This window comes from Hippoglossus hippoglossus, chromosome 9 (assembly GCF_009819705.1).
Source record: "Hippoglossus hippoglossus isolate fHipHip1 chromosome 9, fHipHip1.pri, whole genome shotgun sequence".
NCBI classification, from domain to species: Eukaryota; Metazoa; Chordata; class Actinopteri; order Pleuronectiformes; family Pleuronectidae; genus Hippoglossus; species Hippoglossus hippoglossus.
In genome coordinates, this window is record NC_047159.1 from 6,985,827 (window position 1) to 7,268,415 (window position 282,589).

Sequence of the window (282,589 nt, forward strand, 5' to 3'; positions counted from 1 at the left end):
TTCGTGTATCTGTGTGAAATGTGTGATGAGTCCAATGTCTGCCGTCGTCTCTGGAAACATTTTCTTCACAATGTCTGTGATTTGTGATTTAAGGTGACCTGAGGAAATCTGAGACGCTGGAAGATAATAGAGGAAACACAGATGATCCAGTGGAGGTCGAGTCAAAGGTTGTTGAGGGGTTTTTTGTTTAGTTTTTTTCGCTCAAAGTCAAAGTGGAGCAGCTGAAGAAAGTTTGGAGTGGAAAGTTAACTGAGTGAGACAGGAGTTCCTGATAAATATCCCCGACTCTGTGTTACCTCTGCCTCCCCTTTTCTTCTCCTCCTGCCCTTCTTCCCTCTCTTTCAAATTAACCGTGTGGCTTTAATACAATGTGTGTCATGCAGGTTGCCCAGGCGACTCTTTGATCCTGTTTTCCAGTCTCTGCCTCTGGGGCAGACGTGCTTCTCCTCAGTCTGCTGCACACCAGCTCTGGAAGCTGCTGCAGCCCTGAGACAAACCATGGACTGCTGCGCTTGTCTCACTCCCCTTTTCTTTTTCTTTTTTCTCTTCCTGTCGCTCTCACTTTCTCTCTGTTTTCTATCTTCCTCTCCCTCTCGCTGGTTCTCTCCATTTCTCTGTCTCTCCCCTTGCTCGCTCTGCTTCCCTTTGGTCACGCCAAAGCAGCCCTCCCTCAGCATGGGCATCCAGAGTGCCCAGGGGAAGGGAAGAGGCCAGAACCTCAGCGAAGCAGCCCTCCCAGGAGGAAAGAGGGAGAGACGGGGGTCCTCTCTCTGTCCTCCTCACTCTCTCTTTCTGTCTGTACCGTTGATTTTATTCCTGCGAGGGAGATGCAGTCCGTCCTTTCCTCCCACCACACTCAACCTTTACCTGCTCTACCTGTATAATTGCTGGTGTCTGGCTGCAGAGTGTTTTTTTTCCTCTCGTTCTTGTTGGCGTGTGTGTCTCACAGACAAGAAGCTGCAAAGTTATCTTGTTGACACTGTGTGGTAATCCAGTCCAGACTTCTCTAATCAGTCTGCTCACGGTTGCTTTACCGAGAAACAGTAGAGCAGACCCGATGTTTACTGTGATGGATACGGTGTCTGTAGAAACCTCAAGTCTGAGCAAGTTGATTTTCATAATTGACTGAAGTGAACGGTAATTAATGGCTGCCCGGAAGGCAGGGAAGACAGCTCTAATCTCAAATCTGAGAAACTATGACAAGCCTAATTGTTGGCAGTGATATAAAGTGAAGGTGTGATTTGTAACAAAGGGATGAAACATGAAAAAATGCAATTTAGATAAAGAAGCTGAACTCGGAGCCCGCAGCAGAGAGAAGACCTGCCAACAGTAATCTGACGTGGAAAGCTACCGTCTCCATCGGGGGGTCGTTTGACTTTCTGCATTAAAGTCATGATCAGTCGCCTTTTCACTTACGGCTCGGTTGCACATCAAAGTTTATGAACACAGGAAAATCTGCAGATAGTTGTGGATTGGATTCAAACTTTAATTTCAAACTATCAACACTCATGGTTTTGCATCAGAATGTAAATAATGAAAGAAGCCAGATGGGATTGAGATATTATCCTCACACTTTTCTCCTGCGATACAGTTAACTAGTAGCTGTTTGATATTAATATAAAGTAATATACAGTATTTGATAAATCCACATACAGTCTGTTTGCCAAGAACAATGCTCATAAACAGTGAAGTACGAGCAGTCGCAAGTCAAACATGTTATCTGACAGATTTAAGGATGATTTCTACATTCGAACATTTGCAGTTTTAGCTGTTCAGACTACAAATCAGTAAAATGATCTGTAAAAATTATTACCGTTTTTGTTTTTAACTGATATAAAGTTAAATCTTCTGGGGATTTTAAAACGTGTGTCACTCTCAGTATAACGAAGCACCAGACGTGAGAACAAATCCCAATGACACAAAACAAAATGAGCTTTGTGAAATGCAAATGCGCGACCTGACGGGGAACCTAACTTCTGTTTACAAGACAAACAAAAAGCTGACATGTTTTCTTAAACTCTGCAAAGAATGCCCATTTCTCTCTGTCCAGTGTGTGTGGCAGCATTTCTGCTGATAAGAGCCTGCTAGGAGGTGGAACAGATGTTGCCCAGATATCCATCTGGGCCTCGTACCCCAGCGCTGCCTCCCACAGCCGGTGCCCCACGCGGGACACCCCACATTCCCCTCACAGCGAGGGGCTGCTCTCCTCCTCAGGACCCTCAGACAGTGACACAGCACAGAAATCAGCCGTGATGCTGCTTTCACTCAGGTTACGTGTGTGTGTGTGACAGAGAGATAAGAGTCAGGTATTAGACCGGACCTGTGGGTTCATCAGGAGGTGTTTCCTCTTTGTTTTAACAATCTCCTTCACGACTCCCACACACACTCCTTTAAAAAACAAATGGGAATGTTGGAAAAGGTCAATGCGACGTAGATAGAGAGGAAATCTTCCCTGGACCAAATAATCAGCTTCAGATAAGTGAGATGATTATTTCAAGGAGTTGACATTTTAACCGGTGTCTCTCCATATTTAGTTTTATTTAGATCAACCAGCAAACTGAAGACGTGAGAGACCTGGTGTAACTGGGCCACGACGAACAAGGTCCAGTAACAATCCAGTAAAAATATCTGTGACTTTTATTAAGGCCTCAGTTCTTCTCACCACAGCGAATAAAATCATCTCACTTTCATCTCCCTTCATCAACAGTCTGGTCCCTTAACAGAAATGTGTGTGTGTGTGTGTGTGTTGAATCTAACAGCAGTGGAATCCTTCCTGTCTCACACGTGAACCTGCAGGTTTGTGGTGAAGCTGTAAAACTAATGACCCTGATGATTGAATGGTAAAGGGTTCCAGCGACCTGCCACAGTCATTATCACCACTGATTAATGCTCAACTTTCTGTTTCTTAGTTGTTGTTCTTTTCTTTTAACTTGAGTTTATCTCTTAATAATAACCCGGTTCACCGGAGGTTTCTTTATTTGTCCCTGCAGTCTCATTCGATCTGATTTAAAGGCCATGACACACCAGCACATTCAAGTTTATTAAATTAGTCTGGATGTTTTAAAGTTAATTACAAGTGGAAATTGAGAGAATTGGACACTGACCAGGTTGTCAGTTCTTTCCAATCAGTCCTGTTTGGACCCAGAAGACCTGGTTCACTCTCTGTGAGGAAGAGTTTCTCATTTTCAACTGGAACCTGTGAGATGGAGTCAGAACATCTCTGAAACCTGAAGCACAGCAGGTGAATCTGAGCCAACGGGAAGTTTCACAGGTACAGTCTCTGTCTTTATGTGTAGTTTTTATTTATTGTTCTGCTCCTACATTAGAGAAATAAAAACATTATGACATGATGATGAATTATTTACTGCTGTGAACTTAGACTGTGCCTCACGTGTTGATCACTAGTTCTTATACATTACAAAGAAATATAACATTTCTGCTTTCAAACAGCGGTGGAACAAAGTATTCAGCTACTTTACTTAAGTAAAGTTAGAATTAACTAATGAAGTAGTTTATGTTGTAGTTACTATTTTATATACTGCTGTGTGTAGTTCTGTCTTTAACGAAGTAATCACATTGCATGAGCTAATATCTCTGACATTTATTTTGTATCTTTAAAGTAACTTGTAACTATATGAGATGAAAACTTTCCAACTTGTGAGTTTTTTAATTGAGGAATGTTTTTGTTTTCAGTTTTGTCTCTGAAACATCTTTTAACTCTTTGTGAGTTTGAAACAAGACACATTTCATATGATCCTTGTTTGGATCCTGCGTTTGTCTAAGATCTCAAATCGCTCAAACCTTTGTCCTCATTAAATTGTGGAAACCATGCCGTGCAATTCTGCTCGGGCCCTTTGTGGCCACCTAAACGCCTCTTGTTTTTCCTGCCTGGTCCTGTTGGGTGACTTCCGTGGGATTCCAGCAGGCTTGTCACTCAGATTGTTTGTCCTGGGGACGAGATCTGTGTGAGTCCCGTTTCTCTTCCTCTCTCCTCGGCCCGAGTGCTGATGGAGACCCGCATCCCAGGTGGCCCACACATCAAAACAAGAGGGATCGCGGCTCTTGGTTTTCAGACAAACATCACTCACTTTCTTTGTTGTCTGAGGGACAGGGGGCACGGCGGTTTATCTCCAGAGGATCTCCCCCGCTATCGCCTTCCACCGGCCCACCGCCCCATCCCACAGGAGCCGCTAAAAGCAAATGTCAGTCACGGAGAAGGCGTTGCATTCCTTCAAAAGGTCAATTAGTGGTGGCCACTGGAGGATCTGTTGCATGTTTGAGTCAAAATATGGGGGACTATTTAAAAAATCCTCTTTTCAACGTCCTCCAATCCACTGGCAGATTTGTTCTCGCGGCCCAAAACAAAAGCCCAGCGGGCGATTCTTCTTCTTCTCCTCTATTTGAATTCCTTCAGTGTGATGACACCTCTGTCACGTTGCAGTGGATGTTGTGAGGACGAGCGGCCGGCCCTCTGTACCCACCTACCACACACACACACACTGTGAGTCATGTGACCCTGAGCCGGATTCACGATAGCTGTCTCTCTCCGGCAGCAGCAGCAGCTCGCTGTGCGGCGGCTCCTCGCCCGTCTGTGCAGGTGATCCCCCGGCCTGGCTCGTCCCAGAAACCGTGTCTATGGGACTTTTATGAGTGTGACCTTAACATGCCCGTCTCGAGCGGTCTAGACTCGAGCGGTCCGTTTACTAGAGTCCCCGTCCCACTGATGGCCATCAGACTTTTTGCTTTTTACTGGTGACTCTCTCTTGTCATAAGTCTTTGAAGACAGACAGACACGACTCCTTGAGCGTCCTGTTTGTAGAATTTACTGTCACGTATTCGGGGGAAAACAGCGACCGACCAAGACGAGCGCTGTGACGTGCACTGCCTCTCTCTGCAGGAGGGTCAGCACGATGCACGTGTCCAGCTGTGGTTTGGCTGCTCTGCGAGAAGGTGCTCAGGCTTTGACGCCATAGCAACAGCAAGTGGAAGCATCAGGAGGAACAGATCCATGTTTTCTTTGAGACAAACTCAATTTACAACTTTGCCCCCAAGTGACTCTGTTTTGAAACAACACAACACAAGTGACGGTTGGTTTCTACGAGCCTCGGCCTCTGATACTGAGCCAAACGCGGTGAACGTTTCGTAAGAAGCTGATTAATGAGTCTCTAATATGTAGTAAATATTTGAATTTCACCTCTAAACGTTCTGCTCTTGATGCTCCACGGTCTGTTTGCTGGGCTGCGTGGCCCCGGGCCAAACGCTGTAGGTGGATTAGCTCATAGAATCCAAACAGTTTACGGGGAAAGCAGCTCCAGTGACGACACTATGTGGGCAGCTTGCAGCTCTCAAAATACAAACGTTCCGTGTGAAAGCGAAAAAAAGTGAGTCGTTCACGGGGCCGATCTCGTAAACACGGCCGCCGCGCAGAGAGAGAGAACACCTGTGTTTTACCAAAGTTTTGGCACCGAGCGGTTTCATCACTACCGGGGGGCCATATCTGGGTCGAGTGCAGATTTAACGTTGCCCCGGCGGCGATGATGACACGCGGCCTGACTCATGCAGGAAACTGCAAATGGGACGCGAGAGGAGAATGAAAACAGGAGAAAGGTGAAGGCAGCAGCTCGGATGATTCAGCTCGGCCGGAGCCGTCGGCTGCAGACAAACATGGGCTGGATACCGGCAATAAGCTGCGGCCAGAAATAGTGTTTAAGGTGTGGAGGATTAGGGTTAAATGTCAGAAAGGTCAAGACAGAGACCAGTTTAGATTGGCTTAGAGACGTTAGCAGCTCGATTGGTCAAGTTCTGAGTCCGGCAGTTCACGGTCCTTCAACACTTCTACAGTCACCAGTGTTTTACAGTGTGTGTACTCGTGTGTGGTATTTATAAACCTGAGTGACGTCATTTCCACATTAACAACAGGGATTCTTATTATTATGCTTTTTTAAAAAAAGCCTTTTCATGAAAAAGCGATGAAGTTCCAGTTATAATAAAACGGCAGCTTCACAGAAACCGTGTCCACATGAAGTCGGCTGTTCTGTGATTCTCAGAACGACGTCACGTGGCAGCGCCTCCTCTCTGTTTACTGTCGTTCTGAGGACTGAGCCTAAACATCCTCTAACAAGATTATCCAGCAGGAGAAACCCGGAGCGAGAAGATATGTCCACTCAGCTCACCTGCCAGCGGCTGAGTCACTGACAGACAACCGCTCACAACCAGTTCACCCTGAGGAGCATCAGCCTCCTGCCAGATACTGTTCTGTCCAAAAGGGAAAATACTGTCACCATGAAATATCTTCTATTTTATTACTTCTTAACTTTGAATCTGAAACTTCTGAACTTTAAATAGTCCCCTGGATTTGAAATCTGAATGTCATTGATAGATTTAAACCCTATTTAACCCTTACATTGAATTTAATTAGGAATATAAGTGATACAGTGTTGAAGTGATTAAGACTTAATGACCACAGTCGTATCAGATCTACACACGACTCAGACTTTCAACACCGAAACAAAATGTGAATGAAATCGTTTTTCATTGTAGTTTAGTTTCAGTGATGATCAATAACCAGAAACTTTAAATCCTCTTAAAACTTTAAATCTTAATTATCTTTCCATAACATTTATAAGCAACAATAAATGTTAAACATCCGTGGTTGTGTTTTATTGAAAGTGACAAACTTGCTGATCATCAGTGTCAGAGTTGATTTAATTAGAAAGTTACAAAACAATCGACCAATCAGATTTTGATTCGCTCCAGGTTTAAATATTGATTATTAGTGCACGGACATTTGTGACATCATCTTTTTCCATCTCAGTTCCTCCCACTTTCTCTCTTGAGAAATAACTACACACCCCATCGATATGGAAGAGGCCCTGAGAGGCGAGGTTTTTTACTTTGTTTCACTTTTATCTTAGTTTTACTTTCGTTTATGTTATTCATATATTCTGTTTTAGTTTTTGTTTAACTTTTCTCTCTGGGCCTCATATGTCGTAAGTAGCTGAGTGAAAAAAGCAAGTTTTCAGGGCCTTCACCTTTAAGTCTGAAAACATATTCATCTCTTTATTGAAGCTGCAGTGAATAATAACGTGATGTTTACACTGATGCTTCATTCCTTCTAAAATGATTCTGTACGTCTGCTGCATCAGTTTAAAACATTTCACCAGGACTGAGACTGATAACGAGACTGAAGATGGAAGTACATTAACTCAAGTACTATACTATACTTTTATAGATACTTTTACTTTCTTATTTTTATTTTATGTTCATTTTCTTTAAATTTCCTCCACTACTGATTAGTAATAATGTAACTTAACTGGATGCAGTATATTTAAATCACGATAAACCAGTGAAGTGTTATTTCTTATATTTTGCAGGTTATTTATATGATTTATCGAACTGATTCCTGATCTAAATAATCATCAATAACCTGTTGATCGTGTCAACAATAAAACTGAATATCATTTCTTAACTGTAAGCGTAAAATCTTTTCAAATGTTAAAAACAACAAATTCAAATGAAGAAACTTCATTTCACACTTCCTCACACTGACCCTGTTTGTTTTGTACCTGGACAGAATAGAGAAGTGAGCTGCTGGAGGTTGAGGGAGTGACACTGTTGCTCTGTCCTCAGCGTGTCTCTCCTGTTGCTGCCCAGCGGACATCCCCCCCAGCCCCTCTGAATCAGCCTGGTTCACATACACAAGATTAAGTAGCAAAAGTGACATCCAAGACCAATCGGGCCACCCAAGAGAACCGCAACCAGCGGAAAGGCTGTCAGAGCCCCCTTTTGCAACATTAATCTTCAAGCCTCTCCTGCACTGCCAACTCACATCTCCTTCAAACAGGACAGGGAGGTAAAAAAAAAAACTGAACTTTTCCCTCCCCAAGGTTTTCTCCTCTCCATCAATTAACTCTTTGGGGGACAATTAATCGTCACCCGCCATGTGCCAGACGACTTCAAACACCGGCAGGATGAATTACTTTTCCAGACATTTTTTAAAACTCGCCCTTTTAATTTGGCAACAAGGAGATTAGTGTGGACATTTGTTCGATGTGTAATTGACCTAAACGCCACCGCGAGGCAGAACTTACACTAAAAACGCTGCTTTAAAGTGATTTATGCCGGAGAAACGTACATTTAACTTGACTGCTGAGCTCTGAGGAGACGCTTCTCCGGCCTGTTCCGCCCGTTAATAAGATGTTAACATTCAGCGGTGGAATCTGTCTGAAATGTCAAAGGGCTGTGAAAGTAGACACTCAGGATGCTAACTGAGCTGCCAACCTCCTCAGCTAACCCTTTGTCTTCTTCCCTGACCAATGGCATCTTTGATCTCTTTCAGGAGGACAACTCTATGATGTGTGTGTGTGTCGATGTGTGTGTGTGTGTGTGCGTGTGTGTGGGGTTTCCCTGACCTTCCCAGGGGCTGGTGTCGCGTCCAACCTGGTGTCGCTGTGAATGGGAAAAACAAGGAAGATGAATACAGCGATTGATAAATAGCGGAACATGAATGTGTTGTTGATGCCTTCAGTCCCAGGAGAGGGTCGTTCCTAACCCCAACCTTTTCTCCCGCCCGAGACCCGAGAGGCAAAGGGGGACGTCGCGCCACCTAACAGCGTTGCTTTGAAGAGGGCGACGCTGAACTCCAGCAGCATGCCTCGAATACTTTCTGCAGCTTCTCACTGAGATTCTTTCGCACATGGCTGAGAACCCGGTGGTTCCCTGGTGGAGGGGCTGCGATAAAATGACGTGTTTCTCCATCACAATGAACATCTTTTAAATTAAATCCCACAAGCTCCATAAAGCACCGGATGTGTATTAATCCGCTGCTGAAAATAGTCCAACTCATGTACATTTATTCTTGTTTGAGAAATAAAAGATTTTCTGAAATGATTTAGCTTTTTTAAATGATTTTTATTTGATTAATAACTTCTAATTTTACTCTTTAAATATGTTTGTCTTCATCTTGGGGATGAGTAGCTCAGACAGGATTGAGTCAGCTTGCTGGTTTTGTTCCTTTCATCAGATTTCTTGACAATACGAGAAACATAGAACATCGACAGCCTCGTCTTTTAACTTCCGTTTACCCATAATGCAGCAGCAGGAATATTGACAGGAACTAAGATAAGAGATCGTTTTTCTCCTGTTTGTTCCCTACACTGGTTCCCTGTCCTGTCAAAAAGTGTCCTGTTGCTCCACAAACTGCCTCCACCAGTAGAACGAGAGGCCTCAGCCATCCGGCTCCTCTGGTGTGGAACCATCTCCCAGTCTGGGTCCAGGGGGCAGAAACCCTCTCTCTACATTTAAGAGCAGATTTAAAGCTTTTCTTTTTTGAATAAAGCTTTTAGGTCCGGCTCAGGCGTGAACACCCCCTGGTTATTCTCCTGTGAGACTAAACTGCCAGAGGACTTCCCATCATGCACCGAGCTCTTCACTCCTCCTCTCTCGTCTCCATCTGTGTGGATTCGTGTCCCATTAACCGACTTGGCAACTTTCCTTCCTTCTCATTCTGGATGAAAATCGTATAAAAATGAAAAATGCCATAAAATGGTTGTTCTCATAGATTTGAGTTGTTGCCCCCAAAAATACCTCACACACCCACAGATAAAGAAAAGCAACTGTCCAGTCATCAGGCTCAGTATTTAACAAAAGATTACAAAATATACTAAGTCACAGTATAAATCTTTACACTACAAACTTCTAAATAAACAAAACCCCATGTGTCAAAACCTGAGGAGATGATGTGTCGTAGCTGTTGTTTGTTTTTTTTTTTAAATGAAAGATGATAAATGATGTAATGAACAGTACACGTCAGGTCAACAGGTTCTTTTCAGGGTTGCTGTGAGGTTTTGTTTGGATAACCACAAGTCACCATCAATCTGTGCCCTTCAAAACAAGCTGCAGTCCACACACACACACACACACACACACACGCACACACACACGCACACACACACGCACGCGCACACACACACGCAGGGAAGCAGGTCTCTGGCTGCACACGAGCAGGGTTGCGTGCCTCATCGCCTGGGTTGGGGAGTTCACAGTAGTGAGCGGCCACAGACAGCGAGTGATCATTAGATCATCGTGGGCCAAAAAGCCGTTTGCGTGAGTGAAGGTGTTTGTGTTATTTAGAGAAGCACCATTAACAAATAACATCTTGGCTGGAGTTCAAACTACGACTTTCACATCAGGGCTCTGTCCAGCTGCTGAACCGAAGCAGGATGCCGCGCTCGATAATGGCCTGAGCGCTTTCCAACTCGGTGCAGGAGCATTTTTTTTTTTCTCTCTTTTAACGACGGGAGGATGAAAATAAAAACAATTCACGATGGATTGAGATTTCGTCCACTTGTACACACGGAGCTCCTGGAGGAATTCTCTCCATCTCCACTCTCTGCCTTGCTTAATCTTTTTTAAGTTTCTGCAGAGACACGGTGCGTCTGGGAGCCACGTTTCTCTTCCAACACAATAAAATCTGAACCCGTGATTGAATGAAGTGTAACAGATTGTGTTCCATCTTCCAGCTGGTGAAGCCAATTATTGTTTAACCCGTAAAAGAATAAAACATTATGACACTCTTAGTGACTGAAAACACTGTAAAACACTGTAGTAATGAGCAGGTGCAGCGCATATCAGTCGTGGGAAATCATGTGCAGTCTCCACATCTTATCAGCACATATGTAATCTACACACTGTGATAATACTATAAAAATACTGTTTGTGGTTGTTTATAAGTTAGATAACTAATTTTTTGGGGATCTAAACACTAGAGTTACATCAGTAGAGCATCAGTCCCCTGAAACTCTGTAGCTATCACGTCATGCTCGTTTGGACAAAACTAAAACTATTAAAGAAACTTATTAACTATTGATTCTCTTCTGAATCTGTATTGTCTCAGATTACATTCCTACAAAACCACATTTAAATCTGCTCAACTCATGTATTTGCTTGTATCTGCAACAAACTACACCGTCATTGATATCAGTCTTTTAAGTATGTCAGGTTTTTTTCATCAAGATCCATGAATTATTCCCAGGGAAAGTAGTGAAAATGTCTAAAAAAGAAAGTGAAAAAGATTCCTGGTTCCAGGCCAACACGTAATGGGTTCCTTCTTGGCCCGTGTCCCACCCTTCCACCACGTTTCAGAAAATCTGTTCGGTAGTTTTCGTGTAATCTTTTTTTAGTGTAAAGACAGAATCATAACCTCCTTGGAAGAGATCAAAGAAATCAAAGAATAAGAGTTTATATCTATTTTCAGATTCTCCTCTCTCACACCCAAAGATCCACAGAGTGTGGAGCAAGGCCACGATTTCACATGAAAAGAGCAGATGTGTGAGCAGCAGACGAGAAGCTCCACTTCCAGCTCTCACCAGGTTGTGTCAAAACGTCAAGGGGATTGAACCGTGACCCTTTAAAGACACTGACCTCCGTCCACAACCCGATGCAGTGGGGTCCCGGCCTCCAGCAGGAGGTGACAACGCAACTGTGCCGAACCTCGGAGGGAAATCAGGAGTTATGTAAATCTGGGATCTGATCACCGGGGAAATGGTGGAATTGGAAAATTAAAAAGTGTTGTTTTTCTTTTAAATATTTCAATGCAGTTAGTAGCATCACCTGCTGCTTTCCATGTTACACTCACCTTCATTTCCTCTGATCCACAGAACAGACGCTGTTTACGTCTCAAAAACTCCAAGTGACGTCCGTGAATTTTCCAAAGTATCACTGACCCTGATTCTTTAAAGAGATGTCGCTCTTGTGTTGTGGTTCAATGAAATCCTCCCGTGCTGTGAGCTCCACAAACAGAAAACTCGTCTTTCACTGCTGGATGAGTAAGAAACTGATCCTGTGATACTGAATTCATTACAAATAAAGTGGAGAAAAAGTCTAAAAGCCCAGTGCACTTTGAATGTGTCCTTGTTAATGATATTTCTCCTCTGCCAACATTAGATAACACGTTTTTACGGCCGTCCAACGAGAACTGTTCGTACCAGTAAAGACTCACGAGTCCAGGATTTTGTCCCGACTGCTCCGAGCTGCTGTCTCGCTGGTGTTTGTGTTGTACTGATGGTTCCGAACAATGCCGCTACGCAGCCGCTCATTCCACATACATTATTGTGCTTATGGGCCAAGACGGGGCGGAATGCTTTCAACTTTTATGATACAAACTTGTGCCAAGAGCATTTTTCGCCGCTGCTTCTCTCCAAAGGGGATTTCAAAGGGGGGAAAGCAACACATGCTGTCATTCATGTCCCGCCGTTCAGATGGACCATTACGCTCATATCAGATCGGCCCGTTTGATGTGCCGAGTGACAGAACAAAATAAATAGCGAGCGCAAGGCTGTGAAAGATTTGCAATGCAGTGCGTTAATTAACGAAGGGCTATACCAATTAGGCGCCCATGATTGGTGTGTGAATATCAGTGCAGTCACGCAGTCCGGGACTCGGCGCAGAGTAACACCACTGTTTACTGAACACAAAGACCATAAACAAGCGCTGGCAACAAGTACACTGCCAAGTGTGAGTAGCTGGGCATTTAAAATAATTTACAGCTTTTCCAAAGGTCGAACTTTACCTCAGAGTGGAGACCAACACATTTACATACTTTACTATTTTATTGTACAATAAAGCGTGTGGTTTATTTAATTTATCTTATTTTTTAATAACCAGAAAGTGCTTGTTTAAAAACGATGTAATGGAAAAACAGTTTGTTCTTCAGTGACACTTTAAACACAGACTAATTCTCCCGTGTCTTTTCATTTTCTTCACCACTTGGAATTGAGCTGTAAATGTGGGGATTTGTGAAAACATTTGTTAGACTTTTGAACCCGACTCGACCAATAAAGCTGCATTATATTTCATTATTTATTCGTCTTTGATAGAAAAGTGGATTTTGCATCACATGAATGGCAGAAAACTCCCTGGCAACTATTTTAAATTTGATTTAAACATTATTAAACATTATATTCAAGCAGCACGACAAAGTTAAAACCTGAACAAGGCTGAACTGGGTTTGGTGAATGTGTGAAATTAAGTACGCAGTTGTTGTGTCAGTCGCTAAATCATGAATTATAGTCAGATGAACATTTGGAGGTTTTACAAAAACACGTTGGCCTCTATTAGACTGCAGCATTTTGTTCCGGTAGATGAATCAGTAGTCGTCAGCTTTGGCTCCAGCTTGATGTGAATCATTGTTGCGTCATTCTAAAACTTCCTTCCTAAAGAGGTTGTGTCGTTAAACGTTTTAAAGAAAAATACTCTTTAAAGAAAAGGTTACCTCGCGGCACAGATGTTGTGATAAAGACTTTAAACCTTCGTCACAAAGAGAAACGCTTGTTATTTAAACTCCAGTTGTGGAAACAGGTAACAGGATGGAAACAAACACGGGATAAATGTCACCGGATTTGGACTAAACACGCATATTTATCCCTGCGTTTAAACAGGTTCTAATTGTAATAATATGTTCCCCCTTTGTTTTGCTGTTGCTCAACTCCACCCAGAGAACAAACAGTTCATCAATCGACTGGACGACACTAGGTAGTCAGTAATGAGGTGAATGTTTGAAAAAGAAAAGCGATAATGACCCAAATGTTTGGTTTTCGACGTATATAATTATGCATTTATTGACAAGAACGATACAAGTCTGCTGTGGGACAAACGGAGGTCAAGCCCACCAGCAGATGTGTGTCTTCAGTTTACTTAGCGGACCTCCTAGTCCTCTTGTCCCAGGAGAAGTTCGCTCCGTACGACTTCACCCGCGGCTTCGCGCTCCTCCTCTCCGTGATGTCGTAGCTCCAACCTGAAGTGAAAACATCCTCAGAGTAAGCGATGGGGGCCGGAGCGTCACATATATTCACTTTGGCCGAGCTCCAACACACAATGAGGTGTTGGGTGGACATCGACAGGCTGCGCGGAGTCAGAACTGCACTAATCACTTTCATGGTGCAATAAACAGAGTGCGGCCGTTTCCTTTGCTTCGTCTCAACAAACTCTCCCAGATGGTTCGGTTCCTCGGAGTCAAAGTGAGCTTTCTGTGGAGCGAAACACAAAACTGCATCCACCATGTTTCATTCTAAGCACCGGGACTGTTTCGAATGATGGTGTCGGCCGAATCCAAACTATTCTCTTAATCTTTTATTACTGGATTCGTTATGAGGCCCACATATTGTGATCAGCTGTTCTCGTCGCAATAAAGCCATTTTTAAACAGGTGCTGTTTTACTACTATCACTAATATCACCCGATGACAATCCTGCTCTGGAGAGTTTAACAAGCTGACAACATTAGCAAAGATTCACATTGTCAATATCTAAAGATTCCGATGGTGTCTGATGGACTTTGGCAAAAAGAGCTAAGTTTCCATGATCATCGGTTAATTTACTGCTGAGAAAAAAACCACAGCAGATCATGTTCAGAGGGTTAAAGTGCAGAAAGCTCTGTTTTACAAAACTTCTTACATATTTAATGTATAGTTGTTAAAAAATGATGAAAACATAAAGCTTTCAGGTGCTGGTCAGGACGGAGAAGTGGCCAAATGATGCTGTAACTGACTATTTTAGACCAAAGTGCACATTGATGCAGATTAAATCTAGTTACTCCTGCACCAAAGTTACTAATAGTGTGTTCATTGAATATTCTGTGTGAATATATTGGTTCATTCAGTGTTGGTGAAACCCTAAAGAATGATGTGTGTCATTATATCATTTTTTAAACTAAACTGAGCCACTGAAATCAAAGATGTTTTAACCAAAGTGCTGCTTTAAATGTTCAATTCTACCTAAAATCTTGACATTTCACATTTCATACCGTTTTTCTCAACGAAAGCCACGGCGTCTTCCTTGGAGGAGAAGGACAGAGCCATGTTGGATAGAGGATCGGCCCTGAAAGACACACAGAGCCGTTAGTGACACCATATTCTGGCTGATAACATCTGTCTGAATGTGACAATATGAAAACTTTTATTTTACAGGATATACAATACAAAAAAGATGTGGATTCTTACGTGGAGGCCCAGCCCATCAGCGGGTTTTCCCAGCGCTCCCTGGTGTCGAAGTCAATCTTCCACTTCTTGGTGCTGTTGCTTCCTGACTGCATGGCTGTTTTAGTCGGCACAAAAATGTGAACCTTGCGTGTTTTGATGTGCTCGTCTGGAACGCCCGTCACAGGACTGATGTCCTGCAGGGACACACACAGAGAGGGAGCACAGTGTCAGACGGGAGAACAGGAGGAATTAAACTATATATGATAATTTTAACATTATTCATATACCAATAAAACATACTCTGCTGGGGCCTTTGAACTCAGGCTATTGTATTTGTATAAATACCATGGAATTAAAAGAAAGGTTTTACGAATGATCAGATATGTTATGAAGTTTGAGGATGTTGATTGAATGAGCTGCTGATGTGAGCGTGGAACGGATTTCCACGAAAAACTTGTAATGATGGAACATGACGCAAGAAAGAAACCATTACATTTTGGGTCTGATCCAGGATTGTTATTTTTTATCCCTTTCTTTAACATTGTGAGAAAGGACTTTTAGTACTAAAGTCCTTTAAAGGTTTTTAATTCCATAATGACTATTGTTAGTAAACTATTCATCTTAAAACATTCGTCAGCTGCAAAGCTTTGAACTTGAAGAGGAGGGTTCGTTAGAGTGAGCCGTCAAAACAAATACTAAATGCCGTCAAACTTCCTTTTTTACGCAACCATGTGCATGGAATTAACCGACTGACATGTTTCTGGTTGCAGAGCAGCCCGGGTTCTTCCAGGACAATTCTGACTGATGTCTTTTTCTTTCCCTGCAAACCAAAGAGGGCCGTGAAAAGACGAATGTGTGTACATTGGTTTGAGGGAGGTCATCTGAAAGTTAGCTGGCAGGTGTTAAAAAACACAACCCGAGGCTCTGACAGCGTGTTCTTATGTCAGAAAAATGGGGTTAGGAAAATATTCAGTGGCTATAAAAAGTAGTTAGGTAATCAAGTACATGATGTTTTATATTTTTGTACTTCTCGTCGATCTGTGGGGATTTATTTTCACAAAAAAAGCTCAAATAAGTCTTCGGTGTCAGAAGAAAAAGCAATAAAATATGAAAAATTCAAGGAGTGAACACTTTTTATAGGCACAGTAAAATAAACAAAAAAGTTTGGATTGTATTTTTATTATTTGTGTGATCTGAAGCTCGCTCTGTGGGCAGGTCCGTCTCTGCCAGCACAGCTGTTACAACTACACATCAATTTCTCCCGTGTTTTAACCTGTCAGAATTTTACTGTGATTTTTCTTTACTTCTTGATATGTTGCTTGTAAACGTCCACCAGCATTTAATGGTCGGACGCTTTTTCCAGGTAACAGTTTTTGTTTTTTAAGACTTCAATTTTCTGCTCGATTTTATTTTAAGCGAATAACAACAATATTAAATGCAGCTTACATACGAGGAAAAGAGTCAATGTCAGATTCAAACACCAAAAAGAAAGAAAACAAGATAAGAAAAATATAAGAGATTTTTATGCAGTTTGTTTTAGATGAAATTAATGCTTAAGACAGTATCAGAAAGTAGGCCAGTGAGACTGGAGGAGGAGGAGGGGCGTACTAAATGCATATTTGTGAGCAACTGGAGACCCTTCAAGCTCCGATCAAGGATCTCGTCCAATTCTTCAGGGAATTAGCAAACAAGCAATGGGAAGTCTCCGACAAAACACAGACAAACCTCCCAGCATGCAACCAGCAGCCACCCAAGACTGAGGGCCTTCCAGGGTGCTCTCCTTTCAGTACAAGAATTTTACACATTTCAATGGCCATTACAACTTCAAAGAATCAATTTTTCATCATTGTCTGTCATCTGCCAGTTGATTTGTAGAAAGGGGGTCGTTTTGCATGAACTCAACACAAAAGCTCGCCTTTCCCCGGGCTAAAGGAGCTTCCAGTGGTATTTAAGCCTCGGAAATTACAGGTCCAATTGCTTGACTACAGCTCGTTTCGGGGGGAATATCTTTTGCTATGCTAAGGCTGGACCAGACTGAATTTAATCATAAACAAGATCTGCACATTGAAAAGATTGTTAAAATGAAAGGGAAGAGACGAACAAAAGGGGGGAAAAAAAATTCACAAGTGCTCGGTAATTATTTCCGGCTGCCCTATCTACTTAACCTTGACAATTCCCTCTTGTCAGAGAGAGGAGGAAAACATGTTCTCTTCACCCAAAGGGGGTAACGGTGGACGGTTCATGACACAAGTCTGCTGCAGATAATCTAAAGCCGTTTTAAAATGTTTCCGTTGGATAGAAGTTTTATATTTTGGAATGAATAACATCCAAAATACCTGATACTCCTGAAGTGCTCAGAAGAGAAGAATTCCCTGATAACCAAAACACATTTGGATTTGGGAATTGAGGGAAAAATGGTACCTTCCTAGTGGAGGTGAACCAAACCTGCAGTCACAAACATTTAGCACTTCTGTGATCTGCTCTGTTCTCGGAGATAGATGCACGAAAATCCCTCTCGGAGACGCAGTAGAAATGATACCCTTGGGATTAGCAGGCCAGACGATGGTTACGCATATGTACGTTGCATAAACCACAACTGACACATGAGGCCCATGTATGGTAAACTGGTGCAATAATTTGTCCAGATGTAGCCGACCTTAAATCACATCTTAGGCATGGATGAGCACAAAAGGTCCTTCATGAATGAGGAAGGATGTGTCAAAACAAAAGCTATGCCAAATCACTGAAAACACACTGCTCATTATCTGGCATTGTTTGCAAAAATATGAGTCTAGACTTCTATGATACTTGCACGCATTACACTGAAAGCTAGGAGGGTTATTGGCATGACAGACTCACCCACAATACCCAGATTCACAAAGGGAATGATTGTGGCTGGAATGTGGTGTGTTCCCAGGAAGACTAGAGAGGGATATCACAAAAGGAAAACCCACACGGTGGGCACTTTTTCTTCTGCCATGTACAGGAAGCAAAATGAGAACTATCAAGTTTGACACTATTCACAGGGCCTTCACGGGGCCCTACAATACCTGGCTGGGCAGACAGAATGCAGGGCTTAAGAGAGGGGGGAAAAAGGCTGGCAAAGTCTCCGTCACGTGAAAGCGTGTCGATATTTCTGACACCTCCAGGCTACGTGCCAAATAAAGAGCACTAGGGGCTTGTCGCTGTGGGGCCGCTGGGCCCACCAGAATGCTGAAAGCTGGTAGGTTTCTGTGTAAACAAGAAAAAAATCTAAACGTGCTCAAGTGTAAAACTGAAGGAAATAACAGGAGAAAGGAGAGAGAGACGGAGCCTCCTCTTACGAGAGGAGGTGAGGCGCAAAATACCTCAAAATAAAAGATTTGTGAAATTGAGTCTTTTCCATCCTGTTACTAATTCCTCTGCAGAATCAACCTCAAAAAGTGGAAACCAGTAAGAGAAGCCTGATTACCATTAAGTTGCATTTCTTCCTTCAGTCTAAGTGTCTAGGTCATGTTCGTGAGGATTCAGAACAAAAACAGCCCTGTGTTAAAAAAAACTAAAACAATGCATGAGGCTGCGTTTGTGATTGTGTGTTGCTTCAGGTACCAAGACAACAAAATGCTCCTCTGGAAATTTGAGTCACGGATCTGAGAGTTTGAAGGTTTATCAGACACCAAAACACTGCACAGAGGATCGGACAGTGCTGCAGCATAAACAGTAGAAATACTGTGTTCAGGTTAAAGAGTAAATCAGAGCATTTTGTTATGTTGCAGCCAAACAAATAGACTTTTTTGCTAATTGATTAAAAGGAATTTAAACATCCCATTCATAGTTTGTTTATTTAATTTACAGACATATATTTTCATATAAGAAACTACAAAGAAGCATGTAAACATGAAACCATTCTAGTTTACTGAGTTATTGCGTCAATTCGAAAGACAGTGGTGTGTAAGTTTGAAAGAAGTTGAGTTAAACCAGTTAAATAATACAAAAGGTAATACAAGACATTATGATGTGGTTAATTACTGGAAGTGCTGATACAAGCTGTACAAACAGGGAGCGTGTTTGGCTTATCAGTGGATTTTGTTTTCCAAGGCCTAATGACTTGGATCTCTGCAACGAAACGAAAGAAAAACGAAAGAAAAGAAAAGACGAAACACAGTGCATATCCAAGCCTTGTGCAATCGGGGATTTCTGTCCACTGGAACAAACCAGTTTGAGATTACAGATTGGTCTGTCAAGACAAAGCATGAGCTGGATATTGCTTTCAGTGCTTTGTGGCAGTATTTCATTGACCTCAGAAAACGTGCACTACTGCTCGACGGGTCAGAGAGAAAAGGGATTTCCATGCCGTGGCTGGATTTCCCTGTGTCATTGGGGCAATTGACTGGATCCACATCTCAATGAAATCTCCCTGAACAAATTCAACTTCACCATCAGTAAAGGTGTCTATTCTGTCAGTGTGCAAGTCATCTGCCACATTGGGTTTTGTTGACACAATGGTCATGAAGGAGCTGTTGATGATGGCTGATTGGTCCCTGACTTATGTTTTGTATGCCAGGTTTGATCTTTACTGGAAAACAATATCTGGAATTATAACTGTTGTGTTTATTTAGGAGACCAGCTTTATCCATTACAAACATGACCGATGACTCACCTCGCACCCCCTCAAATCAACAAGAGGCAAGGTACAACCAAGTCCACACACACACAAACACACACAAACACACACACACACACACACACACACGAGAAGAACGTTGGAGCGAACCATGGGCCGGCTGAAAAGAGAGGAGGTTCCTTAGAATGCCATTCTGTGAATGTAATACGATGTGCAAATTCCTTTTACGGTTGGCTACATTGTCAAGGCTTGCAGTCTGCTACACAACATTGCAATCAGAAAAGACCTTCGACTGAATGGCGCTAGACGGAAGCCTCTCCCAAGTGAAAACACCTTAAAATCTCTCTGTGAGACACAAGGTTCTCTGGTCTGGTAAAAGCAAATTTGAAATGTTGGCGGAACTCCAAAGCGCCATGTCTGGAGGAAACCAGGTTCTGCCTATCGCCTGCCCAATACCTTCCTAACAGTGAGGCACGGTGGTGGCAGCATCCCGCTGAGGGGTGTTTTCCAGCAGCAGGTACAGGGAGACTGGGCAGGGCTGAAGCAACGTATAGAAATGTCCTTAATGAAAACCTGATCCAGAACATTCAGGCCCTGAGACTAGGGTGGAAGTTGACATATGCAGCTAAGACAACTCAGGAGTGGCTTAGGGAAAACTCTGCGAGAGCCTCGACTTGAACCCGAACATACATCTCTGGAGAGATCTAAAAAAGACTGTTCACCGATGGTCCCCTTCCAACCCGACAGAGCTTGAGAGGATCTACAGAAAAGAATGGCAGGAAAATCCTCAAAGCTTGTTTAAAGCTTGTTGCATCATACACAAGAAGATTGAAGGCTGTAACCGCCTTGTAAACACAGCCCTTGTACTTTCGGTATGGGAGGGACATGCATCAATCAAAGAGTTGTTTCTATAATACATTTCTGACTCTGGCACAGAAAAAATGGCTTTATTCTACTTTTCTTAATTCCACCGACAAACCTGGGATTAGCTCGTTCTAACATCTATGAACACCATAGCCAACCTATTGGTACTAGAAAGTTAATCATCCAATATTGGTGCATTAACATCAAAATGCACCAGTATGAAAACTTTTATTACAGAACCTAATGCAGTAAAATATGCCAAATTGTCTCCTCTCTTTCACGTGTTTGACACTGGACTAACTCCTAAACTGTCTTCCAGCCACAACTCTCCCCATATCATTTAGCACATCTTGTCAGTTTCTGATGATTTGCAAGTGAATGTCCATGTTTCCTGCAGTTCATTTCCCACAGTTCGTACAGTGGAACATTAAACACTGTTTTGCCAGCTCAGGGATATAAAATATGGTCTCACCATTCTTTCTAAAATGATTTGCAGTTTCGGACCAAATGAAATAAAGGTTTTTGGGGAATATGATGCACCTCTGTGAAGGGATTTACCTGTGCCTAGAGAATTAATTTAATTTACCATAAAAAGTGGTTTGCCAATGAGCAATATTACATTTGGATGCATCTTTGAGAAAAGGACTAACTAAAGCAATGCCTGGGCCATCACATGGCAAAGCAAACACGTGACAAGGGGTGAATATAAGGACCTTGTCTTGAACACATTACTTTCTATTTACCAATACCTTTTAGTGCCATTTTAGTAAAATAGGACTATTTTACATCTAAAATACACATAAAATTAACTGACATGATTCTGCTAAAAGTATTAGTTGTAAAAATTATCAACCTTTCAATCAAGTAGAGAGACCTTGTTAGATAGACAAAACTTGAAGGTATTGGTTTGACACAAACTGTGGAACCAAAACTTTTACTTAGAATCTAGGATTTTAATAAATACCCATTCATAGTCTGACTGTTGCTAAGAACTATCAGGGGTAGATTAACAATAAATGAAGTTTTCCTAGAAAAAAAGTCCAGTCAGATAGTCTAAACACAAATACTGGCCGTCCTATTTTTAGGGTTTAAATGTAAACTGAGGTACAGAGTGTATTTTCCTGTTAGTACAACAACAAAATAGACGAACTAAACAAACAACGTTTGTCTGTACACAACTGACTCAGACAAAATACTTCTAGCATCACTACAACCTTGTTGCGAGTAGTAGTGGACAGCGTGACAACCATGACACAAGTATGGTGCAGCCTATCATTGTATGAACGCCTGTATGCCAAAACTGCAGCCCGGCAGCCAGGGGGGGGTCATAAGGTCAGCCAAGCTGAATCATGTTGAGTCAGCATGTGGTGAAAGCCCAAACACATCACCCTTAACCCCCCACTGTCCTGCCCACACCCAGACCAAGAGCCTCACTCAACAGCCTCCGCCAGTTCCCACCTTCAGACGTCTTTGAAGTGGAAAAAGCGTGCCAATTACTGATTGGACATAGGGGGCGTCTCTAATAGCAAATATTATGTTGCTTGCTCATGTGTGGGAGTGGTTCAACTCTGGAGAACAAGGAGCAGCTGGCGCGAGGGTCATCTCGAATCTCACATTACACATACCGGTGAGGATTGGAAAGAGAGGGGAAGGAGAAGGTCATTTATGAATATGTTGGATGCAGACGCACTTATTTGTCTGCGTGTTGTACAGCATCTCAAAAACACTCCTTCAAATGTCAATCCAAATGTTTTACAAGTAAATCATATCTATAATCATTTAATAAGCAAAAATACCCCAAAAAACTTAAGGATGTTCTTTATATTCTTGATTAACTTAATAAAGTTGAATAACTGATAATGAAAATCAACTGATAATCAACTACAGCTGCAAACAGTGCACATTGAGAACAGAAAAGAACAATTTTTCATGTTTCATCACCTAATAATCTGCCAATTCTTTTCTTAATTAGTTAATTAATTAGACTAAATTAATCATTCTGCAGAAAGTCTGCAAAACACAAAACCATTAATAGATCTTAGAGCCCAGGGTGATATCATAAAATGTCTCACTTTGTCTGACCAGTAGTTAACAGCCAAGATGGCGTTCAGTCATCACAGCGACTTATAAAGACTGAAAAAAGTTCTTGAATAAGGAAAATAGCTGCGAGTTTACAATCTCTGAATAAATGAAGGTGCAGGCAAACCGGAGCAGCAAACCTTTTTTTACCCGCTACACAAACACAACACTTTGCAGCGAGACACTTCCTAAAACTCCTCGGCACTGACAGGGCTGAGAAGTCCTCCTAAGAGGCTTAGACTCTATGGAAGAGAGTGTTAATGAATGAAATACTATTTAGTGGATGATACATAATAAAGCCTCTTGTCCAGCGCTCTTCAAAGACCAACATCCTCTGACCCACTACTCCAAACTTGAGCCGAGACATTTTTTGCATAAGCACGCCGTATGAAAGGGCAACCAGACAAAACAGACACTTAAGTTGTCTATGTGTGAGGGAGGGAGGAAGGGTGGGAGAGGAGGATGACAGGGAGAGGAGGGGGGGGGCGGGATGGTGAATGTGGTCTGCTGCACTGTAGGTCACTCTGTCTGTGGCTAGACAGGCTTAGAGAATATACACCGCTGTAGTGCAGACTTAAACTCCCTGTGCTAAATTTATCCTCATAGTTGAGATGGCAGGATTTTTATTGTTATTGTGTCTCCGTTGTCCTTCACACTGATTTTCTTGCGATTTCCAAACACGAAAGCAAATACCTGTTAGGAGCTGCACTGGCTGAGAGTACTTTGCCCAAGGACACTTGGGCAAACGCATCTAATTCTGCGGAAATTGAGTTCTCAAGTGACACCATGCAAACTGGTGTGTCCAAGCGAATAGGCCTGTTGGTGCACTGAAAGGACCTGAAGTCAACCAGCTTCCTTTAAATATTTTCTGTACGAGGGTCTTGTCTGATCTCTGCGTGATAAATCTTGACTGACGTACTCTGGATCCTTTCGATCTGATTTCAATCTAAATTTTTAAAAACAACAACCGGCCTTCAGACTCAACTACCTTACCACTATCAAACCCCACATATTTAGTCCAGATGTGATGTTATTTGCCGAGCAGGCGCTGGACTTTAATTTTGTGAGAAAACAAAAGATTTCAGATTAGCAAACTCAAGATGTCAAGAATCAAATGGGCCTACCAATTTAATACACTCTTCCTCTCTGCGTCTTCCTCCCCCCCCCTTCCCCCTCAATTCCCCACCCTCTAATAACTGTCCTCCTCTGTCTCATAAAACCCTAGTGCCTTTAGAGAACTCTATAACAAGGCTTCACAAGCGCTTTAAGATTATGGTGTTGCCTTTATGTGGAGAGAGGGAGCGCACTTGGCCATGGCTGAAGCAGGAGTAGACACTGAGACACTCGAGCATAAGTGGGGGATATTGCAATATCACATATTGAAGCAGCTGCTGCAGCTATAACTTCAGTTGTTTCTGCAAGAGGCCAAAGAGTAAAGCAATAGGCCTGCCTCTAATTGAGGGAGGTCACAGACATTACGTGTAAAGCGGTGTATCAGTGGCCAGCCAGCTGGACCCTGGGAGCTGCCCAGCATGCTTAATCAAACAGTAATTACAAACAAAAGCAGGTCGGCATGGGCACTCGAGGGAACAGCTCTGGGCACTGGAGCTCCATCACGCAGGTCTTTTTATTTGGCTTTTTTTTCTGAAATGTAGACAATGCCTTCAATGATTTGCTCATGAAAAGATTAAAAACATTTTCGACCTTTTAAATACGAGGAAACAAACAAACAATTGTTTTCATTAGTGATTACGCTGATTATAGTCTTGATAATCAGTTGGTCAATAACATTTCAGAAAACGGTAAAAACATTTTGTCCGTGAGTAGAAAACCCAAAGATACTCTACTGTCACATTACCATATAGCCAGCAAATTCTTAAACTGGGGGGATTGTTTGATATTTTGCTTAAAAAAAAAATCACCTTAAACCTGAAATTACTGAATGTGTTGCCCACTCGAGGGCAGTGGAAATATCCTTAGCTCATGTTTATATTTCCTGCGGCGAATATATATTAATGTATCTGATAACTGCTGTATACTTTGCGGACTGTGAGTTTAATAAAACAGCTGAAAATGTATGTAAAACTCAGAAATGCAGAGTCAAGCCCTAATTATCTGTGGGTTTAGACACTTTAATGACTAAAGCAGCCTGAACAAATCCCACTAAAAGTCTTTTTCAACAGATCTGTTCAGATTTTTTGACCTGCAGAATAGCATTGCCCTTCATAGCCTAAATTTGTCTGTAAGGGATATGACCAAACATGCTGTAGAGACGCAAGTTCCTGTAAGGTTTGCATTTTTTGGACAGACGAGAACTAAGGACAAGATAATGAGTGCCACACACATATTGTCAGACAGAGCTTTTGGAGTGAATTCAAAATACCGTTTGCCCAGGCCAAAATGCAACCTCATCTAAACGAGGTTATTCAGAAAGACTCGCCACACAAGTGGCACACCACTTTTTCCTCGGGCTGCTCCAGAGAGACAGCATCCGAGCCTGGCATAACCTTGCAGTGGATCGAGACCCTTGTTTGATTGGTCCGACCGGAAAAGCAATTCACAATTATTGACAGCCTGATGAAGGACTAGCGTGCTGACATGCGCTGAATGCCCAAAAGGGAGAGTGCTCTCATTGCCCTCTTCCATGTGAGACAGAGACCACTGTACTGTAAACAGCTGAGGCCTCTCTTTTTGGCCTGTCTGGGTAAGCATTAGAGTACTTCCCGCCGTCGCCAGCAACGGCACGCCACAAAGGAACCTCTGTGGCAAACAACACTGAAGTGCCCACTGTCTTTTTCGTGAGTCTCAGGGTGTCTCACAAACTTTTTTTCCATGAAACTTGCTTTTCTTTCACCCCTCCCCACTTTTGGAGGCCCTTTTTTTTTTTCTGTCCTCTGCTGTTCCTCTCAGTGGCCCCTACTGAGAGGACAGAGACAGACACTCCGCCCAGCCAAAGGTTTGTCTGCCAGTATGGTCAGCTTTGGGCTGGGACAAAAGCGCACTGACGCTGCCCACACACAGCAAACCCCCACAAGTCTACAACAGACTCCCACATTCTCCCCAAACTCCCTCTTTCTTCTTTATCGTCTATCTCCTTCGTCTTTTAATGACAAGGCCTTCACTTCAAAGATCCCTCTTTGTTTTGTACAGTCGGTACATTGATAACCTTGACCACTTCAAATGCTCACTTATCACTGTTTAAGACTGTGCTTTAGCACTGATGAAACAAGCACCATGGACGAGCTGCACAAGCCACACCACTTGACAAGTGTAGAGAGAAAGTCATGACAGGAAGCCACTGATTTGTAAAAGGAAAAACAATACAGCATTTTATCTTGATCAGGATTCTGACATTCAGTGTGTTTACATATGCTTAATCCAGTTACAGTTGGTTTTAGGGCAATAATTTGAAATTGCAACAAGAAAGAAAAATATAATGGACTATTTTGTACTTTTTTTCCATTGCGTGTGTGCACCGCCAAATCAGTGGGGTACCGTTCTCTTTTGATTGTATTCTCGTGATTTTGGATAAATGCAAAAGAATGTTTATGGTGCATTTGTGATAATGAATGTGACCAAAAGAAAAAGAAAACTTGCACCTAACCACCAATATTGGTCTTGTAAGCCACAGTCTGTCCTCTTTACTTGGGGGGTGCAGCTGTAACAGCAGAAGAGGTGCCAGTGCTCTGGCCAGGACTAGAAGCAGAGCAGCAAGTCATCCTCGCTGCTGTCGCCAGATTGTGCTTATTTAAAAAACGCTGATATTTTGACAAGACTTAAAAGGCATGTGAACATCTTTGTTTTAGTGGGATTCATAACACTTGTTTGTAATCTTTGTATCTCCTCTGCTCCACGTGTGTGGGGAGGGGGTAAGCCACACACATGGTGAAACAGAAGGCGAGAGAAAGGTGACAGCCACACACAGTGAAGACTCTCACACTGAGCTCAACAAGTGCACATAAATTAGGTTAATTATGCCGTTTTATTTAAATTTTCATTGAATTATATAACTTTTTTTTTGCAATGGCAGAGGAAGCACTGCGAATAAATGCTGTTATCTAAATTCCAACTAAAGCTAATATTTATTTTAGTGGCATCGAACACAATGATAGTCAAATTAAACTAGTTTTTCATGTAAACTCCGTTTATAAATATATTTGGTTACTGCAGTAACTCTTAATAATAACTTGGTAACTGGGAGCACAATGATTACGTTCGCCATCATATTGCTACAAAAGCCTACTGTCTACTACAAACCCACTTTGGCAGCGAGTTCGAAGACCTTTTTAACAAATTTTCCAGGAACGTAATTGGGGGACAGAAGATCAGACAAACACCAATTGGTGTGTCACGTTGAACAGAGAGGGATCCTTACCAATTTCTCATCAACTGTAATAAGTTGCGTGTCTTGTCCTTGTTTCTCTGCCAGCCTCCATGTTGATGTGCTTGTAGACCTGAAAAACCATTAGATAGACATTACACACAGAGCACAAAACACCAGATGGGCCAACAAAGAAGTTAATGATAAATAAGCTTCACTCTGCAAACACCGACTATCTCCGAGGAAATGACGGGGCAAGGATATATCGTGAAATAAGAAGAGATCAGAAGTGAATTTCCCCGCCACATATTAGTTCTGTCTGGTGAATCTCTGGCAGACTGTCGCTCTCATCCTAATGACAGGACGTGCTTAATGTTGGCTGTGGTCAACTGTCAGGCAAGGACTGTGTAGCTCTTTGTGAATGTGCAGCCGTGTCCCGTCACAAAACAGTAATGTGCCATCAAGGCTCAGAAAGTAAAGGGCTATTACCGATAATCACATTCCAGATAATGTCCAGATTATTTGTGTTTTATTTATTTAAAAGGTAATTATTTTCACACTACAGATCCCCCTACTGTCTCATATTGTAAATTAAAATGTAAAAGAATAAAATCAAAAACATCATTGTGACCTACGTAACTATTGTTTCTGGTGTTCTATGTTTATAGTTGAATTTATTAAGTTGTCACTTGAATGAATCCCTTCAGACAACACTCACATCCTGAACAATGTATAATAAGGGTAGATGGTAATAAGTAGTAAATGGAGTTACAGTATATAATGCTTTACTTTACTATGCAGTAGTTCACTGTATGTGATCAACATTTATCATAGATAAAACAAATGTTTACTCAGATAAAAAAAAGTTCAGATCAATCAAAAACCAAGAGTTTTTAGTTCAAGCCTCGGATAATATTTTTTACTCGTAAAATGAGGACCATGTGCAACAGTTTGTGACTTTTTATCCGTCCTCTCCTTCCTGGACTTTCAGCCAGCTAAGTCTATTTCTAATCTCCAACATCTTTATCAACTCATGTTCACGCCTAGAAATGAATTGGAATTTGAATTTTCACTTGGACAACGTGTTTCTCTTGGTGAAGCAACGCAATCAAACCTGTCAACTATTATTTCATGTTCCCATCGAAGGCATGGTGAGGCCAATGTCAAATTATGAAAAGCTGAAAACAAAGCCATCATTTGCAACGTGACTGCTCTCAGATGGCTTCAGTTCTTCAGGCAAATTAAAACCTAAGACCTGAGTTTGGAAAAACCCTTGGCTGCTCACGTTTCCTAGCAAATATTTGAATAACTTATTTTGCAGACAAAAAGATTGATATGCAAGAAACAATATAATTTGCAGGCTTATGCATAACTATGTTTGAACAGATCACAAATCCTGACAGTATATCATGTAATCTCACATTAGCTGCTGTCAGATTGCCCACATACACATTTAGAGCAAATGTTGTGTCAGTGTCTCAACATAATGCCGCAATGTGGATTACATGCCCCCCCCCCAATATTTAATCTATACTAAAACTCACGTGGACTGTAAATAAAATCACTAACAATATTATATATGTTATGTCACTTATTGTCAGTCAAATGAAATTATAAAATCTAACATTACTGTATCATATTTATTTCCCCAAATCCCAAACAGTATCTACAGTGATATTATGATAAGACTGGAACGAACCACTGTTTGGATAAGATGGAGCCAAACTGTTTCTGCTCTGGATCCGGGTATCAAATATAACAGAGTATAACTCAACGCTACCGACCCAAAGATAAACATGTCTCATCCCCAGCTGAATTACTTGTGGATGTTTTGTAGGTGGCTGAACTAACTATTTATTAAATAACGTCAATATCTGTCTGCAGGCAATGTTTGGAACATGAGCTACAATCGAGTAAGTTGTGATGGTTGATTGTTGTGGGTAAAAGATTTGGAGAAGCACAGGAAACAGTTCAAGAATCAGGAATAGAAATATTTGTGTATGAAAAAGGCAGAAACCAGAAGAGCAACAAGATCAAATAAACACATTATTTTTCTTTAGTGAGCAGTTCACAGGATATGATGGGTTTATTTTCTTAGAAACCCATGAGATCAAGTGCACACATGATTAAACCAGAAAAAGTATTAACAGCCCAGTAATGCAACATATTACATGAATAAACCAGAAACCAGAAACGTGTGTTTTACAGCAAGAAATCCATTGTGTCAACAAAATATAAAGTGAATTTGTGATGCTACAGGTTAGCTTCCTTTTAGCCACCTCTTTTCTTCCCGTTGAGATGTTACTAAATAAAGTTTCCCATCTAGCTGAATGATATTAGTTCATAGAGTGAAGTGCACGTGTGGAGCAGTGAGCAACGTTTAACTTCATTAGCAGCTAAACTGATTTATACACAGACAAGTCAGACCAGGTGTTAGCTAACTAGCCGGCTAGCTGTAAGGACACAGGGTAACCCTGACGTTAGCTAACACCCAAGTCTCTTTAAATCAGCGAGCAAGAACATAATTAAGTGTTTGAACATCCACAATGTGCCAAATAAAGAGCGGAAACTTTATAAACATGTTTTATTCCAGTGTTTTATGCTCCAACGCTGGTTAGCTTGCAGCCACAGATTAGCCTGGGACATGCTAGGCCTGCTAGCATCGTCTTTAGCCGACTTACAGTTCAATACTCCACAATAAAAGAGGCACAGTAACACGTGTGCACATTAAACCACTAGACAATGGACAGTGAATTACCTGGCGGGGTTCAGCAACACCCTAGAAGCGGTGCTGGTCACAGTTAAACGTCCCAAGCCGAGCAGTGACATTGAGGACGCCATGTCTGTTGTCAACACTCGGGTACGGCGAGCGCGGAGGGTCAAAGCGTGCGCGCGGCTGATGGCTGCAGCAGCTGGAGGAGACATGGAGGACAGATGCCAGATATTACTTTACAGTGGACATGTCCGGGCACAACCAGCCAGCGTCTGTTCACACCTCTCATGTTCATTTCACATATCACAGGTAAAGACGAGCAGGGTGTTGACAGAGAGGAGTTCAGCAGGGGGTTTTCTTACAGGGTCGAGAAATGGCTTCAATCTGCCAAAAGCTCGATTTGTTCTTGATGCAGTGATCAAAGTGTAGAATCGACACTAAACTTCAGTTGGGATCACTTGACTTAATGAGCTGTGTGTGAAGGTTTATGATGCTTAAACTCGACAAACTTAGGGTGCCCGAGAGACCTCAAGTGCTGCAAATTAAGAAAACATCTTCATCAATTTGACGACACACAGCCTGCAAAAAAGTCAAAACATGTGCAAATACAGAAACACGCTGCAAATTGCGAAAACGACAACAGGAATGTTTCTTTCTTTGGGAAGTTGTTGGAGTCTGCTACTCGTCAGTGGTGATGGAACTTCACAAAAGTTTTCCCTTGTGGTTTTCGCAATTTGCAGCGCATGTGTCGTCAAATTGATAAGCTTGTTTTCGTAAGTCGCACATGTTTTTTGTATTTTCATGTGTTTTCTTTATTCGCAGTGAGTTGAGCTCTCTCAGCCACGGTCTGAATTGGTTTTCAATGAATTTAATTGACATTAGAAGTTCTACCATTTGATGTTACAGTAAAATGTTGAATACGTATAGCGTGTATTCAAATATTAGATATAATATGGATAGAAATACACAGCAGTTTATCCAATTAGTGTAGGGCTAAACCATCTTTAAATGCTGTACTAAACACTACAGTAATGGGACATTATTCTCAGTATTCAATCAGTGTTTTATTGAAGTTCAAATTCTTCATTGTGGTATATGTCATTTTCTGCAGCAATACTAATATATGTTTTATTAAGGCTAATCCAAAGAAATGTAGTAGTTAACCCTAATCCTTATACTCCCAGTGACACACGAGTTATTCCAAGATATGAACTGATTTGCGATTTTGTTTTATTTTGGTCCAACTTCTTCTTCAAAAATCCAATAACACTACAGAGTCAGAAAAACGTATAAGGAAAAAAACTTTTATTGTTTCACTCTTCATATCTGTACAAATACCATCAAACTTTGTATGTACATATGACATTTACATAAAAAATACAAAACTATATATTCATAACAGAATTTTGTATTTCTCTTGTGATGTTTGAAATAAAATGCATTCTGAGAAAAGAACAAAACAAAAAAGAACCAAAAAGAACCAAAGCGATGAAGTCTGATATAGTGTTGAGTACTGCAGTACATTAGTCCTATCGGAGCTCTGCGAGAGCAATATGGAGCACATTGGCAAGAAGACAGCACACAAATGTTAATGGCACATTATTTCCCAAATAATCAAGTATCATCCAACACTTACCTCTGCTCTAAACTGGTGAGATAAAACAAATGCTATTGAATAATTTCTAGAGTTGTCGTCTCCGCGTGGAAACAAATCTAAAGGGATGAAACTGAGGAATAACCAACGAAAAACAAAAAAAAAGAAGAAGAAAAGAAAAACAAATGGCTCTTTTTTCTCTTCCGTTCCATCACTGCTGTGTTGCACCTTGTACAATGCTCTTTTGCTAAACCATTGAGAGAATCCCTTTGGTCAGTTATTATGAGTTGTAAACAAACCAGAAACACTGTATGTACATAAAATGATTGATATATTCCCAATAAATAAACACACAGCCTAAACATGCATTTACGTATGTGTGACATAAACATCTGTGATAGAGATTTGACAGAAACAAGCAGATTTGTACAGCTCAGGGAATGCAATTTACAGCTTGTAGAGGACTTATACTTACACGGTAACATGACAAATAAATAACACTGCTTTTCTTTGGACAAATATATTTCTTCATGATAAAAAAAAAGAAAGTAAAAGGGACAACAACAACAAAAAAAGGGGGGGGGGGGAAATGAGTGGTAACACAATATATCATGGTAGATAGTAAGCCTGACACTGTAAATGTATAAATTATAAAACACAAAAAAAGTATAAATAAACATCTAGCAGACTGAACTATATGTATACTTCCTTTTTCTTTAAAAAATAAATAAGCATACACATAATGTACAGTATGGACATGGTTCCTTGCCCTAGGACTGTTCCCCTAATGATGGGAGCCTATCCATCCAGTATAGAAGATAAATGGACATAGGCCATGTAGTCTGAGTCCTCATCTTCCTCATCCTCCTCCTGGTCTTCTGTGATGGCTATATGGGAGAATATATGGTAGCTGTTGTATGAATATGGACCACAACAGTGCAGAATATCACTGAACGTTCTAAAATAAAATCTCACAGCAAAGCCACTGGCCCACAGCCTCCATTTTGTTTTTTGTGTGTATGTGTGTGTGTGTTGGTTTGTGTGTATGAGGAAGGGTCTGTGTGACTTGGCATTGACAATTACTGTGGCATCCCCAATTATGCAGCTTGCATTTACATAATCTAGCAAGTCAGGGCTGTAACAAGAGAAAAAAGTGGGATGATGGAAAAGAGGGGTGGATGGGAGGTTGGGGGTTTGGTGGGTGAGGGATGGGGGTGCCTGGCGGGTATTGGGGGGGGGGGGGGGGGGGGGGGCACTGGGGCTGACGGCTCCAGTGGCCCCGGGGTCTCTTTTGGGCAGACTCCTGAAAGCAGACACACGTAACACAGAAAAGTGCTCCTGTGTTCTTGGATTCGCTAGTTTCTTTGCTCTGGTTATTATTTTAGCTTCTGGCCCAAACGTCCAGGGAGGGAGGACTCTGTGTCACAGCCTGGACTTAGCAAGCAGGTCAGAGATCATCAACACAGTTCTGAGGTATTTTCTTTTCTTTTTACAGAGGAGATTTACATCGGAAACGCAAAAAAATAAGCACACAAGCAAGAGCGAGAGTGACAATACAAAAAAATAAAGGAAAAAATAAACAAAACAGGCAGTCCCTCGTCAATCCGAACGGATTTGTAATTTGTGATACATATTCTGGTAGACAACACATTCACTGGAAACAGCACAGACAATAAAACGTTAGTCGATAAAACACTCCTCCTACGATGAAGAGACGAGAAATAAGAGAGCGTGGTTCTACGAGCTTCTTACGCTTATCCTGCACACTGTAAAGTATCACATTTATATATTTAGCTCATGAGGTGATCATAAAGTTGGTCCCTTGGATTCCGTCGCATACCTTAGGCACATCACAGTAAGGTACTCGAGTCAGGAGAGAGAAAACTAACACGGAGACATTCTTCTACATAGCAACTTGGAATGTAAATTTGATACTTCCTTGAGGCTATTGTTCAATTTGATGGTTTACCCCCAGAGCTGCGAGCGCGTGACTGGCTCGGTCCGGTCTGCAGGTAGGTAGTCTACATGGGTAACATTATCGCTAACATGGCACCAATGTTACAATCACCTTATGCACATCGTATTAGTATATTGAAAAGTATTCTGTTCTCATGGACATGTTGGCAGTGTGGTGTATATCACAAGAGGCAGTGCATTTTGAATTGATTGATTACAGCCAAAAGCAACAAAAAGAAGAAGAAAAAGAAAAAACATTCCAAAAACAACAAAAAATACACCTTTACTATGAAATAAGCAATGTGACCATGGAATTTACAAGCTGTAAAGATATGACCACTATCATAAAAATAATTCTGATTAAAAAATAAAACTGCATGGGATTTAAGGCAACCTGCTCCTGCAGTTCACTAGCAAGTAGTCTCCTTTATTTTTCAAGTTAGTTTAAATGACGTGAGCTTTTCTTTTTTTTTTACCAGACTCTTGTTTAGAGTCTGCTGCTGATATAGAAATGTGTTGGTTTCATTCACCTTTCTGTGATTTTTTGATTTGCAGAACAATAAAATAAAATAAAATAAGAAGTGAAATAAAAAAAAACTAACAAGAACACAAGAACAAAAGCCAGCGACAAAGACGATGTCATGCAAGTTCTTCCATTCCCAAGTCCGTTCTGCTTGCTTAAGCTGTGCTTGGTGGTGGTGTGGCTGGTGTGGGAGTTGGGGGAGAGTCAGGGTGGGGGGGGGGGGGGAGGGGGGGGGGGACTTTCAGGGGAGGTTTTTGTTGGGAAAGCAACATGGAATATTGTCTTTTGCTTGGAGGGGGGGGGGGGGGGGGGTGTTTTGATTGATTCTTTTTTCATATTTTTGCTTTTTGTTATTTACTTACAGTTGCAAGATCCAGAGTGCTTGACCTCAAGCAGCGCACCCATAGAGCAAGCAGCTTGCTTCATGGCACATTCACTGGGATATGTGGTGTTGTCGCTGGCACACACCGCCTCCTCCGTCCTGCTCTCCGGACAGGTCTCATCGCACAGTGAGCAGCGGCCTCGGCTCATCCGAGCATCCCACAGACACTTTTTCCCGGCGCTGCACTGGATGTCCTCACACGACTTAGCCTCTGCAGAGAGGGAGGAAGAAAATCGGCACAGGGGAAATCTTTGATTAGGTGGATTATCACAAACGCTTTTCAAGCAGGATCAGATGACTGTTGCGTATTGGAGAGTTAAGCAAGGAATAAAAACCAAATCCTGTCTTATAGGCTCGGGTTCTTGTGGCAGGCAACAAAAAGTCATGTTTTAATTAGCACTTTTAAGTCTACATGACTTATATCGACTGCTTTCTGGATAAGAGTCCATCTGACTCAAATATTAACTTGAAGCATGTCTTCATGGCCCCCAGCACTCCCCTGTTTTGCTCTCTTTCTCCCCCCCTCCTCTTCTTTCCCCTCTCCCATATGGGATAGTGCTGCCAACATCAGGAAATAATAAGATGTCTATCATTTCTTGAGCAAACACAAGCAATACCAAACTAACTCTCTCTCTCTCTCTCTCTCTCTCTCTCTCTCTCTCTCTCTCTCTCTCTCTCTCTCTCTCTCTCTCTCTCTAAGACCCCCTCCTCAGTGGAATGTTGGCAAAAATGAGCAGTGAGAAAGTGCAGAGCTGGCCAGGAAGGACATGCACTCAAACAATATTCAAAGTCAGGGACTGGAGGGGCTTTCAGGGAGCAAAGTCTCACACTCTCACGTCTCTTGTGTCTGCAGACTTACTGATGCATTTGCCCTCATACGCCACTCCGATGGATCTGCCCAGGAGGCAGGTCGCTCTTCTCAGGTGACACGCGCTGGCATAGATGATCCCGTCGTTTCCACACAGGTACTGATCAGGCGACGTCACCTCGGGGCAAATCCGATTACACGTCACACAATATGCATTATTTGTCTGGTCCACGACGCACGTGGAGCTGCCGGGGCACAAGACGTCACGGCACGTTTCTGTCCAGACAAAGGAATTTGGAGATTTTGTTAAAACCGGCACGAAATGCACGAAAATGAAGAACAGACTGCAGGGCTCTTGGCAAATGCAGACGCGTAATCTCATAAGTGGGGCAGAATTAAAGGTAATGTTTACTTACTCTTGCACTTTCCCTGGTACTGCACGTCCAGGTCAGGGTGGCCTTTGCATTTAGCCTTCAGCAGTGCGCATTCGTCTTTGTAGGTCTTTCCATCCGAGCCGCAGACCGGTCCTTTCCAGGTGATGTTGGAGCAGTCTGGTGCGCACACGCAGCGCGGCTTGCTTCTCCTGTTCATCTTGCACCTCTTCCCAGGCCCACAGTCAACATTATCGCAGGTTTCTAAAAAAAACATAAAGAGGTCTCTGGTAAGTGATGCTGGCGAGGACTTTTGGCATGGTGCGCAAAATTACGCATTACAAAATGGGCATTTTACGCACTTTGGCATGCGCAAATCAGATCATCGCCATATGGTTTATGAGACAAAATGATCGAGCATGTATGTTATGGTAAAAACGAAAATGAGTGCACCTCCACCTTTGCAAGGTATGCAATTGGGGGCTCCGCCATTGAAGATCATCCACCTAAAGAGCGTGCTGTTAGGGACGTCCTCCTCGGTCCAGGACGTCCCCAGCCTTCCGCTCCGGCAGCACTCCTCCCTGCTCATACCGGGCATGTACAGCACCTGGCACCTCCCGTTCTTCCCCTGCTGCAACCAGCAGTTCCCGGCTGAAAACAGAAAAAAACATAAGAAAACCTCGAGTGTTGCATGTTGAACGCCTCAAAGCGCTGACCCAGACGCACCAGACACACACGCAGCCCGTATTATCCGAGACGCTCCCTCCCCTTTCTCCCACCCGGCACTATTTTGTCTGATTCCCTTTTTTTTTTTTTTTTTTTTGCGAGACTGTTAACACTATCCAGCCTGTGACTGACAGCCCTTGCCATGCAGCCACAAACCCCAAAAAGTAATAAGAATCTTAGGAGGGAGGTTGTGGTTGATTCCCAGACTCCTTGTTATCACTGGACAGAGTGGAGCGTACAGACAGTGTTAAGTCTCCACCGTCTTAAGGTGGCAAGACTCCACTGCCTCCACCGCCTCAGGGCGATATCCCAGACATTTACCCAACCAGTTTCTTTAGTTTAATAACCAACCAGTGCCAAGTTCATTTTAAACACATTCAACCCAAAATGAATCTTAAATCATTGGCACAGGGACATAATTCGACCCAGACAGCAGCAGGGTGTGTAAACCGACACAGACACACATGACAGTAAGTGTTCATGGTGTGTTTCCTAAACTGAACACACATTTTCATTTGTATCTATCGCAACTAGAACCTCTCACAGAAAGAGTGATGAGTGTAAAAGTTTCCAGTTTTTATATTTGTATCATAGTAAAATGAAACTATTGCCCCCCAAAAAAGCAATTTTACGCATGAATGCTGGATGCGGGGAAACCTATGAATAACACGCCCTTGAAGTCCCAGTGGACATTTTTCAAGTTTGTTACAGGTTTGGCGACAACACGCACAGACATTGAATTCTGAAGAGGAAAAAGTATGAGAACATGTTGAGGTATTGAGAGAAGCTGAGGCTGCGTCCAGCGCCGTGCGTGCCCCTGGCGAGGGCTGCAAAAGAAACTTGCCGTACAGTCTCACTTTGAAGTGTCCCAGATGGCACCTGTTTTGCGGACACTTTACGCACGCACTGTCTGATGTGGAGACTTTTTTTTATCAGCGGGGCGAAGAGCGAACCCACTCTGAAAAGTTTGTCGGCTGCAGCAATTATCCGACCCTGGTGCACGTTTCCCTGCGGCTGACAAGACAGCAGTGGAAGTTCTTTTTCTCTTTTCTTCCAGAAACGGAGAGAATTAAAAAGCGGAAAGACGAGGATGAGGAGATCCTTACCTTGAACTTTTTGATGTTCCATGAGGTGACAAAGCCATATGAAGAAGAGAAAAATGCCCGGGTGGAGGTGGTGTTTCAGCATCCTAAACATGATGGAGAGGCAAAGTGAAGCACGTATTTGACACGGGCAGCGCAAAAGTAATCTGCTTAAGGTGGCAGTGTTGAATAAGTGTCAGTCTGAGAATGCAGCCTCTCTTTTTAAATCTATAAGGGGTCTCGGGTTGACTGTCTCTGGTGGGCGGTCTCCTCTTCTGTGGGGGTGGGGAGATTTTTTTTTTTTTTTTTTTTTCTTCTTACCAAAGTTCTTTCAATCCCAATCAGGTGACAGCGTTACAGGCAACTTTCTCCTGCCACAACAATTAAATGACATGGAAACAGCTCTGGTGTTGTTGTAATAAAACGCCACGGGTGTCTGTGGCTCTGCTGTGAAACCGGTGGAACTCTGCACATCAGATAAAAGGGGCCGGTGCATTTGAATTTAGTTTTTAATGCACATTACTGATATTAACTTTAATCCTTTTTAGTTTTCTCATCAGGCGCCAGGCTCGTTTTTACGCACGACTTGATATGAGCCTTAAAAGCAATAATAATAATTAAAAAATTGAAAAATATGAATAAATATATTAATAATCACATTAATAGTGATACAAAATAATAGTTTCTTATGCATTAAGACCTTCGTTACTGTAGAATCAAACAGGCCCACAGCTCACATCCTGTCCATGCATGCCATCATCATACCTTCAAATTAAGAGTATACTGCTTGATGGTAACTGATATTTTTTCCACCAACTGCAGGCAAAAGTGTAAATCTTTTGATGAGAGTTGCCTTTTGGGAACATATCCCAGTCCAGACAATAATAGAATTCATAGTAGTCCGCAGCCGCACAGCTAATATTAGAACAGACAGTTGTTTGGGTTTCTCTCCCGGGTCAAGCTTTTAAATATAATCAAACCTGTTTCCGAAGAGGCTTCAGACAGAGGAGCGGGGTGTTGCGTTTCATTGAATGAAACACGCACACGCACAGACACAGACACAGACACACACACACACACACACACACACACACACACACACACACACACACACACACACACACACACAAGAACACACACACACACACACACACACACGCAGCTCTCCACTCACTGACGCACAGGCTGCACTCCTTCAGAAGTCCTTGCGCGACCTCTTCAGCGGAACCCTGGGTACAGCTGCAGCTCTGCAGAGCAAAGAGCAAAGTGTCTGCTGCGTGAATCACACTCCGGGGAGTTTATAATCTGTCGGCCAGACAGAACACAATGTAAAGTCTTCTTTAATTCCACATGAGAAAACACCGAATTAAAAATATACACAACCTTCATACATCCAGAGCTGTGAGCTGAAACTAAACATGTTTATATCAATTCATGTACTGTGACAACAAGTATGACCAGAAACTATCAGTCATGCTGTTTGTGTTGATATAGATGGTTATATAATTAACTATATAATTAATGCTATTAAAAATGAGCTATTAAAATGAGCATAAAATAGATTAAAGGGCCTGACAGCATGCACACATGCACATGCACACACAGACACATGCACACACACACATGCACATGCACACATGCCCATGCACATGCACAAATTGTTTTATAAATGAATTGATGTTTTGGATATATAGATTTATTGATTATTTTTGGTATAATGTTCTCTGCTCTTGCTTATGATTCCTAAGGATATGCATTCCCTTTACTCTACATCTTTTATTACTACTACTACTACTACTACTACTACTACTACTACTACTATTATTATAAGTAGTAGTAGTAGTAGTAGTAGTAGTAGTAGTAGTTGTTGTAGTAGTACCGTAGTAGTTGTTGAAGTATAGGGTTTTTGTTTTTGATTAAATGTTTCATTTTGTGTTGGAGCTCTGTTTATTTGACACAGTTCAGGATTCACAGCTTAAAAACCTTCAGTGTTGTTTTTTCCTGCCATGTCAAATGTTAACGACTGAAACCTGAAACGTACAAAGATCATTCTACAGCCTCAAGCTGAAATCACACATTATTCATTAGGACCACTCCTTTCTCTCACCTGGAAAGTTAACGTCAAACAGAGATTCTTGCAGGCTCATGTGTTTCGTGCCCTCTTTGTGATCCAGTGGTGGATTTGATCTTACACTACACAGAACCAACATCTGTACTGCAGAAGAAACAGAGAAGGAGAAACAGTTTTCACAGGAACTGCTTCCAAAATCCATCCAGCAACCATATTACGTTACCTGCTTGAAATTACGATCGGAAACAGCAATCAACTGGAAGACATAAACCAAGAATGCAATCAAATTAAGTTTCTCTTCTGCAGAATTGAGCTCATCAAACTGATTCAGAGACGATTAAACGACCAAAGATCATGAAACTTTCACATGATTCACATTTCACATATTTGGGTTTGGACTGAACATCACAGCCATTACTTTGGAACAACTCTCTGGTTGCTTCTTCATGTAATGAAAGCCCGAGGTGGTGGACTCATACTTGTGTGTTTCTCACTAATCTCTGTCAAATCAGTGAACATGGCTGTTCTTAATGAAAGTTGTATATAAGTTGCAAAATTACGACAGTACAGTGATAGTTCTTCTGTCCCTTGTTGTTTAAGAATCATCACAACAGCAAAAAGTCTTGTGAAGTCATTACTTGTTACTTCTCTCAACAAATCTGTGAAGGTTCACTTGTCGTCCAGTTGCGCTCAATCAATCATTCGGTGTCTGGAGTGTGTGATTTGTGAGCTCTGTGTCTTTGAGGTATTACAGTTTCCAAAACACTTCCTGACTGGCGAGTACATCTTCGCCAGACTGTATAAACTTGAAACTGCTGGCTGTTGTCCTGAAGCCACTTACTGCCATCGACTGTCCCAGGCTCCGAGCAGACGCCGGATCAAACACACTCATGCAGCGAATGTCTTGTTCTGAGTGAAGCTCCTTTTGCAAAAATAAGTAAAATCACTTTTATAGATCATGATAGATATATGACATTTATTCTGTTTAGATTTGATCCAGAGCTTTTACATTGAAACCAGTAAAGTTTAGGCTTTAATTCCCAATAAAGTATGAACATGCCTGACAAAATGTTCATTATAATAATGATCATTTAAAGCTAATGAAGTATTGAGGAGCTGCAGGCCTCCCTCATGCCAGCTCATCAGAGATTTGTCAAGTTAAATCCTCTTATCCGTCTTTTAAACTCCAGTTTGTAGTTACACTCAAACCAGTGAGCATTAGAGTCCAGATTTAGGTAAAGCTGCATGCAAAAAAAAAAGGCCAAGCTGTTATTAAATAATTTATGACATCATTTTTGAGTCACAGCGGCATTGCAGCAATTTGTGAGCAATCATCCCACTGTGGCAGGGGTCAGCTGTTCTGCTGTAGCTGCCAATCATCTGCAGGAGACCCCAGAGGGATGAAATTACAAAGGTGTTCAACCATTTCCACTGTATCTGATTTCATCAACTATTTCCACATTGCTCCCTGTAGTACACATATACATAGAATCCAAGAGGCTATTTCACAATGCTGTAGTGCATGAGTAATAGTGGAACGGACCAGTCCAATCATTTATCAAATTCTATATATCCCCCTCCAACAAGGAGGCTCCAGGCCCAGGCTCCTAATAAACGTGCGGCTTATTAGAGACAAATAGCACATTCCACTTCGTCAGATTCCAAAGAAACGAATGCTAAAGATTCTGCTGGGTGATGGAGCTGGCGAGAAAAGAAGGGAAAGTTTTCAGAAACGCATTTCAGAACAGTCGAGGGACCGACTAACTTAAGACCACTGTCCAAAATGTGAGAAGAAACTAATCGTGGTGGAAGGGAAGAATTAAATTATTCTGATGTTTGGAAGTAAGTGGTCCGTTAAGGTTTCCAGTAGGGTCAGAGAGAGGAGAGAGGAGAGAGGAGAGAGGGAGGAGAAAAGGAGAGGAAGAAGAGAGGAGAGGAAGAGAGGAAAAGGAGAGGAGACACTAAGTAAAGTGTATTAATTGATGGTGGTATTCAGAGATCAAGTCATCAACAGAGCAGAGAAGAAAGAATGAACAGGGCTAACATGTCATCTATATCATGCTGCCATCTTGTGGCGAAACTATGCTAATACATGCCTCATAAAGTTCCTCTACTGTAAAAAGACACAAACAGTTTGGGTGTATTAAAAAGTAAACTGCTACTTTATATAACAATACAAATATGATTATACATTAATTTTCTTTATCTAGTGGTTCGCTGCGGCTGATATTTGCTGCTGATTATCATCCTACATGCGCTGGTGTCATAACTGTACATTTTATGTGTTGAAGTTTTATCGATTTTTGCATTTGTTTAATTGATGTAAACACAGGATTTATTATTCTATTCGTTTAAGCGCTCTGATTTTATTCATGCATTCATACTCTGATGTACTTTGAGTGTGTGTTTTCTTGTCTATGTTTAGTTGAGCTTGCCCAGACAAATTCCAATCAACTTTGTTGATTTGCCAATAAAGTATTGAATCTTTATTTCAATACTTTATTTTTATTACATCTGAACCCATAATGAAGCACAACCTCTGTAATGAGCAGAATGTGCACATGGGGAACACTGTGTGTTCTGTTGACTTGTGGCATTGTGTCCTTCTGCCCAACAGATACAATTAATCTGCAAATATGTTCCTGATCAATTTAATGTTCAAGCAAAAAAAAGCCAAACATTTGGTTTAAAATTCTTGTCATTGTATCATAGGTCATTAATATAAATATATTTGGTTTTTGGACGAGATTTTGGTAAAAAAAAACACTTTATAAACATCACTTGGGAGCATCAGCATTTTTAAAAACAGTTCTCTGAAATTTAATAGGCAAAAACCATTAATTTGGAAAAACAATCAGCTAATTTACAATTATGAAAATAGAGGTGGACTGAAGCCCTAAACATTACAATAAAAAACATCACCGGTTCACAATAACAACAACAGAAGAAACTATTCCATGTACCCACATTGCCTCTAATATTTTCATATGTAAAACTCTCCAAGAAAGATCATCATTTTATCTCACAGTATATACAAGACAATCACAAAGGAACAGTAATGACACGTTTCACTTTTTCAGGATTTGAACTATTGATATCAACTGTTTTAAGAAAAGTCCTGAGTGTCAGAAGTAAGTTAATGCTACAGTTGTACAGTGTGTGTGTGTGTGTGTGTGTGTGTGTGTGTGTGTGTGTGTGTGGGGGGGTGTGTGTGTGTGTGTGTGTGTGTGTGTGTGTGTGTGTGTGTGTGTGTGTGTGTTTAAAGGGTCAGTGTTTAAAGGGTCAGTGTTTAAAGGGTCAGTGTTTAAAGGGTCAGTGTTTTGACAAATGATCGTGAAGTTTTTCTGACAGAAACTTTTACTTGTCAATCGTGTTGCCCAGAGTTTGTCATAACTAAGGATGTATAAATCAGATGCAGTTACAGTGTAAAACTCTAGATGGCAACATTTACATCCATGAATGCCTGACGTCTAAGAGCCTAAGTTTAGTCATGTTGGGAAAAAAAATACAGCTTTTATATTTGTTCAAAGTCAGTGCATAGCAGCAAATAGTCAATGTGCAGTCCTTAAAGCAAAAGGTTATTCACAAACTGAACAAGCTTCCATTTCATTCCAATGTCCAATTTCCAGTGACTGAGCTTTAGTCCATTTGCACTTTACAAGAACCAGTGAGAAGTACCAGTATCCACACTGGAAACAAACCAGTGGAGGGAGAAGGCTGCGGGTTTTCTCTCCAGCTCACAGCACCTCATTGACATGTGCATGACTCTGTCCGTCTTCATCGGCCTCCATCTGCAGCTGCTTGTACTTTCTTTTGAAAAACCCAAACTGCAAAGCAAACAAATGAAGTTGCAGTTATAATATTTGATACAAAAACTCAGAATCAATAAAACACTGAGCACATATTTCAAAAGAGATTCCTGTGGATATTGTCAATTTCCTGTAAAAAAACAAAAAAAGCACTGATTAAAGGAACACGTCCTGTTTTCTTGTATCCAGATACACACAGTAAATATACTTCTGTTGCGTAGTAGAGTAGAAGTTTTCCGTTTGAAGCTGCACATTTGTATGAAAAAACATTATATTGGCAAACTATACAAATAATTTGCTGATGCTTTTCTCTACGCTGAAATGATTGTCACCAAAAACAAATACCTTCCACAGTAATCCTACAGCCAGAGCCAGCAGCGCCAGTCCGCCTATAGCGCTGCCGACGATCACTCCCACCGGAACATCAGCCGTCTCCCCTGGTTTACTGATGGTCAGCACCACCTGGACAGCAGCAGAGACGTCACATGATCAAACCACGTCCACAGGCGTTGAAGGCAGAAATGTCACACTTTTGCAACTGAGAGATTAAAATCCACCTTTTTTTTGTGCGTGTAGAATATTTTAACATGATGGCTCTAAAGTTTTGGCATGTGGTGTTTTAAAAAACTGCTCAAAAACACAGTTGCATTAAGAGAATAAAGTACAAGTCACATTAAGTGTTTAAAATAAGCTGAAAACAGATATAACATCTTCAATAGCATAAGTCTTTGGTTATTTCATGTCTTTATGTCCAGATACTAAAAGGGGATCTTACTGGCAGCTCTTTGAGTCCGATAATGACCAGGTCGGGGTTGGAGGCTTCCAGAGCCACACTGGAGGTGAGCTCGATGGTCTGATAGGTGGCCTGTCATAACAGAACGAGTACAAATCAGTGCACAAACAGCAACGGCGTTGATTTATTGGTACAATGGTGATAAAAACAAACACAATAACCAGTATTATAAAAGGCATGAAATAATTTATTTACCAGATTAAACGTGCCGCTCCAGATCCTGGTTTTCACCATCACAAAGTAGTCGCTCTTTACGTCAGTGTCTTTGAGGTTGCATTTGATATACTCACATTTTGCAGTTTTGCAATCCTGTCAATTAAAAACATTAGGAGATAAAAAAGGAAATCAGTGCACATCACCAGTAAATGTTTGCTCTGGTATAGATTCTATACATAGATAGATAGATTAGATACATTTAATCTATATGAGATGAGCATATAGAGTGAATAAGAAAAGATAAATAGAGTATGAATGTAAACCAAATTTAAAATTCAGAAAAACATTTGTATGTGCAGGTTGTAGTCAGATCTATAAAAACTCTAAAGCTACACATATGATGATTATTATGCTACATATTAAAGTAACTTGTTCATATCAATATCATTTTATTTGTTGTGGGTGCATTGTTTACACACAGATTCAAATATGTGTATAACAAGCTTCTCTAAGACACAAGTGAAAATGCTGCATGGAAGTATGTCTCCTGAGAAACGTATATGAAAGTGGACACAGAGGAAGAGGACAAAGGCGACTGACCAGTACGTCCATGCCTCGGAGGCTCTCCTCGGAGAAAGTCACTTTGTGTGTTTTCCCACCGATCTTCAGACGATCAACCAGGCTGCTGGAATCACAGCTGACAGAACCTCCCTGCAGGCAAACAGGACCTGTGTCATTCGGTGCTGCAAATGATTCAGTTAAATATATTTTACGCAGCCTGACTGAGTTCTTGGTTAACTTTTGCCACCAATCAGCTCATTCACACGCTGCATATGAATAAAGAATTGTCTGAAAGTCAGATGTGTTGTTGCTACAGACTATAAATACTATAAATTGCAGATTTGGTGTCAACTAGAACATTTATTGGATAAAAAGGCTTAAAAACTTTAAGAACTGAGTACTCACTGTTTGTGTGACCACTTTGGTGACGTAGAGGAGATTATTTCCACCTTTAGTCGTCATGGGCAGACCAATGGTCAGATACAGGAGGTTCACCGCGAAGTTCCCTGTTGAGACCTTTAGGTAAAATGTTATTTTAATGAATGTCTCAAATGCATATGAGAAATTAGATGATTATATGTTAAGAGACGGATTCATTTATTGCACCTTCACTGTAAAGTTAAACTCTGGGCCGATGTCATCCAGAGTTTTCACCGTAGTCACGGGCGTGTTGGTCGCATTCGCCACGTAAAAGTTGATGTTTGACTGCCTGAGATGAAGAGACATGACACGTTAATGCTTTCGCCATCATTAAATGTCAAATTTTACACTTCATGACAATATAAATGATAAATCACCTGGATAAAACAATCCCTGCATCATATCGGACAGGAATGGATATGTCCACCTTGTTGTCTGCAGGTCTTTCCTCTTTACCGTCGCTGTAAAGATGAAACGGAAAAAACTATTATCACAACACTTTTCATTAAAAGACACATTTGTATCAGTGACTGGATGAGAAAGTACCTCTTAGCCTCGAAATTCACCTCAGCTTGGTTTTGCATTTGATCGAGACTGTATTCAAAATTTAGCTGAAATTTCACCTGAAATAGAAAAAAAGAATATATATATATATATATATATATATATATATAAAATGTGAAAAATCAGACACTGCAAAATTCAAATAAAAATTGTGCACATGTAGAGACACTTACCTCTTCATTTGTCTTCAATGCTGGATATCCCACTAGACAAGTGACCGTTTGTGTTTGTGTCGAGGTGCATTTGACACTGTCCGTCTGTGAATTCATAGTTCAGAACATTACACAACTGAATTGTTTCAAAAAACGTGGGTTGGATTGATTCAAAAACATGTTAAATGATTTGATAATGATGCATTTGCTGAGTGAATTCCAGTTTAGCTTTGCTTTCACTCACAGGAGGAACGACGGAGGAGTAGTAGAGGTTGCTGGAGAACGTGGCCGACACCCGAGTGTTGTACGCGTTCTCCTTTTTGTTCCTCACAACAACTTCAAACGACAGCTCTCGGTTGTTGGCGCTGACCAGGATGGGAGCTGAGCTGCAACACAAAAGCTCAGATCACTGTCCTCTGCATCCACATGAGTCCTTTAAAGCAGAATACTGATGATATCATCTACTTGACCAGGCGGATGGTTAAAGTCGTCTTTCCCTATTTCACTAATATAGACGGGAGCTGAGGGCAATTTATTCATTATTCAAAAGATTGTTCCTCTTTTCTCTTAAGATCCATAAACACAGTGGAGACCCTGAAGTTAACAAGTTGATAATTCTGTTGATTAACCTCTAGTTAGATTAGGAAATACAAAAAGACGCAGCCAGATGGAAATAAGAATGAAGAGCAGCTGCAAACCCACATGTGATCATCATGTGAATAAGTGTGGGACAGTATTATGTGTGTTTTCTCTGCTGTGTAACGTGGTTTACTGCTGGGAGTGGCCGGTGGTGAAGAGATTCTTCAACTGTTGCATTTATAACAGTTTACAACACGCACTACGTTAGAAGACGTTAACATGCTAACTTTAGCAGAAGCAAAGAGGTCTCACAGAAATAAACAAAACAAAAGTTAACCTTGGTGTCGCTTTGCACTGACTTATAACTTATAACTTTGCCACTTGATGTTGGTCAATATAAGCTGTTGATCCTAATATTGAATTATGTCCCTTTATCTGAGTGAATTTATTACCTCTGTCAAGTTAGGTTTTAACCTGCGTCTGTTTGTTAGCAGGATTATGCAAAAACCACTCAACCGATTTTCAGAAAACTTAGTAAAAGGATGTGGCCTGGGCCTGGAAAGAACTCTCTAAGTTATGAGGGGAATTTCCCCTTTTCTTTAACTTTGTTTTATAAATGTTTTACTAAGTTCTATACCAATGAAACAGTCTGAGCACATATCCCCCATCACACCTTTCCTCACCTTTTTTTGTGCTGCGAAGTTGTATAAACTGAAAAAGATCTCAAATTTCTGCAGCTATTAACTATAGAGACAGACTCGTCAAACAGAAGAAGTAGGAAAAGGAAAAGCAGAATTGTTGTTCATGTCAGGAGTTACAACCAAAACTCTTACTAACAGTGAGAGGCTGTTTGAGGAGATTGTTTCTGTCCTCATTTCACAAATGACTCAGAGAAAAGACAGAAACAGTCTTGTCTGAGCTTGTTCTGTCGCTGTATCATATTCACTTTAAACTTCCAACTCTAAATCCTGAGGGAAACCACCGCACATCAGGTAAAATCAGGAAACAGAGCACAACTGATCTGTATCCTGCACATGTGATACAGTAGATAAGTAGAGAGAAGATAGATTCTCACCTGGACTCCTTAGAGTCTGTGGTCACACTCAGCACCAGATCACTGATGCACACATCATCAGAGCCACAGTCTTTAGTGAAGGGGATCTGAAACCATCACAGAGCAGCACATTCACTACACGACACTGGTTTATTACTTCAGATCTTTATTCTCCTGAAGTCTCTTCAGAGAAAACAGAACATTTTGGATGAACTTTAATTTTGTTTTTGGGAGAACACAACGTTCTAACAAAAACTAGCGTGACTGACTGAAATACTTACCGAGTAATTATCACACAGACGCACACACACACACACAACATGTAATTTAAAATGACTGTACAAACACCTCTGCAAAATAACAAGTACGTTTGAAGTGTACAGATTCTTGCACCGTGTTAGTCACTTACAAAGAACTGCGAGGCACTGGGAGAAAACTTATCCAGGACGGGATTCACATCCGGATTCTTCTGCTCGATTTCCACCTTTAAACTGAGGGAATTGACGAAGTCTGGTGTCTCCTATGGACAAAATGGAGAAACGGCAATAAACGGGCCTTATCAACGTGCTCAGATAAAATGTATGAAGGGAATCGTAAAAGAAACAAATCATTACCTGAACGTAAACCTCGTAGTCTCGGCAGAGGGGGGTAGACGATATCTTTGCGTTTTCTGTGAGGAAGCGTTCATTGTTTTTTGTGAACATTCCTCTTGACGTCACTCGTGAAGCTTGTAGGTCCGCGTCCAGAGTCAAGGTGTAAGATATGTCTGAAAAGAAATAAAGAAAAACTGTGTATGACACATCTGAGTTTGATTATATTCTCTAGAAAAAGATTTGGAAAGAATGTGGATCGCTTAAACAATAGTTTGACATTTTGGGAAATAAGCATATTTGATTTCTTGCCTGGATTTAGATGTCAAGTGTAATATCACTTGTTTGTTTTAGCTTAGCTTAGCTTAGTTTAGCTTAGCTTAGCTTAGGATAAATACCAGAAAATCCTGGTTCTCTCCTGAGGTAACAAACCCACAAAATGCTTCCTATATTAATCTTTAAGTGAACATAGTTGATGACATATTCCTGATCAGGTGACGTGATTTACCGATGGGTCCAACAGGATTCTTCGGCCTGAACGCAGCACTGAAGCAGAGGTTGGCCTTGAAACACGAATGCTTGCGCCCGTGTACGTTACAGGGTTTGTGGAAAATGTTGATTTTATCGGGGTTGAAAGAAGCTTTAGTTGAGACCGACGCCACACCTCGGGACCTGAAACACACAATTCAACATTTATAGTTTATTCCAGGATATGTTTGACTGTATGTGAAGATGGACGACGTGTCTCCACTTCTTCATGTTGTATAGAAATGAAGCCAAAATATCACTGATGCGGGTGCCGCCATCTTGCATTGGTGATGTCATTTGGAGCCAGAGACTGCACAGTTGTGATTCTGCTCTTGAGCTGCGGTATCAAGGTACCTCCGATATACACGCTTGACCAATCAAGAGTCACTGTCACTGTTTCAAGCCATTTTAATAGCATCAAATAACTAATTAAAACAGAACTCGTGGGAAGAACTATAGAATGGTGTGCACTTCTCTATCTACTAACATGGAGGAGACAAGATTTATAAACCTATACAGCATGGGAGCTGTCATGTCGTCCATTTTTATATTAAGTCTTTAGTTCCCACATATTGTGCTGGGTTAACTCACCAGAGCTGCACCACTTTTCCATAGGCACCGATTGAGATGTCTGGGAGCGAATCACCATTCAGATCTTGGAAGCTATCGAGGGACCTTCCAAAAAACCGCAGTTGAGGATCCAGTTTGGAGCCAAAGATTCTCTTAAAGAGACAAAACAAATCTCATCACTCATATTATCACAGAGTTGAATTAACACAATGTGCTATAAAGTATTTGTTTTTCTCTTGATACCTGTGAGAAGTCTTTGTTTAATGTCTTCTTGTCTCCATTGTAGATGTAAATGACACCTTTCTGTCTGTCCTCTAGTGGCGATCCAACAACGACGTCGTTGAAACCGTCGAGGTCCAGGTCGGGAATGACGGAGATGGCCATCCCGAAACGTGCATTTTCAGTCGGGTCAGGACCATTGAGGAATCCCTGCTCGTTCAGAATACCCTTCAAATGAGAGGACAGAGAAAAGTCTGGTATAAATAGATGCTACACTTCCTTTACACTTAAGAGAATGTCCTTCAAGCTTCACAAAACTATAAATGAACAGCATTTTATAGAAATATGATGTATTGAGCGTTGTTTGAATAAAAAATGAATAAATACATCAGCTTAGAGAAAATCTCTTTGACTTTTCCTACAGGAAACTCACTTTTCCGTCTTTCTAAATCATGAAATAAAACCTAACCCATTCACTGTAGCTCAGGAAATACAGAAGACATAATGTTTTTACCTTGGTGACAGAGAAGAGATAGACCCTGCCCTCTTCTCTGTTTAGCTCGCTCATGAACATGGGCGCCCCCACCAGTAAGATGTCCGTCGTCCCGTCTTTGTCCACGTCCAGGGAGCACAAGACGCTCCCGAAGTAGGACCCGATCTAAGATGAGAGGATTGTTTACTGACGATGGGTTAAATGTGTCAGGTTAAACCACCTGTATACAGCTGGTACCTGGGGACAATGTAAACCTCACATCCTCTAATGTCAGTACCTGTTTCCCTCTTTCTGAATCGATGATAGCGGTTTGCTTCTGAGCGTTGACGGTGTAGACGATAACTTGTCCAGAGTGGTTGGAGCGAGGAGCCCCGGCCACAAAGTACAGAGCGGAGCCATCGGTCAGTGTGGTGACAGAGTAACCTGGAAGTGAACACGAGTAACACATTCACTACTCAACATCCCAACTCGAAGGACTTGATCAGAGGTGGATTTTATGCTTTATTTTGTGCTATTCTAACAATCACTACGGTTTACTTCTTGGATGTTCAACCGTCCTAACAATGAAGTATATAACAGGACAGGAAAGGGAAGCTATGCTATGAGTATGCATGCAGGTAATAATGATAGTGAAATTAGCAGGAAAGGAAATATATATTTTGATTTTGTGGCCTCTACTGCCATCTAAAATGAACGCGGTTATTAATTCAAGTCTGTGAAAATCATTTTTTCTCCAATCCACAGAATCATGATGAAAGAGGTGGTTGGCGACGATTTCTCAAACCAGTTCCTCTCAAAATCCCCACAGACGTTAACCACATCTGCTTCTGTCTGTCTGTGTGAAACACCATCTATCAGCTCAATGTGAAGATCTGCTACCTTCCCATTCCTGTGTTGTGTCATGCACAGATTGAGAGTATCGGAATAAAACCCAATAAAAGAGTAAATCATAAAACACCGACCCAGTAGTGAGCTGTGGTTTCTGTCTTGAAGGGCCGCCTCAAAGGCTGAGAAAGGGAGAATGTCGACTTTGGATCCTTTTTGATGGACAACAGTCCCGCTCCAGGCGTAAGCTCCCACTGCTCCCAGCATCATCACATCCTTTAACGGCATAAAGGTCAAAAAACAGCATTTATACTTTGGGTCTGGGTCACACACTGAGCAGCAACATGTTTGATTGTGGTTTTTAGGTTTGTCAGCGGAAATATACAACAAATGATGAAGTGAAGGGAAATTGTTTAAGATCATGGTCAGACAGCTGTAAAAAAAAAAAAATGCAGCTTCCTTTTTCCTTTTCAGAGAAAACGTTGTGTGGGTTCAGCAGAAGAGAGGGAGGGATGACACAATCTAATGTGACCTGTCAAATTCTGGGAGGAGCTGTTTTGTCAGTTATAGTCACATATTGCATGGCTGGTGGTGTGAAGTGGAGCATTCACACCTCATAATATCATCGATTCATCTTTTCCCATTATGTCACATGATCACTTAATGTGTTATATGTGCAGAGTAACACCACTAATAAAAAAAGAAAGACACTCTACTCTCACTCTTTGATTCAATCTATAACACTGTATATACTGTATATATGTATATGTTGTATAATACAACAACCTGCAAGTGCACAAAGAAGCACTGAACCATGGACAGTAGCATGTGCCATGTGGACATGTTCGAGATTTCAAACTTAGAGGACGATTATTGTTGCTGTGATACGTTCTCTGGTTTTAAAGGTGCATGAGGCAGCGCTCTGTACCTGCTGGCTGGAGTAGTGGGCGCTGAATCCAACCTGGGACATCTCCATTTTGAAGTTGTCTCCCCCTTTTCCGGTGCCTTTTTGGGAACAAACCGTCATTTAAAGATTTGGAAACAGGTGAGCAGATGATAAATCAGACAAAGTGAAAGATGTGTGTATAACACGTGTTTTTAATGATGGGGTCCTCAACACGTTGTGACATGCCTGGATGTGTTTCTTTTAAAAAAAGACCAAGCATGCAGTGTCAAGTGAATGACAAGTTTAGCACGTACAGCAACAGGAAAGGCAAAATAGATAATATGCACCTTCTATGTTGAAGATGCGGTTCCCCAGTGTTCCGGTGATGGTGGAGAGAGCCGCCTCCTCGGACACATTGAAGAAGAACTTCTCTGTGGGTAAACTGGCGATGGATTTGATTTCTGTTATCAGGTTCTCTGTGTTGATGTCGTTTCTAATATAATAACCCAGGACCTGGAGAGAAAGGAAAAAATCAGGATCGGGACGCCAGTGACATCTACGTAATTTCATTAGCTGGACAAACACACTGCTTAGTTTAGTCATGTTAATCAAATATTAGTTACAGAATTAATGATGAAACAAAACACAAACATTTTTAAAACACCACTACTGTGAGTTTTAATGGGATTTAATGAGTTGTTCCTTACAGCGATACCAAAGCGGGTGATGCCTGCTTTATCACATTCTCCAATGACCGTGTCCCTGAAATGTTTGTCATGAGACTCTCCATCAGTGACGACCACCATCACCTTGGCAGCGCCCGGTCGAGCTCCATGCTTTTGATTGAAACCCCACTGACTGAAGAGAGCACACACACACCTCTGTAATATCCCATCTATTAACAAGTGATTTGAAAAGTGACTTTACACGGCAGTTTATTTCAATTAAGAGCTATCGAAACATTGAAAAATCCTCCTGCCTGAGTCAGGTAATAATAAAACAGATAAACAGTGAATTAAGTAAAAGATGTTGACACTAACTTGGCGAACTCGATGGCGTGGAAGGTATTGGTTGACCCACCGTACATCTGTGTGATTCCAGACGCTGCTTTCAGCACATCTTCTTTGGTTTTATAGTCGTTCAGTTTGAATTCAAACCGGGGAGTAACACCATACTGAATGACACTGACCTGGCAAAATAAAATAAAAACAGTTTGATAAAGCACAGAAAGTGATGAACACAAAATCCTTAAAGCAACCAGCTGAATGAATCTAATAGTATCTCCCGCTTCAGTTTCCTGTTCTGTCTGACGACGGGGGAACGTTACCTGTGTGCTTCGGGGCCCGATGTCCAGCGTGGGGATTAGTTTCTGGAGGAAATCGTTCATTGGTTGCCAAGGATAAATGCTGTTGGAGCCGTCTAGAACAATCACAATGTCCATAGGTCCTCCACATGCTGGAAATGTCATGAGAGGGGACAGAATAGGTTGAAGCTCCGGTTTTTCTACTTTTCATACAACCACTGGAAAAATAAAAAAATGTCTGACTTTAAGTTTGTCTGATTCTGGTGATATATCATTAGTAAGGTTTACCTAAAAGTTTTTTTAAACCTCTGATTTTCCTACAAGCACTTGAGTGTACGTGAAATAACCATTTTTAAAACCGTTCTTCAACTCAAAGAACTGCATTTGATCAAATGTTTGTCACTGTGATGGACTTCTTTCACTCTCTCATTAACCGACACTGACACTTACTCTGGACGGCAGGAGAGAAGGCCGGCTGAGGCTTGAAGAGGGGATTCATTTTTGCACATATTCCAGGGTAGAAGTTCTGATTGCCACACACCTGTCCCCACAGAGGGCCGCACGTCTGTATTAGACAAACCACAGAAGTAGAGAGGAGAGTCTTAATGGACATTCAAGATCATCAGTACCTTTAAAAGTTCCGTGGAAGCTCTCACGTCAGCGTTTAATAGATTTAAATTGAACCTATAATTTAAAGTGGGAAATAACAATGAAGTGAAACCTGGAACACCATTCAGCTGATGCTGTTTAAATCAGTAACCTTTAAGTAACCAGAGATGAATTTGCTTAAATTGCCGACATACTTCCTGTTACCAAACAATAAGATCTTAATGTGAATTTAATGGGAAGTAATGAATTAACATGATGCCAGAGCTGTATCACCCAAGTGTGCTCATCACAAGTGAAGCCTGTGTTTCTAAAATGGATCAAAACTATTAACATTCCATCATAGTCGATGAGTCTCTGAAATAAAATGATTTACCCACACCCACACACACACACACACACACACACACACACACACACACACACACGTACCATCAAACCATTGACTGCAGGCATCCGGGTGAGAGTCAAACCCAGGTGCATGTTGTCGTTGAGGTTTCTGACATCTGGAATACTGACAGAATCTGTGGCAAAGGCAACATCACATGAAAGTTCACATTATAGATGTTAAATCAGAAACTCATACAACCTGTACAATTATCATGAACTCAACGTACGGACAATAAACATGTTTTGCTGTAGCACACTGCTTCTGTTTGTTTCTATTTTTTTACATTTTCAAAACAGGCCAAAGAAAAACGTGTCAGGACAGCCTGGAGGATTTTTTTACGCTGACTCATCTTTTCAGTAATTCCTAGGTGTTTTTTTTGTGGATGGCCAGTGTTAGAGAGGCGGGGGGGGGGGGGAGGTGAAATGGCAAAACACCAAACTTTACCTTGAAGATTGAGCTTGTCGCAGCTGTTCCTGGCCCCTGCGACTGGACACTTGTAAACATCCCCCTTGGTGTTTCGCTTGTAACCACCCCACGGAGCGCCGACCAGGAGCCTGCGGAAAACAGCCAGATTCATCTCTCATAAACACCCACCATGGCCGTGAGGGGCACGCCTGGATGTTTTTGTGCAGCGTGCATGACCACATGTACACGCAGTGGTTGAACATTCATCTGAAAAAGGTTACACAATTATCCACGACTTTAGGAGTTTGTCAAAATAACCTTACGCAACGACAGTGGGATATACAGTGAGAGACCAGCGTCAGATAATGTAAAACTCCCCCAGTGACGCAAACGGACGGTGACACTCCTCCAGACAGTGACTTGCTCTGTGAGACTGTGACTAAGGGTGTGCAACATCCAGACGTCCACGGATAAGAAGTTTAGTTAATGTTTATCTAAATGTGAGTGAGGCATTTAACACGACATGCTTGTGACACACTTGATTGAAGCAGCTCAGACTAACTAACGCTTAGAGTTGGAGGAATGAATAATAATGATAATAATAATACATTTATATAGGCGCCTTGCAGAGGACTCAAGGTCACCTTACAATATAGAAAAATCTAAAAATAACGAAAAAGATCAATAGAATTAACAGTGAATAAAACAATGCTAGTTTAAAAAGATGAGTTTTGAGACAGGATTTGAAAATGGAGAGAGAGAGTTCACTCAGGATCGTGTTGGACAGGAACTAACTTTGACATCAACTTGTCAAAGTCTTGAGCTGGAACAATAAAGTTTGCTTTAAATATATGTGTCACTCGTGCGAACTAATAAAATGCATTTCCTGACTGTCAGTAAGTGAACGAGGGGGATTGGAGGCTCAGTGCACTGCTGCTAACAGATAAGCTGCCATCTCATTAAAAACCACAAATGTTAACCTCATGGTGATGCAAGAGGAAAAGTGTCCACAGCAAGAAGCATTTAAACGTTTCTTCACACTGTTAAACTAACTAGCAGATCAAGTTCAAATGAACCATCATGTGCATTAGAAGCAAAACGCCGAGTGCATTCTCCACAGTAAATTGTGACCTAGACAACAGACACCCTGGTTAAACCACTGTCCTTTCATTGAACAGAAGAGAAAAGTGATGATTTAAATTCCCACCATTTGCCTTCATGGTTGGTCGTCTGCAGGACTGTGTAGCCGAACTCCTCCGCCGCTGGACCACTGAAGATCTTGGCGCCCGCGGTGCCGACGTTGAAGGACTGTGACTGCCAGACGCTGTCAGCTGGTGGAGGAGAAAGCTTTGATAAGGTGACAGTGACACTGATGGAACGGCACCGTATCAACACCTTATAACACTTTTTACTGGTAATAACGACCCTGTCAAATCCACTGCAACGACTAAAGCTACTGAAAACATTACAGATTGATGTATATAATCATTATTTTACATTTTGGTGCTTGTGTATCTAAAAGTTGAAAACAAATAGTCGTCGTCATCTCTGTTCTTAGGGGGAGAGGTGATGTCGGATGTCTTATCTTACACATCAGCCATCATGATTTCCTCTTTATTAACGATGGGTAGCCTTTTCTGTGTACCTGAGTCATATCTTTTAAAAACCACAACAGCTTGACTCACGAAGGCACGGCACTGAAAAAGCTTTGCAACAAACGAAGGTCACACTCTTTGCATTAATAGACATCGTGGAGTGATTTTCTCCACTGACACGATGCATCTTGAAAAGCAGCAGCCCGCTGATCCCCCCTCGGGACATTTGCTCGTCTGTGAGTGGTGGACCCACAGGCCCATACAGGCAGAGCTCAGCTATCAGCCTGCCTTCCCCTCAATCAACAGGCACAGGAATGTGGATGGGTCCTGGACTGAGGAGACCTTCTCCAGCACACACTCCTCCTGCCACGCCTGTTTCTACCTGCAGCACAAAGTATGGCACAGTGCTTCCTCTCTGGGAGGCTCTGCAGAGCCCACAACACATTAATACTTCCTTTCATTGCAGCAATGGGAGCCGTGCATATAGGAGAATAATTAAAAGTGTCCGTCTGGCTGCAGCTTGAAAGCTTCCACATGTTTGGGGACTTTTTCTGCACATGATGAGCAGCATAATGATCTGGTCTCTTCAGGAGTGGGTTCATGTGACACTCCTGAAAACACCATACACTGGACGACAGAAGCAATCTAGTTGTATTTCCTCCTTCATTTGACAGCAGATGAAGAACTTTTTTGCAGGATGGTGTAGAGATCAAGTTCGAAAAACAAAAGCTCTGCCAAACCAAAGTCCTCCAGTCATTTCATTGTGAGTGTGCACCCACCCTGATCCTGTGCTCTTCACATGCCAATGACAACATGTACCCATCACATTTTCTACCCATGACGAATGACTAATAATCTATTCTCACCACAGTTCTATGAAAACTGTAAAAAAAAAAAAAAACTTCTTATCTTTGCGTCGATCAGCCAAATGGGTGAAAACCACAAGTTCAACGTGCAACGAGAGGCTCAGTACTTACAGAGGAGTGTGAGGACGAAGCAGATGTTCCTCCAGATGAGCTCCATCGTCTTTTACTCCATGTGTGTGTGTGTGTGAGTGTGTGTGAGGTGAGTAGATGAAGCCACCGCACTTGTTAAAGTTGCGGCTGCGGCGTCGACACTCGGCGGTGACGCGGCGCGCAGACTCTCTAAATAAGGAAATGCGCTCCGCTCCTTCCTGCGACCTGCTCATTCAGAGTCTGACCCGAGTGTTGACTCAGGGTGTGAACTGGAGGATGTAGTTGTGAAGAGAGGAAGAGGCAGCTGCGGGCACGTGGTTACAGCAGCCAGGGATCTGGTTGAATGGGCAGGGGATCGAGGGTGATGATGAAGAAGAGGAGGAAGAGGAGGAGGAGGAGGAGGAGGAGGAGGAGGAGGAGGAGGAGGAGGAGATCCAGACAGATTATCTCAAGTTTAAAGTTTTGGTGCTTTAAAGATAAAAGTTGAAATCTGGTAATTTGAAGGGAAAGTTCACCCCCAAAATGAAAATTCACTCATTATCTACTCAGCACTGTGCCGATGGAGGGTGGGTGAAGTGTTTGAGTCCAGAAAACACTTCTGGAGTTTCAGGGGTAAACAGCGTTGCAGCCAAATCTATTAAATACTATTAAAGTAAATGGCGACCACTTCTTCAAACAGAAAAAAACAAACAGAAAATGCCTCCATACTGCTCCTGTGGTGTCGTCCAAGTGTCCATAAGATCCGACATTCACATTCAATGGGTTTGGCTGCAGCACTGTTTACACTGGAAACTCCAAAAGTGTTTTGTGGACTCAAACACTTCAGATAATGAGTGAATTTAAATTTTGGGGTGAACTATCCCTTTAAACTATAGAGTAAAATTGAAGCCAGACAAATGTCAGCGTTCAAACGTGTCCAAACCCATCAGCCTCAGTTTAAATCCTATTTAATCTGCTTTTAATTGGCATTCCAGAGCCACAGTATGAGTGGACCAACAACACTTAAATCAACACATGTCAAATAATAACAAAAATCAACACATCAATTAACAGTTGACAATCTGAGGCTTCTCTCATCCCCCATCAGCCTGAACCCTATAATTTCTGTATTAAAAACTCATATCAGATTGGAGCATGTTTAAGAGGCTGTAAAAGAAGTAGGGAAGGATTTGAAGGATTTGAAGGATTATATTTTTCCTCAATGACTTGTTTCATTGCTACTGAGTAACAGCCCTCTTTCCAAAACTGTGTTTTGGAAAGAGGGCTGTTACTCAGTAGCTGGATAATCACATCCTGTTGTACATCCATGTTGTTTCGTAACTGTAAAAAGAAAAAAGAAACTATTTGAATATTATCATTAAAAGGGAGACTGGCAGAAAAAGACCAGTTGAGTTGTAATTGGACGTATGACTCAGCCTCTGAAAGGACCTGGTGTCTGTGGCTCTGGAGGACGTCTGAGAAAAGATCCCTGATGCCGTCATCTCAGCGACAGACTTTTAACACAAAGCCTGCTTTGTGAATTGGGGTTGTGGAATTTGAAAGATGAGGGCACTTGGCCGCCATGGAGGGTCAAATGAAAGGGATGCCGTTCTAGTTGCGTTGTGGGAAATGAAGGCAGAGTCAGCATTTCCCAGCTTCCGATAAAGATTTTTTTTTAAAGGTGCTATATCTCTGATGCCAAATGTGATTTCTTGGTTGAGATGGTCACTATGGCAATGAGCTACACAGGAAGTTATAGTACCCCCTCCGAGGACAAACTGGACGCTTCCTTGATGAGGTATCGGAAAGTGACGCCATAGGCCAGGGCTAGCCGGTCGGCAACTTCAGTAGAAACAAACAAGTTTTATAAAACACCTGATGCAATTGTAACATCACTTATTTGCCATTATTGGCTGATCTGTTCGGTTAAATTGGTCATCAGCAGATCTGTTGGTGTTTGGGGAGGCAGGTACAGACTCACAGCCCTCAGCTGAGTGTACCATCTAAGTTGTTACCATCTAAGCCTTCAGTGGCTGGATCCCTTCGCCCACCACTGTGTTTGTGAAATCATGATTTGTGTGCAACTCATCTGACGAGCCAGCCCACATTAGGCAATCTGAATGAGCAACTTCCAGGATTTGCGTGGCTGTGATGAAGAGCAGTTCCTGGGAAAGGTAGCTTGTAAAGTAAATATCCTCTCGATCTGGGTGAGGAATGGACAAACCACGTTTTTTTAAAGCCCTTTCCCTTTAACAAGACCCCGCACTCCTTTATTTTTATACATTATTTCACTGACAACAGTGGAGGGAGTTTCAGGCCGTTTGAATTATGTGAAACAATCCAAGGAAGGGTCTTGAAGCAACAGAGTCTGTGGTCTGACTTCCTGTCAGGCTCCGACATAATGAAGCAGTGTGGGCACAGCATTAAAATCCCCACCGAGGAGGAACATGAATCATATGAAGTTGTCAGGAAGTTTGGACACCATTTATAATCACAGGACAAAGTCTTTGTACAGGTTATAACTTCAACAATAAGTTGACCCACATTGTAAAGAAGGTATTTTCCTCACTTACCTCAGAAGGAGTATCTGGGATTTCGGCCATTACTCCAATACAATAACATATTTCTAATTGAAAAGTGGCATCTAAAGGATGAAACATGCTGTGTTCACTGAACTACCAGAGATGTTTCAAAGTGCTCATAGCAACGTTAGCAGTTTGTGGTGTTTGTGCTGCTGTGCAATGCTTTTTTTTTTCTACATTTCTTTTCAATGCAATGGAACACCACCACAAACTGCAACCTCAAGAATCACAAAGTTAAATCAACACCTCAACAAGCCTCATGAATGTACCACTCTGTTTGTTCCAGTCTTTCAGAGACATAAATCACCAAGGACCCAACAAATTGAATGGCCATTATAAATATCTATATATCTAAAATCATAAATCAAAGTTTCTTTGATTTTTCCAAGCTGAAGTCTTTGTCATTCTGACTCAAGGATGTTACTCAAACACATCTTCAGTCTTGAGCTCCATCCCACCAATAGCAGCGTGTGGCCTTTATAAAAATATCCAGTGATTCAGAGTCACAGATTTTGTCACAACAGCTTTCAGACGAATGCGTCCCCACGAAGAAATAGATTGTTTTTTTAGTTTTGTTACTGTTGGGTATGTTTTGAAACCCAGGTTATACAGTGTAATGGAGAGACACCAACACAGAGACACACACAAACCTCTGGCCGGGTGGATTGTAGCACTAATCCCTCTTTCACACCCATCTGCTGACCAATGAGAATCTAAGGCCCTGTTGCATTGTGAGGCAAACAGTCCCATCCAGCCGGCTCACAGGGGCTCACGAGTCAATGACTGCACACAGACGCGGTGGTATTTCCCCGTGTGGGTCACATGACACGACCTGTGGAAAGGCTCTGTTGGATTTGCACAGGTGCATTACCTGGCATCGGGTCAATCGAACCATCCCGGGCAGAAGCACAAAATGTGAGGAGCAGTGCCTGGCAAATGTGGACAAGTTGAGGCATTAATCTTTTCCAAGCCGTGGGCTGACATGCAGTGGTTTGCAGATGAGGATCTGATGATGACACATACACACTCACATGCAATATTTCTGTTTTACTGAATAATGAAGAAAGCTCATAAAATTTACGTCAGAAGATTATGCAATGGGCATTTCTTGGGCTGGATAACTGCCACAACCTCTTGCTGGAGATAAATTGGATTCAGACGTGTGGGAGAGGTTTCAATTTCCATAGAAAAACGGTGGCACATGTTAACAATTTACTTAAGGCTCATTGCAAGGCATAAATCCAGTGCAATCGCTAAATACATGATATCTTATGTTTAAAATATGTATCAAGTATGATATCTGGCTTCAGGAAGTACTGATTATTATCCTTGACACAAAAAATATCCCAAATGGTCCTCAAACCAGGATTATTGTGGTTAAATAAAAAATAATCGTACATCTCTGGATCACCAGGATGTCTCAGTAAACTCCCTGACGTATCACTGCAATATTCTTTAATAGAACTCAAACATTTCTGTTTCAACACGGCCTGGTGCTGAACTACTAAAGCACATCTAAGCTGTTTCATTGTAGAGAGAAAAGTATTTGTGTTGTGGGCACCGAGGTTAAAAGGAGGTCATGGCACGACTGTCTGACATAAAAAGGTGCGTCCTTATCTTTTCTTTATATGGAAAAACACAATTATAGAATAGAAGCTGGCATTGTGCTGCACATTTTCCAAAACAAATAACAGTCGTGAATTGTTGATACGAGGATGTGGTGGTAGGAGAGTCATACTTGAGCCGTGAGGTTTTCAGTTTTAATGTTTGGACTTGAAAAACGTTCACCATCCTGTTTTAAATCAAAACAAAGTTGCTGCAACACACATACCTCATGTGCTTCTCTCTGTCGAAACACAGTGTAAAGTATTGCAGCGCTCCAATGTTCCCTTAATTCACACAAATAGGAAACCACAACCGTAGTAGTAGTACTATTGATATCGTAGTATAAAAATACTGCATTTCAAGTCCTTTATTGAGTATCAGGTATCAATAGCATTGTATCACTGATTACTGACTTTTACATTACTCAAGTTGGCCACTAGAGAGCAGCAAAGGCTAAAATATTTGACCATGAAGGTTCTTGTCTCCTGATGTTTATTTGTACACGTTTGAACCATTGACCCGACAAGTCTAAAAAGACTCAAACACAAATCAAGCAGGATAAAATCTCACATTATAAAGTATTTATTGCAGGCAAACAAAACTATAAATAATATTTACAAACTATAGAGCAACATTCCTTTGTATGGGTTCCATGGATTGCTGGTAAACAGTATTGTAGTCTTTCCGAGATAAAAAGGAGAACCTTGAAGCAGTTGAGTTATTCTATGTCACACTGACCGCTGCAGATTTTTACACGTGTGGATATTTAAAGCTAGGTTTGAGAAATGAACTGAATTTAGATGCACCACATTCTTAAGATATTAAAGCATGTGCTTACAATTTCCTAAGATGTTGATTTTTACCCCCGGAAGAAATTTAAAAACACTATCTGTCTATAAGTCAAGTCCACGTTTGTGACAGATTTTTTCTTTCTTAGCGCTACAACGAATCGTCTAAACTGCACAAACTTTCACAGAGTTCCTGACAACTTCGATGAACTCCAGCCAGATATAAACAGGTGAGAAGCTTTGAATGAAGTGGTTAATATTGGCAATTTAAAACGACAGACAATGTCACGACAGCGGAAATAGAGGCCATATATTCACTTATGTAAGGACGTGGTAAAAACAACCGCCTGCCCCATCTACAGTGCATTTTTTTGGGCCTGTACGTTATGCACGGGATATTGACCTTACCTGTCTTTCAGAAAAATAACATTAAAAAAATTCACAGCACACCATTTCCCTCTTTGACATTTGTTCAGGCATAAATTGGATACATTGCTGAAAGATTTCAAAAGACCAAAGAGAAAACTTCCATTTCTAAAAAGAGCCTCCATTCATAAACATTCTGAACAATTATTGTATTGATTGTCCCCATTTTCTAATCAACACTGACCGAACAAAAGTGTCAGAAGTGCAACTATGAACAGATCCTTTTTGTTAAAATGCTTGTTTGCAGTAAAATAAACGTTTGAGCTTATCGTCTGCTAGTTTCTTTTTTGCTTTTCAACATTCCAGCAAGATAAGATGGACAAATACAGTATGTGCCTGTTTTGGAGTCTTACTGCTCTTCACTTTCGTGTCAGTTTCCGTTTCTGCTCCGCTTCTAAACAAAAACTCTCAAAAGCTTCTTCCATCTCAGGCTCCATCTCGTCTTCATAGTCAGATCTGAAAACACAACACAGGGAGTGATTTAGAGGCTCCGATGTTTCTTTTTACATCTTAAAGACAAACGTGTTCTCCAGTGTAATAGATGGTTTGTTAAATGAATATTAACAGAACCTACAATGTGTGGAAGCAACGATCATTTATACAGACGCACAAAAACACAGGCGCCCACACACACAGTTCTGAGGGAAAGTTAAGCCCTCTTTCACACCTAACTGCTGACTAGAACAAATCTGAGGCCACGGTCGACCCTGTTGTGGGCCAGACAAACACGTTCGCCAAACTCAGGGGCCAACAGGTCAGGGGCAGTCACATGACCTGTGAGAAGCCGCTATGCAGTCACATGACTGACGGTGTGCCGGCCCAGTGGTAGTGATGGACTTTAAGGTCAGGTTGGATTAAAAGTCAGATAATTACAGGAACATCAGTCTATGAACAGAAAATCGTATCTTTAGAATGTAAAGACTGAGCAGATTATTTTGTTGCTTTCACAGCTACCTGAATGAAATGTACACATCAAAACCATGTAATATTTTTTCATATCATTAAGTATAACCACTGAGTATAAACACTGCTTATTGTTTTACATGGTGTCGATTTAATGTGCAAGTATCGAGTAATCCTGTAATATATTTGCAGTAATAACTGTTAGTAAAATTAAATCTGTACATATCCACACCCTGTAAACACAATGAGGTCTTTCTGTTGCTTATTGGCACAAAGGACTCAGTTGATTGCCAACTCGCAATTTGATCAAGTCAAACTCGTTTCCAAGGAAATACAGAATTTTTTTTATGAAACTCAAAATATGTATCTATAATACCTGATTAACATAAATGTTGAGTTTTATGATACAAATTCTGAATCGTTTTTGAGTTGTGCTTCAGAAATGAAATGAGGATGGATTGCATTACATTACTGACACTATCTCCCCTCACTTCATCCCTAATAAATGCACGACAGCAGAAATACAGTACATTAATAAAAAGAAAAATTCCATTCACAGAAACACTCTTGGATTCTAAGCTCAAGAAGGAAACCAGATTAATATATAAATGCTTAATAAGCTTCTCTGTCTTACACTCAGATTCTCAAATGTACATGTTGTTTTAACTGTGTATGGTTTTGTTTGCAAACAACACTAATAAAATGATTAAAATAAATAAGAAAAAGTGAATAAAGCGCAAACTGAACCGTTTGTTCAGAGTGGCATTATTTTAACGGTTGTGGACTAAAACAAAGAAAGACATGCATGACCCATCTATATTATTTTATACCTCCAATTTGTACTTACATTTCATTTTCAATTTCATTTTCATTTTCTCCAAAAGAGTCAAAGTACTCCTGTCTGTCGAGGATCTCTTGGTACTTCTCAGCATAATCTGAGGAAGAAGTGTCATTTAAAAAAATATATTTTTTATTCAGAAAAAATAAAACAACAACAAATGAGGAGTCTATTCCTATACAAATATATTTCTGTGTATGAATGATAAAGAAACCACTTTACATTAATCATGTGTTTTCTTTATTCCTTTCTCTTGAGCAGGGGCATGTTTATATACATGGTTATATAACCTTACCTGGGTCAGCTGCTGTAAAAGGTGTGCCATCTTGTGTGTAGAATGTAGGTTCATTCTGAGAGGACACAAAATAAAACCATGACTAACAGATACAGAGAATACAAATAGGGGGTAGCTATACAGTATATATGGGGAGTTTTTGACGATGTCCAGCTGATTCTCACACAAACTCCCATGTATGCAACTTCTCTGGCACAGGCCAATCCTCAGGAGAATTTGACACTCACCATGAAGTAGTTGGGGTCGTTGTCTGGCGTTGCATTGCTCGCTGCTGAAACTGCACGAACTCTGCCCCAGTCACTGGATCTCAGCTCCACAAGTTTTAAAAGCATCTGTCTAACATCCCTGAGGGAGGAAATGTTCAAATCAGAATAATAACTATGCTTCAATTATTGGCTGACTTCCTCTGTGTTTGTTCTGAAGCATGTTTCAGGCTTTTTAAACCTAGTTACCTTGAGGATATACCACTTAGGTAACAGCTGCACACAAAAGACCATATTGATGTACCCACCTGCTGCATGTGGCGTCCAGGACTATAGTTTCTATTCTTTGTATCAGTTCCTCCATGTGTGGTTGTCCACTCTCTTTCCACGTATCATCCAGGATGGAGCCTGTAAGCTTCAAATTCAAACACACTCTTATTGCCTCTTGAAAATAAAGAAAAGACAAATCCTGGAATCTTGTAAATACATTGGACTGAGATGTGAAACCTTGAGCAGTTTGACGGCGCAGATGAGGTTTGAATCCACAGGGTTGGAGAACAGACTGTTCATCAGGTCCTTCAGAGCCACGAGGAGGATCTCGGCTCTTGTTGGAGGTCCTTTAGCACTCTTTAGCTGGACAAAGCAAATCAACATAGCATGCTCAATAGTATTCTTCAACTATAACTCAAGTTGGCCCCTCTTTTCTAGATGTACAAGTAACAACATATAGTATAAAAGGTGAACTGCTCTTGAACAAATCACCACAACACAGTGCACAAACAACAGCAACACCAGAAATCCCAAACCTATGGCAGCAGTTCAAGCAGGTTGTACCAAACCAAGCAGGACTCAGACATGGCAGGGTGATGTATAAAGCCATCTAGTATGTAATAATATGATAAAGAGAGAAGTTATAAATATTTTTGAACAGCTGCCACATTAGTCCATTGTGCCGCTACTTTGGGAATGCTGTTTAAAATAAAATCATCATCATCACACAAGGCAAATGAGCGTGACCTCTTACCTCCAGGGACAAATAGAGCTCCCCCAGAAAGAGCACAAAGGAGTGGAATTTCTTTTGAGTCCCTGCTTCCCCTCGAACCGCTACATCTCTATGTTCATACTCGGTTCGACACCTAAAAACAGAGAAGATTGGTGCTTTGTAAAAGGCAGCTGGAAAGAATTAATGAACATGCATGAAATGAAAGTGAAAACTATCAAATAAAAAAAATCACCTTTTCAGGAGCAGCTGACGGAAGTTGCCGCTTGGTGGGCTGACGTTGAGATGTTTGGACAGGTGGTTGCAGAGTCTGGCACCCGTGTAAGAGAAGTTTGGAATGGCTGTGGACTGCGATGAAAAGAAAACTTAATACCTTTCTTGTACAAATGTGTTTTTGCAGAAACATGTATGTATATTATTTGGTTTATTAATTTATACAAAGAACAATATAAGCACTGAATATCCAAACCTCTTTGTATATCAGTTCCACCAGATCCTGCAGCAAGGCTTCAGTAGTAACGCAGGAATTGAGCATGCCAGTTATGTATTCTATGTCCGACTCAAAGGTCCCTGGTGAGGAGCTCAGGTGATCAAGAAAGTCTTTGACCATTTCCTCCAGGTTTATTTCAGTGTAATACCCTTCGCTGTCATCATAATGAGTAGGGTCCTAAATAAAAACAAAATACAAACGTGAAAAACAAAACAGGGAAGTTTTGACATAATATTGCAAATCCATTTACGTTTTCAAACTAAAAATCTAAATTTACAGACAATAAGGAACTTTACAGTAGTAATGATGGCTGCACTACTAACACACACCTAATGACACCTACTTGGAAACTAAAAGCAGAACTATTGCCAGAACCATTTCCATGTAAGGTTGTTTAAAATCACTTTTATAAAAGTACAGCAAATGAAGAGATGGTGTACAAACTCACTTCATACAAGTTCATTCCAGAGGGGACAAACTCGGCAGCACTGGCTGAAAGCGTCGATGACCTGACCAAGGAGTCGACGTCATAAAATCCCCGGGAGGCAGACACACTGTTGGCATTTGGACTCGTTTGAGGTCTGCTTTGTCTTCTACAATCTGAAAGAGAAAGAAATAATACATTCTCAAGCTTTTCTATATGTGAAACTACTCATGCACATAGGTCAGTTCTCTTGAGTTATTTTTGTTATTGACGAAGACTAAATTAAAAACACAAATCGTTTCAGCAGGATTTTACTATCCTAGTCGATGTGTGTGTGTGTGCGTGCGTGTGTGTGTGTAGAGTCATCCTTAAAGTACCGACACTACTGCTGTGAAGTCTTGTTTTGAGTATTGACACTGGCATTGATTCATTATGAATACCTCCCCATGTAAAATCCCATCATCTATCTTCAGAAGAAAACGGTTAATTATTATTAACCTCTAAAAACACAACACATTTCTCCCCCTTTAATGTCGGCATATTGTGTTTAACAATAGAAAGTTTAAATATCTGTATTGATTCATTCAATTCAATCGTATTTGTATAACACCAAATGTTTACATTTTTATCAAGTAACTTTAAATCGTTGGGCCAAGACCGTACAATATTACATGGACATGGCCTGAACATGGTATAATGGTGCATTGGACTCATCCACCTCTTTCCTACTGGAGCAAACTGATCAGATTTGGACTGAGGTCATGTGGTCCATTGTTCTCGCTCACAACAGCCGCACTTTGAAAATCAATGCGCGTCTATTCGTGATCTTACGGTAAATGTCCCTGGAGCAAGGACAAACGTTTAGAGTTAAAATGAGACTTATTATGGACGAATGATGAGATTTCCAGACAAGACATGAACAAGTATAATGAAATGAAATATTATATTTATATATATATATATATTTACTTTTTATTATTATACCTGCTCATATTAAATATTATTCTAAGAATATCCTTGAGAGGTGACACAGAGAAGTTTCAGAAGACTTTACTGTAGAATATTGGCTACTCTTTCATTATGGCACTCAAAACGTGCTGATTTTAAATATTATTATAAAGAAGTCCTTGAGAGGTGACACAGGTATTTCCCCATGTGGTGACCCCCACTGTCTGTATGTCATGTTTCAAGAATTTACTGTAGAAAATTAAAGGTAAACTTGGCTACCTTCTTAATAATGACACTCAATACACATCTCATATATTACATACTATTTTTAAAAGAATCCTTGAGGTGACACAGATATTTCTCCTCATTGTCTCAGGGATTTTTGAATAAACAATATTCCTTTTCATTATACTTCTTATTGTCTTGTGTGGTAAATCAAATGAAATCATCCACGATCAGTTTATCATTAAACTTTTGTCATTTTAACTTTCAACTTTGTCTTCGGCCTTTGTTTCTGCTCCAAGGACCTTTAACCGTAATACCACGAACAGACGCGCGTCCATTCCCAACGTGCGGCTGTTGTGATCGCGGTTCTCCCCAAACGACGGACCACATGACCGCAGCAGATTCGGGAAACGAAACCGATTCTTCCTCTTTGCTGCGAGTCGCCATCACAGGGTATATGTGACTCGGAGCTTTATCCGCGTTACACAGCATCGACCGGGCCTCGTAGCCCGTCTCCGTGACACCCGAGCTGGATCTTAATTTAGCTGCTGCGTTACCTCACATGAAATCCAGCAGCTGCACGTCGCTCCGCCAAAACACCGAGGTTAGCTAGCACCCATGCTAACTAGCGGCTAGCTCTCTAATGGCGGCTTTCAGAGATCTAAACGCGTCGTTTCCCTTCACGTGTCAGACTGAACATGCACAGACTGATTTCACATGTGGACAAACACAAGCGACATTTGAGTTACACACACACACACAAATAGGTGAGAGCCGTGTTAGCTAGTTCTCGTTAGCATGTTGACAGTCCCTCCTCCCCCCCCGCCGTACCTCCACCGAGCGCATCGCTGGTCGGGCTCATGTTGTTCTCGGCGAACAGCGGCACCGACCGCGGTTGCCTCAGCGGCCCCCTCTGGTTGAACAGCGGCGGCTTGTTGGCGTCGTCGTCGTCGTCGTCCCCCAGGCCCACGAACGCGGGGTCCGCTGCAAGGCTGTAGCTTCTCCCCGCTCCGGGAGCTCGGTCGAAATTTGGATTCATGACCGCTCGTGTGTCCGCCGCGACTCTCAAAGCAGCATCGGACAACAAGATGGAGGAATGTTGCTCAGCGTAACCACTGCGTCCTTTTCTCGCGTTCTTTTTTGCGTTGCAGTTATTGTGAAATTAGTCTCTATCTGTCTTTCATGGTGGCTTTTCCTCGCTCGGGCACTAACAGGGGTACACAACCTGTTCCTGTTCACTTCCGTTAACAACAATCTGTCGCTGATTATGCACGGCAGGGTTTGATGCTGAAAAGCAGCTGTCGCCCTCTGGTGGCGCGGAGTGGAACCCGTGAAGCCATAAATCACGCAGGCAAGGAATTTAGTGGGTTATGTGTTTTTTTTTTATTTATTCAAACTGTTTTTATTATTATGAAAGTAAGATGGAAAGTAAGAAAGAGAGACAATAAAGAAAGACAGCAGGAAAGTAAGTTAGAAAGAAAGAACAAGGACATGGTCCAAATAAAAAATAGAGGGGATCTAATTCTCACTGAAGAAATATACATTTAACCCCTCTGTCCATCCCAATCTTTTTCACACCATCCCTACAAGCATCACTATCTTCTCAAATATTTTTTATTATGAAGCATCCCATGAACTTTTCCAAAGTTTTTGCTGCATTAAAAAAACCAAAAAACATTATCACAAAGGAAAACACAATAAAAACACACTGGTGGTGCGGAGTGCAACCTGTAAAGCCATAAATCACGCAGGCAAGGAATTTAGTGGGTTAAGTGTTTTTCTTTTATTTATTCATACCATTTATATTATTATGAAACAAAGATAGAAAGAAAGAAGAAGGACATGGTCCAAATAAAAAATAAAGTGGGTCTAATATACATTTAACCCCTCAGTCCATCCCAATCCCTTTCACACCATCCCTAAAAGCACAGCATCACTATCTTCTCAAATATTTTATATTGTGAAACTTCTCATGAAATTTCCCAAATGTTCAACAAACATTTTGCTTCATTTCAAAAAACACAAAATCACAAAGGAAAACACATACTATTCTAAAATCAACATAAAACAGCTAATCAATAACATTAATGGTAAATAGTAAAGGCATTTAAAAGAAGATGCTGCTGTGGGTGGGCTTCTGGAAATACTGAGGTCAAGAGTCCAAACATCAAATTCCACCCCCTGTGAAAAATCTGTCAATTATACCTGTTTTATTACATTTATCAATTTAATTGTTTAGTACTGTTTATCAATTTAGTCTCTAAACTGTATTTACTGCCTGATTTTACATTAAAAACCCGATGTGATTTTTTTTTGGTTTTATGTAAACTCCCGCTTGAGTTGAGTAAAATTCTCCATAAGTATTAAGGATGTGACCTTAGTGTCGTCAGTGTTGGTTACAGCCCATGTTTGTAGGTTTAGCCACTGGTTGTCTGCACAACAGTGTCTGATGATGGACCTGTCCAAATGTGCGGTTAAATAACCTCACACCCATCTAAGATATTAGCTAAAAGCAGAAAGGCTTGAATGATCACATGCATCTGATGTATCAGACACATATTTCAGATTCTGGACCGGTGTAGCTCCCTCACACGTACCTCTCTCCCCGAGCTCACTCAGTAGCTGCCCACTACAAACATGTGTTGCACCAGACCTCTCAGTCTAAGTATTCATTAGTTGTTTTAGCCTCCAGTCATTTTCCACTTATTTCCCAAAGCTGGATCACATTATGCCACAGAGAATTCCCATGCCAGAAATGCGGAGACCCACTTTGATAAAAGATTACTGCCTCTATTTTCTGTTATTGCTGCTTTTTTCTCTCCTCGTGCCAGTGTCTTGGGGAGAGTTCAAACATTCACAGATCTCGTGAATGCATAGGACCACAAATTACCCGGGGGTTGGTGTTTGGGTGGTGGTAACGGTGGTGGTAATGGTGGCGGTGGTGGTGGGGGTTCCTCTCTGTCAAGATTTATCTCAAAAACACTGTTGTGCATGTGGCCCCAGAGGTGAAACAGCCGTGTTGCATTGCACAGCCATTACAGAGCAGAGAAAATGTAATAGAAGGTGCAGACATGAAACTTTATTCCATATGTTGCCTCTGTCATGGTGGAATTCGCTGCAGCATTCCTCAGTGTTACTCAATTGTCACGGTGATTCCTTAAACAACTACTAAAAGGACAATATACCATAGCCTAAAGCAAATTTCCTGTACTGTGGATTCCTACGGTTTTGATCACTTGTTGTTTTCCCTCCCGGAGTCACATTAACAGGCCAACGTGGATGAATTTGAGGCCAAAGACAAGAGGCCGCAGCCTCTCGTGATCCTTCCCTCACCTTCCTGTCTTCCTCTGCTCTCCCAATTCTTCATGCCTGTCCTCAGATGGATGTTCCGAGAGGCGGGATACGAGAGCATGAGGCCCGGAAGCCTGTGGCGTTAATGTTCCCCCCCTGGTCTTTTGATCTGGCGTCACGGCAGCTGTCATTGATTAGTGTGTTTGCAGATGATTACTGAGGGAGGTGGGTGGTCAGACTCCAGTCATATCTCTCTCCGTCACTTCCATTGCTTCCCTCGCGCACGTTCACGTCCTCCCGCACAGCCCCTCCACTAACCCCCGGTGCAGGATCAACGCAGACTAGAGTTGTTTTTATATTGTTTGTTATCAGCAGGTGCTTTAGCAGCTATCTTCACTGTGCACGGCCTGCGACAGCCGGGGAATGTTGCAGCTCCACACAGATGGGGCGATATCAAGGAGAGATGTCAGCAGCCATACCAAGGACGTTAGCGCCCTCACATTCTGTTGTGGTCGGTCTTATGTGCTTCCCATTTGTTTGGGGACTGATCATTAGTGCAATGGTTGCCACATGGGATATCTGGCGAGACTTTAATGGTTTGCCTTTTGTCCCTTCCCACCTCCGAGACCCAGATGAGAGTCGACCTACCATGACCTGGATGCTCACCAGGGTTTCTCAGTGTTTGGTGTGCGAGGAAGAACGACCACGACATGTTGCAGAGGAGAAAATGGAAATTTTAATCTCACATAGTAGAGTTCCTATAAAAAGTAAAGCATGCAAAGAAATGCTTGCCTTGTAAGTGTTCCCCTCCAGTTAAATATTTCACAAAATAAATAAATCATTACAATACAGTCAAAACACAGTGGTTAAGTATTAAACATTTGCTTTAAATGTGGGGTATCCTCTATTATTTAATGCTGTCACAATAAACTGACTGATCATTTCTCTCATCGTACTGTAGTCGTTTTCTATCCCTCCCCTTTTATGTCTCGCAGGAAAATATGGATTATAAATAACATCTGGAGATACTTCTGTATCCACTACAGTTCATTAGCTGGGACACTGTCTCCCGTGTTGTCCACATTACACACATACTCCAGTTACAAACTGTTTGGCACAGAGAAAAAAAGGATAAATATTGCGTCCTGTGCCACAGAAAACACAGTTATCACCTTCTCCCACCAATTAAAGAACAGGATCTCAGTCAAAGTCCTTTGCGGAGACCACATTTTTGTGTAACAGTGTTAGTGCCTTGTTTCCCAATGAGAGCTTTTCCAGTGAATGTCTTTTATTTTACAGCTTTTTATTGAAAACCTCTCTGTCCAGTGCTGCGTATTCTCCCCCTCCGGTGGAGCTCCTCAGCTCACACCATAATTGGAAGGAAGTGGGTGGCCGTGTTCTTCCTGCGTGTTTTCTTCCCCTTGAGCGGCCTCCCGTGGACGTTCAGACCCACAAACATCTGCCGCTTCTTGTTCCTCCACTGAGCTGAAGCGTATGTGTTGTAGCCGTTCTCCTCGATCCGCTCCTTCAGGGTGCAGTCCACGCCAAACTCTCTCTGGGGAAAACAGCAGGTATCAGGTTTCAGTGTTGTAACCCCGACGTGTGAGGTTAAGGCAAAACACGGATCATTATCTTGTGCAAATCCACTGCGGTTGCACATGGAACCGTGTTTATTTACTCCTCCTTAATCTACACTAAATGCTACTTTGTGTTCTTGTGTGGAAACTAGTTTACAGTTTGAAAATTGCACAGTTCTGCTGGAGGTTCACGTGCCTGCACTCGCCTGGTTGTGATTCAGAGTCGATGCAGAAACAACGATAAGGCCTTCTTTGATAAGGACATAGAGTATTTGACACTATCTCTCTCTGGAGCATCCACATTGACTTTTAACTGAGATACTGACCGCTCCGTACAGGTCTCCCTTCCTGCCGATAGCCAGATAGTAGTTGCTGTTCAGCCCTTTGATGGCCACCACTCCCACGTCCACCGAGGTGATTTCCAGGACACCTAGGATTCAGAAAAAAAGACGGTTATATCATCATGTATCAACATTTATCGTGAGCATCAGAGCTCCTGTTTCATTTGTGCAAATAAAATGACTTTTCTAGAAAAAAAACAATTTAAGTTCAGAGGGACAAATCTCAAACTCATGTGACAGAGGAAGTAAAGATAATACAGTGTTTTCCTGACTGGTCTTTGCTGTAGATAAGAGAACTCAACAATTAACATTGGGGCAACAGTCCGAGGTCGACCCCTTGAGAGTCTAGACTCAGATTGGAATTTGTCCATAAAGGTTTATATCCCTTTTGTGAGAGTATAATGAATAACAACATGTTGCATTTTCTCATTTCAGGACATTTACACGTGGGAACTCTGTGTCTGGTCACAATTATTGTTTGAGCACATTTATCTTTTCCATGATATTATAAGGTTTCTTTACAACCTACACCTGCGTAACAGATTCCAGCTGCAAAGGCCATTTAGTCTGAAAATTGATAGGTGGATACCCCAGAGGTTCTCAGGCTGTTTATATTCTGTTTGGTATTTAGGTTTCCAAGTCCCTACGCAAATAATTCAGGTTCCTCACAGGCTATTAGAGCGGCTAATTTATACCCAGGTTAACAAGGGGATGCTTTGGCTGCAGACAGCTGGGGTTATTTGTGTGGTCTCAGTATCAGAGGTCAGAGAGATATAACTTCCTAATGTGTCCTTTGACCGCAGAAGCCACTCATCTGGTCTTGTGCTGCTGCTGTGTGTGTGTGTGTGTGTGTGTGTGTGTGTGTGTGTGTGTGTGTGTGTGTGTGTGTGTGTGTGTGTGTTTGTGTGTGTATGTGAACAGTCCCGGTTCACATGGCATGTTTGATTTCAGGCCTCCCTCCCTGACTTCCTTTCCACACTTCCTGTGAGCTGTCGTTATTTTATCCCGATAAGCACATATGTGTGCACACACACACACACACACACACACACACACACACACACACACACACACAACCACACAGTTCGTGGCGTGGGGGTGTGAACTCCACAGAGTCGACGACGTGCTTTGATCAGCTCAGCAGCCCCTCCTCTGTCTGATGACTGTTTGTGCGGCAGCCCGCTCTGCTGTCAGGCCCACTCTCCAGTGGCTGGGGGGCCTCTGAAGCTGCCAACCTCGTACATGTGAGTGGACAGTGGAGGAGGCAGGTGTGACCCCCGAAGAACAATCCCTCTCATAAAAACACAGCAGCTTCTTTCCTCGTCCGTGAGGTCTTGACTGTATCAGTTTCTAGTTCAAACAGTGGCACCTTGGGGCAGTGAGGCCTGAGTCGGCAAGGCGGTGGTGGGGACTGTGACACAACGGCCATTGAAGATCTGAGAGGAGCTGGTTTCTGTATGGGATCGGGTGTCGGGTATGGAGTGAGGATGTAAGACAATCTATGGCAGTCTCTGGCTGCTCTGTAAACATGGGAGGGATGAAAGGAAGGAGAACAGAGGAGGACAGAGGAGCCATGACAGTGAGACTGGGGGTGGAGGGAGGATTAGAAAGGCTGTAATGATCACTGATCAAAGTCAGCCACCGGAGGCAGGGGCGAGACAGGTTGTATACACACACACATTACACACACACACACACACACATTACACACACACGCACGCACACTGCAGCACTCACGGACACACATGCACACGCACATAGTCAATGTGGTAGCAGGTGAATGTGCACTTGCACACCTGGCTGTGAAACTGCAAAATCTCCATTCACTGTTTTCTGATGAATGCTCAGCTTGGCCCACAAAGGCAGAGTAATGAGCGTAGGGCTGCAAGTTTTGGAAAAGGGCAGACGAGAAAATCTGTTCTTCATTTAGCTTCTTGCAGATTACAAAATTAAGCCTTAAATGTGACAGCGATGCTTTGTAAGGGGTACATTTTACAAACCACACATGTAAAATGTAGCCTAAAGTGAGCCAAGCCAGGCTCAGCTGTTTACTTGGAGGGAAAGCAGATTTTCTTTTGCATGCTGGTTGCTTTTTCCTAATGTGTGGCTTATTTGATACGCTCTGTTTGGAGTTACAACAGTAAATGGTGCGTTGGTTGGGGAATGGAGGCACACAATGCCAGTGAGAATTAAAGGTGGTTTTTCCACAGTGGGATGCCAAAAAGCATGTGTTATCCAGCTTGTATTGTTGTTCTTTCTCAGCCTTTCTTTGCCTCTTAGATGTTCAGGGTCTGCACAAAATTATGTTTTGGCAGATAAGTGAAAATGTACATTTTGATTGGTACCATTCCCGTGCAGAAAAAATGGAGCGGAGTGAGGCATAAACCAGGATATATAGTAATAACACTTGATAAGGACCACACTGACTGTATTTACACAGAGCGGATATCCACCCTCTTCCCCACCTCGGAGAAAAGCTATACATCTCTGTCCTCAAACCTCCACATCAGCCCCATCTGTTCTTTGCTATATAAAAGGCCGCAGCTTTGATTAAAGGAGATGGATGCACAGAAACGTGCACTTACACATGCATCCACATATACTATGTATACACTCCTTGAGCCGTGTCTACAGGCATCTTGCACACATGGCCCCTACAGCACGTAAATACAACTGGTGGCCTGACAACACAACTCCACACACACACACACACACACACACACACACACACACACACACACACACACACACACACACACACACTCACACAACTCTGTTACCGCCAAAACTTTTTACCTGAATCTTAGCAACATTTCATGATTCACCCAGAGCTCCTGGTTGTAGGTAAATTCAAGAGAACTCAGTTGTGAATCATGGGTATTTTAACTACACACTCGGGGCCGTGCAGATAGCTACTTAGCTGACTTTAACATAATCTCAATCCCTTCCTCTCCGCCTCTCTGTAACCTCAGCACAGACTCCCAGCGGGTTGGAAAGCCATGTGGGACAGTTTTGCGCTGGCATCCCCATAAATCTGTGGGAGGCTGGATACCAGTTCTTTAACAGACAGTGAGCCGGGTCCTTGCAGGGCCACAGGCAGCACCAAAACCAAAGCCTCCACATCCCATACACCTCTCTGAGACATACTGCGTATACATACAAACATGATTATGTATGTACATTTATATATATATAGCTGAAGAAAAGACTAGACGTCATCCACAAAAAAGTACATTTTGTCACTTCAAGGGATCATCAATAGTCTACAAAGGACGTCAGCCCTGGGATCATGTCTAGCCCCAGGGGCCAGAGCAAAGACTGAAGCTACTGTTGTGTAGTATCCTTTACCATGTGAACCTGATATGAGAGTGTATAATCCACACACAGTGTCCCCGGACCCCCTCAGGATACAGCTTTTTGATGGCACCACCATTGATACTGAAGACGCATGGCTTTGATGTGGCCACAATGATGATCAGCCATGTCATTCATGAACTTGTGCCTCCTGAGAGTCTCTCTTTCACCTCCCTCCCTGACGCTCGGTTCACGCTAACTCAGACCCACTTCTCATAAAAGGAGACCCCGCTCTGAAAAATGTGACTTTGTGAATCGTTCAAAATATAAAAAAACAGGCATGGGAGGTAAATGAAAGCTTCTAAACGTACAGAGCTTAAACAGAGGAGTGAATTCAGACACACGGACAACTCAAAAGAAACGGCTGATGAAGGAGGCAGTAAAAAAAACATTACGGCCAGTAAATAAAGTTGCTTCTGTCCTGACCTTGTCAAAACAAACATGTCCTCTGACATTCTGCCATTTCCCCTCAGTCACTTTGATTGAACGTGTGGTTTAGGTCTCCCAAGAGGAACATTAAAAGGTTCCATATACACGCCATGGGGTCGGGGGACAGCGAGGAAGAGGGAGAAAAATGAGTATGTGAGAACGGGGGAGCATATATGTTTGTGTGTGTGTGTGTGTGTGAGTAATAAGTGAGCACATGTGTCGTCGTCGGCTTCTATATGATCACACAGCCTCAGGAGCCCGGGTACCCACCGGCTGACATAGGCACACACACGTAGCTCAGTGGGAATGCCAGGGCACTAATGAGAATGCCATTTTACTGATTGATATGCCGAAAAAAAAATACAACATGTAATCACTTTAAAGACGCGTTTCTCCCAGTGAGCACGTCAAACTACTTTAAACAAACGTCTGATCTTTGACTGAGGGTATGTAATTTGCTTGATGCCGGCTGGCAGGCGGGCAATCTGAGTGGGAGAGCGAGAGAGAGAGAGACAGACGAGGAGAGGCAGAGAGGGTCTAAAAGCATCAATGAGGCTGACATCCGTGTCCTCCCCCCTTGCTCCAGCCCGGTTCTTCTGTGCGTGTTATCAGCGCTGTTTACCCTGGGCTGTGAAGACTGCCTGATAATGGACGGGTTATCTGCCCCTGCTCCTTTTTAAGCCATCTGAGAGCTACCACCATTGTACTGAGTGTTTGGACAGGAGAGATATCAGTGGGATGTCTGGTTTAAAACAAAAAGACGAGAACGCTCGGTCCAAACTTCCAAACCAATGGACAGACTGGTGGTCTCTGGATGTTTTTATATATATTAAAATCCAGCGTTCAAGCCGTGTTGTGTATAAATAAATCAAATGTGTGCATTATGAGCGTCTTCCTCAAAAAACTTTACACCCGATTTTTCAAATGAGAAACATTTCAGAGGCTTGATTCAGACTTGATTCCTCGACTCAAAACAACCGACAGGTGATTTTATGTTTTCATTTATATCCAAATGCTGCAAAATCCAAACAAGACCAGAAAAAAGTTCAGAAGTTTTGATTGCAGAGACTAGAAGCTTTTATTTTGCAACAGAAAGTGGCCTCGTTTAAGATATAGGAAAGGTTCATATCGACTTTGGTTTCTGGTTTAATTCGGTTTCTAGTTTTTGCATGTTTTATTATTTCATTTTATTTTTTTTTACAATCAGATACTCATTGAGTTACTTACTGAGAGGGTCATCCTTGCTCTTGGTTCCACTGACTGTTCCATTCTTATCAATCCTCAGGAAGAACTTCTGGAAAGAGAACAGCTTCCTCCTGCGTATATCCCCTTGGAGGTGATTGTAGCTGCGCACATGCCGACCCTGCGGTCCTCCAGTCCGACCCAGAGGGCCCCCAATGGTCCTGGGCCTGAAGGCGAGCTCAGTCTCCGAAATGTTCAGTGGAACTCTGAGAGCTCGTGGGTTGGCGAGCCTCAGTCTTTCTCTGCGGAGCTGATGGCAGGCTGCCCCGGACAGGGAAAAGGAGAAAAGCACCAGGGCCAGCAGGAGAGGCAAAGACAGGGAGGAATGCAGTGCTGATGACCTTGTTCCAGAGTTGGTCCCAGAGCCAGAACGAGCCCCTAACCCGGCCCTGGAGCAGGACGAGGCAGAGGCAGCCTTACTCCCTCCAGCAGCCCATCTGATCATGGTAGTGTGCTGTGTAGAGGACTAGTGGCAGCCTCAGAGCCTGGGACATGCTGCTGGGGATGAGGAGAGGCACGGAGGGCAGGGAGGAAACCCCTCCACGGTCCAGGCTGGTTGGAGATGGTTCTGCTTCAGAGTCTTAATTATTCAGCTCCTGTATGAAATTCTCAGATTTGCCTCTGAATTTTAGGCTGATAAGTCTTTTTTTGTAAAATAAGTCAGTCTGAATGAGCAAATATTACCTAAAAAAACTACACAGCAATTACTGTGTTTCTTATTTTTGGCTGCTCCGGCACGACCCTCGCATTTCCAAGCAGGTGCTCAATTTAAGAAAAAAAATATTAAAGTTCACTGATATCCCAGTAGAGAGGTGAAACTCCGTAGGTCCAGTGAAATCGAAAAAAGAGACACCTCACAATCTACACTCGGCATGTGCAGGGAAGCATCTTCAGACTTCAATCTGAGGAGGAAAACAGGATTCAAGACTTAAAGAGGAATGTTGGTCAGTCCAGACGCATGTCAGATAATCCATGTCTTCTTCTTCTGCTGCTGCCCTGCTCCTCTCTCTCTCTCTCTCTCTACCCCCAAATGACTCCACCTTCATACAGCATGGTGATAACGGGCATGGGGTGGTCTCTCTCTCCCTCCCTCTCTCTCTCTCTCTCTCTCTCTCTCTCTCTCTCTCTCTCTCTCTCTCTCTCTCTCTCCCTCTCTCTCTCTGTGTGTCTCAGGATCAAGTCGGTTGTGTTCGCCTCCCTCGCCTGATGTGAATATTCCTGGAGACTCTTGGTTACATGATCCCTCCCTCCTTTACTCAACTTCCCCTCTCACATATGGGAGCAAGTAGTGTGTGTGTGTGCGTGTCTGTGTGTGTGTGTGTGTGTGTGTGTGTGTGTGTGTGTGTGTGTGTGTGTGTGTGTGTGTGTGTGTGTGTGTGTGTGTGTGTGTGTGTGTGTGTGTGCGTGCCTGCATACAAACAGATCTAACTTCTGGAGTGAGGGGTGATAGCAGGGTTTATCTGAATAGATGCTGCCGGCCAGGAGGAGGCAGTCTGGGAGTATTGCATCAGTCTTGAACTAATGATTAATTTAGTCGTTAATCAAAGAGTGTTTGTGTTTTTACTGTGCGTGGTTACAATCAACAATCTATTTGTGGGATGTCGTGTTCATTTTTGTGAACCAGTGTTAAGGAGGATGAATATCACAAATTCAAACGGAGCCACTTGTTCCTCATTAAGATGTGATAATCCCAACAAGTGGCCGTCCTCCTCTGCCTCTTCAGATAGAAATCATATTAAGTTACTGTTGCCGGTTGCCGTGTGCATGCTGCCTTATCATGGCCATCTTGCTGAGGCCTCTCTCTTTCCCTCAAGGCACTTTATCGCAGCGTTATCTCTCCAGCAGCGCTGTAATGCAATGCAGCTCTCCAGTTTCACTCACCAGACCTCCACCGTCCTCTGTGACTCAGGTGTCTGCGTGGAACTCAGCCAATGAGACTCTCTCTTACGGACGGACCAGGCATCAGTCTCTCCTCAGGGCATGAGCCACAGCACAGGATGGACAATGTCATAGCCGACCAGACAACAATGTAGAGTATGTGCAGTGAATGTGCAGAATATTAGGTATGGTCAGTGTTCTACAGGGGTTCAGTCAAATAAAATCACCATGTCCTATTCGTTGATTTTTCTTATCAAATCAATATTGCAAGACACTTTTCCATGTTCTTAGACAATACAGACACGGGTGGAGTATTCTTGGGCTCCAGCAATCAGAACATTTGAAGTTTTTTAAGAGGACAACAGTGATCAAGGACATTTTCAACAATCCAGTGTGATAAACAAAATGTGCTGCTGGCGCTCTTATCTGTTCTCCCTGATCCTCGTGTCTGTGATGTCGGGGTCTGTCCTGTTCCCTGTTTTCCTTCCTTTAAATCCTAGTTTTTTAGTGCCCTGCTTTAACGTCTGTCAACGATCTACGGCCAGAGCAGCAGTCATGTCTTAACTCTGGTCTTGGCATGGCTTTATCTGAGGATACAAACAAAGCAAATCTTATCAGCGCTTCCTTTGCGGCGTCCCTTCCCACTGTGATAACTTGAATCTGTGCAGAGGAAACTGCTGAGGAGCTGATTATTGATACGTCAATATAGTAGTTTTTCTTTATTTGCAACCTAAGAGGCACTGGACTTAAGCCCTGTCTAAATTTTAATGTAGATGTTATTTAAAAGTAGTCATTGTGTTGAACTATGATCAACATGATTTTTCACATCCTCATTTGATATTTTACTGTCAATTATTTATCAGTGACCTCTCTAACTGTCCAAATGAACAGTAGACACAATAAGTCTGCACAAGTTTTAACTCGATAAATCTCACTTACAAACCTTTTTGTGAGAATACGTTGAATAATTTGAATACATTTCATAATTGTAAAAATAATGGAGAGTTCGGACATATATGTTTAAGAAAATAATGATTTTGAGGATAATACCTGTTAAGATTTTTAAGTTTGACTTTTTACATTCTACATTTTTGTGTGTTTTTTTGTTTGACAGTCACATGCTAAAGCTTTATAATTTAAACACTCATGGACCAAAACATTATTTTAATGACAGCTGAGAACAGTTTCATGCATCAAGTTTGTATTTGACATCGAGGGATTCAGCCAGATCACGACAGATGTGCGGATATACCCGCAGACTTACTGTTCTTTCCAGTAATCTCAGCGTAGATGCCTCAGAGAGATGTTGGGCTGCAGTGATGCTGACAGACTCGCAAGATTTTTAGGATTTCTTTAGAGGCCAAGGAGCAAATTCTTTGTAAACATAACGGTGCCTGTGTTTTTTCTCCTAAATGCAATATAAGTGAGCTTTGCAGGGTCTGGAGATGATCTCACATCCCTCCCTGCTCTACAGCTTTAGTATTTAGTGTATCTTTATAGATCTATCTCCCCGAATTGCATTTCAAAGTTCAAAACAATAGGCAATAAAACAGACAAAAGGTGCATCTGATCCCTCCCTACAGGCTGTGGCTCTAGCCGGGTTCTCTTCAAAAACAAAAACGCGATCACAATAAAGGCAACAAAAACTCAAATACCGGAAATTTATACGCGTCAGCGCAGACATTTGATTTCACACGGTTCCAACTGCCAAAGAGAAGAAAAATGAATCAAGATGAAACACATGAAAAGGTTCCTTTTTATTCTTTTTAGCGTGTAATGTATGAATTTAACAGAAATAACTCTTTTTTTTTTTAAGGAAGGTTAAACCATCAGGTGTGTTTTTGTTGTATTTAGGTCAGAAGGCTGATACAGTGTCGACCTTAACACAATATTCATGTGATGACGTTTTTATTTCTCACACATTCAGACACAGGAACAAGTTAATAAGCAAAGTGAAACAATTAAACAGGCAAATAGCGGCTTATTCACATTAACAAAAAATCTGTTTGGGGTGAAACACTTTAACTTATCAGAGGTAACTTTGGGGTGAGGGGTATTTTCATTATGTGTTACTTCAATGATTTAATATTTCTCTATGTTTGACTATTCTCTGAAGTTCTTGATGCAATTTATAATGTAATTAAATTTTTAACAGAAAAAAGTTCACTTATGGTTTTATACTGGTTGTTGAAAAACGATGAAACAAAATACCAATTATGTTTTAGTAATTGTAATTAAAGGAAACATGAAAATTTATTCTGAAAGGAAAAATTATGTTTTACTGTCTGTTAAAAGTTTGAATTACCTCTGCATCATTTCTCTTCCTGCACAACTACGATAATGTTTTCATAAAATGCCTGGACTCCTGATTTTATTTTCTCGAATCAATCCTGCTCCTGAGCACCTGAGTTTGCCTCGTGGCAGCAGGTGGATGCAGCAGCGAGCGCCGTGCAATCTGTTGCTCCATCTGCTCCAACTGTGGAAATTCACCTTATGCATGTCATGTGTCTCTGATTTTGCTGGGCTCATTGTGAGTCTGTTTGTCCCTCCCTGTTGCTGCACTATCATTAGGCAGATGTTTGACAAAGCACAGCACCTCACTCCCAACGTTAGCTAAGCTCGAATCCATATGTGGTCTATGAGGGAATCAAACGCACGACTCACAAACAACCACACGGACCTATGCGAACCATGTGTGTGTCTCCGTCTGCATTCCCCCGGGGCCCGCTTTGTGTGTGCTGGGTCAGAGGAGGCCGAGGCTTTAATAAAGGAACAGGCCTGGTACAGGGATGCCAGTCTGACTGCCTGGGGACAAGCAGCGTGATGGGGTCCAGATGAGGAGCCACCAGACTGGACCTCTTCCTCCAAACCAGCAGCCTGTTGGCTCACGGATTACGTTCCACCGACTTCTTCCTCGAGCCTCTCCCTGGGTTTACACTGGGATTTGAAGGGGTAAACAGAGAGATTAACGATAACATTCTCTTTTAAGGTTTTCATAGATCACAAGGAAACGTGTTACCTCATGCTCCGGGGAGATAACTGGCAGACGAAGAGGACGCTCGGCTCGTACTGGGAGGCCGACTTTTTCTGCTGGTCATCAAACGTAAATATTTAATGTGTTCCTGGCCGTTGTGTTGCGTTGGTGTCTGGTAACCAACAAGATGAGGTTGCTGTTTCCTGCTTTACGGTGATCAATAGATGTTCGTCATGTTATCTCCCCCCCCCCCTCTGTCCTGACAGGCACTTACATCATCCTCCTCTGCTGAGTGTCGGTTTCAGCAGGACAGTGGAATTTACTTACAGGTCAGATACTGGATCAACTCTTCCACAACGAACTGACCTCGTTTTTTCTCCGGGCGATATGAGGTGACGGTGCAGTCAAATAAATAAATAGATAAATAAAAAAACAGCTTTTTTACTATAATGTATAGAAAACTAAATTATATATGATGAGAGAATATGTTTTGACCTCCTGTTTATACCAGGGCAGCTGTATCTGTAATATTTATGGGTGTGGTTTTGCAGAAGAAGTTGTAAATCAATGTGTACGTCTGCTTTATGCCAATTGTGGATTTTATGGATGTTTATTGTAGTCATCCTCAGGTAGTTTTCAAAAAATGTGCGATCACCTCAACCAGTGAGGTTGTGTGTTCATCTGCATTTGTTTGATAGTAAGCAAGTTTAAGCAAATATTACTCAACCGGTTTCTGAGGGGTGGAGCATGACCCAAGGAAGAAGTTATTCAGTTTTACTGGATCCAGGATGATATTTTCTTACTTTAATTGAAAGTTATCAGCATTTTAGTTGGTTTATAAGAGAATAATTAAAGGATCCTGATGGGGGAAAAAAAAATAAAGCACATTTAATGGACTGACATTTATGAGTGTGTGCATATTGTGGCAGATCCGAATAAAAATCAGGATCTAGTGTATTTAAATGTGGTTTCCAGGGGACTGTTGAGCCTATGCACCACACTGAGGGCCACTGTAGTTTCATGATATACTAATCAAGGATCGTATTGATATCTCCCTGATAATAAATATTTTTACTTTCTACTTAATTAAAACGGTTATTACCTATTGTCCATAGTATAGAATGTTTGTTGTTATATTGAAAAAAAAATGTATTTGATTTATTTATTTGATTTGAATATTTTATTAAATGACACCAAGTGGAATAATATATAATAATAATATATATTCAAAATTTGAATTTTGCATTGTGCTATGAAGCTGAAGATATTTTACTATATATTTACTGATATGTCTGCTCCATTTTTACTATACTAACAAACAACATGCACTACAGCAATTTAGTGGTTTGACTTTCAGTGGAAATCTGAGCAACTTCAAGTCAGAACTAACCAAACAGACTAAACCTTTATTGCTGCAAACCAAGTGCATAAATCTACTCAGTGTTGCAACGAGCTTTAAACCTATAACAGTGAGATGAATGTTATATCTTTTATAGCATTTTGTCTTCAACACTTAATGTACCTGCCAATCACTTATCCTCAGACCAGTGTTATTGTGTCTTTAAAGCTGTGGAGGCCACATCTGTTTGCTACTGTTGGCTCTGGATAATCTACAAATAATGAAGTACACGTTCGACTGCTGAATCCAAACCCACAGTTTTGGCTGTAGAACACTTGGGTTGTCGTGAACCAGCGGTTAAGAGTAATTTTACGGCCACGTTTGCCCTTTGTAATGAAGAACCAACCATCAGCCCCTTGTGCCGTTCTGAGCAGCTGAAGTTGATCTGTGCCAGTTAAGTTATTCTTCATTCACTGACTGAGGTGACAATATTTTCACATTCAAATAATTTCATGAAATAATTATTTTTCCTCTTTGCATCAAGGATTAAGGAGAAATGTGTAAAGATTCACAGGACTGGAAATTTTAACTCAGAAATGAGTTATAAAAGAATTGTTTTCTCAGGCAACCTCACTGTTAAAGCCAGAATTCTGCTCTGTTATTTTCAGGCATTTCCTTATTTTGAGCTCAATCCCTTTATTTCCATTGTGCAACGCTACAAAGCAACACAGAATGACATAACAGAATGAGAGATGTGGTTATGTAATGAAACTGGATGGAGTTTGCTTTGTCATGATACTGCGCACACACACACACACACACACACACACACACACACACACACACACACACACACACACACACACACACACACACACACACACACGTCCTGGTTTTTAGGACACGGTGCTCCACATTGACCCAGTGTTGTGTTACTCCTTCCATTACTGCTGAGCAACTCTTGGTCTCGGGCTTGAATGACAGCGGCGGGGTGTGTGGCACGGGGCCACAGTTCCTCTAATGGCACAGAGGAGCCTGGGAAATCTGGGCCAGCTGAACCTGATTCCTGAAACAGAGCCCGGCACTACTGATTCTGGTGTTACACACATCCAGCAGCATCCGGCACTCTCAGGCGAGAATGACCTTGAAATAAAAGGTCATAAAGCAGGAAAGGTCATGAAGCAGGGAACCATGATTCAAAGACGGGTCTGATTATTGAACTATTGAAAAGAGGCTAAATTCAAAATGGATTCTAAAAATGTTGAGATGGATTTATGGATGTCACCCCCAGATGACCTTGCATGCGTCATACACAGTGAGAAGTACACACACACACTAAAAGAACATTTTATTCAATGTGTCAGCTGTAAAGCAGCTTCGTCACAAATATCTTTTATTAACCATGGAAACATGTGATGGTGACGGTACCAGATACATGACACTGGTGGTGATGCCTGTACAATATCATACAAACACAGAGGCCATCTTTAGAGGGACCTGAGAGGGATGACCTGCAACACCTCTTTCTCATTCATCAATCTCACACTAGAGGAGAAGCACCAAGGTTCGAGCTGGAGAACTGAGAAGGTTCTGTAGATGATTTTTGTAGGTTTTTTTTATAATTTACAAAATAACTAAATCAGGAAAACCTGTACCCCGAATAATGTAAACACACAGAGCCGGCAAGACCACACATTAAGCAGGAAACACAGCTAAATATATGAGTAAAAAAACACATTGATTATCATTACTATTAACAATTTAATAAATCAGTAACAAAAAAAAATCTTTATTTACATTCTGCATTATTTTTACTCGTTCACTTGGAAATAAAAACAGAACTGGTAACTTGAATGTGGAGCATCTTTACATAATAAGATTATAAGAGCACCCAGAGAGACTGATAAACAAAGTGAGTGCTGCACCATGTAGTACAATCTAATCTGTCACAACTGTGTAGAACCAGCTCTTTAATTTTTAATTTGACTGTTTTAATGTTTTCAAAGTATGTTTTGACGGAGATATTGTACTTGCTTACAAATAAATTCCCAATTTTTTAAATAAAAATTTATTTTAAATTCTGCATTTCTGCATTTCAAACTTTTTCATTTAAAAAAGTGACCTAAATAGGTAAAGAAATGATAATAACATAATCTTAATCGACCCAGGTTTGTTTGTGCTGATTAAAATGTGCTTGTTGTCATGTTGTGGTAACTGGGACTACTGTGGTCACTGGTTTTAATATGTTATTGTATCTGGGGTGTGTCCATTGTAGTATATGTGTGTATATAAGTGTGTGTGTGTGTGTGTGTGTGTGTAACCCTGGCTACGGCCCGCAGGTGACACAACACTGTCTTTGGACCGATCTGAGAGAGCAGCGACCCAGTAGCTTCAGCTTGTCACAGAAGCGTGAGGACATGGTGTTCTTCCTGCAAACTGGACCTGCTTGAGAAGGTCAGAGGTCAGATGTCATGAAACACTGAAATACAGAAAGTACGGCCAAGTTTATCTACAGTGAGTTTAACCAAGAGGTACAAACCTGTGTTGGTCTTGCATTCCTGCATGTTGCACTTCCTGAGTGTTTCTGGTTTGGAAATCTTCTCACAGAGGCTGTTTGGCATCACAGCCGAATCTTGGTCACTCACACAGTTGACTTGCCGCTGCTGCTGACCCCCACCACAACTCACAGGACACTGAAAAGTCACACAACAAAATCTCTCAGCCCACTTCTATGACTTTTTTCAGCACTATAATTTATTGTATATAAATGTCGTCAGGGCCTGAAGGGAAAGCTCGATCGCTTGTGACTGACCTCCTCCCACTCCTCGGTCTTCCAGTGCGTGCAGGGCTTTAGGCTGCACGTGTCTGTGTTGTTTGGTCTCAGCGTGGTGCTGCAGCGATGAGGCTCGGGACAGTACACCAGACGCTCCCTGATGCCTTCACCACAGCTGCCGGAGCACTGACGTAAACAAAGGATTTAAGAGATGTGTGATGGAGCAAAAGTAAATTTGAAAACATTTTTTTTTCATTAGTCTCTTGCAACAGAGCAGCAATTATTGTGGCCCTTGGTATAAATGATGTCACAAATCAAAAGGATGTATGTGCTATTAGTGCAATCAATGAAATATATGGATTAAATGTGTGTAATGCTCTTACCTGTCCCCAGGGTGATATGCTCCAGGTCATACAGGGCTTGTGGGGACACGTCAAAGAGCTGATAGGTCTGCTGGACTCTGCTTGACAGTGGAACGGCCTGAGGGGACGTTTACTCTGAGAATCGACACACTGGACGTCCCGGTGCCTCCGTCCCACCACTGCACAGTTATCTGGGCACTGCGGGTGTATTAACACGGTGCAATAAATGGATGACAAGAAAAAAACAACAGAAATAAACCCGTTTCATCTTCTGGGAATTCATTAGATGAATTATTAAGAGTAAAGTCACATTAATAAGGGTAATTATTAGGTTCAGTGACTGGAGGTAGGTCTAACATTACTCACTTTGCTCCAGCTGCCACTTTGCCAGGTGGCGCAGGGCTGCAGCTCACACGTACGTGCAGGCTCAGGTCTCTTTACGTTGGCACAGTCCTCATCGTTCGGAGAGCTGCACACGACTGTTCGCCATATTGCACCGATGCCACATGTTGTTGAACACTGGGGAGGAAGTGGTATTTTATGATTAAAATGTGTGCAGCTATGTGGGTGACAAAACAGAGTGATACCTAAGACGGCAGGAATCTCCAAAACAACAACCTAGGATTGTTTTCTTTGAAGGACTGCACCTGTAGTTTAGCATGTTTTAGCCTAATAAAAGCAAATTGTCTAATTAAGAAATCTTTAAATTTACCACCCACCAAGAAGCCATTAGAAATATATGTGCTTTTATATCACAGTGTGCAGGTGCATGCAGGGATAGTTATGAAAACTCTACTTTCTCAGTGAATTTAGGGATGTCCAATTATTCTGATGGAATTCATTTCCCAACATCAATGTCTGCTTGTTGTTTGGTTTCTGGTATCAGGGTTATGAAAAATGGTTTTGGGGAAAATATGGAGATTCAAGCTGCAATAAAGCATCAATAATTTTCCATCTTTTCAATAAAAAAATATTTTTTATTAAGTTAAACTTCATTGTAAATTTCAAGTTTGTTTTCCAATTTCAACAGTTAAATGCTTTAAGGGAGGAAAATAATGTTTAAAAAGTGAGGTATGCCTTGTAAAATGGTTGGCATTGTTGTTAAAGCGATAAAACATGCACATTTCCTGATATGGTGTGTGGAGAGCAGGATAATATGGTGATAAAATGTGTGTTCCCACCTCGCTCCAGTTTCCTACAACCCAGGAGATATCCATGCTGACCGGCTCCCTGGCCATCACGTGGCCCGGGCGCTGGTTTGGGTTCTTGGGGCCTTTGGACCGTGACAGGGGCTTTTTAGCACGTGAGACAGAACTGCTTTTCTTTGGTGTCACAGCAGGTTTCTTCACTTTAATTATCTTTACTGTGGGCTGGGCCGATGCTGCAGTGGTGAACAGTTTTCTTGCAGTTGTGGAGGGAGCTCGCGTCGTGTGGAAGCCGGTTTTCGACGGGACTGATTGCTTCTTGTACATGGGAGTGGTGAGGGGAGCCCTGTGTGTCCAGTGGCTCTGTGGACTGGTGTGGGGGTTGGATAAGTGGCGAGTGGTCTTCACCCATGTTTCAGTGCTGGTGTGTGGGGTGGAGTAGCTGGTTGTGGTGGGTGTTCTGGTTGTGTGCACGGTGGGTGGACTTGTTTGTGAAGTGGTTGACGTGGGAGGATTTTTCAAGGATGTAGCCGTGGTAGAAACATCCAGGTCGATGATCCCCTCCTCTTCAGCCGTCATATCCTCGACAACATAATCATATCCTGGAGTGTACATCAACACGTTTGGCGTACTTCCCTCCTCTCCCTCCATGTTTTCCTTTTCCACCACACTTGCTTTCTTCTCCTTTTCCACAGAGCTTGGTTTAGAAGGAAAAACTTCCTCCTTCTTATCCCCATTTTTCCTCACTACTACACTGAACTCATAATCATAATTTTTGTCGGTGATTTCAGGGGTTGTGGTTTCAGGGGTTGAAGAGGATTTGGTGGTAGGGACGACAGCAGTTGTCGTTTCTTTGATTTTCTTTGTCACAGGGACAGTGGCTGTGGCTGTGGGGCTGGTGGGAGCCCAGGTAGGGGAAGCTGGAGGCTCGGCAGGGCGGCTCTTCGGTGGGTAGATGCGGCGATATTTGGGGGGAGGACCAGGTCGTCTACGTAGACTTGCGTTAGGGCAGCTCTGCAGGGCACACAGTGATCTGGACCGAGGTTTGGTGGAGAGGTCACAGGTCTTTTTGGGTGCGAGTGCGCACGTGACTATGCGTGAGCGAACGCTTCCTCCACATGTGACTGGGCACTGCAAAGAACAAGGAACATGAATAAAACATTGACTTACAGATAAAGGAAGGTAAGGTCGTATGGTAAAAACAATATAAAAAGTGGAAGCACGCTCAGTAGCCCAGTCTGGATCTGCACAAACTTTTCAGGGAGTTTTTGCGTAATCCTGCTTACAAACAGAGAGATAAACAAACAAACACAGATGAAAACATAACCTCCATGGCGGAGGTAACAAAAAACAGACTCACCTCTTCCCAGTTCCCGACCGCCCAGTCCTGCCCACATGGTATGTCTCTGTTGCACGACACCACAGGTTTGGGTTTAAGGAGATGCTTGCACTCCACAGGGTGGAGGACCCTTTCCTCTGCAGAGACTGTGCGGACGCACAGCACCGTTCGCTTTCTCATACCATCTGATCCACAGGTGGCTGTGCACTGCTGCCAACCTCCAACCCACCACCTGAGGGAGGGGAGGGGGGGGAGGAACAGAGGGTGAAGAAGGATACAGTGGTAATTGGGGATTCAAATAACTTGGTAAGAACATGGTGAGTAGTCAATACCTTGCCTGAGGAACCCAACCCAACCCAACTTTTCATTTACCAACATTTCCAAAATAATAAATGTCTTCAAAACCTAAACAATTGTACAAGCAATTGCGAAAATACATAATGGTAGATTTCCTAAATAATATATGCATAATGTATTGAGATTGAAAAGTCAGACTTAAATTACAGTTCAGTTTTCCTACGCCACCATTTTTTCCTTTGTGCTTCCGTTGCTCCCTAACCTTTGCTACTTGTGGTTTTTGACTCAGCTCTGTTCCCCAGTTTATGAATTTCTGCCTGTTCCTCCCCTGCTTTGTTTCCCTTGTTCTCACGGCCTACCTGTGTCAGACCTTTTGGATTATCAGTGAAGAATTTGCCTTTTTGCACTCTACCCTGCTTCCTGTGAGCGTCGAAGTCTCTGTTCTCACCAGTATCCTTCCAGCGTCACCCCTGGGACTAAGTAAAAGCTATAGATGAGGCAGTAAAATTACTTTTGCCATAATATTCTATGGGTAGATCTACAGTAGTCAGGTAGATAACCTCGGATATTAAACTGCGTTGATCATCAAGAAATGCTTTTCTGACTAAAACCACAGTACAGTGAGGTCAGACCAGGAGTCAAAGGGCATTTGAGAGTAAGAACCTTGCGGGACAGTCCATCGTCTTGCATCTTCGGTGTCGATCTTCAGGACGACTCTCTGGGTCACACAGAGACTCGTCCACTACGCCCACGTCCACCTCGAAGCATCGCACCGGCTGGAACTGCTCACCTGTTCAGAAATCACTCGTCGGGTCAAAACTAAATCGTCACTGAAATTCACAGAATGAGAAATTGTTCTTGTCACGCGTGACACCGACCTAAGCCACAGGTGGTGCTGCAGTCCGTCCACGCCCCGTGTCTCCAACTGTAAGTGGGTTCGATGATCTCATTTCCTGCCTCTTTGGTCTTCTTTATCGTGTACTCGTACTTTATACCCATGTTCTTCTCCTGAAACAGCAGCTGGACGACCACATGAAATATCATAAAGAATATTTAGTTTGCATGCTCTGATTGGCTGGCCATTCTTAAAGTCTGCCCCTCTTCTCCATTCCTAATTGGCTGAAATCACACTGCAAAGACCCAAAATATAACTTGCTGATCGTTTCATACATCTCACAATACTGAAACATTTAAAACTGTGAATTAAAAACAAAATGTCAATCTCTGGTATGTGGGCCTATACCTGGAGCATGACTGGGTGCTTGGTGGGTCCAGGAGCGGTGAGGTTCTCCATGTTCCCGCTGCGTTCGTAGTAGAACGTGGTCTCACCGGCCTCGTACTCCCCGTTCCACTGGATGATGAAGTTGCCGTTGAGGAAGTACTCCTCCGACGCCTCACTCCTCAGAGCCAGGAAGTTACCTGCCTCCTCGACTTCCGTTACCAGGATGTCCCGCGCCCCCTCAGGTATCACGCCCACGTCCACGTACCCTGGGAGAGTCGGGAGGGGAAGTCAGAGTCACGGCGAGGTAATGAATGGGCCACCATGGCTGCTGCCACACTCACATCCAGGCTACCAGACAGTTTTCTCTCTGATCTTTAATAGAGGGTGGGCTCGGTCTGTGGGGGTGGTTGGCATGTGTATGTGTGTGTGAGTGTACGTGTGCATATTCGGCGTGGGGGGCACTGTCCTGTCTCTGGCTTTTACTGTGTGTGTGTGTGTGTGGATGGGGGGGTGCAGGATGGGGGAGGACGAAAGCCGCTGTGAGTGGGTCTCTGGCGTTTAATGATGTTTGTGGGAAGGAGTGTGTGTGTGTGTGTGTGTGTGTGTGTGTGTGTGTGTGTGTGTGTGTGTGTGTTGTAGTGTTTGTGCAAAGGAGGGGGAGGTTTGCCCTTGGTCTAAGTCTTTTGAAGTCTTACACATCTGGGCTGGTTATCTGGAGAGGATGCTGTGTCGGGCAAATACACACAGAAAGAGAGAGAGGAGAAAGACGGGACGTTTTATTGTTTTAGAGCTTCTCTCTCTCTCTATTAATCTGTCTTTATGGTATGTTGATACTGAGGGTGAGTTATGCTTCTCCAAGAAAAGAAAATGAGGAGTGTGTGTTTCCTGTGAAAAACACAAACACAGGGCTGCAGACACACGCACACAAACACAAACACAAACACACACATTGCACCAGCCAAGTGCAGCAGGACAAACAGCTGCACAGTGTGGACGGGGGGTTGCCACGACAACCAGAACAACACAACGTCGTAATGCTAATGAACCGTCCTGAGACGACTTTAAGTCCGTGGACATAAATTTGAATTCGGTGCTTATTTTTCTTACTCTGCTCTTGTCGACACATCAAAGCATTTTCCCATTAATAGGTTTCTGTTTTGTCTTACTCCAATTTTCTAATTGTGTCTCTTATGTCCAGATCATTGCATTTGTCTCCAGCTGCTCAGATACCCTGAACTCACCGAAGCCGTCTGCCTCGTTGAACGACTTATAGACCGTCTTGCAGCTTGTGCCGTCGCCCAGGCAAACCCCACAGCGGTCCTCCACTGCGTTTGAGTCGATGCCACAGTCACAGCCGACGTCCTGCAGACAACACACACCCACAAACACATAAACACGCAACCACAGACACATTACAGCAAAAAAAACGTAAGATGGAGGGTTTGCACAGAACATCTCCTCCTCCCTCTCTCACTCTAGATCTGGCCCCTGCTCCGCTACAACCCCTCCAGCCTCCTTTAGTCTCTTACCCAGCCACACTACCTTGCACACTCCGTTGACGCAGATGTTCCTGGACTTGTTGTTCATGAAGCACGTCGTTCCGTCCGTCACCGCGTCGAGCATCTTCTCCGAGAAATACTCGTTGACTGGTCGGCAGTGCAACTCGCAGGGGTTCGCTGGAGACGGCCGAGAGATGGGAGAAAAGAGTATTTAACTCTCATTAATGATGAGTGCAAGTCAAGTCAAACAGTCAATAATGAGGCATTTTTTAAGCTTATTACTGTTTGATTCTTTTTCACACACAACCCTGATGAAATAACATTTATTTTGTTTATGAATATATAAGTGATTGGAATAGAGAACATTTCAAAACAGCAGCTGCAGCACTGAAATGTTTTAGGCCCAACTAATACCTTTCCAGTGTACATGCTACCCCCTGTTGGCTGACATATGCAACTGCACCTACTGAGTTTATTAAAAAGAGAAGAGCAAAAAGATGTCTACTAGCATCTCAGCTTACACGGGTTGAACACGGGAATCCACTGGTAGAGCTCGTTGTTGTAGGCCACGGTGTCGAACTCACTGCACTGCATCTCTCGAAAGGTCGGTTTGCCCTTCTGGCAGGGTTTTGTGTTACACGTCCGATAGCGTTTCCTTTCTCCGGTGCAGTACTTGCCTCCAAACTCTGGTCTGCGGAAAAAACACAAAACTTTGAATCACTCTCAACTTTTAAAAGAGCCAGCAAGAGAAAAAAGAAAGAGGTCAGATGTGCTTCATGATGTAAAACACCTCTAGAACTAGAATGTTACTTTGTAGAGCACATACTTCCACCAAGGCCCAACAGTCTCCTGAAATTCTATTAAATTTCACCCAGTTATAGATATCAGTGCCCTAAAAATGTGTCAGACTCGTTTTTAATCAAGATCCATTAATTATACCCCAAGGAAGACAATGAAAATCTTGAAAAACACCCTATATCGTAATGTTAAAGAAAGAGAAAAATAAAATTCTGGATCGGTCCCCTGATCTCGGTCTGTACCTAAATTGAATGGTTCTTCTCTGACCCATACTGCTGCGTCCGTCTACCAAATTTTGTGGAAATCCATTAATTTGTTTTTTGTGCGTAATCTTGCTGACAAACAAACATCCAAACCAACCAACTAACAAACGGACTGGGGTGAAAACATAACCTCCTCTGCAGAGGTGAGGAGTTCTTACTTGGGGCTGTTACATTCCCTCTCCGCTGACTGAACCCCTGTCCCGCAGGTCCTGGAGCAGTGAGACCAGGTAGTCCACTGTCCCCAGCCTCCGTTCACAGTCTCTGGGAGTTTACCCACAATCACACACTCTCCCGAGATGCACCACTGAAGAAGAAAATAACAAAATCAACGTGACACATCATATCAGTAGTAACCTGTAACCATTTCCTTCCCCAGGGCAAATAAAACCCGAACCCTAACAAGTCAAAGCAACAGGCACCATTCACCTTCTCTGGTCCGCAGCGAGTGCCGTCTATAGGCGAGTCCAGTTTGGAGCGACAGGAGCCGTTCACCGAACACCAAAGAATCTGGCAAACGTTCTGAAAGAGACACACGACCCCAGAGCAGTTACAAAAAGATAATTTTCTAAACGATTTCTGACATTCCTTTTGTGCTTATGGGTTCACGATACTCACATCGACCTCAGGGCAGAACGTAGCATTGGGGCCATATTGGAGCTGGCACTGGTGGTGCGTGGTGTAGCGGATGCCGAGGCGAGCCAGCGGCGTGGTTAGATCCCTCTTGGAAGGACGATCGTCCAGACAGAAACCCCATCCACGGCTGAGACAGACAAACATACACGGGTGACGTTTTGGAAGAGATGAAAATGGTACAAACTTGATTGTCATGTAAAAACACACCAGTGATGAACACGCAAAGTTGTTTTTTAAGCTGCACCTTGCTGTATCGCGGCCCAGTTTTAAAAAGGGTGTGATGGAAAAACACCAGGGAAGATTGTTAAGAGGTCTCTCTTCTAATAGCGTGCTGATTCTCAGGTCAGAGTTCAATAAACATAAGCTCTGACCTCTGACCTCGCAGGAGCTCGAGGTGAAGCAGTTGTCACAAAGGAATTCATGAATTCATCATTGACACAGTTTGCAACAGAAAATAATGAGAAAAGCAATCGGGACTTAAGCAGCTGTAAACACAATCTAATGCCGCTTTTCTGCGGTTTCAGATTTTATTGTACTGACATGTTCGTTCTTTGTTGTTTTTTTAAAAGCTTGGCGTGTTACGGTTTGTTGCACACGCTATTACAACATTAATTAGTTCCAACACACACACACCGCACCCTTTCTGTTTCGGGATAATTTTCACTGCTTCCAATCACATCTTCAAAAACATAATTAAATGTTCCTATTTTCTCCAACAGTGTTGAAGCTGGGTGACTTTGTTTGTTTTATATCAATATAAAAAAAATTAACGGCTGCAGAATAATTAAACACCAATTCAACCTTACTCGAGGAAGCGGGTGATGTATTCTTTGGAGCAGGAAGACCAAGTGAGAGGCGAGCTGTCGTACATCAGCATTCTGGACATGATGAACGGGTGCTTCCCTGCCAGCTCGCAGTCGTTCCCCTGGCCGTCATGATGGATTCCAAAGCTGCGTTCAGACAAAACCATTATTGTACTATCATTACATAAATAAATGTGCGACACATGCAAGTAATACATTTATTTCCGCTAATAACATAGGCCCAAAGTACAGTTGTGCATGTATTAACATCATTTCCTGTTAGTACAAAGCAGAAACTGAATGAATGCTGTGAGATGTGTGCATAAGGAATACTTTATAAGAATATGAGCAACTTTATAGTCCTCATAATCATGTGTAGAATAAAAACTGTGTCTACACTGACTCTCATCTTATAAACAAGACTTTATATTTGTAAAGTGGCACAGAAGCTACAAAAATCACTTTGGTAGGAACATTTAATCAAAGAAAACGTGTTTTTAATTTGTATCACAGTAATTCAAAGCTGAGAAATTATTCTATCTGCCCATTCACTTTCACAGTTACCAAACTTCTACACAACAATCTCAGGTATCAATCTTTTTTCATGTCCGGTCACTAGAGAGTGGCAATTATTTGCATTCAGCCGTTTCACCGATGGAATCACACGCTAATGACGGGAGATTAATGATGCAACTGTATCTTCCTCTATAGTATCTGATCATGGGAACAGGATGCTTCCTTTGTTACGTGACCCATTGTTATGAGATCATATGATGCAGGGTATTACACCAGCTAAACATCACACACACCGAACACACACATGTTTTCATTGACTTCCCTTCATTGTGGACCGCCCAACCAAACCCTTATCCCTGACCTTAACCAGGGCCTCAGAAATGATGTTTTGCCTCATTAGCACCAAGCTTTGGTTGTCATGAGGTCAACTGGTCCTGACAAGGGCAGTATTTAAGCTGGATAAGGTCCTAAAAAACAAGTACACACACACACACACACACACACACACACACACACACACACACACACACACACACACACACACACACACACACACACACACACACACACACACACACACACACACACACACACACACACACCTGTGGCCCAGTTCATGAGCGACGGTGAAAGCGACAGGTAGTCCTGAGTCCTCATTGATATTGCAGCTGCGGTGAGGCTGACACATCCCAGACAGATGAGACAGACCCAGGGTCTCACAGGGCTGGTTCATCCCAGCACAGATGTCTTTCCTGAGGGGACGAACACAAATTACAAATTACAATGAGTGTACACATGCCATGTATTCACGAGGGGGGGGGGGGGGGATCTTTTCTTTGACTTGCCTGGTGACCAGCACGGCCACGTCATGGTGAGCTGGGTGTGTGTCGCTCTGAGGGTTGAGGTTTTTCTGCCAAGCACAGAAACTGGACAGAGTGGTGTCTGCATGGTGAACGATCTTCAACCCTTTCTGCAGCAAACAACACAAACAGAAAACTCATTATGCACCAATCAGATCATTTACATTCCATCATTTTAGAAGAGTTTGAGTTTTGACTCCTGAGGATTTTTATTGCAGCGTCAGTTACACAGCAGTAGAGAGGCTGGGGCCCTATGATACAGGATTTGCAATGGGTTCACTTTTATTCACTTCCCTTTGTAAGCAGGTGTAAATTACAGCCACAGTGACGGACCAGACCTTTTTCCACAGCAGATATTCAGACTTGTCGTAGCAGGAAAAAGCTCAGATTTAGTTAATGATGGCTCAGTTCATTAAAATATCCCTGCGAGCCACAATCCAACCTCACCCGACTTGAATGCTGTCGTTTTAACTGTTTTCAGTTACATCTGTGCTGTTTCTTCAGACTTTTTTAAAAACAAGTTGACATATTGCAAATACGTTCTGTAATGTGATCTGAGAGTTTTATGAGGCAAACAATATTTTGATGTTGTGGTTCTTGTGGACTGTCCAATGGTTTCTTGTTGAAGTTAGTTTGCCACACGAAAAGCCTACAAACTTTAAACAGCGGAGGGGCTTCAATCTTCAGTGTAAAGAGCTGAACCCAACTAGAGGAGAGTCTCACAGTTTCCTTTATATCCTTGCTGCCCTTTATTAGGAATGATTCATAGCTGTACATGTGCTTCTTTTATTTTATACTTCAAGTTTGCACTGACAAAGCAAAGACTGATAAAAACCCCACTGAAATGTACACAAAGTCGTCTTCCAGGTGCAGCATTACCTCTTCTCCCTGTAACAAAATGAGGCGCACCAGGATGACATGGACGGCGTTCCCAATACTGGCATCATGAAAGATTCCCGCCACCTGAAAACATGTAAAGCAGTTAGTGAGAAACCAAGAATGAATGAGAGCAAATGTAAAAATAAATAGATACAAGTAAATTCTAACCCCTGACCATGTTCATGATGGTGAAGATGTAGGACTCGACATTATCGCTGCCGTGATACTCGATGAGTTTGGAGTCAGCCACCACCATGGTCTCCACCCAGCGCTCCCTGCTGACCGAGCGCTGCGTGCGAGACCGAGCCTGATCCTCCCCCGTCTGCTGCTCCCTCTCCCACTCCTCCCTCTCCCTATCCACCTGGACGGAGTCACCTGGAGCATCTAAAGCATGGACAATGGGAGACATCACTGGGCGTACACTGGTGGCTTATCCTCACTTAACACAGGCACAGACAGAGGAAAGTGAAACGCTCACTTGTGTAAAATAACACAAACACCAGTGCACATAGATACACTAATTCAGATACACACCTTGAACTCCACACGCACTGGGTGTGTCCTGAGACTCCGGGCTGCGTTTCTTTCTGTGATTTTCTGTAGGAACTCTGGGATAGACAACGTGGGGCTCTGGAGTCCCTGAAGGATCGTCTGCAGGTTTCTGAGCAGGTTCAATAAAATATTGTCCCTCTGGCAGCGAGAAGAAGCCTCTCTGAGGAAGATACAAATGACAGGGATCAATGTGCATGGAGCAGAAATGGTTAAGAATGGTGGAAAAAAACTAAAACAAATAATGAAATCTAAAATACATGGCAAATCTACAGCGTTTCAGTAATTAGGGAAATAAAAATCTACTCAATCACAGTCTCCAATTTGCAATTAAGATTAAAACAATTACTTCTTGTGCCAAAATCGTACCTAATTCAGCTTTATGTCTCTGCTGCTATATCACACATTCTCAGACTGTGACCAAACCACTGATTTGAAGTTATATTATCTATGAGTGCAACAACAAATCAACGATAATTGCAGTGTTCCCATAATCCCCCCACTTAAAAGAGGAAAGGGTAGAGGACGTTCCCTCGTAAAAAAAAGAACTGCTGAAAAGGTCATTCCTCGGTAATTTCCATCAGGGTGGAATCCATCATTAGACAACAGATCTGAATATGAACCTTTCTCCTTCCTTCAGGCACATTCTCCATCTGCAGCAGCAGCAGCGGCAGGAGCAGCAATACAAAGACTCCTCCTAAGTATGCCCTGCATGTTCTTACAGGTGCAGGCTATTCACTTTTCCTATTGCGGTCCTCTGGAGAACACACACATAGACGTAGACACATGCCCTCACACACATATACCATACATGAATACATATATAAAACACGCAAAACAGGGTTCTGTCAATTCCAGGACTTTTCTTTTCTCTTGTAAACACTCACAATATGAATGTTCACCCTCCAGCTCACTGTTTGCAAGATCTCTTCATTAAGGTGATTATGTGTGTGTGTCTGTTTGTGTGTGTGTGTGTGTGGGTTTGTGTGTGGGTTTTGTGTCAAACTGAGTCCAAACAAGTCCCAGACTGTTCGGGGATGAACCCCTCCCTCCCTCCCTCCCTTCCCTCCCTCACTCCCTCCCTCCCTCCCTCCCTCCCTCCCTCCTTCCCTCCCTCCCTATACTAACTTTCAAAAGAGAGAATGAGGATGTATAAATCTTTCCAGAGCCAAGCAGATGGAAAGAGGAAAGTCTGCATAAGTACAACTGAGGACAGGAAAAAAAAAAAGATTTTCTTCATCAGGAATGTTGGATGTTATCATATGCACAAGAAGAAATGTGCGTCTAAAGCCAACAAAAAGAATTATGATGATATGTGTTGCATCTTATTCCATTGAGTAATTCTCAGTGTCTGAGGAGCCAGAGGCAGATGGGAAAAATTAGACCATGCAGTGCTTACTGTTTGGGCCAGTTGCGGTTCCAGGGGTCTACCCAACTATTCACTGGAGCTACACACTGCTCTGGTTTCTGGGTCATCCTGACAAGGTTTACATGTGTTTCTTGGAGGGGAAGAAATTCTCCAACCGCATTCATTCAGCCGTCTGCAGAGCTCGGATGGGGTTTCTCCATTCAGGGAGTTCACTAAGCACAAAGCTGTTTGCTGTTTGCTATGTTACTCCACCTGTTGCAAAGAATCTTGTAAAACAAGATAAGAGTGTCTGCAAACTTTGCAGGATACAACTGAGCTGCTGCTGTTTGTCCACGTAAAACCACCATAACATTAACAGTGCAATAGCTAAACAAACGTATCTGGAGTTCTGTTGTCTTTGTCCAAACTCAGGATTAGATTAAATATTGAGAAAGGGTACAGACTCAGAACGTGGCCTTCAGCCAGAGGTCACAGGGTTGTGGTGGACTCATCCACAAAACATGCAAACTGATACGTCTACGTTCAGCTGGGAAAGTCTCCCACAAGCCCTGCTCAGAAAACACACAGCTGATTTCACTGTCGCTCCCTATCACACACACACACACACACACACACACACAAACACACACACACACACACACACACACACACACACACACACACACACACACACACACACACACACACACACACACACACACACACACACACAATTGGAAAGGATTAATATCATAACGGTTAAAGTTTTGCTTTTTTCATTTGCATCATCTCACTGCAAGATGTGAAACGTATATGGGCAAAGATTTTGCCTGGATTTATTCTCCGTTCTCTTTCCTCCCTGTTGTCCCGTATAAGTCAGTCAGAGTGTTAAACCTCCAAGTGAGTCCCAGCAGAGAAAAGCAGGTGGTGGAGTGCAGATCAACCAGGAAGGAATGCTGCAGAGGGGCCCATCCAAACATGCAGACCACTGCACTGCATGATCTTTATGATCTGCGTACCAAATGCAGCCGGCGAGGCTCTGCTTGAATAGTGTGGTTATGGTGTTACTTGTGATCCTTAAATTACCACGTATCCTAAGGATCCTGTGTAACGTCTGTGCTCAATAAACAAAGACGACTTGGAGGAGCACCAACCAGGAATTTGTTTCCCACTCAATGTGACGGAGCAGATAGGAGATTATTCTGCCGCAGGTTTTGCTCTAAATCCCGAAACTGCCTCAGACTGGAGTTCACGTTGCACTTTCTCCACCTCTCCTCCCTCTGACACCTCCTGCCCACCTCCTCCTGCATTAATCCCCCTCCTCTGACCTAGAGGAAGCGTGTTTGGGTGTGAGGTGCCAGAGCCAGGGGAGGTTACCATAACACAGGTCTGTATTCTAAATACGTTGTCCATGTGGAACTGCTTTACTTCTGTTTCCTGCTTCTGTGGATTGTGTGGTGCTGGCACACTGGGCTTCGAATAGAGTCTCTGCTGTTACACAGCCAGTGTGCTCAGCAGTGATTAGTGGGACAGCAGGAGAGGTGGGGGCGGTTGGTGCTCATTACTGCAATAAGATTTAAACAAACATTTCTTCTTTGATAACAGTTGGTTAATAGTTACTGGTTTCACTGCACTGACTTCAGTTTTTTTCCCTTCACGAGATCATTTCCCCTGGAGGCTCATTTCTTCCACAGAGGTAAAAAACATAATCATTTTTCATCTGCATAGGGAGAAGAAACTAAGTGAGGAAAATACCAATATAATGGGTTGGAACTTGCATGTTCTTGCTTGGTGCTGTGCCTCGGGGATTACCAAAGACTCCAGGGAGAAGCTTTCGCTTTGCTTGATTTGGAAGTTTTCCCACAGAAAGAAGAAAGGACAGTGACGGCAGCCTCCACCCAGTTCCTCTGCTCCTCACAGATCCATGTGTGTGCAGTAGTCAAAGTGAAGGGTACTGGAGACATATTGTAATGTAAATATTGTATAGCTCTGCAGAAAATGTTGATTCATTGCGTGTGCTGTGTTAAAGTAATTTATTTTACAATATTTTTTACGATATTCTGGGGTTTGGACTATTAGCTAAATAAACTGATTTATCTAATTACATCCCCTTGGGCTTTAGAAAATTGCAAAATGTTTTATAAACCAACTGATTATTCAGTAAACCTATAAAATTGTCAGTTGCAGCTCCAGCTCCTTTGCCAGTTCTTCCTAACTATGTTAAACCCATCAAACGTGACTTGCCCTTAACTCTAAAGATGACAGACAATGCAACCATTTTAGCTGCAGAAAACTATAACTCAATGTAAGTTGGATTTCTAGCATATCTTTGCAGTGTGGACTCATAACAACTTGAAAAATGGGCAATTAGCACTATTGGAACTAATCTTTTACAATAATTGACATCTGAAAATGAGAAATCACTTCTGGTTTATATTTAAAAATGCTTGCCACATACCTTCCTGCCTATTTAGCCCTTATCAACATCTGTTTTATTCTAAATAAACAAATGATGATCATGTTTTCATATTTGGAGTCTGAATCTCCATCTGCTTCCTACGGGTGAATGACCTCAATAGCGGCTCGCAGGGTTTTCCTCTCTACAGCTGTCGGGCTGACTCCTGCTGTTCAGTGGTTCCTCTGTGGCTTTAGCTGCTTTAAACCGCAGAACTGCAAATCAGTGTAATGGGTCGTAGTGGTTTCCCTGGTGAGCCGGAGGGAAGGGACCAACTGGAGGAGTCAGGTATATGCAGGGAAAAACAATCCTCTAAACGCTGCAGGTTGTAGATGAGTGAACTCCTGCAACACATTCTTCTATGGAGGATTACTTAAGAGGGTGTATAGTGGGCCAGATATAAATGATAATGGTGCAGAGATCATTGTCTTCATCGTCCAGTTGTTCGAAATCCGATTTATCAAATAAGTTGCATTTAAATGATTTGGCAGGAATAGGCAGTGCAGCCCAAACTAGCATCACAGAGAGGCAAGACCCTGCAGGACGGGCATTCCTGCTGCGACACAATCAAACCCCAACATCGAAACATTCTTCATGACTAAAACTGACACATCCCATCATCTCAGAGGCTCAAAGTTCCTCCTTTGCCACATCCTCTTCCTATTTGGTTGTTTTCAACATATTGTGGAAAATCGAAACCATCATCAGGTAGTTTTTTGAAGTTCTTATTTGGTGAATAAAGAACTTGAAAAGTCAGACACACTCTTTTTTGTTCTTCTTCTCTAGAAACTTCAATATGGTACAAGTATGTTTTCATAATTTAAAGTTCTTGAACATTGATCTGCTCACTCGACTCTCTGCTGTCCAGCTGTCTTCTTTTCTTTTGTAGTTTATTACATATTTGATAAGAAACATTAAAGGCAATGTTTAAAAAAAGAAGCATGGCTCTATTTCCTGTGTCTCCATCTGTCAAACCTTCGTGATTAAAAATGTGCCAAAGTGGCTTAGTGAAGCTCTATATCGCAGAGAACAAAGCAACACCTCCAAGAGTATGGGCGGGTTTGCAAAGACTTTCTGCAGGACGGACGGAGCAGTGAATGAATGAGCGAGGAGGGAAACATCTGGGGGACAGAGAAAAGAAAAGAGAAGGGGTCTGATGGTCGGCTGAAAAGAAGCAGCAGCAGTCGTTAGGCAAATAGTGTCAGGAAGTCCTGGCAGGGCAAACTAACAGACAGGGCACTGTCAGATGTGAGGGTTTGCTCAACAGCCTGTGACTGCCGACAGCACATACCAGCTTCCCCACAGTGATGCCCCCTCTCTCCTTCCTGCCTGAAGTTACTATGCTTTTCAAAGAGATGTGACCTTTAGGCAGAAAAGCTTCATGTGGAGAAAGGGGCTCTTTCCTCGTGCAACCACGTAGCACAATGTGATTCCTTACCAGTCCTTTACAGGTGCTGATGGCAGCAGTTCCTCTCACATCAGACGTTTCCACGGTGCCAAGGAGGTGGCAGGAGTTCCCCCCAGAGGGACGATGCTCAGTCCGGTTGGCGCTGCCGTTCCTCCTCTCCAGGATGTAGCCATTTGAAAGCAGGTTGTTGTTGGCAGTCAAATTGAACAATAAAGCTCGACCCCTGTAGTTGACCTTATAGTAAACCTGTTCCTCCGAGGCGAGGGGTCGCAGGTCACGTCTGATTCTTCCACCCTGGAAGTGGTGAGACAGAGAGTGGGTGATGAACTCTCCATGAGCATCAGTTTTCTCTGGATGGACGATGGACACGTCTGATTCTGACTGGAACAAACGACCTGCAGGATATAGAGTTGGAAAAAAATGCAATAAAATCAACACAGTTGTGATTTATGGATTAAAGTGATTTTTACCCATAGAACATAGTCAGGTTGATATGCACCAAATCATGCAAACATTTCTAGTCATGCATTTCCATTCAGACATGCACAGAAACATGCACAGAAACATGCACATGCACAGACACATGCACAGATTCATGCACAGACACATGTACATAAACATGCACAAACACATGCACAGAAACATACACAGACACATGCACAGATTCATGCACAGACACATCCACAAACACATGCACAGATTCATGCACAGACACATGCACAGATTCATGCACAGACACATGTACATAAACATGCACAGACAGACACATGCACAGAAACATACACAGACACATGCACAGATTCATGCACAGACACATCCACAAACACATGCACAGACAGACACATGCACCGATTCATGTACAGACACATGCACAGACTCACGTACAGCCACGCAGGCTCTGGTCGAGCTGCACTGACCTTGCTCTGCAAAGAGGGAGAAGACTGTGCCAGAGTCGGGGAGCTCTTCGTGGCCGGATGCCAAAATGAAAACAAAGTGCAGCAGCAGAAGAGGAACCGGGCGCTCCTGCGGACATCGCATATTTCATGTAGCCAAACTCAAAGCACTGGGAAAGGGTCCTGGACGGTGGAGCTCCAGTGGCGTGAGAGGCGACCACTTGGATCCCGCGCTGCGCTGTGTCATGACACGAACACGCTCAGAAATGTCCACTCACGAAGAGAAACACGCACCAGGGAGGACTGAGAGACAGACCGTGGTTCAACAGGAGAGGGAGAGAAAGCTCCGGCTGAGAGGAGGGAGGCAGCAGGAGGAGGAGGAGGAGGAGGAGAGTTCTCTGGGCCAGTGGCTACTCTTCCTCAGGAGCGAGGGGGAGCAGACGCTTCATTGATTTGAATGAGCTGCTGTGTCGAGACTTGTCATCTGATGCTGAGTGCGAGACAATTTACTGCCTCTCCCACAAAGAGAGAGAAAACTACCTGGAGTCACTTCATACGAATCAAAACGTGCAAAGAGGTGTTATTTAATTACTTTAATTAGACTGTTTTCAAGTTGTCCATGTAGTGGAAGATAAGATTTGATACATCCACTAAAACAAATCTGTTATTTATCAGACAAAACCATCAGACTTTCTTAGTTTCCAGATTCTCAAAATGTCTCTAATTTGCTACTTTACCTTCTCTTACATTGTGTGTTTTGGGGGTTTCGGACTCTTCGGCTGAACAAAACCAGACATTTGATTACATCACCTCAGTCTTTAGGAAATTTGAAAGGAGATTTTTCCGTTTTCTGATGTTTTATAATCCAAACAATTCTTCAGTAAACCAAGAGCGTTGTCAGCTGTACAAATGGAAACACTGTGTATGTGTCATATGGATGCATATAGGAGAAGACAGGTTTGCAAAGGTATGTGCATGAGTTATTTTAACATGCATTGTTCTGTGACATCTGTACAGATCTCTTAATTCATGAGGAAGATCAGGTCAAACAACAGACAAATCCTCTGCAAACACATGCTCTCTGTGGTTTTGTATAAACATTTGTTTCTGACTTCTATATCGACTTCTTTACTTGTGCTCGATCCTGCTGAAATGTGAGTAAATACTGCAGGAAGAGTCCATAGTGCAGGATTTGCGAAATGGACGTCAAGAACATCTTCATGCAAATACAGACATTGATTTACTTCCACCCTCTGCTGAATGGAAATATGATCTGATGTCTGTGGAGTAAATCTCTGGAGGACATTATTTCCAAAGTCCTTGTGAACTGTGTCGTACTGTAGCTCAGGGTAAAAACTTTTCTGAGACATGTCCTTTGAAATCTCTCCGTCTCTTCTCTGCATGAGTATGAAAGAAGTCTATAAATAGACATAAATGGTTATGGACCAACCACATACTTATCATCTGCAGAGTTTTCCAAAGATCGGCCAAAATGACCAAAATGTGAGTCAATGAGGCAAACAGGGAAAAATCTCTTTCGGATTAGAGAGTATAGGTCATTTTGGAAAATGTAGGACCCTGCTAAAAATAACCCTGGATAGCCCACAGTTCCAGATTATGACACTGGAGCCTTGAGTTGATCTCAGTCAGCTCTAACCTCTCTCTCTCCCCCCCCCCCCCCCCCCAGTGAGGGGAAGCAACACTAACCGGCCACAGTGAGGTGTTCTCCCCTGACAGGACCCAATAAAACAGTGAGCAATGAGCTCTTTGTGTCGAGACTTTAAGATGAATAACTGTTATTTGAGACGTAACAAGCCAGGCCTTACTGGAACTGACACACCCGGACATTAAAGGATAAATAGTGTGTTTTACCGCACATCTGGAATGTCTGCCTCATGTGACATGACGGGGCCAATTTGTCTGAATTATTGTGAACAATGGATGAAGATGTAGCACTTCACAGCTCGATGATCACGTGGATTTAGACAAGTGGAAAGATTCTAGACTTCCACCAACATATGGTATGCGTGTATATTCCTGTATGTAACTGTGGCAGACAGCCAGTTTTATATGAAAAAAGGATCTCTCTGGATTATGTTAGATCCCAGAATGAATCATTTCATCATTCTCAGAGAGATATTTTTTACCCAAACTGCCCCCCCGAAGCACCCCGTTACAGTAATGTGCAGCAGACTGTGAAATGTCTCAACCTGGGAAATAATCAGGTCCTTTTGTTAGTCTTAGGTGGGGGGGGGGGCGGTTAACACGCAGAGATTGTGGCTGCATTCCTTATAAAGGCCTCCTTGTGTTGTGATGACTGAGAGGTTTGTGGTTTTTTATTACAGTAGAGGGACTGTTTCTCAAAATGCATCAAATTCAGGTCAACGTCGTTATCAGATGGAAAATGTCAAAGGCTCAAACGACAAGAGGAAACTAGAAATCATTAAACCATTAGAGCATCAACGTAACATTAAGTTATGTTAAGTTAAGTTAAGATCTTTTTTTTCTTAATAGTTTTTTGAAAACATCTAATCGTGAGTTCTACTATCTCAGGACCTTTCAGTCGTGTCCTGTGGACTTAATCAGTGTATATAGAGTTCACTCAAAACAAATTGTTCTCATGAAGGCTATTACGACTTTTGTCATTCTGCAATTTCAAAGGTCAAAATCTTATTATGTTTTAGCTGTTATGACTTGTCTCTGAGACCGTAGCAAATAAGGGATGACGTGGTTTGACTAAAACAAAGAGATTTTATCTCCACAAAAGATAAACAAAAATAGGAAATTCAACTTAGACTGGCAGGAGTTCAATGCCAGAGCAACAACCAGACTTACTAATAGTTTCTACAGTCCTGTTTGTCAATGAATGTCTCACAACCCTCTGCTTATCTGCTTAACTGCGTATCTGCCACGTTTTTCTCACCACTAGAAAATGTGAAGACTAAGTTAATAAAAAAAAACATTATTATTATTATTATTATTATTATTATCAGTAGTAGTAGTATTAGTACTATTAGTACAATTATATTTATATCATTATTGTTATTATCATTATTAGAACTGGAGGAAAGTCCAATATTTGGAATCCCCCCAGGGTCCACTTGTCTCTGTCTGCAGGGGGCGCTGTTGCAACGCAGCTCAGTGAACTTTGTTCCAGTGGTGAATGGGTTGTTTGCTCCTCTGGTCCTCACAGTTATTCTTCAGGAAGTGAAGACATGGACTGACGCTGCCAGGTAACATGAGCTCCGATCACTGGGAAACTTTGTCGCTGCAAACTTTTTAAAAGAAAAGACCGAAAGAAATAACGCAGATTTGTAAACAGTCATTCAGTGTAAGTCAAGATTATCACGGTGATAAGTTTGGTTAATTGTGGATTTGTTTATGTTGAAAGGAAGACGTGTGACACCGATCGTGTGTGTGTGTGCGTGTGCGTGTGCGTGTGTGTGTGCGTGCGTGCGTGCGTGTGTGTGCGTGCGTGTGTGCGTGTGTGTTCCTGTACTTTTAAGCATAGACCCTATAGAGTGAGTAGGGTTATAATTAGGTTTATGTTAGGGTAAGGGGCTAGGGAGTGTCTTATGTCAAGGGTGAGTGAGTGTGTGTGTGTGTGTGTGTGTGTGTGTGTGTGTGTGTGTGTGTGTGTGTTCCTGTACTTTTAAGCATAGACCCTATAGAGTGAGTAGGGTTATAATTAGGTTTATGTTAGGGTAAGGGGCTAGGGAGTGTCTTATGTCAAGGGTGAGTGAGTGAGTGAGTGAGTGTGTGTGTGTGTGTGTGTGTGTGTGTGTGTGTGTGTGTGTGTGTGTGAGAGAGTGTGTGTGTGTGTGAGTGTGAGTGAGTGTGAGTGAGTGAGTGAGTGAGTGAGTGAGTGTGAGTGTGAGTGTGTGTGTGTGTGTGTTGACACTTTCCTGCTGATTCAATCAACTGCAACATTTTCCTGACAACATGTTGCTCTGAGTGTCATTGTGTGTGTGTTGTTGACCTGCAAACTGCTGACACCTTTCTCCCCCCCACCTGCAGGACGACCTCACCTGAGCCACTGGGCTGCACTCACACCTGTATACACGTACCTCAGGGAACAAGGTGGAGATGGAGGACTTCTGGGCCGGGGCCCTCCCGGTACTGAAGACCTGGCTGTACCTCATCGTCGGCCTCATCATGATCCCGGCCATGTTTGGCTTCTCGCTGGGCATCTCTGAAATATACATGAACATTCTGGTCAAAACCTTAGAGGTACTGTCCACTGTGCAGCACTATGTAAATATTCTGATTGAGTGCAGATCAGACCTGACCATGACTGTCTCTGTGTCTGTCCTCGTCCACAGTGGGCCACTCTGAAGATACAGAAGGCAAACACAGAGGAGCGGCTGCAGGCCTCGCCATCCAACAGTGAGTAGAATATCAATACTTAGATGGCTGTGGCTCAGGGGGGAGAGAGGATCGTCCGCTGGGGTCGGTGGTGCGATCGCTGGCCCCTCCAGTCCACATGCCGATGTGTCCTTGGGCAAAATATTGTGTATACGGTGTATGAATGGTGTAATGCACGTTGAGTGGTCAATGAGACTGAAAAACGCTATTTAAATACAGTCATTTACTACATGCCTGGATGTTCAGATAGATAGATAGATAGATAGATAGATAGATAGTCTCTTCTAAAGTAAATTTGTCATTTCCCTTATTTTGAAAGATCGGCATTTGGTGACAGTTACGTGTTGAGCTGCAATACTGGATTTCACAAGATATTTGATGACAAGTCTGGGCAGGCATGTTGCAATAATATTGGCAAAGAGCAATTGATTTACATGTGGAGTGAATGATGCCTCTCTGCACACAGGATGAAAACCCTGTGATTTAACACAGAGAAATGGGTTTATCTTGTTCTTCTAAATGTGCATCTTGTAAGTGTGTGAGAAGGTTTTTACAATCTTCAACAAGGTGAAGCTTCTTTGGAAACTCCACGTATCTCGATCAAGATGCAATTACAAGACTCTCTATCAGTCGTTAAGCGACAAAGGGTGGGATCTCCTGCTGTGACGCAATGAGATGCATGTTAGACAAAGAAGACACGGCCCATGCAAAGTTCAACGTTTGTCATTGTTACATTTTGAAATGTGGAGGATGAACAATAGAAGTTAAAGTGATTAGTGACACGTGTTAGTTTCAGGACTTTGTTCAGAGATTTTAACAATGAATATTGAATGCAGGTTTTGGACTTTGCCCTCTGAGTTATCAGATAATGTGAAGTCTGAGTTGAGGCCAACTCTGAACTGTTCTGAGACCTGTTATAGGGGGAAAGTGTTTGAACCCAGGTGTTGTAGCCGTCCTGACTTCACACTGCTCTCTGAACAACTCAGCTCTGTTCTTATTGATGTATATTTCAGGTTAAAAGTCATGTTTAAGATGCGTTGGTGATAAATTCTGTTGGTTCATAGAACATTTCTGCTATAATTAGAACAGGTAAAGACATATCTCCTCATCTGGTTTCTTATCAGTGCCAGTATTTCATGATACGTGATACTGCAGAGCTCTTGTCCTTTCTAGAAACTCACCCCTGCATTCCCGAAAGTACTTCATCTCCTAACACCTCTGATATGGAAATATATTATTATCCAGATTGCTTTGAAGATAATGATTCATATCAGATGATTGAGTCTGGGTGTGTTGCTCTGTATCAGGTCTCATCCAGAGAGAGGATGGCTCCATGGAGAAAGAGCTAGGGGAGCTCCGACGCAGTCGCCCCAAACCACCAGTGGGCGGTGACTTTACACTAAGCGACTGTTTTTATTTCACCCGCAGAGGCATTGAGAGCATTGTAGAGGATGAGGTAAAGTTTTACTTCATAGCAAGGACACAGTTTGACATGTACATGATAATAAGTGATTCAGACCTAAACCCTAAGTGTTTGTTTTTTAAATCCAGGTGACCCAGCGGTTCTCTTCAGAGGAGCTGGTGTCCTGGAACTTACTCACTCGCACAAACATTGATTTCCAGTACATCAGTCTGAAGCTGACACTGGTTTACGGCCTGGGAATCTTTGTGAGATACTGCATCCTCGCTCCGCTCAGGTAAAGAGCTGACTGCCAAATGAAGCTTTCAGTTTGAGAGGCATTTACTATCACACCAATGCATCTGGTATTTATACTGATATTTTAGATTTCCGTCAGGTTAGGTTTTAGTTATGTTTGTCTTCCACGGACCTCTGACCTGTTTCATTTTATCTCACTATTCAGTTTTATTTTTCTGTTTGAAAATTGAAAGCTGTGATTTCTGTCTCTCCAGGATAACACTGGTCTGTATCGGTGTGAGCTGGTTGGTAATAGGAACATCAGCAGTTGGATTACTCCCACATTCAAGGTGCCCGCAAAATATAACGGGTCCAGAAATACAGATTTTGTGTATCATAAGTTTAACACCATATCAGAGGTGTTAAACACTTTCACACACTTTCCTTTCAATTGATCTTGTTCTGCTCGTGTTGATGTTCAGGGTGAAGTCGTGGCTGAGTGAATGGGTTCACGTCATGTGCTACAGAATCTGTGCCCGAGGACTTTCTGCTACTATCCGCTATCACAACAGGTGGGTGAACCCTCTCTCACTACTCACACAACATTAATCATATTGTTTTACCTCCTCATGTTTTTTCTCCTCACAACCCGTAGGGAAAATAAACCCCAAAAAGGAGGAATCTGTGTGGCCAATCACACGTCTCCCATCGACATTGTGATTCTCTGCAACGATGGCTGTTACGCGATGGTATATATTTTATTACTCCTTTTTTTTAAAGGTAATTATTCATGTTGAAACATGACGTGCAGGTGTAACCTTCCTCATTTGATGATCAGGTGGGTCAGATCCATGGAGGCTTGATGGGAGTTATTCAAAGAGCCATGGTGAGGTCCTGTCCTCACGTCTGGTTTGAGCGAGCAGAGATGAAAGATCGCCACCTAGTGACTAAAAGGTCAGTTTGTCCAGCTCATCTTTTCAGGGCTTGTCACTGCAGGCCTTTCTTGCCCGTGTTTTCTCTCCATGGAGAAAAAACACTGGCACTAAGGTGAGGTTGGCATTTTCCTGGCAGTGAAAGTCTTCTTAAGTTTGACAAGGACAAATATGTTTTGGAAAGTTGCTACCGAACAGTGACTCATAATATCACGTCCTCACCCAGACACCCGCTCCAGATGTTTGAAGCATTGTGAAAAAACTCTTCAAAGGTGCAACATGTAGATATTTGTCCAGTCTGGGAGTGGTTTCCATTACCTCTTTGTGTTGCCCTTAGGTTGATGGATCATGTGAACGACAAGACAAAGCTTCCCATATTAATATTTCCAGAGGGTAAGTGTGACCGTGCGGAGGAGACAGAGATACTTTATCCAGTCTGATGTTTGTCTTTGTAGTTCAGCTCGGTGTGTCAGGCGACAGTCTGGCCACTGAGCGGTGACAAATGAGCAGCTATGTTACGTGGGGCCTGGACGCAGCTCACACAACTCTGTCTCCTTTAATACCCCGATGTCTGCTTTCTGCAGGGACCTGTGTCAACAACACATCCGTCATGATGTTCAAAAAGGGGAGTTTTGAAATCGGATCAACGATCTATCCAGTAGCCATTAAGGTACTCTATTCCCCTTCTGTCAGTCAAAGCCCCATTTCTCACTCTGATTCTTCTCTACACGTCTGACTCATATATTTCAAAATACTATTCATCACTGCACCCCTGTGTTATTTAGTACGACCCGAAGTTTGGCGATGCTTTCTGGAACAGCTCCAAGTACAGCATGGTGAATTACCTGCTGAGGATGATGACCAGCTGGGCCCTCGACTGTAACGTCTGGTACCTGCCAGCCATGCATCAGCAGGTGTGTATGTACACGTCCCGGGGCACGTGAGCACATGCATGCTTAAAGCCACGTGTACGGCGTGCAAAGAACCCCCCCCCCCCCCCTCCACACACAGAGACACATGTCTGACAGAGTTTGATGTGTATTTAAAAAATTGGAAGGAAGGGGAAGATGCTGTGCAGTTCGCCAACAGAGTGAAGTCGGCCATCGCTCACCAGGGAGGACTGGTAGATCTACAATGGTGAGATTCAACCTCTTCACTGTTTTTGATTTGATTGAGTCATATTCAAAGATGCTTCATTTTATTTTGGACGGTGAATTTTAAGCCTATTTACAGATAAAACTGACTTTTAAATCTCCTTTAAAATTAAAGACTTAATCTGTGACTGAGAAACTAACCCACTGTCTTTAAACACACAAATAATTGTACCACCACACGCACGGTGGGAGAAATACTTTTATGAACTCCGATTTTGAGATTCCAACAATATATATTTTTACACCACAGGGGGGCATGGCATCCTTTGTCTCTTAAAAAATAGATGCTTTTTTTTGCATGAAAGTGAAGCACTGACATTGATCGTACAGTCTGCTGCATGTGGCTGAACGATGAGTCACCACTCTCTGTTTGTCCCGTCTCCTCCTGTCCGCCGCTGCAGGGACGGAGGCCTGAAGAGAGCAAAGGTGAAGGAGACGTTCAAAGAGCAGCAGCAGAAGAAGTACAGCAGCATGGTGGTGGGAGACGACAGCAGCGGCAACAGCGACTGAGGCCTCCCGTCGGTGGGATGGACGAACAGGCCTCTCTCCTCCAGCAGGTTCTCATTAGCTGGACTCGACATGCGATGCAGCTCTGCCGGGTGGACTTAATGAACACTGTGAAAACTACAGGTTAAAGGAGGAGCGTCTTGGTGATTTGGAGGAAACACAAGTGCAATATTGACCTTCGACCTTTACGCGGAACAAACTGAAGATGAAAAAAAAAAGGGGAAGCGCTTTGTTTTATCGCTGCCTAAGATTTCTACTGTCGTGATTTAATACTATTGCTGAGAAAAAAAAATGTGATCTGAATGTGTGATCGAAGACAAACTGGATTCACGAATGTCTCGATTCTCACAGTCGGTCATTGGCTGCTCCTTGTTTTTTTTTTTCTTTTAAATAAAATTAAGTTTACAAATTGAATGGTTTTATAAAAAAGAGACAAAAGATCCTGGACATACTTTTATAATAAAACATGAGTATTAAAACAGATTTAAGAAAAATACTGAAAGTATTTCAATATGGACTTTAGTTATTTAAATCTTGCAGTGTTGTGCTTCAAAATGCTGCAGAGTAATTAACACTTATCATAACCTATGTTTTCAGGTAAAAGACAACCTGCTCACACAGTTTTCCAACTTTGAATTAAACACTTTCGACATTTTACATAGTTTTACAAGTGCTTTTACTAACATTTGACCCCTCACGCCTTTTTCTACAGAACACAAGATACACAAGGTTTTGGCAATTACATAATACATGACCACGTTGTGTGTTAAAGCCCAGTGCATTAAATGTCCACATTTAAAGGAGAACACACATCTGAGACTTTTTGGATCTCTCTCCGCTGGAAGGTTCCTCTGAAGCATGACCCTCGCTGCCTCCGTTTGTCATGGGACTCCCATCTTTGTCCTCTTTAAAACAAACGGAAAGAGACTTTAGTTTCACTCGCTGTAACTGTGTGAATGTCGACACAATCCTGTTTTGTATCGTCTCACCTTCATTCTCACGATTGCTCGGTTCTGTGTTGTCCTGTGTGACCTGTGAGGACAAACAAACAAACTGAGCAGATTAAACAAACTCTTAATCTGCTCAGCGGCCGTCACAGTACCTCAATGTGCAAGGCAGTTTTCAAACCATTCAGTTATGTGACGACAGTACTAACCTGCAGTACGTTACTTTTGTTTCTCTTGCTCTCGTTGAGCTCCTTGTATCTGCGAACGTCATCAACAATGAGAAGAAGTTCAGGTGAGATTTATCTTCAGTAACGTGTGGTGGACAGCAGCCAGTGAGTGACGGCCTTGTTTTTAAATGTGACTTCCTGCCTCTTCCTTTTCATTAACTCAGCCAGGACAAACAGTACGGTGACATATTTATGAGGCAGATTAGTGCCTCGCATCTGTGTCTCCCTCTGCACAGTTCAGATGACAAACAGGCCGCTGTCGACTCACTCGGGCGAGAAGCTGCTTTTATCTCTGAGCCATAAAACACGAACACACGGAACTGCACTGTAACAAATCATCTGTGGTTTTCCCTCAATGGTTTCTACATTCAGCTCTGTACACTTTAAGTGCTTTGTTATGATTGTACATTTAGCTACTAAGTTTTTGTCATTTAGCTATAACTTAATAAGTGAAATTAATATCAGCCTGCATCTGCATCGGCTGCTTGTTTAAAGTAACATCTGCATCTGGACCAAGCAAAATGGTGACGCCAGAAAATATCCCAGTTCCACACAAAAACACCGTGTTCTGTACTGAGAAGATTAAACATTACTGTGAGTTTTCGATCATCAAACACTGAATCAATCGTCCTTCAAAGTGCAGCTACATGTCAGAACACACATGCAGGGATCAACCCACCGTTGCAGATAAGAGTCAAAGCTCTTGTTTGCAGCTTTGGGCTTCCTCTTCACTCCATCTGGGCTCCATGTTGTACTTGCCTCTCCTCCCACATCCACCCGGCCTGCGGCTCCAGATGCAATCGGCATCTCTGCCAGCGCAACCACAGATTTCACAAATCAAAGATAAACCCTCTGTCATCTGGAAGCGACTCCTCTGTAGCTGGATGTGCTGAAAGAAGAGCAGCAGCTCGGCAGAAGCCTCCGTCCTCCTGTTGATGACCGGCTGTTTGCTGTGTGAGCAGCAAGATGTGGCCGTGCGGTTTATGGACATGTTTGTTGTTGTATCCACGGCAACAGTGTCCGAAGAGAAAGGAACAGCAGTGAGGCCTTTGTGAATGTGATGGATCCACTTTACTTTACTTTATTTCACTTTACTTTACCTTATTTCAAGTTTATTTAACTGTACTTTACTTAACTCACTTTGCGATAATAAAATAAAAATATATTATTATTACAAATATATTATTATTACAAATTTAATATAAATATATTACTATTATTATTACTATTATTATAATTATTACAGCAGTGAGGAGTTTTTAGTCTTGTCCCATGTGCAGTGTTACTTCACAGAAATGAGCATAATAATTATAACATAATAATCAATAAAGACGCTTTTGAATCACCACTTTATTCTCATAGAATACAAACAAATGAGCTTATTTTTAAACCCATTATTTAAAACTATTGAACAGTTGAGCTTGAATGAATCAAACATTCCAACATTATTCGATCTTTTATTAATTTTTCTGAATGTTACCAATCAAACATTAAACACCCTGTCATCAGCATGTTTGGATGACCTGACAACACAGTTAGCCCACAGCAGGTCTCCAGGGTGAACAGCCTCTGGCTTTTTAGGATTCTTCCTTCTCATCTCCATGTGTGATGATGTAGCAGAGCGACTTGTAGTCGATGTTTCCAGTCGGGTCAATAGGAGCGAGAGAGAAAGCCTGATCCGCCTGCAGGTTTATAAAGGTTTACATTATGATTTTATTCATTTTTAAATCTCTCAGTTGAAAAATAAAAGACACAAACCTCCTCAGCTGTGAATTTATCAGCTTGGTTCATCAGTAATCGTCTAAACCTGGATAAACACAACAAAACTGTGTAAAAGGAGAAATAAATGTTGATTTATAGTGAAATCTACTTAATAGAATGTCTCTTACTCATCCTTGTTGACAAAGCCTGTGCCATTGGGATCAAATAGTTTGAAGGCAGCAAGTATAGTGTCCTCAGGATCGGTACCTGAGTAAAAATAGAATTTCACTCAACATCATCTGAACATCTGTAATACATTTTAAATGAATAAAAAGGTTTATTTGATCATCTGTGAAAAGTTCTCACCATTGAGTTTCTCTCCAAACAGAGACAGGAACACGGTGAAGTTAATGGGCCCTTTCCCCTCGTTCAGCATCTCATCCAACTCCTCGTCGTTGACATTGAGCTTCCCTGATACACACACACATACACACACACAAACACACACACACATACTCAGTTGAAACAAATACACATTATCAAATGCAGTGCGAAAAACTGGTTAAGTCATCTGAACCCTTTCCTATGTATAACAACAGGAAGATTTAAAAAGTAGATCAAAATACCCAGCTGTCCATACGTCTCCTTCAAGTCTTGTTTTTTGATAACCCCGTCTCTGTCCTGGTCGATACAACCAAAGGCCTGTGGGGTGAAGCACGGATTTAAAAGTGTTCAAGTGCTGATAATGATTCTTTAAAATAATAGCAATTCTGGGAAGTAAATATTCTTCCCTGCACAGTTCACAATGATTAATTAATTAATTATTTTACTTTTTTTGGTTTTTATAAGCTGCTACAGAATTTCATTTAGTGAATCTTCACGAAAAGTTGTGAGAAGCAGCTAATTAATATAGCCAATGTTTTTTTTAGTCTGAAATTATTGATGCTTTTTCTGAACATTGTGATATTTTCATTGTTTGGTTTAAATTTAAAAAATGTAGGTTGCTGGTTAAGAGAAAATTTAAAATAATTTTAAAAACTATACTTGTCTTTGATTGTTGTTTATGAGGCCATCTCAATCATTCTGGTAGAGATAGATTTAATTTAAGAAGTTACATTTAAATAAATTCCTTCCCTTGGATCAGTTTGGAAATCAGCAATCACAGGTTCCTGTATACATTTTTAAAGTTCAGTACCGTACCTCCTTAAACTCCTGAATCTGGCTCTGCTCGAACATGGAGAAGACGTTGGAGCAGGACTTCTGTCCCCTCTGTCTCTTATTGGAAGCCTTCTTACTCGCCTGACAACATGAAATTTATTCAGTTTACACACTGGTACTTTTACTGCAGGCTCAGGTTTTGCATTCAAATGAGTTAGAAGGATATAAAACAAATGCTTTACCACTGCAAAATTATGAAAAATACACACATATACCCTACATACAACAAGATAATAAGATTCAGATATTTCGTGATAGCTTTTCTTTAAAATCAGTGAAATCTGAAAACATCACACGCCTGTAAATGCTGACTGACTCACCATGTCTGAATGATCGTGTGTGGACTCCCAGCAGAGGTGCGATGCCGGGGTGGGTTTTATGTACGGACCCATCTTATCTCCTGCCCTCCTATAATAGCCTGTGGTGGGCAGCACAGTCCCTTACATGGCCACGGCTGCTCTCTGTGTGTCACTGAAGGGACCTGATAAGAGGTGAAGCAGCCAGGATTCCTCCAGGCTGGAAAATAGAGATATGGGGAGCGGAGACGGAGAGAGGAGACGGGGGAGTGTGACCTCTGACGTGTGACAGGCACTCAACCAAGTAGAGTTACCTTATGTCAGAGGCCAGATCAAGCTCTAAATGTTAATTAAATGTACATCTTATGTGCAATTTTATTAGGAGTTTAGCAGCAGCCGTCTCTGATGCAACACAACCACCTGCAAATATAATAATTCCCTGAAGCAAATGAGACATGATAAGCTGAGAAGTCTCCTCTTGGGATTTTTTTGGTAGTTGGCAGTTTATCTCATACTTTTATCAATTCTTAAATGATTGAAGAATCATTCCTGAATGATAGAAGTATGGGAACTGTTGGGTTTTTCTCTATAAACTTCAGGTCTTGACCTTATTATGTTTTGATTTGACTCTTAAATTGGACTGAACAGAATATCTTTTATTACAATCGATTCTTCATTTTGCCATGGACTTTTGTGTGAAGCACTTGTAACCTCGTTTAGATAAGTGCTATACAAATAAAGTTATTATTATTATTAAAAGTTTTTGAATGAAAATGCTCTAAACAAACAACACCAGTTTAAAACTGAAAATTTGTGTGGTCATCAATGATCACATTCCATTTTCACATAATTTAGCCCAGTAAGACTGCAGATGGAAATCAGTTGCTAATTCATGAGAGTAAAGTTTTGTACAAATAAATATTCCTGACAAGAAAATATAGTATAATAGTATATATAATAAATTAAACTGACCATAATATTGAGTATGGATATGAATATTATGATTAATTTATAAATAGCTGGTCTGGATAATTTTTACTGTATTATTGTAACAAAAGCACAAAATCTAGCAAAATGATTTAAAGAGTTTATTCAAATATATTATGTTCATGTTCAGCTTCTACTTCATTGATGTAACATTAATAGGATTATTACACTTCAGGCTTCAGTTTTCTCATTGTGTTAATGGTGTATTACCAGGAACTCATTACAATAATATCGTGTGACATAAATCTAAAAAACATAAAAAGCAATAAGATGAATTCAATTCAATTATTTTTCATTCTAATTGAGTTGTTTTATTTACAGTTAAGCTTATTCACATCCAAAGTACATTTCATTGTGCCCATGTGAAAAAATTACAAATTACTGGCAAACACACATCATAAACGAATTATAAACATTTAGATTTAAACATAAGATCTCAAAGAAATATGTCGTCGTTTACAAACAGGATTTACTACACAACAAAGCAATGAATTTGATGTGGTCGTATAGTTTACAACAGCATTTACAAAAACAATCCCTGTGCTACACATCAACCAGTTTTTACTGGTGTAATCATAAACTACCATCAATAATATATGTGCCATTTTCAAAATGGAGCAGCCCACACCAGAAAAATTATCTACAGGCAGTGATACACAAGGTGATAATATTTTAAATGAGCCGCCTAATCTTTTGGGTGCAACAGGAAACCAATTCTTTAATTTACAATAACACTGATATTGCTACAACGTTGTCCAACACTATCAAATACAGTCTACAATACTGTTTGCTGCGTTCTTGTCTGTACATCATCCAGTCGTGAGTATGAAGCTCACTGACACACATCCCTCAGAGCCCGGAGAAGCTGCACGTCTGTAGGTGACAATCATCATCATCATCATCATCATCATCATCATCATCATCATCATCAATCACCATCATCATCATCATCATCATCATCATCATCATCATCAACATCATCATCATCATCACTGTTCTCAGATCAGGGTCAAGGCTAACTTCACTGCTGTCCTGCGGGGGGGGGCAGCTCAGTGCACAGCTCCCTTTATTGTGTCAGTATGCATGCGGCCATCTTACAGGCCACTGCTGAGATAAGAGCCGCTCCACGGCCGCTGCCCTCCTCCGACTGGATGAAGGTGATCTCACAGTGAGGCGTGAGGTCCCTGACCACTTTGTGGAACCTGTGACGGAAACTGAGACACAGAAGCAGCACGTTTAATGTTCATATTCAGTCAAATCTCAATCTGTCTTTTCACTTTCTCCTGCACTGTTCAGTCATATAATTATATATAGTTGTCTAATTTCATGTATTAGGGTGGACTTAGAAGATGGAGACGTTTAAAAGGCTTTCCTCACCACGGGTGCAGCTTGTACACGGACCCGTCGACCCCCACTGTGATCTTCAGGGCCTCCTGGCTGCGTCGCTCCCGCATTATGTTGATCACACCTGCGAGTCCTGCAGCGCACATGTGAGCAGAGCGGGTGGAAACGTTCTCACAGACCAGACGCACAATATCACAGTCCAGCTCTGACGGCAAAATGCCCAGTGATGACAGGATGTTGTAGATTTGTTTCCTGTCTCCAGTATCACTGAAAAAAGGCAAAGGGCAAAGTCAAAAAGAGAAGCAGCCCCTAGATGCACAATGTGTCCTATTTCTTCATATGTGTCTCTCATTGTTTTATTCTGTATTTGCCCTGTTTATATATATATATATATGTCTAAACACACATATATAAATAATAGAAATTCAAAACAGTATATTTTCATTTTGTACTTTTTACAATCAATATTATGATATTAATTCAAGCTAATTCAAATAATGTAACTTTATATGAAGCAAAAAAAGTGTCTCATCTTTATCTTTACTTAAAAATATTAAGTTAAAGATATTCTGAATTGCTCAACATCCACTCTACTTATTTACAATAAACTAAATGCTGAGCTACTGTTTTTATGTATTATGACATTTGAAATAGTTTTTAAAATGCTGTTTAATCTAATTTTGACCATGTGGTATATATATTTATATGTGTGTGTGTATATATATATATGTAATGTTATTTATCATATCTTCTCCTTGTCTCATGTGTTTTATAGATACTTTTTCACATTTAGCCATCTGTAGCTGGTGGAAGACTGAAGCCAGGTTAGGATTGGCTGATGCTCACCTCTCTACCTGTGAGACGTAACGCGCCTCAAAGCTGCCACGTGTCTTCAGCAGCTCCGAGGCTTCCCCGTTACACAGCAGGTCTTCATTCACCAGCTTCATCAGAACAAGCCGCACCAGCTCTCCCATGTACTTACCACTGATCATCTTCTCGTACCTACGGGAGGCAACAGCACCAGAGAGGTCTCTTTAAAAACAAAGGAGTACTCATAGAAGGAAGGGGTGAGCTGAAGAGGGGATGTTGAAATGGTGGGGAAAAAAGAGGAAGTGTGTGAGAGTCATGCAACGTACGAGCAAACAACTCTCTGTCTCTGCACAAGGATGATAACATCAGTGCTGAGGCTGGGCTCAGCAGTTGTCTGTGTGAAGGGGCTGCCAGTGCAAAAAGGCAAACAGCCATTAGGCCGACAGGCACAGTGTCAAGCACCGGAGAGAGGTCATTAATCTGACACCCCCACCCACTGACGTATGAGGGCTCCGGCCATTTACAAACATCCTCATGAAAAAAACCAGCTGGTAGCTTAGCACCTCCACAGAGACCCCGGAGGAGAGTCCGGTGAGGATCGGCACAGAGGCTTGATTAATTCAGAGAAACAGTAAGAGAGTGAGGGGGGTGAGGGGGGGGATTAAATTACAATCTGGATTTCAAACTCCATCATTACTACAGTAAACATGTATAACAGCTGACTAACACTTGGATTGCATGGGTGCTCAGCAGATGAAGTTGGAAAGAGGCAGAAAGGTTTGTGAAATCTGTGTTGAACTTTCCCACTCGTGAATTTGAACTTGTGGTGGCCCTGACTGCGGCCTTTCACTCACAGCTGTTTTCCGGGGTTAATGGAGGTCTCGTCCACCACTCGGTCGTACTCCAGTCTGAACTCCTCCAGCTCCCCGTTGCCCCCGAACGCCCCCCACTCTGTGTTCACACACATCCGGCCCTCCTCCCCTTCTACCAGCTCCACAGTCCTCATCTCCTCCATGTAACAGGCGTTACAACCAGTGCCTGGCAAAAAAAAAGACAGTGTTGAGATGAGTATTCATGTGTGTTTGTGTGAGCATGTTTATTATTGTTGTTAGTTTATATGAGCGTGTGTGAGCGTGTTCAATTTCTTACCAACAATCATCCCGACCTCGCAGCTGCGGTCCTCGTAATAGCAGGAGATCATGGTGGCCACTGTGTCGTTCACCATGGCGACCACGTCCATCTCAAAGTCCTGCGTGATGTCAACATCACAATTCATCATATTCAGTCTCAAGTTGTTCAGTATTAGAAAAGATAACTTGTGATGAAATGTAACTCACTCCTCGTCTCTTGATGGCATCTCGGAGTAAACCCACAATGTTGTTCCCCTCAGCCCCAGAGGCCTTGAAGCCTTTGGTCCAGTTAAGGAGGATTCCCTGTGGAGAGAGAGGGACAAACCTCGAATATAAAAAAACTTCACAATACAATTTAGAATAGAATGGCGAAAAGATCATCCTCCCACCTTGTCAATGTTCTCATGTCGCACTGGAAAGGAGAAGGTAAACCCCAGTGGAAGCTTCTTGTGCTTGATGTGATGTTTGTCCAAAAAGTCAGACATGCACTCTGCTACGTAGTCAAAGAGCTGCAGGATGTGAGATGTGGGGAACGTGCACAATAATTAGTAAAGAGGGCTTTTATGTCAACGCCACGCTAGAGTTCACAAAGAAAATGAAAAATCAGCAATGAATTATTGGTTTTGTATTTAATTGCTGGGTTCACTGACCATTTCAGCCGTCCCTGTCATGGCATCTTCAGGAATGGAGTACATCTGGTTCTTGGTCTCTACCTTCCAGCTCCTCTCCTCGTCTTCACCCACTATGACCAGCATGACACGGAAGTTTGTACCCCCCAGGTCCAGAGCCAGGAAATCCCCCACCTCTGTCACACACACACACACACACACACACACACACGCACACACACACACACACACACTACATGTAAATGCACATACTGGCTTCACCTGCCCCCAAGTGATGAGGTTTTAAATCACAGATTGATCACTTCTGTATGATTTTACAAATAAAGGTTTCATATTTTGATTATCTACCTGAGCCCTCAGGGGTGGAGCACACGTAAGTGGGCAGCATTTTGACACTGGCCTCCTCGTGCGTCTCTAAACGCAGTCCTCTCTCCATTTCACGCTGCATCCGCCTCATGATTTCTTTGAGCTCTTCCTCATTCACTCTGAACTCTGACAGGATCTGCTCTACCTGCAACGAGAGGGGGGGAGAGCAGGTCAGGAGCAGCACAGAAACCTATAGTTTTACACATGTGTTCTGGACAAAAGGTTCAGGTTTACTCATAATAAAAGTCATGATGCAGTGAAAACCAGAGGCAGAAACAGAAAAGAAGGAGCAGAAGTGTAGAAACAAACGAGAATGACCAAGACAAAACTTATTTACAATAGAAAACATTTGATTAAAGTGAAGAGGACTCTTAGTTCTGGGGCAGAATTCCCACATTTTTAATAAAATACAGTAGAAAGTTGCGTCTGAATTGTCCAGTTTCTTCTCAAACAGCATGGACAGACTGTTGTCAACTCACACAACAGTCAAGTGAGATAAAAACACAAATCCACAGCATCACTCAAGGTACAAATCAAGTCTTATTTCAGTGCTGGAGGCAGAAATGTGAATCTTACCATGAGGATTTTATCAACCACAGAGATGCAGCTGGAAGGCATCTTCCCCGTCTGGTCGAGACGAGAGCGGGCACACGGCATCGTCACGGGTTTGACTAAATGAGCTTCTCTGTGTGTTTCCAGGTGTGTGCGGAGTGTGTGTCCACCCTGTCTGTGTGCAGAGTCAGTGAAGTGTGAGTGCCCCTGAATGAGAAGCTCAGCTGTTTTTATGCTCAGGTGAAGTGGGCTGGAGGCATCAGACGTAAATGCACACCCCTTCCCTATACCTCACCCCATCTGCCCACGTAGGTTCACACACATTGCACACACATTGCACACACACACACACACACACACACACACACACACACACACACACACACACACACACACACTGCAAGTTTGTACAGGACACAAACTTGCAGCCTCTGTACAAAGTTTTAAAAACTAATAATTTATCAATTTTATATATAATTGAGTGGCTGAGGATTTTAAAAATGCTTATTCATATATTTCATCCACAACAGATTTTTACAAGAGCTGCATGATGATTGAATATGCAAAATTATTTTATTCCTTTATTGAAAGAAAATCTCAAATGGACCATGGGAGAATTATCAACTAAAAGATATTCTGAATAGTTCAACTATGTTGCTTTTATGAATAATGACATTTTAAATGGTTTTACAAATGCTGATAATAAAATTTGTCACAAAATATTCTTATCTAATTCCGACCTGGTTATATGTGTTTTGAACAAGTTGGCTCATGATGTTTGTCTGTGATTCAGTAACTCACAGAAGTTGTCTTTGCCTTGAAAAACGAGACCTTTTTTTTCAGTCCACTAATAGTTCCTTGCTGAATAAAGAAATTACAATAATCACTGTTCTTTGTCAATGTCAAGGACATAATACAGATTTCTATTAATGAGGTATATCAAATATTTTAATCCAGCAAAATAAGACTTAAGATTTGAATTATTCTTGGCCATCATGTTGCAAAGTGTGATATATGACCTAAAATCCACGGACTGAGATTTTACAGCCCATCAATATAAATAAAATTATCATCACAGTCATCATTTTATTTCAAAGAGCAACATGCAGCGCCGCAGGTTTGCTTAACGGGTCAACTTCAAAAGTCTGAGAGAGTTACGCATATATTTGTTAAAGAACTATGTTACTAAAATTAGAAACAGTGAGGGATGAATGACCTGTAAAACCAACAATACTCTTTGCAGGTGAAGGCCTTTTGGTGCTTATCTGCTCCTGAGGTTTACCTGACCAGAGGTCAGAGCTTTTCTTAGCTCGGGCTTTTGGCTGAAACTGTGACCCTGTCCCCAGTGCCCTGACTGCAAAACCAACCCGAATGGTGACACTGACCCAAACAAACACATTTATCTAAATATAACCACATATTCTCCATTGCCTCCGATTTAACACACATCTTAAATATCTCCTCAGGTAGCTTTAACTTTGGGGTGAAATAATAATATAGAGTATATAATATTTTTACACAGTTAAAACATTCAAACAATAGATAATATATTTGTTTTGATTCTAATATTTTTACCATGGGATGCTCATCATTTTCCACACTTTTCCACAAAATAGCCGTACGTACAGTATTTGTGTTTGGTATATTATGTATATAAACTTATATATTTGGTAGAAATGTTTGGATCTGTGCTCGATATAAAAAAACGCAGAGCTTTGAACAATACCTGTTTGAACAAAACGATTTTGTAAAAATGTTGATCAGTGGAGTGGAAAAGATGAACTCAGAGTGAGAAAGTGATTAAAGATAAATTTGCCTATAAACTTCAAGTTTTATAGACGTGTGTATTTCATCAGCTACACTTTCAATTTGAGATCTTTAGTGCTGCTTTGACTTTGACCGAGCAACGTGTCTTTGTTGGCGTAACAACAGTTCATTTATGGCTAAGAGTTGAATGTGTGCCAAGTACTTGTCAATAGCTGATTATCTGCTTAATTTAACCTGCTGGCTTGTTTGCACAGAGAGCTCCCTGATGGATTTCCATTCAGCCAGCTGTCTCTCATGACTGAGCCAACGTGTTACTCGATTACAGCAGAGGGACATGTAAAGATCGACATTATGGTATATTACCTCATTCTGTACATCCAGGAATTTGTGTCACAGCTTGTTCACTGCTGCACGTGAGTTGATTCATTACAGTAAGTCCAATGAGGGGGAAACCTTTCAACTCAGACTGGTCACATGCAGCCTCCTGGAACATTTATCCAGTTAAAGCAATGATCGAACAGTTATGGCAGTTTTTTTTTTTAACCTGAAATTGTTGGTTTACATGAACATTCTTCCACCTGTTTTATTTTCAATTTTTAGTGTCAGCTCATCTTTTAAAGTGCTCTTACACTATGAATGAATAATTATTCATCCTGCAGCCATTTGCCCACAAGGTCACTATTTACAAACATAATAACGTTCATGTTTATTTACTTAAATATGCATAATTAATCATACTTTATTTAATTACTAGAAGTAGGTAATTGTAGTTATGTCCCTTAAGTTGTTTACCCACAAACATTTAATCACTTATTTTGCACTTATTTAATTTAGTACACATAGATAGATAGATAGATAGATAGATAGATAGATAGATAGATAGATAGATAGATAGATAGATAGATAGATAGATAGATATCAGCATGAGCCATATGTCAACAGTAATACATGAACTTTAGCTTTCTTGAAATAAATCATAATGCTTTTTCTATCTTACCTTATCCATCGTATCACGACGAGGATTAAATCCCAGCTGTCCTCTCGACCATCAGTGCTTTCCAGTGGAAGTTCACTCTTTCTTCAGGAGTTGAGGAAATTCCCAGGTTTCAGTTGTTGAAGTTTTCACTCCGAGTTTGACGAGTAAAGAAAACGCTAAACTTTTATGGGAAACTGTCCAAACATTATGTTCCCAAAACGTTTGATCGACATAATGTTCAGCAGCTAGTTTCAAACACACAGGCCGATATCTGCAACGGTTTAAATAGTGAAATGAAATGTTTAGGAGCAGATACGTTTCATAAAAAACTAATGGATTTGTCTTCATCCGCGCAGAAAGGAAAAATTATGACAAATCTTCATTCTTATTCACAAGTTATGAAAAATAAATGCTTTTATTTTCAGTCTTAAAGACATCAAATAAAAAATGTGTTACTCTTCATCTCTGTAGATATTGTAGTCTAAATAAAAACCTGAGGATTTGTCTTCATTCTTGCTGTTAACTGGTCCGGTTAGAAATATCCGCATGTGCGCACTGCCTGTGCCGTCAGCTCCATCAGTCAGTCAGACGACAGAGAAGATTGAGTTTTCCATCCAAGTCTTCGTTCCACTCGATGAAACAATATAAGTTTAGAGCATCAAAATCTGAGAGAAGAAAATATTGAGACGACCTCCGGTTCTACAGCTGAACTTCTCACTGACGCTGTTGCTTCAACATCTATTGACCTATTCCAGGAAAGAAAAGGGAGTTCTTCCTCTCCTGGTGCAGCAGCAACTGGGGAACAGGTGCACCTGGAGGCTCAGCCGTTTCCATGCCAAACTGGTTTCAGTGTGTTACCTTGGAAATGAATTACGGACACACTTCTACCATGGAAAACACTTAACCACTGAGTTAAGTGGCCGGGGGACATTGTTAAATGGAGCAAGGTCACCAAAGAAAACATCAGGGGGGGCAGCTGATGGTGGCCTGTTTTTGTCGCCAAAACACTTGAGACTCACAAGGACACAAAGCTGTTTCACACTTTTAGGTCTAATAATAATAAGAAGAAGAAGAAGAAGAAGAAGAAGAAGAAGAATGATAAGAAGAAGAAGAAGAAGAAGAAGAAGAAGAAGAAGAAGAATGTAGATAATACTGATAATAATAATAAACATCATCATCATCATCATCATCATAATAGCATTCATGATAATTCATTAATTATATTAGAAAATAAAATGTAGTTGATGATGACTATACTGGGTACTTATACTAATAATCAATATTCTTATAGTCACCATATTGAAATTATGACTTTATACACATGTTAACTTCTGCGATTATCATTTTAGTGTTTTTACTGTTTGGCGTCATGCAGACAGGTAGTGAGTGAGTACAACTTAATTAGAACCTGACATATGCAAATGAATTGGGTTAAAATTGTATTTTAAATATCGAATCTTGTTTTGTTTATTTAAAAGATAACTATATGAGAAGACATTTGACCTGAATTATATTTACTTCCCCAAATATGAGGTGTGTTTCTCTTTGGAACATGAAGTGGTTTCCGTGTTTGCTCACGTCAATGTTTCAGTGTTGTGATTTTGGGAGTTTGCAGTTATTTCCAGATTCATATAAATGACAAGTTTAAACAAATTTAATACGAAGACATTTCATTTTACTTTCTCCAGCGGAAACTATGAAAACACACCAGACGTCCCTGTTTCCACCCGGAACAGATTTCCCGTCGGACCGTGTGAGGATCGTGACGTGGTGATTGGTCGCTGAGCTGCACCTCGGAATTTAGCAACTTAGCGCAAACTCCTTCGTGGTCAGGCCTCCGGACGCGGGTTCGACCCACGGACAACTCTCGCTTTACGTGGACTGAGAAGTTCGTTGCGTTGTTTTCGTTCGTGACTCAAAAAGTGTTTGCTGCGGATTCTGTCTGGTAAGTTTCCCCCGAGGCCTCGGTAAACTGCAGCTAGCATCGAGCGTCACTTCATTTCTGTTGTGTTTTCACGCGTTTTAAACCCGGTTCACGCCGGTGTCCGTCTGTGGCGAGTGGGCACAGACCGCTGTCAGTTACCCAATCGATCCCAGCCTGGAGATAAACACTTATCTAACCCGAGCGTGGCTGGCTAGCATTAGCCGGTTAGCTCGCTAGCTCCCAAACAATGCGTTTTAGTTTCACTTGTCGCTCTGAAGTTTCCGAGCCGGTTGAGGGGGATAATGCTTCTCATGTGATTCTGCTTGTGTCGTCCTCTCAAATCGGATCATCAGGGCCTTGTGTGTGAGCGTGTGACGGCGGCAGCATGAAGCTCTACAGCCTCAGCATCATCTATAAAGGATCCAACAAGTCCAACCTCCTCAAAGCGGCCTACGACCTGTCCTCCTTCAGCTTCTTCCAGCGCTCCAGGTGCGTCACCACACCTTCATCACACTGCTGTGCTTCGATTAGACTCCCAGCTAATAGCCTGTGTTTATCTGCACTTTTATACATCTCCTGTATCTCTAGTTTTATATTTGAAGTTGTATTCTTGCACTTCAAATCTGATGTACCATGGCTATGTTAGTCTAATGCAGAACTTTGTATCACTTCAGTTATTTATCTTTTAATCTGTATTGATATTTGGCTTCAGTACTCTGCCTCGGTTACTTGTGTCTTTCCATCACCTTATACTTCAAATATTTGTATTGTCAATGTCTCCATCAGCACACACTTCTTTACAGTGACAGCTCTGTAGTAGTTCTGGTGGCGAGACTTTCATCTCACTGCTGTGAACTTGTTCTTGACTCATTTTGACCTTTTATTATTCTCATGCTTATGACTGTTTTGTGTGATACTGGAGTCCTAAAGTTCCCTCGGGATCAATAAAGTATCTATCTATCTATTATCTATCTATCTACCTATCTATCTCTTACTACGTGTTGTTTTGGTTTGTTTAGTATTCAGGAGTTTATGACCTTCACCAGTGCCTTGATCGTTGAGCGAACATCACAAGGAAGCCGTGCCTCTGTCAAAGAACAAGGTAAAAAAAAAGTAGCAGCAGTCTAAAGAAATAGGAACATTTCTAGTTCATGTTAATGTAAAATTAAGCTGATTTTCTTTTGATGGTGGCACATATGTGGTTTCTCTTTCCTGCAGAGTACCTGTGCCATGTGTATGTGAGAAACGACAACCTGGGTGCTGTGGTCATCGCCGACACTGAATACCCACAGAGAGTCTGTTTCACATTGCTGGAAAAAGTGGGTACAAAAACACGTCAACAAAGATGCATTATTATTATTATTATTATTGCACCTTGTTGTCAGCGTCAATACTGAGATTTCTGTTTGTTTTTTCAGGTACTCGAGGAATTCTCCAGGACAGTGGACAGTATAGACTGGCCGTCTGGTAACCCTGGAACCATAACCTATGCAGCCCTAGATAGTCACCTCTCTAAATACCAGGTCAGTGTGTATGTAATCTGTTTATTAGAAAATACATCAGAGGGGAGCCTGATAGCTTAAAATGAGTCGACTATCATCGCAGTGTGAGAACAATATCAGATTCACATGCCTTCAGAGTTTCTGAGTTTCTCATTTCATTTGTTATTGTTTAGTAAATAGTACTGAGAAGGGTCACGATACAAAAAATGTAGTAGTTGATACCGGTACCATGAAATTTCTACGATTCTCGATACTCATTTCGATACCACGGCAAAAAACAAAATAATAAATCCCATTTACTCGAACACACTCTCCTTTATACAAATATTTGAACATACAAAGAACAACAGTGAATATGTAGCCTTCAAGTAATAAATAAAATAAGACTATTAACATTATAAAAAAGAACAGTGGCATGTAAGAAAATTATGAGATTTCAGTTGTCAGGTGTAGCTCAAAGAAAACAGCAGAGGCTGCAAAGGCAATTAACTAACACACACACACACACACACACACACACACACACACACACACACACACACACACACACACACACACACACACACACACCTATAAACTTGAGTATATTTGTTTATGGCCAAACGCCAAAAGCTTTTTCACAAAATGCTGAAAGTAGAATCGGTGTACCTGACAGCTTGTTGTTTTGTTTTCTGTGTTTTCGTTCCCAGAACCCCAGGGAAGCAGATGCAATGACCAAAGTGCAGGCAGAGCTGGATGAGACCAAGATCATTTTGGTGAGATACATATGAAAAATATGCACAGTACTCAGATAATTAGAAGTTGTTTTGTTTTTTTTATTTTCCATTGGAGCAGAACAAACACAGGGGATATGTAAAACACATACAAATAGATTCAGTTAAACTGAGTGGTTAGAAGCAGTTTCTTCTCAGTCATGAGATCTGGGCCTAACTGCTACAGACATTAAGTCTTCAGAATAGTGTCTGTTACCAATGCATCAGTTCTATTGACCGATTTGCGACTCTCTCTACATGCCTGAAACATTATGTAGCGTTTCCTAAGCACTGGTCAAGTCATAATCTCTATACTGCTCAACATTTCGTAAACAGATATTTTGTTTCATGTAGCACAACACCATGGAAAGTTTGTTGGATAGAGGAGAGAAGCTGGATGATCTTGTGGCAAAGTCGGAACACCTTGGAAACCAGTCCAAAGCCTTCTACAAGACTGTGAGTATTGATGACTCGGCTTATTAATTTTGGACTGTCATGCTGTCATCCAGTCAGTGTTCAAGTGCCTGACTTGTGTGTTCATGTTACTCCTTCAGGCACGGAAACAGAACTCCTGCTGTGAAATCATGTGATGTCGCTGCCTCGTCCTCGTGGACACACTCGTCTCTTGCCTTTCTGCTTTTCCTACATCTCCCATCATGCACTGGTCACCAGCTCTCAACATAAACAACAACGGACAGAACTGACGCTGTCTGGTGCGACGATGTCAGCAAGAAAGGGTGGAAAGTGGTTGCCAGTGATGAAGTGTGACAAATCTGGATTGTGACTGATGGGGGCTGAAGGAGTGATGGGATTTGGTCAGGGGAACACGTAACCTTTGAATTATTTTTAACCTCTCAAATGGTAATCATCTGTACGGTGTGTCAATACCAGCTGGGGACATAATAGTGTGACTTTGTGTATTGGTGACGTTTTACCTTCAAACCATTTAATGTTATTCAGATTGAATCGAATCTCAAAAGTTTGATCTCAAATATTAATTTGGTTTGGTATTAACCACAGTTGTGCTTTTGCTTCAAGGCATCTCTGACAATCCCGCAGTCTTAACTTGTGAATTCATACAGTGTGTCACTGCTTAGGTTCAATTCTTCAAAACTAAAACTGATTCTCTTGCAGGCATAACCTCTGTGCCCACTAGGTGGCCCTGTTTATATACTTTATTGCTCCAATGAGCCTCTGTGTTGAGGTCAAACAAAAAACTCTATAATGTCAGCAAGAGACTGCTTGGACGTGTGAAATCTGAATTTTACATTGATTTTTAAATATCTTTATGATACTGGATTAAGTTACACGGTTTCTTTGATTTTTCTGTATCTCATGGTGTTAAATGAAATCTTAAACATTCCCACTCTGGGTGATTGAGTTATTGTGTGATGATGCATCTTAAAATTGACGAGAAGTTGGAGATTAGATGTTCAATGTTAGAAAGATGTTTCTCCAGAGATGCAGCCTTATTGCAGTGTGGCTTAACATGTAACCCTCCTGTCCTGTGTAAGAATCCTCACCTACAATGAGCAGGACTTGTACGCTCTTCTCTTCTTCTCTTCGTACCGTAGCCGCGCTCTTTGCTGTGGAAGCAACACATGACACTTTGGCAGGTTTTTGTTATTTTGCCCACTCAGACCGCTGCAGTCCACGGCTCGTCTGTACCTCGGGTGCTGTTGCACTTCCCCTGGCCCTCCTATTGTGTGCTGTCATCACAAAATGAGTGATTTCATATTACACTTTTATTTGAAGACACTCCACAGTTGACTTTTCGTTCCTGTGAGCACTGCTTGCGTTGTGTCCGACTGGTTAGAAACGTCTTTCTTCATGAACTGCTGATCGGTTTCAAACAAAGACATGCCTTTGGTTCTGTATTTTAAGACTCTCTGCTGTATGTGAGTATGATTTGCGGATATACAACATCTGCAGGCTGCATTAATGTTGAGTGCCTGTGTGTATGAGTGTGTGTGTGTGTGTGTGTGTATGTGAGATCAGAATTGGCTCTTTCTGCTTTTACAGTGTAAACGTTTGTGCAATATCTCTGCAGACTGTTGGTGTCGCTCTTTGAAGCAGGGGGAATAAATGGAAATATTTCCCATAAATAACAGTAAATTCAACCTTTGTATTTGCTATATATTATGACTAACTCCTATGTGAGGCTTGTCCAGGGTTCTTTCTGAGATATTTGTCTGATTTTTTCTTTTCAAAAAAAAAATCCCAATTCATGTGCTGAATTTGAAAACAAGTCTGTGGAGTTGTATTATGGCTGTTTGCAGGTGAGGTCTTACCGACCAGTGTGTTAAACGGTCTGCATTAAACGTTTTCATCCAGATGTGGTCTGCACATTTTAAACAGTTAAAAATGACTTCAGCTAATAAACCGTTCTTTCCTATCTGTATTAACAGTTTGTATTTGGAACACTGCTTTGTTCAAACACAGATTACGTGATAACCTTAGATAAACCGAACAATTACTTCCGGTGTGCCACGTCTTCATTGTTAGAAGCATGCAGGTGATGCAAATTTCTCTTCTACGGTGGCAGTGGTGTCGGAGGACATCCTGTACAACAATGTAAAGGTAAAGCTGTTCTCTCCTGCAACAGGAAGTCAACAATCTTATCTTAAATATATATATCTTCGGTCAGCACACTGAAGGTTAGCTGATAATCTGGTGCACCCTTCATGTAGTAGGAATTATTTTAACTGAGTGGGATATTGGAGAGAGTGTTTTGGGTTAAACAAACAAGATGTGATCAACAGGGACAGAAACAAATAGATTATCTTTACAAAATAGAAATATAAAACGGCATCTTCAGTGTACACAAATAAAAAGGATAAGAAATAAATTCACTCATCTACTCAGCACTATGCCGATGGAGTGTGTGGGTGAAGTGTTTGAGTCTCTCAAAACACTTGGAGTTTCAGGGGTAAACAGCGTTGCAGCCAAATCCAATACAACTGAAGTAGCTGGTGACCACTTCTTCAAAAGTTAAAAACAGAAATAGAACAGAAAATGCCTCCATCCTCTCCTGTGGTGTCATCCAAGTGTCTGTAAGCTCAGACATTCAGATTCAACTCAAAACGAGGTTATTTATACCATTTTTTTTTTGCATAAATGTCCTTTGTGATCCTCATTCATGTTCGTGACAACTGTAAAGGAATATGTATGCATAAGTTATTGCACATGAAAACTATAGAGATAACGGTAAACGAGAAATGACTTGAATGTGCACCGTTTCTGAAACATCCTCGATCCGCCCCTGTGAGAGTCTATAAAGAACGCGATCTGACAGCTGCCCCTGAACGCAGCACGGGGACGCGCACAGCTGAGAGGAAAACAACGTGAGAAGCGGATGAAGACAGAAAGCAACAATGTGGACGGAGGAGAAGAAGAACCAGAGTGAAAGTTCAACCGTCGCAGACCGAGTCAGCTCGAAGGTGAGTGGAAGAGAGGATCCTCAGCGGGATTCGAACTCGACTCCTCTGTTGTTTGCACGCTGCGATCACTTCTCACTGAAGTTTCCTTGACTCTAACCTGCTGGAAGTGTTGTCTCTCCACTAGGAAACGTGTGTCTCTCTCCTGCATTTTCTTATCTCTGCTCCTGTCGCTCTGGTTTTCCACATTGTTGAACTTCCTCCTGCAGCCAGTTTCCTTTCTCTGCAGCAAACAACACGACTTCTCCTTTCCCCTTCTCCCCCACTTAAACTAATGTCCATGCAAGAAGTGGCTGATTCTCACCTGCACAAATTGTGTTTAACCTGAGCTCCTGCTGTGCTCGACTTCCTTTTTGTGCAGACATGATTGTTTTTGCTGCATTTTTCAGATGGTCGACTCAGATCTCACAGGGCAGCTCTTCCAGGCGGTTCAGCAGAGAAACGGTGAGGAACCTTATCTTATCTCTTCTATCTGCTTCTCGAGTTCCAGTCAGGAGGCTCATCAGGGAACTTTAGGATGTTTACTCTGTCAGGCCCATAATAAATCTAGTGTCATTAGAAAGTTTAAGTTGGCATCTTGTGTTTTTTAAATCCTGGTAAGAAGGTGAAGTGCTGGTGTGCACCACAGTGAAATATATATCATCTTTACATGGATATTAGAAGAATAAAAAGTTTCAGATTACTGTGCCAAGTAAACTAGAATGGTTCTCGGTCATAATAATAAACTTAATTTATGCAGCACTATTCAAAACCAAGTTACAAAGTGCTTTACATGAATAAACAAGGATTAGGACACTTCAGGGCTGAGGCTAATGAATTAATGCAGAAACAAAGAGGTATAAAAGGTATAAAAAGGAATATTGTGCCACCAATAAATGTCAAAAAAGGACCCATCTCTGTTAAAGATAATTCTGCTGAAAAACAATACTAAGAAATAAACAGGGCTGAAAGCATATCCTCCTCGTTTGGGGTAATTAGTTTATCAGAGAAGGGAGGAACTGATTGGAAATGAGATCAGGAAAGTTTATCTGATGGGTTCTACAGGGGATCATAACAGGAAATAAACAAAACACTGAACAAAACTGTAATATTCAGAAATGGCCACACGTTTTAATCAACAACTGACACAGTCCCAACAAACCACAAGCCTGAGAAACCGGTTTGGAATAAAAGAGCAGTAACCAAATCCACATATTTAAGGATTTATCATTCAGGTTAGTTCATGTGTATACCTGCATTTTAATAGTGAGTCACTGAAGTGCCTCATAGATCATTAGCTCTTTGACTCACAGACATTTTAAATCCATCAATGATCTATAGCGCTTATCCTTGTGGGGAGAGCTGACGTTTAAATTGAATTCTCATTAATGACTCTATTCCCTAACCCCACACACACACACACACACACACACACACACACACACACACACACACACACTTTTATATCAGCATTGTTTCCTGTTTTTTCTCCTCGTCATGAAGGTTCAGCCCCAGCGGTCACTCTTCCCTCCAGCACAGAGGAACCTTCAACCAGCACCAGTGGGATCATCCCCGGTGAGCACCACAGTCTCATGTCTTCACAGGCCCAGGCCCCGGTCTCACAGAGAAACACCTGATTAGTCAGACGTTCCACCTTCAGTCAACAGCGAACAAAGGCCGGCCGTTTTCCCCCTCAAAAGTGGAGACTCACAAATAAACAGGAATCGTGTTACACCACAAACAGTCGGCCCTGAGTTTTAGAACATTTTACTTGGCAGGTGTTGATGGAGCTCGACTGCAAAGCAAAGGAGGCCTTTTGATTTTGATCAGATTTCTTGGTGGGGGTTGTTTTCATTGGCTGAGAGCAGAGTTTTTCCAAAAATACTCAGACAGTCAAAAATATCACACTTCCATAAATACACTCTTCTGTGGTTTTAAATACGCAGTGTTTTGGTGACTTACACAGCCTGTTTCGTACTAATCGTACTATAGAGACCCTTTGCAGTTGCACCTTGACCCCGGGTCCTTCATGTTTCCGTGTCTCTGTTTGCTTGGGCAGGGTGGAGATGGTTGTGTGTCTCTAGTGTTTCACTGTGAGAGCTCAGCAGACTGGAGGCAGCATTTCTGGGAATTGAACCTGAAAAAAGTGTGCGTCACGATGAATTACCTTTTCAACACAATCCCGTTAAACCGTTCACTTCTTTCACCAAAACTGCTGTTTACTGTCTACGGCTCAGTTTTGAAACACAACTTATTCCTGGATCAAATAGTGTTTATGGATGTGTTTTTTTTATTTTTTAATTTTTTTTAATGTAACCAGACCCAGAGTAGAAATGTGGACAGTGAAATTCATCGGGTCTGCAGAGCTCTGGAAAGAAGCTTTTACAAAATAGAACCTTTGACAAGAAAGAAGACATGAAAAGATGGATATGAAAATGTGGATCATGTATCTACACAATACCCTTTATTCTGCTTCATTCAAATCACCAGGTAAACAAATTATTTCCACAGTAGCAGAGGATACAGCCTGGCCTGCAAGTGAACTGCACTTGGTTCTCATCAGGTCGTGTGTATGAAACATGAAGTTGTATTTTTAAGTGCAATTAATTCTATGTTTTGTGCCTTTTAGGTGCGATTGCAGCCGCGGTGTTCATCACTTTTTTACTTGCTCTCTATGCCGTCCTGTGGAAGTGCATGGTGTCGCCACCACAACGGTAAACAACCCACACACGAGCCCTAACGTCATGTTGCCGGAGCTTTAATTCTACGTTGTTGACCCAGCGACGCTGCAAACTGCTTATTTGTTCACCTGCCTCTTAGCGTCACATGTCTGAACTTTGTCTCCCGGCACGTCAGAGAAATCACTTTTTACACTTCACATTAAACTTTTACTGCAGCTGTCACGTAGTAACACTCATGTTCCTTTTCAGAAAGCACAGCAAGGTGAGGGTGAGACTGCAGCCGAGGAGTTCTGTGTGAACACCAGCTCTCGGGCTCGTCTGTTCAGCAGGTTATTTTGGATCGTAATGGTGCGGACTCAAATCTGAGAGCAGACTTTGCTCCCCCCACCCGTCAGGGAAAAGTACCAGAGTGACAATATGACACTGAAGAGGAGCCTCCTAATGGATCCAAAGATCAAACCACCATGGACTGACTGGACTGAGTGGATGTGTCACCCTCAGCTTTACTGTGGCTCCATGACGATGTGAAACTCTTTTTATTACCAGGTCAGATTGTGCAGCTTTTTGTTTTTTTCCTGTGGTTTTCTGTGGACTCGGCACTACTGAGGAACGACACAGCTCGCTCCACTGACCAACAAACTGTTGAGAGAGACTCTGTCATACATTAAGTGTGTATATGTACATATTTTATACCTGCACCAAATGGACAGTTGCCTTTCAAACACGTCGTCCATTCCTACCTTGTATTTCTAATGGCATCACCAGGTTCCATTTACATCCATTTTATTCTCTAGTTTCTTAAAGATCCTTTGGAAAATCTCCTAAAGCTGTGAGGATGTTCAGGAGGGTTTTTAGACCTGTACTGTGGAAATCTTTCATTTCAAATTTGCTTTTATACAATTTACTCAGGATGATGTAACTACTGAAACTATGACTCTATAATAAACTGAGTTGTGAATATAAATAAACAGTAAGAACAGTGTCTGTATCACCACTTGGTAAAATCTCCAATCAGACTCAATCACTTGTTTTTCCTTTGCTTCGTGGTTTTAAATTAAATGATCTGGTCTCGAGACATATTTTTCACTGTGGATAGATTTATGCAGAACTTTGTACAGACACAGCAGTAAACAGATTAAGTGCCAGTGTGAATGTAACAGGAAAGGAATGCTCATCTTTCATCAACGATATCTGCTCAGTCTCATAAAGGTTCATGTCCTGCTCAGTCTCCTTGAATCTAAATGATCAACATGAAGAAACGCACAGTGCTGCGCGTGTCCGTGGTCCCTCGGCCAGATGGACACATCCCCATCGAGGACACAGTTCAACATCAACTGTAGCGTTTCACAGTCACAGCAGAGGTCGGACATGTTTTCAGGACCAGTTCTGCAATTTAAAACTAAAAGAAACAGGGTTAACAGAGTGAAGTAATGAACAGGGAATGTAGTCTGGTGGAAGGATTTCCTCAGAACAGAGAATGCTTAACAGATAACTGATTATACCTTATGGCTGAGATACGTGTTATGTAAGCTGTGAAATCATGATCTTGAGGAAACTGAGTGCAACTGAATGCAAAAAGTTTTAAGGAAATTTCAAATAGAAGCTGCATCAAATTAAGGATTATATTATTTATGGTTATTCCAGAGTGGTCTGACAGAGAAGTTGCAGGTACACAGACTCTTTACAACTGAGGTGTTCATCAACACTGGACAGCTGAAGAACGCAAAATCCTCTGGTCTGATGAATCAGGATTTCTGCCGAGGAATTGGCCGGATTCGGTGTAAACACCAATTGGTGGTTGTGTTTTCTTGACTCACTTTGGGCACCTCCACCACGATAATGCATCATGTCACCTTCTCAAACTGGTTCCATGAACCTGACAATGTTCAGTGAACTTCACCGGCTTTCCCAGGCACCACATCCAGATTTAACGTCTTTGGGGTGTGGTAGAACAGCATCATTCTTACCTGGAGACAAACCGGGATCATATTTACACACAGTTGTGTTATTGTTGGATAAAAAGTGGTGACACAGCAGCAACAGGTGAGGTCACTGATTCCATGTGTTTGTAGATGAAGCTGCACATGTAAGAATAATCACCTCACTGACTTCCTCAAACTCAAAATGACTAAAAATGATTTATTTTGGCACCTGGAGACAAACAACACATAAAATCACTTGAAATGATCAGTTATAAGAAGTGTCTGTCTAGAACTGTACGGTTTCTGAACGTGAGAACAAAACATCACCAGACGGGTTGGATGAGATTTCTATGTTTAGCCCGTGACCTGTTCCAACAAGTAGAGAGTAAGATACCAGTATGTTTTAAATGTTTGAGTTAGACGATTCTCACCTCTGCCATTAATCACTGATGGACAAAATGCAGAAACAGAAACAATAACATTACACCCATCAACATTCATTCAAATCTGCACACGAGAGACCAAATTAAATATTAGTCAATATCCCGCTAAAGTGACTTAAAATAATACAACATGAACAACTGCAGGTTAATTATGCTTTGTGCACAAACTCAGCACGATTCAGAATTCATGATCACTCACTACTTATACTTATAACTCATCCTACAAAATAATCCAATACAATGTTTGGTTTTATATGTTGTGAACAGATGCACGTCTCTCAGTGAAGCTCCTGTCTTTTCCTTTCGCCGGATACGTTCAGCTGCGTTATCAGTGACACTATTATCATCCTGTAGATAAGAATCTGTTCAGTGACATTCCTCTCAAATGTCTGTGACTCAGGTCTCTGGGCTTCTGAGGAACTACATCACTGACAATATAAGATTCATTGGAAAACAAATGTTTCAAGAATGTCAATAATTCAAATAATTCAAATTCACAACTGACACGGATCCAGACAGAGCTGAGGTTTTGAGCTTTGATGAGTGTTGTTGTTGTAATAGTCTCGACTCCGGCTCCAGTGCTGATAAGAGGATATTTGCCGTCACTGAAGGTTATGCTGGTGATATTGACTGGTACAGTGGTGCCCTCTCTCTGCTGGTGGAATCTTGGTCTGTATACAAATAAAGTTATTATTATAAGATGCAGACAATCAGTGGTGCAGCTAAAACATCTATAATTCCTATACCTGCAAATACAACTTACAATAGAAACCTTACACATACAGATTTTGTGCATACTTGAAGAGGGAGGAGCATTGCAACACACATTTGCAACAGAACAGTTGAGAAACACTGATATAAAGGTTGGTGAATGCAAAGGGGAAAAAAGCACAAGAGCCTCACTTTAACTCTAAGTGTCAGTGTCTATCTGATGATGTTAACAAGGAAACAGTTAAGAAATAGACTTGTTCTGTGTGTATTTAGTTTGGTTTTTCGAACGTACATTGATGATTCGTTACCTTTCTGCTCCTGGGACTTCGGACAGACTGATAATGTGGAGCCCTGAGTGGCAGAGGCCGCTCAGAGGTCCATGTGTATCTGCAGAGGGTGCACTGACATTAACAAAAACAGGGAAACATTGTGCAGCACATCCATTGGAGTTGATGATTATCTTTGACATCCTGTTGAAAGCAGGATAATTAGGGCCCGAGCACCGACGGTGGGAGGCCCTATTGAAATTGAAAGGATTATTATTATTATTCAGGCAAAAGAAGGGGCTTTCTGAGGGCTTCAACATGCTCAAAAATATTCTAAAGTTTGCAGTAAATTAGAAAGTGGTGAAAATTTACGTATTCTGGAGTATTTGGAAATGGGTGTGGCAAAATGGCTCAACAGCGCCACCTGGAACGCAGCCCCTAGGTTTCCCTTTGACCGATCTTCACAAAAATCGTAGCCCAGGTGTATCATGACCAGACAAACAAAAAAGTCTCAAGGGGCATTATGAACGCAACAGGAAGCCCGCCATTTTGCATTTAGTGGCCATTTTGTCCATATTCCACATTTGACGTACTTGTCTCAGGGCTTTTATCTGATCAACTTCAAATTGAGATGAGTGTCATCACAACTAGATGGAGATATAAACTAACTCAAAGATCGATTTCAAAATGCCTGTGCTCGGGCCCGTTAGTGCTACAACGTAGCCCTAGTTGATACCGTATCATTACCAGGATGCCTTCAAACAACATGAATTACAGGGGGAGGAAAAAAACGAAAGTACTCCCAATGAAAAAATAACGGTTCTGTTTTCAGTGCGGCTGATCTGGATCTAATTAATGTCGCCCACTGAGTCACTGTGGTTTACCAGCTCACCATCGGGCTTTGCTCGTCACCGACAGGCTGCAGAGGAATGATGCTCGGTCGTGGTGGCGGATAAATTGGCACAACAATGCAACGCAATGTGTGTAGAGTTACAGAACATATCTGTGGAGGAACGCAAAGAATTTCTAGAAACGTAAAACCAGATTCAAACATTAACCAATTGCTGTGCACACTGACTGAAGTAATAATGACTAATATCATCATTAGATCACATTGTAATGTCACATCAAAACCTGTGATTGTACAAATTTCAAGCTGATGTTATTGTTTTGTTTGAAACAAAGAAAAACGCACTAAAAGCTGATGATTTCCACAGTAGTTTTATGTACAGCACATTAATATGGCACATCACAGTTGTGATTACAGAGATTACAATAGAATACATATCAAACACACATATTATTACTGTTGACAGTGCATGAAGCAATTTACAAACAATAAATAATCAGAAAAGGAGATTAACAGAAAAAAATACAGCCTTTTTTTTGTTTTTTTTTACAGAAATCAATTACAGTATCAGATAGATAAAGATTTTTGGCACTTGTGTGAGAAAAATGAAGTTCCTCTTCCAGAGTAGTGTGCATAGGTAGCCTTTCCATAAAACTATACATATATCAGATTTTTATACAATAATGTCAGTATATTTATTTACTTTTAGATGCTCATAATCCCTCATAAATATTATTAAAAGGTGATGTGGAGAAATATTTGCACTCTCTAAATAGACTCAAATAATAATTAGCTTCTCAAATATTTTCTTTTAAGTGCCCCCGGGAAAACACAGCACAACTTCTATCCACGTGTCCTAACGCCTCAGGTCCCAGTGTTTGTAGCACAAAGGTGCGTCGGGCATCCAACGTGTCCGACAGATATTAAAAAACGAATCGTGGCAGAAGTGAAAACACGGAGTGAAAGTATAAGAGCTGATTCACAAAGAGCTTCTTTGCAAAAAGGCACAATGGCTGGATCACACTGCAGGAAGAGAAGGAATAATGGCTGATATACGCTGATAAAGGCACACACAGTATTTCGGCATATACTCCCTCCTTGCAACTATTCCCTTATGTGATTATACAGGTTTTTAAACATGAACTTTGTATTCGTCACATTCAGACGGATGCAAATGCAAACATTCACAAACACATATAAGCAACAAGTACATTTCTGTTGGTCCAGTTATACGTCAGGAAGCTTGGTTGGTTTCTCAGAGATAAACAATGTTCTCCTCACCTCCCTCCTCCCCGTTCTGTCCCTCTAGAGAGAGGTAAGCCTGCGGGGGAAGGAGCGGGGTAAGAGAGGGGGAGGAGGAGGAGGAGTAGTCCTCGCAAAGTCCGTGACCTGTGACCTCAAACCTCCAGGGACCCAGGGATCGCCTGTCCAACGGTGGGGTGAAGTCTGCTGGAAGGAGAACAACAGACGCTAATGAGACAAAGTAAAAACCTGAATTAGTGTGTCCCTCTATGGTCTCGTGTGATAAATCGTCTTACTGTTGTTGCTCCTCTGCGGCTGCGCGGTGACCCTGCCACTGAACGGGTGGACGGAGTCGTTCAGGGGGCAGCTGTGGCTGTTACTGCACTTTGGGAACGTCAGGCTGTCTGGAGGCTGTTTGCTGTGAGCCTGACTCAGCAGGGCGTTGAGGCTGTTGTAGAGGCTGGCGCTGAGGCCCAGGCTGGCGGTGTAGCCGGAGCTTGGGGGGCCATCGTGGTTCTTCCTGGACGTGGAGTGCAGACACTGGTTGTTGTTCCCGGGCTGGTGGGGGTGTTTCTGCTGGAGAGAGGCGAGCAGAGCCGCCTCGTTCTCGTACAGCGAAGAGCTGCCATCCAGACTTCCTGTTCGGCTGTGGCTGGACACCTGTGAAAAAAGCAGAGGGGACACGGTTTACTCAGCAGTGGGTTTATTTTTCCCCCTTCCTGTCTGTGCTCCTCCTCCCTCTCTTACCTTGAATCCATCCAGTGGTATTGTTACAGGCAAGCTGCTCTGGCGGCTGTGTTTACAGCTCTGGAGAAGCTTCTGCTGGTTCTCAATCTGCTCCTTCTCCCTCTCCACACTCCTCTGGCCCTCCCTCAGTCTGTCCAGGTTCTGCTGATACTCCAGCAGCTGCGCCTCCAGCTCCTCACGCTCGCAGCGGAGACGCTCAGCCTCCAGGAGGCACTGCTGCTCTCGCTGCTCCAGGACGCTCTCCTGCTCACTCTGTTAACAAACGAGACACGTGCACATCGAAACAAAATCAGGCACCATCAAACCCTTACTGCAGTTGTAATAGATTTCCTGCACAGGATTGAAGGCTTTAAAAAAATGTGCTTGTGCAACTTCAGTGCAACTGGGTTTTTCGATTTGCAGGGTTAAAAAGCTTTTGGGGATCTGCTGTTGTATTTCTAGGTCTATTTTTTCTATTGTATGTAAAAAAAAGTGCATGATAGAGAGGGCAGGAGGAAAACGTTGCTCTACCAAAGGGTATATATATATATTTTTTTTTTTATGGGTTATATTCAGATGTGGTGGAATCAGCACCTGGCAGAGGTGAAAGACGGGTGAAGCTGCCGTGGAATCAGAGATGCTCACCTGCTGTTTCTCTCTGACCAGACACTCTTTGTCCCATCGCTGCTGCTCCTGTTTCAGCCTCATGTGGAGCTTCTGCACCTCATCCACCTCCTCTTTCTTCCTCTCTAATCCCTTCTTTTCCACTTCCTCTTTCTTCTTGTCGAGGCTCCTCTGCTTCTCCTGCTCCTGGAGGAAAACAGAAACAGGTTATTTAAAAGAAAAGGTCACTGAAACTGCTTGATGAACTGGTGTGAGCCTACATGTGGTGAAAAAGTATTGAATATTATCTGACTGGTACCAGACTGTTTTGGAGAGAGGAGAGGGTTCGGAGCTGAGGTCTCTCTCCCTCCTGGAGGAGGACTTTCTGGACTTCATAGCAGCTGTCCTGGAGCGTCACAGCAGCCTGCAAACACAAAGAGGAAACACACGATCACCCACGTTGACATAAAAACTGCCATTTCAATGGTGGATATTTATTATTATATTTTATTTGTTTATTTAAACCATATCTCTTGAAATCCCAAATTAAAGCTGTTCAGGTTTAGATTTAAATTATTTTACTTGCTAAAATATCAAATGCCATTGTTCCCTTTCTTTTACATACACTGTATCCGCGTATTTTATATTAACTCCGTCCTTTCAATACAGTTTTAATCTCATCACAAATGCCCAGATGTGTTTCTTCTCACCTGCAGACTGTAGAGGAGCTGAGTCAGGCTCTGCACGCTCTCTGCCACCTACAGAACAAGGCGTTAGTACCGGGGAACACTAACTTACATTTATCCACTAACAAACATTGCTTATGGGGTAGTTGAACCTTTAACATGGTCCCTTTGTTGTCTCCTCTCCTCAGCTCGAGGGCAGAGCTCCACAACACACCGTCCAGCCCCGTCAGCTCTGTGTCCGATCCAAGAGACGTGGAGCTCATGCTGAGCGTGCTGAGATAATCGGCTGTAGGAACGAGAACACGGTAAATGCTACGTCAGTAAAGCTCAGGTAAGATGCGAACAGCAGCAGTTTGTCAGGACAAACATAGATGACATCCAGAATTGCAGCGCATGTCTGCGGCTCACGTTCAGAGGGAGACTCCTGGATGCTGCTGCCGTGACTGTTGTAGCTGCAGCACTCGGGTCCTCGGACAGGAGAGCTCTGAGTTCGGACAGAGACGCCGTCACGAGCCTGGAGAATGTTGACCAGGTTCTCTGCTGCAGGGGAAGCACACATCCGTCAAAACGCACGATTAAGTCTGATTTCCAAATGGCTCTATATAATATCACTTAAACATAAATATCACACTGTATTTTTCGTATTGAGTTATTTTTTTTCATTTTTTTGAAGCCACATGCAGTTTATGTGCGATGCTTTTACTGACAGGTCAAAATGTCTGTTGTGAAAAAGGTCTATAGGGCAAAACAGGAGAGAAGGGGGTGTCAATAGAGCAAGGTGAGCACAGGCCTGTAAAGAGGGGTCATCAGCCAAAACAGGTAAAACTGGTATAATTTACTTTAAAGCTTGTTTTGTTATAGACATTATTCAAAATTTCCTCTAAAATGGATTTGCCACTACCAAAAAAAGATTTGTATTTGAAAGTTCATGTGGATGAGGCTGAAAAGAGAGTGAGCAGCTGTGTCACCTTCTCTGAGTGCAGCTGTGAGCAGCGAGGACGCCTCTCGCAGCGTCTCACTGTCTGTGTCTGGTTGAACCAGCAGGTGGCGATGTGGCACAGGTTCTGGTGAGTGGAGGGTTAACTCGGTGAGCTCAGCGTACAGATGCAGCTTCTCCTCCAGGCTGGTGCAGATCCGCTGATCCTGAACCAACAGAGTCTCTGCACAAAACATACACGACCATTAAGACTTTTTGTTGTTAATAGTTCAAAGCATATTTTAATAAGAAATAAATAAATAAACGCTTGATAAGAACAGGTATCAGATAAAACGTGCATGTGGACACTCAGATATTTTCTTACCTTGGAACTTGGTGATCTTCTGGACCTTCGCCTCTGCAGCTCGCCTCACCTCCTCTGACTCAGCACTTCGATCCTCCTCCTCCTCTTCCTCAGGACACCTGCCAGGTAGATCAGTGGGTTAGCCAATAAGTAACACACACACACACACACACAGACTCCACATACTGTACACTTGACTTGTCGCACCTCTCTACAGCTTGTCGAATGTGTTTCATCCACGCATTCCTCTCCTCTCTGGTGGTGGTGTGAACTTCATACATCTCTGGTCCCACCGCGGAGGCGGATATAAGGAACATCCCTCTCTCCTCGTTGGCCACTTCTCTGACGATGAGCTTCTGCAGAGGAATCACTGGAGGCTTCTGGTCCTGAAACAGTTGATAAAGGCCATAAACAAGAGATGTAGAGAAATGGATGGACGGCAGGTCAGGGGATGTTTGGGTTGAAACTTACAACAGCAGCAAATATGAAGCGCTGGTCTTTCTCTTGTAGGAAAACCACGACGTCTGTGAGAAGGAGTGCCAGAGTGTCTGAAACAGGAATGAAAATATATCTTAGACTTGTTGGCCCCAAACTTAACAAACCTAACTGGCAATGATGACGTCATACAGACCTTTCAGACGTCCTGTGGCAGTCTTCCAGAAGACCAGCCCTTTGTGCTGCAGAACCCTGTGTTTGTTGAGCAGGTCCTGTTTGCGAAACACTTTGTCGTTCTTCAGCTTGGCAAAGCTCTTGTTCTCCAGCCGGGCCAGAACTTCCTGCAGCTCCTGCCACCTCTCGTACGTATTCACAGTCAGGTCCACGGCGGCGATGACGTCACGGATCTGAACCAGGGCACGCGACAGGTCAGCGTGTTCCTGACTTCCCTCTGTCAGGAGAAAGAGTTAACAGAGGCATATATAAGATACATGCATTACAAAAGACAGGTTTTCAATTATACTGGATTGTTAAAATATAACTCTTACATACTTAACTAGAAAAGAGCAAAATTTATCTTCTTTATAATATACTCCCACTTTGAAAAAAACAAATAGCTATGTCACATGATGAACACAGGAAGTAACAGAGTTATTTGTTCAGTGGAAAGTTATTGTATCCTCCTCTTCCTGCTCTGCTGGTGTATTGGGACGTTTACAGTGTTTAACCATTGTCCTTGTTCTCTCACAACAGCAGGTGTGTTGTGTGACTGTGTTTCACTCAGACCATTCAGACCCTGAGTCACTTTTTTTTCAGTAAATAGCAAAGTTGTTGATTTCATTACTTTATATTCATGTAATAACATCTATTAGCTCGTAATTCAAATTAAAGGTATATAAACCACCTGATTATAGAGATCAATTTGGTCATTGACAATTTGATTCTTGAGTTGTAAGCAGTTCCCACTGTATTAGCTAATACAGTATCTAGTTGCATAGTAGTACACAGTAGTGGTAGTAGAAGTAGTAGTCATAGTCACAACAATAGAAGTAGTTCTGTAATATGTAGTAGTAAATACAAATCTGCAGGATAATGTTTAAAAACATTTAGCTATGAACATACTCACATATTGAAATTAATTGTAAAAAGCTCTCGGGGCTGCATGTGTTTACAGTTTAGTGCAGGACACAGCAGACCTGACTTACCCTGAGTGTAATGTAATATCCTCTCCAGCAGCACTGGATACTTGGTGATGCGCTGAGTGACCAGCAGGATGAATTCAGGCACCTCTCTCCGTCGGACCAGAGAGTTGTTGCTCTGTTGCTGTGAACGGAGGTGAAAATCAAAATGAGAACATCAGCAGCTCATTTAAGACGTTTTACTGTGAAACTATAGTCTTTAAAAGCACAAGAGGTTGAGGAGCTTACTCTGACAAAGTTCTGGAGCTTCTTGTTCTGCTGCTGTAGCTCTTTGAAGACATTGACAGCCTCAGTGTGGTGACTGCAGAACTCCCCGTACACCTGCTTCATCTTCTCAGCATTTTCATCTGAGAACTGAGAGAGAGACCGTCAGCCAGCGAGTACAGACATGTTTCTGTGTGTTTGGATCCACGAGTGAATCTCCACCAACCTGCTGAAGCAGGATGTCTCCAATCTGATGGATGAGATAGTTCCGGTGGTTCTCGGGTTGGGTTGCGGCCTGTCGGCGTTCCTGCAGCGCTCCGAAGAGGTTCTTGTGGAAGAGCAGCAAGGGATCCAAGCACGGGAAGATTCGGGCCACGCATTCCCAGTCGAGCTGCAGCTCCTCTACCATCCCTCTCCTGAACACCTCGGACATGACCGTCAGGGTTTGGATGTGGTGCAGCTCCGTCTGCATTAGCTCTGTGGGGGGGGGCAGTGAAAGTGGATTATAGGAAACATCTGGAATTCCATGTTAACTGGTGCGGATGAGATGTTTATTTGGGCAAAGGTTTCTGCCATCTGACATCTTCATTTCAGTGGAAGAAGTGGTTATACACTTTTTACAGAAGTACATTTTAATGTGCAAGAAGGACATTTGAGGACACATTTTGAGGAGCAAAGGTTTTCCACTGAGCTACCGAGAAGTAACTCTTTGGTTGAACCCAATAAAACTCATATATACGATCTGTTTTACAATCACAGATAAATTTTCCTATAAAATGACACACCATTAAATACGAAAAGAAGAAGTAAGGAAGAAGAAGAAAAAGAAAAATAGAAGGAATAAGGAAGAAGGAAGAATCTCACCATAAATAACATCCTGTCGTTTGACCGTGTACCTTTCGTGTAGTCGACAGAACTCCGGACAAACTGCCAGACTCCACGACTCGACATCAAGTCCGAGCAAATCAGCTGAGAAGTCGCTCAATAGAGGAGCATCGACAGCATCTGTGAGAGCAGAAGATAATTAACAATGAAAACTTTGACTCACAGCTCCCTGTACAGTAATTACCAATGTGACGGCTGAGAGTTTTAAAAGTCTCTCTTCCTCACCCTGTGCGATGATTGGCGGGTCGGTGGATGGGGGAGTGGCTGTGACCGGTGTTCCATCATCAGACAGTGAACTGTTGGCGCACGCTGTCACACTGAACTCTCCGTCCACCGCTGCTGAGTCACTCAGCCGTCTGTCGGGAAACAAATCCAGTCGGAATTGAACACGTTTGCATCCAGCACTTATCATTCGATAGTGGTCATATTCAAATGATTCATATTGATGTACTGGTGAGACCATGATGGGAACATTGTCATCCTACCTGCTGTCTATAGAGAGGGAGAGGCTTTTGGTGAGAGGGGCAACTGTTTCCCTTTTCTCTCTGGTCATCGCTGGCAGTGACGAGGAAGAGGAGGAGGCAGATGAGAAAATGGAGGCTGGAGAGTTGTCTTTCACAGAGTCTGAAGGGGGGATGAGGAGGAGGAGCAGGAAGAAGGATCAGTCACAGTTCAGATGTTTTATCTTTATCTTTGTGGACACTGAATGTAACAGTAACTGGATTATAAAACAGGAGGTCTGCGTTCGTTATCTGTCATTGTTTAACTGGGCCTGGAGTCTATAGTTATAACCATATGTTATAACCAATGAGGTGGATTGGGTTTAAAATCAGAAACATACAGGGAAGACAGTAGAGCACGATCGATATGGATATTAATATATGTATTGTTTATAATAAATCAGCAGTGATCCCTATGATTTCGTTATGAAACCCTTATGAAAAAGACATGTATTTGAGGCTTTATATTTTACAGTTTAACCATAAACCTTTCTATAAATAACTTTGAATAAAAACACAAATACAATCAAATATATAGAACTTGAATTAAGAAAATAAACACATTTTTTTTACGTAAAATTCTACATAAACGCAAATATATTCTGAATTGTTTATTCTGTAAATTTAAAGTTTTCATATCTTCACATAACACAAACCCTGATATGTCTGTGAAAGGCTCGCATCGGTGGATTTTTATTGGGCCAACCGATAAATCCGTCAGGCTCAAGAAGACAGAGCTTCACATTTATACAAAAATTCACGTGAATGAGAGAGAGGCACTCAACCTCAGCACTCGGGCACAAACACACGTAAACACAGTCCAGGACAGATCCCCCACTGAGATGGATTAAAATGTAACTTCTTCACTAGGGAGAGAACAACAGGGTGGAGGAGGAGGAGGAGCGAGTGGGGGGATGAGGAGAAATGGTTTACTTAATGCACTACAGGAGGAACGAGGGAGGACAGGTGAAAACCACATGAACCAAAGACAGAGGGGAGGACACGATGGCGGAGGAGGTGAAGAGAGGGGGGGGGGGGACACATTGTAATTTCTGACTCACTCTGTGGGAGAGACGAGGTTTTGCTTTTCACCAGCGATGCATTCCTCTCCTGCAGCTTCTGGGGAAACACACGCTCACATTAACATCAACAGACGTAAATCATACTTTCAACTATAACATAACAAATTATTGGAGTCTATTAATGTCTATATGAAAAATATTTGTAAAAGACCCCCTACAATACAATTATTGTGTTATTCAACACATTCCAGGAGTTCCTTTGTCTCAAAGTGTTGGATAGTTCTTATCCTGCTGTACCACCACCTCTCAGCCTGCCTTCACTTCAGGAATTGATTTATGTATGTGTATGTTTTGTCTTTACGTAGAATAGAGAGAGGAGAAGAGAGGAAACACAGGGAACGAAAGAATGAATAAACTGATGGAGAAGATCTGAGCTGGGGATGTTGCCGCACACGTACTCAGACCGATGGATATGGTTAATAGACAGAAACAGATTTCTAAAATGCAACATGAAAAGCAGTGAGGAAGACCGCAAGCTAATAAACATAGATGTTAACACAGCTTGATTGAAATAATTGGTAGTGCCAACGTTTTGCAGGAGGAATGAAATGCACTCAAAATATTTGCCAGAATTCAAGAATGCAGAAAAACACTTTTTTGGGGGGGATTACAAAAAGTAAACATAACTTTTGTATTTGCATCTCCACAGGGCTTCGTTGATTCAAATGACTACAGTAAAGATGCAGTAAAGAGCGGAGGATTTGTCAAAGTCCAACAAATTCTGACTTTCCCTACTAGAGGCCGAGCTGTGATAACACTAGATCCTACATTACCTATAAAGCAACGTGCAGGATCTTTTTGTCAGAGCTTTTCTGTTGCAGATTATTTTAATCCTGACAAGATTATGTCATCTGTTATTTTCTCCGACTTTATAAAGACAAGTAAACATTGTTTTACTGGTGAAATCATATAAAAAGAAGCCTGTGTGTGTGACTCTTGATGTTCTTGCAAACATTTTAAAATAACAACACATGATCTGTATCTGCGTTTTTATCCGTGGCTGAAAGAAAAACACCCTCAAACATGCACTGTCCTTCACTAGCAGCTGTTTCTTCTAGTGTTTGTCAAGTAATTTAGAGTGAATGTTCCCCTTAAACTATCATTCTTGCTGGTTAGCTGGTTTTGGGGATGGAATGAGGTGCGTGAAGTTGGTGGTTACCTTCCCACAGGCTGCAGCGGACTCTCTGCAGTTTTTATGGACGTTCAGGAAACAGTCTGCGGAGACAAAAGCAAAACCCGGATAATCATCATCATCGGTCAGGTGATAATAAACAAGATTGTCCAGATGTCCCTGCTCTGTCTGCTCGGCTCCTCGCGATTGATGCTAAATGTGTGGTAGGAGGAGAACGGACTTCATGTCCTCTACTAAGCAAAACATCAATGAGACACGTGCGAAGAGATTTAGACAAACCCTAAACAGCTCGGCCACCACAGGACATAAAACAACAACAGCACTGACAGTGTACTACTTACTGGAGCACTGCAGCAGCTCCTTCCCAGAAACGGACTTATCGCAGGCCACACAGAGAGCGGGACCAGATGGAGACACGGGAACAAACTGGTGGCCGTTGGCGGCTCCTGACTTCTCCTTCCCCTCCTTCACCTCTTTACCCTTCACCTGGAATACAAGGCATTCACAGCTGACGTTTGCAAAAATCACCTGAACCACCAACGCAGAAATAACACGACAACGAGCAGCGGGCAGGAAGAGGCCTGCGGCGGCTAAAACACACCTGTTAAAGTGAAGCTGAGATAAAGGGGCCTCTGAATGAGCGTTTGTGTTTACTTTGTTAAGGTCCACGGGGACGGCTGCTGTTGTGCTGCTTCATCCTTGGGGGGGCGTTAGGGGGATTCCTCTGTGCATGTGTGTGTGATAGTTCTGTGTTTATTTTCTAATCAAACTTTACAAGGAAGTCTAAGAGTGCATGTTTGTTTTTGTTTTTGGACTGTTCATGTGCATCGTGTGTGTCTGCACATACATGGAAACACGTTGTCGGACACATGTACCGTGTTTATAAGAGTATACTATGGAATGTGTTTTGGTTCCTCACGCTGTGTGTGTGTGCGTGTGCATGTGTGTGTGGGGGGGTCTTTGTATTATGTAAGAGGATATTTTCTCTGTGTCCCGTTGCTAAGACCTGGAGAGAGAGAATTTTCTCCCTCGCCAAATAAAAGCACAGTGAACATACAATGGCTCCCCAGCAGAGGAATTCTGACCTGGCTGGTCTGAGAGGTGGTAAAACCTTTTACTGCTCTACGAGTCAGACTGTTTTTCTCCACGGTTCAACTAAAGGGACTTTTCAGTTATGTATTTAACACATGCCAGTGGAATCTTAGCCGACAGAAATCACATTTTCCACTGGCGCCCACTGCGTCGCCTCACCTTGGTCTTGTTGCGGGTGCTGGACATCCTGCTCTTCAGGAAGCTGAAGGTCCGGCTGACTTTGTACTTCTCCGACTCGGTCTTCGATGGGATTATGTATTTATCCCACTCCTCGTCCTCGATCCTGTTTCAGGGGAAGGGGGGAACATGTCAGTCAGCAGTTGTCGCGACTCCTCACATAATTTTGTCCTGTGGAAGACTACGGGATTCAAACCCAACATGCACACGCTTCTTTTACCATACCAATATTTTGATTGGTGTTAATACACTAAGAGTTGAATGTTCAGGTTACACTGGTGTCATGCTGGAGTGAAGGAATGTCCAGACAGTCTTCCAGGCCCCCTGGTCAACAGATTATTACTCTTAACAACATGCTTGGCATGCTTGGAAGTCACTATGGACTCTAGAGGATACTATTTATAGGATGACCTTGGCAAGATGCAATTAATAATGTGTCAACTATTTGTAGCAACTTATGCTAGGTACATTCGACATATTAGGTGATAGGCTACAACAACAAATCTTAAAGAAGAAGAAACACATGCAACAACTACAATGTAGCATGACATTAAACGTGTTAACATGATTTAGCTATGAAGTGTCATATATGACCAAATACAGCTGCAGAGAATCCGCGTGGTTAATGGATGAGTTGGAGAATGATTTTATGACGGGGGTTAGAATGAGTTAAGCCCCGCATGCATGGCCGTGAGGTTGCTCTGGTGAAAACATACTCTTTGAGGAACTCTGTGAGGGTGAGGTGTTGGACTGATGCGCTGCTCTCCTCCTCTGCTGACTGGGCCCGCTTACGGAAACCCAAAACCCTGCATGGATACAACACACCTCAGACCGGGTCGCTGTTGTTCAGCTCATCAGGAGACTCACAGTGTTAATGATACGTGGGACATCTAAGATGAGAGGCTACAAATCGTTTCTGGGCCTAATAAATATGAGAAGCTAGATGGAGACAGGATTTACATGTTGTTCACATTGGATGGACTGAGTGAGGGACAAACATGAGCCGATTTCAGACATGAACTCCAGAGGATGTCCAGACTTTCTCCAGAGGTTTCCTTTCGAACACGAACAAAGCAGCAGGAGATTCTCCACTCAGAAATCTCTGAGTGCTCAGGCGAGGGCTGGTGCAGCAGGCAGAGTCAGGACGTAACGTATTAATTCTGCTGCGGAGATCTCGTGTTTTTGTTTACGCCACATCGACATTGATCCTTATCACCAAAAACTCTCTTGACATCTTCGTCTGTGTGTCTTCTTCGTGTTTGGCACCACTTTTTCATCTGGGAGATATTTGTATTCTTTTTTCCCGTGTATTAGAAACGTTATCAACACGCTCACGGTAAATCCTGCTGTGTTCTCGCATGGGCTCCTCTGGACATTCTGTAAACTTATTTCTAGGGGACTGCCTGGAGAAAGTCCGCAGAAAGTCTGGAGGCTTTCACTCATACAGACTCTCTGGAGTTCAGTGCATGTCTGAAAGCAGCTAAGGTGAATCCACAATCTGGGGTTCTTCATATTTTAGTAACACTATGTTCTATTCCAAAATAATAATCAAATAATCTAATATGATCATCTAATTAACTAAAACATTCGTCTCAAATGTTTCCACTGTTAGCGATGCATGGTCAAATAAATTAGCACAAGATACATTTACGAAGGCAGTGAGATGAGCTATGAGGTGAATTATAACATGAATATGGATTAGAATAGTTATGGAATAAAGTAACATAAGCAAATGGCCACATGGTAGGAGACATGTTAGGTAAGTACAAGTTAAAGTCTATATCCAAAATAAATACTAAAATACTGTAAGTACACGCAGCCAATACCATTAATGTGGTCTGGAAAGAAGCTTGATGTTTCCGAGGTTTTTACATTGAGGAGAGACCTGAGATTTTCTGTTTACTCAGGGTTATTTTGAGGTTACAATCAGAGCATAGTCTGGCCCCGGCCTTGCAACAGGAAGTACGTCACATCCTGCACGCTCAGACCTCGGCCACAGGTTTAATAGATACACACACACACACACACACACACACACACACACACACACACACACACACACACACACACACACACACACACACACACACACACACACACACACACACACACACACACACACACACACACACACACACACACACACACACACACACACACACACACACACGTCAACACCGGTGCCTAAAAACGGAGGAAGATCTGAGCACGACCCTGCACAATGGAGTGGATGTCGCCTGAAAAGTAACTCTGGCTTTTACCTCTTCTCTCTGGGCGTCTCCGTCAGGCTGAACGCTCTGTGCTCTGTAATGTAGAGAAACAAAGACAAAGGCAAATGAGTAAACCAGAAACACACGTCAATGAGACATCATTACAGAGTTCGAGACATTATTACAGAGTGAATCAGCCGAGGAGGTTGGAAACCATTATCACCGAAACAGAAGTGAGTTACAGGCAAAATACAAGAATCCCTCAAAGAGTCTGGATTCGGCAAAACCCCTCAAGAGAAAGAACAAACACAGCAAACGAGTTCTGCTTTGAAAGACCAGATGAGTGTAAACATGGAAAAAAATAAGGAGGGAAACAAAACAAATGCCCAAAGGGAAGCTAAAAGAAACCTCAGAGTAGAAACAGCTCCTCCTTCAGATAGAAAGTTATGCAGAGAACATTTTTCCAAAGCCTCAGGATTCCAACCTTTATTTGTGAGTCACTGCAGAGATGACAGAGGATTTTTTGGGGGAATATTGTTTTACTACTAAGAAACAAGTGCTGGCATCAGGCTTTGGAGAACGTCTGCTTCTGATCATCCAGCAACTCTAAATAATATTTGATACGTTCTTTAAGGAGACAGTGATTTATGCATTGCACATTTGTGAGTCACCACCAAGATTTAGATCTTACCCCATACACAGAGCTGCACAATGTGGACAACGACGAGCAACATCATCGCTTTGTGAAATCATTTTACGCCAAATGAAATGATTTGAAACAAAAAGATTCAAATGTGTTACTCCAGTTTTTACATCTTGTATAAATATGAGCTATAAGCATGTTTATTACATTAATTCAGTTTTTTAAATATAGCAAGAATGTCTTTTAATTGTGCAGCTCTTCATAATCAGCAGTTTGTCCAATGGTTCCCCAGAGAGAGCGAAAAAAAGCCGCAGTGACATGACCTGACCGACCAGCCGGCAGCGTCCTTGTACTTACTAACTTGGTTGAGGCGAGAGAGGGATTTAGAGAGAGATAGAGCCTGAAGTAGAGAGCGACCGCTGCTGCTGAACGCACCATCTACACGGGATAAAGCAGGGCCTTAATGCTGCACACTCACACACTCACACTCCAGTAGTGGTGTTGCATCAAAACTGTAAACACACACGTATACGCTACACAAGTTGATATATGACACCTGTCTGCCCCCCGTCCCCCCCGTCCCCCCCGTCGCCCCCCGTCCCCCGTCAGACATGTGGCACATGTGTCCGTTCAGCTGGCTCCTGGGAACAGAAAGGTCACGGGGCCGAGGGGTCAAAGTTCACTCACCTTCTGCCAGGTCGCCGATGGCTGCGTCTCGGTTTAGCAGCGGCCATGACGGCTTTGCTTTGGGGGAGGAGTAGGAGTAGGAGCGCAGGCGAACCTCGGCTTCCTCCGGGTTCTGGGTGAGAAAAGAGATCAGGAGGAGGTGATCAGGAGTGAGCACAACAAGCTCGCAGGTTCGATTCCTGTGAGGAGCACAAAGCTGCAGAGTTCACAAATGAATCTGACTTTTAATGTTATTGATGGTTTTGGGCCTTTCAGCTGATGTTTGTCCACGTGACAGTTGTGTCTGTTGCAGTAAACTTCACTGGGTTTTTAGTGTTTTATTGTGATTGATTGTGAAGCATTTTCAGTAAAAAACTGCTGTAAAAATATTTTGAGAACCTCTGACAAGGAGGGGATGTTTTCACCCCCTCTCCGTTTGTTTGCTGGTTTGTTTTCTGAGCAAGATTACATAAAAACAACCCAACTGGTTTCCACGAAATTTGCTAGAGGAATGCTGCACGGGTCAGAGAAGATTCAATTTTGGTGCAAATCCAGAATTTTTTCATCACTTCTTGTTATTTTACATCTTCACTGATTCCCCATTGAATAATTCATGGATCTTGATGGAAAAAAAAATGTCTGAAATAATAAGGGAACTGATATCTATGAGTGTGTGAAAATTTAGTGGCGGCAGTATGCTCTTTAATGAGAGCCATTCTAGGATACATGGAGTCTGTTCAGCACATCATGACACAGTGGAAAAAGATCCTAAGGTGACCTGCTTCTCTGATCTGTCAACAGACTTGTTTACTCTGTCACTAGTAATTCAATGAGTTCACAAAGGTCTGCATTAATTAGTACAATCAAAGAAACTTTTGTATCTCCTGTCTAGAGGAGGAGGGGGGGGGGGTGTACTGACGCATTCTGTCTCCTGTCTTGATGAGGGTGTACCTTGGTGGACGTCTGTGTGCTGTTGGAGTGCGTGTGGTGGTTAAAGTCTGGCGATGTGTCGAAAGAGTCCCTCTCCTCTCCGGAGCTGGATCGCAGGAAGGACTGCTTCTTTAAAGATGAGCAGGGGTAGGAATGTCCCAGTATGTCCTCTTCCCCACTGTCGCACTCAAGACTGGGACTATTCATACATACACACAGAAAGAGGGAAACTCACACACATGCTGAGGTTGTGATCCTGCAGCTACGTCAGCCTACATGGGTAAAGGAATGGTGTTCAGATTTCTGCCAACAACAAAACTGAAACTAGAGGATTTACTTAAATTTAGGTCAGTTTAGCTGAGGAGGCAGCAGAGTTGAATCCTACAGTCTTGTACACTATAAAATAATATGCTGCCTCTGTCTCCATGATAAACATTTAGTATAAATCAATGCAGATCATTTCCATTATCATTGTCAGTCATCATTGCTACAATCAGGCAAAGATCAGGCTTTAAAATCATGCAGCTTCTGTCCCGACACAGAAGATCCTGCAGCTCTGAGGAAACTGGAAGGAATGTTCAGCAACTTCAACACACAAACAGCTCAATTGTGTCCAGGCTTCCTGTCACTTTCCGCACCTTCACTGACGACAATCGCTGCACCAAAAAAACACTTTGCTGAAATTCCAGACGGATGATGTTTGGTTGTCTCAGTCTGAGTTGGGCACAGGAATGTTTATGTTTCTTATCAAGGAGATCAAAGCTTCTACATCGGTGCAGAAGTTTAATCAGCGGCATTGGTTTTTCAAATAGAATAAAAGGGATTAAGTTAGTGTAGAGCTTTCATATTCTCAAATTAAAAGTTCTTTAATGAAACTGTTTACCCTGTGAGTGTGTTTGTATTTTTAATTCAAGGATCAGCAGCAGTAGTGTCCTACCTCAGGCCCCGGCTTGGCTCAGTCAGGCTGCATACCCTGCGATTCAGAGCAGGAGACGCTGGCAGGCACGACTGTCTGTGACGCCTCTGTGCTCCTTCGAACAAACGGAAAGCGGAAGCCAGTGGGGAGGAAGGAAAAGACGGGGAGGCAGCAGAGGGAGAGAGGGGAGAGGTGCGCGGGGATGGCTCCCTGTGATTCTCCGGGCTGGGGCCTTGGATTCCCCTCTGCTCATTGTGGGGTGAGGATGTGTGCCGGCTCTGGGACCAGTTCCCAGAGTCAGGGGGCGTCGTGGAGAAGGACTCCCAGCACTGGCTGCCAACACGGGCCGCAGGGCTCACCTCCTCCTCCCCTGGAGAGCGGTATCTGATGTCAGCGTCTTCCACCTGGAACAGATGAGCCAGATATTGACGGCAAGGAAGACGGACTTCACTGAGTGATTTGTAGCCACGGTAACGGAAAACATTTTACATCATATTAACCAAGACTATTTTTGACTTGATGACCTAACTATGTAACATACACTGTGTATTGTTTACTTAGAAACAGCAAAGAAAGGAGTACTAATGTCAGCTTGACTCACCTGGTCGACCAGCATGGTGTTGGCGTAGACTCGGTCTTTGCCGTGTATCATCGCCGACAGTCGGGCAGCTGCGGCCAGAGTCGGAGAGGAGGCCTGGCTCTCCCTTATGGACTGGCTTTTCTCTACAAAGAGGAAAGGAGCCACACAGAGAGAGAGAGAGAGAGAGAGAGAGAGAGAGAGAGAGAGAGAGAGAGAGAGAGAGAGTGGGTGGGTGTGTGAGAGAGAGAGAGAGAGAGAGAGAGAGAGGGAGAGAGAGAGAGAGGATTTTTCTATATTACATTTGGTTTCCACAGCAACACCGAATAACTCCTCACAAACACAGGAAGTGACATAGACATCCTGGGCAGTTGCATATCATTGTTCTGGACCAAGTTTCTCTGCATGAGTGTGTGTGTGTGTGTGTGTCCTTACACACACACACGTGAATGGGTGTGCATGGACTTGTGTGTGGGCATCTGTAGACATGTTTTTTTCCTCCACCCAGCCTTCGATACAGTGGCTGAGTGGAAATAACTCCCGGTGAGCACACAGTAGCATTGACTGGAGCCCCCTCAGCACAGTGGAGTCACTGTGAGCCGTCAGCCTGGTTTCGCTGTTAAACAGGAGAAAACACTCCTGCTCTCAAAACACACACACACACACACACACACACACACACACACACACACACACACACACACACACACACACACACACACACACACACACACACACACACACACACACACACACACACACACACACACACACACACACACACACACACACACACACACACCCCTCCCCACCTCTGGGATGTCGCTCTGTACAAAACACAGCTTCTGCACAACACACTTTCTCAATAAGTATTTGCAGCCTAACGTTATTAACCACAGCGCTCACGACAACGGGGCTTTGATGAGGCCTCTATGCAGCACAGTGAGATATTGTTCAAGCTTGTTTGTCCAATGTCGAGAAACTTAACACAATAAAGAGTGAAACAAATTGTGGCAGTTACATAAGCAAAAATACAATTGTGCTGAATCATAAGGAAAAGAAGAATAAACTCAGTAAAACTGAACATGAACTTTAGTGAGTACATACTGGAAAATAAGGATCATGTGATGTGATTGAAAATTCCAGAGAAGCAACTAAAGGGACCTGAAGCTGTGATTCTTTGTCAAATGATGTTTCAAAGGTCTTGAACATCCCTGAAACTCAACTAAAGCCAACATGTACAAAACCAGTTTAAATGCAAAAATGGAAATGCAACTGGGCCAGCTCCATCTGCTGGTGAAGATCAAAGATCGAAGCCTCCAAAACAGCTACTGACTGGGATTTGTCAACTGATTTTAAGGTCAAGCAAGAACTGGAACTCCCTTTGTTTTCTAACGGATGTGCAGTTCCAGATGTGCAGTAGTTTCCATTGGGTTTTACAGAGCATAACATTGTTACCTTTGTTTGTTGGTTAGCAGGATTACACAAACACTACTCAACGGATTCCCATGAATAATTCACGGGTCTTGATGTAAACAATCAGACGTTTTCATTTATGATTGTGTGCAATCTGGTATGGATCCAAATATACGGTTTCCTAAGGGTATGTATAAAGGTTTGTGCTCTACTGAGTGACAGTCTACTTTTGTGTGCCCCAGTTTTTGACTGTTTGAGCACGACCAGTATGGATTTTTGGGGGCCGATACTGATACCAATACTAGAGTGTAAAACATTTCCGATAATATATTGGCTGATAAATACTATTAAGGAATTTGGTGAAACCCTTATGACAAAGATGTGCAATTTATACATTATAATATACTTTATAAAGTAAAAGAGAAAACACAAATACAGCCAAATATAGAAAATAAACATTGTCATGAATAATGTAGAGACAAGTGCACATATTTACTGCATTGTTTATTAAAAATGTTTTCATATTGCTGCATATCAGCAAATTCAGAAACCAAGTGTTATTGGCCAATATGAATCCCTTTATTTACTAATCTATCAACAATGTCTGTCTTAATCATAACAAAGATTCATTTTTGATGAATAATTACTGAACATCGGCACTAAAATCTATTTAGAAAGATACAATAAAGTCTAGAAAACAACACAAGTTTTTCTAATCATACCTGGCCAGTAACTACCAGGACTAAGAAAATGACATCACCACATTAAAATAAATCTGCCCTCAGTTTCCAGTGAAGCTTCTAATGACACTCACAGAAGCAGGTTGTGGTTGAATTCTGCTGCTCATGGGTTATGACTGTATTGTGCATGTGAGGTGCAGTATTTCAACGTCACATTCTGCTGAGTATTCACTGTAAAAAAAGACATTTAAACCACATCGGTGACCGGTAGTAACGGTGAACCCTCAGCAGCCCAGTTATATTGTTATATTCCTAATGACAGTCTCACCTTACAAGGGTAAATGGCTGCAATGATGCCAGCGATGCCAAAAACATGCATTTGACTTTTCCACCTAAACCCTTTAAGCAGCTATTAAAACAGGACTCGACCGTCTTCTCTCAAAACAAATCCAAAGTTCCTAAACTGCAGGCACCGCAGAATAAGAGGAGTCCAGCATCTGTAACAGAGAATAAATCAGACCAACAATTGGCTGTGCTTCCTGTAGGCGGTGAATCCAATAAATCTGAGAGGCAACAGGGAGTCGAGCAGACATTGATGAGGACAGCAGATGATCCCTGTTCCATCCCCATCACATGGAGAGGAGCAGACTCAGGTTCAACCACTGCAGGACACACAGCTCTGCCTCTAAACATCTGCAGTATCTGCATAATGCACATCTCCCACAATCTACATGTACTGAGAGTTACTAAAGCGTGAAATGAGCAGAAAATGGTTAAAATATAGAAGTTACATCTGTTTTTCTGCAAAAATAAAAACCCTGTGCATAAACCTGAATCCAGATCGACAACACCTGAGCAAAGTCCTGTCAGACCTTCTCCTCTATGGATCGCAGGATTGCCTTTAGTCTAACGTCAAATCCAGAGACCTGGGGTCAGATCCTGGGTGAGGGACAAAGAGCTGTTTGAAAGCAGATAGTGTTTCATATAAACCCACTTCAGGGACTTGACAGACAGGCCTGATAGTTCAAGTTCTGGGCCAGATCCAAAGCCACAGCTGGCTGCCATGGGCCCGATCGTTCACACACCTCTGACCCATAAACACCACCTCAGTGAACATTACTGTCAGCCGCTGCGATCTGTGTTTAACATTAGTTAACTGGGGGGGAATAACAGAGACGCAGGGAGTTCGTATTACTAATAAGTTAAAGCCGCACAAAATCAATCTTTCTGCCGGAGACGCCGAGACAAGAGAACTCCATCTGCAGGTTGTCATTTCAAAGGGAGTTTCAAAGAATGCTGAGCCGTGTGTGGGGCTGTTTGTGTCGAGGGGGGGGTTTGCACACAGAAAGTATATTTGGAGTGATGTGATATTCAGAGCATGTCCCTGAGTGAGAGAGAACCCTATACAGTAGCAGGGCCTGCAGCAGCGGCGGCAGCAGTGGGAAACGCATGAGAGCCGGAGCTTTACAGAGAACCAGACAAAGACAGCAGTCACTGCCAGGTTTCCAGCACAGGGCAGTTAAACACAGAGAGTGACCCTTCAACCCATGCACACCCCTGGGAGAGAGAGACTGAGGAAGGCAGGATGGAAGGGGGGGGGGGGGCTGTCACAAGGCTTCTTTCTCAAGCTTCACTCTAATTTAGAAGCTGCACGGCAAAAACTAAAAGTTCAACATAAACACAGAGTTATCAGTTTGTGTAAGCACCCTGGCCTGTTTATTGTGATTACAAGAGGATCATTCGTCCGTGCTGCCCCCTTTTCTTTTATGAGGTAACTCTGGTTTTATGCACGGCACTAAACAACTGTCACTTTGGAGAGAGCTGGGAGAAATTAGGAGCAGAGAGAAATAATAAGCCCAGTCTAAAAAAGGAGAGAAAATACTAATAATAAACAGAGGGTGTTATTACCTTATAAAAATGAGAGGGGTAATTATTTGGCTTTAGAGTTCTGGGAAGGCCGTTTAAATCATTATAACAATTGTCTCCCAAAATCTACAAACCCACTCTGAGTTATGACACCTGCGGTCGGACATCCCGCTCCAAGCATCACATTTTGTGCTCCCACACAGTGTTTACATTTCAGCGTGTCACCCGGCCCTGGAGATCCAGGAAGAGGTAAACTGGAGAGAACGGTTGTCAGAGTGAAGAAATAAGCTTGTGGCACCGCAGCACCTGAAATCACACTGAGCTTTGCAGGTGCACTGTTACACCAGGGCTGTTTTCTGATTTCTGATTCCTTAAAAAAAAAAGTTCTACATTCCCTTGAATGCATGGTTCAAAAGGGTTTAAACTGTGCTGTCTGGCTCTGCTCCTCAGCTGAACGGTGTGGATAGAACTTTGCCGACGTCAGTCACAATTAAGAAGCAATAACGTGGATAATCTTGCAGAGGTTTGTAGTGAAAGATGAGGAAAAGACCACTGGAGTTGAGCCATGACACAGACATGGCAGTAACTTGATCTCTGTGTCTCTCTCTCTCTCTCTCTCTCTCTCTCTCTCTCTCTCGCTCCCTCTATCAACACACAGCCATTTTCACACAGGCAGGGAACTGTGTAACCATATTGGTTTAATTTTATACAATTTTATGCATTCACTTTGGCTCCATCATGAATAATGATAATAACAAAACTTGTTTATCAAGTTAGAGCCACAGGATTAACTTAATTCACCTTCTATCTTTGATGAATCGACATTAAACGCTGATACACACTCAACTTCAGCTCCGGTGACACTTCAGTGACACCTACACAAAAACTATGATTATCAAGTGCAGGTGCATGAGCCCGTAGACGCCACATGAAAGGACATATTAAGCCTCCTTTTCTGCACTTCATGGACACCAGCAGTCACACGAGGGTAAAGCTCCCCATCAGGGTTCATTCATGCAAACAACAGTGTGGCCTGAGAAAAGCCCCGAACCACTCCATCAGCCTCGAGTGGACATCTGACATTCCCCAACATACTGTCAGATATCAGGTTACATCACCGGCAAACACGCAGCTATCTCACTCCCGGGGACTCGGTGATGCAGTGGAAGTTATGACTAAAGAATCTGCAATGGGAACAGTCTAATTTTAACTTTATTGTTCCACAGTGAACGGTGAAACGTGGCTGCCAAGAGGGCAGTTTGCACTAAAGTTTTCCAGTCGCCATCTGTGACATGATGTAGCTGTGAGGCTGATCTATGCTGGAGGTGTTTACAGCCAGCAGCTTCCTCTCTGACATGAATCCACATGTAGAGTCTGATACCTCAGAAATCAATGTGCCGGACAGATGTTTCCGTCTGTGAAGTGCATAACCTGTCAGAGTGAGAGGAGGACAAGACAGATTTCCACATTACTCCTCCGTTACCTTTCTTTCCCGTCTTCCTGCGCATCCTCATCTTGGGAAACGAAGGCCACGAGTAGTTGAACGGAGAGTCAGAGTCGGAATCCATGATCTGCTGCCTTTAAAGAGAGTCTTCCTCCGAACGGCTCAATGAATCAACAGCGCCTCAGTTTACATCATCCATTTCCCCCAGTGGCAGAACAGACTGCAGAGTGTATAGCTGCAGCACTCACTCTCCTTTCTCCAGAGCCCTGCTGTAGACACTGACACTTCAGGAGTGAGCCAGCATGTTCCCCTCTGTCTCCCCCTACTACCCCTCCCCCTAAACTCCTACCCTTCCCCCTTCACAACTCTGAAACAACTGCCCAACAGAGCCGGGACCGAACTCTGCCTGCTCCCCTCTGCTCCTTCTCTTTTCTGCTCTATCCCCTTTTTCCTCGGGTCCCCCTGACTGACTCAAATCTGTAAGTCTCTCTCTATCCCCAGCCTCACACAGCACTAGAGGGAGAGCGGTGAAGACGGGAGCAGGGGGAGGACGGTGTTGACGGCCGGAAAGAGTGAGTGAAGGAGGGAGAGAAACCGAGGGAGACAAAGTCAAATAGAGGAGTGACTTCAGAACCTACAGGGAAGACAAACATGGGGGCAGACAGCTCAGTGGAGGTGAGTCTCAGACACAGGAGAAATCATTAACCCTGTGGGTTCATGATTGTCTCACAGAGCTGCAGAGCTGCACACACTCCAAGGTACAAACCGTTCACTGTGAACACGCCTGATGCCACGTCTGAAGAGAGTTGTGCTCGATCACTCCATTCTCTCTCTATATATCTTAGCATGTCAAAGCCGAGCCGAGGGGAAAGGGGCTTGTGTGTGTCTGTGTGTGTGGGGTAGGGGTGTCAGCAGGTCAGCAGCCTCACCATGGAGACACCAGCGAGAGCCGCGCCGCTGTTTTCTTCTTCCATTTTCCTCTCTTTGCCAACTTGCAGGAGTACAGTGCCCCAACAGGCGAGAACACATGTAAGTTTGGGCCGAGGTGGTTAAAAGCGAGAGAATGGGATGGTGAAGGGGGTTTAAGAGACACATCAGACAAAGGCGCCGTGAAAAGAGGCCAAACGTGGGTTTATAAATGCACGTAAATGAAGGAATGTGATAAAAAAAAAGACAGAAGAGGGGGAAGAGAAGAGTTTTGTAGGCAGAATACACACGGATGGTTGAACAAGAGGGGCACTGCTACTATAGAAAGTGTGTGCATGTGTGTGTCTGTGTGTTGGCATTGTACTAGTGAACATTAATGCTGCCTTTGTGGGGTCTGTCTGAGGTTTACTCCTTTTTCCGTTCTCCAATTAGATCCCTCTGCTGGGGTCTGAGACTCTAGTTAGCGTTCCTGGTGCTGCGCTCATCGTCTGCTGCCACCGAGCCAAACTATCAGTATCATAAAACCTTTCACTTGCACTCTTTCTTATTCCCCCCCGTTACACACACACACACACACACACACACACACTATATTCGCACACTTCTCCACTCTCCTCTCCCTGGGGATTTGATCGAGCTGCTGGAAGACTGCATTCAGCAAAGCCCTGGCAACCCCCATTCATCCACAAACACCCCCTTTTCTCACTTCCCCATACCCCTTGCCCCCTTCAGAGCGCTCTTCCCCACTGCATGCTCCCTCTCAAACACACAAGTGCACACACACGCACACACACGCACACACACACACACACACACACAACAACAACCCTCTTCCTTTCTTCAGCTGTGGGGAGCAGAGCTGCTCAGGATGAAGTGGTCTTTGCTGTTTGTTCACTAAACTCACATTAAAATGCTGACCTGGGAGGATGGGCCAGGGAGCACTGTTGCATGGGTGTGTGTGTGTGTGTGTGTGTGTGTGTGTGTGTGTGTGTGTGTGTGTGTGTGTGTGTGTGTGTGTGTGTGTGTGACTCTAAGTAGGTATTTGGGTGCAAGTGTGTGCTTTGGGTGGGGTATTTGAATATTGGGGGCATTAGGAGGGCAGAGGTGGGGGGGGAAAGGAGAAGGTGGAGGACTGGTGGAAAGTGGAAAAGAATGACCACCTGTTCTCTTACAAAACTAATAATTAGTATACTTGTACTATAAACCTTGTTGCAATACTGTATTAAATTACAGTCATGCCAATGAAGTCACAGTTATTTGAATTGGGAGGAGAAAAGAGCTGACATCAAGTGGACGGGGGGGGGGGGGGGGGGGGGGGGGGGGACATAACAGCTACCTTCAAAATTCTGCATCCCCTGCTGAAGCTCTGGCTATAGAAGTTCTGTCTGTGTATTTGATGACGCATTAGCGCCAAAAAAACAGCCACATCGCCTGTGATAAAAACAGACTGGAATCCCAATATGTGCCTCACTTCCCTGTTAGAAAAACAAATACCCGCAGGTCACTCGATGCTCGACAGCAACAAAGAAAGGGTGAAATAAACTCTGTAATCCCGGAAGGACGGCAAATGTAGTCAGAGCTGGGTTTTTTTTTCCCCCATTCAGTTTTATATCAATTCATTCGACGTGAAGAAACTTGAAGGAAACAGTATTTAAGTCACTAATGTTATTCGTCTGAGCCACAAAAGGCCTTTGAGGGGATTGAACGAGGTCACTGGCAGGCAGTCCTCAATGACTTCACAGAAAATGCGAAAATCCTCCACCAGCCAAAACACACACACACACGCACACACACACACACACACGCACGGACAGAGAACAAAATGGCAATATAGCATGGAAAACAACAGAAGCCACAGGAAGTTAGGATTGCAGATGTCCAGCGCCAAGTGTTATAGAGCCTGAAGCCTCAGCTTGTAACCACAGCATTCTCACACTGAGGCATCAGCAACACAAGCCAATTATTAACCCACAGGATGTCCCCGTTCTCAGGTCCGTCCCATGCCGAGGCAGATGAGAGTGAAGCCACCTTCAGACACCGAGGTAGGATTCACCTCTGTGGCTGCAGACAGGAAGAGAACGACTCGGGACGACCCACAGGACTCTTCTGTTCACACACACACACGTCCCTCTGTGTTGCTGTTAAGAAGACACCTTGTTATGCCACCTTTGCTCATTGACACTGAGCAAAATAAGCCGGCACACTGATGCCCCTGTGTGTGTTTTTAAAATAGCACGCCGGCGTTCCAGAATCATGACGTGTAACACGACAGCATCTGCGTCCTGTCCCACCAGCCCCACATGCCGTCTTTGACTACTTCTGCTAACAGGATTAATCCTCTCCATTCTATGTTTGTAGCTTTTATACAGAACGGCGAGGCTGAAATAAAGGCACAACATTCCCTCATTGAGCAACAGAGGTACAAGGGTCCAGAGAGAGGGGCACACGATGGGCCAGGGGTCTGAAATGTGATCCTGTGGTCCATGGGGAGGGCAGACACTCAGAGGTGAGGATCAGAGCTGAGTCTCAAGTTCTGCTCAGGAAACAAAACGTTTCCTGCGGTTGCACTCGCTTGACGATTTGGAGGCTACTTGGAGAACTTATTATGCATATAACAGCAGCTAAAGCAACAACGATCGGTTTCAGTCTGCACAAAACATGATCTACAGCTGCGGCACCGCAACATCTACAACAAAACCAAATCTAAAAATAGGCTTCTGAGAAACTTGCTACGAGGAAGTTTGAAAGGCTAAATAAAATCCTTACCAGAATCAGATGGCGATGGGTCGTCCTCTCCGTCCTCCTCGTTCAGGCAAAACATGAGCGAATCCTCATAGTCCTGAGTGAAGAGACAGAGGAAGGAACATTTCACCCAGCAGCAGGGATACCTACACACTCAAACACGAGGGGTATAAAGTATAAAAACGTACGCTGCATGGGTGTGCGAGAGAAAAATTAATTAGTTAACCATCTGTGTCACATTAAACAGGACCTACTGGGTAACCAGAATCACGAGCACGCACCACACCTCTCAAACCATGAAATACACACTTGACCGTGCACACAGTCAGCTATTGAGTGTGTGTGCAAGGTGACAAATCCAACACCTTAACAATGAGAGTGGAACAATGTGGAGCATTGAGGGGCGGTCACTGCCTTGTTCTGCCCAAGACCACACTCTACCACCGGCTGGTGCAGGTGTTCGTGGTGACGTGAAATTTGAAATGAGATATCCAGGAGTTTTTAAGTAACACCTGTTGCTGCCAAATCGAAAAATGAACAAGATTATTGGAGGGACAGGTCGCTTATGCTCATATTTGACTCTTGTCAGTAGATAAAGCTGTTTAAGAACAAAATCTATGGAAATTTACGAGCATGAAATATATTCTGGTCATTTTTCCAGTCTGTAGCTTTCTGTGTATGTGAATTCATAATAATGATCTTAGATACAGATGTGGAAATTTGTCTTGTTGGTTAAAAATCACATACAATACAGACAGCAATGATGGGGATTGTTCTAGTTGTTACTTTTTACGTCCGCCAAGAAGTTGTGTTTTCACGCCTGTCCACTTGTTTGTTTGTTTGTTTATACGCAACATAACACAGAAACAACTGCATGGATCTCCAACCTACAAATCTGGATCTTTGTGGATCCACAAATGTTATTTCACTTTCTCCAACATTTTCACCCTTTTTTCCGGGGACAACTCAGGGATCTTGATGAAGACAAATCGGACATATTTAGGGGACTGATCTGATCGATGAGTGTGAGCAATTTGTTGAAGCTCGATTGATTTAATGACCCTTGGTGGAGGTATGTGCTTGAGTTGTGAATGTTGTTGGTTGCTGTGACGGCCCTACAGCGTCTTCCTGAGGACAGTTTTATTATCTCTTCACACAGGGGATGATCAGGATTAGACACAATCCTGTGGGATTTTTGTTTCAGCTGGGTTTTGTATAAACATCCTACTTGTTTTGACTCTTTCCCAATGACTTTACTGGTCATGTTTGTGATTAAACACAGTCCCCACATATCTGTACCACATGCATATATTAAAAGTTAATATACTTCTAACAAGGCTACGCACATTTTCTTCAACAGCAAAGTTTCCTTGGTTGAGATCTGGATACAGCGCTGAAAGAAGAAAAGACACATTCAGTTATACAGCAGCCGTTAAAACTTCAAAAGAGTCTCCAGTGAGTACAGGTGTTTGTCACTTTTTAACACTTCTATTTTTAATCTCACTTTTGTCTTCTTCTCATAACCTGGGGGGGGGGGGTATCTTTACTGTGTGGCCTTGATCTAATTTCTTTTAATTAAGCCACCAAGTGGATCCCAGTGTATGAACACATAAACAGCGACACATGGAAATTAGAGCTTGGGCAGCCTGGGGTAACGTAAAAGCATAAAGGCAAAGGAAATGTAGGTGGGTGGTAGCAGCCCATAAAAAAATTGTTTATCTGACTGATGTTTCAGTAACTCAGTGTGATGCCTTTAAAGACATTCAATTATTCATTTATGATTTTTTTTGATTAATCATAATTATTTGTTTAAAAGGTTGTCATCATCATTATTATTGATTAATTTTGTGAGGATATAAAGCAAGGTTAATCAAAAATCCTTTTTATTCTTTTTTGTCATTATTATTATTAATGCTGCTTGGTGGTTCGTTCTCTCTTCTCTTCTCTTTTCCTTTTCAAAGCCTTGCAGTGCTCCTAATACCCCAGAGGGGGGCAGTCAAAGTCTGTCAGTCCTGCAGCCTGACAGTCTCTGGCCTCATAAAACACCAGAACAGAAACTTGCAGATCATTGCCACATGAAAGAGAAGAGTTAAAACTGAGCGGCTTAGTTTTAAATCCCACAAAGCAGGCAGATTAGGGAGAGTATGATACCGTTCTCTGAAGGATCATCCACCAGTTCTTCCTTCCCTAAGATGGTCTCCACCCGTTCCCTCCTTAGAGCTTTTATCTGAGGGAGGACAGGTGTTATTTTAAAAAGGTTGATAAAGTAAACTAAAGAATATCAAGATAGAAAGACTGATATTGAATAACTTAATGATACAATTACTATCTGGCTATATTTTAACACTCTTGTCTTTCACAAGGTTCCTCGAGGTTTATTCCAGTGCTTGGTCATATTCAATAATGCTATTCTGTTTCAGAGACTCATGTAAACGGCTCTTTTCAATCATCGGGTAACACTGATCAACACGCTCACCTCCCTGAGGAAGTCCTGGTCTCTGAGCCGCTCTCTGAGCAGCAGGATGTCAGCGTGGCGACTCTCCTCTGTGCTCCACCTCAGGTTCTGTCGGACGGTCAGAGTCAGGTTCCCCGTGTCGTGGCAGAACCGTAGCAAGCGGGAGCGGTCTGCCCACACCTGGGACAGACCTGCGGGCGGCGTGGCCAGGGGGTTGGGTGGGCTGCGGCACAACAGCTGGATTAGTTTCATCACAAACATAAATAATCTCAGAGTGAGGTGTTTTTATCAGTAGAATCATGAGTAGAACAGCTACATGCATTTCTTAAAGGTACTGTCACTCAGTGAGGATGAGGGCTGTCTGTTTTTTCAGGACGAGTACAGCTGTGCTTAAGATTTATGAATCCAGCTGGAGGCCGACTGACAAACCAAAACTATTCCTGAGTGTGACAGGTAATACTAGCAGGTGTTTGGAATTTTATGTGTTCATAAAATGGACTGCGATATTTACAGTCGCCGAAAAATCTGAAGAATGCAAGTTATCTGGGGTACGAGCTAACGTGGTAAAACTGGGTTGCGTTCCCTCGCTGCTGTTTGAGAAAGCTCTGCACTGAACGCATGACGTTACAGCAGAGCAGTGACTGGTCTGTCAGTGTCTCTTCCTCAAGTGCCGTGTAGGAGCTGAGCACCGTACTGTGTGAGCAGCTCCAGGAGGTCGAGGTTGCCCGCCGTCTGTGCCAGCTGCAGCGGCGTGACTCCCTCTTCGTTTGGCAGACTGACAGCCATCAAACCCCCCGGCTGGCAGAGCAACAGCTCCGCAAGCCTGCAGAGACCCCAGCGTACGGCCAGGTGGAGGGGAGACTCCCTGGGACTGTGCTCTGGGAATGAGGGGAGACATATGATTAAAAAAAATAAGTGAGCGGAGGAACAACAGAGGGAAAAGAACACACCAAGAATCTCATAGTAATAACCACTTTCCATTCATCCATTCATTACCCATCCCACTTATCCTTCAGAGGGTCATGGGGGGGGGGGCTGGAGCCAACCCCAGCTCTTATGACCACCTCCTCATGATAATTAACCCAAATGTCAATGATTGATTTCTTCTCTTGCGCAGCGCTGGATCCCTCTGCTCCACTGACCCACTTTTAGAGATAGTAAGTAAAAGCTTTTCAATAAAGTGGCGACAGCTTCTTATTTCTGTGTCTCGCTGCCGACGCAGTCCTACAGGATCTGTATCCAGGTAACTGGCCTGCATCAAGTCAGCCGCAGGCAGGGAACTGGTCAGCTTGAAAATGTACTGTTGTATTCTCGTTAAAATGCAACGTAAATTCACTAAATCTTAGAATATTTCAATATCTTTAATTTCTTTTGAGTGAACGTATTATTATTTAAAAGATTTGCAGGAAATATGGTTATAATCTCCCTTCTGTTCCTGACTTTGGGTTGATAATGGGCAGAAACGTGTATTTGTGGAACATTATGATTCACAATGAAGGCAACCTTTGACCTTTTGGATATAAAATGTCATAATTTCACCATTTGATCCTAGCAGACATTTGTGTGACATCATTAATGGATGAATTCTCGCGTTACGGACTAAAACGAGTTTTGTGCAGTAACTGTAACTTTGACCTTTGACCAACAAACTAATCGAACCCAATCTGAAGAAATTCTCTCAGGGCATTACTGAGATGCTAGATTGACGAGCGTGGGACAGATGGACGGACCGCCTGGCCACATAATCCCTCCAGCCATGGCTGTGTGGAGGCATAAAACATATATAGAAGGGTCTAGTACATTTCAGCCTGTGGGGAAGATAAACTAAATGGGGCTGGACAAAATACCAGAATCAAAAAGAAGTTCTATGCAAACGAGCTCTGTTCCAAGTTAGTGAAGCAATAAAATAAATAAATGTACAGCATCCAGGGTGGTCATTGTCAAAAATGGAATATAATATTTATGTTTTCATTAGGTTATAATCACCTGAAACTAAGAAAGGAGCCCTTCAGGGAGTGGATCCTCTTCTAGAATGTCTACAGTAGCCCAGAGTAGACAAACCAATCATTGGCTCTATTACCTGAAGGTTTTCCTATGAGATTGGAAGGGGAGGATATACAACCTCACCACTAGGTGCCACTAGATATTTGTCAAGACAACATAAGGTTACAGGCAGCATCTGTCATTCGTTGCACATCAACCTAACGCTGCAAAAAAAAAAATCACAGGAAATGTTGTTGAGCAGATAGAAACTGGTCTACACCAGAGGAGTCTAACTCCTTTTAGTTCAGGGGCCACATACAAGTTCAATGTAAAGCGAGCCGGATCTGTAGAACTATAACATAATAACAACACTTCTTTCCTTTTAATACAAGTGCAAGAACATTCTGAAAACATTCACTATTGTGGTGTCATTGTCTCTGACTGATGGAACTCCTTGGTGAACGTCTCAGCAACATGAATATGGCCTCATGAACAACATGTGATCCCAACAACTTTAACCAAAAATGAAACAACTGACTTAACATCGTCCTTAATTTAATCTCCAGCAAGAGCTGACATTCAATCTACCACAGAGCTTTTTTTTAATTATTATTATTATTATTATTATTATTATTATTATTATTATTATTATTATTATTATTATTATTATACCTTATTTAAGGCCAGTTCAGGCCAGACAGCCATATGTTTAACATCCCTGGTCTACACTGACTTCTGTCTAAAATTATACTTTTGTCCTGTTGGCTTTGGATAATATTTGACAATATAACTTGTTAAATTATTATTGTTATAAAAGCAAAACTGGTGCAAGAAATAACTTGAATTTACTTTTAAAAGGTTAAAGTTTTCTTTATAATAAACAAACAGACAATTTGTCAATAGATTTTATGCTTTAAAATCCCATCAGGCCTTCTGAAGCTATGGAGACAGATTTCACAATAAAACACTTCAGCTCTTCTTCTGCTCAGACACTGGAGAGAACATAATAATTCCAAGCTCCGATGATTTTGTGAAAGTAATGAGTTTTTGCCTCAGAAATGCAGAGCACACTGTAGAGAAGTGCTGACTTCTTAAAGGAAAGTTGGGGATTGATAATTCAGTCACATATACGGCATCAGCGACATAGTGATGTCATGAGCAGCGTTATCAAATTAACTGCAGACATTTAGAGGGAGACGCTGCGATGAAACAGACTGCCATAACTGTATTAACGCTAAATCTGGTTTGTTATTTATGTAGGGGGCCCTACACAAACACTGTCATGCAAACAGATGGTGGCATCTACTGGTGGTCAACACACAAACACACACACACACACACACACACACATACATTTAGATTTATTGGGCTCTGCCTAGGGCTACTTCCAGATGGAAATGCTCTATTAACCACATTACATGCCGCTTAATTGGCTTTGATGAATTCGACAGGAGCACACGTGACCATGTTCAGTTCCGAACCTCAGCCCAGTGAGCATGGAAAATGGAAATGATGGCTGAGAAAGTGTAAAGAGGATGAATGAAGGAGCACAGAGTTGAAAAGTTCACTTTCTTTGGATAGAAGTGGCTCAAAGTTCCCAGCACGACACTGAAGGATGAAGTTATCAAACCTGTCCATCTTTTCCCTGCTAACTTAGGATTTTCTTTATGAATTCACATGAAAAATATAAATTATCTCCCTTCTTTAATCAAATCCTTTCTATTGAACCTTCTTCAACTGTTAACATGTACTGTGATGTGTCATTTATCCATTATTATTTGTCTAATACTCAAAAATTGTAAAAGTATCATTATTAAAAAGAATGAATTGACGTTGTTACATAATAAAAACCACACATGAAAAGCTTCTGATCAACACATCTGTGCAGGAATGTCTTGCAGCGAGATAAGATAATCCTGCTCTCACCGTCTCTACTGTGGCTCCCCAGTACATTCCAGTTCTGCGGGATATCCAGGTTGGCCATGGCCAGGGCCACGCGACGATCCATGGCCCAGCGAGAGCTCTCCTGGCCCACGTTGAAGAGGCTTCTCAGCTCCTTGTGATCTGAGGAACTCAGACAATGTGCGTGGATTACCAGGTGCTCCGCAAGGTCCTGAGAATAAAAGACGTTGAAAGTAAGATGCAATCGGTGATAAGTGGTGCACAATGCAAAAGCACGGTGATGTAAAAACTACAGCTCTGCAACAAAGGTGAGATGATTTAACTTGTTTTCGATGCAAAACAAAATGATCTGGAAAAAATGACATGACTTATGACAATCACTTAGAAGATAGATAATTCTACACCACTTAGTTCTTATAATAGAACAAAAGAAAGTAATCTGAATCATCTGCACCGCCATTAAAATGTCACTGACTCCTTGGAGAAGGTAATGAACCCACACTACAAGCACGTCATTTTCACCAGATGTACACAACCTGGTGTGTAAATGTGTAGCATCATATTTGTGTATCTTCCTCACCTGAGCATCATCTTGGATGTACTCCAGTGAAGCTCCGCCCACCCAGGTGAGGGGCGTGGTTTCAGAGCTCAGGTACGCCTGGACAGAGACCATCTCAGCCAGGTTGTGTCCTAAAGAGACAACAAGACTTAACTCCATGCAGGTTTTTATATTTCTTTGTGCAGGGGAAGACACATACAGCCGTCTTTCTCTCTAAGATAAAGGTTTACCTCCAACTGTCATCTCATGCAACAAAACCCAGAGCAGAGAAAATGTTGATTTGCATTTGCATTTGCATGTTTGAAGTTCCTGTTTCGAACTAATGAAACTGAATGTAAGTGACCTGGGTGGAAAGAAAAAAACATTTGTGGTCTCTAATAAATGAATGAACATAATTACACCAGACAACAGAGCTAAAATACAAAACCGCTAGTATGGCAGTAAGTCTAACTGGAAAATATTCTCAGATGTTCTTTTTGTATGTTAATAAAGACATGTTCTCTTTTTGATGGAGAAGGGAAACAGGTTTTCAGAGTCCATCAGCCTCCATCTGTAGGGAGCACACAACCCTGCAGGACTGATGTGTGTGTCAGCCTACACAGACACTCAGTAATGTTGACATACTGTTTATGGCACTGCTTCCCTCCTGAGAGGAAGCAGATAAGATTCTGTGCTGCTCCAGACCTCAGCGTACAAACTGTCCATGTACTGTATGTGTGTGTGTTAAGATTCAAATACTGATAGACTGCTCCCTGGGACACAACAGGCAGGAGAGGAAAACCTGAGACTGTCAGGGTGAGCAGTTTGAATTCTGAAGATATTTCTCTGAGGAAATTATCACTCTTGGATGTTAAACATGCAAAAATTAAGAAAAGGGAAAATAGAACATCCATCCATCCATTCTCGTCCACTTATCTGAGGAGACAACATACAGAGACAGCACATATGCACGTACCAGGCACTATAAAGCAGAGCATGACGTCACTCTGAGCTCTGGCGACATGGACCAGTGTGGATCCTTCCAGAACAATGTAGACCTCTGCATCCAGCGGCACCGGATCTAAACCCTCCAGCAACGCAAACACTTTGGCCTGGCCCTGAGACGCAGAAAGGTGAGAGAGCAGCGACGCTAGAGAGCACAAGGTATTTCTATTCCTAAAGATGCAGGCTTGTTTTAGAGCATGACTCTATTCTGATGCAGTGTTCTACATTTCTGTAAAGTACACCAAATCCCCTGAGAGCATTCCTCTTGAGGGTATAATAAAACATTACCCCTCAATAAAAACAGGAATGTCTTAGTGTCTATTGTAAAGACCTGCCCTGATCCCGACAGGCCAGAACACTTTAGACTTCTGATCGGAGGCAAAAGAAGGTGAACCAGGGCAGAACAGTCGCACACATGTGAAGCCTGATTGGTTCCTTTTAAAAAACCTTGAGTGCAGTTTAAGAAGTTCACGCTCAGTCGTTCTGGGTCATTGATTTAGTATCGTTTGAAGTTAAGACACTAGAGAGAATATTCAACCTGAGCTTCTCAGGTTGATACTGAAACCAGATCTTTTTATACACTTTTACAATAAAAGGACAACGCACGCAAATAGCCGTACAAGAACTTTGCCTCTATTAAGTGATCCACAACTGGCACAATTTGTATCTGAATCTGGATCAATTAGAACTGAATACGATAGATAGAAGATTATCAAATGTAATCAGACATTCCTTCCATGTTTTTAGTATCGATGTTTTCAATATACTGAGCTGCAGACATATTTCAATCAGTACTGAGACATTCTTCATCCTGTGAGTACAGTTGAATTATTTACAAATACACACATCAAGGAAAATTTAATTTACCTTAAAGCCCGACTGATATAGATTTTGGGGCCCGATATTTATACTGATAGTAGGAAGAAAAAATTACAGATACCAATATAAGGGTCGTACATATAGACCTAACCCTAACCCTAATATATAGAACTTGAATTAAGAAAATAAACATATTGTTTAAGTAAAATGTGAACACTAATGCGCAACCTTTCTGCATTGTTTGCCATTTCAAACTAAAATTTTATATCTGAGCATTTCGGCAAACTTAAACATACATGTATGTCAGTGAAAGGCTCTATGTGACATATGGGTACATTTGAGTGATATTAGTTTGACAAACATGACACAGTAGCTTAAAAACAACCTTTTCAATATGACAACAACACAAGCATGTCAAATGAAAGCTGACAGCAGTTCAAGATGTACTTTCCCTTAAACCTCAGTGTCAAGCCAACAGAGCAACAGGAGGCGGTGAGAGAACTGGTTGTTTTCACCGAGACCCTGTCCTTATTAGGATTTTGGAACCTTGATGAAAACACAACTTAAAATATCTGAAGCACTATTAATTTTTTTTTCACTCTCTTGAGGTATTAGTTTCAGCCCCTCGGAATAATAAACATCCTGCAGGGCCTGTAGCTCAGCCACCTCTCTCCACCTACAGTGGCCTCGATAGCGATGCAGCCGCGAGACGACGGTGTGTGGGTTATTCTGGGAAACATCTCAAACGACTGACGAGTGAAGGGGTGTGGGACGCAGGTTGCAGTGAAAGAGGTACAGCAGAAACGTAAATAGTGAGGCTTAGTTTGAAATGCAGCGAACATGCCAGATTAGTGTTGGATGGGATGAGGGTGTTTTCAATCAGCCTCTCTCTCTCTCTCTCTCTCCATTTTCTTAAGAGAGTCCACATTAGTCTTACATCAGCCCCACAGCTGACCCGATTTTTCACGCTATAACTCTCTCTTTACTTCTCTCACTGTCTCAGATAGAGACGCTGTGAGTAATTCCTTCTCTCCGTCTCACCTAATCCTGCTTTCAGGTTGACTCATCATTTCTTTATCCCTAGTCGTTCATTCTTTTTTCGATATCGACTCTTACGTTGGCCCATATGACAACCTTTACTTTACAGAATAAACAATGCAGAAAAGATGTGCATACATGTCTTAATTCAAGGTCTATGTATGTGGTTGTATTTGTGTTTTTTTTTTTAATTTATAGCTACTTATAGTAACGTTCATGGTTAACTTTGACATTTGATTCATTGCCAATTTCTGTTCGTCTATATCAGCTGATATATCTGCATCAGAAATGGTCCTAATATCGATATCCACCCACACAAATTCATATCGGTCAAACGATGAAGTCTACGGATTTTGGAGAGTTTCTCGTTTTCCTTCTAGCACACTTGACATCTTTAGTTTTTAGTGAAATATCTTGACCACCATTGCTTTTCATGTAGAGACACCAGAGGTCAGTTTCTAATTCACCAGTAAAATATCTCAACATCTGTGAATAGACTGGCACAATACAGACCATAGACTTTATGTGAAGATATATAAAATATCTTTGTATACAGTCAGTGTCGCAGACAGTCAAGGTTCCCAGAATTAATGTTTCCTCATGACACCATTCATTAAAATTTAATGGTAACTTTTCCTGCAGCAAGATTTAGGTCAATGTCTGTCTCCGATGTTTTGTTATTTTGACCAAATACCTGCAAAACTATAGATGTTCATACTAAATTTAAAGCTGTAAATTATGTTTAGTGGCAGTGAGCTAATGTTAGCATGCTAAAAGGCTAATATAATGAACATAGTAAACAGTGCCTGAAAAATATCAGTATTATAGCACATTGTCCTTGTGAGCATTTTGTTGGCATTTTGCTCCAAACCTCTCGGAGGCTTTCACCTTCCTCTGTTCAGTGTTGCAATCTGTCCTCTGCATGTAAATCTGAATTGTTGCATGAATCCATTAATTTATTCACTCGTTCATTTGTGGGGTTCCACAGAAAACAAGTATCTGAGTGGCAGGTGTTTCTTTGCATGTGTTAGTCGATATGGTGCATCAACATTAAACGTTTGGTAACAACGTGCGAAAGGAAAACAGCCTGAAAAACATGTCAAATGAGTATCGACTGAATACAGTGTGAGCAGTGCTTTGATCTACAGAGGAGCATTAGTTCACCGTGTTAAGAACCAAACAAAGAATATTTGACTGCAGTCCTCCCTTGTTTAACTACGGCTTAACCTCACAGACAACAGATCCTTCAAAGCTTTAACACGACCAGAAACATCACGAATCAAACGCATGGTAAATTCAAGTTCCTCTCCAGCTCTGACTAAGTTAAACACAAATAAAAAAACATCAATGTGAATGAATCACGGAGTTACTGATTTGCTAGTTATATACAAAAGTGCCACGCTGCTATTGTCAGTGTTGTGCTGATGGATCAGGTTATTTTTCCCCCAGAGAAACTATGATTCAGTGCTCAAATAATCCAACAGCAAAACCCACAAATGTTTCATCCATAGACCAATAAAGTCGATGTTTGATCACCAGAGAAAACATCAGTCTGCTTTCATCGCGGCGCCCTCGTCAACCCCGGTGTCAAATCTGATATCTCCGTTATATAATCGTACAGGCAGAAACTTCAGGGAATTCATCTACAGAAAAAAATTGTATCCTTTCAGATATTGGATGTTATGATGTTCGATTTTTAGATGCACATGCGCAAAATCTCTCCCATAGACTTTTGGTTTATATACATGAAGCTGCTGATCTCTCACTACTTTCCAAACCTGATTTGCAGAGATTTCAGAGGCGTAACAAACTCTTGAGATTAACTGGAGACGCTGGTGTCAAACCTGATGGCAAGCTGGAGCACATACTCACATACAAAGGCACTTTCCTCCTGCTCAGCTCCATCTGCTCAGCAGCTGCAGGCGGACAAATGAGAAACAAATATGAAAAACAGTAAAACTCAACTCACACGTGTGCAACCACAGGATCCTCACTTCTTCCTGGGTTACTTTTGTGATTCTGCCTGTTCCTCTGATCCCCAAGAGATTATCAAAATGTATCTGTGCCAGGCAGGGCCAGAGGTCGTCCTACAAGGCACGGTAATCCTTTGATCCCAAGTATGTGAATAATGATTTTAATGATGACACTTTATGCCGTGGTGCGTAAAGACGGTGGCAGATCACCATATGTGTCCAAATGTGCATGTGTGTGGGGTCCATTCAGGTATTACTCATGTTGTGGGGACCAATACATCTGTTTACTGTCACATTATCGAGACTTGACTTTAATACGAGGCACAAAAAGCAAGTCCCCATAACATGAATCAATGAATTTTAAGGTGAAGACGTGTTTTAAGGTTAGATTTAGACAAGTTACTATGGTTAATGTTAAAGTAAGTCTCAAGGGAATCATGGAGACATGACTGTGTGTGTGTGTGTGTGTGTGTGTGTGTGTAAGAAATCGATTGATTTCATTGGTGCAAGGTTCAGATCTGTTCTTCATCAGTGGTCACTTTCTAAACTGAACTCAGCAGCAAGGTCTTACGCAAACAACTAAAAAACTCTGCCCTTTATATGACCCCATTGTCTTTTTACATTTATTATTACACATTATATATATATATATATATATATATATATATATATATATATATATACATATAACATAAACATTACAGTGATCAAAGGTAAAAAAAACAAGAACAGGACTTTTTACATCTCATCTCAGTTATGGATTATTGAGCCTTTTAAATCATGCATATTAAATTAAGTTTAATGTTGACCTCTTTGGCTACAGAATGAATCAGACTCTGTTTCTCTCATGTATGATTAGAAGTGTTGACAGTCGGAGGGAAACATTCCGGTTGAACAAAGTGAGCAGCAGCAGCAGGTAGAGAAGCGTTCCTTCTCTGGATGGACTCACCTCCACGACGGGCTCACACTCCGGCGGAGGAAACGTGACAGTCCGCGGTGAACACAGACTCGAACTAGGACTCGTGCCTCCCGGTGCGGCCGCTGGAGCCACAGGTTGAGAAATGACGCAGGGTCTGATCCGCAGCTGCATCCAGGGAGGACATCCTCCTCTCGGTGTCTGTCTGGTTCCAGTCGATGCTCAGTCTTCCGTCTGCTCACACGCAAATTCCTCCTTATAAGCCAACGTGTTTCCTTGTGGTTACAGCGACCTCTAACGAGCGAAGCAGTCATTGGAAGAGTAATGATCCCTTCAAGTGCCCCTGTTAAATATTTATATGCAGAATATAAACACTTGATGGTTTATAACAGACTGTAATGTGGCTGGAAGAGATGGAACTGGTTCTAAGTGCATTAAGTAAATGGTTTCCAGGTTTTAGTCCATGTTTTGTTCACTTAAATTCTGTATTATTATATATATAGATTACTGATCAGTTGTTGACCATTTGCAGCCTTTTGCTTTTCTTGCCCTGTATGAAGCTACTGGGATCAATAACCCATCCTCTATGGAAGCTGGTGTATAAACAGATAATTATAATATAGTAAAACAGCTAAATAAATATACACTGCACAAAGAAATGAAGGGAACACAGACTCATCACAGTAGAACTCCAAGTCAGGTAAACTTCAGGGAGTTCAATCTGTCCATGTAGGAAGCTCCAGGGATTGGGAATCAGTTTCATCTGCTTCGGTGCAAATCTTAGTGACAACAGGTGCAACTATCTTTTGGCTGTTTGAAGAAACAACTCAAGACCTATTTCTATGTATGAAAGGTGCTGTATAAATAAAAATGTAAGACGACAGCTGGACTGGGCCGTAGAAGGGCATCAACCCAGCAGCAGGACCAGTATCTGCTCCTTTGTGTGAGGAGGAACAGGTGCACTGCCAGAGACCTACAAAATGACCTCCAGAGGGCTATGAACTGTGTGTGATTTAAGTGTTCCCTTAATGTTTGAGTATATAAAATGTCTCCAGACAATTTAATTATTAACTAACACTTAATGATGCTCTTGAGTGTGTTTAAAAGTACACTGTTCTAAATAATTCATCTAATACCTGTTAACTCTACAAATGCTTCACAGTGATATTTAAAGTCATGTTTTAACAGAGTGAGCCGAGACAATTGTTCAACACAATTCAGATTGTCATTTTCACTATTACAAAGATTTATTTTGATCTGCTTATAAAACATTTGTCAACACCAAATATTAGGAAAACGCAAAGCAGACACACAGTCAAATCTTTCAAACACACAAGTGTGCATACATATACACACATACATCCACACGCATTTACAAGTGAAAGTGTAATTACGAGACTTCCAATAAAAGCAACACTTTGCTTTAAATCCATGTTTCTCATACGGCAAATGCATGTTCTTTGTCGTCTGTTGTGTTGTCAGTCACACCGAGTTGAAACACCAGAGTGAGACCGTGGGATTTGTCAGTCTCTTAAAATCTTGTATGAAAATGTTTGTTTGATGACATGTAGCCTGACATGTCCTTTTGTGTTGGACAGTTCAAAAAGATGTTTTAGGGTTGCTTTGACTTAACCCAGTCTAAAGCAGTTTCTTGCCCAGCTCCAGGTCTCAGGTGGCCGGAAGCTGTGTTCCTGCTTCTCCCTGAGCCAGACCATTAGACCTGCTGACGGCAGAGCAGGGCACTTGCTTCCTTGGGAGGGAGGAGGCAAACATTGTGTCCAACATGCCCAGCACCTCCAGCAGTTCCTGCTGGTAGTCAATCTCCCTGTCAAGCAGGTCCTGCAGACGTAGCAGTTGTCGGTCCACGACTGGCGACTGACCGATTACTGACTGATAGATGTCCAAGATCATCTCAGCCGTCGTTACAAGCACAGGAGCAAATCTAGGGTCAACCAAGTTCCTGCAGAAGAAGCAGACCAGGTTTAAGTATTCGAAAATTTGTGAATGGTTTGATCTACAATTGCAAGCTAAAACATTTCAGTGCATCTTACCCTACGAGGAAGTTGAGCAGTTGAGAGAGACCCTGTTCGTCCCTTCCTGCCAGAGCGTTCTTCAGCGTTCCTCTTCGATCCAGCTCCTTTATAACAGCGACTGTGACCTCAGGTTTTCTGAATCTTACCCATGTCTATAAATAAAATTGAATTATTCTCATAAATAGTGAAATGTTGTTCAGCTTCCAATATCCAGGGCAGCCACTCCGTCATACGACAAAGCACCATGAAAGTTACTGCTTTATATTGCAAATAGAAAAAACAACAATCTCAAATGTCCAACATTGTTGCTAATGTTATAAATACATGAAATGTACCTCGAGAGCTGTATCCAAAGCCTGAGATACATTGAATTTCTTGAGCTGCTTGTCGTATTTGGCCAAATGCTGTTTCACTGGCTTACTGACGAGATAATCATCCTAGAAAAAGATGGAGAAGCAGAAATTAATCAACAATGGTTGTAAAGATTTGTTCATAAGCCTCAAGTATAAATACATCAGCGTGTAGAAATAGAGGCCTCAGTAATGATCAGACAGTTTGACCTTGTCTTTACCGGTCACTCAATGTATCTCTTGTGGAAAAACAAATAGAGCTACTGAATGTAAATGTACCTGTTTAGGGACATAGTTCTTCCCCTTCACAAAAAAACGATACGACGGTCGTCGCCTCTGTTGGATGCTTTCTTTCGACTCTTCAGGATTCTTTCTGTGTTTCATACTCAGAATACCGTTGGTCATACCCACGACAATGGACTCATCATCAGGCTGGAAAGAAAGAAGACATTCATAGTTTTTACTGGTTGAACCTGTTATGTCACTTTGATCTAAAAGACGATGACATCCACCACATAGTGGATCTTTTCATAATTTTACTGTTTTCACCCATTTGTTTGAGGCCAAACAAAGTCAATTTAATACTGTGATCGATGTTAGAATGCATTATCGGCCAGCTATTTACTTTTTATGAGAGTTTTTCTAACAAATCGGCAACTGTGATGGTGATTTTACAAAAAGGAAACAAAAGCACAAAGTGAAAAAGTGCCTCATCAGGTCACGATCCGAGGTTGCACATTGTGTTCTCGTAACCCTGCCCCCTCATACCAACACCACGAGGAGAGGATCTACGGTTTCATCTCCTTTCGATCGAAATCTCTGGCAATACTGGAGATTTCTGTTGGCTGCAGCAGAAATTGGATCTATCGCTTTGCACTCAGAGAGCTGGTCTCAGATAGCAGCTTCCTCTGAGACGGGCACCTCAAATACAAGCATCCGTCTGTATTGTATTTATTCACCTATTAGACTGCATGTTTCTACATTTAATTCATCTTTAAACATGAAAATTATTAATAATGATCAAAGGGTTGAGTGTAATTTCTTACAGCTAAAGCCAGACTGAGGATGGAGGCAGCATAGTCAAAGTTGTGAACCACTTTATAGTTGGTTGTGCTGTACACCTTCACGTGCCTGAAAGACAAAACAGAGGTTCTGCATTAGACCAAATTCATATAAAATTACTGATGAAGTTAGTCTGGAACTGCTATGAGAGGGATTTCCACAACTTAAATACACAAGTCCCATACCTGTCCAGAGAACCCGACAGGAGTCTCTGTCCATTGCTGCTGAGGCACAAACAGGTGACAGTTTTGTGATGGTTCTTCAGGGAGACAAGAGGCTGACCTCCTTTTAGAAGATCCCAAATTTTCACATAACGTCCACCTGAAGAGTGACAGGAAGGATTTCATTAAACATCCTGATTGAACATTAGTAAATATAATGTAGTAGCGTATGGGCCTGATAACAGGAGGGTACATGAAGATTATAGTGCTGAATACCTGCAGAGACGAGGAGACCCTCAGAGGGATAAAGAAGGAGACTCTCCACTGGCTGGCCGTGGTCCATGGTCATCACACTCTTTTCCATTCTGGCATCAAATACTTTCAGTGTGTGGTCGTATGATCCTTGGATAAAAAGAATAATTCAGTGTCACAAAGACAGAGCAAACTCTCTCATCCTCACACACAGGACTCTTATTAATTATTCAATTTGACAAGTTGTAGAAGATGTTTGTTTCTTTTATTTATTTATATATATTTATTTATATATATATATATATATATAAATAAAAGTTTGTTGTTAGAACACTTTGAAATCCTGTGGCATGTAGTGCTAAATAAAAGTGTTGGTAGATTCTGGTTGAACCTGTTATGTCACTTTGATCTAAAAGACGATGACATCCACCACATAGTGGATCTATTCAAATGCTACTGAATAATTATGGAAAGCACCGAATGTGATGCAAATAATGCAATAACTTTACTTCCTTATTTTCCTTGCATCATTTTAAAAATAGATTCCTTCTCACCAGTAATGAAGAGATCTCTGTTGAGCTTGCTGGTGACTCCACAGCGGATGTAATCTGTGTGTTCTTGGTAGTTGTTGAGCTCTGTGGTGTTCGGCATGTCCCAGAGTCGACAGGTGTAGTCGTCGGACCCCGTGAGGATCTGGTAACGGTCTGAGGTGAAGTCTGTTACATGTACGGCCCTGAACAGGAATAAAATGAGACAAATCTCAAACCAATTTCATCTTTCATGTAGAAATCTTTATGAGTCAGTGAAAGCTACACAGGTTGTCAGAATTCTTGAGATCATCACAAAATTCAGACGATGGATCACTCAAGGTATCATCATTCAACAACTCCTTCACACTACACTCCAGATCAGACATAATATAATGAAATAATGTATATGCTGATACCGACACAAATGCAAACTGTAGACATTTTAAACCGTCAGGGACCAGTTATACATTTTGATTGAAAATTTTAAAAAAAAATCCATTGTATTATGCAGTAGAATTACTGCTATAACTAATCAAGACACATTGAGTACCTACTTTGTGTGCCCTTTAAACATCCTGAGTGCCACCTTGCCACTGACGTCAAACAGCCGGACCACAGAGTCCTCACATCCCGCCACGAGTAGCTGACCATCGGCCCTGAACCTCCCACAGTAAGCTGTGTCTTTGAACCGTGTGTATGTCTTTACAGGCTCCTGGGAGAACGCCCCATAAATGTGGATCTGTAGAGAAAATAGAGCAGAAATGAAAATAAATCTCAGGCCGATTAAGGACTGACTGCAGCCAATATTAAGTGAATATTGATTGAACTGTTAACAAAACTAATCAGAATTCATACGAGGAAAACCAACATACTCTTGTGAACGCTGTCACAGCAAAGTTGTGCGGCGCCACGGGGGAGACATCTATGTTTGTGATCGCTCCAAATTCTTTTATCTGGACCGGAGCCTGTGGGAGGAGAAGATAACGATGCCAAGTTAAGATGGAGAAACAAATCTGAAGAACTCTCGACCTCACACTTGACATTTTTACCCCGAAACTTTTAAAAACAATAACGGAGACTCACCTTGTAGTTTTTCCAGTAGAGTGTGTCTTGTGTGACTTTCTCCCCAAGTTTGGGATAGATTTGGACCTTCGTAGGTTTAAACGAAGCCATTTCTGTGCAGATCGGGAAACACTGTCTGTAAAGACACAGAAAAATAGAAACATTGGACATTATTAATGGGAATATTGGACATCTGGGATAGTTAACCACGTATCTACCGTTGAGACTTGTCTTATAAAGTGAGGCACAGGACAATATTGCAACTAGAGGTATTAAGCTATAAAGCCCCACATTTATTCAAAGGGGGAATAAACGTGGTGATCTGGTTGTTGGGGGATGAACTGTTTAGCCAATATTAGCTTGAACACGTGAAGAAAACGCAACAACATCACAACTCACCTAAAGTGAACGAGTGCAGTTGGTGAAGGCTAAGCTAACAAGCTCAGTTTCAAGTCAAATGTAATCTTTCATTCAAGTTGTACATTTGGCATAAAAGCCGAATAACAAAGTGCGTGTAGGCTTATTGGTGTTTAAAATGACTCGTAAGGAAACTAGTTTGAAAACAAAAAGAGCTCATGAGACTGAGGAACCGGACGCAACGTGTTCAGTGCAGCACAACTCCGTTAGCTAACTTTAGCTTTAGCCGGTTAGCATCTTCCATTAAACCTGATTTTGACGATTCTCACCTTTGACCGAAAACTATCCAGGAGTGAAAACTTGTTTCCTTGAGTAAGAGGTGATGAAATTAGAAGAAACCTAAACTGAAGGTGGATCTAGACGAAAAGTTGCTCATTTTCACGAGTGGTCACGTTGCCTCTCGGTGCACAGGAGGACGCCATGACACCTAGCACGCGACTGCCTCCGCTATATACCTTTTCACAATAAAAAAAAATGCATTTTATTTTATAACTTTCAAAAATAATAATAACAGCATTACGTAGTATGTTTACTTTCCAAAAACATACATTAATGTTCCTCATGATCTTATTCTAAAATTGTGGTATTAGTAAATCTATTTTTTTAACGGGAAAAAAACAGAAGTTTCCGATTTCAGTTCTTTAAAACAGTTTTAGACAGTATGACATTTGTTGGGTGTTATTTGGCAACTTCTAAAACATGACAGTGTGTATATTATATTAGAAAGCAACTGATTAAAATTAAAATCATATTTAAGTTTGAGCACGCATTTTGAAAAAACTATGGGCGCACCCGGCAAAACGTTATCGATCATAGCGCGTCACTTCCGGTCTTCGCTCCTTTCTCCGAGCGTCTGTCGGCGGTGGAACCCGCGTGTTTACACTCTCACAGGTCAGTTCACGGCTCTGGGGCCTTATTGACTCTCATCGCACAGGTTTGATTCCCACTGAGAGGAGGGAGAAGAGTCCCCGGTGTCACCGTGTGCGTGGAAGTGGGAGGAAAAACTGCAATTACACCTGAACGTTAGCATCCAACTGAAAGAGGCCTGTGTTAGCTGGGTTAGCATGTATTGTGAGCTAGCTAGCCGGCAGTGCAATGACACAATTCCACACACCCGAGCTTTACAGCTGCGCTCCTCGGCCTTGGAAGCTGACAGCTCAACCGTCAGCTTCTCAATGTGAAATGAGATGGTGGCTTCATCAGCTCTTCTCTCGTCTCGCTCTCTGGGAGCTCAACTTAGCCTCAGACTTTAGCCCGAGCACCTCTGTCCGATTCAGCCGGGGCTTAAAATGCGTGCAGCTATATTTGGGAGCCCCGGCAGCTGTGCATACTTGGTAGATTGAAGTAAAACCTCCAGCAGGAGGGTTTCTGGGGATTTTTCAGGTTTTGACCCACATCACAAACCCTAACGTTTTTCCAGTGAAATGTCATTTTTGCATATTGTCCACTCTCAGATCCCCACGCTCACATCAGATGTTATATTAGTGTGCATGTAGATTACAGTCTCTGATAACAAAACAGGCGATGAGTCAGTATTGACTCATTTCTATAATGTCATTTCAAGTCTTGACTATTGGAGCACGTGTTTCTACCCAGTCCACTGAGAATTATTTTTTATTTATAAAAGCACTAATAAACGCATTTATTAATTTTGATCATGTGCCGTTACAGATGAAGGAGTCCATAATGAACCAAGAGAAACTCGCCAAACTGCAGGCGCAGGTCCGCATTGGCGGCAAGGTGAGTACATGCTGGTTTATAATAGTTTTTTGAAGACTGTTTATTATTTTTCACTGTAATGTCAAAATGTAACGCATGGAAGACCATAATATACATACACCCCTCTATATATACAAACATACACATATGTGGCTGTCAAATAACTTTCATTAGTCTTGTACTTGGGTTATGGGGTCATTCATTGAAGCTCATTGTTGTGCTCCAGGGGTCGGCCCGCAGAAAGAAGAAGGTGGTGCACAGAACAGCTACAGCAGACGACAAGAAGCTGCAGTTCTCCCTCAAGAAACTAGGAGTCAACAACATCTCTGGCATTGAGGAGGTAAAGCAAATTCTCACAGAAGTGCAGAGCAATAAGTAGACAGACATGTCGTCGTCGTGACATCGGTGTTTTAGGGTCAGGTCACTCCACTTAATAAAGCTGTAATAAATAAGATAATTGAAGGGGCCTATAACTGGAACAATAATCTGATTCTGAGATTTGTGGATTCCAGCACTAAAACTATTAAGTAATTAATAAAGATATGATGATGGAAAAGTTCATGTGTTTATCAATGTGTTCATTTAAATAACAGATAACAAAATAGTCTTTTAATCCCTTTTCTGAAAGCTCACAACTATTGTCCAAGATGTTGGACAAGAAACCAAAGTCCATAAATACAAATATTTTCTTTGTAAGCCCATTGTTACATCATCAATTGGAGATCAGCTGTTGCATTTTTCAACTCAACTCTTCTTGTATTTCATTGCAGGTGAATATGTTCACAAACCAGGGGACGGTGATCCATTTCAACAACCCAAAGGTTCAGGCCTCCTTGGCTGCCAACACCTTCACGATCACAGGGCATGCTGAGAACAAGCAGCTCACAGAGATGCTCCCAGCAATCCTTAACCAGATGGGAGCTGACAGTCTCACCAGCCTCAGGAGATTAGCAGAGACCCTTCCCAAACCAGGTAAACTCTTTGCTGACATGTTGACATGCATCAATTAGTTTGTTTGCTCTTTGTCAACAATCTGTCATTTAATGTTCCTTCATAGCTGGAGAAAACAAAGCCCCCATGGTTGCTGCTGAGGAGGAGGACGAGGATGATGAGGTTCCAGGTGAGCCAATTTATACATGCATGCATTAAATCTGTAATATAACATTGAGATAACCACATTATTAACAGTCAACACATAACAATAGGTTAGCTGAGGTTTTGGTTTGTATTTCTAATCACAATGGTACGTTTATGACTATTAAATCTATTATATTTAATATGGATGCCTTATTAAGAAGGGTAGACTATGTCCTAATATATTGTCATATTTTCAAGTTTTATCTATATGCTAATAAATGTTACCCTTATTTAAACATTATTTGTTACTGATTTCTGACCTCCACTGATCCTTACTCTTCTGCTTTCAGATCTTGTTGAAAACTTTGACGAGGCTTCAAAGAACGAGGCGGACTAACAAACACCAGTGAACATTTCAAAGCTCCTCTTTACTCATTACACTTTGACACGGCAGCATTTCCCCCTCTGTTATTCCCCTGTGGCTACAAGCAAAACACGCATTTTAATTGTAACATTGACAATTGGGATAAATCAAGTAAAATTTACTTTTTTAGGGCAACTGTTACTGATCATTTTGCTCATTCTGCAGTACAAGTGATATTTAAATTCAGTGGAATGTGCAAACCCTTTTTCTTTCTCACACTGCCTCTCCGCCGTTGTGATGCCCACACTTCAAAAATGTATTGTTGGAATTAATCGTGTAATAAAGATTACATTAAAATCGACCAGTTCTCCTCAACCATTAATGAATAACATACTTACTTAGTTTGCATCATTGTTTTCAAAGTCATATTCATGTAATTTTCATGAGAGGCCTGTGTTGATGAGCAGTGCTGGATATATTAAAAAAACGTGTCTGTGCCATGATACTAAAGGTGGAAAAACACTCAATTTAGATGTCCTCCTCCCTCTTTAATAATCGATCATTTCAGGCAGCTGGACATCTTATAGCTAAAAATGATTATTAATAAAGTGAGCATTCACCACGGCCACTTCAGATACTGAGAGAGGTCATTCAAGTGCATCTTGGTCTTCACTGAAGCAGACGAATACATTATGCTATTTAGGAAAGTGGAATTGCTTGAGATTCTTGAAGAAGTTGTACTTCTCATCCGAAACTGAAGTAGGCTTTCGGGTGGGCGGTCTTGAAGAACCTCAAGTGAGTCAAGTTGCCCTCATGTCAGACTTCACACTGATATTCACACGCACAGAAGAACTATTTAGGCTTTTAAGGAAATGAAACCATTTCTGTTCATCTGACCTAATGGATTTTCGTAGAATCTTAGATCAGAAATGTGATTACAAAGTTCATGCAGGGTGAATTATTTTACATAAACAGTATCGTGTATCTACTGAACAAACTTTTCGAGGACAAAGAAGCTTCACAACACCAAAGAGCAGCATAGTCTCCCAGCACACTGTTAAATATGGAAGTACTTCACTCACTGGTTAACACATGATAAGATCTCTTGATGAATGTACAGTATGTGTGAGGAGAAAAACACATTGGCAAAATGTGTGATGTAAAAGGGCCAGTCTTAGTTCATTCAAAGCAGACATTTGGATAAACAAAATTGGTTTACCCCACGTATGAGTAACAGGAAGGGAAAGTCCAGTTGTCGGCCCCATCTCTTTTTCTGTATGAAGGTGCGTGTGTGTGCATGGTCTGGAACTTCAGGACCATCACATGTCCTAAACAAAGATAGTATGATGGGGAAAACCTCTGAAAGAGTTAAAGAAAATTACCTTTCTCAGTCTTTGCTTTAGCCAGAATAGGATTAATGGTCCAGGATTAATGTCAGGAAGATTTTGATCAGGGAAATATCGTTACCGAAATACCTATGTGCAGACTTGTCTCAACTTATCAACCATCAATCATTTCAGCTAGTCTCGAGAGAATAATATATAAAGAAATATAAAAGAATGAGGTTAAAATACTCAGAAAAGAAAGATTATGAGATGATGGTGATCAATAATGAATTTGTAAATTTTCTTCTCAATTTCTATTAGGTCTGTTCATAAAGATATGACACCTATATATTCTTTTGAGTTGAGATCAACTTAACATTTATGATACTAATCAGATTTGCCTCGAAAATGAACAAATGTTCAGTTCTCATAAAGATAGAAGATCAAATGTATGGATGTGATTGTGTGTGTGTGTCTGCGTGTGTGTGTCTATGTGTGTGTGTGTGTGTGTGGGTATACACACACACACACACACACATACTGATATACAGCAGTATTTCATCTTAAAGGCTGAGGGTAACCCCCCATGTAACACCCACGCCTAACATTTCTTATCACCGCCTCTCAGTCCTTTGTTTGAAACTCACTGTTTATCTGTTTACAAAAATTTGACATTCAAAACAGGACTGAGGAAATGTACTGCCCGCCGCCTCTGTCAACAAGTTCTCTGTTGAGCAGTTTCTCTCTCACCTCCAAAGGTGCTATGGCAGTGATGATGGTGGTGATGATGATGATGATGATGACGACGATGTACGCCAAGATATAAAAATGAAGCTCAGTGGACATTGAGAGCAAACAGTTAGCAGGATCACTCCAACTGGACCTCCACTCTTCATTTTTCAGCATCACTTGACTGTAATTTCATCCAAATGGTAAGAACTAGTGCAATGCTGTATATGCCTCCTTTTTAATTCTAGTTATTATTAATCATCATTCTATTGTATTAATTGATGTGGCACTTGATTGTTTATGGTAAATAATAGTACAGTACCTAGCTTTTCTGATAATTTGCGTTTTCTCAAACTAAAAGTATTCAGTCAATTAAAATGATTGTTGATCATTGATAATTATTATAATTAATCGTAATTTTGTATGATAAGTTTTGATTTTAATCATTTACTTTTTAACAAAAGTAATGTGTGTTCAATAATCTCCTCCTCCTCTTGTTGTCTCTCTTTCCCTCAGATGACTTTGTCTCTGTGGAAATTCGGACTTCTGCTCATCAGCCTCATAGGAGCCAATGGACTCATGCCCTTTCCAGAAAATTGTACGTCTTATTTATGGATCCATATATTTTCACTCATAATATTTTCTACATCTTCGGAGGTTTTAAATGTATTGATCTTGATCTATGTGCCTGTGTGTCTGCATGTTTGTGTAGTTGTTGTGGCAAAATTGAACGACGCAGTCACGCTGACCTGCCGCACAAACATTGACGGAGCAGTCACGTGGAAGTTTGACGGGGAAGTGTTGGTGGATTTTAAGTATAATATCAAGCAGGACGGTCAAAATCTGCACGTGACAGATGTGGAGACCCCCTGGCTGGGAGAGTACAGCTGCTGGAGAGGAGGAGAGATGTTATCATTGACCCACCTGCTGCTGGAGGCTGAGGATGAAGAGGAATTAGGTGAGATTCTCATTTCATTTTTCATCTGTTCTACTGTCTAGAAATGTTAGGTCACAAATAGAGGAACATAGAGAGAGACAGTCTGGGTGGAATATTTCTTTGTCTTGAGGAGGAAACTGAAAATTAACTCAAACTGAAAAGTATGATGCTGCACTTCCAACAATAATGACTTTCATTCTGTGATATCTCCTCCCCAAAAGCTCAATTTGATTCCCTCATCACTTGTTTGGCAAAGTCTTATCACTGTAACTTCAGCTGTACCTTGAAAGAAAGTGCATTCACAGCAGTGCGCGTCGGACTGGGCCATGACTGGTAAATACCACAAAACACAATTTACACTAGAAAGACCAAAGTGTTGCGTAAAGTGTATAAAGATGAACTATGACACAGCCAGAATTAGATCTATCCAAGTGACGTATTTCACCAAGTGTCTAATTTATTCCTTGCATCATTCAAGCACTGACGGTGGGAAGTTGTGTCACTGGATCAACAGCAGTGATCAGAATCAGGACGGGGGATTCCAGTTTGAGGTGTCGCACTCCCTGTCACCCTACGCTGAGGAAAGCACCAAGCTTGAACTCACCGCTGAGGCCATTGTTGACCTCTATGTCTTCAGGACAACCAGGAGATTTTATCTCCGAGACATTGGTGAGCTGAGTGAAACTGAGCCACACCAAAGGCATTCAGCAGAAGGTTATCAAGATTTGAAATAAACAGTAAAGTTGATCACAAAGGACAAAAGTAAAGTGACTTTGTGATAAATTAAAAAAGGAAATTCAAACTATAGCTACATAAAAGTATAAAATGCAATTATTTTCAAAAACGTGTATTTTAAAATGCAAAATTAAGTTTCAAGCACAAAAAAAAGAAAAAATGGCAAATATAAGCAGTCATGGAATTGTTCATGTACAAATATTTGTTAATTTACTTACACAGTATTGTCTTTCATGATTATTTCCTGACAGACTTTGATGTTTCATACGTATGTTTTACTGTTTTTTCTGTCAAGTTCAACCCGACAGTCCCCAGATTGGCACGTGTCAGGAGTTGGAGCAGGACCTGAACGTGACCATCGAGCCTCCATCCAGCTGGTCCATGCCTCACAGTTTCTTCGGTCTGGAGCATGAGATTGAATACGTGCTCAAAGATGATGGGAAGGTAAACACAAGCTTGCGTTGATACAAAGTCTAGAAATCTCTTCATTTCTGTCTTTCGGGTTTTTTTCTCATTGTGTTTCCTGTCTGATTTTAGCCTGCGCGCTCTTTATCTTCCCTGGTACCGAAGAGCATCAGTAAGCTGAGGGTTCGCTCCAGAGACTCGCTGGTGCTCTCAACCTGGAGCGAGTGGACTCCTTGGAAAAATGTAACCAACTGATTTTATTTGAAGCTGCTTCTGTCTGCTGCTGCTCCGTGTTTGTTCTCACATATCCACATTTTCCTATAAGGTCCTCTCACGTGCGTTTATGGATGTCAGCCCTCACCAGATGATCAGTGATAGAGTTTAGATTTATATCAGATGATCAGACCATACATATGTTATTTATTTTTTTATTTATGACTGTATTTAAACTATTTATTATAAGTATATTTATTATTTCTTGTAAAACATCAAACAAAACACTGCCATTCCCCAAATTAATTTTTGGTAACCACCAGCACACATACAGTAAATGACACAGTGCAACAGATATACATCAGAAGTTTCATTTCCATTTCAACAGAAGAGTCCAGTTCAGTGGGCACTGCTTACACAATTTCACACATTCGTTCTTGTCCCTGTTATTTCTGTGTAAGTGAGTTGGTGTTTCCTGTGCAAGTTGAATGTCTATTAAAAGCTTGGGCTTCCTTCCTTTTATATGTTCCTTCTTCTTTTGAGTGATTTTCATGACATGTGTACACTTCCTGAACAGAAAAATAGAGAGTTCCCCCTCTGATGTAATCTAGTGACAAATCATCTTTATTTAGTTTATGTGTAAAATATATCTGGGTTTTTAAATGAAAGGTCAAATCAGAAGATTTCTACCTCTAATGTCTGGAGCTCAAAGAGGTTATTTTAGTAAAATATTTTTACTAATCCTTCATTCTTGTGGAACTTACAATACCCCAGAAACATTTATAACAGATGTTTTATTTTATCGTGTGTTGGTATGCAAGTTTCTCTTAGTAGTATATACTACTTAAAATACTTAGCTGGTTTTAGTTTGTAATGATTGAGACATATCGCTTTTTATATTAAAGAATATCACCTAATTTACATAATAAAACCTGTAATTTTGCTTTACAACTATTCTATCATTCTTCTTATAAAATTGTCACATGAGCAGGGAAATGTTTTCATCCGTTATTCACTGAAACTGGTGGACGTAAGATAACAAAAAGCATCAGTTTAGATCCTCTTAAACCTTAAAATGTAAAATATTTGTTGACAGTTCATCAACAGTACAAAAAAAAATTCCTAAACTCAGACGTCTGTAGAAACTTAACTTGGTCTGAAGTTCTTGCAGTAAAATACATTTATGTCGAAATGTAACACTCCAATGAGAAAATATATAGATGGCACTGAAAGTGAACGAACATGCACTCTAAAGATTTTTAAATTCATAGCCAGAACTTACAGGGACACATTGAATATGTTTTAAAGTTTGTAAGATAGGATATGCATAGCTTATTCACTTTTATTGTCCCTTTGTAATCTGTCATTACCTTGTTACAGGTGAGGACGGGGGAAGAGAACTTGTGCAAATGCAGAAACACAGTAAAATATTGCTGTCCAGAGTTGCCACCTGGGTTTTTGGAACGCTGCAAGAAGAAGAGGAAGAAGAAGAAGAACAACAAAGTTGTCAGACATCTTAAAGACATGTTAAATGAAAATGCACATTGCTGCTCGGATCATTCTGGTGCAAAAACACACCACACTTTGTAGAGAATAATGACAAAATATTTATATACATGCGTGTGTGTATGAAGCAAATAAAGTGTATGACCTGACGAAGATAATAACTTGTGTTCTTCGGTAAATTACACCCAGTTGCCTGTTTATCATTAACGACTTAATTATCTTGTTAATTCAGAAAAGTAGTCCAAAAAGAAAGGGGCCCTGTTTTACTGAGTTAACAAGAACATTTTCCTTAAAAATTAATTTGGTCTGTTTTTCTAAATAAACAAGATAATTTTCCTGAAAAAATAAAAGTTTGCTCAGTTTTTTTAAATTAACAAAATAATGTTCCTATATGTTTTTCTGAATCAACGACTTAATTATCTTGTTAATTCAGAATAAACAGAGCAGATTTCTTTTCTCAGCAGTATACAACACGCTTCCCTACAAAACAAAGGAAATACACAGTCATGGTTTAGTTTTTTTCATGTTGTCTTTCATTTGTATAAAACATCTATGAGATTAAAACCTTATATACAGTCTACGATTAAAACACATGTGAGGGGGGCCGGAAGGGGCCCTGCAGCTGCCGCTTGCCCAGCGGCTCCCGGGGGTGTTGATCCGTCTCTGCAGAACGCGCATGCGCACCGCACGCTGACCGGATATGGCCGCTCACCTGCTGCCGTGTTGTTCTCCGGTGCCGCCGCAGACATGGAGGAGGCTCCGCCGTCACATGTGAAGTGCGAACGCGTGTCGGGACTGTAACGCTGCACATGTCCTGAACATGGCAGCGGTTCTCCGGACAGCAGCTGTCGTGTTGTACCTGTGGAGCGTCTTCAGCCGCACGTCAGGTGAGAGGGACAGAGAGTCATGGCAACCGGCGAGTTTAGCTAGCAGCGGTGTTAGCATTAGCTTTGGATAACCTTTGTTTATCCGCGCATGTACCCGGTTCGTCCGGTGTAGAGACGATACTTTCACCCACTGAACGTCCATGAACAGCTCTGATTTCACGTGAATGATGCAGTTACATGTATTTACAAGTGTTTGTGTTTTTTCAGGTCTCGGAGTCAATGAACTGTTGTACTTCCGGGTCATCAGTCCAGAGGAGATCGGCTACATCTTCAGTGCTGCACCCGCTAAAGACTTCGGAGGAGATTTTGTAAGCACTCCTTCCTCTATTGTGTTTCATTTATGAACAGTCAGACTTCCTGTCCTTCACATGTGTGTATTTATATTTGGCTTCAGTACTCTGCCTCGGTTACTTGTCTTTCTATCACCTTATACTTCAAATATGTGTATTGTCAATATCTCCATTAGCACACACTTCTTTACAGTGACAGCTCTGTAGTAGTTCTGGTGGTTAGACTTTCATCTCATGGCAGTGAACTTATTCTTGACTCATTTTGACCTTTTATTCTTCTTATGCTCTTGTGTTTTGAGTGTTTTTGTGTGATACTGGAGGCCTACATTTCCCTCTGGATCAATAAAGTATCCATCCACCTATCAATCTATCTATCTATTGATGTCCACTCGCTTTCAAATCACATTCAGATTCAAGACACGTGTTGCATGATCCAATGAAATTGTTACTTTGCCAGACCTCCGTCTCACAAGATTAAACCATCACAGTAGTAAAGTACAAGCAGAAAAATGTAACTCAAGTAAAGATGTGTTGGGGGTGTGTACTGTCCCCGATGATGATGTGTTCCCTTCTTATGACCCTGGTCTGATAAATGTCCTGTAGTGATGTCAAGGCTGTTCCTGAGATAAGAGCCGTTCTGATCACACGCTGGGGGCCTTCCTGTCCTGCGCACTGCAGTTTCCACACCACACTCTGATGGAGCTGATTAGGCATTCTCCACTGTGCACCTAAAGAAGCTACTGAGGATTTTTGGTGGCTTCATTAGCCTTCTCAGTCACTGTAGGGATGTCTTGATGAGGTGTGTGTATTGTAAGACCAAGTCAAGGTTTTCACCCTCTCTACCTCTTTGTCTCCTATGTACTCCTCTCTCCCTGGGTTTCCAGACTTCATCCTACGATGAGATTTTCCTGGTGCCTGCAGACCCGGCGGACGGCTGCTCAGACCTGAAGGACAGAGATATCATTCAGGGACAAGTGATCCTGGTGGAAAGAGGGTAAATACTAACTTATAGCTGCACCTGAAGAGGCCATAAACAGACCAGTGATGGTAAGCTTGGATGGATCCATGTAGTGGTTGAGGGGTGGGGGAGGCCTGAGACTCAGGGTGTGGCTGTAAGAAATGAAGACGTTTCAGTCAACTGATAGTAAGATATCTTGTATAGGCTTAGGTGTGGTTCTGTCAAGATTCAAGATTCAAGATTCCTTTATTGGTCCTTGATTCTTCTATTACAGCCTTAAAAGGACGGATTGTATTTCGGAATATGATAAGTATTGAATAAACTAAATTTATTCTCAATATAATAACATGCTCGTATCATTTATGTATAAAGGTTATGCAGTGGTGTTTTAAGTTCTCGGGCACATAGCAAAGCATAGCAGGGCACTTGTGTGGACTCATAACTAGCACAAAAATAACTTTTTGTTGTGGCATTGATTTCTTCTATCACGTTCAATTCAATTGTTTTTATAGTTTTTGCAGTGGTTGTACTTGGGGAAAAAACTGAAGCAGAAAATTATTTACTTCTACAAAATGCACCTCACAACACCAATCCCAAACTGGGTTTACTGGGTGTGACACTACTTGGCAATAACAAGATATTGGCTTTGACTTCTAACCTTCTAATTGTTGCAAAGTCTGTGCAGAAAACTGTCCATATGGGACAGTAGAGTTTGAGTAGCTATGTGACAGCACATCATTCATAGTACTATTACAACTTGTTTTTTTCAGGCTCATTTTAAATTTGTTTCTTCCATTTCTTTATCTGTGGTTCTTCAGTGGTTGCTCCTTTGTACAAAAGGCCCGTTATGTGGAGGAAGCCGGAGGCAAAGCTGTTCTCATAGCTGATAATGCAGCGGACAACGACAGTCAGTTCCTCGATATGATCACTGATGGGACCACGGCCAAACCAAGCATTCCTGCTCTGTTTCTGCTGGGACGTGATGGGTAAGTCACGTCATTCAGAGCTGTTGTATATTATCTAAGGATTAATGCATTGCATTAATTGGGCATTAACCGTTTTTTCCATGTATTCTAGAATGATGATCAGACGAACTCTTAAGAGACAAGAGCTGCCGTGGGCTGTCATTTCCATCCCTGTCAACGTTTCTTCTTTGGCCTCATTCCCTCTGAAGCAGCCACCATGGACACTGTGGTAGAAGTGACACACACCTACAACTTCATTGTCTTCCTCACTCTGCTCGCTCTCTTTCATCGGTGCATTTCCTCTCAGCAGTGAATAAACTCACAGCTTCACAGGGAAGTCTTGGTGATAACCTTGTGGTGGTGGGTAACCTATCACATCTACTAGTGGTGAACCAATAAAACTAAACAGATGTACACATGATAAGATCACACTCACAGCTTTTATAACAAGTAAAGACAAACAAATAAGAAACATTCTTGGTCATGTTTAGTGCTGAGCTGCAGTTTTAATAATTACTCCAGTGCCCGTTCATAATGTGCCTGTGTGCAGGGCCTGATTGCTTAGTGTCACAGTGTATGTGACACAATCAGTCACAAGTATGATTTCGGGTTTAAATAGATTAATTCATGTCTGTATTTTTATTTTCTTGACAAATATTCATCCGCAACACTGTACAGTCAACTGTGCACTTCCTTGGATCCTCAGCAACTCAACTGAGTAGTCTGAGGTTGATGGGATGAGAAACAGTGATGCTTTGACTTAGAGTTTGAACAGTTGGTGATCATGACTGAGTGTCTTCCAGTAGCTCGGTCTCCAGAAACCTTTGTTCACATGATCTGTTTGTTACTAGTGAGACTGGAAACTTTATTATGCATTAATACAACACTTACACAGCACCCGTCTCTTCTGCCAGGTCTAATAGTGTTGGTGGTTTGATTTTCCTCTGAGGGAAAGAAACTATTCATGACTGCGTCTGCTTTATTCACAATACAATATACTGGGAATGTCGTCTCACTGTACAGATGTAAATAATTTCTGTTCATCTGCATGAACTTTAACAGGATAAAACTGATAATCAATGTACATTCCTTTTCTTATGGTAAATAAATCTAAAATGAAACTTTTTGCAGAACAGACCTTCATTTGTTTGCTTTCTTGCGGTTCACATTTGTAAAACTTCACACTCAGTTTTCCACAGGGGAAAGATCAGGTGTCGCATTGAATTTTCCACACTGAGGCTTCTGAATATTTTTGATTAGTTCTTTGTCTATGCTTGTAACAGATTGCTAATGTTAGTAGGTTGGTAACTTTATTGATCCATGTAGCCCATGCTTCAGCATATCATGAATTATATAAATGGGTGAGGGATGCACACTGCAGAAGTGAAAGAGATAAATCTAGTCTGAAGTTAGAGCGGCCAGGCCTCGCTCATAAACATCCTAGCACAAATCTGATGGTACAAGTTTTCACCATGAAAATAAACTTGTTTTGAATGTGTAGTGCAACAGTTGCAGGGAATAAAATCTGGAATTTAAAGATTAAATAGTCCTCAGTATCTCCTCCCGTCACCGAGTGTGTGATGTTGGAGAAGAGTGATGTTTAGGCTGAAGTGGTGAAGTGAAATGATTGTTTTATATGTAAGATCAGCTGTGGAGTCACCAGCCTTTTTTCTCCTAACATACAAACACCAGCCTCGTGCAGAAGTCCAGTGTCAAAGTTAAACTTCCACTAAAGTCACATGGTAAATTCTTTCCCTTCTTTAGGCTTTTATTCAGCTTTTATTGTGCTGTCATATAAAAAAAACGTCCTCGTCCTGATGCAGCAGAAATATATAAATAATGTTATTATAATAATACTATAATGAACAAAGCTAATATTCTTCCTTTGATAAAACACATGCAATGTTGTTGGAAAGTATGAACCTGATAACTAGGGAGACAACTTGAAAAATATAGAATAGAATAGAATATCACATATTAATAGTATTTTATTTACAAGAGCTTTTATTACTCGTTTGAGTTGTATTTTATCCAAAATGCCACCAGAAGGCGCTGTGGTGTCATTAATCCATAGGAGGCATCTACTGAAGTTCTTCCTGCGTGAACTAAAAAATATCAGGATAGAAACGTAATTTAACACATTTACACAAATATCAAACCAAATCAAGGACAATCTGGAAATATTTACACAAATGGACAACAAGATATTTTACTGCAATGTTCTGGACCAAGGATCAAAAAGCTGGTTTCAAACTCGTCATCATTTGCTTGTAAGACGTAAATCTTCTTTGGTGAAATAGTGATTTGAACCCAAAACTCATTTCAAATAAGAGACACTTGAATTTAACTTAACTTCAGCACCAGGATCTGCCGTCACATCAGTAAGCTAATGTTATTATATAGGTTATTATATATATATATATATATGAGGTCAGTTCCATCACACCATTGAACATAATCAGCTCAGTATCCAGATTATAGTATATTTATGCTTAAACGTTTTATGGTGAGGGAAGTTTTCTGTACTCATGGAGGCTGAAAATAAATTAATAAATACTAATAATAATAATAATAATGTAAATTGAAGATGAATAATGTAAATTGAAGATGAATAATATTGTTGAATTAGTGACTAATTAAACTTGATATTATATATTATATAAAGCTGTAACAACTATTAATTTAAACCAGCAAACTGATGGACTAAAAAACTAAGTTAAACATAAAAACCACACCCTTTTCTTTTGGATGAGGGTTTGGCTTTATTCATTAATTATTTTTTTCGTATTGGAAGATAAAAAACATTACGAATTCCAAAGGCGTCTGTAACAATTAACATTAACATCAACAAGGCCTGAAAATATGAGAAAGCTGCAGTTCATGACCGGGAACCTGTCAGAGTCAATAAACTGAGATAAAGAGATAAATAATAACACAATTATACACATTTATTCATTTGTAGTTACATTGACATTTTTTATTTTAGCTGGATCAGTCCTCGCTTATCTCACCTTTTCACAGTCAGTGAATCTTGGTCGGCCTCCCTTTACTGGTTCCCTTCACAGGACTGGGGACAACCCTGAGAAAGAGACGCATCAACATCTGCTTCACTGCACGTTCACTCCTCACAGAAGCGAATATCACCTTTTTCCTTTTGACCCTCTTACCTCCTCCTGCATCGAGGACACACTCTGCCCCACACCGTCCGCACCGTGGCCTCCCTCAGAGCCGGGCTCCCCCACAGGTACACGGCCGGTGTGCACACGGCGTTCAGACGGGCCATGATGGCGAACAGATTGGTGGCCTCGTTCCTAAACACGAGCCCTCGCCCCACTATCAGTCTGAGCACGATGTTGACAAAGGAGGGGCACCACAACACCAAGAAGCTAATGACAACAAAGATGATGATTCTCAGAGACTCCTTGTTGTTTTCTCTCTCTGCGCTGGGGGGGTCTTTCTCCAGCTGGTACCTGGCTATCACGTACAGTTTGATGGTCATGACCACCTTGGTGAGCACGATGAACTGCAAGCTGACGATGCCGAAGACGTACATCTGCACAGCTTTGGAGAGAGGCAGGAAATTTTGAATGAGCAGCTGCACGTAGACGTGGAACCAGCAGTACACGTTTGTGGAGATGATCACACCCCGGGTGACAAAGCGTGTGTACGCGAAGGGGTGGCACACGGCAAAATATCGATCGAACTGCGCGAATAAAAAGGTCATAATGTTCACCCCGAGCAGGGACGGTAACACGTGATAAGTCCCGTTTCTGGACGGGAAGCCCTCCTGCACATCGAACAGACCCAGGTAGTACACTGACAGCCCCACCAGCGTGTCACAGATGCTGGTGTTCAGCATGAAAATGAACCTGTTCTGCAGCCGCAGCGCTCTGGTGCACAAAATGCTGATGACCACCGGCCCAGCTAAAAGAACCGCGGCCGTGGCGAATAAGATCTGAAAGATAAAGATGAGGTAATCGACAGGACTGTTAAAGTCCACAGAGAGACGAAGCACCGCTCCTGTCACGGGGGGTGTGAGGTTGGAGAGGAGCATGGTTTCTGTAAAGCTGCCTCGTTTATTTGTCTTTATATTGTACAGGTGATAACAAAGTGTCCCCATGAGGAATGACCTAATGCCACTCCTCATGTCAATCATTAAGCTTTTATTTCCCCCAACATTTTATTATCTTAAAGACATTTTATCATTTAAAACTGCAAAAAGTCAGAATTTTGTGTTTCAGTTTTTCTTTAATTGCAATTCAGTTTTAACATTAACTTGCAGATAGACCCATGTTCATTAAAAACGCCTCTTTGTTAAATTGACAAAAATAATTATCACACAATATTTCCCCCAAACGTCCACAAGCCAACATGCTTTTACTTTTCTTCTGCTCGCCACAAATACATAGATTGACAGTGAAGAGCTTATGATTCATTATTCATTTATCTTATCAGTTGTATAGAAATCATCATTGGTCACTAATCACTCATTGTTTTCTGGTGATTCACCGACTGAACCCAGTTTATCAAAATTATTTTATGTATAGTTTGAACAGTGCATAATCTAAATGCAGACACTTCTTAGTTTTCCATCATAATGACTTTTCCAGCTTGAGATAATGTTATATATTACAATGCAGCTATACGTCGACACATACTATACATAATCCCCTTTGTGGTGAGGAAACGGCCTCATGAGAAGGGATTTACAAACAGCAGGTCAACACGTCACACATGAGAGAATAGAGGCGTCATGACTTTAATTCCAAGAAAAACGCTAAATTGATATAAGTGCTTTACTGAGACAAGAAATCCACTTGCACAGCGATGCCCTCCTGTTTTAAAGTCAATGTTTACTTCGTGCAGACCTCACACTTTCCATGATGAAGTTCAGGGATGTGATGATGGATAGGAGGGAGACAGTGATAGATTGGCTGATGATCATAGATATCCCATTTCTCTTTGAGTTTCATTTCTCTTGAATTGTAGAAGGTAGCTATAGAAGTTAAATATTGTCTTCATTATTGTTGGAGGCGTAGCCCACACTAGTTAAACACTGCAGCCACCATGGCTCGTGTAGTGTGTGGGGGGGGGGGGGGGGGGGTAATTAGTCAGTTTTATTTATCAACAACAACACGGAGCTGACCGAGGTCCTGAACCTGCCGGTATCAGTGGAGCTGTCCGAGCCATGGTGCTGAACCTGTGGCTGGTTAATACCATCACATTATAAATGAAGATAAGCATTAAAGGGATAGTTCACCCCAAAAAATGTAATTAACTTATCTACTCACCACTGGGCCGATGGAGGGGTGGGTGATATGTTTGAGTCCACAAAACACGTTAGGAGTCTCAGGGGCAAAGAGTGTTTCAGCCAAATCCAAAACAATTGAAGTAAGAGGTGACCACTTTTTCAAACGTATAGAAACAACAGGAAACAAAAACGTTGTGTAAATGACACCATTTCGAGTCGTATTTGAATGTCGGGGCTTACGGACACAGTGTAATGAGACCCAGTTCTGTGTGAGTCCTCCCTTTTTCACCTGTGCCAGCCGTGAAGTCACTGACCACTGTTAGATGATCAGAATCAGCTTTATTTGCCATGTTTGTGTACAAGATACTAGGAACATGACTCGGGTTAAATTGTGCTCAGTGTACATACACAGATACAAAGACAATTATCAACAGAATGCAAGAAACTACCAAAATAAACATATTATGTGCAATTAGAGTTAGACTGTACAAGACAGTAGTGCAACCGGAAACAAGATGTGCAAAGGTGGACAAAAAAAACTATTAACTACTAACTAATACTACTAATACTACTACTAACTATGACCAGAGGAGAAAAGTGCAGTATACTGCAAAGATGCTACAACAAATATGGACATAAACCTTCTCTATTTCTTCCATGAACACCTGATCAAGTTCATTTTTAGGCTTTATTGATGTCTAACTAATGATGTACCAAATGTGTTTTATGGATTAACAAAATAAACTTTCAGGTTTTTGGCACCTAACACATGGAATGGGTTACAGACTGATTTTCAACTTCAAAACCTTCTAGTGTTGAACAAGTTTAAAACTCTGAGCGTATCTTGACTGTGCTTCTTAAACCAGAGCAGAAGTAAACCCTCTCAGTTGTCAGGTCTCAGTGGCTCTGCTGCTGCCACTCGTCACTGAAGACCTGAACTCTGTGCACACATGTTCTCTGCACCGATGAGTAACAGCAGCCTGCAGGGCCTGTCTCTAGCTCTGCCCCTCACCAGCTTTGGCAATGTGTTGATGTTTCTTTTCAGTGTTTCCTTGGCTTTCAGCATCATCTTCCTTAACATGTCCGTGTGTGTCTCCATACTGCTGAACAGGGCTCTGCGCAGCGAGAACCGCTTCATGTACATGCTGAGCACCTGCTTCAGTGACATCTGCACCGGCGTGTCTTATTACTATGTGGGGGTCCTGGATGTGAAGGACGACTTCGACTCCCCTACGAGAACATATTTAGTCGTACCCACATTTTTAGGTCTGTCCTACATGGCCATCCTGGCCGCGCAGGCCGACAGGTACCACGCTGTGGTGTCACCTTTCCAATACTCGCGCCAAATGACGCGCAACAGAACCGTGGTGGTCATCTGCGGGTACTGGCTCTACGCCTTCCTCATCGTGGCCGTGAATAACCTGGTCCCACTCGGCGTGGCCCGAAATTTATTGGCCATTGCCACGTTTGTGAGCAACATCTTCACAGTGATTATAATGATAGGACTGAACATCAAGCTGTTCATCATAGCCAGGTTCCAGCTGGAGAAGGAGCCACCCTCCGTGGAGAGGGACACCAAGCGCTCCTCGGTGTATCTCATACTGGTGGTGGCTATGTTCTTTCTGGTGACGTGGCTTCCACTCTTATGTCATGTTGTAATCTGTAACCTATCTGGCTCAGTGTGTTTCACCTTTAAGAATGAGGGCACCGACCCTATGCGTATTTTACCCCGAGTGAACGCTGCCCTCACCCCCATCCTGTACATCTGCGGCTGCTCCCCGCTCAGAGCCACGCTGCTCACCAAGGTGTGGAGGCCCTGCTGCAGGAGGAGGTAAGAGAGGCTGGTGAGGGGGCTGCCTGCAGATGTGTGTCATGATGCTCACATCTGGCTCCACGTAAACATCTGATCACAGCTTGAATCACTTTACAGATGTTGCAGAAAACTCACTTTTATTGTTTCATGTATGTGCGTAAAGGCACTGCAGTGATCTGAATGTCCCTCCGAATGTCTAAGAGTTATCACATATTGTAGATGGAGTATAATACATATTGCATGTTTTGTACGTTATGCCTTTATGTGTTGAAATGTTCTTTTTTGTTAGATCTTCCTTTAAATCCCTGGGCTCTCGGTTTTTTTAATGCCATAAAACAACAAGACAAATATCCTAAGTGCTTATTTTTCTGACAATAATTCATTGAAACTTGAAATTGTTTAAAACGTCTTTTCCCATCTCTTCCAGTCTCGTGGGTTTCATGGGAGATGTTGGAAATGTTTCATCAGGCACTCGGCACATCCATAAACTGTATTTAACACCTTCATGTTTCATGTGTTGTCAAATCACAGTGAAGAAATTACAGATGTTATTCCACAAATAACTGATGGAAATGAGGCTGAAAATGAACATGTATAATATGGAGTAATTGTTATTTGTAATATTACACAATTGAATACAAAATTAAAGGTTGTCAATGATGTTTAAAAAAAATCTTGAACAGTTTCTTAACAAATATGTTCGACATAAACCTTCTCTATTTCCCTTATGAACACCTGATCAAATTCAGTTTCAACCACTAGAGGGAGCAATGACCCCTTGTTTCTCTATGGATGTCTCACTAATGTTGCACCAAATAAGGTTTATGGATTTTGGATATGATTCTTTTTTCCCTCACACCAGCGTTACAAGTGTTTTATGTCTGTAAATTCTCAATTCAGTTTCTGTTCAGTATTCAATATGCAGCATTTACAATATGAATGTATAAAAGTGTAATCCACTCATAACTTGGTAAACACACACTTATTTTCTAAGACCTTGAGAAATTTCCTAAAAATAAGACATTAATGAAACAAGTTTACCGCTGGTAAAAAGTCAGTTTGTCTGAATATAAACACTTTAAACAGTTAACACATGTTGTTGGCAGTTTGTTTGTTTAGCTGTTGAAGTAGCAGTCGAACACAAAGAGGCAGGAGTGGCCCTCAACTGTGATCACATTAAGAAATTACTGAATTAGGAAATTTAACTTTCAGGTTTTTGGCACCTAACACGGGATAAGTTACAGATTGATTTTCAGCTTCAAAACCTTCTAGTGTTCAACAAGTTTAAAACTCTGGTAAAATATCTAATGTGCAAGTGTTTAATATGATCAAGTTTTAATGTTATTAATCTGTTTGTTAATTACTTCTACTGTTGGAACTTGCTGCTATTCTTGACCAGGTCGTCCTTATGAAAGAGAGAAAATAAATAAAAGAACCAGACTGTTCCAGACTTGTTTAGCAGAACCTGAAAAATAATATAAATTTAGTTTTATTGAGATGTATATGTTCTTTCAAATCTGAATTGTTATGTCATAATGTGCCTGTGAGCAGGGCCTGAGTGCTTAGTGTCACAGTGCATGTGACACAATCAGTCACAAGTATGATTTCGGGTTTAAATAGATTAATTCATGTCTGTATTTTTATTTTCTTGACAAATATTCATCCGCAACACTGTACAGTCAACTGTGCACTTCCTTGGATCCTCAGCAACTCAACTGACTAGTCTGAGGTTGATGGGATGAGAAACAGTGATGCTTTGACTTAGAGTTTGAACAGTTGGTGATCATGACTGAGTGTCTTCCAGTAGCTCGGTCTCCAGAAACCTTTGTTCACATGATCTGTTTGTTACTAGTGAGACTGGAAACTTTATTATGCATTAATACAACACTTACACAGCACCCGTCTCTTCTGCCAGGTCTAATAGTGTTGGTGGTTTGATTTTCCTCTGAGGGAAAGAAACTATTCATGACTGCGTCTGCTTTATTCACAATACAATATACTGGGAATGTCGTCTCACTGTACAGATGTAAATAATTTCTGTTCATCTGCATGAACTTTAACAGGATAAAACTGATAATCAATGTACATTCCTTTTCTTATGGTAAATAAATCTAAAATGAAACTTTTTGCAGAACAGACCTTCATTTGTTTGCTTTCTTGCGGTTCACATTTGTAAAACTTCACACTCAGTTTTCCACAGGGGAAAGATCAGGTGTCGCATTGAATTTTCCACACTGAGGCTTCTGAATATTTTTGATTAGTTCTTTGTCTATGCTTGTAACAGATTGCTAATGTTAGTAGGTTGGTAACTTTATTGATCCATGTAGCCCATGCTTCAGCATATCATGAATTATATAAATGGGTGAGGGATGCACACTGCAGAAGTGAAAGAGATAAATCTAGTCTGAAGTTAGAACGGCCAGGCCTGGCTCATAAACATCCTAGCACAAATCTGATGGTACAAGTTTTCACCATGAAAATAAACCTGTTTTGAATGTGTAGTGCAACAGTTGCAGGGAATAAAATCTGGAATTTAAAGATTAAATAGTCCTCAGTATCTCCTCCCGTCACCGAGTGTGTGATGTTGGAGAAGAGTGATGTTTAGGCTGAAGTGGTGAAGTGAAATGATTGTTTTATATGTAAGATCAGCTGTGGAGTCACCAGCCTTTTTTCTCCTAACATACAAACACCAGCCTCGTGCAGAAGTCCAGTGTCAAAGTTAAACTTCCACTAAAGTCACATGGTAAATTCTTTCCCTTCTTTAGGCTTTTATTCAGCTTTTATTGTGCTGTCATATAAAAAAAACGTCCTCGTCCTGATGCAGCAGAAATATATAAATAATGTTATTATAATAATACTATAATGAACAAAGCTAATATTCTTCCTTTGATAAAACACATGCAATGTTGTTGGAAAGTATGAACCTGATAACTAGGGAGACAACTTGAAAAATATAGAATAGAATAGAATATCACATATTAATAGTATTTTATTTACAAGAGCTTTTATTACTCGTTTGAGTTGTATTTGATCCAAAATGCCACCAGAAGGCGCTGTGGTGTCATTAATCCATAGGAGGCATCTACTGAAGTTCTTCCTGCGTGAACTAAAAAATATCAGGATAGAAACGTAATTTAACACATTTACACAAATATCAAACCAAATCAAGGACAATCTGGAAATATTTACACAAATGGACAACAAGATATTTTACTGCAATGTTCTGGACCAAGGATCAAAAAGCTGGTTTCAAACTCGTCATCATTTGCTTGTAAGACGTAAATCTTCTTTGGTGAAATAGTGATTTGAACCCAAAACTCATTTCAAATAAGAGACACTTGAATTTAACTTAACTTCAGCACCAGGATCTGCCGTCACATCAGTAAGCTAATGTTATTATATAGGTTATTATATATATATATATATATATATATATATATATATATATATATATATATATATATATATATATATGAGGTCAGTTCCATCACACCATTGAACATAATCAGCTCAGTATCCAGATTATAGTATATTTATGCTTAAACGTTTTATGGTGAGGGAAGTTTTCTGTACTCATGGAGGCTGAAAATAAATTAATAAATACTAATAATAATAATAATAATGTAAATTGAAGATGAATAATATTGTTGAATTAGTGACTAATTAAACTTGATATTATATATTATATAAAGCTGTAACAACTATTAATGTAAACCAGCAAACTGATGGACTAAAAAACTAAGTTAAACATAAAAACCACACCCTTTTCTTTTGGATGAGGGTTTGGCTTTATTCATTAATTATTTTTTTCGTATTGGAAGATAAAAAACATTACGAATTCCAAAGGCGTCTGTAACAATTAACATTAACATCAACAAGGCCTGAAAATATGAGAAAGCTGCAGTTCATGACCGGGAACCTGTCAGAGTCAATAAACTGAGATAAAGAGATAAATAATAACACAATTATACACATTTATTCATTTGTAGTTACATTGACATTTTTTATTTTAGCTGGATCAGTCCTCGCTTATCTCACCTTTTCACAGTCAGTGAATCTTGGTCGGCCTCCCTTTACTGGTTCCCTTCACAGGACTGGGGACAACCCTGAGAAAGAGACGCATCAACATCTGCTTCACTGCACGTTCACTCCTCACAGAAGCGAATATCACCTTTTTCCTTTTGACCCTCTTACCTCCTCCTGCATCGAGGACACACTCTGCCCCACACCGTCCGCACCGTGGCCTCCCTCAGAGCCGGGCTCCCCCACAGGTACACGGCCGGTGTGCACACGGCGTTCAGACGGGCCATGATGGCGAACAGATTGGTGGCCTCGTTCCTAAACACGAGCCCTCGCCCCACTATCAGTCTGAGCACGATGTTGACAAAGGAGGGGCACCACAACACCAAGAAGCTAATGACAACAAAGATGATGATTCTCAGAGACTCCTTGTTGTTTTCTCTCTCTGCGCTGGGGGGGTCTTTCTCCAGCTGGTACCTGGCTATCACGTACAGTTTGATGGTCATGACCACCTTGGTGAGCACGATGAACTGCAAGCTGACGATGCCGAAGACGTACATCTGCACAGCTTTGGAGAGAGGCAGGAAATTTTGAATGAGCAGCAGCACGTAGACGTGGAACCAGCAGTACACGTTTGTGGAGATGATCACACCCCGGGTGACAAAGCGCGTGTACGCGAAGGGGTGGCACACGGCAAAATATCGATCGAACTGCGCGAATAAAAAGGTCATAATGTTCACCCCGAGCAGGGACGGTAACACGTGATAAGTCCCGTTTCTGGACGGGAAGCCCTCCTGCACATCGAACAGACCCAGGTAGTACACTGACAGCCCCACCAGCGTGTCACAGATGCTGGTGTTCAGCATGAAAATGAACCTGTTCTGCAGCCGCAGCGCTCTGGTGCACAAAATGCTGATGACCACCGGCCCAGCTAAAAGAACCGCGGCCGTGGCGAATAAGATCTGAAAGATAAAGATGAGGTAATCGACAGGACTGTTAAAGTCCACAGAGAGACGAAGCACCGCTCCTGTCACGGGGGGTGTGAGGTTGGAGAGGAGCATGGTTTCTGTAAAGCTGCCTCGTTTATTTGTCTTTATATTGTACAGGTGATAACAAAGTGTCCCCATGAGGAATGACCTAATGCCACTCCTCATGTCAATCATTAAGCTTTTATTTCCCCCAACATTTTATTATCTTAAAGACATTTTATCATTTAAAACTGCAAAAAGTCAGAATTTTGTGTTTCAGTTTTTCTTTAATTGCAATTCAGTTTTAACATTAACTTGCAGATAGACCCATGTTCATTAAAAACGCATCTTTGTTAAATTGACAAAAATAATTATCACACAATATTTCCCCCAAACTTCCACAAGCCAACATGCTTTTACTTTTCTTCTGCTCGCCACAAATACATAGATTGACAGTGAAGAGCTTATGATTCATTATTCATTTATCTTATCAGTTGTATAGAAATCATCATTGGTCACTAATCACTCATTGTTTTCTGGTGATTCACCGACTGAACCCAGTTTATCAAAATTATTTTATGTATAGTTTGAACAGTGCATAATCTAAATGCAGACACTTCTTAGTTTTCCATCATAATGACTTTTCCAGCTTGAGATAATGTTATATATTACAATGCAGCTATACGTCGACACATACTATACATAATCCCCTTTGTGGTGAGGAAACGGCCTCATGAGAAGGGATTTACAAACAGCAGATCAACACGTCACACATGAGAGAATAGAGGCGTCATGACTTTAATTCCAAGAAAAACGCTAAATTGATATAAGTGCTTTACTGAGACAAGAAATCCACTTGCACAGCGATGCCCTCCTGTTTTAAAGTCAATGTTTACTTCGTGCAGACCTCACACTTTCCATGATGAAGTTCAGGGATGTGATGATGGATAGGAGGGAGACAGTGATAGATTGGCTGATGATCATAGATATCCCATTTCTCTTTGAGTTTCATTTCTCTTGAATTGTAGAAGGTAGCTATAGAAGTTAAATATTGTCTTCATTATTGTTGGAGGCGTAGCCCACACTAGTTAAACACTGCAGCCACCATGGCTCGTGTAGTGTGTGGGGGGGGGGGGGGGGGGGGGTAATTAGTCAGTTTTATTTATCAACAACAACACGGAGCTGACCGAGGTCCTGAACCTGCCGGTATCAGTGGAGCTGTCCGAGCCATGGTGCTGAACCTGCGGCTGGTTAATACCATCACATTATAAATGAAGATAAGCATTAAAGGGATAGTTCACCCCAAAAAATGTAATTAACTTATCTACTCACCACTGGGCCGATGGAGGGGTGGGTGATATGTTTGAGTCCACAAAACACGTTAGGAGTCTCAGGGGCAAAGAGTGTTTCAGCCAAATCCAAAACAATTGAAGTAAGAGGTGACCACTTTTTCAAACGTATAGAAACAACAGGAAACGAAAACGTTGTGTAAATGACACCATTTCGAGTCGTATTTGAATGTCGGGGCTTACGGACACAGTGTAATGAGACCCAGTTCTGTGTGAGTCCTCCCTTTTTCACCTGTGCCAGCCGTGAAGTCACTGACCACTGTTAGATGATCAGAATCAGCTTTATTTGCCATGTTTGTGTACAAGATACTAGGAACATGACTCGGGTTAAATTGTGCTCAGTGTACATACACAGATACAAAGACAATTATCAACAGAATGCAAGAAACTACCAAAATAAACATATTATGTGCAATTAGAGTTAGACTGTACAAGACAGTAGTGCAACCGGAAACAAGATGTGCAAAGGTGGACAAAAAAAACTATTAACTACTAACTAATACTACTAATACTACTACTAACTATGACCAGAGGAGAAAAGTGCAGTATACTGCAAAGATGCTACAACAAATATGGACATAAATCTTCTCTATTTCTTCCATGAACACCTGATCAAGTTCATTTTTAGGCTTTATTGATGTCTAACTAATGATGCACCAAATGTGTTTTATGGATTAACAAAATAAACTTTCAGGTTTTTGGCACCTAACACATGGAATGGGTTACAGACTGATTTTCAACTTCAAAACCTTCTAGTGTTGAACAAGTTTAAAACTCTGAGCGTATCTTGACTGTGCTTCTTAAACCAGAGCAGAAGTAAACCCTCTCAGTTGTCAGGTGTCAGTGGCTCTGCTGCTGCCACTCGTCACTGAAGACCTGAACTCTGTGCACACATGTTCTCTGCACCGATGAGTAACAGCAGCCTGCAGGGCCTGTCTCTAGCTCTGCCCCTCACCAGCTTTGGCAATGTGTTGATGTTTCTTTTCAGTGTTTCCTTGGCTTTCAGCATCATCTTCCTCAACATGTCCGTGTGTGTCTCCATACTGCTGAACAGGGCTCTGCGCAGCGAGAACCGCTTCATGTACATGCTGAGCACCTGCTTCAGTGACATCTGCACCGGCGTGTCTTATTACTATGTGGGGGTCCTGGATGTGAAGGACGACTTCGACTCCCCTACGAGAACATATTTAGTCGTACCCACATTTTTAGGTCTGTCCTACATGGCCATCCTGGCCGCGCAGGCCGACAGGTACCACGCTGTGGTGTCACCTTTCCAATACTCGCGCCGCATGACGCGCAACAGAACCCTGGTGGTCATCTGCGGGTACTGGCTCTACGCCTTCCTCATCGTGGCCGTGAATAACCTGGTCCCACTCGGCGTGGCCCGAAATTTATTGGCCATTGGCGCGATTGTGAGCAACATCTTCACAGTGATTATAATGATAGGACTGAACATCAAGCTGTTCATCATAGCCAGGTTCCAGCTGGAGAAGGAGCCACCCTCCGTGGAGAGGGACACCAAGCGCTCCTCGGTGTATCTCATACTGGTGGTGGCTATGTTCTTTCTGGCGACGTGGCTTCCACTCTTATGTCATGTTGTAATCTGTAACCTATCTGGCTCAGTGTGTTTCACCTTTAAGAATGAGGGCACCGACCCTATGCGTATTTTACCCCGAGTGAACGCCGCCCTCACCCCCATCCTGTACATCTGCGGCTGCTCCCCGCTCAGAGCCACGCTGCTCACCAAGGTGTGGAGGCCCTGCTGCAGGAGGAGGTAAGAGAGGCTGGTGAGGGGGCTGCCTGCAGATGTGTGTCATGATGCTCACATCTGGCTCCACGTAAACATCTGATCACAGCTTGAATCACTTTACAGATGTTGCAGAAAACTCACTTTTATTGTTTCATGTATGTGCGTAAAGGCACTGCAGTGATCTGAATGTCCCTCCGAATGTCTAAGAGTTATCACATATTGTAGATGGAGTATAATACATATTGCATGTTTTGTACGTTATGCCTTTATGTGTTGAAATGTTCTTTTTTGTTAGATCTTCCTTTAAATCCCTGGGCTCTCGGTTTTTTTAATGCCATAAAACAACAAGACAAATATCCTAAGTGCTTATTTTTCTGACAATAATTCATTGAAACTTGAAATTGTTTAAAACGTCTTTTCCCATCTCTTCCAGTCTCGTGGGTTTCATGGGAGATGTTGGAAATGTTTCATCAGGCACTCGGCACATCCATAAACTGTATTTAACACCTTCATGTTTCATGTGTTGTCAAATCACAGTGAAGAAATTACAGATGTTATTCCACAAATAACTGATGGAAATGAGGCTGAAAATGAACATGTATAATATGGAGTAATTGTTATTTGTAATATTACACAATTGAATACAAAATTAAAGGTTGTCAATGATGTTTAAAAAAAATCTTGAACAGTTTCTTAACAAATATGTTCGACATAAACCTTCTCTATTTCCCTTATGAACACCTGATCAAATTCAGTTTCAACCACTAGAGGAAGCAATGACCCCTTGTTTCTCTATGGATGTCTCACTAATGTTGCACCAAATAAGGTTTATGGATTTTGGATATGATTCTTTTTTCCCTCACACCAGCGTTACAAGTGTTTTATGTCTGTAAATTCTCAATTCAGTTTCTGTTCAGTATTCAATATGCAGCATTTACAATATGAATGTATAAAAGTGTAATCCACTCATAACTTGGTAAACACACACTTATTTTCTAAGACCTTGAGAAATTTCCTAAAAATAAGACATTAATGAAACAAGTTTACCGCTGGTAAAAAGTCAGTTTGTCTGAATATAAACACTTTAAACAGTTAACACATGTTGTTGGCAGTTTGTTTGTTTAGCTGTTGAAGTAGCAGTCGAACACAAAGAGGCAGGAGTGGCCCTCAACTGTGATCACATTAAGAAATTACTGAATTAGGAAATTTAACTTTCAGGTTTTTGGCACCTAACACGGGATAAGTTACAGATTGATTTTCAGCTTCAAAACCTTCTAGTGTTCAACAAGTTTAAAACTCTGGTAAAATATCTAATGTGCAAGTGTTTAATATGATCAAGTTTTAATGTTATTAATCTGTTTGTTAATTACTTCTACTGTTGGAACTTGCTGCTATTCTTGACCAGGTCGTCCTTATGAAAGAGAGAAAATAAATAAAAGAACCAGACTGTTCCAGACTTGTTTAGCAGAACCTGAAAAATAATATAAATTTAGTTTTATTGAGATGTATATGTTCTTTCAAATCTGAATTGTTATGTCATAATGTGCCTGTGAGCAGGGCCTGAGTGCTTAGTGTCACAGTGCATGTGACACAATCAGTCACAAGTATGATTTCGGGTTTAAATAGATTAATTCATGTCTGTATTTTTATTTTCTTGACAAATATTCATCCGCAACACTGTACAGTCAACTGTGCACTTCCTTGGATCCTCAGCAACTCAACTGACTAGTCTGAGGTTGATGGGATGAGAAACAGTGATGCTTTGACTTAGAGTTTGAACAGTTGGTGATCATGACTGAGTGTCTTCCAGTAGCTCGGTCTCCAGAAACCTTTGTTCACATGATCTGTTTGTTACTAGTGAGACTGGAAACTTTATTATGCATTAATACAACACTTACACAGCACCCGTCTCTTCTGCCAGGTCTAATAGTGTTGGTGGTTTGATTTTCCTCTGAGGGAAAGAAACTATTCATGACTGCGTCTGCTTTATTCACAATACAATATACTGGGAATGTCGTCTCACTGTACAGATGTAAATAATTTCTGTTCATCTGCATGAACTTTAACAGGATAAAACTGATAATCAATGTACATTCCTTTTCTTATGGTAAATAAATCTAAAATGAAACTTTTTGCAGAACAGACCTTCATTTGTTTGCTTTCTTGCGGTTCACATTTGTAAAACTTCACACTCAGTTTTCCACAGGGGAAAGATCAGGTGTCGCATTGAATTTTCCACACTGAGGCTTCTGAATATTTTTGATTAGTTCTTTGTCTATGCTTGTAACAGATTGCTAATGTTAGTAGGTTGGTAACTTTATTGATCCATGTAGCCCATGCTTCAGCATATCATGAATTATATAAATGGGTGAGGGATGCACACTGCAGAAGTGAAAGAGATAAATCTAGTCTGAAGTTAGAGCGGCTAGGCCTGGCTCATAAACATCCTAGCACAAATCTGATGGTACAAGTTTTCACCATGAAAATAAACCTGTTTTGAATGTGTAGTGCAACAATTGCAGGGAATAAAATCTGAAATATAAAGATTAAATAGTCATCAGTGTCTCCTCCCGTCACCGAGTGTGTGATGTTGGAGAAGAGTGATGTTTAGGCTGAAGTGGTGAAGTGAAATGATTGTTTTATATGTAAGATCAGCTGTGGAGTCACCAGCCTTTTTTCTCCTAACATACAAACACCAGCCTCGTGCAGAAGTCCAGTGTCAAAGTTAAACTTCCACTAAAGTCACATGGTAAATTCTTTCCCTTCTTTAGGCTTTTATTCAGCTTTTATTGTGCTGTCATATTAAAAAAACGTCCTCGTCCCGATGCAGCAGAAATATATGAATAATGTTATTATAATAATACTATAATGAACAAAGCTAATATTCTTCCTTTGATAAAACACATGCAATGTTGTTGGAAAGTATGAACCTGATAACTTGGGAGACAACTTGAAAAATATAGAATAGAATAGAATATCACATATTAATAGTATTTTATTTACAAGAGCTTTTATTACTCGTTTGAGTTGTATTTGATCCAAAATGCCACCAGAAGGCGCTGTGGTGTCATTAATCCATAGGAGGCATCTACTGAAGTTCTTCCTGCGTGAACTAAAAAAATCAGGATAGAAACGTAATTTAACACATTTACACAAATATCAAACCACATCAAGGACAATCTGGAAATATTTACACAAATGGACAACAAGATATATATATATATGTGAGGTCAGTTTCATCACACCATTGAACATAATCAGCTCAGTATCCAGATTATAGTATATTCATGCTTAAACGTTTTATGGTGAGGGAAGTTTTCTGTACTCATGGAGGCTGAAAATAAATAAACTAAGAATCAAAGATGAATAATATTGTTGAATTAGTGACTAATTAAACTTAATATTATATATTATATAAAGCTATAACAACTATTAAAGTGAGCCAGCAAACTGATGGACTAAAAAACTAAGTCAAACATAAAAACCACACCCTTTTCTCTTGAATGAGGGTTTGGCTTTATTCATTAATTATTTTTTTCGTATTGGAAGATAAAAAACATTACGAATTCCAAAGGCGTCTGTAACAATTAACATTAACATCAACAAGGCCTGAATATATGAGAAAGCTGCAGTTCATGACCGGGAACCTGTCAGAGTCAATAAACTGAGATAAAGACATAAATAATAACACAATTATACACATTTATTCATTTGTAGTTACATTGACATTTTTTATTTTAGCTGGATCAGTCCTCGCTTATCTCACCTTTTCACAGTCAGTGAATCTTGGTCGGCCTCCCTTTACTGGTTCCCTTCACAGGACTGGGGACAACCCTGAGAAAGAGACGCATCAACATCTGCTTCACTGCACGTTCACTCCTCACAGAAGCGAATATCACCTTTTTCCTTTTGACCCTCTTACCTCCTCCTGCATCGAGGACACACTCTGCCCCACACCGTCCGCACCGTGGCCTCCCTCAGAGCCGGGCTCCCCCACAGGTACACGGCCGGTGTGCACACGGCGTTCAGACGGGCCATGATGGCGAACAGATTGGTGGCCTCGTTCCTAAACACGAGCCCTCGCCCCACTATCAGTCTGAGCACGATGTTGACAAAGGAGGGGCACCACAACACCAAGAAGCTAATGACAACAAAGATGATGATTCTCAGAGACTCCTTGTTGTTTTCTCTCTCTGCGCTGGGGGGGTCTTTCTCCAGCTGGTACCTGGCTATCACGTACAGTTTGATGGTCATGACCACCTTGGTGAGCACGATGACCTGCAAGCTGACGATGCCGAAGACGTACATCTGCACAGCTTTGGAGAGAGGCAGGAAATTTTGAATGAGCAGCTGCACGTAGACTTGGAACCAGCAGTACACGTTTGTGGAGATGATCACACCCCGGGTGACAAAGCGCGTGTACGCGAAGGGGTGGCACACGGCAAAATATCGATCGAACTGCGCGAATAAAAAGGTCATAATGTTCACCCCGAGCAGGGACGGTAACACGTGATAAGTCCCGTTTCTGGACGGGAAGCCCTCCTGCACATCGAACAGACCCAGGTAGTACACTGACAGCCCCACCAGCGTGTCACAGATGCTGGTGTTCAGCATGAAAATGAACCTGTTCTGCAGCCGCAGCGCTCTGGTGCACAAAATGCTGATGACCACCGGCCCAGCTAAAAGAACCGCGGCCGTGGCGAATAAGATCTGAAAGATAAAGATGAGGTAATCGACAGGACTGTTAAAGTCCACAGAGAGACGAAGCACCGCTCCTGTCACGGGGGGTGTGAGGTTGGAGAGGAGCATGGTTTCTGTAAAGCTGCCTCGTTTATTTGTCTTTATATTGTACAGGTGATAACAAAGTGTCCCCATGAGGAATGACCTAATGCCACTCCTCATGTCAATCATTAAGCTTTTATTTCCCCCAACATTTTATTATCTTAAAGACATTTTATCATTTAAAACTGCAAAAAGTCAGAATTTTGTGTTTCAGTTTTTCTTTAATTGTAATTCAGTTTTAACATTAACTTGCAGATAGACCCATGTTCATTAAAAACGCCTCTTTGTTAAATTGACAAAAATAATTATCACACAATATTTCCCCCAAACGTCCACAAGCCAACATGCTTTTACTTTTCTTCTGCTCGCCACAAATACATAGATTGACAGTGAAGAGCTTATGATTCATTATTCATTTATCTTATCAGTTGTATAGAAATCATCATTGGTCACTAATCACTCATTGTTTTCTGGTGATTCACCGACTGAACCCAGTTTATCAAAATTATTTTATGTATAGTTTGAACAGTGCATAATCTAAATGCAGACACTTCTTAGTTTTCCATCATAATGACTTTTCCAGCTTGAGATAATGTTATATATTACAACGCAGCTATATGTCGACACATACTATACATAATCCCCTTTGTGGTGAGGAAACGGCCTCATGAGAAGGGATTTACAAACAGCAGGTCAACACGTCACACATGAGAGAATAGAGGCGTCATGACTTTAATTCCAAGAAAAACGCTAAATTGATATAAGTGCTTTACTGAGACAAGAAATCCACTTGCACAGCGATGCCCTCCTGTTTTAAAGTCAATGTTTACTTCGTGCAGACCTCACACTTTCCATGATGAAGTTCAGGGATGTGATGATGGATAGGAGGGAGACAGTGATAGATTGGCTGATGATCATAGATATCCCATTTCTCTTTGAGTTTCATTTCTCTTGAATTGTAGAAGGTAGCTATAGAAGTTAAATATTGTCTTCATTATTGTTGGAGGCGTAGCCCACACTAGTTAAACACTGCAGCCACCATGGCTCGGAGCTGACCGAGGTCCTGAACCTGCCGGTATCAGTGGAGCTGTCCGAGCCATGGTGCTGAACCTGTGGCTGGTTAATACCATCACATTATAAATGAAGATAAGCATTAAAGGGATAGTTCACCCCAAAAAAATGTAATTAACTTATCTACTCACCACTGGGCCGATGGAGGGGTGGGTGATATGTTTGAGTCCACAAAACACGTTAGGAGTCTCAGGGGCAAAGAGTGTTTCAGCCAAATCCAAAACAATTGAAGTAAGAGGTGACCACTTTTTCAAACGTATAGAAACAACAGGAAACAAAAACGTTGTGTAAATGACACCATTTCGAGTCATATTTGAATGTCGGGGCTTACGGACACTTGGATGACACCATCAAATGACAGACGTATAGTGACCTTGGCCCATGTCTGTAATGGATTTTCCCAGAAAATACATTATACCATTTTCAAATCAGTCTTTCACCTTTGATTTCATACCTCACTTCACACACCACATAGTCCATGTTCTAAAACTGTGCACTCTTTAAAAAAAGGGGGAAATCATTCAATTTGTGATGATTAAGGACTCACGTTAATTCAAAATCAAAAACATGACATATTAGACCCGTGCTCTGGTCATTTAGTCCGTCTCCTTATGAAACCTCCTGATGATGATGATGCAGATTCAGCTTCGTTGTCATTTGTTTGTCACTCCATCAATAGTAAAACCAATTCTGAAAAGAGACAGGAGGTGAGGGTGGAGAGAAAGAGAGGGCTGCAGTCAGTGTTTCACATAGAAGATATAACAATATTATTAGTTACACACTAAATTGGACAAAAGTAAAATGTCTCACACTCAAACAGTGACATTTTAAATTGACTGTGTTGAGACCGACCTCGCCCTCCGCCCGGGGCAGATCCTCCGCCACACAGTAACCCACACGGCCCCCCGCAGCGCTGGGCTGCCCCAGATGTACAGAGCCGGGGTGACCAGTGCGTTCAGTCGAGCCAAGATGGCGAACAGGTTGGTGGCCTCGTTCCTGAACCTCAGACCTCCCCTGGTCAACTGTCTGACAATGATATTCACGAATGACGGACACCACAGCGCCAAGAAGCAAATCACCACAAACACAATGATGCGCAGCGACTCCTTCTTGTTCTCTATGTCCGCGCTGGGCGCCTCTCTCACCAGGTGGTTCCTGGCGATGATGTATAATTTAACAGTCATCAGCAGTTTGACCACAACTATAATCTGCAGAGTCATTACACCGAATGCGTTAATCTGAGCCGCTGTTGAAATTGGCACCATGCTCTGCACAGTGAGGATGGAGTAGGTGTAAATCCAACAAAATGCGCAGATGCCAATGACAAAGTACCTGCTTATGAAGCGGTTATAAAAGAATGGATGACACACAGCGAGGTAACGATCAAACTGAGCGAACAGGAAGGTCAACACATTTACACCGAGGAATGAGGGCAAGATGTAAAACGTGCCGTTCCTGGAGGGGTAGCCCTCCTGGACGTCGAAGAGGCCGAGGTAGTAGACCGAGAAGCCGGTCAGCGTGTCACTGATGCTCGTGTTCAGCATGAATATGAAGCGGTTCTGGCCTCGCAGAGACCGGGTGCAGGAGATCCCGATCACCACCGAGCCGGCGACCAGCGCCGCGCTGGTGGCGAACACAATGTGGAAGATGAAGATGAGGAAGTCCTCCGGAGTGTTGAAGTCCACCGACAGAGGGACGGTGGCGTTAAGGAGCATCCTGGTGCTCCACCAGAGGAAGAGCACGCGTGACACTTATAAAGGCCACATCCTGGATGGATCCTATGGAGTAGACGCACACCTCCTGATCTCTAGAGGGCAGAGGCTTTAGCATAAACAAATGATATGTTGTATAAAAACAACAGGTCTGAATGATGCCTTGTCATTTGAAGACCCTCGTGCATGGTGATGGTGAAAACATGGGGATGTTGGGTTATTCTGCGACCCTCTACCTAAAATGAATTCCCTCTCACCTGAAGCGTGAGGTGTCCATCACCCTGGAAAACCTTTATCAAGTTTCTATCACTTTTTGTTCAACACTTTCATGCCTCTCATTCAGGGTAAACCTTGTTCAACAGAAATGGTGTTTTATTCCAACCGACTAATCCAGCATTATCTCCTGAATATTACGTTTCTTTTTAATTTAACTGCAACATCTAATGAGTTTTATTGGAAATGTATATGTTCATGTGGCCTATATTTAACACTACAATGTGCACGACCGTCAAACCCTCAGAATCAAAAGGCAACGAAAGAGCTGTGACCTGTAGATAAACACGACTGAAGTCATCCCCAGACCACACTCTTCTCCTCACCTCAAAAAGCCACTGTAAAAGTTAAAAGTGTAGAATAATAATGCTGGAGTCATGACTTTCAAAGTTTTAGTTTGTAACATTGGTTATTTTGAAAAATAAATAAAACAGAACCAAAAACGCTGTATATGAATTCCCTATAATGTTTATAGGGGATTCATATACAGATTTTTCCAAATGTGCAAATCAACACCATCCTCATCCTAGTTTTGTCCAGGACACAGGCCGTGTTTGTTTTTGCCGTGTAGAAACAGGGCTAAACAGTGTAATGAGACCCAGTTCTGTTTGAGTCCTCCCTTTTTCACCTGTGCCAGCCGTGAAGTCACTGACGACTGTTAGATGATCAGAATCAGCTTTATTTGCCATGTTTGTGTACAAGATACTAGGAACATGACTCGGGCAGACAAAAAAAACTATTAACTACTAACTAATACTACTAATACTACTACTAACTGTGACCAGAGGACAAAAGTGCAGTATACTGCAAAGATGCTCCAACAAATATGGACATAAATCTTCTCTATTTCTTCCATGAACACCTGATCAAGTTCATTTTTAGGCTTTATTGATGTCTAACTAATGATGCACCAAATGTGTTTTATGGATTAACAAAATAAACTTTCAGGTTTTTGGCACCTAACACATGGAATGGGTTACAGACTGATTTTCAGCTTCAAAACCTTCTAGTGTTGAATAAGTTTAAAACTCTGAGCGTATCTTGACTGTGCTTCTTAAACCAGAGCAGAAGTAAACCCTCTCAGTTGTCAGGTCTCAGTGGCTCTGCTGCTGCCACTCGTCACTGAAGACCTGAACTCTGTGCACACATGTTCTCTGCACCGATGAGTAACAGCAGCCTGCAGGGCCTGTCTCTAGCTCTGCCCCTCACCAGCTTTGGCAATGTGTTGATGTTTCTCTTCAGTGTTTCCTTGGCTTTCAGCATCATCTTCCTCAACATGTCCGTGTGTGTCTCCATACTGCTGAACAGGGCTCTGCGCAGCGAGAACCGCTTCATGTACATGCTGAGCACCTGCTTCAGTGGCATCTGCACCGGCGTGTCTTATTACTATGTGGGGGTCCTGGATGTGAAGGACGACTTCGACTCCCCTACGAGAACATATTTAGTCGCGCCCATATTTTTAGGTCTGTCCTACATGGCCATCCTGGCCGCGCAGGCCGACAGGTACCACGCTGTGGTGTCACCTTTCCAATACTCGCGCCGCATGACGCGTAACAGAACCGTGATGGTCATCTGCGGGTACTGGCTCTACGGCTACTTCTTCGTGGCCTTGAATAACCTGGTCCCACTCGGCGTGGCCAGAAAGATCACGAGCATTGCCACGTTTGTGAGCAACATCTTCACAGTGATTATAATGATAGGACTGAACATCAGGCTGTTCATCATAGCCAGGTTCCAGCTGGAGAAGGAGCCACCCTCCGTGGAGAGGGACACCAAGCGCTCCTCGGTGTATCTCATACTGGTGGTGGCTATGTTCTTTCTGGCGACGTGGCTTCCACTCTTCTGTCATGTTATAGTCTGTAACTTTTCTGGCTCAGTGTGTTTCACCTTTAAGAATGAGGGCACCGACCCTATGCGTATTTTACCCCGAGTGAACACTGCCCTCACCCCCATCCTGTACATCTGCGGCTGCTCCCCGCTCAGAGCCACGCTGCTCACCAAGGTGTGGAGGCCCTGCTGCAGGAGGAGGTAAGAGAGGCTGGTGAGGGGGCTGCCTGCAGATGTGTGTCATGATGCTCACATCTGGCTCCACGTAAACATCTGATCACAGCTTGAATCACTTTACAGATGTTGCAGAAAACTAACTTTTATTGTTTCATTTATGTGCGTAAAGGCACTGCAGTGATCTGAATGTCCCTCCGAATGTCTAAGAGTTATCACATATTGTAGATGGAGTATAATACATATTGCATGTTTTGTACGGTATGCCTTTATGTGTTGAAATGTTCTTTTTTGTTAGATCTTCCTTTAAATCCCTGGGCTCTCGGTTTTTTTAATGCCATAAAACAGCAAGACAAATATCCTAAGTGCTTATTTTTCTGACAATAATTAATTGAAACTTGAAATTGTTTAAAACGTCTTTTCCCATCTCTTCCAGTCTCGTGGGTTTCATGGGAGATGTTGGAAATGTTTCATCAGGCACTCGGCACATCCATAAACTGTATTTAACACCTTCATGTTTCATGTGTTGTCAAATCACAGTGAAGAAATTACAGATGTTATTCCACAAATAACTGATGGAAATGAGGCTGAAAATGAACATGTATAATATGGAGTAATCGTTATTTGTAATATTACACAATTAAATAAAAAATTAAAGGTTGTCAATGATGTTTTTTAAAAATCTTGAACAGTTTCTTAACAAATATGTTCGACATAAACCTTCTCTATTTCCCTTATGAACACCTGATCAAATTCAGTTTCAACCACTAGAGGGAGCAATGACCCCTTGTTTCTCTATGGATGTCTCACTAATGTTGCACCAAATAAGGTTTATGGATTTTGGATATGATTCTTTTTTCCCTCACACCAGCGTTACAAGTGTTTTATGTCTGTAAATTCTCAATTCAGTTTCTGTTCAGTATTCAATATGCAGCATTTACAATATGAATGTATAAAAGTGTAATCCACTCATAACTTGGTAAACACACACTTATTTTCTAAGACCTTGAGAAATTTCCTAAAAGTAAGACATTAATGAATCAAGTTTACCGCTGGTAAAAAGTCAGTTTGTCTGAATATAAACACTTTAAACAGTTAACACATGTTGTTGGCAGTTTGTTTGTTTAGCTGTTGAAGTAGCAGTCGAACACAAAGAGGCAGGAGTGGCCCTCAACTGTGATCACATTAAGAAATTACTGAATTAGGAAATTTAACTTTCAGGTTTTTGGCACCTAACACGGGATAAGTTACAGATTGATTTTCAGCTTCAAAACCTTCTAGTGTTCAACAAGTTTAAAACTCTGGTAAAATATCTAATGTGCAAGTGTTTAATATGATCAAGTTTTAATGTTATTAATCTGTTTGTTAATTACTTCTACTGTTGGAACTTGCTGCTATTCTTGACCAGGTCGTCCTTATGAAAGAGAGAAAATAAATAAAATAACCAGACTGTTCCAGACTTGTTTAGCAGAACCTGAAAAATAATATAAATTTAGTTTTATTGAGATGTATATGTTCTTTCAAATCTGAATTGTTATGTCATAATGTGCCTGTGAGCAGGGCCTGAGTGCTTAGTGTCACAGTGTATGTGACACAATCAGTCACAAGTATGATTTCGGGTTTAAATAGATTAATTCATGTCTGTATTTTTATTTTCTTGACAAATATTCATCCGCAACACTGTACAGTCAACTGTGCACTTCCTTGGATCCTCAGCAACTCAACTGACTAGTCTGAGGTTGATGGGATGAGAAACAGTGATGCTTTGACTTAGAGTTTGAACAGTTGGTGATCATGACTGAGTGTCTTCCAGTAGCTCGGTCTCCAGAAACCTTTGTTCACATGATCTGTTTGTTACTAGTGAGACTGGAAACTTTATTATGCATTAATACAACACTTACACAGCACCCGTCTCTTCTGCCAGGTCTAATAGTGTTGGTGGTTTGATTTTCCTCTGAGGGAAAGAAACTATTCATGACTGCGTCTGCTTTATTCACAATACAATATACTGGGAATGTCGTCTCACTGTACAGATGTAAATAATTTCTGTTCATCTGCATGAACTTTAACAGGATAAAACTGATAATCAATGTACATTCCTTTTCTTATGGTAAATAAATCTAAAATGAAACTTTTTGCAGAACAGACCTTCATTTGTTTGCTTTCTTGCGGTTCACATTTGTAAAACTTCACACTCAGTTTTCCACAGGGGAAAGATCAGGTGTCGCATTGAATTTTCCACACTGAGGCTTCTGAATATTTTTGATTAGTTCTTTGTCTATGCTTGTAACAGATTGCTAATGTTAGTAGGTTGGTAACTTTATTGATCCATGTAGCCCATGCTTCAGCATATCATGAATTATATAAATGGGTGAGGGATGCACACTGCAGAAGTGAAAGAGATAAATCTAGTCTGAAGTTAGAGCGGCCAGGCCTGGCTCATAAACATCCTAGCACAAATCTGATGGTACAAGTTTTCACCATGAAAATAAACCTGTTTTGAATGTGTAGTGCAACAGTTGCAGGGAATAAAATCTGGAATATAAAGATTAAATAGTCCTCAGTATCTCCTCCTGTCACCGAGTGTGTGATGTTGGAGAAGAGTGATGTTTAGGCTGAAGTGGTGAAGTGAAATGATTGTTTTATATGTAAGATCAGCTGTGGAGTCACCAGCCTTTTTTCTCCTAACATACAAACACCAGCCTCGTGCAGAAGTCCAGTGTCAAAGTTAAACTTCCACTAAAGTCACATGGTAAATTCTTTCCCTTCTTTAGGCTTTTATTCAGCTTTTATTGTGCTGTCATATAAAAAAAACGTCCTCGTCCCGAGGCAGCAGAAATATATAAATAATGTTATTATAATAATACTATAATAAACACAGCATAACATTCTTCCTTTGCTAAAACATATGCAATTTTGTTGGAAAGTATGAACCTGATAACCTGGGAGACAACTTGACAAATATAGAATAGAATAGAATATCACCTATTGATAGTATTTTATTTACAAGAGCTTTTATTACTCGTTTGAGTTGTATTTGATCCAAAATGCCACCAGAAGGCGCTGTGGTGTCATTAATCCATAGGAGGCGTCTACTGAAGTTCTTCCTGCGTGAACTAAAAAAATCAGGATAGAAACGTAATTTAACACATTTACACAAATATCAAACCACATCAAGGACAATCTGGAAATATTTACACAAATGGACAACAAGATATATATATGTATATATATATATATATATATATATATGTGAGGTCAGTTTCATCACACCATTGAACATAATCAGCTCAGTATCCAGATTATAGTATATTCATGCTTAAACGTTTTATGGTGAGGGAAGTTTTCTGTACTCATGGAGGCTGAAAATAAATAAACTAAGAATCAAAGATGAATAATATTGTTGAATTAGTGACTAATTAAACTTAATATTATATATTATATAAAGCTATAACAACTATTAAAGTGAGCCAGCAAACTGATGGACTAAAAAACTAAGTCAAACATAAAAACCACACCCTTTTCTCTTGAATGAGGGTTTGGCTTTATTCATTAATTATTTTTTTCGTATTGGAAGATAAAAAACATTACGAATTCCAAAGGCGTCTGTAACAATTAACATTAACATCAACAAGGCCTGAATATATGAGAAAGCTGCAGTTCATGACCGGGAACCTGTCAGAGTCAATAAACTGAGATAAAGACATAAATAATAACACAATTATACACATTTATTCATTTGTAGTTACATTGACATTTTTTATTTTAGCTGGATCAGTCCTCGCTTATCTCACCTTTTCACAGTCAGTGAATCTTGGTCGGCCTCCCTTTACTGGTTCCCTTCACAGGACTGGGGACAACCCTGAGAAAGAGACGCATCAACATCTGCTTCACTGCACGTTCACTCCTCACAGAAGCGAATATCACCTTTTTCCTTTTGACCCTCTTACCTCCTCCTGCATCGAGGACACACTCTGCCCCACACCGTCCGCACTGTGGCCTCCCTCAGAGCCGGGCTCCCCCACAGGTACACGGCCGGTGTGCACACGGCGTTCAGACGGGCCATGATGGCGAACAGATTGGTGGCCTCGTTCCTAAACACGAGCCCTCGCCCCACTATCAGTCTGAGCACGATGTTGACAAAGGAGGGGCACCACAACACCAAGAAGCTAATGACAACAAAGATGATGATTCTCAGAGACTCCTTGTTGTTTTCTCTCTCTGCGCTGGGGGGGTCTTTCTCCAGCTGGTACCTGGCTATCACGTACAGTTTGATGGTCATGACCACCTTGGTGAGCACGATGACCTGCAAGCTGACGATGCTGAAGACGTACACCTGCACAGCTTTGGAGAGAGGCAGGAAATTTTGAATGAGCAGCTGCACGTAGACTTGGAACCAGCAGTACACGTTTATGGAGATGATCACACCCCGGGTGACAAAGCGCGTGTACGCGAAGGGGTGGCACACGGCAAAATATCGATCGAACTGCGCGAATAAAAAGGTCATAATGTTCACCCCGAGCAGGGACGGTAACACGTGATAAGTCCCGTTTCTGGACGGGAAGCCCTCCTGCACATCGAACAGACCCAGGTAGTACACTGACAGCCCCACCAGCGTGTCACAGATGCTGGTGTTCAGCATGAAAATGAACCTGTTCTGCAGCCGCAGCGCTCTGGTGCACAAAATGCTGATGACCACCGGCCCAGCTAAAAGAACCGCGGCCGTGGCGAATAAGATCTGAAAGATAAAGATGAGGTAATCGACAGGACTGTTAAAGTCCACAGAGAGACGAAGCACCGCTCCTGTCACGGGGGGTGTGAGGTTGGAGAGGAGCATGGTTTCTGTAAAGCTGCCTCGTTTATTTGTCTTTATATTGTACAGGTGATAACAAAGTGTCCCCATGAGGAATGACCTAATGCCACTCCTCATGTCAATCATTAAGCTTTTATTTCCCCCAACATTTTATTATCTTAAAGACATTTTATCATTTAAAACTGCAAAAAGTCAGAATTTTGTGTTTCAGTTTTTCTTTAATTGTAATTCAGTTTTAACATTAACTTGCAGATAGACCCATGTTCATTAAAAACGCCTCTTTGTTAAATTGACAAAAATAATTATCACACAATATTTCCCCCAAACTTCCACAAGCCAACATGCTTTTACTTTTCTTCTGCTCGCCACAAATACATAGATTGACAGTGAAGAGCTTATGATTCATTATTCATTTATCTTATCAGTTGTATAGAAATCATCATTGGTCACTAATCACTCATTGTTTTCTGGTGATTCACCGACTGAACCCAGTTTATCAAAATTATTTTATGTATAGTTTGAACAGTGCATAATCTAAATGCAGACACTTCTTAGTTTTCCATCATAATGACTTTTCCAGCTTGAGATAATGTTATATATTACAACGCAGCTATATGTCGACACATACTATACATAATCCCCTTTGTGGTGAGGAAACGGCCTCATGAGAAGGGATTTACAAACAGCAGGTCAACACGTCACACATGAGAGAATAGAGGCGTCATGACTTTAATTCCAAGAAAAACGCTAAATTGATATAAGTGCTTTACTGAGACAAGAAATCCACTTGCACAGCGATGCCCTCCTGTTTTAAAGTCAATGTTTACTTCGTGCAGACCTCACACTTTCCATGATGAAGTTCAGGGATGTGATGATGGATAGGAGGGAGACAGTGATAGATTGGCTGATGATCATAGATATCCCATTTCTCTTTGAGTTTCATTTCTCTTGAATTGTAGAAGGTAGCTATAGAAGTTAAATATTGTCTTCATTATTGTTGGAGGCGTAGCCCACACTAGTTAAACACTGCAGCCACCATGGCTCGTGTAGTGTGTGTGGGGGGGGGGGGGGGGTAATTAGTCAGTTTTATTTATCAACAACAACACGGAGCTGACCGAGGTCCTGAACCTGCCGGTATCAGTGGAGCTGTCCGAGCCATGGTGCTGAACCTGTGGCTGGTTAATACCATCACATTATAAATGAAGATAAGCATTAAAGGGATAGTTCACCCCAAAAAAATGTAATTAACTTATCTACTCACCACTGGGCCGATGGAGGGGTGGGTGATATGTTTGAGTCCACAAAACACGTTAGGAGTCTCAGGGGCAAAGAGTGTTTCAGCCAAATCCAAAACAATTGAAGTAAGAGGTGACCACTTTTTCAAACGTATAGAAACAACAGGAAACAAAAACGTTGTGTAAATGACACCATTTCGAGTCGTATTTGAATGTCGGGGCTTACGGACACAGTGTAATGAGACCCAGTTCTGTGTGAGTCCTCCCTTTTTCACCTGTGCCAGCCATGAAGTCACTGACCACTGTTAGATGATCAGAATCAGCTTTATTTGCCATGTTTGTGTACAAGATACTAGGAACATGACTCGGGTTAAATTGTGCTCAGTGTACATACACAGATACAAAGACAATTATCAACAGAATGCAAGAAACTACCAAAATAAACATATTATGTGCAATTAGAGTTAGACTGTACAAGACAGTAGTGCAACCGGAAACAAGATGTGCAAAGGTGGACAAAAAAAACTATTAACTACTAACTAATACTACTAATACTACTACTAACTATGACCAGAGGAGAAAAGTGCAGTATACTGCAAAGATGCTACAACAAATATGGACATAAATCTTCTCTATTTCTTCCATGAACACCTGATCAAGTTCATTTTTAGGCTTTATTGATGTCTAACTAATGATGCACCAAATGTGTTTTATGGATTAACAAAATAAACTTTCAGGTTTTTGGCACCTAACACATGGAATGGGTTACAGACTGATTTTCAGCTTCAAAACCTTCTAGTGTTGAACAAGTTTAAAACTCTGGTAAAATTGTATATTTGTTTAATATGACCAAGTTTTTTATGTTATGAATCTGTTTGTGAGGAAATAAAAAAAAGAGTCAGACTTGTTTTGCAAAACCTGAAAAATCAGTTTAGTTTAGTTTTATTTAGTTCTATATGTTCTTTTCAATATCAGGACTATAAAACGTAATGATAATACAAACTGAAAATGATAATTAGTCATGTATTCTAATTGCAGGCTGTTGTTGTTTTTAAGCCTGTTACTTCACTTGGTGACCTGATGTCCAGGGAATTACAGCCACAGGTGGACGTGAGCGTATCTTGACTGTGCTTCTTAAACCAGAGCAGAAGTAAACCCTCTCAGTTGCCAGGTGTCAGTGGCTCTGCTGCTGCCACTCGTCACTGAAGACCTGAACTCTTCGGCTGCACACATGTGTGTTCTCTGCACCGATGAGTAACAGCAGCCTGCAGGGCCTGTCTCTAGCTCTGCCCCTCACCAGCTTTGGCAATGTGTTGATGTTTCTCTTCAGTGTTTCCTTGGCTTTCAGCATCATCTTCCTCAACATGTCCGTGTGTGTCTCCATACTGCTGAACAGGGCTCTGCGCAGCGAGAACCGCTTCATGTACATGCTGAGCACCTGCTTCAGTGACATCTGCACCGGCGTGTCTTATTACTATGTGGGGGTCCTGGATGTGAGGGACGACTTCGACTCCCCTACGAGAACATATTACGTCGCGCCCATATTTTTAGGTCTGTCCTACATGGCCATCCTGGCCGCGCAGGCCGACAGGTACCACGCTGTGGTGTCACCTTTCCAATACTCGCGCCGCATGACGCGTAACAGAACCGTGGTGGTCATCTGCGGGTACTGGCTCTACGGCTACTTCTTCGTGGCCTTGAATAACCTGGTCCCACTCGGCGTGGCCAGACAGATCATGAGCATTGCCACGTTTGTGAGCAACATCTTCACAGTGATTATAATGATAGGACTGAACATCAAGCTGTTCATCATAGCCAGGTTCCAGCTGGAGAAGGAGCCACCCTCCGTGGAGAGGGACACCAAGCGCTCCTCGGTGTATCTCATACTGGTGGTGGCTATGTTCTTTCTGGCGACGTGGCTTCCCATCTTGTGTCATGTTATAATCTGTAACTTATCTGGCTCAGTGTGTTTCACCTTTAAGAATGAGGCCACCGACCCTATGCGTATGTTACCCCGAGTGAACGCTGCCCTCACCCCCATCCTGTACATCTGCGGCTGCTCCCCGCTCAGAGCCACGCTGCTCACCAAGGTGTGGAGGCCCTGCTGCAGGAGGAGGTAAGAGAGGCTGGTGAGGGGGCTGCCTGCAGATGTGTGTCATGATGCTCACATCTGGCTCCACGTAAACATCTGATCACAGCTTGAATCATTTTACAGATGTTGCAGAAAACTAACTTTTATTGTTTCATTTATGTGCGTAAAGGCACTGCAGTGATCTGAATGTCCCTCCGAATGTCTAAGAGTTATCACATATTGTAGATGGAGTATAATACATATTGCATGTTTTGTACGTTATGCCTTTACGTGTTGAAATGTTCTTTTTTGTTAGATCTTCCTTTAAATCCCTGGGCTCTCGGTTTTTTTAATGCCATAAAACAACAAGACAAATATCCTAAGTGCTTATTTTTCTGACAATAATTAATTGAAACTTGAAATTGTTTAAAACGTCTTTTCCCATCTCTTCCAGTCTCGTGGGTTTCATGGGAGATGTTGGAAATGTTTCATCAGGCACTCGGCACATCCATAAACTGTATTTAACACCTTCATGTTTCATGTGTTGTCAAATCACAGTGAAGAAATTACAGATGTTATTCCACAAATAACTGATGGAAATGAGGCTGAAAATGAACATGTATAATATGGAGTAATTGTTATTTGTAATATTACACAATTAAATAAAAAATTAAAGGTTGTCAATGATGTTTTTTAAAAATCTTGAACAGTTTCTTAACAAATATGTTCGACATAAACCTTCTCTATTTCCCTTATGAACACCTGATCAAATTCAGTTTCAACCACTAGAGGGAGCAATGACCCCTTGTTTCTCTATGGATGTCTCACTAATGTTGCACCAAATAAGGTTTATGGATTTTGGATATGATTCTTTTTTCCCTCACACCAGCGTTACAAGTGTTTTATGTCTGTAAATTCTCAATTCAGTTTCTGTTCAGTATTCAATATGCAGCATTTACAATATGAATGTATAAAAGTGTAATCCACTCATATCTTGGTAAACACACACTTATTTTCTAAGACCTTGAGAAATTTCCTAAAAATAAGACATTAATGAATCAAGTTTACCGCTGGTAAAAAGTCAGTTTGTCTGAATATAAACACTTTAAACAGTTAACACATGTTGTTGGCAGTTTGTTTGTTTAGCTGTTGAAGTAGCAGTCGAACACAAAGAGGCAGGAGTGGCCCTCAACTGTGATCACATTAAGAAATTACTGAATTAGGAAATTTAACTTTCAGGTTTTTGGCACCTAACACGGGATAAGTTACAGATTGATTTTCAGCTTCAAAACCTTCTAGTGTTCAACAAGTTTAAAACTCTGGTAAAATATCTAATGTGCAAGTGTTTAATATGATCAAGTTTTAATGTTATTAATCTGTTTGTTAATTACTTCTACTGTTGGAACTTGCTGCTATTCTTGACCAGGTCGTCCTTATGAAAGAGAGAAAATAAATAAAATAACCAGACTGTTCCAGACTTGTTTAGCAGAACCTGAAAAATAATATAAATTTAGTTTTATTGAGATGTATATGTTCTTTCAAATATGAATTGTTATGTCAGGACTATAAAATGTAATGATAATATAAACTGAAAATAATAAAGATGAATTTACTCTATTTGCAGACTGTTGTTATTTTTTAGCCTGTTATGTCACTTGTTGACCAGGTGGGGGTCAGCTGCAAAGTAAAACATCCGGGGCTGAGTCTGCAGGGGGGTAATAAGGTGTATTGATAAACTTATATATACATTAAACAAACCTATTTTGTTCCGTAGTTGAGAGAAGAGTACATACGCACCCAAGCTATAAATGATAACTCCTGTTCTGCAGGCTGGAGAGTTTACACTACACAATCACACAAATAGTGTAAAACTCATATATTAATTTTCTACTTCACCACATGTAAGTACTTGTACTTTAGTATTTCCACTTCATGCTACTTCGTACTTCTTCTCTGATACATCTCAGAGAGAATTATTTTATTTTATACTGCAGTACATTTATTTGAGAGCTTTAAAGATGAAGATTTCAAAACAATGGATAATATAACAAATTGTTAAAACAAAGTGTTAAAGACTAAACCAGTGGTTTAGAAAAACGTTTGCTTCTGAAAAAGAAATTACATTTTTTAAATGTCTGAGTTGTTTAAAGCTTTTTCTCTCTGAAGTTCTCAAATGCTTTGATGATCCATCTCACCACAAATCAAAGAGAGACAACCTCTCACAATATATCTAATATAAAACTGTTTATAATGAATTTGACTGTAGCTTCACTTGCTTACACAGCTGCTTCAGTATAAATGATCTAATGATGTCATAGAGCTTAATAACATAATATAATAATCTGTCAAACGAGTACTTTTACTTTAATACTTTAACTACAGTTAACTAGCCAGTATGTGACGGTGTCAGGTTTAATTAAATCTAAATATTTCAGCCCAGAGATCACAGCGAAATAGCACAAACACTTTCGAGATCATATGTTCCCCTGAATCGTATCAGTTAATAAAATCAGTCAGACAAATATGAACTCCCTTTTATTTTGAAACTGCTTTAAAAAGTATTGTAGACTGTTATTGTTATTACAGGTTGTGGAGGTGAGGGGGCTGGGAGAGCACCCTCACCTGCTATAGAGGATCAATCAGCACAGGTGAGAGCTGTTAGCTGATGGGTCCTCATGCTTAAAAGGCAGCGTCGGCGCTGCCTCAGGACTCAGAACTCAGGAAGGAACTCAGAGAGACTGAGGCTCCAGAGACTCCCAGACAGTGAGTGGAGGACTGGGCTGCAAAGCCAGTCCCCTTTAAGTTGGCACTTTGAATTTATGTTTATTTGTGAATAAAGATGTTAAAAAGCAACAATTCCGTCTCTGGCTGTGTGTGGGAGAGCCCCGTGGCAAGGTCGATTGCCACACAGGTGTTCTGTAATTTACAAAATAAGGTTTTAATTAATAAATCAGACTACAACAGAAAGTCTATGAAAGTTGTCAGTGCTCTCCACACTGATTCGACATTCATTCAGTTTAAACTCGTGTGCTGCACCGAATGCTTAAAAGGACAAACTCTGATTATAGCCTTTACTGTATCAAGGTGTACCCCCCCCCCCCATACACACACACACACCTGCTCTCCCCCCCCCTTAGCAGCGCCACTGCACTGAGACCTTTACTCTCCACTGGACCGATTCTCCTCCTCTGATGTTTTCTAATCACTCACAGTTAGAACTGATCTTTATAAAAAGACGGATTCATTCATATTTATGTTCCTGGAAAACGTGGCTTCTTCTGCAACAATGAAGTTAAAATACTGTGTTACATCATAATCTGTGTGAAGAACTTTCTGCAGATGTGTGTGCGTGTGCGTGTGTGTGTGTGTGTGTGTGTGTGTGTGTGTGTGTGTGTGTGTGTGTGTCGTCTTGTCCCTGTCCCTCCTCACACACTAACTGATAATCACATGTATTTAGTTATTAATCGATGATGTCGGATCATGACTCCGGATCGTTTCCAGTCACTTTAACTCTGGAGCGAATCAAACAAACAAAGTTAACATCAGTCCTGTACGTGTCCTCAGAACTTGTGATCAGTGCTGGTGTTTATTGTTAGAGTGTAAAGTGAGGCAGGTCGGGGGGGGACAGACTCTGACAGAGGGGTTCAGCCCCGAATGCCCGAGCCAGGCGACGCCCCTGTTGTTGACCTCTGGGGAATTACAGCCACAGGTGGACGTGAGCGTATCTTGACTGTGCTTCTTAAACTAGAGCAGAAGTAAACCCTCTCAGTTGTCAGGTGTCAGTGGCTCTGCTGCTGCCACTCGTCACTGAAGACCTGAACTCTGTGCACACATGTTCTCTGCACCGATGAGTAACAGCAGCCTGCAGGGCCTGTCTCTAGCTCTGCCCCTCACCAGCTTTGGCAATGTGTTGATGTTTCTCTTCAGTGTTTCCTTGGCTTTCAGCATCATCTTCCTCAACATGTCCGTGTGTGTCTCCATACTGCTGAACAGGGCTATGCGCAGCGAGAACCGCTTCATGTACATGCTGAGCACCTGCTTCAGTGACATCTGTTCCGGCGTGTCTTATTACTATGCGGGTGTCCTGGATGTGAAGGACGACATCGACTCCCCTACGGGAACATATTACGTGGTGCCCACATTTTTAGGTCTGTCCTACATGGCCATCCTGGCCGCGCAGGCCGACAGGTACCACGCTGTGGTGTCACCTTTCCAATACTCGCGCCGCATGACGCGTAACAGAACCGTGGTGGTCATCTGCGGGTACTGGCTCTACGCCTTCCTCATCGTGACCGCGAATAACCTGGTCCCACTCGGCGTGGCCAGACAGATCACGGGCATTGGCACGTTTGTGAGCAACATCTTCACAGTGATTATAATGATAGGACTGAACATCAAGCTGTTCATCATAGCCAGGTTCCAGCTGGAGAAGGAGCCACCCTCCGTGGAGAGGGACACCAAGCGCTCCTCGGTGTATCTCATACTGGTGGTGGCTATGTTCTTTCTGGCGACGTGGCTTCCACTCTTCTGTCATGTTGTAGTCTGTAACTTATCTGGCTCGGAGTGTTTCACCTTTAAGAATGAGGGCACCGACCCTGTGCGTATTTTACCCCGAGTGAACGCTGCCCTCACCCCCATCCTGTACATCTGCGGCTGCTCCCCGCTCAGAGCCACGCTGCTCACCAAGGTGTGGAGGCCCTGCTGCAGGAGGAGGTAAGAGAGGCTGGTGAGGGGGCTGCCTGCAGATGTGTGTCATGATGCTCACATCTGGCTCCACGTAAACATCTGATCACAGCTTGAATCACTTTACAGATGTTGCAGAAAACTCACTTTTATTGTTTCATTTATGTGCGTAATGTCATGGAAGTGATCTGAACATGTCTAAGAGTTATCCCATATTGTAGATAGAGTATAATACATATTGCATGTTTTGTAATTCATGCCTTTTTGTGTTTAAATGTTCTTTTTTGTTAGATCTTCCTTTAAATCCATAAAACAGCAGGACAAATATCCTAAGTGCTTATTTTTCTGACAATAATTCATTGAAACTTGAAATAGTTTAAAACGTCTTTTCCCATCTCTTCCAGTCTCTCCACAAGGCGTGTGTCCTGGATGACTCAGCCCCATTAGATGCCCACTGGCTTCATTTCTAAGTGGATGGATGTCAAAGTTGATACAGTTTCAAATCTGTGCCAACATAATAAAAACGCATTTAAAAACATGGTGGGGCAGTGAGGACCAGTTCAGGGTTTCATGGGAGATGTTGGAAATGTTTCATCAGGCACTCGGCACATCCATAAACTGTATTTAGCACCTTCTTGTTTCATGTGTTGTCAAATCACAGTGAACAAATTACAGATGTTATTCCACAAATGGAAATGACGCTGAAAATGACCATGTATCATATGGAGTATTTGTTATTTGTAATACCGCATATGTAAATAAAGAATTAAAGGTTGTCAATGACATTTTTAAAACCCTTGAACAGTTTCTTAACAAATACGTTCGACATAAACCTTCTCTATTTCCCTTATGAACACCTGATCAAATTCCGTTCCAACCACTAGAGGGAGCAATGAACCCTTGTTTCTCTCTCACTAATGCTGCACCAAATAAGTTTAATGGAGTATGGATAAGATTATTTTTTTTACCTCACACCAGCTCTGCGAGTGTTTTATGTCTGTAAATTCTCAATTCAGTTTCAATCCAGTATTCAATATGCAGCATTTAAAACATGAATGTATACAAGTGTAATCCACTCATAACTTGGTAAACACATTCATTTTCTAAGGCCTTGAGAAATTTCCTAGAGGATATGACATTAATGAAACACTCAGTTGAGTTTACCACTTGCAAAAAGTCAGTTTGTCTGATTATAGACACTTTAAACAGTTAACACATGTTGTTGGCCATTTATTTGTTTAACTTTTAAAGTAGCAGTCAAACACAAAGAGGCAGCTTTCATACCTGAGGTGGCCCATGAAGTCATAGTGATTTACATTAAAATAAAGAATTGAATAATTGAGAAACTAAATAAAAAAGTTTAGCACAAGCATAATTTTACATTATTTATAATAACATTATTGAGCTTGAGTTGTTTATGTTACAGCAAAGCTGAAAATGGTTTATTGTATGAAGCTCTTATTTGGATTTTACAACAGAAACAACTCTCTGTGTCAAACAGCAATTGGTGGAATCAACCTTGTTTCTGGTTCTAAAGTGTGGAGATGTGTTGTATATGAAAGACTCAGCTCATTGTCTCAGACTGAGATTCATGTCATACTATTATGAACTTCACTCAGAAGTGAATTGGTCGTGTTATGTGTGCATTGCCTCATTCACTCGTATGTGTTCATCTATGGAATTATTGAATTCATAATTATCATCCCTTGCAATTTGATGTGCCCAAAGTCTGGACTGAATTAGGAAATTTAACTTTCAGGTTTTTGGCACCTAACACGGAATAAGTTAAAGATTGATTTTCAGCTTCAAAACCTTCTAGTGTTGAACAAGTTTAAAACTCTGGTAAAATATCTAATGTGCAAGTGTTTAATATGATCAGGTTTGAATGTTATTAATCTGTTTGTTAATTACTTCTACTGTTGGAACTGCGTTGCTGCTATTCTTGGCCAGGTCGTCCTTATGAAAGAGAGACAATAAATAAAAGAACCAGACTGTTCCAGACTTGTTTAGCAGAACCTGAAAAATAATATCAGATTCGTTTTATTGAGATGTATATGTTCTTTCAAATATGAATTGTTATGTCAGGACTATAAAATGTAATGATAATATAAACTGCAAATAATAAAGATGAATTTATTTGTAATTGCAGGCTGTTGTCATTTTAAAGCCTGGTACGTCACTTGTTGACCAGGGGGGGTCAGCTCCAGACTAAAACATCTGGGGCTGAGCCCAGAGGGGGAGGGGGGGGGGGGGGTGGAGGTGTTAAGGTGTATTGATAAACTTATATATACACTAAACAAACCCAGAAGAGCATACACGCACACCCAACATATAAATGATAACTCCTGTTCTGCAGGCTGGAGAGTTTACACTACACAATGTCACAAATACTGTAAAACTCAAATATTTTCTTTCTACTCCACCACATGTAAGTACTTGTACTTTAGTATTTCCACTTTATGCTACTTCATATTTCTTCTCTGATACATCTCAGAGATAATTATTGTATTTTATTCTGCAGTACATTTATTTGAGAGCTTTAAAGATGAAGATTTCAAAACAATGGATAATATAACAAATTGTTAAAACAAAGTGTTAAAGACTAAACCAGTGGTTTAGAAAAACGTTTGCTTTTGAAAAAGAAATTACATTTTTTAAATGTCTGAGTTGTTTAAAGCTTTTTCTCTCTGAAGTTCTCAAATGCTTTGATGATCCATCTCACCACAAATCAAAGAGAGACAACCTCTCACAATATATCTAATATAAAACTGTTTATAATGAATTTGACTGTAGCTTCACTTGCTTACACAGCTGCTTCAGTATAAATGATCTAATGATGTCATAGAGCTTAATAACATAATATAATAATCTGTCAAACGAGTACTTTTACTTTAATACTTTAACTACAGTTAACTAGCCAGTATGTGACGGTGTCAGGTTTAATTAAATCTAAATATTTCAGCCCAGAGATCACAGCGAAATAGCACAAACACTTTCGAGATTATATGTTCCCCTGAATCGTATCAGTTAATAAAATCAGTCAGACAAATATGAACTCCCTTTTATTTTGAAACTGCTTTAAAAAGTATTGTAGACTGTTATTGTTATTACAGGTGTTCTGTAATTTACAAAATAAGGTTTTAATTAATAAATCAGACTACAACAGAAAGTCTATGAAAGTTGTCAGTGCTCTCCACACTGTTTCGACATTCATTCAGTTTAAACTCGTGTGCTGCACCGAATGCTTAAAAGGACAAACTCTGATTATAGCCTTTACTGTATCAAGGTGCCCCCCCCCCCCCCCATGCACACACACACACCTGCTCTCCCCCCCCTTAGCAGCGCCACTGCACTGAGACCTTTACTCTCCACTGGACCGATTCTCCTCCTCTGATGTTTTCTAATCACTCACAGTTAGAACTGATCTTTATAAAAAGACGGATTCATTCATATTTATGTTCCTGGAAAACGTGGCTTCTTCTGCAACAATGAAGTTAAAATACTGTGTTACATCATAATCTGTGTGAAGAACTTTCTGCAGATGTGTGTGCGTGTGTGTGCGTGTGTGTGTGTGTGTGTGTGTGTGTGTGTGTGTGTGTGTGTGTGTGTGTGTGTGTGTGTCGTCTTGTCCCTGTCCCTCCTCACACACTAACTGATAATCACATGTATTTAGTTATTAATCGATGATGTCGGATCATGACTCCGGATCGTTTCCAGTCACTTTAACTCTGGAGCGAATCAAACAAACAAAGTTAACATCAGTCCTGTACGTGTCCTCAGAACTTGTGATCAGTGCTGGTGTTTATTGTTAGAGTGTAAAGTGAGGCAGGTCGGGGGGGACAGACTCTGACAGAGGGGTTCAGCCCCGAATGCCCGAGCCAGGCGACGCCCCTGTTGTTGACCTCTGGGGAATTACAGCCACAGGTGGACGTGAGCGTATCTTGACTGTGCTTCTTAAACCAGAGCAGAAGTAAACCCTCTCAGTTGTCAGGTGTCAGTGGCTCTGCTGCTGCCACTCGTCACTGAAGACCTGAACTCTGTGCACACATGTTCTCTGCACCGATGAGTAACAGCAGCCTGCAGGGCCTGTCTCTAGCTCTGCCCCTCACCAGCTTTGGCAATGTGTTGATGTTTCTCTTCAGTGTTTCCTTGGCTTTCAGCATCATCTTCCTCAACATGTCCGTGTGTGTCTCCATACTGCTGAACAGGGCTCTGCGCAGCGAGAACCGCTTCATGTACATGCTGAGCACCTGCTTCAGTGACATCTGCACCGGCGTGTCTTATTACTATGTGGGTGTCCTGGATGTGAAGGACGACTTCGACTCCCCTACGAGAACATATTTAGTCGTACCCACATTTTTAGGTCTGTCCTACATGGCCATCCTGGCCGCGCAGGCCGACAGGTACCACGCTGTGGTGTCACCTTTCCAATACTCGCGCCGCATGACGCGTAACAGAACCGTGGTGGTCATCTGCGGGTACTGGCTCTACGCCTTCCTCATCGTGGCCGTGAATAACCTGGTCCCACTCGGCGTGGCCAGACAGATCACGGGCATTGGCACGTTTGTGAGCAACATCTTCACAGTGATTATAATGATAGGACTGAACATCAGGCTGTTCATCATAGCCAGGTTCCAGCTGGAGAAGGAGCCACCCTCCGTGGAGAGGGACACCAAGCGCTCCTCGGTGTATCTCATACTGGTGGTGGCTATGTTCTTTCTGGCGACGTGGCTTCCACTCTTCTGTCATGTTATAGTCTGTAACTTCTCTGGCTGGGTGTGTTTCACCTTTAAGAATGAGGGCACCAACCCTCTGCGTGTTTTACCCCGAGTGAACGCTGCCCTCACCCCCATCCTGTACATCTGCGGCTGCTCCCCGCTCAGAGCCACGCTGCTCACCAAGGTGTGGAGGCCCTGCTGCAGGAGGAGGTAAGAGAGGCTGGTGAGGGGGCTGCCTGCAGATGTGTGTCATGATGCTCACATCTGGCTCCACGTAAACATCTGATCACAGCTTGAATCACTTTACAGATGTTGCAGAAAACTCACTTTTATTGTTTCATTTATGTGCGTAATGTCATGGAAGTGATCTGAACATGTCTAAGAGTTATCACATATTGTAGATAGAGTATAATACATATTGCATGTTTTGTAATTCATGCCTTTTTGTGTTTAAATGTTCTTTTTTGTTAGATCTTCCTTTAAATCCATAAAACAGCAGGACAAATATCCTAAGTGCTTATTTTTCTGACAATAATTCATTGAAACTTGAAATAGTTTAAAACGTCTTTTCCCATCTCTTCCAGTCTCTCCACAAGGCGTGTGTCCTGGATGACTCAGCCCCATTAGATGCCCACTGGCTTCATTTCTAAGTGGATGGATGTCAAAGTTGATACAGTTTCAAATCTGTGCCAACATAATAAAAACGCATTTAAAAACATGGTGGGGCAGTGAGGACCAGTTCAGGGTTTCATGGGAGATGTTGGAAATGTTTCATCAGGCACTCGGCACATCCATAAACTGTATTTAGCACCTTCTTGTTTCATGTGTTGTCAAATCACAGTGAACAAATTACAGATGTTATTCCACAAATGGAAATGACGCTGAAAATGACCATGTATCATATGGAGTATTTGTTATTTGTAATACCGCATATGTAAATAAAGAATTAAAGGTTGTCAATGACATTTTTAAAACCCTTGAACAGTTTCTTAACAAATACGTTCGACATAAACCTTCTCTATTTCCCTTATGAACACCTGATCAAATTCCGTTCCAACCACTAGAGGGAGCAATGCACCCTTGTTTCTCTCTCACTAATGGTGCACCAAATAAGTTTAATGGAGTTTGGATAAGATGATTTTTTTTACCTCACACCAGCTCTGCGAGTGTTTTATGTCTGTAAATTCTCAATTCAGTTTCAATCCAGTATTCAATATGCAGCATTTAAAACATGAATGTATACAAGTGTAATCCACTCATAACTTGGTAAACACATTCATTTTCTAAGGCCTTGAGAAATTTCCTAGAGGATATGACATTAATGAAACACTCAGTTGAGTTTACCACTTGCAAAAAGTCAGTTTGTCTGATTATAGACACTTTAAACAGTTAACACATGTTGTTGGCCGTTTATTTGTTTAGCTTTTAAAGTAGCAGTCAAACACAAAGAGGCAGCTTTCATACCTGAGGTGGCCCATGAAGTCATAGTGATTTACATTAAAATAAAGAATTGAATAATTGAGAAACTAAATAAAAAAGTTTAGCACAAGCATAATTTTACATTATTTATAATAACATTATTGAGCTTGAGTTGTTTATGTTACAGCAAAGCTGAAAATAGTTTATTGTATGAAGCTCTTATTTGGATTTTACAACAGAAACAACTCTCTGTGTCAAACAGCAATTGGTGGAATCAACCTTGTTTCTGGTTCTAAAGTGTGGAGATGTGTTGTATATGAAAGACTCAGCTCATTGTCTCAGACTGAGATTCATGTCATTCTATTATGAACTTCACTCAGAAGTGAATTGGTCGTGTTATGTGTGCATTGCCTCATTCACTCGTATGTGTTCATCTATGGAATTATTGAATTCATAATTATCATCCCTTGCAATTTGATGTGCCCAAAGTCTGGACTGAATTAGGAAATTTAACTTTCAGGTTTTTGGCACCTAACACGGGATAAGTTACAGATTGATTTTCAGCTTCAAAACCTTCTAGTGTTCAACAAGTTTAAAACTCTGGTAAAATATCTAATGTGCAAGTGTTTAATATGATCAGGTTTGAATGTTATTAATCTGTTTGTTAATTACTTCTACTGTTGGAACTGCGTTGCTGCTATTCTTGGCCAGGTCGTCCTTATGAAAGAGAGACAATAAATAAAAGAACCAGACTGTTCCAGACTTGTTTAGCAGAACCTGAAAAATAATATCAGATTCGTTTTATTGAGATGTATATGTTCTTTCAAATATGAATTGTTATGTCAGGACTATAAAATGTAATGATAATATAAACTGCAAATAATAAAGATGAATTTATTTGTAATTGCAGGCTGTTGTCATTTTAAAGCCTGGTACGTCACTTGTTGACCAGGGGGGGTCAGCTCCAGACTAAAACATCTGGGGCTGAGCCCAGAGGGGGAGGGGGGTGGGGGGGGGGGGGGGGGGGGGGGGGGTGGGGGGGGGTGGGGGGGGTGGGGTGGGGGGGTGGAGGTGTTAAGGTGTATTGATAAACTTATATATACACTAAACAAACCCAGAAGAGCATACACGCACACCCAACATATAAATGATAACTCCTGTTCTGCAGGCTGGAGAGTTTACACTACACAATGTCACAAATACTGTAAAACTCAAATATTTTCTTTCTACTCCACCACATGTAAGTACTTGTACTTTAGTATTTCCACTTTATGCTACTTCATATTTCTTCTCTGATACATCTCAGAGATAATTATTGTATTTTATTCTGCATTACATTTATTTGAGAGCTTTAAAGATGAAGATTTCAAAACAATGGATAATATAACAAATTGTTAAAACAAAGTGTTAAAGACTAAACCAGTGGTTTAGAAAAACGTTTGCTTTTGAAAAAGAAATTACATTTTTTAAATGTCTGAGTTGTTCAAAGCTTTTTCTCTCTGAAGTTCTCAAATGCTTTGATGATCCATCTCACCACAAATCAAAGAGAGACAACCTCTCACAATATATCTAATATAAAACTGTTTATAATGAATTTGACTGTAGCTTCACTTGCTTACACAGCTGCTTCAGTATAAATGATCTAATGATGTCATAGAGCTTAATAACATAATATAATAATCTGTCAAACGAGTACTTTTACTTTAATACTTTAACTACAGTTAACTAGCCAGTATGTGACGGTGTCAGGTTTAATTAAATCTAAATATTTCAGCCCAGAGATCACAGCGAAATAGCACAAACACTTTCGAGATTATATGTTCCCCTGAATCGTATCAGTTAATAAAATCAGTCAGACAAATATGAACTCCCTTTTATTTTGAAACTGCTTTAAAAAGTATTGTAGACTGTTATTGTTATTACAGGTGTTCTGTAATTTACAAAATAAGGTTTTAATTAATAAATCAGACTACAACAGAAAGTCTATGAAAGTTGTCAGTGCTCTCCACACTGTTTCGACATTCATTCAGTTTAAACTCGTGTGCTGCACCGAATGCTTAAAAGGACAAACTCTGATTATAGCCTTTACTGTATCAAGGTGCCCCCCCCCCCCCCCCCCATACACACACACACACCTGCTCTCCCCCCCCTTAGCAGCGCCACTGCACTGAGACCTTTACTCTCCACTGGACCGATTCTCCTCCTCTGATGTTTTCTAATCACTCACAGTTAGAACTGATCTTTATAAAAAGACGGATTCATTCATATTTATGTTCCTGGAAAACGTGGCTTCTTCTGCAACAATGAAGTTAAAATACTGTGTTACATCATAATCTGTGTGAAGAACTTTCTGCAGATGTGTGTGCGTGTGTGTGCGTGTGTGTGTGTGTGTGTGTGTGTGTGTGTGTGTGTGTGTGTGTGTGTGTGTGTGTGTGTGTGTGTGTGTGTGTGTGTGTGTCGTCTTGTCCCTGTCCCTCCTCACACACTAACTGATAATCACATGTATTTAGTTATTAATCGATGATGTCGGATCATGACTCCGGATCGTTTCCAGTCACTTTAACTCTGTTAGAGTGTAAAGTGAGGCAGGTCGGGGGGGGGACAGACTCTGACAGAGGGGTTCAGCCCCGAATGCCCGAGCCAGGCGACGCCCCTGTTGTTGACCTCTGGGGAATTACAGCCACAGGTGGACGTGAGCGTATCTTGACTGTGCTTCTTAAACCAGAGCAGAAGTAAACCCTCTCAGTTGTCAGGTGTCAGTGGCTCTGCTGCTGCCACTCGTCACTGAAGACCTGAACTCTGTGCACACATGTTCTCTGCACCGATGAGTAACAGCAGCCTGCAGGGCCTGTCTCTAGCTCTGCCCCTCACCAGCTTTGGCAATGTGTTGATGTTTCTCTTCAGTGTTTCCTTGGCTTTCAGCATCATCTTCCTCAACATGTCCGTGTGTGTCTCCATACTGCTGAACAGGGCTCTGCGCAGCGAGAACCGCTTCATGTACATGCTGAGCACCTGCTTCAGTGACATCTGCACCGGCGTGTCTTATTACTATGTGGGGGTCCTGGATGTGAAGGACAACTTCGACTCCCCTACGAGAACATATTTAGTCGTACCCACATTTTTAGGTCTGTCCTACATGGCCATCCTGGCCGCGCAGGCCGACAGGTACCACGCTGTGGTGTCACCTTTCCAATACTCGCGCCGCATGACGCGTAACAGAACCGTGGTGGTCATCTGCGGGTACTGGCTCTACGCCTTCCTCATCGTGACCGCGAATAACCTGGTCCCACTCGGCGTGGCCAGACAGATCACGAGCATTGGCACGTTTGTGGGCAACATCTTCACAGTGATTATAATGATAGGACTGAACATCAGGCTGTTCATCATAGCCAGGTTCCAGCTGGAGAAGGAGCCACCCTCCGTGGAGAGGGACACCAAGCGCTCCTCGGTGTATCTCATACTGGTGGTGGCTATGTTCTTTCTGATGACGTGGCTTCCCATCTTCTGTCATGTTATAGTCTGTAACTTATCTGGCTCGGAGTGTTTCACCTTTAAGAATGAGGGCACCGACCCTATGCGTGTTTTACCCCGAGTGAACGCTGCCCTCACCCCCATCCTGTACATCTGCGGCTGCTCCCCGCTCAGAGCCACGCTGCTCACCAAGGTGTGGAGGCCCTGCTGCAGGAGGAGGTAAGAGAGGCTGGTGAGGGGGCTGCCTGCAGATGTGTGTCATGATGCTCACATCTGGCTCCACGTAAACATCTGATCACAGCTTGAATCACTTTACAGATGTTGCAGAAAACTCACTTTTATTGTTTCATTTATGTGCGTAATGTCATGGAAGTGATCTGAACATGTCTAAGAGTTATCCCATATTGTAGATAGAGTATAATACATATTGCATGTTTTGTAATTCATGCCTTTTTGTGTTTAAATGTTCTTTTTTGTTAGATCTTCCTTTAAATCCATAAAACAGCAGGACAAATATCCTAAGTGCTTATTTTTCTGACAATAATTCATTGAAACTTGAAATAGTTTAAAACGTCTTTTCCCATCTCTTCCAGTCTCTCCACAAGGCGTGTGTCCTGGATGACTCAGCCCCATTAGATGCCCACTGGCTTCATTTCTAAGTGGATGGATGTCAAAGTTGATACAGTTTCAAATCTGTGCCAACATAATAAAAACGCATTTAAAAACATGGTGGGGCAGTGAGGACCAGTTCAGGGTTTCATGGGAGATGTTGGAAATGTTTCATCAGGCACTCGGCACATCCATAAACTGTATTTAGCACCTTCTTGTTTCATGTGTTGTCAAATCACAGTGAACAAATTACAGATGTTATTCCACAAATGGAAATGACGCTGAAAATGACCATGTATCATATGGAGTATTTGTTATTTGTAATACCGCATATGTAAATAAAGAATTAAAGGTTGTCAATGACATTTTTAAAACCCTTGAACAGTTTCTTAACAAATACGTTCGACATAAACCTTCTCTATTTCCCTTATGAACACCTGATCAAATTCCGTTCCAACCACTAGAGGGAGCAATGAACCCTTGTTTCTCTCTCACTAATGCTGCACCAAATAAGTTTAATGGAGTTTGGATAAGATGATTTTTTTTACCTCACACCAGCTCTGCGAGTGTTTTATGTCTGTAAATTCTCAATTCAGTTTCAATTCAGTATTCAATATGCAGCATTTAAAACATGAATGTATACAAGTGTAATCCACTCATAACTTGGTAAACACATTCATTTTCTAAGGCCTTGAGAAATTTCCTAGAGGATATGACATTAATGAAACACTCAGTTGAGTTTACCACTTGCAAAAAGTCAGTTTGTCTGATTATAGACACTTTAAACAGTTAACACATGTTGTTGGCCGTTTATTTGTTTAGCTTTTAAAGTAGCAGTCAAACACAAAGAGGCAGCTTTCATACCTGAGGTGGCCCATGAAGTCATAGTGATTTACATTAAAATAAAGAATTGAATAATTGAGAAACTTAATAAAAAAGTTTAGCACAAGCATAATTTTACATTATTTATAATAACATTGTTGAGCTTGAGTTGTTTATGTTACAGCAAAACTGAAAATAGTTTATTGTATGAAGCTCTTATTTGGATTTTACAACAGAAACAACTCTCTGTGTCAAACAGCAATTGGTGGAATCAACCTTGTTTCTGGTTCTAAAGTGTGGAGATGTGTTGTATATGAAAGACTCAGCTCATTGTCTCATACTGAGATTCATGTCATTCTATTATGAACTTCACTCAGAAGTGAATTGGTTGTGTTATGTGTGCACTGCCTCATTCACTCGTATGTGTTCATCTATGAAATTATTGAATTCATAATTATCATCCCTTGCAATTTGATGTGCCCAAAGTCTGGACTGAATTAGGAAATTTAACTTTCAGGTTTTTGGCCCCTAACACGGAATAAGTTAAAGATTGATTTTCAGCTTCAAAACCTTCTAGTGTTGAACAAGTTTAAAACTCTGGTAAAATATCTAATGTGCAAGTGTTTAATATGATCAGGTTTGAATGTTATTAATCTGTTTGTTAATTACTTCTACTGTTGGAACTGCATTGCTGCTATTCTTGGCCAGGTCGTCCTTATGAAAGAGAGACAATAAATAAAAGAACCAGACTGTTCCAGACTTGTTTAGCAGAACCTGAAAAATAATATCAGATTCGTTTTATTGAGATGTATATGTTCTTTCAAATATGAATTGTTATGTCAGGACTATAAAATGTAATGATAATATAAACTGCAAATAATAAAGATGAATTTATTTGTAATTGCAGGCTGTTGTCATTTTAAAGCCTGGTACGTCACTTGTTGACCAGGGGGGGTCAGCTCCAGACTAAAACATCTGGGGCTGAGCCCAGAGGGGGAGGGGGGGGTGGGGTGGGGTGGGGGGGTGGAGGTGTTAAGGTGTATTGATAAACTTATATATACACTAAACAAACCCAGAAGAGCATACACGCACCCCAACATATAAATGATAACTCCTGTTCTGCAGGCTGGAGAGTTTACACTACACAATGTCACAAATACTGTAAAACTCAAATATTTTCTTTCTACTCCACCACATGTAAGTACTTGTACTTTAGTATTTCCACTTTATGCTACTTCATATTTCTTCTCTGATACATCTCAGAGATAATTATTGTATTTTATTCTGCAGTACATTTATTTGAGAGCTTTAAAGATGAAGATTTCAAAACAATGGATAATATAACAAATTGTTAAAACAAAGTGTTAAAGACTAAACCAGTGGTTTAGAAAAACGTTTGCTTTTGAAAAGGAAATTACATTTTTTAAATGTCTGAGTTGTTCAAAGCTTTTTCTCTCTGCAGTTCTCAAATGCTTTGATGATCCATCTCACCACAAATCAAAGAGAGACAACCTCTCACAATATATCTAATATAAAACTGTTTATAATGAATTTGACTGTAGCTTCACTTGCTTACACAGCTGCTTCAGTATAAATTATCTAATGATGTCATAGAGCTTAATAACATAATATAATAATCTGTCAAACGAGTACTTTTACTTTAATACTTTAACTACAGTTAACTAGCCAGTATGTGACGTGTCAGGTGTAGTTAAATCTAAATATTTCAGCCCAGAGATCACAGCGAAATAGCACAAACAATTTTTGAGATTAAATGTTCCCCTGAATAATATCAGTTAATAAAATCTGTCAGACAAATATGAACTCCCTTTTATTTAGAAATTGCTTTAAAAAGTATTGTAGACTGTCATTGTTATTACAGGTGTTCTGTAATTTACAAAATAAGGTTTTAATTAATAAATCAGACTACAACAGAAAGTCTATGAAAGTGGTCAGTGCTCTCCACACTGATTCGACATTCATTCAGTTTAAACTTGTGTGCTGCACCGAATGCTTAAAAGGACAAACTCTGATTATAGCCTTTACTGTATCAAGGTGCCCCCCCCCCCCCCCCCCCCCCCCCCCCCCCCCCCCCCCCCCCCACACACACACACACACACACCTGATAATCACATGTATTTAGTTATTAATCGATGATCTCGGATCATGACTCCGGATCAGTCCTGTACGTGTCCTCAGAACTTGTGATCAGTGCTGGTGTTTATTGTTAGAGTGTAAAGTGAGGCAGGTCAGGGGGGGGGGGGAACAGACAGAGGGCTTCAGCCCCGAATGCCCGAGCCAGGCGACGCCCCTGTTGTTGACCTCTGGGGAATTACAGCCACAGGTGGACGTGAGCGTATCTTGACTGTGCTTCTTAAACCAGAGCAGAAGTAAACCCTCTCAGTTGTCAGGTCTCAGTGGCTCTGCTGCTGCCACTCGTCACTGAAGACCTGAACTCTGTGCACACATGTTCTCTGCACCGATGAGTAACAGCAGCCTGCAGGGCCTGTCTCTAGCTCTGCCCCTCACCAGCTTTGGCAATGTGTTGATGTTTCTTTTCAGTGTTTCCTTGGCTTTCAGCATCATCTTCCTCAACATGTCCGTGTGTGTCTCCATACTGCTGAACAGGGCTCTGCGCAGCGAGAACCGCTTCATGTACATGCTGAGCACCTGCTTCAGTGACATCTGCACCGGCGTGTCTTATTACTATGTGGGGGTCCTGGATGTGAAGGACATCTTCGGCTCCCCTACGGGAACATATTACGTGGTGCCCACATTTTTAGGTCTGTCCTACATGGCCATCCTGGCCGCGCAGGCCGACAGGTACCACGCTGTGGTGTCACCTTTCCAATACTTGCGCCGCATGACGCGTAACAGAACCGTGGTGGTCATCTGCGGGTACTGGCTCTACGCCTTCCTCATCGTGGCCGTGAATAACCTGGTCCCACTCGGCGTGGCCAGAAAGATCATGAGCATTGGCACGTTTGTGGGCAACATCTTCACAGTGATTATAATGGTAGGACTGAACATCAGGCTGTTCATCATAGCCAAGTTCCAACTGGAGAGGGAGCCACCCTCCGTGGAGAGGGACACCAAGCGCTCCTCGGTGTATCTCATACTGGTGGTGGCTATGTTCTTTCTGGTGACGTGGTTTCCCATCTTCTGTCATGTTATAGTCTGTAACTTCTTTGGCTTGGTGTGTTTCACCTTTAAGAATGAGGGCACCGACCCTCTGCGTGTTTTACCCCGAGTGAACACTGCCCTCACCCCCATCCTGTACATCTGCGGCTGCTCCCCGCTCAGAGCCACGCTGCTCACCAAGGTGTGGAGGCCCTGCTGCAGGAAGAGGTAAGAGAGGCTGGTGAGGGGGCTGCCTGCAGATGTGTGTCATGATGCTCACATCTGGCTCCACGTAAACATCTGATCACAGCTTGAATCATTTTACAGATGTTGCAGAAAACTCACTTTTATTGTTTCATTTATGTGCGCAAAGGCACTGCAGTGATCTGAATGTCCCTCCGAATGTCTAAGAGTTATCACATATTGTAGATGGAGTATAATCCATATTGCATGTTTTGTAATTCATGCCTTTTTGTGTTTAAATGTTCTTTTTTGTTAGATCTTCCTTTAAATCCATAAAACAGCAGGACAAATATCCTAAGTGCTTATTTTTCTGACAATAATTCATTGAAACTTGAAATAGTTTAAAACGTCTTTTCCCATCTCTTCCAGTCTCTCCACAAGGCGTGTGTCCTGGATGACTCAGCCCCATTAGATGCCCACTGGCTTCATTTCTAAGTGGATGGATGTCAAAGTTAATACAGTTTCAAATCTGTGCCAACATAATAAAAACGCATTTAAAAACATGGTGGGGCAGTGAGGACCAGTTCAGGGTTTCATGGGAGATGTTGGAAATGTTTCATCAGGCACTCGGCACATCCATAAACTGTATTTAGCACCTTCTTGTTTCATGTGTTGTCAAATCACAGTGAACAAATTACAGATGTTATTCCACAAATGGAAATGACGCTGAAAATGACCATGTATCATATGGAGTATTTGTTATTTGTAATACCGCATATGTAAATAAAGAATTGTCATGGAAGTGATCTGAACATGTCTAAGAGTTATCCCATATTGTAAATAGAGTATAATACATATTGCATGTTTTGTAATTCATGCCTTTTTGTGTTTAAATGTTCTTTTTTGTTAGATCTTCCTTTAAATCCATAAAACAGCAGGACAAATATCCTAAGTGCTTATTTTTCTGACAATAATTCATTGAAACTTGAAATAGTTTAAAACGTCTTTTCCCATCTCTTCCAGTCTCTCCACAAGGCGTGTGTCCTGGATGACTCAGCCCCATTAGATGCCCACTGGCTTCATTTCTAAGTGGATGGATGTCAAAGTTGATACAGTTTCAAATCTGTGCCAACATAATAAAAACGCATTTAAAAACATGGTGGGGCAGTGAGGACCAGTTCAGGGTTTCATGGGAGATGTTGGAAATGTTTCATCAGGCACTCGGCACATCCATAAACTGTATTTAGCACCTTCTTGTTTCATGTGTTGTCAAATCACAGTGAACAAATTACAGATGTTATTCCACAAATGGAAATGACGCTGAAAATGACCATGTATCATATGGAGTATTTGTTATTTGTAATACCGCATATGTAAATAAAGAATTAAAGGTTGTCAATGACATTTTTAAAACCCTTGAACAGTTTCTTAACAAATACGTTCGACATAAACCTTCTCTATTTCCCTTATGAACACCTGATCAAATTCCGTTCCAACCACTAGAGGGAGCAATGAACCCTTGTTTCTCTCTCACTAATGCTGCACCAAATAAGTTTAATGGAGTTTGGATAAGATGATTTTTTTTACCTCACACCAGCTCTGCGAGTGTTTTATGTCTGTAAATTCTCAATTCAGTTTCAATTCAGTATTCAATATGCAGCATTTAAAACATGAATGTATACAAGTGTAATCCACTCATAACTTGGTAAACACATTCATTTTCTAAGGCCTTGAGAAATTTCCTAGAGGATATGACATTAATGAAACACTCAGTTGAGTTTACCACTTGCAAAAAGTCAGTTTGTCTGATTATAGACACTTTAAACAGTTAACACATGTTGTTGGCCGTTTATTTGTTTAGCTTTTAAAGTAGCAGTCAAACACAAAGAGGCAGCTTTCATACCTGAGGTGGCCCATGAAGTCATAGTGATTTACATTAAAATAAAGAATTGAATAATTGAGAAACTTAATAAAAAAGTTTAGCACAAGCATAATTTTACATTATTTATAATAACATTGTTGAGCTTGAGTTGTTTATGTTACAGCAAAACTGAAAATAGTTTATTGTATGAAGCTCTTATTTGGATTTTACAACAGAAACAACTCTCTGTGTCAAACAGCAATTGGTGGAATCAACCTTGTTTCTGGTTCTAAAGTGTGGAGATGTGTTGTATATGAAAGACTCAGCTCATTGTCTCAGACTGAGATTCATGTCATTCTATTATGAACTTCACTCAGAAGTGAATTGGTCGTGTTATGTGTGCACTGCCTCATTCACTCGTATGTGTTCATCTATGGAATTATTGAATTCATAATTATCATCCCTTGCAATTTGATGTGCCCAAAGTCTGGACTGAATTAGGAAATTTAACTTTCAGGTTTTTGGCCCCTAACACGGAATAAGTTAAAGATTGATTTTCAGCTTCAAAACCTTCTAGTGTTGAACAAGTTTAAAACTCTGGTAAAATATCTAATGTGCAAGTGTTTAATATGATCAGGTTTGAATGTTATTAATCTGTTTGTTAATTACTTCTACTGTTGGAACTGCATTGCTGCTATTCTTGGCCAGGTCGTCCTTATGAAAGAGAGACAATAAATAAAAGAACCAGACTGTTCCAGACTTGTTTAGCAGAACCTGAAAAATAATATCAGATTCGTTTTATTGAGATGTATATGTTCTTTCAAATATGAATTGTTATGTCAGGACTATAAAATGTAATGATAATATAAACTGCAAATAATAAAGATGAATTTATTTGTAATTGCAGGCTGTTGTCATTTTAAAGCCTGGTACGTCACTTGTTGACCAGGGGGGGTCAGCTCCAGACTAAAACATCTGGGGCTGAGCCCAGAGGGGGAGGGGGGGGTGGGGTGGGGTGGGGGGGTGGAGGTGTTAAGGTGTATTGATAAACTTATATATACACTAAACAAACCCAGAAGAGCATACACGCACCCCAACATATAAATGATAACTCCTGTTCTGCAGGCTGGAGAGTTTACACTACACAATGTCACAAATACTGTAAAACTCAAATATTTTCTTTCTACTCCACCACATGTAAGTACTTGTACTTTAGTATTTCCACTTTATGCTACTTCATATTTCTTCTCTGATACATCTCAGAGATAATTATTGTATTTTATTCTGCAGTACATTTATTTGAGAGCTTTAAAGATGAAGATTTCAAAACAATGGATAATATAACAAATTGTTAAAACAAAGTGTTAAAGACTAAACCAGTGGTTTAGAAAAACGTTTGCTTTTGAAAAGGAAATTACATTTTTTAAATGTCTGAGTTGTTCAAAGCTTTTTCTCTCTGCAGTTCTCAAATGCTTTGATGATCCATCTCACCACAAATCAAAGAGAGACAACCTCTCACAATATATCTAATATAAAACTGTTTATAATGAATTTGACTGTAGCTTCACTTGCTTACACAGCTGCTTCAGTATAAATGATCTAATGATGTCATAGAGCTTAATAACATAATATAATAATCTGTCAAACGAGTACTTTTACTTTAATACTTTAACTACAGTTAACTAGCCAGTATGTGACGGTGTCAGGTGTAGTTAAATCTAAATATTTCAGCCCAGAGATCACAGCGAAATAGCACAAACAATTTTTGAGATTAAATGTTCCCCTGAATAATATCAGTTAATAAAATCTGTCAGACAAATATGAACTCCCTTTTATTTAGAAATTGCTTTAAAAAGTATTGTAGACTGTCATTGTTATTACAGGTGTTCTGTAATTTACAAAATAAGGTTTTAATTAATAAATCAGACTACAACAGAAAGTCTATGAAAGTGGTCAGTGCTCTCCACACTGATTCGACATTCATTCAGTTTAAACTTGTGTGCTGCACCGAATGCTTAAAAGGACAAACTCTGATTATAGCCTTTACTGTATCAAGGTGGACCCACCTGGCCCCCCCTTAGCAGCGCCACTGCACTGAGGCCATTACTCTCCACTGGTCAACAACAGATTTTACTCCTCTGATGTTTTCTAATCAGTCACAGTTAGAACTGATCTTTATAAAAAGACGGATTAATTCATATTCATATTTAAATACTGTGTTACATTATAATCTGCGTGAAGAACTTTCTGCGGGAGTGTGTGTGTGTGTGCGTGTGTGTGTGTGTGTGTGTGTGTGTGTGTGTGTGTGTGTGTGTGTGTGTGTGTGTGTGTGTGTCGTCTTGTCCCTGTCCCTCCTCACACACTAACTGATAATCACATGTATTTAGTTATTAATCGATGATGTCGGATCATGACTCCGGATCGTTTCCAGTCACACTTTAACTCTGGAGTGAATCAAACAAACAAAGTTAACATCAGTCCTGTACGTGTCCTCAGAACTTGTGATCAGTGCTGGTGTTTATTGTTAGAGTGTAAAGTGAGGCAGGTCGGGGGGGGGGGAGGAGGAAACAGACTCTGACAGAGGGCTTCAGCCCCGAATGCCCGAGCCAGGCGACGCCCCTGTTGTTGACCTCTGGGGAATTACAGCCACAGGTGGACGTGAGCTTGTCTTGACTGTGCTTCTTAAACCAGAGCAGAAGTAAACCCTCTCAGTTGTCAGGTGTCAGTGGCTCTGCTGCTGCCACTCGTCACTGAAGACCTGAACTCTGTGCACACATGTTCTCTGCACCGATGAGTAACAGCAGCCTGCAGGGCCTGTCTCTAGCTCTGCCCCTCACCAGCTTTGGCAATGTGTTGATGTTTCTCTTCAGTGTTTCCTTGGCTTTCAGCATCATCTTCCTCAACATGTCCGTGTGTGTCTCCATACTGCTGAACAGGGCTCTGCGCAGCGAGAACCGCTTCATGTACATGCTGAGCACCTGCTTCAGTGACATCTGCACCGGCGTGTCTTATTACTATGCGGGTGTCCTGGATGTGAAGGACAACTTCGGCTCCCCTACGGGAACATATTACGTGGTGCCCACATTTTTAGGTCTGTCCTACATGGCCATCCTGGCCGCGCAGGCCGACAGGTACCACGCTGTGGTGTCACCTTTCCAATACTCGCGCCGCATGACGCGTAACAGAACCGTGGTGGTCATCTGCGGGTACTGGCTCTACGCCTTCCTCATCGTGACCGCGAATAACCTGGTCGCCGTCGGCGTGGCCAGACAGATCACGAGCATTGGCACGTTTGTGGGCAACATCTTCACAGTGATTATAATGATAGGACTGAACATCAGGCTGTTCATCATAGCCAGGTTCCAGCTGGAGAAGGAGCCACCCTCCGTGGAGAGGGACACCAAGCGCTCCTCGGTGTATCTCATACTGGTGGTGGCTATGTTCTTTCTGGTGACGTGGCTTCCCATCTTCTGTCATGTTATAGTCTGTAACTTCTTTGGCTTGGTGTGTTACACCTTTAAGAATGAGGGCACCGACCCTCTGCGTGTGTTACCCCGAGTGAACGCTGCCCTCACCCCCATCCTGTACATCTGCGGCTGCTCCCCGCTCAGAGCCACGCTGCTCACCAAGGTGTGGAGGCCCTGCTGCAGGAGGAGGTAAGAGAGGCTGGTGAGGGGGCTGCCTGCAGATGTGTGTCATGATGCTCACATCTGGCTCCCCGTGAACATGTGATGCAAAAAACTCACTATTATTTTTTCATTCTATATGTTTGTTTTTGTTTCATTATCAAGGCGATGTGCGTAAAGGCACGACAATAATCTGAATATCCCTGAATATCTGCATGTCTCAGAGTTATCACCTCATGTTGACATAATGCAGATGGAGTAAATATTGCATGACTTTGCATGTTTTGTATTTTATGCCTTTATGTGTTTAAATGTCCTTTTTTGTAAGATCTTCCTTTAAATTTAAAGTGTTTATTTTACTGACAACAATTCATTGACTCTTGAAATTGTTTGAAATGTCTTTTCCCATTCTCTCCACAAGGCGTGTGTCCTGGACGACTCGGGCCCATTAGATGTCCAGTGGCTTCATTTCTAAGTGGATGGATGTCAAAGGTGATATTGTTTATGCCAACATAATAAAACGCAAGGTGGGGGATCTTGCATTGTGAATACACAGCAGCTGACAAAAAACAGTGAGGACGAGTTCAGGGTTTCATGGGAGATGTTGGAAATGTTTCATCAGGCACTCGGCACATCCATAAACTGTAATCAACACCTTATGTGTTGTCAAATCACAGTGAACAAATTACAGATGTTATTCCACAAAGAACTGATTGAAATAAGGCTGAAAATTAACATTTATCATATGGAGTATTTTCTTATTTGTAATAACACATATTTAAACAAAATCTGAAATGTTGTCAACAACTAAAACTCAGTTTCAGCTGAGCCTTGTTGATTTTCTTTTTATTTATTGATTTTCAATTTTCTTCTGAATCTAGTCTCTTCTGAAGTTCTGATAATCCTCCGGCACCTTGACATTGACTCTTATGTGCTTTTAAACAACTTTATTCCATTGATTTTTAAATGTATGTCATTGAAATGTAGCAGATCTATTAGATCAATATGTCCAAATCCCTGTATAAACTCCCACTGTGATTTATGCTGTGTAAGATGTATCACCTGTTTGCCACTCGATCCTCAGCCAGGCTGAGCAATAATACAGGAACACGTGTAGTGAGTCTCAGCACTTTGATAACGCAATGACCCATGAGATGCGTGAGCCCAGCTTCCCCCGCAGAGGATGCAGTTTCCGCGGCAACCACACAGTGTCAGGAGCGCGCTTAGGCACGGAGCCATCAGCCAACCATGATGGGATGTGAACCATGAGGAGAAACGAAGGGAGGCGCAATACCTGGATCCCGTCTGAGTTTCCTCGGGGCCCTTAAAGCCTGTATGTGGACAATGAGATTCAATAGTAGCTTCAGTCAGATGCCACCGTTAAAGAAACAGCATTGATACAGATCCAATAAATGAATTGTTGGTCAAACCCAGTGTGTTCGTATCCTGTCTGTCATTGGCTGAGTGCGGGTCCTCTGTGCTGAGAGGAGGAGCCAGCAGGGCTCCACACTTCCGCACATCTGGTGCCCACCTTCTGACCCACAACCCCTCTCTGTCTGCTGACACCTTTACATCAGGAGGCCAACTCAGGTTTAAAATCACCAAACTCAACATCCAGAAAAGAATATCAACACAATAACAACAGTAATAAACTTTATTGTGTAGCCCCGTCCCTACAAGAAATGCAGCTGAAAGTGCTTTACACAGAAATAAAAACATGTTTATAAAAATAAAAACATGTAATTCAAATAATAGACAAATACATGCAGGGTATAAATAATCTGTATATATGGAGTCTATGAAAGCCAAACACAGAGTGGATCAACACATTATGTCATTTATTCAGATTTGAGATTAATCTCGAACTGAGAGTATCATCTTCAATCCCACGGATACACACGGTTAATGCTGCTTTCTGCATTAAACACATGACATGTTGGATTTGCACAGAAAACACACTGCAAGAAATGTCAAGTTAATCTGGGGCCGCAATAGAGAGCTTTTTATATCCAAACACAGTGAAGTCATATAAAATCAATAAAGCTTAGATTCTTTAATCTTGGAATTCTTCATTCAAACATTTGTGTTAAAAAAACAACAATATGCTTTATTTTTAATACATCCCCTTCTAACACGTGTTTTTTTATTATTGCAAGTGAATCTCCAACCCCCTCTTTAAAAAAAAATGTTATTATTCTTTTTAATTGAACTCATACTAATCACACACAGCACCCTCATGAAGTCAGACATGTTTCCCAGCGCAGCCCCGCACTCAGCTGTATTATCAGCACGGAGCAGGAGCTGCTGGGAAGGAACGGGCCCCGAACACAGCACGTATCCCCCTCCTCGTCTCCTTCTTCTCTCTCCCCCTGCCATCTTGCAGGTAAACTTGCCAGGGGTCCTGGGGCTGAAGGAAAGTGGCCAAACCCTCCCACAGTGGGATGTTTTCTCTGCTGCACTCTGGGCTGGTTCCTATTCAAATGTGGGTCAGGGGTGAGGAAGCCTAACGTCATAAGCTTGCAACATGGCGTCCCGAAGGCTGTGAGATGAGCAAGAGGATGGCAAAGAACGCTTGAGAACGACCCTACCGATGTAAGAAGGTAATTTAACCGCACTATTTCGTCTTTGAGTCGGAGCGTAAACGCGCCGCGGAGCCGCTTTTGTGCGCGTTTCTCCCCGGATGGCTGTTTTTCCCTCGGATGGAAGGATCGCGGGGGCTTTTTCGGTGCTGTTTTTTCCATGGCGTGCCAACAAAAAGGGGGCTCCGCTCGGTGCCTGCTCCGGCTCCACACCAGCCTGCTTGGCAAGCCGAGGAATCACACCTCATTCGTCCCCACCACCGCTCCGGTTCCATCCACATTTACAAATGTTTGCAAACGTCGCGGCGTTTATTATCTGGCGTCGTGCGTTTTTTTTTTTTTTAGAAAAGAGAGATGCCTCACTGGACGAGTGTGTGTGTGTGTGTGTGTGTGTGTGTGTGTGTGTACGTACCAAACAACCACCAGGCTGGCAAAGCACGTTAAAGCCACAGAAAAGGATCCTCTAACGTCCCTGCGCTTCACACACACACACACGTAGACATATTCACACACTTTACCACGTTTTCTCTCTCCGGTTCAATCCACTGAGTTCATTGAATCGTTCGTCCCGATGGAAGGTAACGAGCTGATCGCTGTTTCGCGTGAATCGATCGCTGTCATGTAACGATATAACGTACGACAATAAACAAATGCATTGCGTTTAATGATTCCCGGGGGCTGATCCTGTGGGGTTTTACGCACGATACATTGCGCAATCGCGCTGATAATCATAGTGATTTTGCAGCAGATACGGTGTCATCTTCATTGTTTATATGTAGGTTAAGCCACCTCAGACTTAGGGCTAATTACAAAATAATGTAACAGGATTTACTTTCTAATATACCCAGCGCAACGTGCACGCCAGGTTTTAAAACGTGGGCTCGTATTAACGTGAATTCCCCTGATGCAGAGGACTGTGCATGTCTTAATATCCTATAGGTGCACCGCTGCTTTACATCGACCATCTTTGTGATCAGCTACAGTGTGGGTGTAACGTTATATTGTGACCCATGAGTGCTCCTCTGCAGAAACACTGTTGCATGGTATTGATTTCCTCACGTCAATTATCATCCTAATTAACCCCAGTAGTCACATCAGGTTGAATATCTATATATATTTTTAATTATTTGGCCAAACACAAACACCAGAGTAGCAACTGAAGCAGTGTATGTGCTCAGGTGTGAAGGCAGCCTGGCTCCTCAGGTGATTAGAGTTGTTAAAAGTACCAAGGGGCATGGAGATAATAAGGCACAGGAATGTCAGTAATGTGGTTTTCTTTGACTGGCTGCTGTTTTTTTTGGCGTGTGTGTCAATTTTCTAGTTCCAGGACAGGTCTGTTTTGTCAAAGTAAAATCACTCAGTACACAAGATGTAATTCAGGGACTTTTGTTGTGTTCTATCCTGAATGGTACTGATGTACTTGTTGTTTTATGAGGACGGTGTGTGTTACCGTTATAGGAATTGTAAATTCTCAAAGTAGCTTTGCCTGTTTTTGCTTGAAAGGTGTCAGTCTTGAGATATGAGTGATAAGTTGTGTCTCCCCAGGGGTCAGAGGTTCTCACTTGTCCATTAACAGTCAGGTCTGTGTGTAAGATGTGTGGTTGAAGCCACAGTGAGTGTCTTTTTGTCCTCATGCATAACAGAACAGTTGTTCATTGCCTTGTTTGATGCAGAATCACACAAAGTCAACAGTTTTTTTTTTTATTCTTCACATAGACTATATACCCGGAGATTGTTGTTTGTTGTGGTTTCCATTAAATCGTTTTAGGTTGACGGTTTGTTCAGGTTTTTGACAAATGCAACATTTTCACAGTTTTCTTTTAACGTCGAGACATTTCTACATCATTGTTGTGGCTCTGGTCACAACTTTAGTGCAATACGTAGATAAATCCAACTGTTTTCACACCCTGTTGCCCCGTTCAGGGGTTGAAGTGTGCGGCAGCCTATAACCTGAAGATTACATAGGATTATATTTTGGCTGGTTGCACCCACCCAGAAGTGTAGTTAAAGTGTGCGGTTGCTCCGCCTGCCAGCCTGAAATTTGGCCACTCAATTAGCTGAACTGTGCTTTTTCAGCTGTCCGGCAGCATTGATGAAATGTTTTCAAGGCTTGATGTTGTGCATCTAAATACTTTCCCCACTGTCTTTAATCTGGTGAGGGTTGTCATGCTCCTGGCCGTGCTGCCTTGAGCATTTGATGGTGACAATGCTACATCTGTAACCGCTTTGATGACTGGCAATGTACTGAGTCTGTTGTTCATGTGATCACTTTATTTTCAGTTTGTCTTACAGACTTATACAGGTATGCAGAAACTAGTAACTCTTGTGGGAATACGTTCAAATTTGTCACAACAAAGTGAGAACTGAGAGGAAACTTTGGCCATAAAGTGTCATTAAGTAACCATCGTTGTCTTCTGTAATTCTATGTCCCAGCCCAAGCATCAGCATCTTGTAAGTGCTGTCAGATAAACATATGTACACATGGGTGCGTCTCGTAATAATGTCAAAGAAGTTAATTTAATCAAGTCAACTGATCAGTGTGACTAGTTTCATTGATTACTATGGACTACATAGTGGGGCCTGCAGGGTAATTCGAGGCCCATGTGTGTTGCCTCATGATCCTCATGATCAGCCGGTTGGTCTTGCCTCACCCTACTTGTCCCTTCCCCTTCTCAATACACACATAGTATCCTGTGTACATTGTGATCATGGCTTACGGTGTCGTGTGTGTGTGTGGGCAGCACAATGCAGTAAGAAGGCTACTTAGGCTATATGTTCTGCTGACATGTTGCACGAGGACTTATAGATCGCGGCGCTGGGCTGTCGTATCTACACGGATCTGCCTGTTCTGCTCTGTTCGAGGGCAATTTGGTTTGTTCTGTGGCAAAAAAGGAAAACTCCTCGGGGCAGGGTTGTTGTTCTTTAAGAAGAAGACAGTCTGTGGAATGTAGTGCTGATAGCCAGAAGGTTGTGCACTGTGTAAAGGCTGGAGGAGGGAGGGGGTGGCAGCTCTGTAAAAACCTGGGACCATGCAGGATCTCTCCTTGCCCAACATGCCCTCTGTCCTTAACATAAGCATTAGGCATCAGGTCATGTGGGTTTTATCTCATCAGCAGAGTTCATTTTCTCAAGACAGAGGGCATTTTATCCCACTAATCATATGTTCGCTAGTTATTGAAGTGGTTGATTAGTTCGCTTTCAGTGAGCGTACGCAGATAGATTCAGTGTTTGTGTGGGCGTGTCTGGCAGTTACTAACCAGTACTGCTCGTTTGTGTTAATCTTTATTTGGTTTCTCCAGGGGCTCTGTGGATGCAGCAACTGAGACAAAACATAATGCAGCATAGACGATACACAAACCCACGGCAGCAGGAAAGAGAGCAACAGTTTACAGATGAGAAAGGTCAACAGGGACTGGGTTAGATGTTATATACCTAGATTTGTTCATCTCAGTCAAACAACAGAAATCTTTTATCTACTCTTTCTTCTCTTAGCAGTAAACACACATTCAGGTTGCAAATTTAACCAAGAACCAACTATGTCATCTCTTATTATTTGACCAAATAAGTCATGTTTACATTTTAGAACCTTTTAGCAAAGCAAAATTAACTCTCGCATTTAAAACACTCGATTTTTCATTCCTATAAGAAAAGTCATGTACTCTGCATTTCTTTCTCGATCTCTCCAGATACATTTGTAAGATGTCATTTTATTTGATTAAATGTACTTTTATTTGTTAACTAGCCACATACGCAGTTACACGCTGTTGCACACTGACTGATCCAGTTACACCATTGCTCGGCTGGCTGAGTGTTGGAGTTTCCCCATCAGCCATTGACCTTTCAAAATGATTTGGCGCAAAACCGGTTCTGTTGCGTCACCAGGGGGCATTTACAGGCTGTGTTGCCATCTTATCACCTTTTGTGGTCACATTTACAGACTTTTTAAGACTTCAGCGAAAAAACAAACACGACAACTCTAAGGACTCTTTGGACAAATCTTTGCTCCTCTCGTTCGCCAGTGTATTGCATCATATTCAACTGACCACACGGCAGCTGATGTCGACATGAACGAGCTTCTAAGTTTCTCACTGAGAGATAATTTTTACGTAAATATAAGTTAATATAAGTGAAATCACAGTACATCTGTTGTGTTGGGATTTTGTCGAATGATGTCAAGGGAATGAAAGCAGGATTTAACAGTGGTTTGGGAATGGTTTGGAGGTGAATTCTAGTCTACATGGAGTCTTATTGGCCCATGTCTCACTCACTATTTCATACATTTTCTATTGCAACCGAAACAAAAACATGTAAATGAGAGAAGTGTTGCTGCAGATTTTGACTGTGTTGAAACGACGTGTAGGAGAGGAACAAACGGATGAATGGGTGAAACCAGCTGGGATGAGGTAGAACACAAACACAGCACAACAACATCATGTATGTGCTTATTAGTGTTTTCACTCAGCAGGTGCTGCTTTAGTGTGGGAGTCATTAACAATGAAAGAGTCTCTGTAAATGAGAAGAGAGGAACACTGGCTGGACATTTCTGCTTTAGCTTCGTATAAATGTCACCTGTACACTGCATATTTAATATTCACATACCTTTAGTTCATCTTAAATCTGACATTCTGATCCGTCCTGTCCATTTGTAAACTGATATCTTGTTGTTTTATTGCGCCTTTTTAACCTTGTCATTAAATGGTCCCATGCCTATAAATAATGTTGAACTAAATGAGACTTGGCCATGGTTTATAGAAACAGGGAGAAGTGTAAGGCCCCTGTATCCAGCACCATCACAACAATAAAGGGGAGGGGACATTTGAGAAAGGTGTGTGTGTGTGTGTGTGTGTGTGTGTGTGTGTGTGTGTGTGTGTGTGTGTGTGTGTGTGTGTGTGTGTGTGTGTGTGTGTGTGTGTGTGTGTGTGTGTGTGTGTGTGTGTGTGTGTGTGTGTGTGTGTGTGTGCGCGCGCGCATGAGAGAGTACACTTGTACACCTGTTACTCCCTCTAGACTTGGCTGTGGCTTTAGTGTCTAGTATTACCTGTTGCTGACATGCACACCACTGAACACCTTCATTCATGGCTCATTGTTTATGTTGTTATGTAGGAGGAGAAAAAAAGGTTTGGACTCACGCTATTGCTTTTTTTGTTTTTCACTGGTGCAAGAAGGTCCTGAAATGGAGAAAAAGGTGTTTTTGCTGCGAGTGAGTGTGTGTGAAAGGGATTCTTGCCTTTTCTTCCCATGCTGCATAGCACTGGCACATCTGGGGTACACAGCAGACATTGACCCCCTCCTGTGATGAAATGGACGGGGCTCTTTTCACTGCACTGCACCCTGGGCAGGACTTGTTTGTCTGCAACATGGCTGAACTGCCTGACAGAAGATTGGTCTTAATTGGATGGTTTCTACCCAGACTATAGCCGGGACACTGTAATGTACCGCTCACGTGTATTTATATCCAACCGTTCTGCAGCAAACTCTGGTCTCTGAGACGGCACAGATCAGTCTTTACCTCTCTTGAGCTTTTTTACAGCAGGACGTCTCTCCTGCAGCTTTTCTGAGCAGATTAGGACTAGAATTGGATCCAGAATTCCAGCAGACACTCTGCGTCAGAGCTATTCAACCATTTTCCACGGAGACGAGTGTTGGCAGGATTTTTATTTCAAGCAAAGATCACAGCAGGAGATTTCACTTATTTCACCATCTGTAGTTTCTACTTGTAAAAAAAAAACAACCTCCATATGTGTTCTACATGGCACTTGGGTGAATAGCCCAGCTTTTTATATATCACTGGAGGAAATTCGATACAAGACTTTGACATGTTTTTACATTCAGTGCAAAAACCTAAGATTGGTTTTGATTGAAGCTGATTGTGGATAAATAACTTTCTTATATCTTGACTTTCTGCTGCAACTTGACTTCTTAAACATTATGGAAACCAAAAAACAGGTTCGATCAGGGTAAAGGATTAAGAAAAAACCCAGTGTACTCTGATAGATTTCAGCTGGAGGAACCGGATTTCTTTGCCATGTATATGAGGCTGAAAAGGTTTGTACTTGTGTCCATGACAAAGACTTGAGACAGGGAAAGTATCGCTGTGGCAGGATGAAAGCAAACATCATTGCTCGAACAAGTGCATCATTGTTATCGATTCAAACAGAAATAAAGGAGTCGGTTTCACAGCGGAACAGTAATCTGTTTGTAAAACATGCACATGATCATCTCTCTCTCTCTCTCTCTCTCTAAGCCAAATGCTCACAGTTTAAAAAAAGATATGGGAGGAAAATTACTATTCTACCCGTAACCTGTTATAATTAGTTTTTATTTTCCGCAGTTGCTGTGAAGTAAAGTTTCTAAGTGATGTCTTAAAACTGAAATGATGGTGTCACAGAGATGTTTACGGTGTTTCCTCTGGTGCAGCAGATATAACACAGGTGCAATGGAACACGCAGGGTGGTGAAGAGTCGGTGAAAAGCACAGCCGTTCGGTTTAATCTCCTCGTTGTGTTGTGAGCTGTCCTTTCACTCGTGAGCGAACCGAAACTCGGATAATCGCAGTCCCCACGATTCCTGCTTGGATCAACCTTACCCACATGCAGCAGCGTCAGCCATGTTGAAATGGCTCTGAGGTGGTTGCTCTGTGTTTGTATTTCAAACTGGCTTTGTACCATCCCCCTAACCCCTCCCCCACTCCCTCTGCCCACCTCTCTGGGTGTGTGTGCGTGTGCTGTGTGCTTGTGTTTAAGTGCACTGTCCGTGAGTGTGCGCACACATCAAGGCCTTATGCTTGTGTACATGATTGGCTCTCTTTCCGCTTACCTGCAAATCTGTCTCATCTGCCCATCCCTCATTGCACAGCGTGACAATCCTTCGCAGTTTTGTTACTTTGTATCGTTTAAAGGTATTGTCGTTAAAAATATATATATATCCCTGCAATAAAACCGAGGTTGAATATGTTTTTTTAAAAATCCTGCACGGTCTTGCTTTCGATTGGTTGTTAGCAGATGACCTTTCACAGTAGTAGGGTGTGTTTTGTTATTGCGCCACAGGACTTTGCCTCACCTCTGCCCTCTCTCCTGGCTCTCTACCCTCTGCTCAGGAGATTAGTGCCACAGCCCACTGCTCTCCGTCACCTTCGCTGCGTGAACACAGACTCCTGAAAGTTTTACCAGCTCACTGTTTAATCCGTAAACTCCTTGGGAAAAGGATGCCCTGACATGAAGTCAAAGCAGCTCGTCCGGCTCTCTCGTGTAACCAATTTAATTTAAAGAAGACTTGAGATAAATTCACCGCTGGGGGCACTTTGATGCTCACCATGTTTTCGGTCCCAATCAAACACACGGATATGTTATCCTGAACTTGTCTGTCAAGTCTGCGCAAACATCCCTGTCGGCTCATCTCCTCGTCAGCAGGCCCCTGAAACCAGCCAAGGTTGAAGCCAAACAGTAGGTTGCTGTGTTTTTTAAATGAGCTTGGCTCCTCTATCATTATGCCACAGTCACTTTTTGAAAAGGTTAACAGTGCAGGCAAAGTAAGTTGATCCCGTGGCTGCGCTTGAAGGGCAACATCTACCCTGGTCTGCAGTCCAAGCCCAGGGCTGGCTTTGGTTGGTATGTGGTGCCATATTTGGTGTCGTTTCTCGTGGCTCTCCTGACCAGCTCCTATGCCATCTCTCAACCCCCCTGTCAGCTTTTGCATAGGGTATAATAATGCAAGAATCCCACCTTGCAGGAAATGCTACCTGTCAATTTGAAAAACACACACGTGAACTAGTCATCCTGCATACTAGAAACACAATTCTAGCTGTTCGAGCAGTATCGTCTTTCTAATGGTTCCACTGTAACAGAAGAACAGACTCAGTATGGTAGTGGGAGTCTGCAAAGACCTCCGAGCACTCGCAGATGGAGCTGCCATGATGGTGCAGACCGATCTCTCCCCTGTGGTATTAAGCCTGTTTTCCTGGGCAGCACCACTGGAAGGGGAGCTGGGCCTACACGTGTCCCACCCTAGCTGCATATAGATCAGCCGTAATCCATTAGCAGCTCCCTGGAATCCAGCCGGCACGGCACAGCACTGGAGGGGCCAGGGGGAGAGGGTAGCTGTGTGGGTGATGGGGGGAGGAGAGAGAGAGGGAGAGAACTCAGGATGAGGAGGGGGGGGTGGGGAGAGAGAGGTTTTTTTTTTTTTTTTTTTCTCCTGAGCTGGCTCCTCTACTCCGAGCCCAGCCCCCTTTTATGTTGGTCTGCTGGAAAAGCCTCTTGAATCCCCCCATAAAGCCTGCAGAGGTGTGTGTGTGTGTGTGTATGGTAAGAGAAAGACTTGACTGATATATGGCTTCCTGGCTGGCATCATAGCAGAGGCCCTTCTCTCTCCAGCAGCCCTCCTCTCCCTTACCGCCTGCAGGGTCGAGTGCCATACGCCCCTGCAGCACACTCCGCGACCCAACTGCAGATCTTTGGTTATGTATTGCAGAATGGCTCATTGTGCTTCACGTTTTGGGGGGACAACAAAACTGTTCCTGGGATGTGTCTGAGTGCCCGGCGAGAGGCTGGTGAGGGTGGGAGGATAGAGAGGAGCAGCGGAAAGACGGGGGAGGGGAAGAAGACCATGACTTGAAGTGTCAAAGCAGAGGAGGCAAGCCCAGGCCTGGAGCTGGGAGTAATGATCACTCCAGCTGATTGTATCTGCTACCCTGACTGTTCCAACAGGGCTGGCTTTGGTTCATCAGCCAGACATCTCCCTTTTTACTAATTTCACCAGGGTTGTTGTTGCCGTCCTGACCAGACACGTCTAACAGATCCCCCTCCTTCATTCACGTCTTCTTCAGTTTGGTGGTTTTTGTTCTCTCTTTGGCGTCTGTAAATGTCACAGTCCTTGGGGAAGCATATAGATCCAACATATGCTTGTTAAATAACTTGTTTATTCAAGCTGAATATATAGGAACTGATTCAGCTAAACATGGTGATGGAGAACTACTAAAATGTCACTTTTATGTCGTCGTATTCAGGCTTCACACATCTGTCTCTCAAACCTAAGTTGAGGAGTCACTGCATTCTTTCCTGTTACATATATAGAATGTGGTTTTCAGTTAATCTCTTAGTTGGCACTGCATTGAAATGGCACATTTTCATCTGTATTTACAGCTTGAACCGAGCATTTCTCTGCATTACCGTTTAATCTCCTGTAATACGGTATACCCTGCCCTGATGAGGGGCATTAAAGATGTATGTTCGTTTTCCCAGCGTGCCCAGAGCTTTTAAATCGTGTTTAACACGAGTCGGGGACTGACCCTGATGCTGCCTCAACTGACAAACACCACTGTTGCACATGTCTATGTTTTCTGTGTCAGAACAGAAGTGGAGCACGGTGGTTAGTAATAGTTAGTCAGTGTATAGTTTACCGGTGTATGAGATTCATGCCCTAATTCCATAAATGAGGGCCTCTCTGGAGGATCAGGTGGTAGTGTCCTTGTCTTTGAGCAACCCACCAACCACTACCCCCCCTTCTGCCCCAGCTCCTGTGTAGTTTTACCTGCTCAGGTGTCACCTAATCCCTCCCCCCAGGCCCTGCTGTGCCACCGACACCCCCCACCCAGAGACAATGGGGCAGGGCTGACATTACCATGACCTAATGGGTCTAGGGTGAGCCACGTTTCCAAAGAGGGCACCCCACCGAAACTAGAGTTGCTCCGCTGAGATAGGGAAGAGAAGCAGAGAGGAGCCACCTTTACAAAAGTAGTTACTTTACCCTTTGTTCTTCTCCGCCCTTTGGCTTTTGTGCCAGAACTGTGGCAATGTGTGCAATCAGAACTTGATCCATGTGTGGTTGCAATTTGTTTAAAAAGGAAGATGAGAGGGAGGGAAGGGTTCCAGTTTCCGAGCTGCTGTGGGATTATGTGGCACGCTGTGCTAACAGTTTGCTAATATCCCTCAGAGAGCTAAAAGCTTGGATTGATGTTCTCACAGTGGGAGTCATGACACATCCCGGCTTATTGTGAGATATGTCGGATGTTAGCATCGCAACTGTAATTAAAAAAAAAACTGTATTGAATTTGAATCCTACTACAGGCTGCAGTAAAGTAGAACTTATATCAGACTTGCACAAAACCACACTGCATTCGAGCAAAGCAAACTGTTCTGCCATTAAGCCTGTGCACGGCCCATCTAATACGCTTGCATGCATTGCTTGGTCTTTTTATTTTACTTTTTATTATACAGTATCAATTTAAATGTGGAAAAATTACTTTTCTTTTAATTATTTTCCCTGCCTTACATTCTGTATCTATCTGTTATTTGACACAGCATCAGTCTGAGGATGCATCCATAACAGTTTAAGAACTAAAATGATCTTCATCCAGATCAGCGAACTATCAGAAGTAATCACCCATCCACACTGACATGAAAACACATATCACATGACCACTCATGTACACATGAGCATACCAGTATAACAACATATAGCATTACATAGCAACAGTGACAACAAAAATAAGAGTAGTGGTGTCTTGTAGAGACGAGAAGGTGGAGCTGCTAATAAGTGTTAGCAATGCTCTGTATTCACAGCTCTGAGTCCTGTTGTGACATATAACAAGCAATCAGGAAGTGAACGCAGGTGATGGCATCATCGTTTTCAAACGTCTCCATTTCAGCTCGTCCTGAATAACTCTCGTCTCTGGAGTTTCTAAATGAAACCTGCATCATTTCCAAAATTCTCAGTTATAGATGCTTGAAAGATGGAAACTAAAATGTAGTTGTGTGGATGTAATCTAACACTGCTTCATGTCTACAATGTAACACTGATGATCTTTTTCATTGTTTTTCTTTCAGCTTCAGGTGGTGCTCGTGTAGGAAGAGAGAGAGAGAGCGAGCGAGAGAAGGAAAGAAGGAAGGAAGGAAGGAAGGTGGAGATGGAACTGCCAAATCATGCCAAACACCTGCTGCTGCAACTCAACCAGCAGAGAGCCAAGGGCTTCCTGTGTGATGTCATCATCGTGGTGGAGAATGCGCTCTTCCGTGCCCACAAGAACATCCTGGCCGCAAGCAGCATTTATTTCAAATCTTTGGTCCTCCACGATAACCTCATTAACCTGGATACAGAGATGGTTAATCCCTCTGTATTTAGACAAGTGCTGGACTTCATCTACACTGGGAAGCTCCTGTCCTCATCGGACCAGAGCAGTGAGCAGAACTTCAGTGCCCTCTTAACAGCAGCCAGCTACCTCCAGCTCCATGACCTTGCTGCTCTGTGCAGAAAGAAGCTCAAGCGCAGTGGTGGGAAACCTCTGCCAGGTAAACCCTCCACGCCAGGTCCCCATAGCCGCTTACGCCTCAACAACCAGAGACTTTCCTCCTCTACCCCTGCTGGCCCCAAGAACCACTATCCACCAACCCCCTCTGACGCTGACCAGCCACAGCCAGATGAAGGCCTTCGGGACAAACTGTCAGATGATGAGATGTTTGTTGGCAGCTCTGGGAAGAACGGGAACGCGGGAAATGGCAGCAGTAATGGTAACCTCAGCAGTGGAGGAAGTGCTGGGGAACCCGACCTTGGACTAGACCTGTCCAAGAAGAGCCCTCCCTCTGCGGGCACAGCCACCGACGCCCTCAGCCCACACAGCAACTCCCAAGAATCCCCTCAATCTGCCTCAGTATCCACAACCAACAGTGCCTCACTGGATGACTCCTCTGCCACCCTACCAGGTGCAGACACAGAAACCATGGAGCTCAACCCTTCCTCAAAAACCTCAGAGGAAACCCCAAACCAGCCCGACGGGCCCCCACCCCAGAAGAAATCCCGACAAGGTGCTCGCAAGAACGAATGGCCCAAGAGAGAGGCGTCAGGTTTGAAGTCTGAAGACCACGAAAAGCCCCTGGTTAATGGGGTGATTGTGGGTCCTAAAGATGGCCGCTCCTCTGGCGTGGGAGGGGGCAGTGGTAGCAGCTTCGCCTCGGACCAGTCGTTCCAGTGTAAAGATGAGGAAGAGGGAGGAGAGAATGGCCAGGACCACAGCGATGAGAGCGGTCAAAGTGATGGAGAGAGTGCCGGAGGTGGAGGAGGAACAGGAGGGGGAACTCAGAGCGCCAACTATGTGTACAGGCAGGAAGGGTTTGAGCCAGCATTCGGAGACAACCTCTACGTGTGCATTCCCTGTGGTAAGGGCTTCCCCAGTTCCGAGCAGCTCAACGCTCACGTGGAGACTCACACTGAGGATGAGCTCTACATCAAAGAAGAGGGGGGGACCTTCGTGAAAGAGGAAGACGAGGAGGAGGCGGAGGACCTCTCTGCCCCTGTGGGTCCCTCCAACTTTGGCTCCGAAACGCGTCCATTCAAGTGCACAGTCTGCAGTAAGAGCTACAAAGACCCGGCAACACTGAGACAACACGAAAAGAGCCACTGGCTGACCAGGCCCTTCCCCTGCAACATCTGTGGCAAAATGTTCACCCAGAGAGGCACCATGACGCGCCACATGCGCAGCCACCTTGGCCTCAAGCCGTTTGCATGTGAAGAGTGTGGCATGAGGTTCACACGCCAGTACCGTCTGACAGAGCACATGCGGGTCCACTCTGGGGAGAAGCCGTACGAATGCCAGCTATGCGGGGGGAAGTTTACCCAGCAGCGCAACCTCATCAGTCACCTGAGAATGCACACCTCACCCTCTTAGAAATGCATCAAGCCAAAGAACTCTGGGAATCGAAAAAACATTTCTCTACCTTTTTTTTCCATCTCAAAAGCAAAGAAACGCACACAAACGCATTCACATGCAGACTCGCATAGTTCTACATATGAATTCCAGTTTACGACACCATGGCTAAGTGAATGATGTTGCTGTTAGCCACCGTGGGCTCTTGGTGACGGTGGGATCTCGTTGACGCAGGGATCGTGTCGTCGTTTATATCATTCGCTCACCTCTCAGGAGTTCTAGATGAACAATGTACTCCTGTCACTCTCCAAAGTCACGAAAGCCATGGTGGAGTGGCAAGACTTCTGGTCTGCGTTGCAAGTCTCTCAAATGTGAATGTGGGAACTAATATAATGTCAAACCCCCTCACCTCATACCCCTCAGCAACCTTCCTCTCCTCTACCTTTGAGCATTGAGTCTCTGAGTTTTTCAGATTGTTCCTCAGACAGATTAACTCGAGAGTCCCCTCTGCACTTCAGTGCTGTTTTGACCAAAAACCCGTGCAAACAAAACTGGCAATAATTCAGCTAAAAGATTATTTTTACCCTGACAGCTTTATGTCCTCTGTTACGTTGGTGACGGGGATCTGTATGTACGAGGAGGGATAACTGGGTTCGGGACCATCTGCATGCTTTAACTGAAAGTCCTGAAAGAAGGTTCATGGTGGGATAACATTGGATTAAGTTTTAGTTTTTACAGACCACAGATTCTCCAAGTCCTTCTCTACAGCTGTGCACAGTGATATAGAGAGGATTGTTTTCAGCTTTGCCTGCTAGTGCTTCCAGGAATTAATCCTGGTTGGAAAGATGAACCCTTTGCGGTACTTGTTTTACTTAAAGAACTTGTAATGTTTCAGTGAATGTTTAAACTGGAAGGTCTTGGGATTTTTCTTGTGGAGGGGAGGGATCTGGTTTGGGGGGTGGGTGGGGTTTAATGAGGGTAAGAAAAGGGTGTTTTAGCCTGAACATTACGTTCAGCGGGTACGTTTATTTTATTTTTTTTGTCTGTATAGCTTTCCTCCCCTCAGAAAAAAAAAAAGAAAAGTCTATTTATATAGGCTTGTGACCTCGCTACCTCTGATTACTCTTACGAACTCTATGTTGATTAGTTGAAAGTTCCTATGTAATTAATTGTAAAAAGTGTGTAGATTATGGTAACTTTTCACCTGATGCTTTAACCTGCCCATCTCTCAACACAGGTTTTTTTAATGCTCATAGATTTTACACATTAATATTGTTTTAGCTGTTGCTTTTTCTTGTCAACTATAGCTTTTCGGGTGCCCTGCTCAGTGTGGCCCCACCTCAAAGTGTACTGTAGCTTCCTGCCTGGAGCAAATAGTGGTTAGTTAGTGAGTTAGTTAGTTTAGATGTATAGTGTTCCAAAGATCTTATGAATGTTGAGGAGAACAGAGCTAACTAACAAACATTGCTAGACAAGTTCATAACCAAAGTTTTTAAAAAGATGTACTTAAGATATATAGCATACTAAATTATTTTGCTTTTGATTCTTTTTTTGCTGTATAAAAACAAATTATGAATTATATTCCAAGTCCAGACAAAGAAATCCTCTCTTTTGATGGAGTTTTGGCCAATGACTCTGAGACTGAGGAAGCTTCTTGTTGTTTGCAAGGAAAGCTTGTGCTGATTGGTGGGCTGGTATGATGTAAACTTTACCACCTGATGAAACCGGTAAAGCTTAAAACATGTTCCCTTTAAATGTTTTTTTTTTTTTTTTTTTTTTTCTTTTGTTTGTTTTCAGAGTCCTTATCACTTTATATTCCCTGACTTTAAAAACAGGACTTGATGACATTGTATGTGTTCTGTTCAGACCAAAAAAAAAATACAAAAAGCAAAAAAAAAAAGATAGGAATTATAATCAGAATTTTAATGTGAAGTTCAAGTTGCTTGTTAGTTTTTTGAGCCAGACTTGTGGAAACTTGTAATTAGAAGGGAGAAGCAGAGATGCACTGGACAGCTGGACAACTCATCGTCTCCTGCACCATCCTTTTGTACCTGATTGTATTTCATTATATCACAGAGTGAATTTAAATTATTTTAAACCTCTAAAGCTTTACCTCATCATAAGCAAAATGGGAATGAATGACCCCTCTGTTGTCTGTAGGTTTCACTGAAACCTGTCCAGTGTATCGACTCTGAACAGTTACGCTGTGGAGCATGAACCTTCACTACAAGTTTTTGGTATAGGCATTCCTCTCTTATGTTGGTTTAACTGTCTTCTTGATTTTCTTTTTTTTTTTAATTCCTCTTTTTCGTCCTCATGTTATGGTCTGTGAAATGTTTGTTATCAGCTACAGTTACAAACATCACTACCGTTTAAGGTACCTGCGTCCTGGACTCCCTAAGTTGTTACCTGGTTCTGTTGGATGTTTGGCGTCTTGCGGTTGAGCAGTTGCTTTTTTTAGTGATTGCATGGTACATCTATGAAATTTCCAAACTCCCCAAACCCCCACCCCCTCCAACCACGAACATGTTATTTATCGCCTGATCCATTGTTGCTTGTGATCTCTTCTAGCTTAAGCGGGAGTCCACAATGCATTGCCTTCAAACGTCATTGTACTTGTCAGCACTTACTGCAGTACAGCGTAATGTCTGTCGTGCAAAAGGTGTTTTTGTACAAGATCTCGAGCCATCTCTGCAGAAGACTTTGCAGCTGCATTTGAATGCTTGCTTGCTTGACATAACGAAGAAAGAAAAGAAACTACGAACTCCAAACTGTGACCATACTACTACTACTACTACTACTACTACTATTGCTACTACTACTAGTACTACTACTATTCAAATACTTCAGGGATTGTTCTGCATCTGTGAATGCAGACTCTCAGCTACATTTGTAAGACATAGTATTGTATCGATTTCTCTGTATTTTAATCATATGGGAAAAGCAGAACACTAGTTTCATATTTAAGACAAACGGGGGTACTTTATCAACTAACACAAAGAGCCTTGACAAAGGCGAGGCAGCTCGAAACAAGTCTACATTTTAGTTAGTAACACAGTATGTTCAGAAATAGTTGCAAAGTTGTACAAAGAACTAAGAAGAAGAAAAAAAAAAAAAAAAAGCTCATACCCAAATCCACAAACTATTTTTTAAACCAAAGCACATTTGAATGATTATGGAACCATGTGTGGCTCTAAAAAGAAACATATGTATTTATCTCATTGTTTACATAAACTCTTACAGTTTTACAGACCTCAGTTGAGGCTCGGCCAACCAGAGAGATGGTTTTGTGTTTTGTTTTTTTTTTTTTTTTTTTTTTTTTTTTCAAATGATGCTTCACCACAGAGGCTGCTGCCAAAATAAAAGCATAGCGTCAAACATGGGGTGAACTGCTGCATATTCAATTAATGGGAGGGGTGTGCGGTTTTGGGGAACCCACCCCCACCCCTCCTCTGCCAGCTGGCTTTGGGGTGACCTTGCGCCCCAGTCCCCCTGCCCTCTGGCCTGTCTTCAGATGGGACTGCGGCGATGGGGGTGTGCAGTGCATCCTTGATGTATTAATCAAAAGGCATTGTTAGTCGGGGTCTTTAGCTGAATGTTGTGTGTCTGTGTTTATACCCAAGTGCACTCGAGGACTACCTCTGCTGCTTGGGTCTCTTAATATGTAGGAGTGGGTGGGCGGAGTGATTTGGGTGGTTTTAGTAACATGGTACATCTCTTATGCTGGCGGTTCTTGAAACCTATCCGGAGAATGTAGCGTCGATTTGTTCACTGCATGTAAACAGGCTTATCTGGTTGTCTTAACTGTGAATGTTAATGTTATTTTTACTGCTTTGGTGATGTTTTGAAAGCGTTTTCTTTAGCTGCCTGTGATCTGTGGGTGAAAGCAGCACAAACCTCTGGCTGGCCGAGCCTCATACAAAGTTGGTGCAAACACTTATCGACAGTGTTCTTTTTTTATCAAATGTCTATTGTCAGTGATGAATGTATTTATTTCCGGTCCTGCCCTCACCTCTGCAAAGAATTAGCTCAGTGTGTGAGACTGAGGTGGAGGCAGGACCCCATTTCTTTTGTTCTATTTTTGTTTAAAGGATTTCAAGCTGAGAATCAAAAATGAGACACAATACATAGCCATTAACCACAATCTGTGAAGTTGACTATTATGTGGGAGAACTGATGTTGTTTTTTTGTTTTTTTCCAAACTCAAAAAATGGTCTATGGCATTTAATATCATCTTTTCTCAGTTACACCTGACAGTCTGTAGGGTTTTGATTTCAATGTTAATTCACTATGGGTGTTTTTTTGATCCTGTGTGTTCTTGAGTTCTCGCTGGATGACTGCACACCAGGGGAGTTGAACTTTAACCCCGTGTGTGTGTGTGTGTGTGTCTGTGGACACAGGCAGGACGCTGCGACCTGCCTGTGCAGAACGGAGGCTACTGTATCTTTTCAAACTTGCTCTCCCTGGGTGTTGCCATGCTGCTGCCATTCAAAACACACATTCACACAGCAGAAATATGCACATACTCAACTTTCCTCTCCGCCGAACACTCGTATTCCTCCGCGACTATTGTTACAGTCTTAAACCACTTGCCACTTCTTCCATCTGTTCTACGTGATGTTCTATGTTGTTGTTTATTTAGTGTCTGTTAGCTCCACGTTGGAGGATTGTAGAAACCTTGGGTGAGATAGCTTTACTAAGTGCACTTTGTATGTTTTTCAAAGCCTCTGGGAAGACCCGGACGCTCTCATCAGTTCCCATTTAACTAACAGTCGACTCTTTGTCGTTCTTTTCTTACCTCCTCATTGTTGCTGTGTGTCTGTTGGAATATCATATCATTATGCAGTGTTACAAAAGCTTTAAAAATGAACTTACAAAGCAGGAAACTCAACCGAGGCTGCACTCGGCTCTTAGCATTCAAGTTTCCATCTCGTTTCTTGGCATTGTTGTTACACAATGTACGGTTGTTGCTCCTACCATCCTCTCCAGGCATTTGTATAGTCGAGGGGCTGGTCTGTCCAGTTATTATGGAGATGTTCCTTCTTACCTCGGCAGACTGAACCAAAGCCAGTTTTAAAATGGCCCCCAGTGCCATTAAACCTCGTCTAAGCTTTACTGTCCCTTGCTTTATCTCAGATTCACCTGACCCCTTGCTTTAGCCCTTTGACCCTCTGTAATCTTTGTTGATGCACAGGCGACCGTACCCTCTGCTCTGCTGCATTTTATATTTCACATAAGTATTAACTGTACCTCCGCTGACAGTGTGCAGTAGTGACTAAAACAAAAAAAAACACCAAATTACCTCAAAACTTTTGTTGTTTACAGAAATGTGCTGTTGGTTTTTCATTGTAGTAAATCTCACTATTTATACTTTTTTTCTTTGCCGTCCATCTGTAACCAAAATATCTTTTCTAAAATCGAGTTTGTAGCAGCATATTTTCATATATAACCTTTAATTTACATCTGTTTTGTAAATTTCTGAAGGCACGGTGTCACCTTGATGTGCTCTGCGTTAATGGAAAGACACGATGAGCTGCTAAAATAAGAAATAGTACTTGAAGAGTTGATTTAGTGGAGGTGCCCATGAAGTGGGTGTATCAAGCTTCCTCTCTGGTCCATTTTCTTCAGGAACAGCCTCTCAATAATGTATCAGGATCCGTGGGCTGAGAGGCTCTGGAATGGACATGTAGTGTCTTTGCCGATGAATAATTAAAGGCCAAGAAGACCCCCCCCCCCCCCTTGGCAAACAACACTTCATATGCAAAGGTGTACGCACCCAGGTGCACTTTTGCTGGCATGCACGCACATACACCTCCGCTCACGCGACACAAGACAGATGCAATCGTCTAGACTTCAAACACACACAACCCAACATGCGCACACACACACAGCAGTATTTAAGGTGGGATTCTGTGACCCCCTCTCTGTGGCTTTTGGCAGCACCCAGGCTGGGCTCTCTCTTTATCTCCACTCCTCAGAGAGCTCGTATTCAGGTCAGAGCCACCGCCGTGCATAGCGATGGGGCTCGCAAACTCAAAGTGTCATAAAAGTGTAATACAGCTGACCTCAGCACTCACAACCTTGCAGTCTTAATGTACAGCAGTGAGGAAAAATAAACTGTTATTTTATGATCTTTTCATTAAAAGCTTGATTGAAAACCAAGACTGGCTTTGTGTGTTTGTCTCTTGAGAACAAGTCTTATTTAGTGTGTTGGTGTAAAGTGATACTGTTTGTACATAGCACCTAAAGAATAATGTCTCCCAACTCGCAGGTCTCATGTTTCTCGTCTCATTTCAGGTATTTGTGCCGTTTGCCTCGGGCTTGTTTTATGTACAATCAATGAACGGCTCAAATCGTGACACTGGTCCATCTTGAAAAAGCAGTTTTCCTGTATTTGACATGTCGTCATGATTTTTGAGCCATGACTCAAGAAGATTGAGTCTTTGTGCCTCTACAACTTATTTTACGATGCCTTGAATCATTGTTGTGGTTGAAATATTGCTAATTAGTTATCCACTAGTATCCAGTTAATTTGTAGTGGGCTTGAAGGGATAGTTCACCCTGAAATGAAAATTCAGTCATTATCTACACGCCACTATGCCAATGGAGGGGTGGGTGAAGGGTTTGAGTCCACAAAACACTTTTCACGAGTTTCAGGGGTAAACAGTGATGCAGCCAAATCCAATACAATTGAAGAAATTAGTGACCTATCTTCAGATGTAAAAATATATCTAAAAAAAAACTTAACATGCCTCCATACTGCTCGTGTGGTGTCATACGAGTGTCCAGAAGCCCAGATATTCACAATCGACTCGAAATGAGTGTGATTTACACCAAGTTTTAAGCCTATTTATTGGATTCAACTGCAAAACTCTTTACCCCTGAGACTCAAACGCTTCACCCACCCCTCATAGGGGTGAGTAGATACAAGTGAAGTTTCATTTCTGGGTGAACTATCCCTTTAAAAAGTTTTACTGCCTCTGTTACTTTTGGACCCGTCACAAACAACCACATAAGTCTTTTGTGCTCACGGCAAATGCCTCGAAAATCCTGATGCACTTTCTGCAAGTGGAGCCACACTAACATTACCTCAGGGGCATTTACGGCTGACAACAAAGAAACATCACTCTGGTGTAATACACCTCCAGTCCTCATGTGAAAATAGGGAACCAGACTCTTATATTGTGGCGTATTTACTTAAATGTTGAAGTATTCCTCAAATCTCGATGAAAACTAAACATATGTGTCTTCTATTGACGTGGGTTTCAACTAGCACCTCCTGTAGCTGACCCAGCTGTGGTAAACGCAGGGCCTTCTCCAAGCCGTCTACAGCCCCCTCCCCCCCAGCGTCTCCTAATATTCCTTTTGATGCCCAGGTAGAAATGCCCTTGGCTGTGGGCTGCTGTCCTCCCCATCACTTAAAGTAAACACACACTTAACACAGACTCGTGCACACGCCCTCCTCAGGTATGTAGATGAGCTCCCTCAGTGTGTGTCGGCCTCGAGTTGGCGTTTCTCAGCACATCCTTCCATCAGGTTCCTCTGTTGCCTTCTTATCTGTGATCTCTCTCCCTTTGCCACCCCCTCTCCCCTCCACCCTTATCTCTCTTGCCTTATTTCACATCATCCTGGCTCGGGTCAGAGTGTAGGGAACTGGCACATGTACTGCTCCTCTGTGCCATTAGTAATGCACTGTGCCCTCAGAGGTGTCACATGCTAAATGACCCTGAATGGGGGTCGCCGAGAAACAATGGCCCTGGTGTCGATAGCCCTACCCTGCCCTCCCCCTTCCCGAGCCCCTCTCTCCCCTAACATCAGCGCCACGCAAACACAATGGTGAAAGTGGAGGGGTGGGTGGGTACAGAGTGGACATTACCCACCGCAAAGACCTGGAGGGCCTGTTTGCCTGCCCGAGGTCGTTCACGCAGAGAACAGTTTTGGCACCTTGAGAACAAGCACAAAGCTTAGGGAGATGCAAATGCTGTTTTCCCCCAAAGTGCCCCCACTTCTCCCAGTGGGTCTGCGAGCATGAGTGGAATTTACCAGGGTCTGCCCAGGTGGGTCCAGGCTTGCCTCTGCTCGTCCCTCTATAATCTGAGGAATGTGGATGAGAAACGCCTGGCCTGCCCATGGTGGGCGAGGGAGATGGACAGCGTCTGTTTGAAGTGGTACACACGCACACACACCCGCCTTTATCTCCAATGCCAGATGACCTTGTCTCCAAGCTGATATTAAACAGAAGGTCTCTTCTCTTGTCTTGGTGACTGGCTGTGTTTTAACCTCAGGGTGAGACATTGTCTCGAAGTTCTTATTTGCTTTGTTTATTAGAGTTGCAGTAAAAAAGAAGATGATACAATTCTCAAGTGCCCACATAAAATAAGATAAGCTTAGAAACGCCAGGCCCATAAAACCACTACTTTGGATGGATTAAACAAAAAAAGTTTGTTATCGAGTGCTGGCCCTGCTGGTTGTTGTCACCATTTAACTGGACCATTTCCAATCTTTGTACAAAGCTATGTTCACTGGCTGCTGGTTCCAGCTTTACATTTAACACACATGTAAGACTGGTGTGAAAGTGTATGTCCCAAAAAACTAGTTTAAAGTCCTGGTTTTTTCCTCCCTGTAAAGCTTTCTAAATTCATCAGAAAAAAAAACATTCTGTCATTCTCCGCCTATTTCCACTATACTGAAGTTGGAGTCTCTGAAGCTTGCACAGAGTGAAATATTCATCTTCTGTGTGTCTGAGCAATGTTTAGCAAAACAGTAGGACTTTCTAAAGCTGGAGACATTGAGATTTGTGAGAGATTTCTGCAGCTTCACCTCCGAGTAGATTTCTGCCTTCGCTGTGTAAAAGTTAAACCAGTTAAAAACGTTAATTGACTGTGGTCACCATGCAAACAGACACTTATTGTAAATAATCTGCTATTGGTCCAAAGTTGCTGTAAAGCATGAGGAAAGATATTGTTTGATTGATAGTGGAGCTGACTACAAATCAGACTGATAAAACCCCCTTGAGAGAGTAGATCACCCACAAGTAGAATTTGTACATTCTGATCATGTGTGCATTTATATATTCAGTGTTTTGATGCACATCAATTATTAACAATGTGTGGAATTAATGCCTCGGAGCCCCAGGTTGTCTCTACAAGCATTAGGAAATGCTGCCCCTGGTAGAGCAGGGGGAACCATCCGGGGGAATGTTGATTCACTGCTGCTTTCGTCTGATAGAAAGCTCGATCCTGTACATTCCAGGTTCCAACACAGGTTCTCTGCTTCATCTTTTCATCTCCCTGCCTCTGCCTGTGGGGCCCTTCCCTCCATCTGTGTAGTTACCCTTGCCCTCCTCCCTCTCTCCCTCCTCCTTAGGGAGGAGTGCAGTGGATCCGCTCCCAGTGGGAAGACACGTGTCTTGGCACAAAAGTGCAACGCTGCAGGCAAGGTATATACATCCATTTGTGTAGGATTTCATTGATTTTTGCTGTGTGAGTGTGCACATATATATGAAAACACCTCTCTTTAGCCATATCTCATTATTTCCTCACACACACACACACACACACACACGTACGTTTCCTTGACAGTACCAGTCTCATGATAGTGCAGTACAAGGATTCACTCACTCCTTCATCAATAACCCATCAGTATTGATGGGGACTGAGTACACTCTCAGCATCAATACCTGATCTTAAATTCAGTTGGTGTGAGCATGGGGAGAATTTCCAAAGCCTGTGTGGACGGTTTGCAGGCGAGGCCAGAACAGGCGCACACTGTTGGATATACACACTAGAAGTTGTATGTTGTTATTGTGGAATTGTCTGGATTTCGGGAAGACTTGGATAAACTTTGTGCTTCTTCAGCAGCCTTAAAAAAATCATCTCAATATTCCCCAGGCAGGTGCAGCTTAGGCCTCTCTTTTAATGCAAAACAAAATACAGTACCTATGTATCTGCCTGCTTCTTTCACCGCCTTTCACTCTCCCACTCGAGAAATTAATCTTTTCTCTCTCTTTTTGTGCCCTTCTCTTTATTTCCAGAGGCCTCCGCCTGAATTGAACCGGGACTGCTGAGTCACCGAGCGCTTGACGGTGAAAGGCAGAGAAAGAGAGCAGGGAGAGAAGGGAGAGATGAAGGAGAAAGAACTCGGCAGGTGGTGGGCACCGCCGCAGCTTCAGCCCGCGGAGTCTTTTCAGCTGGCACACAACTGCTTGGCTGCCACAGAGGCCCTGCTTTCCATCAGAATATTCCCCCTCTCTTCCCCCTCTTTAAACGATAAACGAGGAGAACAGGCTTGGGCCGGAATAATAGGATCCTTTCTTTCTGCCTCTGCCATGTGTGAGGACAGGAACAATGGCAGGGACCGGGAGGGGAAATGATTCAAAGTGCGATTTTCACCTGCTCCCTTCAGACCCCAGCTCTGCTCCTTTCAGAGCATGCTAATGCCAGTTCATTTACAGAGTGGTACTGTAAGCTGTAACACACGGACACACACAAAAATGCACAGATCCTTTTTTCTCTTTGTGACAGACAGTTTAGATTATTGTGCTCCAAGACATCCATTTGGGTAATCATACTCATTATCCCATTTTCAGAGCTAAATAAGAATTAAAGGCCAGCTGACATGCGTCATGGTACAATTTCTGTGCACTCAGGGAAGTTGTGAATTTTCTTTATTTTTTTAGCCAAGCGATGGTGTGGTTCTCCTTTAAAGTTACTAGAGAGACTTTCATTAAACTTTCCCTGACATCTTTAAAACATGTTTTTTCAGTCTCTACAACCTGCTCCATAGAAATAAGGTAACAAATCTTTTCGTCTGTGGGATTAAATCAGTACTTATGTCTATATAGTCTTGGTGCCATTTTGAAAACTGCAAGCTGTTACAGTGCATAAGCGTCGGTGCGATCACGTCACACAGTCCTCAGCAGATGGAGTCTGCCCAGTTGTCATGGTAATGCAGATGTTTGAATTTGCATTTGTAAAGGAGTTCTCATTCACGTTATCTTAAAAGTTGCATCTCAAAGATTATTCTTTGCTTTGGAACAACAGTTATCAAACAAAAAAAATCATCAAAACACTTGAAGATATGTTTGTTACCATTTTTTTATCTAATTTTTTTAAATCTAGTTTGGTTGAGTTCAGGAAAACTCACACAAAAGAGTTCAGTGCACTTATAAAGGGCACAAAGACTGAAGACCTGCACACAATCCTATAGAAATGAAGACAAAAAGTTTCTGCATCTCTGAGTCTTTGCAATGAAATAATCTGCTATGAATTATAAGACATTTCTTGTATCCACCCACTGCTTGTACCTGAGCCGACATGCATTTGGATCAAAAGCTCTGGCATGTCCACTAAAGGGATTTCAGTTTGGATGCTTTTGTCAATTGCTGGCTAATGATTTTTCAACGCCAAAATCAAATAATTTATAGAGCAATTAAATAATGATAACTCGATTATCTAATGTTTTCTTGGATCCAGCTTGTGTCAGGACTTGCTGCTTTTTTTCCGTTTACTCGTAAATGGAATATCTCCAGATTTTTGACTGGATTTCTTTCATTTAATCAACTAATTACTCGGCTGATTAATTCATAAAAGTCTAGCGGTAACGCCACATTTAGGACAAACATCCAATCCCTCCACAGCACGGAGGTAAATATGAAGTCGCCCGCTGCTTGTGGCTGTTGCTCCATCGTGTGCCCTCCACGGTGACACATGAAGCATAATCAAGTCATAATCAGTGGGGAAAAGGAGAAGCAGAGAATCATGATGGAAAAGATATTTGTCTCACAGAGTAATCAGCGTCATGGTGTATGGGTAAACTCATTTGCTCTAATCTCCTCCCCTTTGTACTAATTTGTTTACCCCCCCCCCCCCCCCCTCTCTCTCTCTGTGTGTGTGTGTTGCCACATGTTACATTTTGATTGTAATTCCCTTTGAATGAATTAAAACTTGTTCCTAATTTATCATTCACAGGCCAACTTTAAGTGTTAATCATATAAACACACCGAGACACACACACTCACACACACACACACACACACACACATACTCTTGCATGGAAAACAGCAATTAAATGACTGGCTGCTGCTCACGTACAGAGGAACATAAATGTTCATTCAATAACAAGACTGCGACACATTTATTACATGCCTCAGTGTTTTATTATGTCAAAAACATCATTAAAAAAACAGGAGAAAAACAGACACGTGCATTCACAACAAGGTTTCACACGAGGAGCAGGACATATCACTCTCTTTTATGTCCATTTAAATGCTTCCCTTGTGCTCCAATTACCAGCCGTTTCTGACCCTACAGGAAAATGAAAGCAGCACATGTGCAGAAAGAATAAGGAAGCATCTCATTTTCTCAGGGTTGGAACGTTTTAAACGGACCGACGATGATAGCATGAAAGAGCCTTGGAAGATCGGGGGCTGTTGGAAGATCAAGCTGTGCCTCTGTGAAGGGACACGCGTTTTAGTTTCACAGACATTTCTTATCACTGCTTTTTCTCCTCATTAAAGCCTCGGAGGATGTGGAGTCAAGGGATTCCCTGTGCAGAGAGCGGTTGTATAGGTTTTGTCCGATATGATGGGATTATAAGCACATTGATGAAACAAAAGGAGAAATGGCTCCTGCTCCTCGCCTGCTCATTTGAACACTACTAGTTGTTTTTTAATCTGGAGTGCAACAGCTCTAAAACAGGACGGATAACGGACTGACAGACTGATTGATAAAGTTAAACCATTGGTCATAAGAATGCCGTGTGACTGAGTGATGAAGTCATTGATCCGCTCGCTGAGTGTTGGCCACTCCCGATTGGCTGATGCACTTTTCGAGCCGTTCAAAAGTAGTTTCGCCAAATTAGCGGCTTTGTAGCTAGCTTTCCCCAAATTTTTTAGGCCCATTTGACGACCTAAATAAAAAATCTTGTGAATTTTTGGTTGAGTTTCCCCTGCGTGTGTGAGGTTTTCCTGTCTCTTTCTCTCGGAGCGATCACTTTAGCTGGTATAGCTCTGACGCTGTCTTTAACGTACACACGTGATGATCTTGTCGGACGACCTCGCAGTTTTGACGTGAGGGTTTTTAGCCGAGCAGAGCAGCAGCTTGGAAACAACAACAATGCAGCTGTGATTAGATGTTTTCTGATCAGGCAACAGAAACAAAAAAAGCATTACGTTCATTTATT

The 282,589-nt window shown here is 42.0% G+C and overlaps 23 protein-coding genes and 1 long non-coding RNA gene across 38 annotated transcripts; 11 read left to right on the plus strand and 13 right to left on the minus strand.

Annotated features, from left to right (window-relative positions):
* Nucleotides 1-13,584: 13,584 nt before the first annotated feature.
* ndufs4 (NADH:ubiquinone oxidoreductase subunit S4) lies at nucleotides 13,585-29,754 on the minus strand. The gene is made up of 5 exons (XM_034596507.1): nucleotides 29,599-29,754; nucleotides 26,895-26,973; nucleotides 14,995-15,167; nucleotides 14,799-14,872; nucleotides 13,585-13,792 (listed from the first exon to the last, which is right to left on the minus strand). Exons 1-5 carry the CDS (start codon nucleotides 29,679-29,681, stop codon nucleotides 13,689-13,691), a joined length of 513 nt encoding a protein of 170 aa, XP_034452398.1. The 5' UTR covers nucleotides 29,682-29,754; the 3' UTR covers nucleotides 13,585-13,688.
* A 1,091-nt stretch (nucleotides 29,755-30,845) lies between these two features.
* fsta (follistatin a) lies at nucleotides 30,846-37,488 on the minus strand. Of its 2 annotated transcripts, none has more exons than XM_034595319.1 (6): nucleotides 37,020-37,488; nucleotides 35,641-35,838; nucleotides 35,233-35,451; nucleotides 34,868-35,092; nucleotides 33,989-34,219; nucleotides 30,846-32,034 (listed from the first exon to the last, which is right to left on the minus strand). In XM_034595319.1, the coding sequence occupies exons 1-6, from the start codon at nucleotides 37,108-37,110 to the stop codon at nucleotides 31,946-31,948; spliced, it is 1,053 nt and encodes a 350-aa protein (XP_034451210.1). In that variant the 5' UTR covers nucleotides 37,111-37,488; the 3' UTR covers nucleotides 30,846-31,945. The 2 variants fall into 2 exon arrangements, with proteins under 2 accessions (XP_034451210.1, XP_034451211.1); XM_034595320.1 differs by having other exon boundaries at nucleotides 35,647-35,838; nucleotides 37,020-37,486.
* A 4,884-nt stretch (nucleotides 37,489-42,372) lies between these two features.
* On the minus strand, nucleotides 42,373-56,754 carry itga2.2 (integrin, alpha 2 (CD49B, alpha 2 subunit of VLA-2 receptor), tandem duplicate 2). The gene is made up of 30 exons (XM_034595317.1): nucleotides 56,543-56,754; nucleotides 55,178-55,301; nucleotides 54,010-54,119; nucleotides 53,607-53,698; nucleotides 53,019-53,133; nucleotides 52,593-52,720; nucleotides 52,306-52,454; nucleotides 51,973-52,123; nucleotides 51,613-51,778; nucleotides 51,308-51,384; nucleotides 50,517-50,655; nucleotides 49,832-49,977; nucleotides 49,576-49,719; nucleotides 49,086-49,289; nucleotides 48,864-48,994; nucleotides 48,253-48,416; nucleotides 47,769-47,920; nucleotides 47,564-47,674; nucleotides 47,176-47,261; nucleotides 45,766-45,907; nucleotides 45,543-45,626; nucleotides 45,352-45,428; nucleotides 45,183-45,266; nucleotides 44,992-45,094; nucleotides 44,791-44,901; nucleotides 44,425-44,535; nucleotides 43,864-43,977; nucleotides 43,651-43,740; nucleotides 43,221-43,337; nucleotides 42,373-42,893 (listed from the first exon to the last, which is right to left on the minus strand). Exons 1-30 carry the CDS (start codon nucleotides 56,586-56,588, stop codon nucleotides 42,804-42,806), a joined length of 3,558 nt encoding a protein of 1,185 aa, XP_034451208.1. The 5' UTR covers nucleotides 56,589-56,754; the 3' UTR covers nucleotides 42,373-42,803.
* Nucleotides 56,755-61,246: 4,492 nt separating this feature from the next.
* On the minus strand, nucleotides 61,247-68,485 carry paip1 (poly(A) binding protein interacting protein 1). Its single transcript, XM_034595318.1, has 11 exons — nucleotides 68,059-68,485; nucleotides 66,079-66,230; nucleotides 65,610-65,807; nucleotides 65,376-65,488; nucleotides 65,165-65,276; nucleotides 64,648-64,773; nucleotides 64,449-64,555; nucleotides 64,165-64,282; nucleotides 63,938-63,992; nucleotides 63,652-63,739; nucleotides 61,247-62,357 (listed from the first exon to the last, which is right to left on the minus strand). The coding sequence occupies exons 1-11, from the start codon at nucleotides 68,264-68,266 to the stop codon at nucleotides 62,261-62,263; spliced, it is 1,374 nt and encodes a 457-aa protein (XP_034451209.1). The 5' UTR covers nucleotides 68,267-68,485; the 3' UTR covers nucleotides 61,247-62,260.
* A 2,746-nt stretch (nucleotides 68,486-71,231) lies between these two features.
* Nucleotides 71,232-78,047, minus strand: LOC117767564 (fibroblast growth factor 10-like). The gene is made up of 3 exons (XM_034595321.1): nucleotides 77,447-78,047; nucleotides 72,422-72,525; nucleotides 71,232-72,073 (listed from the first exon to the last, which is right to left on the minus strand). Exons 1-3 carry the CDS (start codon nucleotides 77,904-77,906, stop codon nucleotides 71,882-71,884), a joined length of 756 nt encoding a protein of 251 aa, XP_034451212.1. The 5' UTR covers nucleotides 77,907-78,047; the 3' UTR covers nucleotides 71,232-71,881.
* A 7,651-nt stretch (nucleotides 78,048-85,698) lies between these two features.
* adamts12 (ADAM metallopeptidase with thrombospondin type 1 motif, 12) lies at nucleotides 85,699-104,037 on the minus strand. Its single transcript, XM_034596396.1, has 24 exons — nucleotides 103,719-104,037; nucleotides 102,832-103,196; nucleotides 97,576-97,753; nucleotides 97,217-97,425; nucleotides 97,042-97,125; nucleotides 96,148-96,272; nucleotides 95,905-96,054; nucleotides 94,790-94,933; nucleotides 93,966-94,110; nucleotides 93,777-93,869; nucleotides 93,509-93,654; nucleotides 92,811-92,980; nucleotides 92,333-92,466; nucleotides 92,032-92,152; nucleotides 90,812-91,056; nucleotides 90,447-90,588; nucleotides 90,232-90,358; nucleotides 89,293-89,503; nucleotides 87,969-89,063; nucleotides 87,154-87,306; nucleotides 86,809-86,985; nucleotides 86,465-86,611; nucleotides 86,192-86,345; nucleotides 85,699-86,094 (listed from the first exon to the last, which is right to left on the minus strand). Exons 1-24 carry the CDS (start codon nucleotides 103,837-103,839, stop codon nucleotides 85,979-85,981), a joined length of 4,752 nt encoding a protein of 1,583 aa, XP_034452287.1. The 5' UTR covers nucleotides 103,840-104,037; the 3' UTR covers nucleotides 85,699-85,978.
* A 2,776-nt stretch (nucleotides 104,038-106,813) lies between these two features.
* Nucleotides 106,814-112,711, plus strand: agpat9l (1-acylglycerol-3-phosphate O-acyltransferase 9, like). The gene is made up of 14 exons (XM_034594626.1): nucleotides 106,814-106,922; nucleotides 107,707-107,924; nucleotides 108,017-108,080; nucleotides 109,367-109,515; nucleotides 109,611-109,756; nucleotides 109,971-110,045; nucleotides 110,178-110,267; nucleotides 110,351-110,444; nucleotides 110,534-110,649; nucleotides 110,965-111,020; nucleotides 111,212-111,297; nucleotides 111,413-111,541; nucleotides 111,685-111,764; nucleotides 112,183-112,711. The coding sequence occupies exons 2-14, from the start codon at nucleotides 107,781-107,783 to the stop codon at nucleotides 112,289-112,291; spliced, it is 1,338 nt and encodes a 445-aa protein (XP_034450517.1). The 5' UTR covers nucleotides 106,814-106,922; nucleotides 107,707-107,780; the 3' UTR covers nucleotides 112,292-112,711.
* Nucleotides 107,460-131,823, plus strand: ykt6 (YKT6 v-SNARE homolog (S. cerevisiae)). 4 transcript variants are annotated; one of them, XM_034594627.1, is made up of 8 exons: nucleotides 107,460-107,505; nucleotides 127,530-127,651; nucleotides 128,182-128,264; nucleotides 128,381-128,481; nucleotides 128,581-128,685; nucleotides 129,354-129,419; nucleotides 129,771-129,872; nucleotides 129,971-131,823. In XM_034594627.1, exons 2-8 carry the CDS (start codon nucleotides 127,548-127,550, stop codon nucleotides 130,004-130,006), a joined length of 597 nt encoding a protein of 198 aa, XP_034450518.1. In that variant the 5' UTR covers nucleotides 107,460-107,505; nucleotides 127,530-127,547; the 3' UTR covers nucleotides 130,007-131,823. The 4 variants fall into 4 exon arrangements, with proteins under 4 accessions (XP_034450518.1, XP_034450521.1, XP_034450522.1 ...); XM_034594630.1 differs by having other exon boundaries at nucleotides 107,468-107,503; nucleotides 127,524-127,651; XM_034594631.1 differs by lacking the exon at nucleotides 107,460-107,505 and adding an exon at nucleotides 111,041-111,050 and having other exon boundaries at nucleotides 127,528-127,651.
* Nucleotides 114,814-116,780, minus strand: myl7 (myosin, light chain 7, regulatory). Its single transcript, XM_034594632.1, has 7 exons — nucleotides 116,702-116,780; nucleotides 116,364-116,462; nucleotides 115,790-115,865; nucleotides 115,530-115,634; nucleotides 115,352-115,430; nucleotides 115,221-115,269; nucleotides 114,814-115,144 (listed from the first exon to the last, which is right to left on the minus strand). Exons 1-7 carry the CDS (start codon nucleotides 116,771-116,773, stop codon nucleotides 115,040-115,042), a joined length of 585 nt encoding a protein of 194 aa, XP_034450523.1. The 5' UTR covers nucleotides 116,774-116,780; the 3' UTR covers nucleotides 114,814-115,039.
* gck (glucokinase (hexokinase 4)) lies at nucleotides 117,992-126,082 on the minus strand. Of its 2 annotated transcripts, XM_034594624.1 has the most exons (12): nucleotides 125,260-126,082; nucleotides 122,520-122,666; nucleotides 121,926-122,088; nucleotides 121,599-121,753; nucleotides 121,338-121,457; nucleotides 121,156-121,251; nucleotides 120,968-121,067; nucleotides 120,673-120,856; nucleotides 119,855-120,010; nucleotides 119,042-119,275; nucleotides 118,763-118,878; nucleotides 117,992-118,537 (listed from the first exon to the last, which is right to left on the minus strand). In XM_034594624.1, the coding sequence occupies exons 1-12, from the start codon at nucleotides 125,266-125,268 to the stop codon at nucleotides 118,497-118,499; spliced, it is 1,521 nt and encodes a 506-aa protein (XP_034450515.1). In that variant the 5' UTR covers nucleotides 125,269-126,082; the 3' UTR covers nucleotides 117,992-118,496. The 2 variants fall into 2 exon arrangements, with proteins under 2 accessions (XP_034450515.1, XP_034450516.1); XM_034594625.1 differs by lacking the exon at nucleotides 122,520-122,666 and having other exon boundaries at nucleotides 125,260-126,076.
* Nucleotides 131,824-132,708: 885 nt separating the features above from the next.
* On the plus strand, nucleotides 132,709-136,912 carry sb:cb288. Its single transcript, XM_034594633.1, has 5 exons — nucleotides 132,709-132,856; nucleotides 133,243-133,297; nucleotides 134,336-134,407; nucleotides 135,462-135,546; nucleotides 135,763-136,912. Exons 1-5 carry the CDS (start codon nucleotides 132,791-132,793, stop codon nucleotides 135,809-135,811), a joined length of 327 nt encoding a protein of 108 aa, XP_034450524.1. The 5' UTR covers nucleotides 132,709-132,790; the 3' UTR covers nucleotides 135,812-136,912.
* Nucleotides 136,913-139,955: 3,043 nt separating this feature from the next.
* LOC117767206 (rho guanine nucleotide exchange factor 28-like) lies at nucleotides 139,956-178,828 on the minus strand. 8 transcript variants are annotated; one of them, XM_034594617.1, is made up of 40 exons: nucleotides 178,628-178,828; nucleotides 177,578-177,621; nucleotides 173,820-173,961; nucleotides 172,886-172,995; nucleotides 172,330-172,516; nucleotides 169,115-169,298; nucleotides 168,442-168,643; nucleotides 168,117-168,192; nucleotides 167,312-167,358; nucleotides 165,990-166,062; nucleotides 156,915-157,036; nucleotides 156,335-156,717; nucleotides 155,419-155,596; nucleotides 154,489-154,600; nucleotides 154,159-154,239; nucleotides 153,210-153,252; nucleotides 151,665-151,754; nucleotides 150,931-151,054; nucleotides 150,021-150,165; nucleotides 149,707-149,762; nucleotides 148,527-148,584; nucleotides 147,451-147,589; nucleotides 147,191-147,321; nucleotides 146,945-147,085; nucleotides 146,307-146,557; nucleotides 146,105-146,230; nucleotides 145,883-146,000; nucleotides 144,874-145,128; nucleotides 144,714-144,790; nucleotides 144,450-144,628; nucleotides 144,264-144,361; nucleotides 143,931-144,122; nucleotides 143,371-143,502; nucleotides 143,115-143,248; nucleotides 142,987-143,034; nucleotides 142,596-142,700; nucleotides 142,319-142,477; nucleotides 141,695-141,946; nucleotides 141,244-141,607; nucleotides 139,956-141,154 (listed from the first exon to the last, which is right to left on the minus strand). In XM_034594617.1, exons 2-40 carry the CDS (start codon nucleotides 177,608-177,610, stop codon nucleotides 140,961-140,963), a joined length of 5,541 nt encoding a protein of 1,846 aa, XP_034450508.1. In that variant the 5' UTR covers nucleotides 177,611-177,621; nucleotides 178,628-178,828; the 3' UTR covers nucleotides 139,956-140,960. The 8 variants fall into 8 exon arrangements, with proteins under 8 accessions (XP_034450508.1, XP_034450507.1, XP_034450506.1 ...); XM_034594616.1 differs by having other exon boundaries at nucleotides 139,956-141,151; nucleotides 142,319-142,483; XM_034594615.1 differs by having other exon boundaries at nucleotides 142,319-142,483.
* A 986-nt stretch (nucleotides 178,829-179,814) lies between these two features.
* Nucleotides 179,815-184,883, minus strand: utp15 (UTP15 small subunit processome component). The gene is made up of 12 exons (XM_034596497.1): nucleotides 184,731-184,883; nucleotides 184,066-184,180; nucleotides 183,855-183,947; nucleotides 183,537-183,721; nucleotides 183,007-183,185; nucleotides 182,477-182,602; nucleotides 182,225-182,360; nucleotides 182,024-182,108; nucleotides 181,257-181,409; nucleotides 180,963-181,064; nucleotides 180,646-180,779; nucleotides 179,815-180,554 (listed from the first exon to the last, which is right to left on the minus strand). The coding sequence occupies exons 2-12, from the start codon at nucleotides 184,153-184,155 to the stop codon at nucleotides 180,263-180,265; spliced, it is 1,575 nt and encodes a 524-aa protein (XP_034452388.1). The 5' UTR covers nucleotides 184,156-184,180; nucleotides 184,731-184,883; the 3' UTR covers nucleotides 179,815-180,262.
* A 365-nt stretch (nucleotides 184,884-185,248) lies between these two features.
* Nucleotides 185,249-187,982, plus strand: LOC117767965 (transcription factor BTF3-like). The gene is made up of 6 exons (XM_034595936.1): nucleotides 185,249-185,352; nucleotides 186,133-186,201; nucleotides 186,407-186,520; nucleotides 186,951-187,152; nucleotides 187,238-187,300; nucleotides 187,608-187,982. The coding sequence occupies exons 2-6, from the start codon at nucleotides 186,133-186,135 to the stop codon at nucleotides 187,652-187,654; spliced, it is 495 nt and encodes a 164-aa protein (XP_034451827.1). The 5' UTR covers nucleotides 185,249-185,352; the 3' UTR covers nucleotides 187,655-187,982.
* LOC117767966 lies at nucleotides 187,194-193,435 on the minus strand. 2 transcript variants are annotated; one of them, XR_004614981.1, is made up of 3 exons: nucleotides 193,336-193,435; nucleotides 191,566-191,749; nucleotides 187,194-187,331 (listed from the first exon to the last, which is right to left on the minus strand). It is a non-coding gene; the product is annotated as an uncharacterized LOC117767966 (long non-coding RNA). The 2 variants fall into 2 exon arrangements; XR_004614982.1 differs by lacking the exon at nucleotides 187,194-187,331 and adding an exon at nucleotides 191,206-191,296.
* On the plus strand, nucleotides 189,507-193,613 carry si:dkey-88e18.2 (interleukin-12 subunit beta). 2 transcript variants are annotated; one of them, XM_034595934.1, is made up of 9 exons: nucleotides 189,507-189,878; nucleotides 190,192-190,273; nucleotides 190,388-190,633; nucleotides 190,834-190,945; nucleotides 191,091-191,281; nucleotides 191,643-191,791; nucleotides 191,885-191,995; nucleotides 193,346-193,497; nucleotides 193,531-193,613. In XM_034595934.1, the coding sequence occupies exons 1-9, from the start codon at nucleotides 189,876-189,878 to the stop codon at nucleotides 193,553-193,555; spliced, it is 1,071 nt and encodes a 356-aa protein (XP_034451825.1). In that variant the 5' UTR covers nucleotides 189,507-189,875; the 3' UTR covers nucleotides 193,556-193,613. The 2 variants fall into 2 exon arrangements, with proteins under 2 accessions (XP_034451825.1, XP_034451826.1); XM_034595935.1 differs by having other exon boundaries at nucleotides 189,508-189,878; nucleotides 190,843-190,945.
* Nucleotides 193,614-194,147: 534 nt separating this feature from the next.
* LOC117768232 (protease-associated domain-containing protein 1-like) lies at nucleotides 194,148-196,973 on the plus strand. Its single transcript, XM_034596435.1, has 5 exons — nucleotides 194,148-194,358; nucleotides 194,566-194,666; nucleotides 195,533-195,642; nucleotides 196,425-196,592; nucleotides 196,684-196,973. Exons 1-5 carry the CDS (start codon nucleotides 194,292-194,294, stop codon nucleotides 196,802-196,804), a joined length of 567 nt encoding a protein of 188 aa, XP_034452326.1. The 5' UTR covers nucleotides 194,148-194,291; the 3' UTR covers nucleotides 196,805-196,973.
* A 2,487-nt stretch (nucleotides 196,974-199,460) lies between these two features.
* On the minus strand, nucleotides 199,461-200,441 carry LOC117768231 (G-protein coupled receptor 183-like). Its single transcript, XM_034596434.1, has 2 exons — nucleotides 199,739-200,441; nucleotides 199,461-199,650 (listed from the first exon to the last, which is right to left on the minus strand). Exons 1-2 carry the CDS (start codon nucleotides 200,428-200,430, stop codon nucleotides 199,593-199,595), a joined length of 750 nt encoding a protein of 249 aa, XP_034452325.1. The 5' UTR covers nucleotides 200,431-200,441; the 3' UTR covers nucleotides 199,461-199,592.
* Nucleotides 200,442-206,580: 6,139 nt separating this feature from the next.
* On the minus strand, nucleotides 206,581-208,532 carry LOC117768428 (G-protein coupled receptor 183-like). The gene is made up of 3 exons (XM_034596747.1): nucleotides 207,830-208,532; nucleotides 207,674-207,741; nucleotides 206,581-206,732 (listed from the first exon to the last, which is right to left on the minus strand). The coding sequence occupies exons 1-2, from the start codon at nucleotides 208,519-208,521 to the stop codon at nucleotides 207,684-207,686; spliced, it is 750 nt and encodes a 249-aa protein (XP_034452638.1). The 5' UTR covers nucleotides 208,522-208,532; the 3' UTR covers nucleotides 206,581-206,732; nucleotides 207,674-207,683.
* Nucleotides 208,533-233,527: 24,995 nt separating this feature from the next.
* LOC117767662 (adenosine receptor A2b-like) lies at nucleotides 233,528-234,397 on the plus strand. Its single transcript, XM_034595461.1, has one exon. The coding sequence runs from the start codon at nucleotides 233,528-233,530 to the stop codon at nucleotides 234,395-234,397; it is 870 nt and encodes a 289-aa protein (XP_034451352.1).
* Nucleotides 234,398-243,324: 8,927 nt separating this feature from the next.
* LOC117767665 (adenosine receptor A2b-like) lies at nucleotides 243,325-244,194 on the plus strand. Its single transcript, XM_034595464.1, has one exon. It carries the CDS (start codon nucleotides 243,325-243,327, stop codon nucleotides 244,192-244,194), a length of 870 nt encoding a protein of 289 aa, XP_034451355.1.
* A 3,690-nt stretch (nucleotides 244,195-247,884) lies between these two features.
* LOC117767666 (D(1)-like dopamine receptor) lies at nucleotides 247,885-248,754 on the plus strand. Its single transcript, XM_034595465.1, has one exon. It carries the CDS (start codon nucleotides 247,885-247,887, stop codon nucleotides 248,752-248,754), a length of 870 nt encoding a protein of 289 aa, XP_034451356.1.
* Nucleotides 248,755-253,356: 4,602 nt separating this feature from the next.
* On the plus strand, nucleotides 253,357-254,226 carry LOC117767667 (melanocortin receptor 4-like). The gene has a single exon (XM_034595466.1). It carries the CDS (start codon nucleotides 253,357-253,359, stop codon nucleotides 254,224-254,226), a length of 870 nt encoding a protein of 289 aa, XP_034451357.1.
* A 1,692-nt stretch (nucleotides 254,227-255,918) lies between these two features.
* Nucleotides 255,919-275,569, plus strand: hic2 (hypermethylated in cancer 2). Its single transcript, XM_034596144.1, has 2 exons — nucleotides 255,919-256,792; nucleotides 267,594-275,569. Exon 2 carries the CDS (start codon nucleotides 267,674-267,676, stop codon nucleotides 269,426-269,428), a length of 1,755 nt encoding a protein of 584 aa, XP_034452035.1. The 5' UTR covers nucleotides 255,919-256,792; nucleotides 267,594-267,673; the 3' UTR covers nucleotides 269,429-275,569.
* Nucleotides 275,570-282,589: the final 7,020 nt, after the last annotated feature.

What these genes read in the sequence shown, in the direction of transcription:
- ndufs4 (XM_034596507.1), bottom strand. Translation starts at nt 29,681, where the DNA reads ATGGCGTCCTCAATGTCACTGCTCGGCTTGGGACGTTTAACTGTGACC. An exon ending in TTACAGTTGATGAGAAATTG is followed by an intron (nt 15,168 to 26,894) that starts GTAAGGATCCCT and finishes GTGTCCCTGCAG; the next exon opens with GACATCAGTCCTGTGACGGG. An exon ending in GGCTTTCGTTGAGAAAAACG is followed by an intron (nt 13,793 to 14,798) that starts GTATGAAATGTG and finishes TTTTCACTTCAG; the next exon opens with GTTGGAGCTACGACATCACG.
- fsta (XM_034595319.1), bottom strand. Translation starts at nt 37,110, where the DNA reads ATGTTTAGGATGCTGAAACACCACCTCCACCCGGGCATTTTTCTCTTC. An exon ending in CATACCTTGCAAAGGTGGAG is followed by an intron (nt 35,452 to 35,640) that starts GTGCACTCATTT and finishes TGTTTTTTTTAG; the next exon opens with AAACCTGCGATAATGTTGAC. An exon ending in GCACTCTGGATCTTGCAACT is followed by an intron (nt 32,035 to 33,988) that starts GTAAGTAAATAA and finishes TCTCCCATATAG; the next exon opens with CCATCACAGAAGACCAGGAG.
- itga2.2 (XM_034595317.1), bottom strand. Translation starts at nt 56,588, where the DNA reads ATGGAGCTCATCTGGAGGAACATCTGCTTCGTCCTCACACTCCTCT. An exon ending in CATTGAAGACAAATGAAGAG is followed by an intron (nt 45,429 to 45,542) that starts GTAAGTGTCTCT and finishes TTTCTATTTCAG; the next exon opens with GTGAAATTTCAGCTAAATTT. An exon ending in GGAGCGGCACGTTTAATCTG is followed by an intron (nt 43,741 to 43,863) that starts GTAAATAAATTA and finishes CTGTTATGACAG; the next exon opens with GCCACCTATCAGACCATCGA.
- paip1 (XM_034595318.1), bottom strand. Translation starts at nt 68,266, where the DNA reads ATGAATCCAAATTTCGACCGAGCTCCCGGAGCGGGGAGAAGCTACAGC. An exon ending in AGCTCTATTTGTCCCTGGAG is followed by an intron (nt 64,774 to 65,164) that starts GTAAGAGGTCAC and finishes TGCTTTGTCCAG; the next exon opens with CTAAAGAGTGCTAAAGGACC. An exon ending in AATGAAATTGAAAATGAAAT is followed by an intron (nt 62,358 to 63,651) that starts GTAAGTACAAAT and finishes TTGTGTTTTCAG; the next exon opens with ATCTGACTATGAAGACGAGA.
- LOC117767564 (XM_034595321.1), bottom strand. Translation starts at nt 77,906, where the DNA reads ATGATCAGATGGGCTGCTGGAGGGAGTAAGGCTGCCTCTGCCTCGTCC. An exon ending in GAGCAAGGATGACCCTCTCA is followed by an intron (nt 72,526 to 77,446) that starts GTAAGTAACTCA and finishes TCTGAATCCTAG; the next exon opens with GTGTCCTGGAAATCACCTCG. An exon ending in AGGGAGACCTGTACGGAGCG is followed by an intron (nt 72,074 to 72,421) that starts GTCAGTATCTCA and finishes TGTTTTCCCCAG; the next exon opens with AGAGAGTTTGGCGTGGACTG.
- adamts12 (XM_034596396.1), bottom strand. Translation starts at nt 103,839, where the DNA reads ATGCGATGTCCGCAGGAGCGCCCGGTTCCTCTTCTGCTGCTGCACTTT. An exon ending in AGGGAATGTAACAGCCCCAA is followed by an intron (nt 92,981 to 93,508) that starts GTAAGAACTCCT and finishes TTTTTTCCGCAG; the next exon opens with ACCAGAGTTTGGAGGCAAGT. An exon ending in AGCACCCAGTCATGCTCCAG is followed by an intron (nt 90,589 to 90,811) that starts GTATAGGCCCAC and finishes GTGGTCGTCCAG; the next exon opens with CTGCTGTTTCAGGAGAAGAA.
- agpat9l (XM_034594626.1), top strand. Translation starts at nt 107,781, where the DNA reads ATGGAGGACTTCTGGGCCGGGGCCCTCCCGGTACTGAAGACCTGGCTG. An exon ending in TTCTGGTCAAAACCTTAGAG is followed by an intron (nt 107,925 to 108,016) that starts GTACTGTCCACT and finishes CCTCGTCCACAG; the next exon opens with TGGGCCACTCTGAAGATACA. An exon ending in ACTATCCGCTATCACAACAG is followed by an intron (nt 110,268 to 110,350) that starts GTGGGTGAACCC and finishes CACAACCCGTAG; the next exon opens with GGAAAATAAACCCCAAAAAG.
- myl7 (XM_034594632.1), bottom strand. Translation starts at nt 116,773, where the DNA reads ATGGGTCCGTACATAAAACCCACCCCGGCATCGCACCTCTGCTGGGAG. An exon ending in CACACGATCATTCAGACATG is followed by an intron (nt 116,463 to 116,701) that starts GTGAGTCAGTCA and finishes TCATGTTGTCAG; the next exon opens with GCGAGTAAGAAGGCTTCCAA. An exon ending in GGAGACGTATGGACAGCTGG is followed by an intron (nt 115,635 to 115,789) that starts GTATTTTGATCT and finishes TGTGTGTATCAG; the next exon opens with GGAAGCTCAATGTCAACGAC.
- gck (XM_034594624.1), bottom strand. An exon ending in TACGTCTCACAGGTAGAGAG is followed by an intron (nt 119,276 to 119,854) that starts GTGAGCATCAGC and finishes GCCTTTTTTCAG; the next exon opens with TGATACTGGAGACAGGAAAC. An exon ending in TCTTATCTCAGCAGTGGCCT is followed by an intron (nt 118,538 to 118,762) that starts GTAAGATGGCCG and finishes TGTCACCTACAG; the next exon opens with ACGTGCAGCTTCTCCGGGCT.
- ykt6 (XM_034594627.1), top strand. Translation starts at nt 127,548, where the DNA reads ATGAAGCTCTACAGCCTCAGCATCATCTATAAAGGATCCAACAAGTCC. An exon ending in AGCTTCTTCCAGCGCTCCAG is followed by an intron (nt 127,652 to 128,181) that starts GTGCGTCACCAC and finishes TGGTTTGTTTAG; the next exon opens with TATTCAGGAGTTTATGACCT. An exon ending in GTCACCTCTCTAAATACCAG is followed by an intron (nt 128,686 to 129,353) that starts GTCAGTGTGTAT and finishes TTTCGTTCCCAG; the next exon opens with AACCCCAGGGAAGCAGATGC.
- sb:cb288 (XM_034594633.1), top strand. Translation starts at nt 132,791, where the DNA reads ATGTGGACGGAGGAGAAGAAGAACCAGAGTGAAAGTTCAACCGTCGCA. An exon ending in CACCAGTGGGATCATCCCCG is followed by an intron (nt 134,408 to 135,461) that starts GTGAGCACCACA and finishes TGTGCCTTTTAG; the next exon opens with GTGCGATTGCAGCCGCGGTG. An exon ending in ATGGTGTCGCCACCACAACG is followed by an intron (nt 135,547 to 135,762) that starts GTAAACAACCCA and finishes GTTCCTTTTCAG; the next exon opens with AAAGCACAGCAAGGTGAGGG.
- LOC117767206 (XM_034594615.1), bottom strand. Translation starts at nt 177,610, where the DNA reads ATGGAGCTGAGCAGGAGGAAAGTGCCTTTGTAT. An exon ending in ACTTTGCTGTTGAAGAAAAT is followed by an intron (nt 166,063 to 167,311) that starts GTGCGTAGCCTT and finishes CTCTTCACTCAG; the next exon opens with GACTATGAGGATTCGCTCAT. An exon ending in GAGCCAAGCCGGGGCCTGAG is followed by an intron (nt 155,597 to 156,334) that starts GTAGGACACTAC and finishes ATGTATGAATAG; the next exon opens with TCCCAGTCTTGAGTGCGACA.
- utp15 (XM_034596497.1), bottom strand. Translation starts at nt 184,155, where the DNA reads ATGGCTTCGTTTAAACCTACGAAGGTCCAAATCTATCCCAAACTTGGG. An exon ending in TCTACTGGAAAAACTACAAG is followed by an intron (nt 183,948 to 184,065) that starts GTGAGTCTCCGT and finishes CTCCTCCCACAG; the next exon opens with GCTCCGGTCCAGATAAAAGA. An exon ending in AGAACTATGTCCCTAAACAG is followed by an intron (nt 181,065 to 181,256) that starts GTACATTTACAT and finishes ATCTTTTTCTAG; the next exon opens with GATGATTATCTCGTCAGTAA.
- LOC117767965 (XM_034595936.1), top strand. Translation starts at nt 186,133, where the DNA reads ATGAAGGAGTCCATAATGAACCAAGAGAAACTCGCCAAACTGCAGGCG. An exon ending in AGGTCCGCATTGGCGGCAAG is followed by an intron (nt 186,202 to 186,406) that starts GTGAGTACATGC and finishes GTTGTGCTCCAG; the next exon opens with GGGTCGGCCCGCAGAAAGAA. An exon ending in ACATCTCTGGCATTGAGGAG is followed by an intron (nt 186,521 to 186,950) that starts GTAAAGCAAATT and finishes ATTTCATTGCAG; the next exon opens with GTGAATATGTTCACAAACCA.
- si:dkey-88e18.2 (XM_034595934.1), top strand. An exon ending in TGAGGATGAAGAGGAATTAG is followed by an intron (nt 190,634 to 190,833) that starts GTGAGATTCTCA and finishes CCTCCCCAAAAG; the next exon opens with CTCAATTTGATTCCCTCATC. An exon ending in AGTGGACTCCTTGGAAAAAT is followed by an intron (nt 191,996 to 193,345) that starts GTAACCAACTGA and finishes ACCTTGTTACAG; the next exon opens with GTGAGGACGGGGGAAGAGAA.
- LOC117768232 (XM_034596435.1), top strand. Translation starts at nt 194,292, where the DNA reads ATGGCAGCGGTTCTCCGGACAGCAGCTGTCGTGTTGTACCTGTGGAGC. An exon ending in GTGATCCTGGTGGAAAGAGG is followed by an intron (nt 195,643 to 196,424) that starts GTAAATACTAAC and finishes GTGGTTCTTCAG; the next exon opens with TGGTTGCTCCTTTGTACAAA. An exon ending in TTTCTGCTGGGACGTGATGG is followed by an intron (nt 196,593 to 196,683) that starts GTAAGTCACGTC and finishes CATGTATTCTAG; the next exon opens with AATGATGATCAGACGAACTC.
- LOC117768231 (XM_034596434.1), bottom strand. Translation starts at nt 200,430, where the DNA reads ATGCTGAACACCAGCATCTGTGACACGCTGGTGGGGCTGTCAGTGTAC. An exon ending in TGTCCTCGATGCAGGAGGAG is followed by an intron (nt 199,651 to 199,738) that starts GTAAGAGGGTCA and finishes TCTCTTTCTCAG; the next exon opens with GGTTGTCCCCAGTCCTGTGA.
- LOC117768428 (XM_034596747.1), bottom strand. Translation starts at nt 208,521, where the DNA reads ATGCTGAACACCAGCATCTGTGACACGCTGGTGGGGCTGTCAGTGTAC. An exon ending in TGTCCTCGATGCAGGAGGAG is followed by an intron (nt 207,742 to 207,829) that starts GTAAGAGGGTCA and finishes TCTCTTTCTCAG; the next exon opens with GGTTGTCCCCAGTCCTGTGA.
- LOC117767662 (XM_034595461.1), top strand. Translation starts at nt 233,528, where the DNA reads ATGAGTAACAGCAGCCTGCAGGGCCTGTCTCTAGCTCTGCCCCTCACC.
- LOC117767665 (XM_034595464.1), top strand. Translation starts at nt 243,325, where the DNA reads ATGAGTAACAGCAGCCTGCAGGGCCTGTCTCTAGCTCTGCCCCTCACC.
- LOC117767666 (XM_034595465.1), top strand. Translation starts at nt 247,885, where the DNA reads ATGAGTAACAGCAGCCTGCAGGGCCTGTCTCTAGCTCTGCCCCTCACC.
- LOC117767667 (XM_034595466.1), top strand. Translation starts at nt 253,357, where the DNA reads ATGAGTAACAGCAGCCTGCAGGGCCTGTCTCTAGCTCTGCCCCTCACC.
- hic2 (XM_034596144.1), top strand. Translation starts at nt 267,674, where the DNA reads ATGGAACTGCCAAATCATGCCAAACACCTGCTGCTGCAACTCAACCAG.